The sequence below is a fragment of the Eupeodes corollae genome, chromosome X (genome assembly GCF_945859685.1).
Source record: "Eupeodes corollae chromosome X, idEupCoro1.1, whole genome shotgun sequence".
Taxonomy (NCBI): Eukaryota; Metazoa; Arthropoda; class Insecta; order Diptera; family Syrphidae; genus Eupeodes; species Eupeodes corollae.
In genome coordinates, this window is record NC_079150.1 from 2,058,599 (window position 1) to 2,346,956 (window position 288,358).

At 31.4% G+C, this 288,358-nt stretch overlaps 13 protein-coding genes and 1 long non-coding RNA gene across 30 annotated transcripts; 6 read left to right on the plus strand and 8 right to left on the minus strand.

The window, feature by feature from the left end:
- The first annotated feature begins 1,568 nt into the window (after positions 1-1,568).
- Positions 1,569-7,493, plus strand: LOC129953424 (protein fork head). Its single transcript, XM_056066653.1, has one exon. It carries the CDS (start codon positions 1,951-1,953, stop codon positions 3,967-3,969), a length of 2,019 nt encoding a protein of 672 aa, XP_055922628.1. The 5' UTR covers positions 1,569-1,950; the 3' UTR covers positions 3,970-7,493.
- Positions 7,494-15,704: 8,211 nt separating this feature from the next.
- Positions 15,705-20,437, minus strand: LOC129953360 (vesicle transport protein SFT2B). Its single transcript, XM_056066492.1, has 4 exons — positions 20,190-20,437; positions 16,197-16,369; positions 16,008-16,125; positions 15,705-15,938 (listed from the first exon to the last, which is right to left on the minus strand). The coding sequence occupies exons 1-4, from the start codon at positions 20,259-20,261 to the stop codon at positions 15,807-15,809; spliced, it is 495 nt and encodes a 164-aa protein (XP_055922467.1). The 5' UTR covers positions 20,262-20,437; the 3' UTR covers positions 15,705-15,806.
- Positions 20,438-22,965: 2,528 nt separating this feature from the next.
- LOC129953215 (probable serine/threonine-protein kinase DDB_G0282963) lies at positions 22,966-31,582 on the plus strand. Its single transcript, XM_056066167.1, has 8 exons — positions 22,966-23,539; positions 28,193-28,943; positions 28,997-29,188; positions 29,243-29,546; positions 29,622-29,961; positions 30,033-30,111; positions 30,170-30,327; positions 30,393-31,582. The coding sequence occupies exons 2-8, from the start codon at positions 28,197-28,199 to the stop codon at positions 31,378-31,380; spliced, it is 2,808 nt and encodes a 935-aa protein (XP_055922142.1). The 5' UTR covers positions 22,966-23,539; positions 28,193-28,196; the 3' UTR covers positions 31,381-31,582.
- Positions 31,583-32,302: 720 nt separating this feature from the next.
- Positions 32,303-40,865, minus strand: LOC129953376 (43 kDa receptor-associated protein of the synapse). 3 transcript variants are annotated; one of them, XM_056066522.1, is made up of 9 exons: positions 40,763-40,865; positions 39,329-39,463; positions 39,186-39,268; positions 38,954-39,120; positions 37,983-38,645; positions 37,815-37,913; positions 37,544-37,735; positions 37,271-37,470; positions 32,303-37,015 (listed from the first exon to the last, which is right to left on the minus strand). In XM_056066522.1, the coding sequence occupies exons 2-9, from the start codon at positions 39,364-39,366 to the stop codon at positions 36,613-36,615; spliced, it is 1,845 nt and encodes a 614-aa protein (XP_055922497.1). In that variant the 5' UTR covers positions 39,367-39,463; positions 40,763-40,865; the 3' UTR covers positions 32,303-36,612. The 3 variants fall into 3 exon arrangements, with proteins under 3 accessions (XP_055922497.1, XP_055922498.1, XP_055922499.1); XM_056066523.1 differs by lacking the exon at positions 40,763-40,865 and adding an exon at positions 39,704-39,826; XM_056066524.1 differs by lacking the exon at positions 40,763-40,865 and adding an exon at positions 39,578-39,703.
- Positions 40,866-47,825: 6,960 nt separating this feature from the next.
- LOC129953345 (5'-nucleotidase domain-containing protein 3) lies at positions 47,826-55,302 on the minus strand. The gene is made up of 8 exons (XM_056066467.1): positions 54,906-55,302; positions 54,332-54,507; positions 54,033-54,260; positions 53,648-53,943; positions 48,970-49,156; positions 48,758-48,898; positions 48,552-48,703; positions 47,826-48,478 (listed from the first exon to the last, which is right to left on the minus strand). The coding sequence occupies exons 1-8, from the start codon at positions 55,129-55,131 to the stop codon at positions 48,274-48,276; spliced, it is 1,611 nt and encodes a 536-aa protein (XP_055922442.1). The 5' UTR covers positions 55,132-55,302; the 3' UTR covers positions 47,826-48,273.
- Positions 55,303-60,949: 5,647 nt separating this feature from the next.
- Positions 60,950-70,671, minus strand: LOC129953322 (glutamate receptor ionotropic, kainate 2). Of its 4 annotated transcripts, XM_056066410.1 has the most exons (17): positions 70,519-70,671; positions 70,346-70,460; positions 70,100-70,281; positions 68,419-68,946; positions 67,306-67,467; positions 66,968-67,219; positions 66,731-66,906; positions 66,619-66,672; positions 65,639-65,803; positions 65,419-65,571; positions 65,118-65,321; positions 64,840-65,043; positions 64,662-64,766; positions 63,316-63,573; positions 62,054-62,251; positions 61,494-61,884; positions 60,950-61,429 (listed from the first exon to the last, which is right to left on the minus strand). In XM_056066410.1, the coding sequence occupies exons 4-17, from the start codon at positions 68,801-68,803 to the stop codon at positions 61,152-61,154; spliced, it is 2,985 nt and encodes a 994-aa protein (XP_055922385.1). In that variant the 5' UTR covers positions 68,804-68,946; positions 70,100-70,281; positions 70,346-70,460; positions 70,519-70,671; the 3' UTR covers positions 60,950-61,151. The 4 variants fall into 4 exon arrangements, with proteins under 4 accessions (XP_055922385.1, XP_055922383.1, XP_055922386.1 ...); XM_056066408.1 differs by lacking the exon at positions 70,100-70,281; XM_056066411.1 differs by lacking the exons at positions 70,100-70,281; positions 70,346-70,460; positions 70,519-70,671 and adding exons at positions 62,372-63,106; positions 69,026-70,037.
- A 3,357-nt stretch (positions 70,672-74,028) lies between these two features.
- Positions 74,029-105,344, plus strand: LOC129953176 (nuclear factor 1 X-type). 5 transcript variants are annotated; one of them, XM_056066040.1, is made up of 12 exons: positions 74,029-74,380; positions 75,324-75,508; positions 77,207-77,419; positions 82,994-83,340; positions 95,801-95,956; positions 96,042-96,522; positions 96,956-97,012; positions 97,239-97,421; positions 97,489-97,740; positions 97,813-98,714; positions 98,798-98,996; positions 101,447-105,344. In XM_056066040.1, the coding sequence occupies exons 4-12, from the start codon at positions 83,260-83,262 to the stop codon at positions 101,500-101,502; spliced, it is 2,367 nt and encodes a 788-aa protein (XP_055922015.1). In that variant the 5' UTR covers positions 74,029-74,380; positions 75,324-75,508; positions 77,207-77,419; positions 82,994-83,259; the 3' UTR covers positions 101,503-105,344. The 5 variants fall into 5 exon arrangements, with proteins under 5 accessions (XP_055922015.1, XP_055922013.1, XP_055922014.1 ...); XM_056066038.1 differs by having other exon boundaries at positions 74,030-74,380; positions 96,956-97,051; XM_056066041.1 differs by having other exon boundaries at positions 74,031-74,380; positions 82,994-83,675; positions 96,956-97,051.
- A 4,738-nt stretch (positions 105,345-110,082) lies between these two features.
- Positions 110,083-119,251, plus strand: LOC129953365 (fibulin-1). The gene is made up of 11 exons (XM_056066498.1): positions 110,083-110,591; positions 113,864-114,304; positions 114,391-114,628; positions 115,490-115,686; positions 115,769-115,918; positions 116,341-116,439; positions 117,191-117,775; positions 117,847-117,984; positions 118,046-118,679; positions 118,747-118,977; positions 119,038-119,251. Exons 1-11 carry the CDS (start codon positions 110,486-110,488, stop codon positions 119,198-119,200), a joined length of 2,982 nt encoding a protein of 993 aa, XP_055922473.1. The 5' UTR covers positions 110,083-110,485; the 3' UTR covers positions 119,201-119,251.
- Positions 119,252-119,678: 427 nt separating this feature from the next.
- On the minus strand, positions 119,679-150,883 carry LOC129953364 (uncharacterized). Its single transcript, XM_056066497.1, has 5 exons — positions 150,042-150,883; positions 130,326-131,694; positions 130,048-130,262; positions 128,699-129,562; positions 119,679-128,613 (listed from the first exon to the last, which is right to left on the minus strand). The coding sequence occupies exons 2-5, from the start codon at positions 131,192-131,194 to the stop codon at positions 125,804-125,806; spliced, it is 4,758 nt and encodes a 1,585-aa protein (XP_055922472.1). The 5' UTR covers positions 131,195-131,694; positions 150,042-150,883; the 3' UTR covers positions 119,679-125,803.
- A 5,599-nt stretch (positions 150,884-156,482) lies between these two features.
- Positions 156,483-161,421, plus strand: LOC129953328 (adapter molecule Crk). The gene is made up of 6 exons (XM_056066423.1): positions 156,483-157,357; positions 159,696-159,818; positions 159,877-160,081; positions 160,165-160,293; positions 160,373-160,576; positions 160,647-161,421. The coding sequence occupies exons 1-6, from the start codon at positions 157,326-157,328 to the stop codon at positions 160,911-160,913; spliced, it is 960 nt and encodes a 319-aa protein (XP_055922398.1). The 5' UTR covers positions 156,483-157,325; the 3' UTR covers positions 160,914-161,421.
- Positions 161,422-165,612: 4,191 nt separating this feature from the next.
- LOC129953362 (BLOC-1-related complex subunit 6) lies at positions 165,613-172,122 on the minus strand. The gene is made up of 5 exons (XM_056066493.1): positions 171,602-172,122; positions 171,424-171,534; positions 166,495-166,688; positions 166,266-166,426; positions 165,613-166,207 (listed from the first exon to the last, which is right to left on the minus strand). Exons 1-5 carry the CDS (start codon positions 171,957-171,959, stop codon positions 166,162-166,164), a joined length of 870 nt encoding a protein of 289 aa, XP_055922468.1. The 5' UTR covers positions 171,960-172,122; the 3' UTR covers positions 165,613-166,161.
- Positions 172,123-175,802: 3,680 nt separating this feature from the next.
- Positions 175,803-176,467, minus strand: LOC129953282 (uncharacterized). Its single transcript, XR_008782476.1, has 3 exons — positions 176,347-176,467; positions 176,112-176,289; positions 175,803-176,057 (listed from the first exon to the last, which is right to left on the minus strand). It is a non-coding gene; the product is annotated as an uncharacterized LOC129953282 (long non-coding RNA).
- On the plus strand, positions 176,418-182,589 carry LOC129953281 (plasminogen activator inhibitor 1 RNA-binding protein-like). 2 transcript variants are annotated; one of them, XM_056066295.1, is made up of 5 exons: positions 176,418-176,984; positions 181,170-181,553; positions 181,623-181,849; positions 181,926-182,237; positions 182,305-182,589. In XM_056066295.1, the coding sequence occupies exons 1-5, from the start codon at positions 176,567-176,569 to the stop codon at positions 182,389-182,391; spliced, it is 1,428 nt and encodes a 475-aa protein (XP_055922270.1). In that variant the 5' UTR covers positions 176,418-176,566; the 3' UTR covers positions 182,392-182,589. The 2 variants fall into 2 exon arrangements, with proteins under 2 accessions (XP_055922270.1, XP_055922271.1); XM_056066296.1 differs by having other exon boundaries at positions 181,623-181,834.
- A 21,560-nt stretch (positions 182,590-204,149) lies between these two features.
- LOC129953192 (uncharacterized) lies at positions 204,150-222,118 on the minus strand. 7 transcript variants are annotated; one of them, XM_056066083.1, is made up of 14 exons: positions 222,009-222,118; positions 221,364-221,940; positions 209,500-211,622; positions 209,263-209,405; positions 209,032-209,188; positions 208,880-208,978; positions 208,671-208,813; positions 208,239-208,607; positions 207,837-207,987; positions 207,247-207,529; positions 207,042-207,182; positions 206,688-206,981; positions 205,541-206,070; positions 204,150-204,888 (listed from the first exon to the last, which is right to left on the minus strand). In XM_056066083.1, the coding sequence occupies exons 3-14, from the start codon at positions 211,571-211,573 to the stop codon at positions 204,272-204,274; spliced, it is 5,001 nt and encodes a 1,666-aa protein (XP_055922058.1). In that variant the 5' UTR covers positions 211,574-211,622; positions 221,364-221,940; positions 222,009-222,118; the 3' UTR covers positions 204,150-204,271. The 7 variants fall into 7 exon arrangements, with proteins under 7 accessions (XP_055922058.1, XP_055922062.1, XP_055922063.1 ...); XM_056066087.1 differs by lacking the exon at positions 222,009-222,118 and having other exon boundaries at positions 221,883-222,001; XM_056066088.1 differs by lacking the exon at positions 222,009-222,118 and having other exon boundaries at positions 205,541-206,064; positions 221,364-222,001.
- Positions 222,119-288,358: the final 66,240 nt, after the last annotated feature.

The following is a 288,358-nucleotide window of genomic DNA, read 5'->3' on the forward strand; positions in this document are numbered from 1 at the left end:
TTTTTTTGGAAATATCGGCATCTTTTCTAAACGTTGTTCCATACGTTATTTTAGCGTTTTCAAAACCATGTTCGTTCAGAAGAAGGATACAACTATAATTATCTGTCAAATCAGACATGAGCTAAGTGTTACCATTCACGAAAAAAGGACCCTATGTATCTACAATTTAAAAGGCTTTTCGAATTTCCTAACTCAACTATAAGTACACTATCTCCTACTTAGTTACTTAAGTTTTCCTAGGTGTATCCAAAAAAGAAAAAGTAAAAAAAACAATGGTAGTTAGAATAGACATTTTGTATTGTCAATTACTATTTTAAGAATATCTTACATACGTCTGTCTCCTCGTTGTTTCAAACTAACATAACTTGCAAATCTTTTGAACTTAAAAATCAAAAAATGGGAGGGGTCTGGAGAGAGATCAAAAAGAAAGATATTCCATTTTCTTGCCAACACTCACCGTCACCATCACCATCACCACCTTTATCATCATCGCATCGGCCTTGTTATCAGACAAAGTATTTTTTGTTTCTCTTCTTCTTCTTCTGTGGTACCGTTGCTGTGCTGTGTTGTATTATTATTCTTTTTTTCATTAACAAAATAAGGAATTCCAATGATGACGATGAGCATAATAAATAAGTAAAAACACCAACAAACACAAGAAAACAACAAGAGAAGTGATTTTTCAGTGCAAATAAGTAAATAAACGAACGAAGGCAATCACGCTAAGGCAAGACAGAGAAGTACATAAGCATAAGCTAGAAGCCAGAATAGAGAAGAAGACAAGAAGAAACTATCTAAAGTAACAACCCCCATTTTGCGTTGTCATCTTTTTCATTCAATCGGTAGCACTGCTCACACTCACTCTCATATTCTGGAAAGTAACTGTAGATGGATGTTTAAAACACCCCTCCCATTGCACAGTAGCGTAGCGGCCAGATAGCAATAGCAATCGTAGGGTGTGTATACAGTTGGTTGTTCCTTGTTTTTTGTTTGGGTATACACAATGTTGTTTATGCCATAAACCCGTCGTCGTTGCATATTGGTTACTGTTACGAGCGACGATGTTGTGCATTGAACAACAAAACGGTAACCATCGACGCGAGGGGTAACTTGTTATTGTTGTTGTTGATATGATAAATATTTGTTCAATTTGACAATAGCAATAGCAACAGCAAATGGTGGTGGTGTTGATGGTGATGGTGATGGTGGTAGGTAGGTATGTCTATGTTGCGCTTAACTTTTGGACAGGACAACATGGTTGGGTTGTAGCTACCACTAACACATTCAAATTTGTAATAAGGAAAGGAAACATACTGATACTCCACTCCGCTTATGAGGCTGAGTGGGTTTCTATGTTTAGTGTTATTTCTTGCTTTGCTTTTGTTGCTTCAATGGGATTTGTTTTGTTTTTCTTGTATTTATGTGGTGTATTTCAATAAATTCTCATATTCAGTTGAAGAGTCATATGCGAGAGAGTTTTTGATTTTGAGTAGGCTCTAGATCTGGCTCTGGTTCTGGCTATGGAACAGTTTCAGATTGAAACGGCACACGGTACACACACGGTTGGACTTGGGCTATTCTTTCAGTCGGATAGCATCCATTAATTGATCAATACAGCGGTTCGCGATAATGTTATGTTCATTTATATCTATGTACAAAAAAATAAAGTTTTGTGTCCCCAAAATGATTGTATGAATTAATAACAAAAGAAAAATAACAAACCTTCCTGCCGAATCATAGTTTTTTGTGTTTTAATTGTTTACTGTGCATGTTTGTTAATAAAACAAAAAAATAAAATATCTACATTCCTAATAAGAAAAATTATATCTGAATTGAATTTTAAATGTTTCATTTTGTGTTATTTGTGATTTTTGCCGACGGCGACAGCCATCATAGCATTTCGGTTTGTAAAAGTTAATTTAAATTTTTCATTGATGAACGCCATCAACAATGAATTCAAATGAACAACAAACAAACGGTGAATTGATTTTAAAAACCGAAGAATACGATATTGACGACACCGGACAACCATTATCGCCTTATCAAACGTCGTCATCACCACCACCAGCAGCATCCTTTAATTGTGTTCAGTCTTTAGCGAGTGCAAATCGCCTTGTGAATTTAAATAATAATTTATCGATAAATTGTAACAACAAAGTCCCTTTGAATATATCACCAAAGTTAGAACCGACTTATAACTGTCATCCTCCGCCGCCGCCATCTTCACCCTCCCCATTAGACAGGATGCCTATCGCAGCATCAATTGACATGCAATCAGCGGCAGGAACAACGCCTGGCCAGCATTCAATGTCGCCATCTCTGCCGCCGCAACAAACGACAAATGGAAATAACTCAAACGACCAACTTTCAAATACTCGCCGAATGACATCGATTTTAGGTGGCTACGGCTTGGTTCCACCGAGTATCCTAGGACCACTTGAACACTATCGTTTGCAGCTTTACAGCTATGCCATGAACGTTGAACGATTGCGTGCAGGGCCTCAACAGCAATATCCGGGACCACTGTATTCGTCGGGCTATCCGGGTTCAGCAGGAGGCCCCGTCGGAAGCGGACCTTATATCCCAACTAGATTTGCCCTCTCAATGGGACTGTTTCCTAATCGAATGTTTCAACCTGAGGAACCCAAACCACAGCACAGTTACATTGGTTTGATAGCAATGGCAATTCTCAGCTCACCCGAGTCCAAACTAGTCCTGTCGGACATCTATCAATATATTCTCGATAACTATCCCTATTTTCGAAGTAGAGGTCCTGGTTGGCGGAATTCGATACGCCATAATCTGTCATTGAATGATTGTTTCATTAAGGCTGGTCGTAGTGCAAATGGTAAGGGGCACTATTGGGCAGTTCATCCGGCGAATTTGGATGATTTTCGGAAGGGTGATTTCCGTCGGCGCAAGGCTCAACGGAAGGTTCGTAAGCATATGGGTCTAGCAGTCGATGATGAAGGCACTGATTCGCCGAGTCCACCACCGCTAGCAATAACTCCACCGCCAATGGCACCACCAACGCATCCGGGAGTTTTGTTGGTGGGAAATAGCCCGTACGGAAATGTCCATCATTCAAATCCTCAGCGTTATCCGAATCCCCTGACATCCGTTATCATAAGTGGCGGAGTAAGTGAGACATCTCAGACGACAACAACAGCCGCCGGAGTCATAGCCAATCTTTACTCACAAACCAGAAAACGCCAGTTTGATGTGGCGTCGCTTTTGGCGCCCGACGACACTCCCGACCATCATCAGTACCATCATTTCCACCATCATAATCTTCATCAACAATCACAGTATAAAGGTCACCACCTGTCCTTGATGAGCAAGCAGCGAATTCCACTCACCGAAGACGAAGACATCGATGTTGTGGCTAGCGATGTTGACGACGAACAGGAACACATCCTCCGAGTTGATGAAGAATCATATCATCATCGTTCCCTAAGCAACAACAACAACAGTCACAATCATTCCAACCATCAACAAGTCAGCAATCAATCCAAAGATGCTGCGGGTTCTTCGTCCTTTAGCCCACCACTGGATTTCAACAATCGACCTGTTTATCAACAGAATTCGACCAGTCCCCACAATCATACTTCCGAAACATCCTCCGCTGACATTCAAAGCAATAACAATCAAAACTCCACTGCAGCCCAATGGCAAGGACTAATGCAACACTGGCCCAATGAGTTTGGTACAGCGGCCGCAGCAGCTGCCGCCGCTGCAACCATGGATCCGCGAATATTCGGGCGTTACTATAGTCAATGCATGGCGGCGGCAGCAGCGCGTCGTGTAGTTGGAGTTTTTCCGGCAGCAGCTGCCGCCGCCGCAGCAGCAGCTGTAATTGGACATCAGAATCAAAATTCAGCAAATAAACAACAATCAAACACTGCGGGGCAGCACCATGTACCAACGTTACAACAAAAACAACAACAACAGCAGACCTATGAGTGTTAATCGAATTTAAGTATAACAAAATTTATATCATAAAGCTTTGTTTGCCAATAATTACTTATTTATTTTTCTATTTAAAAAAAAAACAATTACTTCATTTGACAGATAAAATTATTGTTTACATATTGACTGTCAATTTTTATTTAAATCTACTTAAATATCGACTGTTGGTTTATCATTTACTGCAGTAGTTCAATACAATGGACACAATTTTATTGATTTTACTTAAAAGTTTAGTCGACCGTTAGTAATTAGTTTCTTTTTCCCTGACAGATGAATCTAATATTAAATTTAATATAAATTAAAATATTGTGTCGGCAGGGTTTCCTTTTCTTATTGACCGTCCAGTTTTTATCCTGAAAAGAATTTGAAAAAAAACCTCTCATTTCGACACAAACCATTAGGAGACTTCTTGACGACCAAAAAAAAGCGACTTAGATGCTAAATACTGCAAATGGAACTGTCAAATATTAACTGACTGAGGAATAACACAAATCACATACAAATTATTTAAACACTTTCATTAAAATTATCTTTTCAAGGCTTAAGGATTTCGGTTAAAATTTTGTTTTAAGCACAAATAATAATTTGTGATACTGACCGACAAAACTACATTTTTTTTCTGTTGCACAAACAAAATAATACCTTTTCAAAGGATTAAGATGTCCTTAATTCGAATCCTGACTATAATTTTTTTTTTAAATATACCGCTTTAAAAATGTTAAAAACAATCAAGCTATAAGTTTAAACTCAAAATATCTCTTAACAATATGATGATTTTCCAAAGTGCAAATCTTTCTCTTTGAGATACAATTTGAAGCATTTTAGTATCTTACTTAGTTTTTTGAAATTCTCATTAGTTATTTGAATATATATGAAGTTTCGAAAAAACTTGAATTTGATACTTTAATGTACATATTTAGAAAATACGTTTTGCACTTTATTTTAAGTGCAAATTTTAAAACCAAACTTTAATTTTAACTGACCAAGTCTTAAGAATATCCGTTTTTAATACTATTTTTATATCTCAATATTGATATCTCAAAAACCGAACGTGATACATAAATTGTGAAGTGTGATTTAAATTAAGGCCGTCAAATCCCATTGGGAAAGTGCAATCTCATTGCCAGTAAGAAAACCGTGTCGACCAGTGTTGTAATCATATGATCATTTGTGATTTAAGCTTAGTCCTTTAGTGTATAGTTTTGGTTGAATTAATCAAGTCAATTTCTTAACTCCAGTATTGTTTTTGGAATGTTATAAAATGCAAGTTCTATAAAAACAAAATCTAGTTCGTGCGTTAAGAACAATTTAACGAGGTTTCATCACCCAGAATTGCATAAATTCTAGAATATGGTTTAGTGAGTAGTGCAAACTGTTAAGTGTTTTTACAATTACAAACATTTAATTAAAAGGAATGATTTGATTAATATTTTGTTCACTATATTGTTGTAAATTATAATTAATTGCTGTTAAATTTGTTCTCGTAGTGTAAATATAAAAACGCATTTAGAACTTAGAAAAATTTCGATTTGTTCTGGAGGATAAAACGCCTTGAGATTTCCTTCATTCTGATTTCCTTTCAAAATTTGAAATCGAATAATTCTTTGCTTTGTATACGGAAAGATATTGAGTAGATAATTGTAATTGTTTGCAAAACTTGACCTTATATTAAAATTTTTACTATGCAAAAATCTGGTTGAAAATATTGGTGATATTTTGAACTTTTTTCCAAATTTTTTTAATTTACAACTTTTTATTTTTTGTAACATTCCAAACTTCTTCCGTCAATGCAAAAGCCTTTCGGGATCTTTTTCTTGGAAGTTCTGTTTCTACAAAGAATAACATTTTGCATCTAAAATTGAAATTAAAATTAAAAATTGTAATCAAATATTTATTTACTTAAACAAAAAACTCAACAGTGGACATTTTTTGTATCCTTTTTAAAAGTGGTTTTTGTAAAAACATTTAATTGTTGGTTTTGCGATGGCTTTAAAGATAACCATAAAGGGCCTTGCACATGAGAGCAGACAACGAATGAACGAATGGACGAACAAACGTGATTTTACACATTTTAAAAAGTTAATTTCAAACAAAAACACATTTAAATTATAAGAAACCAATTGGCAATAATGTTAGGATAGTAATATTTGTATTTTGTTCTCTAAAATAAGTATACTTTATAAAAACAATTTTGTAGTAACGAATTGCACTGAGGTTGCTACGAACTGTCAAACTCTATTCGCGTTCCACATACCATCCACACTGCAAGGAATAAATTGTTCGCGCTCAACATAACCTCAAAATTATTCCACTCTTGTTTTGTTTTTATGTGAAAGATCATGGCTATAGAAATAAAGCCCATGTGAAAAAATTCAAAATATGCGAACATCCACAGTTCGTAGTTCGTCGCTCATGTGCAAGATGCTTAAAACAGTATCCCATGAGCACGGCCAAAGACCAACGATTGAACGAATATTCGTCGATTTTGACATTTCTTTCACATGAGAGTTTTTAATTCGTCGCGAATGAAGTTTGACTGTGACAATTGTTTTTTGTTTGTGTTTTGTTTTGCAAACAAACGATTGAGAAAATGCGGTCGAAGCTTTATTTGTTTAAAAAAAGTTATTGGTGTCCTTTTTAATAAACAAAACAAGAAAAAGATTCCACGTGCATCCATTTAACTCAAATCGGAAAACTGAAAAAGAATATGTTTACTTTATTAGACACCACATTCACCACTGAAACCAAAATAAGAATGATTTTTTTGTAGGTTAAGTACGCGCGATTATTTCATTCGTTGCGATTGTGGATAATGTGGAACGCGAAAAAAGTTTGACAGTTCGTATCAACTACAATTTTTTCGCGACCAATAAATTTGTTTTCTTAAATGTATTAATATATGATAGTGAAAAGTAAAAGTATATGCATCATAAATCAAATAGGAACTATAATGCTATCGTTTTGTTAAGAATTTGTGTGGAATAATGTCTTCAAACTTATATAAACTCAAATTTTGTAATTCATTCGTCGTTTGTTGGTCGCGCTCATGTGAATACTACTTAAGTTCACAGAAAACTTGAATAATATACAAGTATTCAATTGTTTCAACCAACAACGTACTACAACGTACTACATTCCTCACTTCAGGCAACGTCACAATGCAGTATTTCGTCACCTAATTTAACTTTTTCATTTAATATTTCGTCTATCGAGAATTTTACTATTTTAACTTAGGCTTTTCTAAGATATTTTATTTTTCACAACTTGGTAGAAAATCTTTTTTTGTACCTATGTCCTACTACTAGTTTCACTTTCATTTATTTAAAAAAAAAAAGCAACACAAAAATGTCGAATTATTGTAAAATGTAAATCTCCGTTAAAATTAATTATAGGCTTTTTAATTTATGTTTAAACTTTAAATGATATAATAGAGAAAAACCAATAAATTGTAAAAAAAATCATAAATTATTAAACAAAATAATAAAATTTAGTTTTAATTTTTGCAAATAAAGAAAAATATTATAAAGCGCTTAATTGAAATTATAAACAAAGAAAATGAATTTAAAAAAATTATATATAAAGTAAGTGTAAGAAAAAAGCAATAAGATCTTATTATATAAACAAAAAAGAAACATTACAAAACCATACTTGATATAAGAAAATCATACAAAAAGAAAAAACAAATTTCAAAAATATAAAACAATACATTATGATTCAAGGACTCATGTTTTTTTGTAAGGTTTTTAAAGTTTCACTGGCAATTTTTTCAGTAGGTAAGTAAAAAATGGAAAGGATAATGTTCCTCAATCTGAACATTGAGACATTTAAATTCACAAGGATAAGATCGGTATAGGCTTGATTTTTCTACTGATCAAGCCACGTTTATCTACATTTTTTCCAATGTTGGATCCAGGGGAGAGGGGCGGTAGTGTCGTAGACAAGGCCGGACAAAGCATATGTACAAGATATCGCAGGGAATTTTACATGAATTTTCACTAATCATTATTCTGCTATTCATTCGAAGTGAATCTGTGTGTGTCGGTAACGTCGGTAATACTGCGCGGTATTCTTCTATTCACGTGAAAGCATTCATTCTATACAATTCAGAACCGCTTATAAAATGTAGCGGATTTTTTATTTGATGTCTGGTTTGTTGATTTTTGTAAGCAAAATTTAAGTGAAAACTAATTGATTGCTGAATTTAGAATATTTGTTTTATAATTAAAAGAATATTAACACTTTTAGAGGAAGGAAGGCACTTTTTAACATTTCTTCGAAGCTCTCTGTTTGAGGATTCTCTTATTCCTCTGCTTACAATTGGAATAAAAAGTCCACTACAGCACATTTCCAAAAATTACACAAATAATTCTGTTTAGGTGGGTTGATTAAACTTAATTTTTGTATGAATCAAAACAATTTATCCAACATTCCCAAGATTTTTACATGAACAGCTATTTATTTGAATGTGAAATTGGGATAATGTAGTTCACCTGATGGAAGAATTCAGTGTGAAAGGGAATCGAATGGGTGAATCGAATATACGATCCTCATAAATAGCAGAAAAGGACTGATAGAGAGTATGACAACGCAAAATACTTATTCATATTGAATCATATGGGCTAGAACGTGCCTCTGAACTTCTGAGTGTGAGTTCTCGTCTACAAAAAAACAATAAAAAATACTTTCGAAAAAATGGAGGTTGGTTGCTGTGCTACGTACTACTACAAATGGTTAATGGATGTGAAAGTTTTCTTTTTTGCACACAGAGTATAGAAACTAACTTGGGAGATATTTAAAAATCGTTGGTTAATTTAGAATAAATAAATAGCTATCAGTTGTTAACAGAAGTGACGTAGGTATTTTGTGTCAAGACAAGACCGGAATGTGACTGACTTAGTTGATTTTAGACAAGCTTGAATTACATGGAATTTCAATAAGTAACTATCGAAGCCAAAGTTATGATAATGGTTCGAATATGAAAGTAAAAGAAGTGGGTGTTCAGAATAGAATTCGAACCCTCGAACCAAGAATGTTTTTCGTTCCATGTTGCTCGCATTCCTGAAATTATATGCTCATTATATGCAGTCAAATTTTCGATACAATTCAATGTTTGCATAACTTTTTTTCAAGTTCTGTAACGAGGTGGGAATACAAGTTTTAGAAAATACAAAAAACCGTTTGATTTTAATGCGTTCCAATGAAAAATTGAATGGGTAGGTATGTTCAATTAACCGAGCATATTGCCAGTTCCCTAGTACATAATACTAAATATGTTTCCTAAAGCTTAATCATTGCGAGAATGTCCTTAAACTATGTTAGATCCGAAACAAAGATTTAAAGTAGATTTATTTTTTTAAAAGCCACAAAGCTCAAGTTTAGATGTGTTACATTTTATTTTTAGTTTAAACCTTGAAGATTTTGCTCCGAATTTAGTAATTGCTCTTCAAATCCAGGAGAACGTAGTTTTTCTAAACTTAAAATTATTAAAAATTATCTTAGGACAACCATGACTCAAGAGAGATTGGTAGGCTTAGAATTATTAAATTCTTTAAACTTTGTGATCTCATTTATAAATTTGAAAAAATGTAAGGCCAGAAAAGTAAGTTTCCAAGCTTAAACGTTTCCCCTCTGCTCATTACATCGCTGCGTTTTAGTTTATGGTTTAGGGTTACTGGGTAATGTGGGAAAGGCTTGTGCTTGTGTATAAGTTTATGTGTGAAAATATAATAGAGGAGCGCTTTCTACAAATCTCGCCAGGGCGCAATATTGGCTTGGGCCTGCCCTGGTCGGTCCTTATAAAAATTTTGTTAACGATTTTTACCAAAGTTTGATGAATGCGGTTTACTTGCGAAAACAACTAAAATCTATATTTTCACACAATTTAGAATTTGGAAAACTTTAGTAACGCTTTAAATTATTTTCATAAGATCTTTTCTTAGAGAGCAAAAATATTCAGGTTCCAAGAAGAGAAAACATAAATAAAAGATCGCCAATTTAATTTTAAGTTGCCTTCAAATTAATGAAACTCGTCTTCAAATCAATATTTTTTTTCGATGCATATAAATAATATAAGGCTTTCTTGAATTTCGATGTCAAAACTTGTGAAGCATATTCAAAAAATAATCATTTAATTATTTTTATAAGACAAACTTGCTTTATTAACAATATACTTAACATGATTTGTAAAATATAAATTGGAACAGAAATAAATTCCTGAATCCTTTAAAGTGAAGACGCGACGGAGTTTGTGCTGCGAAATACAATACTTAAATAGACTTACGATTTTTTAGTGAGAGTTTTCGCCTGGTCTTTTCAAGATTTAAGGAAAGTCTATTGCAGTCGAACTTCCTGAAGTCGAATTTCTCTATAACTCAAAATTGTGTTGAGAACTTTGATTTTTCAACCTTATTTTCATGAATTTGGCCCTCCATAACTCGAACTTCTGTAAGCCGAATTTCTCTATAAATCGATATTTTTAGATTCTGTTTGATGCCAAATAGTCTCTTTAACTCGAACCTTTTCTTCTATTCGGGAAATCCCATTTTATTCAACTTCTTTTTCGAAATTTACTAAGGCTACTATAATTATTTTAGACGTTTTTTTAGTAGATACATTCTTAATTCTTTGCTCCTATTTGGGTATACTGTGAATAATTTCTGTAATTTTGTGTAAAGAAGACGGATGGCTATTCAGAGTTTGTATGTTTTCCATTTGAACTTCGGTTTTGAACGGGTTAACTAGTTTTTATGCGCAAAAGTTCCTAGTTTTGTTTTTTTTTAGTTGGAAAAGCAGCAATTCACGAATTTCAAATGTCAGCAAGCCAATTAAAACATCTTAATTTTGAACAAGCTGAAAGTCATAAATAAAGTTGAGAGTGGTGTCAAAAAGAAAACCGTAGCTATAAAACTTAGGTTACCGAAAATACACTTTCCACCATATTGAAGAATAGAGATAAATAAAAAAAAATGTGAGACTTTACGAAACGAAAAACCTTAATGAGAAAAAACCTCTAAAATATGATCGTGTTGACAAGGATGTCTTCAAATGGTTTACGAAATGAAAACCTCCCAATTTCAGGGACAATTGTAAAGGAGAATTCTAAGAGATTTGATGCTGATGCAGATCCAGGTGAAGGCTTAACCTTGCAGCCGAAACAAGCTAAGGTCCATGAAGCCTTGGAGACAATACGTGATGCTCTTCCTACTAAAAGCACACGCCAGCTCGTTTCTTCAACGTAGTTAACGAGATTGAATTTGTTTAGAAATTAAAATTAAGTTTTGTCTCATTTTTTAAATCGAAGTTTCTAAATATAACTCGAATTTTTTTTTCTCTCATTTTGGAAAGCATGTTAAATAATACAATATAATACTTTACTATTTTCAAAATATTCATGTCATCAAAAAAAAATGATAATCGCATTCGAGAGCAAACATGATGTTACGTCTTTAACATTTAGAATGAACAAAAGAGGCACAAAATGGTTTCCCTGTGGAATACCAGATCCAGCAACAAAAGGTTCTGAAATACAATTTGTAAATTTTACTTGGTACTATTTCAAGGCAAGATTTAACGAAGTTAAGAAAAAATTTGAAAACAGAGCTTAAAATTTGAATAAAATAATTCTATGGCTATTGGTGAAAGCTTTAGAAAAGTCAGTGTATAAGTACACATCAGTGTTCATAACCTTGTTCTAGAGCGTTTAAACAATTGTTAAAGAATATGAAATATTTAGCTGTTGATTTTTTCTCAACAATTCGGAAATGAGATTTTTAATAAAAATAAAAGGTTTCAAAAAGTTCAGGAATGCAAAAAAGTTTTTCAATGCGTCTGTATAGATTGTTATTTCCCTGTACTCTGTAGCACATGCATATGACCACTACAATACCAATACAGAGGAAACATTTATTCACCTTGACTACATTTTTCTCCTTCTTGCACTTACAGAAAATGATTCAACGATTTATTTGAATGTCCGCGCAGTTACCTATAATTCCTTGTGATACCAGCTAAGGAATTTGTTCGAGGTGATAGTCTAGTTTGTGTCAAAACACAAACTAAAAAGTTGCTCGAATGGGCGACAGAATGGTTTCTGCATGTGCGCGGGCACTCCTATAAGTGAATAGAGCTCAGTTTAGAAACCAAACAGTTTTGAAACTAAAAGTTGCATGTGCGTGCTTAGCCTAAGTGTTTGTTACCCCTTATGATCTGGCTATAATTTACAAAGCCTTTGTTCGTTCGAAACTCGAGTACTTAAATATTTCTAAATTTGAGCAGATGGAGCTTCTGTTGATTTAATATCATTGTTTTATTGTCAATGACACTATTTTTATTGGCTCTTTAGAGAAAGCTAATCCCTTTGCTAGGAAGGTTCGCCTCCAATTCTACGCTGCCAGTGAGTGTTATGACTCCGCCTGATTATTGCACTTGATATTTCAAAAGCATTTGATAGGGTTTGGCATCAGGCTCTCCTATCGAAAATGCGTGCTTTCGGTTTTCATGAATCCCTGCTTCATTGGATTAGTAATTACCTTTCCGATCGTTCAATACAAGTAGTATTGGATGGATTCAAGTCTCGCTCCGTTTTATCTCAACACTGTTTCTCATTTTTATTAATGATCTCCTGTCTGCAACATCTAATCCAATACATTGTTTCTTCGCTTTTCATATTCGTTTTCAGACTCACATCCCTCTTCTTCGGATGTGGAACTGCAACGACAGAATATGATAAGCTCATTAAATTCTGACCTAAACAGCATTGTTCAACGGGGATTAAAAATCCGGGTGGAATTTAATATTTCGAAAACCCAATGCTGTCTTGTATCGTTAAAGCGAGATATACCTCCATTGCCATTATCCATGGATGGCACTTGCATCAATGAGACTGAACACCTCGATATTCTCGGTATGTGTGTCACCAACCACCTCTTGTGGAACGATCACATACGCGATGTCCCCAAAAATGCAGCAGGGTGTTTGGGTTTCCTTAGGCGATGCAAGAAATATTTCACCACTCCTGATATGGTTGTTATCTACAAAACTTATATACGTGAGTATAACTCCCATCTCTAGGCTGGTGCTCCTTCAATTTACTTAAGCCTCTTGGATAGTATAGAACGTTGAGCATTTAAATTGATAGATGATAATATCATCATAGTTCATTAACTTCGCTGCAACATCGTTGTAAGGTCTATTGTCTGACGCTTTTTACCGTTATTTTAACGGCTTATGCTCTAGTGAAATAACCAGGTGCATTCCTTCCCTTAAACAGTTCAACCGTAATACTTGCGTTTCTAGTAATGCTCATCAATATACCCTCGAGCTCAACTTCGGTCGTACTGTCAAATACAGAGATTCGTTCTTTAGCCGTACTACGCGAATGTGGAATGCCTTACCACACTCTGTCGATCCTAGTCATTGCAATATTCAGGAATTAAAAACCAATGTGCACCGATATCTCCTTTTAAACCCTCTCTCCTCTTCATAGTGCTCACACTGTGCTTCTGCTTATTATAAAAAAAAAAAAATTAAAAATAAAACACGAAATATTAATAACACATTTCGAAAAATCTTCAGTTGAAAAACCCGGTCCATCACCATTGACCAAAGTCAAATTTGCGTCACCAATGGCGGGTTAAACATTTGTATCTCTTGAGCACTACCGCCGCCACCATTATATTGCATGTCTATTATTGTATCGCTATTTAAATTAAGACTGTTTTAGTTAAATAGCCAATTGCCTACTACCCGTTTTTTTATATTGTACGCGCACTCAAGGGGATATGAATACCCTTATAATGATTATACATAGTGCGAGTAATTAGGAAGGGAGGATAGAATTTGAAAGGAGATACCGATGCACATTGGTTTTGAATGCCTGCACATTGTAATGAGTGGGAAATATTGAGTCTGGTAAAGCATTCCACGTTCGTGTAGTGCGGCTAAAAAAAGAATCTCTGAACTTAATAGTATGACCGAAATTGGGCTCAAGGGTAAACTGATGGGTTTACGGGATGGTTAATGGGATTACGGTTGAATTGTTTGAGGGGAGGAATGCAACTAGCTATTTCATTAGAGCATTGCTTATGAAAGTAGCGATAGAATAATGAGAGATATGAAACCTTACGACGGTGCTCGAGAGATGCAAAAGTTTCAGTTAGACAATGGTCACCTATCATTTTTAGAGCTCTCTTTTGAATTCTGGGTTATAGGAGCACCTGCCCAAATATGGGAATTGTACTCCAGTTTTGGACGAATATAGGCTTTATAAATTATAGCCAGATCAGAAGGGGTAAAAAACTTCTTGCGTCGTCGGAGAAAACCTAAACACTGTCAAATATGTGATCACTCCACAACAAGTGGTTTGTAATGCACATACCTAGGACTAATAGCTGTCCAGTCTCCTGGATGCAAGTACCACTTATGGATAGTGGCATTGAGGGAGGCTTACGCTTTTGCGACAGTAGACAGCATTGAGTTTTCGCAGCATTAAATTCTACACGGTTTTTGATTCCCCATTGAACAATGCTGTCAAGATCTGAATTTAGTGAGCTTATCATACGCTGCCGTTGGAAGTCCACATCCGAAGAACAAGGATGAGAATCTAAAAACGAATATGAAAAGCTGAGGGTACTGTCATCCGCGAAACAATTTAGTGGATTAGAAGTTTCAGACAAAAGATCATTTATAAAAATGAGGAAGAGGGTCGGAGACAAAACGGAGCCCTGGGGCACACAAGCGTTTATTTTGTGAATATCAGATTTGAACCCGTCCAATACTACTTGAATTGAACGGTCCGAATGGTAATTTCTAACCCAACGAAGAAGGGATTCATCAATACCAAATGCACGCATTTTCGATAAGAGAGCTTGATGCCAAACTCTATCCTGTTCTTCTGGGAAAACTCATCAGAGCTGAAAATCGGTTGTACTGTCAAGTAAAGATATTGTTTTTTTTACCGCACTACATGAATGTGGAAAGGTTAACTTGGCTGATTATTTCCCACTCATTGCAATGTGCTTTTATTCAAAACCAATGTCTGTACATTGGTATCTCACTTTCTTTATTACTCGCACTGTGTTAAATTATTATAAGGGTATTCATAACCCTTTGAGTGTTCGTAAAATATAAAGCTGTTTGTTTTGAAGGATTTGATTAAAGTAGAAATATATATTATTATAAAAATAATATGACTACTATTGAATTAACACCTATATCTGCAATAAAACAATAGTTAAGATTTTTAACATTATGACTATGTAGAATTCATTTATAGAAAAATGTTGTTTGTTTTATTATTACATAAATATACGAATTAATATATTAAAGATATTCAATTTAGCATTCATTCTACCTACTGGGAGAATTTAAATAAAATATAATAACAAATGATAATTATGTCACATTGAAAATTGTTGATGGGGTGATGGTTTTCAAAATCAATTTTTAGTAATTGCTTTACCCTCATCGACAGATAAAAACTAGTTATAAAATTATATGAGGTCGGAGACATACTATATATATATTAGTTTTTAAGTGCAACTCTTAAAACGTCGCAAGCCCTAACCAGCATTTACTTGTTACGGACGAAATTAAAATTTAACAAACAAAAAACTGGGAAACATATTTCCTGAGCATTGTAGCAAGCTTAGTTGTTTTGTTGTACGTAGTAATTATTGGACATTAAAGTTTAATTTGATTGGATTTAATTCTCTACAGCAAAAATAAACAACTAAAAGTTCACGGTTAGGGCTTGGATAATATTTCAAATAATTAAATACAATGTATAGAAAATAATATAAATAATTACAAGAGAAAAGAACGTAGATTGTTTTTTTTTTTTAAACATCAAGACAGCTGGAAACAGTCTTTTTGACAGCATCACGAGCCCATGGAATGTACGATAATGAATACCAAGTCATTGCCAGTGATTGTACAATAATGAGAATTAATGTTAAACCAGCTTTATGTAGCTACAAAATTAAAAAAAAAAATTATAAATAAAAATAAATTATAAAAAAGAAATGTACACAAATATTTACCACACACGCTGCTATAATAGTCAAAACAAACGTTACTATAACTATACATGTAGCAATAAGTCTGGTTGGATCGAACATTTTTTTGATTTGGTTAAATGGGCCCATCAAAAAACAAGTACTTAAAATAAAAAAGCAAATAAAATTTAAAAAAAAAATTAAAAAACAAAAAAAAATGTAATCAAAAATTACCTTGCCATCGACATAATGTTGCCAAGGGTATAGAATACTGCAAAAAGTACAATTCCACGAGGAGGTATGAACATGGCTAAGGAGCCAAGAAAAGACAGCAGAATTCCAATCGCGAAACAAATGCAGAAGCCTTTAATACGCGTCGACCAACTGAGAGTTGAGACTTCATTTATCTTAAAAGGAAGTTAAACATTTGAAATGAAAATAGAAAAAAACATAACTGTACGTAGGTATGTGTATAGGAAAATGAGTGCTGGTCACAAAATTGTATTGTTAGTTACACTCACGTTAGTTTTACATTATAAAAAGCACACTTACATAAATCATGTGAAATATTGCATAAATCTTAAAAGTTCAACCTCTTATGAGTCTTTCCATTTACAATTATTGTAGCTTTTAACTCTTATTATAGTTGAAGTATTTTTTATTTTTAATAAAGTGCGAGTTATTTTTAATGCTTTCAACTTTCGCCATTACAGGGATTTGAAATAAAACTCATTTATCGTATTTCAATACTGCATCTTATTAAACTGTACTAGAAATAAGGCATCATAAAATAACACCAATGTGCGCCTATTAAATACATAGTTTCCTGCAGCGCTATTAGGCTGAAGGAATCAAACAGCTGGTTGTCAAAACCCTATGGTCACAGCAACACAACGAAATTGATTCCCTCAGATATTATCTCGGTAGACACTGACTACTGCACTCCTACTTTGAGCCTTAGTAAGGGTTTTAAGGTCATTTATTTATTCACATCAATTAGAGATCTTAACATCTACAATTAGATTACAAAAGATCAAGAAATAAATTATCATTTATAACATTCCCATCCAGAGAAGATTGGGAGGATGACATCGTGTCGATAGGTTTCGACACAACCATCTTTACTGACGGCTGAAAGATGGAGTGCGGAGTTGGTTCTGACATCTTTTCTGAGTTCCTAAATGTAGCCAAATCTTTTAGGCTTCCTGACTTTGCTAGCGTTTTTCAGGCTGAACTACTGGCAATAAGGGAGGCATGTAAGATACTTAAACAAAACCCAAGCCAAACCCGAAATGCGGCTATCTTTACGGACAGTCAGGCAGCTGTCATAGCCATTAACTCGGCCATATCCTCAACTAAATTGGTTCAGCAATGTCGCGATGAGCTTGCGAGCCTGAATATTGACCTCGGTGTCACCCTGATCTGGATTCCGGGCCATAGTGGTATCGTGGGAAATGAACAGGCTGACGAGCTAGCCAGGCAAGGATCGGCCCTTCATAGCTCACTTGCGGAAATGGTTAACATTCCTCTTGGTGCTATGAAGGGTAAAATCTTTTCTATCTACCAAACTGAATCAAACCGAAGGTGGAGCAATTTACCCAACTGCATTATATCTAGGAAGATATGGCCCATCTATAATAAAACCCGTACAAACGATCTTCTATGCAGGCCAAGGCAAGACATAGCCAGGATTGTTGCGGTTTGTACCGGACATTGGCCTATAGGAGTTCATGCAGAGAAGTTGGGTATCTCTTACAACACCTTTTGCCGTAGCTGTAGTGACCAAAGAGAAAATGATTTCAATGATTTAATTTTGTTTGTCCAATTTCGGTTTTCCATATACTTTTAATGCGAAGGAAAATGACGCGATAGAGGCAGCGGCGTAGGAGATTTCTGAAGATTTTGAACTTGACGATTTGACTATTACTAGTTCCACGGTGATCAATACTACAGAAACAAAAATCAGTTAAAAGGAAGTACCACAAATCATATTTGAATTTCGGATTTGCTGCGACAAGTGACAGCACACCTCACTGCGTAATTTGCGGCAAAGTGTTGCCGAACAGTGCTATGTTTCCATCAAAACTTAAACGTCACTTTGCAAGGATTCATCCCGATCGCAAAAGCAACCCGACTGATTTCTTCAAAAGAAAGTATGCTAAACTTATTAAATCTCAAACCATTATTACTTATCACTCAAAGACAGTGAACGAAAATGCGTTGACGGCGTCCTACTTGGTAAGTTCCGAATAGCCCAAACTGGTAAAGCTCATACCATTGTTGAAAACTTAATAAAGCCATGTGTGAAAAGGCCAAAAAATTAGTTGACACCGTTCCTTCATCAAATAACATAAAATGAAGACGAATCGGAGACTTAGCAAAAGGCAAAATTTGATGCAAATGGATGAATAAACGTATGTATGTTTCAGGGTTGGCTATTTTAATAGTATATTTGTGCGCTACCAATATCTACAGTCCTTTCAAGAAGATCAGCTCTTCTGCAGACTTTGGACGAAAGCGTGAAAATAATCAACTTTATTAAATCACGGTCAAAGAACATAAGGCTTTTTAAAGTATTGTGTGATGACATTGGTAGTCTACACACGACTTTACTTCTTCACGCGGAAGTAAGGTTGCTTTCTCGCGGAAAAACACTGACGCAGCTTTTCGAAATGAGAGCTGAAGTTAGAACCTTTCTCATTGCCGACTACCTTGTTTTGGGGGACATGTGTGTAATGAGCGTTAGTTATTGAAATTGGCGTATCTGTCAGATATATTTAAAAAAAAAATTACTTGAGTGTATCACTTCTGGAAAGGCAATAACTGTTTTCGATGCCATTGACAAAACAGAAGCATTTAACAATAAAATCCAGTTTTGGGCTGAATCTATACAAAATCCGAAACCTAGACAGCTTCCCAATGCTCAAAGTATTTAAAGAAGAAATAGCTTTGGACATTCCCGATGATATTTTAAATGAGTTTCATATCCACCTAGTAGGGTTGCTGGATAGCTTCCTCCACTATTTTCCAGAAGAATCCCATCCGAACATTAAGGAAAACGTATGGGTATGGAACATTAAGGAAAACGTATGGTATGGAAAAAACACCTTCCCTCATATCGCTGCAATTTGAATGCTTGATTGACCTGACATCAGATTCTTCGATAAAAGAACTTTTTGCAACAAATTAGTCTTTATCAGAATTCTAGTGTAAGTTGAAAGACGAGTTCAGTTTACTTCCAGAGAAAGCTAAAATAATTTTTCTCCCGTTTGCAACAACATACATGTGTGAATCAGGGTTCTGTCATATGTTGAAACTAAAACAAAATATAGATCCCGTCTCGATTATAATTCATAAAATATATTTATGTGATTCCTTATTAAGTTAAGTTAACATTGTTCTTGTGTTTTTCGTTGTAAAAACTCTTCCCTGAATTCAAAAAATTAACAAAATTAAAAAAAAGATATTTAATCTGTTACATGTAACTACGAAAAACCGCATATGCGCATCAAAGTGCTCCGCGTGAAATTTCTCATGCAAAAAGTGCTCCACGACTAAAAAAGATTGCGAACCGCGGCTCTTAACCATTCCTGTGTGCGAGTAATGTTCTCAGGGACGGAGGGGACCTATAGTTTTAAGTCATGACATCAATTACTCTTGAAGGATTTGTGAATTCCTCGCAAGAGTTAATACCCGTAATAAAAACTTTTGATGGCACAGGCCGGGATTGAACCAAAGACGTCTGACATGACATTCTTATAGTTGCAGGGTGGAAACCCTTCCATACCCAGCTGTTAGTACGCCGTGCTATCAATTCTAAAAAACCTTGTTTAAGACTCAAAAAACGAAATATAAAAAAGGGTTAAGTGCGAAAAAGAAAATACTTTTGTGTATAACTTATAGGTGTTTCCTCGCCTTATTATTCAAAACATGTTCTATTGAGACCCCTACCTAACTGTACAAAAAAAATAAGAAGGAAGAAAATCGTGCTACGGTAATGGAAAGTCGCCCCGAAAAGCAAAAGACATGATCTGAGCTCTTAAACAAATCTCAAGAAACAGGCGGATGGGCTAGCACGCTAAACATCACACCTTCTGAGCTCTGCAGCTTGGTGTTTTTTGTTTTTAAATGAAGATCGATTTATTTTAAAAAATTATTTTTTTAAAAGCATTGAATTTGTATCACATTTGCCTCCAGAAGTCTTAAATTTTCAATAAATTTACTTACCTGTTGAATTATGCTGCTTTCTTCATCGGGAGTACGATCTTCGCCGCTTAATACCCTGCGCAATTTGTCCATGGTTACTCTTTGGTGTTTATTATTTTTGTTTAACTATAAATTTACTTTATTTTTATTCTTTATTTATTAAAATAAATATTAATTTGGAAGCTCAGCAAAAAAAAAACAAACAAAAAGAAAACAACTACACCAACAAGGGCAACAAAAAAGCAACAAAAAAAAAACAAAATGACAGATCATAGAAAGATTAGAAGGATGACCAAAGATACTTAATATCATAGATCATTCATACGAGTAGCTTTTCTGATTTTAAAGATCCAAAACCAACCTATCATCTGATTGACGCATGCACATCTAGCTAGAATGAACTCATTGCCTAAGGTGTGCACACATTGAAAGGTGAGATCGATTTACTAAAAATGCAATAGAAATTCATAACAGTGTTCAAAAAGTATGCAAACCAGAACAAGGAATGGAAAATTACCTTAAATGGGCAAATTTTACTGTAGCAATCGATTTAGAAGCGAAAATGTATCAATAGAACAATTCAAATAAAATGTTTTCTTTATAGACTTTAACCCTCCTTTTTTTTAAATTTAGTATTGAATCAGTGGATCTGTGAATTTATTTTGGGCTGTGTTTCCTTTTGATTAAAAATGAAAATTCCAAATGAAGTTCATGAATAAGGCCATCCGTAGCCATTTTGGTTTGCTACAAGCTAAGCCGATCAGCTTAGTTGTTAGTTGACTATATGTGTGAGTGACGTTAGCTCACAAAACTTATCGGTTTATTTTTGTTGGATTTCACATCTTTTTATCAATATTACAAAACACTAACGTTAAATGGGTTTTTGAGGGATAAAGTGTTTTGCGCATTAAATACATGCGCTGTGCAATACCGGACTTAGGAATTCCAATTAATATGTTCATTTAAGGCATCTTGCACATGAGTTAGGAACTGCAAACTGTGGATGTTCGCATATTTTGACTTTCTTTCACATGATCTTTATTTCTATTCACAGACAGCGACGAATTGAATCACCATTATCTCCATATTTTCCTCAGTCATGATCTTTCACACAAAAACAAAACAAGTTTGGTATAATTTTGAGGTTATGTTGCGCGCGAACAATTTATTCGTTGCAGTGTGGTTGGTATTTAGAACGCGAATAGAGGTTGACAGTTCGTAGCAACCTCACTGCAATTCGTTACTAGAAAACTATTTTTACTCCATATTACTGTTTTAAAGAACAAAATGCTAATTTCATTATCCTAACATAAAAGTCAATTGGTTTCATATAATTTAAATGTGATTTTGTAATTTACTTTTTGAAAAGTGTAAAATTACGTTTGTTTGTCCATTTTTTCATTCGTTCTTCGCTCTTATGTGCAAGACCTTTAAGCTTATTTTCCTTTTAGACATGTCGCTTTTTAGACACTTTTGGAAGCTTGTTTATTTGTAAAAAGCGATTAGTTAGAAATCCGTGTTACGAAATCTAATTGATAGGTCCGTTTAAGCGTTTTGGCTTTGTTTGTTTTTACGAACTGTCATTTTCAATTAATGTTTGGATGCTCGTTTTTTTATTGAAGCACTATTCACAAGAGCACGACCAATGACTAACGAATGTTCGTCGATTTTGACATTTCTTTCACATGAGAGTTTTTGATTCGTCACGAATGAAGTTTGACTTTGACAATTGTTTTTTTTTTTTATTTTGTTTTATCATTATTGTGTATTGTTTTGAAAAAAAAAAAACATTGAAAAAATGCGGTCAAAGTTAAAATAAAATAAAAAATAAATTGGGTATTGCTACAGTCCGTTGAGAACTAGGGCCTAGTGACTTACAACTCTCAACCATTCCTGTGTGCGAGTACTGTTTTCAGGGATTGAACGGACCTACAATTTTAAGCCGAATCCGAACGGAAAATTTGAGAAAGCACTTTTTCATGACAAGAGTTACTCTTGGAAAATTTTTATCAATTCCTCGCAAGAGGAAGTACCCGTGAAAAGACTTTAGATTGCATAGGCAGGGATCGAACCCAAGAACCCTAATTTTTTCAAGGAGCCACAGCCGAACACGATTCACCATCGAAACCAAAACAAGAATGATTTTTTAGGTTAAGTACGCACGATTATTTTATTTGTTCCGAGTGTGGATAACTTAAATATTTATATTTGACAAAATATATAGGTATCGTTTTTCCCCTTTAAAACAAGAACAAACTCCTAACTCCGCTATAAACGTCTAATAGGTTTAGGCTACACCATGCAATTTAAATATGATGATTCGAGCTATATTATTTTCTTGATCTGATCTGGATTTAATCATTGGGATAATAAAACTATTTTAGCTTAGAATTGAGCCTGAGCAGATGGAGTACCCTCAGCGCAAAGAATAATCAGAGTCAAAGATATTCGATTTATTTATACTAAAGACTGTTTACGTTACTCGTAAATACTATTAGAAGTTGCTATTTGTCATTCTCATACCACACAAAACAAACGTGAATTTTTCCACGCTCAGTTTTATTCTCATAGAGCACCGTCCGTGCTGGCTCTGGTTTTAAAAAGAAATATAATCCGACTGCTCTGATAGCTCTGAGCAAAAAACCGAAAAAGAGATTTTTCTTGACAGTTCAGTTCTCTGCTCTGATCTTAAAAAGAAAGATGGTTATACGGTTTTGGTCGTTTACAAACATACCCAGACATTCTATCCGATCGCTTACCGAACGCGGCCAATGCTACGAAATGGAATTCAAATGAAGATCATCGGAATTAAATTGGAAAAGATAAAAGAAAAGAATAGAACGAAGAAAAAGAGAATCAACACTATCAGCCCAAGGCCCAAATAAAAGCAATATTAATTTATATTCAAACAAAAATTAACTTATCTTGCCCTATAATTAGAGTTTTCAAATTAATTAATTATTTCCGACTATTACCCCATATGATTGAACATTACAATGGTTGAAAACGAAATAAATAACTAAAAAGGTTGAAATTTCTTTCATATGAAGTAAAAACGATCGTGTAAAAGATTTGGTTCGTTCGCATCTCGTCTGTGTTTGCCTTTGCTTTGCACCTTGTTGTCTGGCCTTATATTTTCGTTTACGTTTGCTTTTTTATCAGATATTTTTTTTTGTTTAATTGAAATTAGTTATTTGCATTAAAGTCTTTAAAACTGTGTATATTAATTTGAAGTGAAAATAATTGAAGATAAAAAATTCCCAAATACCAAAACAAATGAAATGCTACACAGAAAGAACATCCTTTATTTGGTTTCTGTTGTGTCAAAGAGTTCCTGATATATATGGTGCTTCGCTGGACAATTTTTGATGGTATGATCGTGTTTGGTTGTTGATTGCTAATCAATGTTTGTTAATATAAATATGTTAAGTATTTCTTTGTTTTAAATAAAATAATTTCTCAAATTATTTAATAGAAGTCTTAATTTTTGGTTATACACTAAGTGTTTGAGTTAGATTTAGTTAACTCCAGGCTTAGATGGTCCTGAGTGAAAATCAACAGGTTGCTGTACAAATTTCTAACTATAATATTACTTTGGGTCGAACAACATATAAGATTACAAAGAGGTGTTCTTCAGCTAAATGATTGAATTTTCTGGATTGTGTATAGGGCCCTAAAAACTACCTGTGGGATTGCTAAAACCTGATTACGCATACCAGTCACTTTGTTCAATAATATAGTAAACATTTGAACATGGTTTTGATATAATGCAAAAAACTTATTCAGAATGTTATCAATCCTGTATCTCAGTTTGAGGATCCCAACTGACGATGTTGATTCTTTTTCTGGCATTGTACACTTAAGTTTATGTATTTACTTTAAACTAGAAATTCTTATATTTCCTTACATAATTTAGTTGACTAAATAATATAAGCTAAGCATATTTTAAAAATTTTGTGTGCTTAATTAAGGTGAAACCAAATCAAAAAAATTAAAGAAGCGCCAACTATTTTGCACCCGCCCTCAATAGTAAGGAATCCCAGGCGTTGGTGTCTTGTGTTTTGTATACTAGGGCAGATCTAGACTGTTAATCAGGGGGAGGTGGGAAGTTTACACACTTAACATTAGAAGAGGAGTTTATGAAAACCTCTTTAAAATATTCTTTAATGCTCTCTACAGGAGGCTTTCAAAATTTAAATAACATAATGTGTATCTTAAACCTACATTTACATCTTTCAAGTGCTAAACTTTCTGGATATATTTGTTGACCTATTTTTTCGGATTTAGTTTTCGGGAGTCTATTATTGCTATAGTTTTCAGTCTGCATACTCGTAGATTGGAGCTGGTGCTAGAAGAACCTTTCTTAAACAAAGTTTTGCGTGATTTTGATCTTAAAGGATTCAAAAGAATTTAAAAATTGTAGGCAGGAAAATATTTGGTTCTTGAATTTAAGGAAATACGTGCATTTAAGTACATACGTAATGTCTCTAAAAATTAAACAAAAACAAATTAAGGTATACAAAAAAGTTGAGAAGGAACTTTAGTGTGGGACTAACAAATTAAACGTTGTAGAATCTCTTATTACTTCAGTTCTCGAGAATTCCTTTTTAAAGTAATCGAGAGATTCAAAGCTTTTATATTAAACTAGTTGACCCGGCAGACTTCGTACTGCCTCAATCGATAAATAAAAGACCTAAGCTTTTGTATAAATTTCAAAACAAACAAAACGTATTGAATAAAAAATCATTTTTTTATAAGGCTTGTGAATCAGGGCCTAGTGACTTACAACTCTCAACCATTCCTGTGTGCGAGTACTGTTGTCAGGAATGGAAAGGACCTACAATTTTAGGCCGAATCCGAACGGCTAATTTGAGAAAGCACTTGTTCATCACATGGATTACTCTTGAAGGATTTGTCGATTCCTCGCAAGATTCAGTACCCGCGAAAATTTTTTTTTTTTTTAAATTAAGGTGGCACAGGCAGGGATTGAACCCAAGACCCCTTGCATGACATTCCAATGCATGGGTACTCGACACATCATATTGCTTACTTAAAAAAAAAAACAGAGTTTTCCTGAAATACTGGCTATTTATAAGGTTTAAATTTTTATTAACAGACAAATCCTTTGGAATTATCGGTATTCGCGGGATCAAGACATCCTCTCCTTTGACGTTATTCATCAGCTTTTTCACAGCCAGTCTTGTTCCATTGCATAGTCGAGGTTGATTAATGTTACGCAGCATGATGACAACTGATCCTACTTTTAACTGCAAATTGTGAGGTGGTAATCCAGGCTATTCCGGTGAATTTAAAAACTCCGTGGGATAGTTGAGTACGACATCCTGGTTCATAATGGTGTCGACTGATATGAAGGAAACCAACTATCCTGGAAAAAAATTCTGAATGGTCGCATTGAGATCCTCGACATCTTTATTTTTCGCTACCAATATTGCTCGTTCACCCAGCCAATTATGGTTATTGAACTTTTGAGCTATATCTGAGATAACACGCTGAATAAGCTCCTCTTTTGAATCTGTGATGTGACAGATCTCTGTGGGTAATGTGATGAATCCGGTCGAGGTGTCCATTGCAACTTTATTATTTCCAATGTCTAACAACTGCTTCGCAAACACATTTTCAGTTTCATCATGTTGGAAAAATACTCGCATGTTAGTTTTAATTGGAGTGTCTTTAAACCTTCCCTAGACCTCCACGAACATTTCAAGACTAAGATAAGATGATAAATCCGTTCAGCCGTTCTCGAGTTTTAGTGAGACTAACGAACAGCAATAGATTAACAGATATGAAATATTCGTCATGTTCTTCAATTAGCCATTAGTTTAACGAAAGTGTCACTTTTTTTGTTTAATTATTGGCACTATTTATGTGCCACAAAAAAAAATAAGATGAAATTGAAGATAATATCAAATTGGCGATATCTTATCAAGGTTTTTTCTTAAGAACCTAAATATTTGCTTAATCTCTCATAAAAAGGATCTTATGAAAATAGTTTATAGCATTATTAAAGTTTTTCAGAATTTTATATTCGTCCATTGGCCAAAAGTTGATGAATTTGTGCTGAGCGCTTGGACATGACCTCTACGACACCTCCCCCTGGGTCCATCATTGCTAGTATTGCATATTATTTAATTATTCTAATTAAGCTTGTACATAACAAAATAAGTATATTTATTTTTGAGTTTTGTCGGTTCTCAACGTATACATACAGTCGTGGTCATACAATTAAGCCATTACTATATAGCAAAAGATTTCCTTAAAAAATAAGAAACTTAACACAATGATAAATTAATTTATTAATGCAAAATATACATTTAGTAACTTTGAAAAACTTATTACAGTAATGATATGTTGTTTTAATCGATTTTGTAAGTCGACACGTAACTAAGCCATCTGCAATGAAGTACGTTTATAAATAACTAACCCTATTGGGGGCAACTTTTTTACATTCTATGCAGCTAGTATTTAGTTGAATATCCTTTCTGTTTTATTACTTCTGCGCATTTGTTTGCATTATGCCTACAAGCAATGAACACTGGGCAGGAGTTATTTCTGACCACTCTTCTTTAACAATGTTCCAAACAGAAGAAGTAGGTTTTCTAGCCGCAACTGATTTTTTTATGATAGATTTTCTATGTGGTTCAGATCCAAGCTTTGAGCAGGCCACTCCAGGACTTGAATTAAATTTGATTCAAATCAGGATATATACGGTAAATTGTCAGCATAATCCCTATTAAAATGACTGTCCGAAACGTCCATGTATACATTTCTCCTGTCATATTTCCATGATTTTGCACCAATAGACCAACTCCTGATGAAGTAAAACATCCCCAAACCATCACGGAAAACCCTCAATGTTATACAGTTTCTTTGTGTATTTCGGGTTCAATTCTTTCAATGGAGGACGCCTCACATACTGTCTTCCGTCACTTCCAAAAACGTTGAACTTGGATTCGTTAATTCAAAAAATTTGGACTTTTATTAAGGTGTTCTTTAGAAAACCTCATTCTTCGAGCAATATTTTTTTTTTTTGACAGCGATTCGTCCATTCAATTGTTTTTTGCTTGAAGTCGCCTTCGTATGGTTCTTGCTGATAATTGTATGTACATCATAGTTCTCCTCCATTTGGGCTCTTAATTGAACAGATGTTAAAAATGGATCCACTTTAGAAAGCCTAACTAATGTTCTGAACTCAGCCGGAGTCGTTTTTCATATCTTTTTTCGAGGTAGGTTCTAAAAAATATTGAACTCCGTTCCTAACTTTACCTCTACCAAAACCTAGTAATTTGCCTACTTTCATAACATTTTGTACTTTTTGAAGCATTTGACAGTAATTTTTCTTTCACATGGAGTAGAGGTTTTATTTTTTCCCATAACTGTTATCAATTAAATATTTTAATTTCCTTAATAATAAAACAGTTTTAATACATTTTAATAAAATGTCTACATGGAATAATATAAAAGTACCTGTTTCAAATGTAATGGCTTAATTATGTGACCACCTGCACTGCGACTAATCAACAAATAAAGCGCTTAAAAGCAAAACATCTTTGAACCTTAGTTGACATACGGTTTTCATATTGAGATAATGTAAGTTGTAAACCGTTAAACAAAACGGACACAAAGTGATACAGGAAAGCTTTATTGAAGAGAATAGGGTACATTAGTTTTGTGGCTTAATTGTATGACCATGACTATATGCATAAAAGAAAACAAAATTTAGTAAAAGTGAAAAAATAAGGCAACCTCTGGTTTCTGGATATGATTCTTAACAGAATTGAAAAACAAACTTAAGTTATTTATGTTTTTTGAATAACCAGCAAATTTAATTGTCTTTCCATATAACAAAGAGTTGTGTGAGATAGACACAGGGAGGTAGTGCTATTCTTGGTTTTAGTAACGAATATTAAAAATTGCTATTTAGTTTGAACAATCCATCTGAAACTTTTTCGTTGTAGTCTTGAGGCAAAGATAACTATTCACATATGTATATTTTTTTATCACAGAGAAATGCGTTCACAGAGCCCAGTCTTGGCGTATTTAACAACAAAAACTCTTTCGTCCGGTTTGTTAACACTTTCAAATAATAACAATAAAGACTACGATCGATCAACAACACGAACTATTGCATCTTCTTCATCGCCATCAACAACATCGCAACAAATCAATTTAATCCAAATGACTACTGGTGGAGGAGTAAACACTAACCACAACAACTCCGCACAAGATTCAACGAAAGTACAACAAAATCCACCATGTAATACAATACCATCTACTTCATCAAATAACAACACCCTGGGCAAACCATCAACGATATCAATGACAATACGTCATAATAATTCTAGTTTATTAATGAATAATGTAAATAATAATAATACTTTAAAAACTGCTGTTAATAATACTAGTAATAATAGTAATAATAATAACAATAATAATAATAATAATACTAATAATAATAATAATACTAATAATAATAGTAATATTAATAAAAATAATACCAATACTAATAATAATAATAATATTAATAATAATAATAATAATAATAATAATAATAATAATAATAATAATAATAATAATAATAATAATAATAACAATAATAATAGTAATAATAATAATAATAATAAATTATGTCCTAATAACGACGAAAGCAACACCAATCCAAACTCATCAAAACTCCAAACACTAGAACAACGAAAATTAGAACTAGAAAAATTACTCAACGAAAAGAATTGGCTTCTTCAGCAGATTCATAAACAAGTAAATCTTACTTTATCTAATCATATTCTTATATAAATATATTTTATCCGAAGGAAGCTCAAATTCTAAATGGTAGCTATGAGAACTTCAATTTATTCGAAATTGGCAAACTAAGTGGAAGTATTGGATCAACTGGTGGTGGAAGCGTTGGTGGATCTACAAGCACTACAAGCTCAATACTCCGACGAAAAGGTAGCTCGAGTTTAAAGCTTCCAAAAAGTAATGCTCATTTTAATGGCAAAAGTGTAAGTTATCAGAAGTAAGCTTTTTCCATAATTATTAATGAATTTTTCTTACAGAATCGTTACACACTCTCCAAATCAGATTATGATCTCGCCCAAGAAAATAAACACAATAACAACCAACTTTCATCATCGGCTAATCCGAATATCATAAGTATTAAAAAACGCCAAGGCCCACCCCAGAAAACAAATTCATTTCATGATAGCACATCGGCCTCGGCTTTGAGTTTAACAAAATCACCATCATTCGAATACAATGGCAGTAGTGGAAGTGGTATCAAGTACAGTGTTGTACGTCCACCAAATCATAATATAAACAATATAAGCAGCAGCAATGAAAATTTGTCAAATATTCTTGGCAGTAAGTTTGCATAAAAGAACTTTTCAGCTATATAAATCAAAATTATAATTATATCTTTTTTCTTCATCATAATAGTTACACAATGTGATAAATACTACTTGTCTCCAACAAGTCAAATGTATACCAATGGTAACGGATTCATTAAAGCCAGTCAAAATATAAAACAATGTCTCTCCTCACCATCTCCAATGCATAAGATTATGAGTCTAAATGATACACACTCGCAACAAGTGCACATGACAAGCGGTCAAAATTGTTTGGTTAACCACAAAAATGAGAATCAACCGCACTTAGAACAATACGAAAGTATCGATGCCTTGTCGCTGTCACCATCGAATGTATTCGACCAAAATCAGCATTCTAATTTGTGGAGAGCCCTTTCAAATAATGATCGATCTGCATGGTGTGATAATAGGTAAACATGATATTTAAAGCCAAGCGGTTTTTTGTATTCATTTAATTTTGTAGTTATATTGAATTGAACAGTGAGAACGTGAGCGTGAATCAATTTCATAGTTTAAAACCTTTGGCCAAAAAAATTGTACCCGCGCCGGGAACGTCTGTAGTAAGTTGAATGTAAAGATTCTTCAATATTTATCTTTATTTTACTTGTTTTGTTTTAGCAACACTCTCCTGAGGCCCCGTCGCTAGGAAACTTTTATCCAGTTGGTGGTGGACTTGTTGTTGGCAGCTATCCGAATGCATTAGAGAAGTCATGCGATGAATTGTCAATCTCCTCGGTCAATAGTGAAACAAATAAAAAACCAAAAAACAAACATTGGTGAAAGATAACCACAGAATTACCAAAACTTAAAACTAACATTTTATGAAAATATTTATTTTTAGGATGGAATCGTCCCTAGATGGCCCAATAATTCGTCCACATGTTTTGCAAACGACACCATCAGTTACCGATTCGATGGCTCTTTGCCCTGATCTGTCGCCGACCCTTAGCCAAAATCCATTGCAATATGCTTATTATAATGTTTCAGGTGGAAAACTAACACCTACAGCTACAGTTGGAGCAGGAGGAAGTGGAAGTGGAATGCTCTTAGTGCCAGTTTCCAATCCAAAATTGACATCTCGGAATCTCACTCATGACCCACATCCTCAGCAGCACTACCACAAACAGAATTATAGGGAGCGTACAAAGTTATCATCGCAATCAATGTCAAGCGGCAGCTGTCGTGCACCAAAGACAAAGTTAGATGAGGAAAATAGCCATATGAGTCATTCAACATCGTATTTAAATGTTGATCCATTCAATCATCCACATTTTCAACAACAACATCAACTAAATGTACAGCAGTCCCAATTATATCACCACAATCATTATTATTTTGATATACCCACCGGGCCAATCCAACAACAAAAACAAACTCAGCAGCAAAAGTCACCAAAAGCCTCGCCATCATCAGCGTTACAACAACAGCAACAGTCACAGCCAAAATTCAGTCCAACAATTCATCAACAGCCATCCCCAGCGTTGTTAAATGATAATTTTGTGGGAAACATTCGCTATACCACTTCAATTGCCAACCAACCATCTAAAGTGAGCAATTCTAGCCAAACTCTCGTTCAAAAAAATACCAAACCTCCCAATTCGCTATCCATAAATATTGCACAACGATTGTCCCCCGTATGTGTGGCCACATCACCAGATATTCGAATTGAATCACCGAAAAATATGACGGTTGTACAGCAAGCTACATTTTTGCCCTATAAAGAAGTGACAAAGCCCTTTGAGATGTCAGATTTCTATAAGTACTCAACAAAGTTTCGTCAAAAAGAAGCAAATACCGCCACTTTGTCGAAGAATGTGACACAAAATTAATGAGCGAAAAATGTGTAATGTAAGTTTTATTGAGTATAGTACTATTAACATATTTGCAATAGATTTTTCTGTCTACTGCCTCTTCTCTGAAACTATTATAGTTAATTTTTTTTTTTAATATTTAATTTAAACTTATGTATGTTCAATACATATATAAACGACAATATTGTAAAAAATATATTTTATCTAAAGCAAAAATGTATGCAAGCTGTTTTTTTTAACACCAAAAACGTTAACTAGAATTCATTGAACAACATAGGTGGAAATATTAGATTCACGTAATGTGTATTATTCGAACGGATTGGGCTCAGACGTCAAATAAATTTCAAACTATTTACTTCAAGACTCGAGTGAATGAGATATTAAACTAAATTAATAGCTGATTCGTAATCGTAATTTATTTGTTGTTTTTCATGTCGTATTCAATGACATCGTATTTCAGAACATTGGAGTTTTTTGCCTTTCTCTTAATGTTTAACAAGAAGTTCCAAAATTGTTTAACTTAAAATAGAAATTTTATTTTGAATTGAATTATTGTGTCTTCTAAAGTTTTTTCACGTGTTAAGTACACGTGAGAAATTCACAAATTCTACAAGTGTAATTCTTGTCATGAAAAGTGTTTTCTCAAATTAGCCATTCGGATTAGGCTTCAAACTGCAGGTCCCCTTAATATTTGACAACATTACACGCAAACAGGAATTATTGAGAGTTGTAAGTCACTAATGCCGAGTTCTCAGTGGACTGTTGCGCCACCCAATTTGTTTATTAAGTTTTGACGTACGCTTCCGCTCGTCCAGTTACTTGTTGTTTTGATTCACAATATCAAATGGGTTAGGACATAAGGTTGATTAATTCCAATTGAATTGTAAGATTTGATCGATATTACATACATTTCTACTATGAAGACTACGATAATGGTAACACAAATCATAGTTTAGATAATTTATTTAAAACCTTAAAAAAATGGAATTGAATGTAAATAAAACAATTTGTTTTTTCAATGTTCAAATTGACGAATCGTTGATGACCATATTTTATTTTCTTCTTTTGTTCTATAGTTTTTGAATTGATTAAAAGTTTACATTATGCTCTTCATTCTTCTATCTATTGACATAAATTCTTTTGTATGACAGTTTTTCTTTAAAATATATATTTATTTATTTTGCAATAACATTGTGTTAAATAATCCTGTTTGTTTGATAAAACACACAACAATAATTGTCTATAACAGAAATATATATCTTTGTTGACTCATTTAATTTAAATATATATATATATATATAGGTATGTATGTACTCTTCTTTGGTATTTTTTATATTTAGTTTTCTTATTCTTGTCTTTAATTTTAACTTCTTGATTTACATTTAGCTCACATATCACAGTGTGAAGTATATATATATATTTTTTGAATGCATATATATATATATATATAATGTTTTTTTTTTTAACATCTGCATAGGAAAAATGTGTTTTAACATATTTATTATTTTTTTTTGTTTTTTGATTTAACAGAGTTTAAAACTTTTTATATGAAAAAATATCTCTTAGTTTAGATATATGTACGTAGTTTAATTTGTTCTTCTAAAAAATATCCTTGTTATGTTTTAAATAAATAATTAACAACTTTTTAAATTGTTTAATATGAATATTTTTTTCGTTACACTTAATTCGTTTCCTTAAATTAAGAATAATTATAGTTTTTGTTTGCTTTGTATTATTATTAATATTATTAGAATTATGTTTTGTTAAAACAAAATGTTGTTAACATTTATATAGTTTTTATGTGGAAACGTTAATATTTTGTCCTTTTATTTTTGGAACATTTATTTAATATATCGGCATTATAGTTCTGTATTTATATATTTTTAATTTTATTACTTACATTAAATACATTTATCTTCAATTTAACTCGCAAAATCTAACAACACTTAAAATACTCATATATTTTATAACTCTTCTCTTGTATGTATACATATATATATATATTTTATATATGATATACATATATGTATGTGTATACTGTATACATAATATATATCGGAATGATTTGATTTAATAACTTTATCTAAGATAATAGATTATAGTTTTCTCTCTGTTAAAGGGAGAAATGGTTCTTGTTTATTTGAAATTAATTTCATAAAACTTTCTTTTTTTAATCTTATATTAAATCTATAAAGAATATATAAGCAATGCTTTACAATAAATAGTATTTTTTTGTGAAATTTTTGAGATTTAAACTTTTTCTTTAACCTTATTTTAAATAATACTCTTGTCAACTTTCTAATAAGTTTGTATTCTCTGTTTGGTTTTGGAAATATTTGGACTTAAATACTTAACACATATCTAGCGTTAAAAGACTATTTAAAAAATTTTGTGTGGATGGACAAATATACATATCTTAAATGTTTCTTGTTTAAGTTGTTAAAGAAAAACGAATGTGGCTGAAATAAAAGGTTCTTTTTAGGGTTTTGTTATCTTTTTATCTTTCACTGTGAATATTAGGGTTTATATTATTTTCTTTTGCATTCTGTTTTTGGTGGAGGAGGAATGTCGTGGCCTAAGGGCGATTTTTACTCCTTTTCATTAAGATTTATTCACCAATAATGAAAGTTGGAAGTTCGTTAAGAATGAACGCAATCTTGGTTCAACCATTTGTCTTACTTAAAGACATTAGGTATTTCACAAAATGTATTTCCAACATTTCTTGGAGATCGTCTTTAGCGTTCTTGTCATAGATTTCGACTTGTGTAATTTGTGTTATGATTTTATTTTCTTAAGAAGCTTTTGATGGCAATGTGGTTTTAAGCGTAATGACCCATACGTTATGGTCAACAGGTTATTCCAGGTGTTAAAAACTACTTAGGGCAAAAACTAAGATTACACTCATATAAGTAACAGTTGTCATTCTTGACAATTATTATTTTTACTACTTCCAGTAAAGCAACAAGCACATTTAATGGCACTACACTCGATTTCACAAGAACAAGGACGTCTTTACAAGCTCTCTGGTAATTTAATCACTGGAATTCCTGCCTATACTTTTATTCACATTCTACATCAAACCCACACTGATGAAGTTTTTAATTTTTCGATATGTTCTAGAAGGTTGCATTTTAATACATGAGCTATTAAGTGACAGGAGCCTATTTTGACATTATTGTTTAAAAAAAAACTAAGCATTCGCAATAAATGTGATTTGACTTTTATAATTGATAAAACTCGAATCACTACGTATAATATAATTTACTTTGTTGCGAGATCACAAAAATTTTAAGATTTTCAGGTTTCTTTTTAGTATTATTAGGTACGAATGTTTGTGTGTTTTTAGTGTTGGCTTTAACGTTTTTTGATGATTTTTTTTTTAATTTAACATGTACATGTTTGTTTTTTAATTTTTTTTTTCATTTTGTTGTTTAATTTTTAAAAACACATTATCTTACTATAAGTGAGTTAACGAAAAATGATTGTTTTGTTTTTTGTTGAGTTTTATTTTTTTTTAAATTTACTTTTGTATGATATAAGTTTTGACAAAAATAATATAAAGGAACTAGTACTTGTGTGTAGATACTTATGATAGTAAATATTTCATCATTTCAATTTAATTACTTAAATTTCTAAAATGTTCTTCATTTAATTATTCTTTTGATTCTTTGTAAACCTTAAAAGCATAAAGAAGAAAACATTAAATTGGCAGTGATATCTTAGTGCGTAAATAGTGAAATAATTTATTTTGAATACATGGTTTTACTATTTCCAAAAATATAGATTTTTGATAATAGAAATGAATTTGAAGTAAAATATTATGTTATGTATCTTATAATAATTAATTTTGATTGCGGAGTGGATATTTGAATGTTCTAAGTAAGTTTAAATTGATGCCTACGATCGAATTTCTTGTTCCCGCATCACTCGACTTTTTAACGAATTGGTAAAAAATGTATATTTTATCGAGAATAAAAATTAAAAATTAATTGTTGATGTTTTTTTTAATAGTTTATTTTAGTAAATATGTGGATAAATTGAGTTTTTATTCTTTCCTCACTCATTGCTTTATTAATTTGAGTAAATAAAATTGAAATCACACTTCATGTTCATTTTCTTTGTAGACGTATTTAAGTTGTTTTTGAATTTTATTAAAATTTTGGTTTATAAGTTTCTTAAAAGAGTTTTGAAATAATGTAATAAATACGGCTGTGCTATAATAAAGATAGAAACTAATAGGACTTGCGTGAACCAATACCAGAATCAACACTGTAACTGAAGGTTTCGTTTACATTTATTAAAAAGAAATTTAATAAATATACCGCTATACTTTACAAAATTGGTTTATAGGATGCTTATTTCATACACAAAAATACAATCTTCATTTCTACATTACATTTCACTCCTAATCGGTTTTGTGTTTTTCTTATTCTTGCAAAGATAAGTTTATTAACTTTCTCTTCCTGATTGTCGTTGTTAACTTTTCCTTACAATTTATTTTCTTTGGTGTCTTTCGTTTGTTCCTTTTAGTTAGTTTTATTATATGATTTTACTGATAAAATAAGATAATGTTTTCATAAATTTAAAACACTTAGATAATAGTTCACGAAAAGATTGAAGTATTGTTTATTTTTGTTTAATATAAAAATAGTCAGATGAACCTATTATTACATGCATAACAAAATATAAAACAAAAATTATAACTCGAGCTTTTATTTTATTGACTTAAACTAAAAATGTAACTGATAAAACGACTTCTTTTGAAACGCTGCAGTTCACATAATAGAACAATTGTTCTGAGTCTTATTTAATTTTCCATATTGTTCGTTGTATTAATGCACTTATTTTGCTTATGCACATTGACAACTCTTTGAAAAAGAAAACTTAAGGATTATAAATAAATTGAGTCATTAGCAACATTATTTTAGTTTTACTTGTTATACGTTTTGTTTGCAGCTTACTGCCACCGACCGTAATGAATCATGATGAAATATTGTAGGACTATTCTATCTTCGAAGTCTCAGTAAAATTTAACTTCCTATACAATTAATTATTTTTACATAAAATTGGCGTTTATAAAATCATCATTTCTTTTCAAAATTTAAAAAGAACAATAATTTACCTTAAAAAATATAATTTTTAGAATACACATGACTAAAAACTTAACTTTATATACCGAAATAATAAAAAATAGTCTTTTAAGTCTCACCATGGCATATCATTTGCTGATACTGCCATTTGCCCTTGGTCTCAAACTGATGATGTGGCATGACGTTCACTGTCAATTGTCAAACTGGACGCACGTAAACTTAACGATGCTAATGACAAATTACTTCTATATAATGTACTAGGTGATGATGTTACTAAGAAAGCATTACTATCTACTGGTGGCATAGCCGATAATGTGTTATTTTTAGCATTGCTACAGGTGACACCATTGTTGAATGCATCGTTGCCACCGCATTTTGAGACATTTGTAGGTGCATTGATGCCAGTTGTTGCTGGAACTGAACTAGCTGTTGTATTGTTGGCACCACCAACGATAGTATTCGATTCAGCATATAGATGAAGTCTAGAGCTGAGGACCTTATTACACGCTGGACATGCCCGTGGTACACCCTTTTCTCGGCGACGAAAAATTTCATGAGCACACCTATTTCGACAATAAAAGAGAAAATCCAGTAATTATCTCCTAAGTTACTGTTAACTCAATTTTTGCAATTGCATTTTTAAAAAGCATTTGTACTTAAATGTACAAAGTGAATTAGTTAGTAGGATCTTTCTTTAAACTGATTATTTATCGAGATGGTAAAAAAATAGTTTACATAAAAAAAACCCTTCTGATGACAGAACAAAAGAGTTTTTTTTTGAGGAATATTGTAAGATAAATGCATTTTGATGTAGCTACCTAGCATGCAAGATGTGTGCACAAGGCAATGCCTCCAAGGCATCAGCTTCGATTCCAAAAACTTCACCACAAGCCCCACAATTGAGTCCTAAAGCTGCTTCAGTTTGAGTAGCTAGACGTGAATGGGTATTGAACTGTTCCTCATCTCCCAAAGCTCGATAAATTAAGGCCAGGCGAGTACGAATTTTTCTTACTAAGAGCTTGAAATAGAAATAAATAAAATTATCAAAACGAAATATTCGCTTTATAGATTTGATTATCGTTTATGCAGACCTTAGCACCAATAGAGCTTGCTACCTCTAAAAGACGAGTGTTAAATTCTAAAGGACGGCAATTGCATATTTTTTGCTGCAGTCTTAAGGCTTCCAAACACCTAGCAGCACCATCCATTGCTTCCATCTGTGCCATGCGATCACCTAGTGCTGCCGCAGTTCCCATAGCTTGTTCGTATTGACGAAATGCCCTCTAAAACAAAAATATCAAAATAATTAGTCTGCCCTATTAAGTTAATTATTTTTATTATAGCTAATGACATTCTACACACATCGATATCTATTTTTTTCCTATAAATATCACCCATGACACGTATACTGCGAGTATATGTTGCCTGATCCCCAGATATGAGAGCGAGTCGTGTAGCTTCCTGAAGTGAATTTATCAAGACTTACAAATTTCTGTTCGACCAGCAAAATAATTAAAAATTCTAACTAACCGTACAGTAGTCATGGGCATCTCCGAAATCTCCTTGCTTGCGAAGAGCTGCAGCCATCCGAAGAAGTGCCGCACGATGATGTGACGAATTCAAATCTCCAAGCTGTAACGACCTTGAAAGATCATAGGCCTTTGAAGCATACGTAGCACTCTTGTCATTGTCTTGTAGACGACCAAATAATTCCGACAAGGCCACATAAACTTGCAACTCTAATGATGGATCACCGATTGATGTTGCGATTTTGTGCGCTCCCTGAAGACCTTCTAAGGCCCTCGAAAAACCACCCATTTCTAAATAGACCTTAGCAACCGTTAGATGTACCAAGCCACCAGTTTGACACTGTGTACCACATTCATTGTAGAGTGAATGGCGTGCATAACTGAGTGCACGTTCTAAGCCTCCCAAACGTTCGTGAGCTCTTGCCAAATTTAAATAAGTTTCCGCACGCATAGTTGGTGAGTCTAGCTCTTCAGATATGCCAAGTTGCCGATGACCAAATTCTATAGCTTCTCTATATTTGCCCCAATCCATATGAGCTTGATAAAGATAGCCGAGTAGGGTGAATTTGTCCTCACGCCTATTTGTCGATTTGAGAGCACTCCTCCATGTTCGAACTGCCGCATTTTGATTGTGCTGCTCGTAGAGTCGAAGTCCTCGTTCCATCTAAAAATTATTTCTGGATTATTTCTAATTCATTTTAGATTATTTTGTCTATATAGATAAAAATTGAATCGTTTTTTATGTTTAATGGGATTATGCTGTAATATTTTATGCTTTATCTAAAGTAACTACATTGCTTCATATAGAAATTATGGGATTTGGAGAGAAAGAGGTCGGGAGTCCCGATTTTTTTTACCAATTTATTTTAAAAGTTTGTTAAAAAACTTTGAAGAATTCAAAACTACAACTATGTCCATTTAACGTTAAACTAAGGAGATGACATTATGACTAGTTTGTTCAACTTAACTTACCTTTCGTCTTGCTAAATACTGCTTTAAGCTTCTTTGGCAAGCCAAAAAACAATTTATAACTGAATTCCGAGACCGCGAGAATCCATGACGAGCCCACAACGACGTACCGTCAGGACTTGACCCGTATCCAGCCAGTCGAGAAAAACTCTCATCCAGCTGACAAATGTCTTAAAATAAATAAATACGAAATATCAGCGAACTTAAATGAACAGAAATTTTTGCAAAATGCTACCAGTTGAATTTTCAAGTAGATAACGTGACCCATCAGGAGATGCTAGGAGGTGTGTTGCTGATAGATTATGACTATGCGGTATGCTAGAGGCATTTTTATATTTATAGCTTTATTTTTCTCTATGTGGTTAGACATTTTCTTACCTAAGAAGATCTCTCGAAGCGATACTCTCCCATGACATGACTCCCTGAAATATAATCTTACTCGATTCACCCTTTTCTTGTCCTATTGAAGTTTTGATTCTTCAGGTTGATGTTTTAAGATTAACTTTGGAAGCTCTGAAATTTATAAATTATTTAAATTTACATTTAGAGCCATATTTGTTAAAAACCATAGAACATAAATCATGTAATCAATTAAAAAAATCATAAAACTATAACAAAAACAGTTACTTCACTAAAACGACTTCATTAAATTCTTGCTTATTTTCATTAACCTCGAACTGTGTACATTGCATTTAAAGGCAGTGAAAAGATCTTAATTAAGCACACAAAAAAGAGAACAAAAGCCAAATCCACCTCTTCATATTATCTTTTCCACATCCCCTATTAACGTAAACACAGCTACCCATAATAATTTCTAGGCATTAATCTTTTTCACATGAAGATAAAAAAGTGGTAAGGACGACATTTATTGCTGTCAGCTTGATAGCCTATGGGGTTGATGATTGAAGTTTTTAGGTGGGTGAATATTTACTACTATAATGCAAAGATGAAAAAGTTTAGGCGGGGAAATTTCAAGACCACCAGCTGATTACCTACTCATACAATTTTTTTAAAGGCAAATTCCTGTGGTAGGTAGTGGTTTTCCAGCACTCTACAATTAACAATGAAAGTAAATGCAATGTCCTTGAAGCAGACAGCATTGTAGATGCACAACTTTGACCCAGAACACATATTTACGAGAACAGAAATAAACCAAAATTGTAGTACATAGATATGGAAATGGGGTGGGTGGAAATATAAAAGGCCCTGCTAGTTGCAGCAATGCTGCTTTAAATGTATGGGCATTTTTACATTGAATGAGGTACACACAGGTAGGTTGGTATACCACGATCTTGACGTCAATGAAGTGGTCTCATCGAAAAGACAGAGCATTAACAATTATCATTGACATATCAACAAATCTAAACAAGACGTACCTACAAGATTTCTTTGTTTCAATACACATAGGAATAATATTGTATGAGTATTTTTAGTGACCATTCATTAATTTTTTTCATTTTAAGACAACCCTAGCCACACCGCACAGATTGTTAATGATGCTGCCTTGGAAGCTTAGCATCGAACACAAAATCTGTTTCACTTCATATCAGCATCAGAGCCTGCCCTACAAAAAATGGGTTAAAGAATTGAATAAATATACCTTCTGGTGTATACACATCAGGGCTAACGAAATGTCAAAAGGGATATCTGGGCTACAGAGTTTTCTTTCGTAAAAAAATGTTGGTTTTAAATTCACACGATAATCTCATGTTTAAGAATAAATTATTGATCACATAAAATTACATTTCAGAAAAAGGGATATGAATTTATTATCACAAATAAAAGAATCATCAACAAAAGATTCTCAGATACCTGTTTCAATAATTTCCACTATACATCAGCTTAATTTTGTTTCATTAAACTTAGCTTAAAATTTCACACTAATTATTATTTATAAAATATTGTAACTTCAAAAACACAAAACAGATTATTTTAAGATCCTTTGTGGTTTTCCACAATAACAACAACAATTTGTTTTAAATTAAAATAACAAGCACAACCAAGATTTTATTTAAACTTTTATTTTGTTAATTTTTTAATGAATTTCAAAACAAGTTTCTTCAAAGATATGCAATTTGAATTTTTGTACGTGTTCCCGTCGTTACATCAGTAAAGTTTTAAATCATTTTTGAAATTATTTTATTTTTTCATAATAATTCTTTTTTTAAAGGTTCTATGGAAAATCGAACAAGAGACGAGAGCTTTATATTAATGAATGCGAACTGGAGGCGATTGATATAGTTTTGGGATTGAATGCACAATAGATACACACATATTTAACAAAAAAGGAAACCGAAACTATAAAAGGACCAAAAACAACAAGAAAAAGAATTTTTCTCTTAAAATGATGAGAGAGGAACAAATAGGAATAACGTTAACAATTGTTTTTTTTTTTAACATACGTTTTTTTTGTGTAGACTTTATTTTTCACACGCGGAAAATCCTCACAAAATAAAGATTTTTCAATACAAGACACAACGACGAGAGTAGTAAATTGAGGTTTAAGACGATTTTTCCTGCGCTCCGATTTGAATCCTTCTTCTTCTGCTTTGACTGATGGGATATCCTAACCACATCAGGAGATAATAAGGAAACAAGTTGCTCTCAATGCCAACAGAAGCGGATATGAGATAACGCGTTGCCAATCGTTATTGATTCTGCATATTAATAAACTGTAAATTTTGTGTTTAGATAAAATGCTTACCCTTTTATGGAATATCTGCGCTGAAGACGTCACTTCTTAACTTTGTCCCTGATAGACCGACAAAGATGTTAACATTTCTTAATGGCGTGCGGTCCAAAATGTATACAATTTTAATGATATCTTATTGACACCTTTCTCTACAAACTTTTCTTTTTAAATAAATTGTTTTTATATATTTTACAATATTACATGGACGACTGCGATTATACCTGACAGTAGAGAAGAGTAACATCCGAAACGGCAACGCCGTCGGATGGGTAAGATTTTTGTTTTCTTTGGATACAATTAAACGCATGCGCGTTAAAATTCAAGTTGTATGTGCATTTGAAAACGATTGTCAGTTTGTTCATGTGAATAATTTAAAGGATTCAGACATGAATCGAAATACTTAGTCTTTTGTTTAGAAAGAAGATACAAATTTAATAAAATAAAACAGGTTCTAAAATCTGCAGCTCATCTGCTCATCAATAGAGAGGCTGGAATTCGGAAATTAAAAAAAAAAATTCGTTCGGGAGACGGACACAAACCCGAAAACCCTGAATTTTCGAAGTTCCAAAACCCTGAAAATTCAGAATTCTGTCACCAACCCGATTCAAATATGATTTCCGTTTAGAATTTAGACCGGAATGGGGAACTACTCATGTGATCAATAAAGAAATTGCTTTAATTCGTATTTTCCAAATCTTTCAAATATCGCTTTGTGCATAAACTTTTTCAAACGATTGTATTTTTACTTGCGACATATAGAAATATGTCAAGTTTTGCATTCGTACAAAAATTCGAATTCAAAATAGAAAAGTCCTTGGCCTGATCCCGATTGACTTCAAATTTGGTTTAAGGCTTTTTTACAAATTTTTTGGTAAAAATTGTGAATTCGATTTTTCTTACATACAAACCAATACATTGTTTTTTAATGTTAACAAACTTTTTTTCTTCATTTGGCTCCTTTCAATATAAAAAAATATGTTTGTATTGCTCCAGAAGGGTACCCGCCATATTACCTTTATTTTGTTTTTAAATTTTCTCAAGAACAAATCAACCGATTTCAATAATTTTTTTCTGCACAAGCTCTTATATCGTCTTAATTTGATGATCAAAAATATCATTGTTTTGATTTTTTTAAAACGGGTCTAATTTTTTAAGAACTTGAAAGTAAAACGTTGAAATGTTTGTCATTTTAAAAATTAAATCTTTGGCGTTTTTAATATTAATTATTAATTGGGTTTGACAATTTCCTTATTTCTATTAAATCGAACATCATTACATTTATTACTCGTATATTCGTAAACTCAGACACCAAAAATTAAAAACTTCAGTCTAGACCATACACTGCACACATCCTTGCACCGGCATTGGAGGGATTGCGGACAAGCAGTTTTTGAGTTTCTGTTCAATACCATTTTGTTAACAGATAAAAGGCAAACATTTTTGAAAGTATTCAATCCTTGTTTGATCCTCATGGGTAGGGGTTATTTTTCTTTGTTTAAAAAGTGTGTACTCACCCATAAATTTATTTAATTACTTGTCTGCCACAGACTTGACTCTTGAGTGCGCACTGATTTAAACTAATGACAGATGCTTTTCAACCTTTATAATGATAATTTTACATTCGTTTTTAATTTCCAAGAATAAATCCATAAAATACAACATAGAAAATGTTATTCATTAATAAATCAAACTAATTAAAAAAAGACAAGTTCATACTACTAAAGATATTGTATTAAAACATTTCATCTTCAATTTCTTCAACAAGTTTAAATCCAAATTGTGTATCTTTCAAACTAAGCCATTTTATGAAAGAATCACAATCAAGACTTATTTAATCATTGAGCAGGTTCCCACAACATAAGGGACATAATTTTTTGCAGTCAACTGCTTTCTTGGAACATATATTTTGACCAAGTCTTTTGGTGAAGTGTCATACATTTCAATTTCGGAACTTTGCCAACTTTTAGTTGGTCGTACAAAAAGTACTAACAAAATAATTGTCCACAAAAAACGTCTCGGCAAGCTACAAATCCATCTCGCATTGCATTTTGTATTTTAAATAAATATTACCTATTTGCTTACCAATTTGACGAGAGTCCTTTTGCATAAAACTTCAAATGGAACTGTGCATTATAAAATAAATAAATCACAGTAATAAAGTTCAGCTTTTAGTTAATTGAGCAATCAAGATAAGCAGTCATTTTGACATAAGTGGAATTGACTTGATTGATAGGAAGAATTGGAAAGTATATGGAAAATGCAGAAAGAAAAATTGAGTGGGTGGTATTTGAAAATCTCACTAACTAATAAAGCCAGCGACTTGAATTAAATGTTATAATTTTTACTGTGAGGTGATACAAAGCTAATTATAATTTAAAAATAAATTAATTAACGGTTTTAAAAAAACTGAACATAATTATTTTTTACCTCAAATAATTTACGAACAAAAATTGGTTTTATGTTCAAAATAATTTTATACAACGAAGAATGAAATTTTTGACATCTGGTAAAACTGTAAAAAAAAATGAACTGACAGTTTACAAACAAAAATAATAAATAAATAAATTGGGTGGCGCGACAGTCCGTTGAGAACCAAGGCCTAGTGACTTACAACTCTCAACCATTCCTGTGTGCGAGTAATGTTGTCAGGAATGGAGGGGACCTACAGTTTATATGCCGACTCCGAACGGCTAATTTTGAGAAAGCACTTTTTCATGACAATAGTTAATCTTGGAGAATTTGTCAATTCCTCGCAAGAGGCAGTACCCATGAAAAGACTTTTGTTGGCATAGGCAGGGATCGAACCCAAGACCTCTAGCATGACAGTCCAACGCACTAACCATCATGCCACGGGTACCACAAAAATAAAAAAATTTAAAACAATTTTTTCAGCGTATGGTCTATACCATTTCAGAATTTTCAGAGTAGAATTTTTAAATTGAATAATCGATTCGATTTTTCCAATAAGGACCATCTCTTCAATTTGACCTCAGCTCAAAGCTTGAAATTTTCAGGAAGACAATTGTTTGATTAAAGATTAGATCCGTCTTTAAGTCTTTTTTTGTGTGTTACAACCAAAACTGTGATGCTTTAAGTTAAGGGCCTTACTCTGTTCTGTAAACAAGTTGCCAAGTACGAAAATTTCACTTTCGAAATTAGCAACCCGTAAGTAGTAGATTTCATTCCGTTACAGAAATGAAGAGTTCAAATATTTGTTTTCAAAAATGTTCGCTTTCAGAACAAAGCATAGAGTAGGGCCCTAGTATTTTACCAGCATGAAAAATCAAATGAATTTTGTTCACGAGTCCGAATATCAGATCTGGTTGCATTTTTTTTGATAACTTTAAACACTCTCGTGTTTCTTTTAGATTTGTTTCTCGTTTTGCCTTTAGTTACCTTGATGGGAGTAATAGATAGATTTTTATTTTCGTGTTTGAATTACATTTTATAAGCTATCGTACAGTTTATTATATCTTTCTACGGAATCAGTGTTTATAATAAATAAATAATTTAATTATTAAGTAATGCATTAAATAAATAAATAATTGAACAAAATTGTAATAAATTAAATTTATGAATAAATAAATTCATCTAAATACAATTCTCGTGTCACAGTGTTAGTTGCCATACTCCTCAGAAACGACGTAACCAATTTAGATGACATTTTTGGATACACTTTCGGTAAGTTTGAGAAGAGGTTTTTATCTATTTTTTATATTCCTAAGTGCTTTTGTTTAATTGCATCAACATCGTATACGGTGCAAAGATCTTACGATAGTTCTCAGTACTATGTACAATGAAGCATTGATTGCTATAGAGGATCTTTGCGTTATCATTGCCAACTTACCACTCAGTCATTTTGGTATGCATTTATTTTATCGAAATGCTTCTGATTTAATAGACACTGAATTGAATCATAAACTACAATATAATACTGTAGAAATGGAAGCGATTGTTCCTCGCAAAAATGAAGAACAAAGAACAATTTTTGAACACATCATGGCAGATTCTTTTTTTTTTTGGAAGCACCAGACGGAACTGGCAAAACGTTCCTTATTTCGCTAATTCTTGCTAAAATACTATCAAATAATGGTTACGCATTGGTTATTGCATCTTCTGGTATTGCGGAAACTTAATTGGATGGAGGCAGAACAGCTCATTCAGTATTTAAACTGCCACTAAATATTCAAAATAACCAAGACGCGGTGTGCAATATAAAAAAACAATCATCCATCGCCAGTTGCCACAGTGCTGAAACAGACAAACATTTTCCGTTATTACGCGTTCAACGTACCAGTGTGGAGAAGGTATAACTAGAACTAAAAATGCGTGTTCAAATGCTTCAAGATCCATCCGCTGAAACACTCTCAAGACAACTGTTGGATGGGTATAGGCGACAGAAAAGTTACTACAGATAAAATTGGATGCATACAATTACCGGTCGATTTCAGCAAGATTATTGATTCAAAAGATGCTCTCATTAACCATATATTTCCCGATGTACACAGACAATATACAAATCATGATACAACATTTGTTACCTGGAGACTTGGTGTCATACAAATCTATTGATAAAGTTTGTGCTATCGAAGCTGTAAAGCACTCCATACACAGTTCAACTTGTCTTTCAATTTAATGTCAATTCCATCAAATCAACTCGTGTGTGGGCTTGAATTTGATTTTTTTGAAGGTTAACGATTGAGTTGGAAGAAAATCAAAAGATTTTGAATTTGTTCAAGTTGGTGTGAATGTTTTCAACTTAGTTGAGGTGTGTGTAGGCAAGTCATTTGATTTACTGTCAAACCAAACGCATTCCATCTCTTTCTTAGCAAGAAATTAAATGAGATAAAAAAACAGAGACGTGAATAATCTCAATAGAATTATCTCTGTGGTCATGTCTGATGTCTCGTCTCTCTGGTTTCGGTGTGGTTTTGTATTTGTATTTATTTGTGGTTTTGTATTTTTTAACGAGAAAAAAATGATGTTTTGACAGTTGAAGCAGAAGTCTTTCAACAACGTTTATGTAGTGTGTTGCGAAGCATCAATTTAGTTGACAACTAAATTGAAAATAAAATTGAATCGTGTATGGAGTGCATAAGGTATTTTTAGCTTAAAACTCTTTTTTAATTTTAATATTTATTAATCAAAATGAAATGGAAAAATAGTTGGAAGCTCAAATTATCTATATACTTAGATTAATTAATATGGTATAGATTTTAATTGCAAAAAACATGTTTGGGCCGTTAAATTACGAACATTTAGTAGAATTCAATAAATTAGGCTCGCACAACTTGATAATTCTTCAAAAGCATCTTTGATACGAATTGATACAATAATCCGAGGTGAATTCTGAATTTCGTGGTGATTATTGTAAATTAACGAATTAATTATAATAAACTGATGTTGAACATGCTTTTTTCAAAACGAAAATGTACATTGGTTCGCTATCGACAAAATAACTACAAAAGTAAACCTTACAACTGACTTTTTCATCGAAAAAAGTTAAAAAAAACGTATTCACCTCTTCGATTTCTTGGTGCTTTGCAAAGTGACCTAGCCAACCGTATCATTTTGTTGTTGGTTTTTACATTTATTCATTGACTAATTGTCAAAATTACAAAAACAACAATATAATCCCATATTCGTAAAGGAAGTAATTTTGGAACTAACTACTGAGTTTTGAGGGCAAATTTCATAAATTAGAGGAGAAATGACAGCCATATTTAAATGAATTTATGAGTCTAATTTGATTTCCGGTTCAGCTTGAGTCAAACCAAGACGGCTACCAAGGATTTATGTCTTTATTAGAGTGTTTTTGAATGTTAGTTTTATTGCATCCTTCAGTCTTATGCAAACTTCCGCACACAGACAAATAATATTTTGTTTTTACATGGCAACCTCCCCGTGGCCAAACATCTGACAGTTCCTACATTGAGCAATACGATTTTTTTACGTTGATATGCCCAATTTACTTGATTGAAAACATGTATTGTTATTCACAAGTTTTTTGTAATACACAGTTTTACAGGGGGTATTTTATTTTTTTTTTTGATAGGATTGATTTGCGAAGCCGACTGGTCCATATTTTCAAGGAGTGGATATATGGAATATAATCAGTAGTTTTAGATGGGCGATGAATGTAATTCATTTTTGCTTGTTTTGAAAATATTAAAACACCTTAAATGTATTCTTCGTTTTTCAGTTGTATTTAATTTAAATAAAGAATTTGAATTGAGTATTATTAGTGCTACAACATAATTATCACACTTCGTTTTCAATTCTATTTATACACTTTTTGTTTTAAATTCTAACATCATAAAAGAGACTTGCATGCTTAAATGCAAATAAATATTATTTACATTTATTAGTTAACTTAATTTAATAAACGAGTAATAAATAGGTAGATAACAAGCATAATTTAAATTTATCTATTTGACGAGACATGCGAGGAGGGTCTTATTGTTGCACTTAAAAATTAGCATGTCTTTAGCCTCTTCTATTTCTTTCACAGCTTGGCCTCGTTGAGAAAATAATTAAAAAAGGTGGGACTAAAAAGACACGTCTTTCTTCAGATTCAATTTGAATAATTAATATTCCTAATTACAAGAAGATCTAATTATGCGTTGTGCGCTTACATAAAGTAAGATATATATTCATGTGGCATAACACCTCTCCTGGGATAAAATGTATGTGCTACAGAATAATGGAGTAAATTGGTAATATCACTCGTGTAGATATCAGCAAATCGGAATAAGCGTCTTGAGAAATATGTTGGATTATGGTAGGTGCGAAACACACTACCGAATTGTGTGTTGAATACTTTTTTTGTTTCATTCCTGTCATAAAGAAATAAAAGAGTAAATATTAATGCGTTTATTTATAAAATAAGTTCAATATTTTTAATGTTACCTTAATATATCTCTTTCGTTCATCCAGTTTTTTAAACTTATTTGAGCTGCTTCGGATTCGTTATCTTGGTGATCTTCAATTAGTTGTGTAAGCATTTGTAACCAGTTGGCATTTTTCTTAAATTGCTCGTCGTTTAGTGTGTTTATTTCATGCTGGTAAGTAAAACGTTCTTAAGTTTTGAATTTTTAAAACATTGTTCAACTTACTGTCAATTCACTGATTATTGCACCCGTACGCCAACCATGTTCCAATGTTACATCAGCTAAATCACTGTACGGATGATCACCAAAATATAACACAGAATGTCCATGCCATCCTGTTAACTCTTGAAGTTGTTTAACTGTACCCTGAGTATTAGAAATAAAAAAAATAGCAAATAAAAAAAAGGACCAAAAGGATTTATTGCAAAACTTCTTACCTCATAATAAATTTTACCTCTTTCGAGCTTAGAAACTCTATCCCATACATGCGTGTTAGTTTTTTCGTCATATAAACGTATTGGCCGAGATTCATCAGTGAAAAATTTGGGTTTTCGGGCTTGTACTATAATTACGTCGAAATAATCTCTCCAATTAGAACCTGCCAATAAAGTCATGCCTCGATTTCTATAAACAAAAAATAAATAAACACATGCTTTGTAATTCTTATCGCACTGATTTGAGATACATAAATTGTTATTTATAGTATAAACGACATCTATGTGAAAGTTTGATATCCTATCCGTGGTATTTTAGTTTTCCAAACTCAGGCTGAAAGAATTTCTGATTTGAATTTTGTTTGTTAAGAATATGTTTATTATCCTAAGAAAAATAGCTAAACACAGAAATGGGCAACTTTCAGATTAGCACACCGAGCCAATAATAATTATTAAAATTTCTCAATGAACTAAAAACAAATAAAAAGACTTTTTCCTGTGTAAGAAAGTTTAGTAAAAGAAAGAAGGTTTGGCAGATGAAAACTTGTATCTCTTGAGACGTCATAATGGTTTATGTTTTTCCTAAATGATGCACCAAATTTAAAGAATAAGAACTTTTTTCTATAATAAATAAACACAGTGCGATCAATTGGAGGGAGGACAGCATTTGAAAGGAGATATCAATGCACATTGGTTTTGAATGTCTGCACATTGGAATGAGTGGTTAATGTTGAGTCTGGTAAAGCATTTCACATTCGTGTCGTAGTAAAAAGAATCTCTGTAGTTCACAGTATATGCAAACTTGCTTTCACTGGTAAATTGATGGGCATTCCTGGAAGAACTGGTATCACGATTAAATTTTTTTAGGGGAGGAATGCCACTGGCTATTTCACTAGAGCATTGTTTATGAAAATAGAGATGACAGACATAAATTTTGAATTAATTGATAATTAAAATTTGTGTCTTTTATTTATGTTCCAATCTTCTTTTTGTTGCATCGGTTTTAATAACTAAATGTAAACAATTCCAATTGAAAGATTTTTTTTTAATTATTAAATAAATAAGTAAATGTAGTGCGAAATAAGGTATTTTTTGAATTGATTTGAAATTTTCTTTCATACAATTTCCAAGTTTTTTTGTGACACTCACCAAACAATAATTTGGTAACATAAAACGCAAAATTGTACTAATGATGATTATTCATGTTATTTCAAAACCTTGATGTTATAGCCTTGTTAAGACGAAGAATTCTTCAGATATTAAAAGCCAATTTAAAACTAAATTTCACAATTTCCAAAATCATGGGTCTAAACTTTAGTTTTCTTACTTGCGTCTTAAAGCCAAGATTTTCATTCATAAAAAATGTCTAACTCGAGATTTTAATCAAACATTCCATTTTTATGGTAGAGAAATAGAAAAAGTGGGTCCCTTGTTTCCGTCCGTCTGTCTGTCTGTCCTGGCCAATACACCCCAAGGCAATAGGCCAATTGACTTCACCCCAAGGCAATAGGTCAATTGACTTCAAACCTGAAATAATGAGATTGAGCCGATTAAGGGTTTTTTCATTTCTGTTTAAGACTAAATTTTTTTCTAATTCGATATATCCAAACGGGTCATCAGTTTTAACGCAAATCAAATGTCAAACGTATATCCCATTTGTCGAATTGAAAATGTTTAAATTTCTCGTTTCAAGGTCCTTAAAGTTGAAATAAAAGATTTTTAGAAAGATGTGTGTGCGTGCGTGTGTCTACGTTCGGGGAAGTTTTTTTCGTGGCCCATAGGTCAAGAACTAGTAGAGATTTCGACTAAAAAAAAATTTTGTTGTACCTATAATAATGCACAATGGTGCAGAAAGGACTCTCGAAAAATTGCGTGGGAGGTTTTTTTTAACATAGCAATATAAAAAAGAACATTATGGTTAAGCCAAAATATCTCACGAACTAATACCACTTAACTTGAATCAAAAAAATCACTATCATTAAAAAACGTGTAAGTTAAAATTTTCTTTTTTTTTACACTTTAAAATTTTCAGAAAGTAATAAGCTAATAGCAAGCGTCAAACTACGATTAGAGACTTATCATAAGTGCATGTGTTAGTTGTTATTAAAAAATATTACAATTAAAGCTAACACACGCAGAAAATACAAAACACAATTAACATTTAACTATTACGGAACAAAACATAAAATGAGAACGTTTACGATAGTGGAGCACTGGTTCTAAACAATGATTTTAATCCCACCTTATTTAAACTTAAATCTATCGTGAACAGTTTAAGATACATATATAAAATGCTTATTCGACTTAAAGCTTCATTCTTTCAATAGTTAGTTCTATGGAAGTCAATATGTATAAAGTCAAATGTACGCTGGAGATCAGTTCCGCCTCGGTAATTCAAATGTACACAAGATAGCAAAGAGTTGATGAAAAAATACTAAGTCATTATTGACACGCCTTAGATGGAGAGATTGCTTTTGAAGAAGTAGAATACGATGTTCATAGGGAGGTAGATCATAAGGATCATCCCAAGGAACACCCTTTGGGGCAAAGCGAATGAAATTATGTTGAATTGATTCAATACGTTGTCTATGAATTTCGTAATAGGGAGTCTATACCTGCGAAGCATATTCAAAATGGGGACGAACATGGCAGTTATACAAAGAAGAAGTAACATAGGGATCATTGAACTCCTTTGCCCAGCGTTTTATAAAACCAAGCATAGAACTTGCCTTATTAACAATAAAGTTAATGTGGTGTGTAAACTCTAAGTTGGAACAGAAATGTACACCTAAATCTTTAAATGTGGAGACACGACGGAGCTTTTGCTGAGATATACAGTAGTCAAATACGTTACTGAATAGTTTTTTTGTAAAAGTTATCCTCTGGCATTTTAAATGGTTGAAAGGCTGTTTTTCCCACACCAAAATGTGAAACTATCAATGTCGGGTTGTAAGTTTTTCCCACACCAAAATGTGAAACTATCAATGTCGGCTTGTAAAAAAAATAAGATCATGGGTGGACTTTATTATTTTAAAAATCTTCATGTCGTCAGCAAAAATGAGAAGTGACGATACATCGTTAATAGACAGGATGAACAGAAAAGGGCCAAGATGGCTTCCCTGGGGAGCACCAGAAGGCAACAAAAGGTTCAGAATGACAATTTCTAAATTTTACCTCATAGGATCTGCTTTCAAGGTATGATTTAATCCAAGCTATTAAAATGGTGGAAAACCAAGAGCTTAAAGTTTAAATAAAATTATAAAATATAACATCAAATTATTCCGTGGCTAAGTTGGTCAAAAGCTTTAGAAAAGTGAGTGTATACATAGTCAACATCATAATCTTGTTCTAAAGCGTTTGAACATATGTTGGAGAATGTAAGGAGATTTGTAACGGTTGATCTTTTTTTAACAAAACCATGTTGCTATTCGCAAATGAGATTTTTACTAAAAAATGCTATACTTTCACAAACAACTTGTTCAAACACTTTAGGAATGCAAGAAAGCTTTGCAATGGGCCTGTAGTTGCTTATACCATACTTGATTCCTTTCTTGAAAATTGGTGTTAGAAATGACTTCTTTCATATACTGGGAAATTTGTCTGTTTTTAGAGAAAGTTTAAATAACAATGTAAGGGGTTCAACTAAGGCATAACTACAATTTTTTAATACTATCGCGGTAATACCATCGGGACCGGCTGAACAGTCATCATTCAACGCAGAATATTGTAGGTACGTTGTTATTTGAATACAAGGGATATTCAAATAACTACGTAAAATCCTTATTCACTCAGACTTTTTACTAATTCACTAGTCTTTCATTATTTCTGTCTGTTTCGAATTATCATATTCGTAAGATTCTCCACTAGACGTTCCCCAAAAATTGTGCAGATATCACCCTATTCGACAACCACTACGAGAGTACTATGGTTTTTATATAAAATGGTGGAAGCGTGGGAGACAAAACAGAAGCCTATGGCATATCAATGTATACTTTATGGATCTCAGATTTGATTTGAACGTTTCGAAAGGTAATTACTAACCCAAGAAAGAAGAAATTCACTAAAACGAAATGCACGCATTTTCGATAAAAGAACTTGAGGCCAAACTCTATTATTTGCCTTTGAAATATGAAATGCAATAATCTTACTTTCTCCAAACCCATGTAAAGACTTGTTGCACTGTTAAACCATGAAAACACCAATGAACTTATAGTTTTAAGCCCATAATGCCGGGCATTAAAAAGCATTCGTTTTTCAAGTTATTTCTTAAGCTAAAAACTAATCAGCGTACCAATGACCTTGAAAAGAATGGGCTCGTGCAATTGGACCTGGACAGGTTTGACAAATGGTGTATTCCATCCTGCAAAGAGATCTGTAGAGTAGGACATATGGAAAAGCTTATGCAGTGGTTTTGCCAGCGATGAAGAACACCTCTTCTGAACAACAGAAGGGAAACTATCCGACTCGGCGGATTTCAGAACGTCTTTTAGTAGTCTAGTAACATTCCATATATTCGTTTTTAAGTAAAGCAGGTGTCATGTCAATCACTGATGGGCAGATATATCACTGCTCAAATTTTTCATAGCCATTAATGCATTACGTTCAAGAATATTCGTTAGTGAAAACACCTATTTCACATGGAAATGGAGGGTAATTTTAAAACTAAACAAAATTTACTTACACAAACGGAAATGGACTATTGGTAACTAAAAATAATTTCTTTCCAGCTTTGATTAGCCGCTCGAAAAATCCTGGCAATAACGGATTTTTTTCAATGAAACTTTCTGCATCTTCCAACACAATTTGATGCATAATTGGATGACAACGCTGTACAGAACTCTTGACATCATCAAATAATATCTCTGGATGATAATCAATGTGATTCTTTTCGAAATATTCGGCAACATTGCATAGCAAGCACATTTCTGGAACGGAGAACAAATCCGCTAGCTGCACCATTTTTGCTTTAACATCTTGCTAAGGAAAAAATAAAAAATGAAATAAAATAAAAGCAATAACAGAAAAAATTAAACAAATAAAAAAAATAATAAACAACGACGTTTCACCTGATAGCTTTTAGAGTGTCCTTCAACGTAAGCAATTGGTATTATTCGGTTTTTGTAAATTTTTAAAACCTCTGAGTCCGGAATTTTCGTCAGGCCCCGATAGACTGAACCCAATTGAATTTGCAAAAAAGAATCCAATTTTAGTAGAAGACCTTTTTCGATGTCATAGTGAAGACCGCGTACAGCGAATCCGGGCTTGTATTCGAGTTGGGCAATTTCTTCGGGATACTGGAATTAAAAACATGTTGCTTGTTTTCCGTCCTTTTTTTAAAGGAATTCATGTAATTTTAAAAATATACCTTAAATTTTTTTATCAGCATATCACGTCCCAGGTTGTAAAGCAAGTCATGCAAACATGATTTGTAACAGGCCAATGTGTAATCATAATCAAAGCCATAGACTTCAACTTCTTGCAAGTCGAGCTCGTTGCAAGCGAATACCCCTTGCAGGTTAACATTTTTGGGCAGTTTCTTAGCTTAAATGGTTGAAAAAAAAACAACAAAAGATATTTAAATAAGTTTTAAAAGCTAAATCAAATGAATATCAATATTTATTTTGAAATTTGTTTATAGTAATATATGATAAAGCTGTTTATAACATCAAACAAAACCTAGTTTCACTTAAATTTAAAAAAAAACTTGATGCGCGAGGATGATCGAATGTAGGTGACCATTGAGAATGTTTCGGTTGGATGCCGCGAATGTGAACAAATGTAAACTTAAAGCAACATTTGATACCTCTAATAATTTAATGTTACACCTACTTGTATGAATATAACTGACTGTTCACAAGGTTTAAATTAAAACCTATTAAGATTGAAAAAAGTACCCATTTTGATGGATGAACGAAGAATCTAATTGATGTACCACTTACATTCGAATGTTTGTCTGCTCTGCTCATAAATTAACTTAAAATCATCCAGTGTTGATGGTTTATTTGTACAAAATGAAACAGCATTAGATGTACGAACCCTGCCACCGATTTCCTTAATTGGTTTCAAAAATGATAAATTAACCAAAAACGGATGGCTTTTGGTTAGTATTTGGCGAGTATTCACAATCAAGGGAAAATTAATGCGGATTGATTGCGAGAGAATCATTTCGATTTAAAATAAATGTGTCCAAAACTTTCGAACACACAATAAAATTCACTTAATTTCAGTCAACACCTTGTTATGTACTTATTGGAAGAAGAGAGATTTGTTTTCATTTAAAAATAAAAACTAACTGAATCGTAATCGAGCACAAACCAAAAATACTTTTTTTAAAAAGATGGGGATCTCAGAATGACATTTCTGTTTGCCTACAACCTACTGGGGACTAAATGGGAGAAGGTGTGCGAGAAATGATGCAAAAACCAAACCCATTCTCACACTTAGTCCTCAGGCCTTAACAATCCTAACCAATAGAACCTGAAGTGCTGACATGGTCTTAAATTGGAAGAATTGTATGCTTTTTAATATCAATTTAAATAAATGTTGTAAATGTATATTAAGTAAAATAAAATTGACCAAATACATATTAAGTGATTTAATAGAGCGGTATTTTGTTTACTTAAATTATTTGCGAACGCAATATGATCTGCAACTGATTGAGTTTAACTGGAAATGGACAAAAGTAGAACTCAATACTTTGTAAAACAAAAAAACAGACTTGCTTATACATATTTTCTACATAATAACCTACAATACTAAAGAACAAACTCTCCAATTTATTCAGCTGTAGTTTCTTTTTGTGTATTTTATAAATTTTCCTTAACTTTTGTACTATATTTCTATGCTGCAATATGTTATTTTTTTTAATTGAATTTTATAAAATAAAGTTATGAAATATATTTGCTTTTTTTCGCATTGTCAAACATTATGCTTTAATAAATCTTTGATTTTTTTAAAAGTTCCGACATATGATGTGAACTTTATAACATTTAATAAACTCGACTGTATTACCATTTTAATGGACCATTCGTTTGTTTTCCTCAAATACTTTACTGCCACTGATTCAATTTTATACAAAAGATTATTAGAATATCTTGAATATAAATCAGTTAAACGCTAAAACAACTTAACAAGAAGTTTTTTTGTTGGTGAAAATGAAGTTAGTGTATAAACCAATTTAAACAAGTGTAGAGGCACCTCAAATAAGCACTTTGGAAAAGTCTCCTAGGAAATAATAACATTTATTTTTCGTGGTGAATTATGAAACGTCAATTATTTCATTGAACGTTGAATTCAATTCTAATACTAATGCTTGGATTTTTTTAAAAGCCATTCAAATTGTTTTTGTTTTTTTTTTTTAAGCAAACTGGATTTAAATAATAGTGCTAAGTGGCCACATATTCAATGGACGAACCGTAGCTTAATCCATATATATGAAAGATATGGACAAATTACGAAATAAGCCCGTATGTATCCTTATTTGTACAGTTTTCAATCATACTTTCCGTGCTCCTGAGGATAACCGGTAAATTTAAACTGTTTTTTCAAAAAAAAAAAATTATCTAGGACCTAATTCATCAAAAACTCATATGAAATGCATGAAATCCCTCTTACAAAGCATTTTATTTGCTCTGTATTTATTCAACTGGTTCTATTATTATATTATTATAGTTCTGATTATTTTTTTTAAACATTCGTGTTCCTTTGATATGTAACATATGTTCTTTTGTAGGAAAATATATGTATGCTTTCATCAATCAAGAATGTTATTCATAGATTTAATATTTATTAATCAAAATGAAATGAAAAAAAAAAATAGTTGCAAGCTTAAATTATTGAGAAAAAAACTGTTTACAAATATACTTGGATTAATTAATTTAATATAGATTTTATTTGCAAACAATATATTTAAGCCATTAACAAACATTCAAAAAATTAGGCTCGCACAACTTGATGATTCTGCGAACGTATCTTTGATACGAATGGATACAATAATCCGAGGTGAATTCTGAATTTCGTGGTGATTATTGTAAATTAATGAATTAATTATAATAAACTGAAGTTGAACATGCTTTTTTCAAAACAAAAATGTACATTTGTTCGCTATCAACAAAATAACTGCAAAAGTAAACCTTAAAACTGACCTTTTCATCAAAAAAAGTAAAAAAAAAAACTGGAAACAAAATTATTCACCTCTTCATTTCCTTGTTGCTTTGCAAAGTGCCGCTAGCCCACCGCATAGTTTAGTAAGCGGCTCTTGCATCTAATCATGGACTAATTGTCAAAATTACGAATCCAACGATGTAAACAAACAGGTGTTGGAAAGTGGAAAGTACGAAAGATTCCCATCTTGATAAATGGAGTATTTTTGACACAAATTGTCTGAAGGCCATCATCAAAGGCATGGCTCAGTTCTCATTTGAATTATAGCAGTTCAGCTTAATCTGTCACACGAGCATGGTTAGTTAATTGGCCAGTTTATATTTCTAAGAATTCTGAAAATTTTCTTAGACGAATTGACAAACCTGGTATATGATATATGAAAATTATCTATTAATTCTCATACAGCACTCAAATTGGCTCAACTCTCCGCCGCACGAATTTTGACTCGCTTTTTTTTATTTGATAGATATGTGCAAATAAATAATTATTATGCATGTCAATTTAGAGGGACATTTATTTCTATTAATTAATTTACAAAGTTCACTTTTTCACATAAAATACAAGCAAAAATGGTTGACTTTGACATTTCTTCCCTGTTCTCAGTTCAGTATTGCCATACTAGTTTTTTGTTCTTGAAGATATCTTTGATTTTAGTGTTCAAAGGCAAAAAATACTTTGCATATACCCAAACTCACACTACCTATATCCTATACTGCGCCAAGAGGGTTGGCGACAGCGGGCAGCAGGGCGTCCCTTACATACCTCGCTGTTAGTACGCGCACCGTAAAACATATTCTTTTGTTATTTTCAGAAAATTTTATAAAGACAACGTTTTGAAATTAAATTTTTGACACAGTGCTTTGTTGCCATATTTTGAATTTGTCCATATCAAATACATTCGATGAAGGTATTTTTTTTTAATTTTTATTTTTTATTGTAAAGTGGTAAGTATGTGATTGATATGTATTTAGCAGAATTGTGAGGCCTTAAGCCGTTTCGTGATTGCAGCTCAGCCTTGACTCCATCTGGAAATAAACGGTCATCTTAAATGGCCAAGGCGTTGACTCTCTGACGTCGTAAACCATTTTTACGTCAAATAGTCAATGGGTTAACCGTTTACCTTGACCTTCTAATATAAGATTAAGACTGTTTTCCAAAATATATTTTGCAGTGCAAAACAACTGTGTTCAAATTGAAAAGATTGAGAATTTATGCATGGTGTACCTGTTTGGAAACATATTTCTCTATATTTATCCTTTGGGGAGCAGATAGGTCCAGAGTTTTAATACATATACAATTTTCATTTATTTTAATTTTTTCATTATTTTAAACTATGGACTTTTACATGCATATCAATGTTCGCTTGAACTAAATCAACACTTTATGTACAAATATATGTAAATTGAAATGAAATTTTAGCGGTTGCACGACTATTTTAAAATGGTTTTGTATGTTTGTCAGGTGTAATTAATTACTTAAGTAATAACGTTACATAAAATGCCCATCTAATTTTTAGGAATTTAATTTGGGAATTAAGATCAACAAACCTTAACACTTTAAATTTCAAATTTAAATTAACTTATTTTTTTATTTGTAACTAAATCTTTGTCAATTTGAATTTTCACCTCAATTATTATTGATTTCTTTATATGGTGCTAACATCACACCAACTGAAAAGAGTTTTAAATTAAGACAATAACTGATAAGTTTCTACCCCGTTTAAATATTCTTAACAATTAAACATTTAAAATATATTTTGCATATGATTAAATATTTTGATTTCAAAGTCGTTTTTTTGTAAACGAGGTTCATTTTTACTATTATTTGAGTTCTGTTATATTTGTAAAAAAAATTAGCTGAATGTCCAAAACAATATTTTATGTGAGATGAAATTAATATGAAGCCAATGTTTTTAATTTTGATATTTGAGTTGAAAGTAAATTTTTAGCAAGATTTAGTATTGTTTTTTCCCAATATATAATATATAATATAAAATTTAACTCAAGTCGCTAGCGTCATTGGTTCAACTATTTTTAAATTGCTATGGTGCAAAAAATTCTTATTCAATTTTGAGAGTCCTTTCTGCATGTTTCTGCACTACTATCCGTTTATTTGAAGTCACTATCTCCACTGGATCTTGAGCTATGGACGACAAAAAAAAGTCATATTTCATTATACACATTCTATATAAATTTTAAGTTTTTATACAATTATTTGACGTCTCAAACAAAGGGTTAATTTACGAAGAATAATAAATAAACTTCACTTACCGAAAAACAGCAAGCGACAACACCATTCCCATATTTGTTCTCAAAAGCTTTTAAAAAAGTACACATTCTGAAAGCTCCCAAACAAAATCCAAAGAAAAATCCACCATGATTTGCATTAGCGTGGAAATTGTATCTCTAATAACAATCTGCTTATTTTCAATACATACGAAGAGGGTTGTTTGTTAACACATTATCTATGAGTGTGGATTTGGCTGCGCATGGTAAAGGTCGTGCTCGTGGGGATGTACGCTCGTCGAAGCGTAATTAAAACAACAATTTATGTGTAAGTCAGTGGTTGAATTTTCTATTTCAGTAGGTAAAAAGGGAATAAAACCACTGACTGGCACCATTTGCAAGAAAAAAGCTCTCCTATAAGACGTGTACTGACAATTTTTGTTGGACAAAGTATAGCTCTAAATTCCACTGGAGAATTTGTGCTAACAGAAATCTGTCATTAAAATTGTGTAAATTGGCACACAAATCCGTGGAACGATTTGTTTCATTTTGAACATAAAAGTATCAGCTGTTCAGGAAAATGATCGATCGGATCGATTTTAATTATAGCTATAACTGGCCCCTAACTGATGAAAATCAACAGCTCTATGTTACTTGATACATATAATTTAATAACGTGGCGTTTAGTTGAGCGCAAACAATTTATTCGTTGCAGTGTGGATGGTATGTGGAACGCGAATAGAGTTTGACAGTTCGTAGCAACAATACTGCAATTCGTTACTACCAAACTGTTTTTACAAAATGTCTCTATTTCAGAGAACAAAATTGCAAACTTATGATCCTAACATTAGTGTCAATTGGTTTCTTATAATTTAAATGTGTTTTTATTTGAAATTCACTTTTTTAAATATTTAAAATCACGTTTGTTCGTCTATTCATTCATTCGTTGTTCGCTCTCATGTGCAAGGCCTTTAAGACATTCCAAGGTCCTGCTGTTTCAATTTTTACTAATGGATTTTACTAACGGCTATAAACGGAGCTTAAGCCAGATTTTCATTTCCATTCCATTTAAATTTTATGTTTGGATCTACTTCCGCCATGTACCTGAATAGAATTATCAATTCGTATTTGATTCGATTCCTCATTCTACTCTCATAACCGGATTAAGAAACAATATATGCTAAGCATTGTTGAATGTCAATACAAAATCGTGTAGAATTAAATGGGTCGTAAGCCCAATACTGCCTATGGGCCGATGCCCCAGTTACTTAGTTAAATTTCTTGGACAGTATTCAAAAAAGATGACAATAAAATCCATAATTTCTTTTCGTCACTAGAATACTGCTCTATAGCTCTTGTCCCAACTTCTTTCCATATTTTTAACAAATTATGATCTAGTAAAATAGCTTGTTGTGTTCCCAAACTAAGGCAATTGAACAGTAATACTTGAGCCTTCATGAATGCTTATCGCCATCGGCTTACTATAGGATTTGGCGTAGGTGCGAGGTATCAAATTCTTTTGTATTTTAAAAATCTCGGTTTAAATTCTATTTTATATAAACATGTTCATCTCACACGTAAAATTAGACACGCAATTGGAGACTTCCTTTCCAAGAAATCTTTATTACTAATCAATAGTTTCTAGAGAAATTCGTACTATTTTTTCAAATTCATATTCCATTTATCTCTCATACAAACAAATAAATGCAATACATTCAAAATGTTCTAATATTTCCTTTACCCTATTAACTTATTTTTATTTGTTTTTTTTTTTATTAATGTTCTATTTGTTCTATATTAATTTAAAAAATTATAATGAACTCCATTTATGTGTGACATTCCAATACTTCCGGGAACATAAGTTGTTCCAGTGGCACATTTCGTGCAGTTTCTCTTAACTGCAGGACGTTGTTTCGATGCATGGCAGTGCATAGCAAATCGTAGTTCTTCAGCCATTTCTGAACACAGGGATTGCCGTTCGGTCTGTGCATTCTTCTTTGAATTCCAACAAAACTCCAATATGGCAACGACAACAGCCAAAGCCAATCCACATAGTAGTACAACAAAAACGCCACCTGAAGTTTTTTTTTTCAATTAAAACAATTTTCTCCAAAAATTTCAGAAAGACTAAATTGTTACCAATATTTTCTACACCCAAAGCATTTGCTTTCGATTCCTTGCTTTTATCATCTCGATTACATACATCACCAGTATTTTTCCACCACTTGTCATAAAGGATTTGTATAATACCTTTTTCTTGTAGTTCCAGAATTGCTAATGAAATAATATCACGCCAAGGAGAACCCTTTGGTGTGGCAATGCCATAACCTTTAGAGTCAAGAAGTCCACCGATTTGAGTTAAATTACAGTCTCTTTGTACAGCATAGTCGAGCATAGTCGATTCCATAAGGAACGCATAATTTCCATCAAGAACCCTCTTAATGCCCTCTTCATAGGTTTTGACGAATACCGATGGCTTTCGGCTTTCCATATAGCGCCACATTTTTTGATAAATACCTATTTTCGAATCCTGAAAAGAAGAATATAAAGAGATAAGTTGTTGGGTAAAGAGAAAAGAAAGATTCACACAAGTTTTTAGATTTTTTGGGAAAACCTCTCTTGCCTTTATTAAGATTTCTAGGGCTACACATTTCATTTTTGAATTTGATTACATTGTTTATTCTAGATTAATAACTTACCCTAAAAAACGTCATCGTGGATCCTCCTTCAAGTGTGCCATAGGAAATATCAGTTTGCTCAGCCAAGTCTGCTGCACTTTCAATAGGAGTTATCATTCGCTCGACGGTAAGAAAGGCAGCTAAATTGGCAGTGTACGACGAGATAATAATCAGAGTAAAGAACCACCAAATACCACCAACTATTCTTGTCGAAGTGGCCTATAAAATAAACAAATTTCAATTCAAATATTTTGAATTACTGGTTTCAAAAAAAGCATGTCATATGATGTATTAGCCTAGTCTGGGAGAATGTTTTAAAATTAATTTGCATATTCCTACCCTTGGATACAAGTCAGATCCTTGTTGCATTAATGTTCCAATTGCGAACCAAAAACTATTTTTGAGCGTAAATTCATTTCGAATGCTAACCAATTCTGTTTCATCGGTATGAACATGCTCACACATTTCCCACATTTCATTCGGCTCATCGTCATTTTCAATATTATGATATATGCAATCTTCCCCCCCTTCATCATCGTCATTACGGGTGCTGTAATTACTATTATTTCTTTGTTGGTCGTTTGTAGGTTCATTATCGGGCTCATCATGTTCGTCGATTATATCAGCATTCTCAAAATTCTCAACAAAAATTGTTTTACTTTCGGTATCACTGCATTCATGTTCTTCTTGGTTACTCAAGGCTTCTTGGTCATGATGAACTTGATGAGTTGTTTTATTCGATTTTTTTTGTGTCGGCGAGTCTTTCGTAGAAGCTGTTCTCAATGAACTCACCAATGGAATAACCGAGCTCTGCACAATTGACAAACCTTGAGCTGCCTGCTGTTCCTGATGTTCCTTCATACGATCCCTGGCAGCTTGTCGAATTCGACTAAGCATATGCTCACAAGCCATCGAACATGGAGGCTTTGCTGGTTGCCATTCGAATGGTGAGAACCGAGCCACAATCCAAATGGTCAATGATACCAGGACATAACCAATTGCTATGTAGCACCAAATCTCTACAGCTAAGGGATTCATGAACGAGAAGAATTGATTTTGCACTCGTTCTGATTTCTGTTTGATAGGAGTGTTGTGTTTGTATCAATATCAATAAATTATAAAATAAAAACAGCAAATCTTTTTTTACACCACACAAATAAAAATATACTTTCTACTGTGATAGGCAAACTTACTTTACCAAATACTCAAATTTGTTTGTTAGTTATAATGAGGGAGGATAAATAAAATGTTATGTATTAGCTTAATTACGACTTAAAGTTTACCTTTGGATTAAGTCCAGATCCCTGGCGAAGGAATGTACCAGTTATGAACCAAAAACTATTCGACACAGAAAACTGATTTTCAACAATATCGGATTCCTTCAGGCATGGATGAGGATTATTCCATTCGTAAGGGGAAAATCGCGCCATTACAAATAATGTAAACGAAACTAAGAGATAGGCGGCTAGCACATATAACCAAATTTCCACAGCCAAGGGGTTCATGAATGAGAATAAACGTGTTGGTTGGCTGGTTGGTACCTACAGCAACAGAAAAATAAAACACTAATAAATATCAAACAATTATACATAATTGTGTTCATAATTCCATTTTTGAAATTAAAAATAATTTTAAAAAATTGTACTTTTTAATTTTATTTAAATAAATTATATATTAGGTTGTCAACAGTTCGTTGAGAACTAGGGGCTGATGACTTACAAATCTCAACCATTCCTGTGTGCGAGTCATTTTATCAGGAATGAAGAGGACCAAGAGTTTATAGCCGAATCCGAACGGCTTATTCGAGAAAGCACTTTTCATGGCAAGAATTACTTTTCGAGAATTCGTCAAATCATCCCAGGAGGCAGTCCCCTTGAAAAACTTTAGATGGCATCCGGCAGGGATCGAACCCTTTAGCATGACAGTCCAACGCACTAACCATCATGCAACGGGCACTGGATGGAGTGCCTAATAATTGCGCATACAGCACAATAAAACAATATTGTACTTTTGATAATTGCTTTTGCATTTCTTAGTTTAGTATGTGTTACAAGCATTCTAATTGGAACATTCAGCTTAAATTTACAATGCACACAGAAAAAATATAAATTTATTACTCAGGTACTATTAAAGATAAATATTAAAGGCGTCCGGTAAAGATTGAGGGATCCAAACTACTCTTCGGAAATAAAAGTGATATATCTCAAAGGATACTCAAAACATGTGAATATGTACGTTCAATGAATTTTGTTATTATACAGCTTTACGTATACTATATTAGTTACCAGAAAATCTTAAACTTTAAAAAAAATTTATTTTGACTTTTAAATTTTTGTAATTAAAATCCTATTATCAAAAAAGGTCAAAAAGTTATAAATATTTTATTTTATATCAATCATGTTTGGCAGTAATGGTGTGAAACATTCCATGTGGTTTTTAAAAATGTATGTAAGTTACGAAAAAAATGTTTTAAACAAAACAATTTACATATTTTGAGTACCCTTTGACAATACAATATTTAACAGGCACCCCGTACAATAATCAAAGCGATTCATTTATAGAACTATTAAACAATATTTTAGCAGTAAAACAAAAAACAAAATCTATTACAAAAATTATATTAACTTACTTTGAACAATATTCCTATTCCCAAATTCATAAATGGTTTCGTGAAATCAATAACACTTTCACGAGCATAATTAATTGTCATGGAAGCAACTGCTAAATCAGCTCTCTATTGCAACAAAATAGAAGGAACCTTACAATAATAACATTATCGTTTTTACAAAACAAATATAAATAAATACCCTCTCCATTAATTCCCGAACGATGCCATTCCAAGAATTTGTTTCTGGATTGAACACTCCATACATGGCATCAGGTACCAATTCGATTTTGTAATGGAATCCAACTTGTGAAGCTATTGCTTTTAGAAGATCGATACAAAATCCCTCATAACGGGCGTTTCCAGTAAGATTAGCGTCTTCTTTAACCATGACATAAGGCTTCTCCTGTATTTAAAAAAATAACAAAATGAATTTGAGAGCTTTCTAGTTTTCATCAATATCTAGCTAAACTAACCAACCTTTCGCGTCATTACAACGAGAGTAATGTTTGTCGAATTAATATCATAAAATGCAGATGGGTCTGTTACATTGACACCTTCTTCAGGATTCCAAAAACCAACCTTTTGTATGCGTTCTTGTTTGAGTTTGAGCAAGTCAATTTTGAAATTGTTTCGTCGACCTTCCCTAAATTGAACATTGCCTGTTAGTCCACTTATGCTGGCCTTTTAAATAGAATTTTAAAAAAATCAGTTTTGACTAAAATAAATCATTCATTCTCTTTTAATTGTTATTCACATTTAATGCCAAAATTAAGCTTACCGAATTTATATAATTGTACAGCGATAGACCATCGCTCCAGGGTATTTCAGAATCACATGATAAATTTGCCACAGTTAACGTATGACTCCGATCCAAATGCATTAATCCAGCAGCAAAGGCATATACTGAATCAAACATCAAGGCTGGTTGAGTCTGAAATTGTAAAGCGTGTTTGTTGTTTTCTTGTTAAGTTTTTGGAACTACTCTTTGTTTTTCTTACTTGAATCGAAGGTTGGCCGTCAAAAATAGTATGACCGCTATGTTGAAACTTTTTCATTTGATCCATAATTTTATTATATTGCTTACTTTCCACATCAACCAAACGAAAAGCTGTTATGTTGACGCTATTATACTTAAAGTCTTCTAAGTCAAAAGCTTCAATATCCTTTAAAAAAATAAAACAAATAAGTCAATAGAGTGGTTAAACACGACCAAGCCAAATGTATAGCTGAACCAATTTTAATACATTTAAAGATGCAATAAAACCTGGATAAGTGGTTTTAAATGCCCCGTTTTGATAGACACGTATGCGGGTTAGAAAGTTATAAGGATCCCGCTTGAGTGCACATTGACACTTATCATTAAAAAAAAGGAGAACATATGAGAAGAATTTGCAGTACCCGTGGTAAGTTCCTAGGGCTGTTATACCAGAGGTCTTGGGTTCAATCCCTGACTGTGCCATCTAATGTTTTTTTTTTCACGGGTACTACCTCCAAGAGTGATTTTTGCCAAAATTCAAGGTCCTCTCTACCCCTGACAACATTACTCACACACAGGAATGGTTGAGATATACATATATATTATATACTTGTATTTTAAATTTGTATTCCTAAAAATAACGGTTACCCATGCAGAGTCATGCTCTAATATTTTAGAAATCTAGAACCCATTGAGTGAATTGTTTATGAAAACATAATTTTTAAACTTTAAATTTCAAAACAAAACTTGAAATTATTTTTTTTGTGGCATATAGGAACTATATGGCAAATTTTGCAAACAGTAGTCCCATACAAATTTTGTTGGTCAAAAATCGAAAATTCAATTTTTTTTTGAGAAATGAAATGGCCTTTACCTTTAAATTTAAAAAGAAAAAGCATTGAGACAAACGCATTTGAATTTTTGAGTTGTAGCAAATCAAAAAAAAAATACAAATTAGGTATTAAATTAAAAGAAAAAACAACAATCGTATTCAATACTTACAAACGTTGTGAACATATAATGGTATCTGTAGTCGTTCATTTGCAACTGCAGAATCTAAAAGTAAGAAAAAAATATTGGTTAAAGTGCAAATACAAAAAAGAGTATAACCAACCCCTCGAAAAAATAAATTTATATGACTTGGATTTGTATCAACAATGAGCTTATAAATTTCTTTTTGTCGTATTTCTTTTAAAACTTGTCGATATGTTTCTGGCGTTGCTTGCCTTATATACATTTCAGCCTTAGATGTTGCTGTTGTTCTCATTAGTTCTTGCTGTTTAAAAAGTCCTGAAAAATCAAGTTAACAATCAAACTTAGTTATTTTTGAATTTTTTTTAAATATAAATACCGTTATCCTCTTCATAAATAATAGCAACTTTGGTCCAATTTAAGTAAGCCATCAAATCCCTGTATGCAATGTTCATATGCGTTTGAGAAGGATACAAATTTATTGAAAATTCCTTAACACTTTGGTCCAAATCGATGCGTGCCTCAACATGGGGTATATCTAAGGCTTCACATATAGATTGAATGTGGCCGCCTAGTAATGGATCTGATGGTCCAAATATCACTTGAACTCCAGATTCTAATTGACGACAAACTATTCACAGTTCATGTAGATTTTAAATAAAATAACAACAATAATACAAGTTTTAGTTTTTTAAGTATATAAAAGAAAATACTAACCTTTTTTCGATGTTCGAAATGAATCATCGCGAGGAACATATTCTATATCGTAAACTAATTGTGTATTAGGTAAAATTGTCTTATCTTTATTTATTCTATAGACGGCATATTTAAATGCTAATTCAGTACTGCTATCTTTTTGATCCTCTGTGAAGATAGCACCTAAAAATATGCAAATTATTAAGATAATGAATTTTAAAACAAACTTTGAAAATCATTTTTAAAATATTTCAGAAACATTTAAAAATTAAATATTTATGAATTTGATTAATATATATTTAAGAAGCAAATTTCTACCCATTAAAATTATCACTTATCCAGATACTATTTTTTTTTTCAGTTAACGCCTATTTCAAAGAGTTAGGGGCCAGTTATAGCTATCATTGAAATCGATCCGGGAACATTTTTAAATCGATATTTGACTATGTTTCCCTTCGATCAGAAATGAAAATTGTAGACTGATCGATCGGAAATGACCCAAAGAATTTTTTTATAAATATATTTTTCTATTTTCCGGACGGGAATTCATTTTCCTGAACAGCTGATACTTTTATAGTTTTATGTTCAAAAGTGAAACGAATCGTTCCACTGATTTGGGTTCCGATTTCACACAGTTCCAATGACAGATTTCTGTCAGTAAAAGTTTAATTGGTTTCTTAAACAGTATTTAGAAGATTAATATTGTGACTTGAACTGAGGCAATTTTATGAAATTGAAATACGTGTAAATCTCTTTTGAAATTTCCATTCATAACGGCAACAAAGAGATAGAGGTTATAATTTATTCCAAAACCTTGAAACACTCATGAGGAAACTTGAAACACTTTCGAATCCTTATTTATTTCTCTAATCAACTTCCGATATAAATATTTTTGAATTCTTCCGAAATTAATTTGAGAAATTTGATTTTGCTTGAGGTCTTGGCTTAGCGGTTCTGGATAAACAAGGAAATTTAACCTCGAAAACATACCATTTTATAGAAATAAACATTTGAAAATTGACTTCAGTTGACTGCAACTTCCTTATAAAATTCGTGTTAAACCAGTGAAATTTTAAGTACCTTTATATACGAATCAAATTTTAAAAACCACTAAAATTTAAAAAAAATACCTACCAATGCGTATAACAGGTGGTAAGGAAGTAACACCAATTATAAATGTAGCAAGAACCAACGAAACAAGAAGCCTCTGTATTGAATAAATTTTACTAAAATAATAACATCTTCGTTGTGGCAAGAATGAGGTTTCTATTGATCCTGCTGATGTAGTTGTTGTTTTTGTTTTTATTCTACACGGAGAACAATTAACGTCGAATCCAGCTTTGGCACAAAAAATTCGCTGATGACAATTAAAATCGTCGTCAAATTTGGAAATATATTTCGAGGAAGCATATTGTATCACTTGAATTCTTCTTAAATTCGGCGCTGATTTGTTTTGTTTGGCAATCATTTTAAGATCCTTGTCATTTTTGACAGCCGCTAACGATTTAATGGCAGTCATTTCATTCAAGTTTGTGAAAAATATTTTTTTTTTCAAGTTTGCTTCCACCTATGAAAGTACCACATATTCTTTAAGGATTCTTAATTTTGTGTTTCTTTTAAAGTTTTTTCTTAGCATTTCTCTTCCTTAATTTCTTTTAAGATCTGGAAATACAAAATAAATAAAAAAAATATTTTGTTAAATATACTCTATTTTTAGTTTTACTAAAATAAATTTTCTTACAATGTTTTTGATGCCATTAATTCAAATCCGAACTTAACTTAACGCAATAATTTATGTTCAAAAAATAATAACAGTTTTATTAGAAAAAATTAAAACAGATTTTAACCAATTTTTGCTGTAGCAGATAAAAACAAACACTTCCAATTGATTCCGGAGACAAAAACTTTTAAGCTCTTTTCTAAAACTGTTGACAATTCAGTTATAAATGTCGATTCGAGAATTATTTTGTTTAAACACTGCATAATTGAAGTTATGTGCAACATGACGAAAGATAGATACTAATTTGTGGGTTGCCTCAATTTGTCATAATGATATTAGTTTGGCTTGGGCGCTTTAACCTTCATACTAGCCTCATTATCAATATTGTCAATTTGTAACAATGTTCCCACTTTATGATTGTGTGCAAATTAGACATTTCTTTTATTTTAAAATCCTTTTTCTTTTAGTTTTTATTAAATATACACTAAAGTAAAATGGTAGTGCTGTTACAGCATCCGGCAACAAGTGATTGTATAGGTATAATAGTAAGGAAGGGAATATAGGCAAAACAGTAACAAAGGAATGGTTTTTGTTAAAAAGAATAACAGAATACAATTGCTGCATTTCATATAAAGTGGCGACACTTTTAGCCAGAGATTATTGTTGATAGTTGCGCCTACAATTGCAGCCATAAATACTAGGTATTGACCCATTTTGTTGTCAATGTGCATTTTAACAACTACTAACACATGCAATCTTGTATCGTTACAAAGTAATTTTGCCCATTTAAAAAATCCAAATCCGAGGCCGCAAAACAAATAATTGGAAATATGCACCTATTACAATAGAGCTACAAGGACTACGCGGCGCAATGAAGACGGCTCGGTGGCGAAAGGGATGCAAATGGGGGTGTTTATGTTAAAAGTTGAATGTAATCTATAAAGAAAGGTCGTAGTCGGATTTTGTTTTTGTTTTAAAATATCCATATTTAATTTTTTTAAAATTTTTATAAGTAAAAAAGTTAAGAAAAAACGGTATCGCTCGAACTGTGACAAAATTATTTATTTTAAATTATTCCACAGAATTTGCACTAACCAAATGTCCTATTCTATTTTTCCTTGTTGCTGAGCATTTTCGAAAGTCATCTTTATTTTCAGAATTTTGTTTTTGGCGGCACTTGAACGACACAAATTTTATGCTTAACAAGCACAACAAAAACTTTAACTACATTTTATTTTAAATCATTTGCAATTGTTAATGTTAAATTGTGGCAAGCACTATTTTAAAAGGGAAAAGGGATACTTTTTGTTGTCAGATTCAATTACTGGTAGATCTACTCACTTTCAAAGGTTATTTTGACTAAGAGCTGAGAAGGTCCACCCGCATATTCGAAACGCGCACACACACACGTAGACCTACAATGATTTAGCAAGAAATTGCAACTGAATTTTCCAATCTGAAAAAAAATTAAATGTGATAAATAGATAGGCATTTTCATAATTGTGCTTACCTACCTATATGGGCGGACTATGCGCAAATCGCAACAATTCGAATTGGAACTAAGAACTTGGAATCTTCAAAATATTAGAAGAAGAGAGAATTTAAGCTAAGAGATTCGTAACTTAAAATGTTTTGGCCAGGTTTCGAAAAATATAGCATTGGAGGGGTAGAATTTTATTTGCTGTTTACAGGGAAAACATTTTTAACGTTGCAAGTTTTTTCTTCTTAAAATGTATTTTTAAAAGAATAGAATGATGTTAACATATAATTATTGTATCATTGAAAAGTGTTCCTAGAAAGGCCGGATTTGATTAGGATTTAATTTCCATATTTTTGAGGATTTTCTTACCAAGTAACAGGTATCAAAGACGAAAGTCAAAATCATTTCTTCGAGTATGGACAGTTCCAAACAAATGGTTTTGAAACAACTGACAACTTTATATTTAATGGTAAATATAGAGTTTAGCATTTATGGAGTTTCTTTAAGCCTTTTTAAATTGTTAATCCTTGAGTTTGATAAAATTGGTGACAAGCAACACTTTTGTCAACGGTACGGACATAATCCAAACGAAAATTATTTTTATTTACGTTTTCCAATTGATTCGCGATATTCAAGAAAAGTCGTTACATATCTATGTGAGAAAAAATGGAATTGTATTTTTTCTCAGAACATACTAAGTGTCATTTAGGTTTCTTAAAAATGTCAATACGTATTGGACAGGACTTCAATCTACATAATTTTGTTCTTATGTTCTGGAAGTCTATATTTTGAAAGACTGACTGTTTAAACCGTACATATGCTTGCTACTTTCCCATACACTATTTTCAATTATTCTATAGACAAAGTCTCCTATATCAATTCAAATGGCCTCATCTACAACTTATCTACCCATACAATAGATGAAACTCATTTCAAATTCTTATCAAGTCTTATAAAAAAATACCTGCATGTGTGCATGCAATTTTCCAATGTCTTTTCTTTTATTTTATTCAGTTTTGTAGAAAATGTATTTTTTTGCAATGTGCGTTTTTTTTTTTATTATTTTTTTGAACTGAATTTCCTTAATCAATATGCGTACCATCATTTGTCGTTTTATAAATCTTGTGGTCCGGTTTAGTTGTTGGTAGATATATTTACCTAGGAGAGTTGGTAGTAACTTAAGAGACACGAATCTTTCATGGATTCGAAGAGAATACTTAAAAAGAAATTTTGTTGATTGCTTGATTGTTTTGCATTTTAACAGTGAAATGCAAAAATAATTAGTCGCTTGTTAGAAATCAAACTATAGCTTTAGACTTTATCAACAAAATATTAAAAAAAAAAAACAAGTACACATTTTTTAAGAATGAAAACTATTGGAAATCAGTCAAAAATTGAATCGATTCAATTCATCTGGTTGGATTTCAATCAGAAAAATTTTAAAAAAATCTCCAATGATTAAATGCAATGAAAACTATAACTGGCTCCTTAATTTTGATTACACAATATTTTAAAATACACGCTCTGAATTCGTCTGTTTTTCTATTGTTTCAACAAATGTATCTCCTGTGTCCTTGTGCTGCCGGCGCGGCTTGTCAAAAATCGACATGGACAAAATTGGAACGTGTCCTTTAAAGTATTGTACATCTAAATAGTTTTATACCATGTTTTAAATTTTAAAAACAATATAGTGGTCTAGTTGTTGATTAGTTATCATAACAATGTTGAGTTTCATTGAAGTACCAACAAATATCTCTATCATAGACCATGAACTAAAATTAAAATATTCTGTATGGATTTTTTTTCTTTAAAAATATTTATTGCAGGAAGTTTGATTTTGGTTGTTAAAAATTTCCCGCTACTGTGGAACTAGCAAAGCAGTTTTCCACGCACCTAAAAGAAGCACTATACTCGTAGTAACTTAAATACCAGTAACAAAAGGCGGTTACCACTTTGACATAACTCTTCAACGATTGAAAACAGAATCACACAATTGTCGGTATAAAACTAATAACGCTCAAGATTCAATGTTCTCATTTTGAATTCTTTTCATGAACATTTTTCATACATTTATTTTGAAGCATAAGATATCAAGATTTTAGCGGAATATAACATTCAACAACCATTAAATTTAAATTTTGTATTCGTTTGATATATGGCCGTCTTACACATTGATGATCTAGTGTTCAAGTTCGCCAATCGGAACAATAGGATAATATTTTTGGGCTCGTTCCTTATCTACTCATTTCTCTTTAGTTGTGTAAATTTTATTAACCTCCAGAAAACTTAATTTAAGAGCTAGTTTTAATTTGATCTCAGAAAGAAGGCAGGGGTAATCACACTCCTGAGAAATTATTTTTTTTAAATTTTTGTACGAATTCCTTTGAATTCAAAACTTGCAATATTGCATTAATGAACGTTTTATATCTATTAATTGAATATAAAACCTTTGCATTTCTCAAGAACGTGTAATTTGTGAGTCCCACACTAAAGTTTCTTCCCAACTTATTTGTTTTCATTTCATTTTTAGAGAAATTATGTACTTAAATGTACCTTTTTCCTTAAATTCAAAAATCCAACATTTTTTTCTCCAAAATTTTTAAGTTTTCTTGACTGACTCCTTTAAGATGAAAATATTTTCAACCGTTTCACGCAAAAAAGTAATTTTGTTAGAATTTGTCTTCTAGCATCAGCTCCTATGAGTAAGGATATTTATAAAGAGCAAGGACACTTATAACGATACAATAGACTTCCGAAAATTGAGTCCGAAAAAATACGTAATCTCCTACAAACAAAATATCACATTTGTTTAACTCTTGAAATATGTAAATGAAATTCTGGATCCGTCTTCGATTACAATAATGCTACCCAAAATTAAGTTCTTAAGATGATGTTATTCATTTTGAGATGATATTAAAATTTTCGAAGTAGGTATTCTGTGTTTAATTGATGTCATTTTGTTTTGAACCATGAAATTTTAAATTCGATTAATGGTTTAACCTTTTGGCCAACATTATTGACGTTAAGTTAAAAAAACGAAGACAATTAGTTATTTTATTATTATTATTATAAAATGTAAATCAAGTTTTTCAAATATTTTTGAAAGAATTAGATTCTTCTTAAATTGGCAACCGTTTAATTTGTCTTCAAAATTGCTCTCAATTTCGACACATGCGTATATCTTGCCTTTCTATAAAGAAGAAAAGCCATTATCACAAAAAAGAAACAAATGAAGGCATTTTCACATTTTCACCAGAGCAGAGACTATAGAAACGGACATTTTTTTTTGTGCATGTATTTGTAAGCTCTTTTTATAAATGTCCAACGAAGTTAACAAGAGCGAGTTTCCAATAGATAGAAAATTACGACTACGACGAGTACAAAACGATTCTTGAGGTTGAGGATTATGTGAAATCTCTTACAAAAATAGCCCACACAAAAATGTATACTCGATACTCCATCGAGACATTGTGCAACTCTCTCTCTCTTGTTATTATTTCTTGCTGCTCCTCCGTCGAAATAGTATTTCACACAAAACGTATCTAACTATCTACCTAGCTGAAAAAAACCCAACCTTTGGGCTCTTGGACAGTCTCAAAAAATATCTACAACACGTTATTTTAGTTTCTTGACATTTGTTTTTCATTACGGTCCTTTATTTTCCCTATAATATTCTATACTTATTACAACACACTGTTTAATATAAAAACACACTTTACCAACTTCTGTGTGTGTTGTTCTTTTTATTTCTTACAGTTTTTTATATAAATAAAAATATCGAAACGGATCTTTTGTTTTCCTCTTCTTCTTTTCGAAATAAATTTTTATTTTTTTTCTGTAAATTTTGTCTGTAAAATGTTATCCTGACAAAAGTTTATTCAAGCCACATCCTTGAGGTATGTTATTATTTTTTTTTTAAGTTTTGCCTTTTCTGAACAAAAGTTTTACATCTATTTAATCTTTAAAGTAAAGTAAAGTAAAGTAAAAAGTTTTATAAAAATTGTTTTTTTTGAAATGTTATAAAATTTCATGACGTTAAATAAATAAATAAATAAATGAATCCCTTACATCCATCGACTTACTGCGTTTTATAGTTGTGATGCGTCGTCATGTGTCTTGTTTATTGTTAAAGACGACGACCGACGTGTTCTGCTCGGGAAAATCGCTTGACATTTTATAGTTAAACCAAAAAAAAGACAAGACGAAAAAAAAGACGTGAAAAAGTAAAATTTAAAATAATTTTTGTTCAGGAGCACCAAATAAAAATAATTACTGTGCCCTACCTAATGTAAATCCTTATGCTATTTTTCTTTCACTGTGTGTCTCAAAGGATACCAATAACAGTTTTAAAATATTAATAATGATTTTAAATGTCTCCACGGAAAAAGCATTTTTTCCAAGTGCATCACATAATTTGAATTACGTGATATGAGCTTCCAAAAAAAAGAATTTCCTTTTTTTCAATGCTGTCTTTGCAGCCAATATTAATTGTTGCAAGATTAAAGTAGCAGACACGGGGGGTGGTGATTTCAAATTGATATGCTATTCGTTTTTGAGAATTCATAAACCTATTCTCAGGCTTATGTTCGAAATGTCTAAGTGCAATTTAAGAATGGTTACTGAAATTGAATATTTTTGGCAAACTATCATAAATGAAATTAGGTAGTAATAATTAAGTTCCAGTCAGTTGCAACAATAAATTTTATTGTTGTGTCTTTATTTTGTTATTGTCAAAAATATCAAATACATAACAATTTCATACAATTTTTGAAAATATTATTGGTAGGATTTTTATAAATAATGATCTCTCATATTTTTGTTATTGATTTATTTTCTTAGAATAAGTAAACCAAAAAAATATAAACAAACATTTAAGCCGACTTCAGAATCAAAGAGGATGACAAAAATGAAAAATGGAAAGAAATAAAGTTAATTGTTTTACATTTTTTGTTTAAAAGAAGTTTATAAAATACGGAAATAGAAATAAAACATCGGATGTCCTAAGTCGTTCGGATAAGTTAATGGTAAGTACCCATTATAAGACATTGTTCTTGTATTAATTTAGATACTTCGTCTCAGCATTTATAACAATTTTTTAAATAATTTATAACCATAAGAAATATGTAAAATTATAATATTAACTTTAAACAAGGAGCTAGTTGTTTTCGATCTAAGCCAGTGAGTTAAAGTCTGCAGTCTGAGTTTTTTGAATATTTTAAAAAAATGTCCGTTATTTTAAAAAAGAAATTTACAGTTTTTCATGGCACGTCGTCCGGCTTAAAATATATCTAATAAATCTACCTTTTTAATATTTATTTTTAAATAATGTTTCCTGATCCGCCTATTTATTCAGTTTTTTGGGATCTTGTCGATCCCGCGATTGCGAAAAAAACTTGGAAAAATAATTGAGATTTAAGTATAGTTTTGTTTTAAATTCATTTATGGCAAGAATATATAAAATGTGTGCAAAAAATATCAAGCTTAATTTATTAAACGTAATACTATTGAGATTGACTTATCTGCATCTTTTTTATTTACAGTGTTATTTGTACGATAGTTAACCAATTGCCATGTATATAATCAATTTAAAATAAAGTATTTAAAGTAAGTCTTTACTCACTTAGTCTGCTCTTCTTAAAACAGATTCAGGGTTTTAAACTTTTAAGCAGGGTTGCTGAAGCTTAAGGCACTTCCCAGCTTAACTCTCGGCAGCCGATGACGGATTCAAAAACATTTTATTCATAAGCTATAAACTATTTAGTAATTTATGAAAAACCATTTAATTTAAAAGCTAGTTAATACATGCATATATAATATATAATACTTGAGTCGAAAACCATTTCTTATGAGTTTTTTGTTGTTTTTTTAGGTTTTCATAATTAGTCAGTTATCAACTAAAAATTACCAATAATATTTACCATAATGAAATAGTTTGATTTCAAAATCTATATTTACCGACGAGGTACGAGGACGCAAACCGATTTTTATCAATTTTATTCGCATTTTTTTTTTAATTTGGACTTCTTATGTCAATACCTTCATTTGAGAATTTAATTTTTGTGACAGATTTGAATGCTGGATTTCTATAAACAATTTTACTGTATGTTATTGTTTTCTGTTTGAAAGGAGATTTAAGTCGAAAATCAATTTTACCAAGCTTCAGTATTATCCTTTCTTGCATCTTTTTGCATTACTATCTGCGTAACAAAATTTATTGGAAAATTTAGACTCTAGGGACCTTAAAACGCCGAGAAATGTCAAAACTTTCAATTCGTCAAATCGGACCGGTTATGTTAACACTATAAAGTTAATTGATTCATAAGCTTGTTAGTGACTTTAAAAAATAGATCTTTCTATTTCTTATTACATATGAGCTTTTAGATTTTGTTTTGCTTATTAATTCCAATTTGAAACGTTTGTTATTAATATTTCAATGTTATTTGTTCATTCTTAGTTAAATACTTTTTTCTTCTTCATAAGAATTAATATTTAAAATTAATAAGTAACTAAGAAGGTTATGACTTTTTATCACTTATTACTTTATTTTATTTCATAAGTCCCTAACTAGCTTATGAATTAAATGGTTCTAGTTTAATAGCTTATAAGTTAAACGCTTTCTAATCCAAACTGATAAAACCATACAAACTAAGCTTGGAATTAGCTTCACCAGCATTATAAAGATATTATTATTATTATTATTATAAAACAACATTTTATTACAGGTCTCCTTATCCAGATAAAAAAGGAATAGACGATTTCTCATCCCCGTATCACAGACTTTCACAAACACACACAAGCCCATATACTAAAAAACCTTAAAAACCATGGAAATATTTTTCCAGTTTGGCCAATTTCAAATAAGCAGGACGCACTTTAAAGAAAAAAAGTTTCTATTACATCGACTAAGTAAAAGAACCTCCAGTCCTACAAAAAACGTAAGTAATCAATTTTCTTGCGCAAGTATTCAATAATTGTCAATCGATAAACATAGCTCTATAATTCTTTCGGATATTACTTGATCTTCGCCTGTCTTTTGCATGATTGAAAGAGAAAAAATGTTTGAAATTCAGCAGTTATTAAGTTAAAAAAATAGCTAAGAAAGAATTTCTCAAACAATAAATCTTAAGTAAGTTTCAAAAGACAAGTACAAATCAAGCACTAGACCGAGTACCAGTGGCGTTAAAATATTTTTTTTCAAATCTAATTCCTAAATGAGATTTTGACATTTTCCCGTATGTGCAAACGTCATTAATAAAGTGTGAAACATAACTGGAATTTCCTAGTGGGCCTTCATAATGACAAAAGAGATAATACTTTGTTTGAATTATTGTAGATAATGAAAATCAATCAAATATTATTTAAGATGAAATCAAAATACATTATGTGGTTATGCTCAGGAGTCGATGAGAATTTTTTGTAAATGTTGATCTACGCAATGCTGAACAAACCTTTCTTACAATAATCGTTGTGCGATGAAAAAATGTGTTGTAACTTGAGTAATGGTTAAATAGCGGTTTCAGAAAAATATTGATGTTGTAAAATGGGCAGCATAGTCTCCCGAATTAAACCACTCGCAGAATATCTTGAAAGCTTCTACATCAAAAAGCAAGTCTCAAGAAACTGTAGACATAAACATTATTTCTTGACCCCAGCCAATAAAAATTGTAATACTGTTACCGACTCATTGTGTTGGATCTCGTGGTCAGTATGCCTAAAATATGCAGTGTTGATACATAATAAAATTTTGATCACAAAATATCCAATATTAAATAGAAAATAAAATGTACTTTATATTTGTGGCCAGATAAAAAATTATTTAGTACAAGAAATATTCGATTCTTATCAATAACAAGAAATTAAGTTCATAAGAATGCACCAACAATGGACAAAAAAAATAACGGTAATACCCATGATTATGTATTATATTTTTATTTTAAGCCAATACCATATTCCAGCGGTTCCCAATCTTTGTAGTCGTGGAGTACTTTTTGCGTGAGAAATTTCACGCGGAGCACTTCGATGCGCATATGCGGTTTTTCGTAGTTACTTTTATTGAATTCAGGAAACAGTTTCAACAACGAAAAACACAAGAAAAATGTTTACTTAACTTAATAAGGAATTACATAATTATATTTTATGAATTAGAATCGAGACGGGATCTATATTTTGTTTTGGTTGCAACATATGCAGAGAACCTTGATTCACACATGTATGTTGTTGCAAACGAAAGAAGAATTATTTTAGCTTTCTCTGGAAGTAAACTGAACTCGTCTTTCAACTTACACTAGAATTCTGATAAAGAATTCTTTGTTGCAAAAAGTTCTTTTATCAAAGAATCTGATGTCAGGTCAATCAAGCACTCAAATTGCAGCGATGTGAGGGAAGGTGGTTTCTCCAATACCCATACGTTTTCCTTAATGTTCAGATGGGATTCGTCTGGAAAATAGTGGAGGAAGCTATCCAGCAACCCTACTAGGTGGATATGAAAATCGTTTAAAATATCACCGGGAATGTCCAAAGCTATTTCTTTTTTAAATTCTTTGAGCATTGGGAAGCTGTCTAGGTTTCGATTTTTTATAGATTCAGCCCAAAACTGGATTTTATTTTTAAATGCTTCTGTTTTGTCATTGGCATCAAAAACAGTCATTGCCTTTCCAGAAGTTATACACTCAAGTAATTTTTGTTTTTAAATATATCTGACAGATACGCCAATTTCAATAACTAACGCTCATTACACACATGTCCCCCAAAACAAAGTAGTCGGCAATGAGAAAGGTTCTAACTTCAGCTCTCATTTCGAAAAGCTGCGTCAGTGTTTTTCCGCGAGAAAGCAACCTTACTTCCGCGTGAAGAAGTAAAGTCGTGTGTAGACTACCCATGTCATCACACAATACTTTAAAAAGCCTTATATTCTTTGACCGTGATTTAATAAAGTTGATTATTTTCACGCTTTCGTCCAACGTTTGCAGAATAGCAGATCTTCTTGAAAGGACTGTAGATATTGGCAGCGCACAGATACTATTAAAAGAGCCAACCCTGCAACACACATACGTTTATTCATCCATTTGCGAAGTCTCCGATTCGTGTGTTATGTTATTTGACGAAGGAACGGTGTCAACTAATTTTTTGGTCTTTTTACCCAACAATTAAGTTTTAAGTATGGGCTTCACCAGTTTGGGCTATTCGGAACTTACTATGTAGGACGCCATCAACGCATTTTCATTCACTGTCGAGTGATATGTAATAATTTAGTAAGTTCAGCATACTTTCTTAGAAGAAATCAGTCGGCTTGCTTTTGCAATCTGGATGAATCCCTGCAAAGTGACGTTTAAGTTTTCATGGAAACATATCACTGTTCGACCTCACTTGTTGTCACTTGTCTCAGCAAATCCAAAATTCAAATATGATTCGTGGTACTTCCTTTTAACAGATTTTTTTTTCTGTAGCATTGATCACCGTGGAAATAATACTAGTCAAATCGTCAAGCTCAAATTCTTCAGAAATCTGTAACGCCGCTGTCTCTATTGCGTCATTTTCCTACTTAAGCCAAAAAAAGTGTTCCTTACAACTAAGAAAATAACACTTTTTTTGTCTGTTTTTCTTAAAATATGAATTTCAAATCCGACTGTTACGATCAAAATTACAAGTTACTAGTTCGTCTTTGAATTTTTATATATTTTTTTAAATATTTTCGCTGAGCACTTGGATATTCTTGGCGGAGCACCAAATGCCCTGCGGAACACACTTTGGGAAACCCGGCGCTATTCAATTAGTTTGTTTTTAAATCATGCACTTACAACAAAAATTGTTTTAAACACAAAAAATTAAGAAAAATCATAACAAAAGCTTAAACTGTAATTTTTCAACAATGAAAAAGGAAAAGTAAAGCATATAGTTGTAGGTATTACCGTTATTTTGTATTTCCATTTATTCATTTATAAAGAAAGTTACTAAACGAGCAAACGTCTTCAATCTGACCCCATCAACTGCATTGACAATTCAACTACACTACGCTCCGTCCTCAATCTGACCCCAATCAACTGCATTGACAATTCAACTACACTCCGCTTCAACTAAATATGCACACAAAATTTTGAAAATAATTTTTACATTTTTTCAGAATATTGAGGTTAAGAAGGCCAAGCTTTCTACTAGCAAAAATTTAATATTTTTTTTGAGTTATTTATAAAAATGTATTCCGAAGATATATATATATATAGATAATAGGTTAACACATCAGGGCCATCGAAAATAAATGGCTTTACATGTAAAAAAAACCAAGTGATACCATTCTTTTTCCAGCTTATTTGAGTTTTGAAAAACTCCAATGGCATAGGTTTCCGTTCTTTGTCAAGTAGTGTTTTTTCTAAAGTCTAAATTATTTAATATGGCTCGAATCTTAACAACTATTAAAACTGCTGAGCGACTTACGGTTACGCACATTTTTGTTTCATTTTTGCCCAAGAATCAGAAGAATCAGATACACACATTGATTTTTTTTGAAAGCTTCTGTGTTTGAAGTTTCTTTTACTTTATGTTTTCTTCTGTACGAATCTTTATTTTCCAAGTAAGAAATAAAAACATTAAAACTTCAACCAATTTTATCAGTTACTGCTCGTCCAGTAAGGCCTTGCAAGTCGAATTTAGCTTTTGATCTACACATTGGTCTTAAAAATTCACTGAGAACAATAAAGTGTTGATTTACTGTATCCAGTACTTGAAAACGGTTACAAACAACTTGTCGCTGTGTCTATTCAGTTGACAATAAAAAAAAATTCTACTTTACGTATGAAAGACTTTTTTTCTCTAAAATCTTAAGGAACTAGTTAGCATCAACGAATGGCAATATTTAAAAACAAAAATAAGATAAAAAGTATTTTTAAAAATGTGTGTGCGTCATGACCCTCCTCTGGGAGATTAGAACGAATTCATAAATTTTTGATAAATGGACGATTTAGCGGTGGAGAGTCATATGAGCCATAAAGCTTATACAATTAAGTTGTATAAACAAAGATTTATTATTAATTTTACGATATTCACCAAAAATTGGTTTGCTGTCAAAAACAAATAAAATCTTTGTTTTCACACAGTGAAAAATTTGGAAAAACTTAAGCAATGCTTTGAATTATTTTCATAAGGTCTTTTTTGAGAGAGAGACCAAACGTCCAGGTTCTTAAGAAGAAACCTTGAATAAGAAATATTAAATTGTCTTTAAGTTCCTTGAACTCGTCTTCAAAACCATTTTTCTTTGACGCACATGAATAGTTAGGCTTTCTTAAAGTGTTTTTTTTTTCCTTTAAAAATTGATTTCTACTAAATACAATTAATTTTAAGATCATACAAAACTAAAAGAAATCTACTTTTTGAAGTGAATGTTTTGGATACTGCCGAAGTGACATTTAAACACGTATTTCAAGAATACAAATGTCTCGTTAAACTAATTTCTGATTAGAAAACCTAGTAAACAATTTATATTTATTGATTTAATATAAAAGCTTTGAATGTCTCGAAAACTAAAGTGAAAATACATTCTGCAACGTATTTGTGAGTGCCAAACTATAGTTTCTTTCCAACTTATTTGTTTATCTTAATTTATTTTTATTTAATTTTTGGAGATGCTTAGTACTTAAATGAACCTTTTTACTTAAATTCAAGAACCAAACATTTTGCTATCCCTAATTTCAACGTTTTGGTGACTCCTTGAAAATCAAAATATTTTGAATTGGTTCACGCAAAAGAGTAAATTTTTAGAATTTGTGTTCTAGAAAAAGATCACATTTTACTGTCAAACTTTCTCCTTTACTGGTTTTTTGCAACCAAATTTTTGAAGCGTTTTCCCATTTATAGAAATGCTAACAAGATCAGGATATATGTAGATACTGTTTTTAGAATAAAGCTACGTTTCAAGATAATTTTTAACATTTCTGGGTGAAATGCACAAAAAACCCTCCAAACTATTAAATTAGTTGAGATACACAATTTATTATTTAAATTTTGTCAGCCCCTTTTACAGAACATTAAAAGACATTTTTAAGCGGTCTCAAAAACTCATCTTTATGTTAAGGGTGTGAATGACCCCCCCTCTTCTGATTGGTGCGTTTTCAGTTGAAGTGGAGTGTTGGTATATACAAATCTTTGTTTTAAATAAAATGCACATGTGTCTTTTTGATAAATGACTCAGGTTTTCTTTTCCAGGAGATCCATTATTATGAGATTTCAAAAGAAGTATTTGGTTTCTTAATTTATTCTTGGGCTCCGAGATAAGCTGAAAAAATAGTCTTCTCACAAAAAAACCTTCCTATTCCATGGTTAATTTCTGTAAGGTTTATCTTTGTCAACGTATCCGTTGTCACAATACGCATTTGACTAATTCAATGGATTACAAAATGCATTGACCATTAGATAAAATTATATTTTAACGCAATTGACACGCAGGTTAAGAGCATTTCTTTTTCTTGCACACTTTTGCCTAAGCTTATCAATTTTTTCTATCGCTTTTGCAAATACAGGACGTCTATAAGTTGAATCATCAAAGGAACATCATCAATTTTTTAATTAAAACTTAAAAAACAACACATGCACAAAAATAAAGTATAAGGACCGAAAAATCAAGAAACGAAAATCAAGAAGCCGAGATCTAAAACCAAGAAACAACAAATCGTGCAATAAGTGAAAGAGAGAGAGAGAAAAGAGATCAGCTCAAAGTTCAAACTAGCGCACAAAAGAACAAAAACAAAAATACACATTCATTGCACAAGGTTGTGTGCAAAAAGGGATGTTCATACCTGACACACTGAGAAGCTGTATGATCGAGACGGACGTATCATCGTATCTACAGACCTCATCCTCAGGACAGGTGCTTGTGCTACTCTACTGCTACCAACCAGCCGAAATCCATATCATATGTAATTAACATATGTCATTAACATAACAACAGCAAAAAAGCAAATAATCAGAAAACAAACAGACAAACAAACAAACAAAACAAAAAAAAAGCCAGACAAAAAATGTTTTCTTTTTATGTACATGTATAAACAAAAAATTGTGTTTCCTGAATAATAATTTAAGCCTGAAATCAAAAAAAAAAACAATTAATTAACCAAAAAAATTAAAACGCAAGGAACGACTTCTAAAAAATTGTTTAAGAAAAACTTCTTGGTCAAGAATGCGTTGTAAAAACAATTTGTGTGTGTACGTCCCAACAAAAGATTATTTATTTTTTCTTTATACCTATTTAGCCTCTGTTAATGAAATTTGGTTTTTATTTCAGTGGTTTTTTAAGTTTTTAGTTTGTTTTCCATCCTACAGCCATTCAACCAACTCCCCCCACCACTATAATATTACTCACTTTAATTTACCTTCTTGCACTCTTAACTTCATAACATAGTGCACTTTACAACAACAACAAAAATACCCTTAGCCTTTGTACAATCAATCTATTAGTTTATTTCTTATCCCAACAATAAGCAAAAATGAATTAATAAATTATATAAGAAAATTTAAGAATAGGCAACAAAGTGTAGAAATTAAACAATCTGGATGCAAGTCATAAACGTTTTCTATATCAATCTCATTTACAAAACGGAAAAACCATTTAGCCGGTTATGATAATCTTCAGTTAACTCATTCAAATTTAGTTCCTGTTAACGATATTTGTTAAGAAAAAGAAATACTTATATGCCATGAGCGTTTATGTCTTACATTTGTACCCATGTAAACGTTTTTTAAAAAAGCGGACAATAGTCCAGGTATTAAGTTTTATGTCCAATTAAAAACAAATAAAGAAATAGGGCTTAGCATTAGTTTAAAAAAAGTGTAAATCATTACTGATTTCACTGGACGACAAGGATTTTTTACTGGCAAAAAAATTCCACTTTTCCAATGAGTTTTGACGACCTTAATTCAAATCCGACTTTAAAATTAATGTATCACATCAGGTTTTTGAAAGAACTTTCAAAACACTTATACGCTATCAAAATTTTTGAATTTTTGATTTAACTTGTCAATCTACAAGAAAAATGCTAAAATGGTTTTCAACAGAAAAATGCGTTTGAAAGTACGTTTTGTTCTTGTAACAAATCTATTGTATCAACGATTCTACTCTATCAAATTTTTAAAATATATTTAAAAATATAAAAATAATATTGAAAACGGGTATTTTTAAAACCTAAGCAAAAAGTTCAAATTAAAGTTTGGTTTCGAAATTAACACTCAAATTTAACGGGTTGGGGTAGAAATATTGTATGGATCATAATAATGTAGTTTAAATACTGTATCTCAAAATAATATATTTTATAATACTGTATGTTCAAAACAGTGTATGGTAAAAATATTGCATCTCAAAGTTCTGAATTTCAAAATTCTGTATTTAAAAATGCTACAAAGTAAAAATCGTTTCGACAATGTAATATTTTTTTTAATAAATAACATCGTAATGATTTCTCATAAGCATAAAGTTCTAATATACTAACTTTGAACAATAACATATGTACCTACCTATGATAATTCATAAGTCCTTGAAATAATAAAAACAAAAATAATATAAAGGTATGTTCTTCTTATTTTCTCTTTTTCATTTTCTTCTTCTTAGTTATTTGTATCGCTCTCACATTTTGATATGAATTATTCCTATCATAATTAACAATTGCACAAAACTAATTGATCTGTCAAAACTTCCAGTATTATGAGATACAGTATTTTGAGTAAACGACTTTTCGAGGCACAGTATTTTAAATCTACAGTATTTTGAAATACAGAATATTAGCCATACAGTATCATAAAGAATTTTAACCATACAGTATTTTAAAATACAGCATTTCGACCCGCTCCCAAATTTAACTCCAAACGTATTTTTCGAAACTATGAAAGTATTAAATTCAAGATTTGCTCATAGACTAAGTTATGAGTAGATACTAGGAAAGCACGCCACGAGACTAGGCGTATTCTCAAATGACTTTTGCAAAAGCTGTATGGACCAGGAAGATAAAGAAACGGTTCTTCATCTTCTCTGCACATGCCCTGCTCTGGCTCGAAAACGCAAGAATTACCTAGGAGAATTCTTCTTTAACGATCTAAATCATATCGGTATAATCAGCCTCTTACGTTTCGTAAGGAAGTAAGCTGGTTCCATTGAGCTTAGGAGGAAGCCTCAAGATTCATGTGGTATCACAATGGGCCATTAAACTCGCCTAAGTGTGTCCGTTTCCATCTTGGACAGCCAATATAACCTAACCTAACCTAGGTTAGATACTAAAATAATTTAAATTGTATGTAATTACTTGTACTTAGAAACATCTTCATACAATTTATTGTAACGTGATATTTAAGTTTAAACTAAGCCTCAAAAAAACCCTATTTTTGATTGTTTTTAGATTTTTTTTTAAAGCAGCATTTTTTTAAAAATCCGATGTAAAAGAAGACATCTCAATCATTTAAAAAAATATTTTTTTTTGTTCGTGCAACTGAAAAAAATCGTAATTCTGTCGACCAGTGCATTTTAAAGACACAAACACATTATATTAAAAATATTACAAGAAATCTACTTAACGTACAATTACAGCTTATATCTGTTTCCGTTTAATTTAACAACGAACTAAAACATCGATTTTATGCAAAACAAAGTTGAAAACCAGAATGAGAAGTAAAGATTGGACGATGTTCCAATATTTGACGAACTGTCAAAAGTCTTCCGATTGCATCCAATAAGGTGACAATTGCCAATTTTCTATCAAGTGAAAATTGTCCGTTTATACGGTTAGTTAATTTTATCCAAATCTTAGATAACTAATTTTCTGTTTACACGGTTGTAAGACTTAAAAAAATAATAAGATTGGTAGACTCATTGAAACAAAATTTTCTCGGCAAATGACGGTGAACATTTTTAAAAGTAAAATATTTATGTATGTTATATGTTGTTTGTCGTCCAATTATTTCAAAATACCAACAATGTGTCTTTAGACGAGAACAAAGGATTGACTACCAATTTTTTGTCTGTCACTTTTGACAGATAAAATTGGGTGTTTGCATGGTTGATAGAAAATCGTTTTACGAAAACTGCCAATATTCGAAGATCTTCCAATCGTGTAGCTTGGGATTTGAATATTTGTATCTTTATCTTCGTTATTTTCTAGTACGCAATAAAATAAATTTTAAAAGTCTAGAGTGTCAGTTTTTAACTTTCGATTTTTGAGCACTGCACTGTACTTGTTATAGTTAACGTAAACATAATTGTAGAAGAAACAACGTCAGGTGGGTGCAAGTGAAGGAAAATAATACCCTAGCACCTTATCCATTATCCACTTTATCTTTGCCTACCACTTCCTGTACATTTCCTTTTTTTTAGGTATGTCCCTTTTCAATTTGTATAAAACTAGAATTATTCGCATTTCCTTTGTTTAGTTTTTTTTTTTAATTTATTTATTTATTGTACATATATCTATCTATCTATGTGTTTTTCAACATCTTTTTATCTTGACTGCACGCCTTCTACTAAAAAACAAACAATATAAAAGCTAAATTTTGATGCCAATCGATGTTTTAATGTGATTTTTATTTCTGTTTTCCATAAAATGTAGATGTGATATTAGGGTGGATCAAACACAGAAATACAAAAAAAAATTCAGAATAATATCCATTAAATTCTCTTTTTTTGCTGTGACCCACCCTATAATATTTAATATTATTTATATTAAAAAACAATGTTTGCTTAATATATGTGTATGATTAAGTCTGTTTTAAATGTAATTTTCACATAAATGTTTTTTTCTTTTTTAACATTTACTGTACCACAAAAATTATACTTAAACAACAATCTTTCACTTTCATTCCAATTTTATTTATTTAAGTTTTGAATCAATATACGAGTATATATTATAAATAAGTCGATTCCGATTGTTCAGAAACGTCAATATCATAACAGAGTGTGAGAATTGTTTTTGTGTTCTTAATTATTAAAAGTCCCTTACGGGACAGAGATCAAAAAGATTTAGAGGGTTTCTATCAGAGAATTACTGTATTCATCTTTAAAGATATAGCTTAGGTCTTGAGATTTACATACAAAAATAATATGGATAAAGGTCATTGGTTGATTTGTATTCTTAAATTTAAATCAAAAATGGTTAATTCATAGGAAAATGTTGATTTTTTTGTAATTTTATCTTTGCAATATAAAATATAAAAAGCAAAATAGTAATTAGACAACAAGTTAAAACACGAGGAAAAATTGTAATTGATTTAAAAAAATGTTAAGGCCATTTTTAGCATTTACTAAGATCAAAAGATGATTAACATGATTTTAAACGATTTTAGCAACCTTTACACAATTTGCTGAAGTTAAAATCACAGAATGGTTACTTTAACTTCTAGAAATTTGCAAAATCCATATGACAAGTCAACAGTTAGAAATTCCAACTAATAGGTCCGTTTTAGCGTATTTGGTTTTTGTTTATTTTTAGGACATGTTTGAATGTTCTTAAAAGCCGCAATTGGCAATTTACTTATTATCAAAATGATGCTTAAAATTGTATATTCCCTTAGTAAATTGCTATCTAGCAAATTGTTAAACCCTTAACAATAGGTTGTTTAAAATTGTGTGCCTTTTTTCAAGGTCCTAAATGCTTTAGAAATTATTTTCGGGTATTCATATTAATGCTGGGAAAGTTCAAGCTATCTTTTTTAGCAAAAAAATAAAAGCCGTTATATCAATTTTCACTAACATTAATATTGCGTTAGTCAACTTTGTCAAGTATTTAGGTATTTACTTAGGTAAGAAGTTGACCTTAAAGGAACACTCTTATGACAGAAAATAAAATAATTAATAATTTTTAAACCAAATACTATTGTATGGATCGCCCTCATGTTAAAGTGCATATTAAAAAATTGCAGGTTCTTGAGTACTAAATTTCAAAAATGATGCTTAAGCTCCCTTGGCATTTCTCTACCCAAGACTTGCTCATAGACAGACAGACAACAAACCTTTTAAAAATAGACTAGAATATAATATTCTCATTGGTAATTTTTTATAGAAATTGTGTATCAAGTGAAAACACTCTAATTAGAAATGTTCAAATACTTTTCTGTTATACATACATCTTGTACTGTATTTTTGAGTTATTTTTTATTATTATTATTTTCTATTTAGATACTACTTTATTAATTTTTGGTTGCTTATTTATGTGTCAGTGTTGGCATTTAAATTAATTAATTAATTATTCTCTAACATTATAACCGTATATTTATTTATTTACTTAGTTATTAATTCATGTATTTTTTATTTATTTACTTATTTGATTTTGTAGTTTTTTTTATAAATTACTTAAATTAGTTTCTATTTTATTTAAGAATAACTTGATTGTGATATAATTTTTTATAAATTATATTCGAATAAAAGAGTTTTTTTTGCAATGATTTCCTTTAAACTCATAAATATTACAACACACAAATACTGTTCAAAAACTATGCAATGATTTAAACATTTTGTAAACTCTGTTACATTCTTTATGCCACTACAATATAATATCTTTCTATCATTCTTATTAACGGTTAGCTAATTTGTATGCGAAATATACACTTTAATCGCGCTTTAATCTATATTTTCGGTGTATGTGCTTCACAACATAAATCAGTTGGTTATTGACAAACAATTGTAATATAATAGTTTTTGCTCCAGCTAACGGATCCGCACTCTAAAAAGATATTTTTGTATCTATAATTTGGGATAAAGGCTTCCATTAGACCTTGACCGATGTAAAGGTTATTAAGAGACTTGCATTCAAAGAGAAAAGAAATAACAAAAGGTTTAAAATTTATCTCTGATTTCTGGTAAATAAGAATATGAAAAACTTTTGTTGAAAGCGATGCATTTTTCTTAGTACTTGGAACATTCAAAGTCCTTGACAAGGAGTCCGAAATTTTGTTTCTGCCTTTTACCAAACTTCTTTTATCTGGCCTTTTTTTCGATTTCTGCAAAATTGGTATATATTTTTTTTATAAAAATAGGTTTTTTATCTTTTGGCACAATTTCCGGGAGCCAATGTGTTCGTTTTTATTCATAAGTACTTAACAAATCTGCATGAGCCAAGTAAAGGTTATTTAACATGTTTTTAATGATTTTTGATATTTATTTCATAAGCGTTAAGCTTAGAAAAATGAAATTTTGATCGTTGATGTACATTATCAATATAGTGAAAGTTTGCCCCTTACTGCTAAACGAAGAAATTACCACTTCCAATTATTATTTAATTGTAAGTAATTGGGTTACTTTTCAAAACATGAATTTTAAAAATTGCATGTCAAACTTTCATAGTTAATCACAAAAACAAATCGATCTTACACTCTGTTTCAGCAAATTAGGTCTATTTTTATTTAAAAGAGTTCAGTTAGGCCTTACTCACAACTTTTCAATTAATTTAAATGAAACTGGACGTTTATATTTATTTTAAATGTATGCCTTTGTTTTTTTTTTTTAATACACATTAAATTGCTTCCGTCAAAATATACCTTTCAAAGCATGTTATTTTCTGTTGCATGTTTATGTACTGTTTTTTTTTTTTAAAGTCCGTTTGTTCTTAGTTTTGATTAAATCAAGAGTTACATCGTATTTTATTTAATATTCTTTTTTTATAAAGTACCAGTTCTAGACTTGATTTGATTGTTTTCAAGTGCCCAAAAATTTAATTTATCATACAAATTTAATACAATTAAGGTTTTCGATTAAAGCTAGAATGGAATCGGCTACAAATAGTCAATAGTCAAAATTGATAATTTACCTCTGGAATCTCTTTTTTGCTTTTATACAAAGTTACAGGTAGTTAGGTTGAAAAGGATTTATTTAATTTATGTCAAATATGATTTAATTTAATTTGATTTTATTTTATTTTGCTTACTTTCACTCAACTTTACTAAAACTAATTAAATTTTAAAATTCTGAAATCGGAATTTGTTGCCATTACAAGTGAGCTAAAAGAAAGAGATAAGAAATTGTTATTTTTATTATTTTGATATACATATGTAATCATTACACTTATTGAAAATAACTAAATTGTATTCAATTTTCAATGCAACTTCATATTTTTGTTTTCCTCAAAGCTTAACAAAATAAAAATTTTGCTAAAATTACAACTTTGTACAGTAACATTTAATTATTTTCAATATGTTTCCGGTACATTTTTACATTCGCCTACTTTAGAATTAGTTTTGTTAAAATAATTTAAATTAAATTAATTAAAATTAAATTAAAACTCCATATTGTTGAACTATTTTTTTAAAATCAATATTAATACAAAAAAGTGGTTGTTTCTTTGAAAGTAGCACACCATTAAAAACATTTGAGATTTTTGAAAGTCCGTTCAAATGATTTATATTTTTATTTTATATAACAGAAGAAATTTAAAAAAAGTGAAAAAGAAATAGTTTCCGGCATAAACTCCCAACCAAAAAGCTGGTTGTAATTAAAATCAAATCATCTTAGTATTTTTAAATACGTCTTTATTAAGTACTGTCTACACATATATTTTTACATACTCTGTAAACAAATACAAATAATACACCAAACTCTTATCAGACTCGTATCAAAACAAGCGATACCAAGTGCTAATCAAACATTACAATCAACTATCATTTTAGCCGATTCCAGATTGATTTTAGATAAATTGGCAGCCTTGGTTAACAAATTAAATTAATTTAGTTTAGAAAGATTCATAGAATTATGTTCCTACTCTTTATATTATTGTTTTATAAGAAAAATACATTATTTTTTGCAAATTAATTCATAATAATAGGTATATATTTTATTTAATCAAAGAAAATGTCCACCTAACTATGGACCCTTGACAACAGTCTACACGAATGGTCGGCTTTTTATAATAAGTGTAGTATTTTTAAAATCGTACAAATATTTAAACTTTAAGTTCCCAATTGCATAAATATGAATACCTTAGTTTTATTCACAAATTACTTTCATAACGCTTAAAATAAATGACTTAGAAGAGCGATATTGACACCAAATGACTTGTATTTTTCCTATCTCGAATAATGTTAGAAAATTTGTGTCTATGACGAATACCATTTTGAATAATGGACCTTTAATGGACAGTCCTACAATAAGCTATAGCAATTTGATTATAATGTTTCAGTCGAAAAGCATTCCTTATCAGTTTTTTGTTGTTTTCGTGATTTCTATAAAAAAGTTGTCAGTTAAATTAAAAAAAAAAAACTAACTGAAAATTACCAATAATATGTTTAATATGATGAATTAGTTTGATTTCAAAATCTATTTTTGTTAACAAGATTTTTAGCCGAAAAGCTATTCCTAACAATCTTAGAAGCATTTTTTGAAAGTCTAAATATTATTCCAGTTCTAATTCTTATTCTTATTCTAATTCTAATTCTAATTCTAATTCTAATTCTAATTCTAATTCTAATTTTAATTCTAATTCTAATTCTAATTCTAATTCTAAATCTAATTCTAATTCTAATTCTAATTCTAATTCTTCCATACAACAGCACAAATTGGATTTTTCCAAGAAAATCATTTTGAATACAATACCTTAATTTTTTAACGAGATATCGAGAATCCAACATCCATTTTTATCAATTTTGCGTTTTATTTTTTTTTTGTAAATTTTAACTTTTATGAAACAACTGACTGCAGTTCTATTTATTTTAGATTTTACTTTTTTGAAACAAATTCGAAAATCAATGTTAACCAAGTTTTAGTAAGAGAATGTCAATTCGGTCATTCCCAAAATCTTACTTAATGTTGAATAACTATAGTTTTTTTAAACTGTCAGTTTGTTTTTTTCTTAAAATTTCACCAGATGTCAAAAACGCTGTTCTTTGCTGCATACAAATAATTTGAAGATAAAATAATTTGTTTGTAAAATATTTTTTTATTTTGTTGTTTTTTTTTTGTTTTATAAAAGCTTTCACTTTATTTTCAAATTGCAATGGTAAAAATAAGTATAGTTCGGAAATAAAAGTAGGGTTTCATTTAATTTTGCATTCGGCAAACTTTAAGATTAAAATATCTCGACTTTCCTTTCAACAAAATTTCACATTTCATTTGATATCAAACTCATTCGTGGATTCTCTTGTCAAGATATAAGCAATATTCTTTAGGCAATTATTTACTACATTTTTTAGTTTTTAATTATTATACATTACATAAATATTATTGCATTGAATCACAAAAACATTGATTGTCACTCTTCAAATAAAGAGACCACTTAGCAAAGTAAAGATTTTAAGTTGGTTAACCTATAGTCACAAGGATATATTTAGTTTGGGTTGAACGAAGTTTAAGAAGTGATTAAATCACTATTAAAAATTATATCCAATTTCACATAAATACACACTGGTCCCTAAAAGGTACATGATAGTATTTTATTGTTTAATGGATTATATCAATCCATTTTTATAATTCTGTCAAAAAAACTGATAATGGAAAAGTACTTTTTTTAATTAAACATTTTTTTATAAAAAATGTCGTTATAGAACAAAAAGAATACTTGCATATGTTTCGCTTTTATTTGTGTCTTCTGTTTTCGCAGTTCAAAATAGGTAACATTAAAGTAATTTTTGTAATCCTTTTACAGATGACTTTTTTCGGAACGTCAAAAATTACATAAAGTTTAGTCTAAGGATTTGATTTATTTTGAATATATATAAAAATCATCTTTTGGGAACCCAAAAATAGAACGATACGTATTTTCATCCGTCGTGTTTGTGGCCAAATAATGTAGTCAGTATAGCCCTCATTTGGCAATGTTTTGCTGAATCAATTTAATATATTCAATGTTCAATGCTTTACAAAAACTTAATTACAAATATAAAAGAAATTGAAAAATACAAAGCTTAGAAAAAGGTATATTACAAAACAAATAAAAATAAAATATAATTTGGGGCGTTAACACACTTTTTCAGACACAATTTTTTAATTTTTTTCTTCTAATTATTTTTGTAAACTTTGTTTTTTAAGTTAACCTAATACTAACAAGTTTTCTTAAATAAACAAGAACGGTTGAAAATAGTAAAAGACCAACTAAATTTAACGAGACCAACTTAATATTTTTTTTAAAGAATAATTTGTTTTCTTTAATGTTTCCTATATAATACTTAGTTCTTGTTGTGTGTTTTTTGTATATTTAGATAAAAGTTTATCCTGTTGTTTTGAAATATGTTTTCAGCAATGCAATTAGAATTGAACAAAATTTAAATATACAATTTTGTGTGCAACAAAAAAAACGAAAAAGACGTAAAAATTATGTACTTAAATACTTAAAAAAATTATTAATTCAAATTAAATGTGCAAATTTCGGTGTTTGGAGCATAAATGTACTTCGCTATATTTCACATAAATATATTTATTTTTTAAATGTTTTTTTATTTTTTTATTTACTCTTACGCTAAGAAACTGTAAAATGCATTTTTTTAATCTTGTATTAATAAAAATTTATTTGAAGTCAATGGAACAAAAAAAATAACTAAATTAAATACATGATACATTTTACAGTGGATTAGTTGCATAAATTTAACTACAAATGTTTTTTTTTTCTAATTTATGTTGCTCTGTGTTTTTTAAAAACGTTTATAATTTTTTGTTTTGTTTTTGTTATTCTTACTAAACATCCCTTGGAAAAATAAATGGGAAAACCATTACTCATTCAAGTCAAAATAAAACGATGTTAGCTAATTCTTATATAACAGTGTTCTAATTAAATAGATATCTTTTAATGGTCCAAGAGCTATCTTACTTAAGACAGACACCGCACATGTCTATCAAAATAAAAATCTGGACCTTAGGTAGCGTGCACGTAATTTAAAACTTTTGCTACTTTCTTCTGTTCAAATAATTCGTGTCCTAAAATTGGGTCGCAATTGTTAAAATTGGGCAAAGGCACTCGTGTATATAAACATTTTTTTTTTTGAATTTTTAGCATTTTTGACATTTAAAAGCACATTAACTGTAAAAACCCCTTCTTTCATGATGCTAGTAGGAAAAATCAACACGACTTCTATCGCTATGACGTCAAGAGTTGTTAACCTTATTTTAAAAACAAAATTGTATGGATTTTGAGTTAAAGTACCGGAAGAAGCCAGCGGCAATCGAAAATAATTGTTATTTAACGATTAAAGTAAACAATTACATTTCAACAATAAAAGATTGTTTCAAAATAATTTTGAAAGACTTGTTTAAGATGCAACATAAAGATTCGTAATTGAGTAACGAAATGTAGCAACCGCTTCTTATTACTTACACGGCACTGGTCATATTAAAAAATCAGCTGGCTAACTTCTTACTCGGTGAATTTAAATTTCCTTGTAAATTGGTGATGGAACCTAGCTCCTAGCTTTCAAGTTCACAACTACCCGAGATCGAACTGTCCATTTGTCTAGTATAAAGCCCTGAGTTCGTGTTTGTCTTAAAAGTTTTCTATTTTTAACTTCTCAACGACACAAAACTTAACAACAAACAAACGTGATAATTTTGGCTTTTAATCGAAGCTGGTATTGGCGGTTTTATAAAACAAAGAAAACAACTTTGGTATTGAGGAACACAAATCGAAAAATAGAAACCATCGAAATTAGTCTAAAAGATTAAAGCTAGAAAATCCGGTTGTCAGACCTTTTAGATACTAAACAATAGTTTTGTTTATTTTTTTCTTATTCTGTCTGGATCAATTTGTCTGCATGAAAGTTATCCGCATCCTCAAACTATTATTTATTTTTTTATTTTGTAACTGGTGTCATGTAAAAGCAATCACACAAATAAGAGGAAATCATAAACCAACAACAGTTTTCTTATTTCTTTTGTTCAAATATGAAATTTAAATGTTGCAAATATGTATAATTGTTTTTGTTCATGTGTCGATGTTTACCAATCTTTAACAAAAATATGAACTATTGTATTTTTATACTTAATGTCCTTTTTTATGTATTGTTGTCACGTAAATTTAATGGGTGTTAGTTCAAAGAAGAAAATCACGTTGACTTCTAAAATGTGTGTGTTTTAAAGTTTTGTAATTTACTTTTTTTTTATTTTTAATTATTATCTATCTTTATTTTGATTTGCTTTTTATGTATCAGATATTTCTTAACAAAAAAACTTAATTTGCATAAAAAAAAACTAAAAAAATATAATTTTAACTCTGTATTAATTTTATGTGTTCATTTCTTTTTTTTATTAATTCCTGGTATCCTATGATTTTTATTCTATTCAAATTCAAAGGGACTGAAATCAGTATATTAATAAAAATAACATTATTTTTTCCACTTTTCAAACAATCCAAACATACATCTACCTACTTTAACTCATTCAGGATGAATTTCATCCGTTTATTGAGGCCCTCCTACCTTTCGTTAAGTCATTTTCGTACTCATGGTTCAATTTACAAGCCGCAAAGAGAAAATACTATAAGAAACACGAAAAACGAATGTCACTTGAGGAAGAGAGACATTGCAAAGACGAATTACAGGTAAGTTAAAGAAGCTTTAAAAATATGACGAAAATTAATTCTTCTTTAAAATGAATTATTATTTTTATATGATATTTCCTTGCAGAACGAAAAAGCGGAAGTAAAACAAAAATGGGCGTCACGTCTTTTAGGAAAACTTCGCAAAGATATAACACAAGAATGTCGCGAAGATTTTGTCCAAAGTATAACGGGCAAACGTCAATCGATATGTGTTTTATCGAATCCAGATCAAAAAGGCAAAATGCGACGCATCGATTGCTTGCGGCAAGCCGACAAAGTCTGGCGCTTAGACTTGGTTATGGTGATATTGTTTAAGGCTATACCACTCGAAAGTACTGATGGCGAGCGATTAGAAAAGAATCCCGAATGCACTCATCCGGGATTGTGTGTTAATCCGTATCATATAAATGTTTCAGTTCGTGAACTGGATTTGTATTTAGCCAATTTTATAAATACTCATGATAATTTAAGTCCACCGCTAATTTACAATAATAATAATAATAACAATAACAGTAATAATAATAACAATAATAGCAAAAAGGGGGATGATGAACGCAAGCAGAAAGGTAAGACTATACATTTTAATATTAACTTACCTACGTATATTAATTGCATATGATTAAAATGTTAACAGTCAAATACACTGTATTCCTTCGAATTTTTAAACAAATTTAACGAATTAAATTAAACCGATATATGTAATATTGAAACCATATTTTTATTATACAAATTTTATGTTTCACAGCACTTATCAATATACATGTGTACGTACATGAGTGTTTGTAAGATGGATATGTCACGAGAGTTTTGGTAGACAACAACGTCTTAAAAAACGTTGTAAGGTTTCAATCAACTGATACTAAACTTTAAGCTTTTTAAACTATTTAAACATCGTGTTGTACTGCCTTTTAATATCTATTAATAATTTCTCAATTTTTGTATTTTCCTAAGTTTTTATTTAAAATTTTGTATTTTTGTTTATTAATTTCCTCTTTTCAGGCTACACTCATAACCCATACAATGGAGTCATATGCAATGATATCATACTGGCCACAGGTGTGTTCTCTTCCAAGGAACTTTGGAAGCTTTCGAAAGGTATCGCTAGGCAAATAACCTAACAGTAATATAGTGAAAATAAAAAAAATAAATAAATGCGCCCGTAAACTAACCCCAATCCATTGCATGTCGTTTTTTTTCTAAATAACAAATTTTTGTGTAAAAATTGTAAGTAAAATATTGAATTTTCATGGTTGTTTTTGTTTTTATTTTGTTTTTGGGATAGCATCAATATTGGAAGAAACAAATGATCTGATTCAAACAAACGCAAATGCAATTAAAATGGAAAATACCAGTAGTATATATGATTGCAATACGTATCCGTTGTCAGCGCCACCTAGTGGCATTGTATCAGCAGTGACAGATCGTTCGATAGGTCCTTCAATGGTCTTGGCTAGTGGTTACAGCAGTAAGTTCTATTGAAAGTACATAATTAGCTTGGTTTAAATTCTTATTTTTCCGTTTCTTGTTTAAAGTTGACTTTGTAGATCCTCGTGGAATGCATCTGTCAAATTCAGCTCAATTACGGGGTCAGACTTCATGCAAAAATGATCCATGTTCCTCGCCTCCAGATGGCAATGGCAGTAGTTTTTCTGTTATTCTGCGACATAGCGATCAATCGCTTGGAGGGAATTCTTCAGAAGATGGTATTTCCCTGCAAAGGTACACACCTACCGGTCACTCTACCTCAAGAATTCTCACCATGAGTCAGGCGAGATCGAATGAAGGTACATAATTTGTTTTTGGTTGGTTTGGCAGGAAATATATTCATTCGTAACATTTTGTTTTTATTTATACAGTATTAATTCAGCAGAATCCCAGCGGATTGGTGCCGCATGCGGTGAGTCCGAGTGCGGTTTACTATCAACACAGTAGTCCATCAGGGCCATCTGACTCGCAGGCATCTAGCGAAAGCAGTCAAACGCATCAGGAACAACAACAGTCCTTGCAGAATCACCACAACCATCCGCACAATCCACATCACGCGGCTCAACATCCACACCATGCGATACATCCGCATTCAGTTACAAGCAAATATCCTAATGAAGTTGGGAATGGGCATGACACTCTATCGGACTTTGTGACGTTTGTCTGCCAGGAAACCGACAGTAATCCGCATATTTCAGGCTCAGCAACTTCATCTGCTAGTTCTGCATCTGTGGCTGCTGTCAGTCAGTTCCAAGTGCAGCACGTAGGACGCAGTCTGAAGGCGCAATACGCGCAATACAGCACAATGCTACCACCACCACCATTACCCCCAATGGCCCGACCAGTCGCTATCATTCGCTCAACCGGTGATCTTACTATGGTTGGAAGTCCCCCATCATCGATCACACCACCTGCTGCTTCGGCCTCGACAATATCCTCACCATCCCATCACCACCAGGATCAGGATCCAGGTCTGCCCAACGGGAGTTCATCAAACGGTGGTGGACGGAATTCCTCAACTGGAGGCAGTGGATCAAATTCGAACACTGGTACCACAAATACCGGTGGTAATAGTTCAACGGGTAGTTCAAGTGGGAACAGTGGAAGCAATGGTTGCAACATTGGTCAGTCAACTGAAATAAGTTCAGTTTCTCCTCCATTAAGCCATCTGGATGTAACTCGCAAAAACTTAGCACGAATCTCAAGCAACCCCTATCCCCCAAATGGTCGCGAATATGTGCCATTTAACAATTTTCATTCACAGCCAACTCCGGTAAGACTACCGAAACGAAACCACATGCTTTCTTAAATTAAAAGCTTTTATTCAATTCTTTTTTTCATTTGTATAAAAAATAGCTGTTAGGTTATACAACATCGATATCAACAATGTCAGGTGTTATTAGCCCGACGAACTTAAGTTTATATTCATCGCCTAGAACAACACCACGCAGTCGTTGGAATGCCCCATTTATGATGGAAGAAGATTTTAATATGATAACACATTCGATATCCAATAATAATCCTGAATCCGGTTCAGTGATTTTAATGGAAGAGGGTAAGTTTTAATAAAATACATTTCTTTTTCAAAAAATCTTTAAAATTCCGTTAAAAATTCAAACCTACAGCAATTACTCGATTGTATAGATTTGCATCATTTTGTACGGTTTTAAAAAAACGAGGACATCCAGGCCAAATTTTTCAGTGCTTTGTTAAATCTAAGTTTAACCCAGAGCTAAATAATCCTGAACCCAAAGTTAACTTACGAACTTGCTGTGCTTTTTAACAATGTGACTTTTAAGTTTTCGCTAGGAATTTCATTAATTAATTATTGTATTTATAATTAATTTTAAAACAACAGAAAAACGAACAAAAATTCCCTTACCCCCTTCTTTCTCCAAACACTTCAATTCTTCAATTGTTAAAAAAATTTCAATTACAATTTGTATGAAGGTAATTAGTGTTTACGAGTATATCTCTATGAAGCTAATGACTTCGTATAGCCACTAGACGACACGCGTCCATTGAGGCTCCTCGAGGTCGTACTATAAGTTTTATATAAAAAGTTGACATCCAATTTTGTTTTGCGGAATCAAAACGAGTAATGGAATTTAAAGTAAAATATAAATAATTCTAAAACGGCTCACATCTCACAAAGGGTATGTAAAGTATGTGAAATCTTTCGTTCTGTGTGTTTGTTTATAAATTGCCTTATGCTTTTTCCGTTAGACTACACATAGATCAATTAAACCGTTCGGACTCGGTATATAAGCTGTAGTTCCTATCCATGCCTCACATTATTCGCACAAAGCCCAAACGAATGGCGGAGAGTTGTAACTGGTTCCCTTCAAGCTATTGCACCACCTGATTTAACTAATTTTTAGATTACAAGAATGCTTCATTTTTTTTTCAAACTGCCTGACAAAATTATATTTCTAGATTCATCCAAAATGTGGGCCAAACTTATTATAGAAAACATCAGCTTTATGGCTTCCAAATTCGCTGCGCCTGAATACACTCGTATTTATGATAAAGTAAGCCCAAACAATTCATAGATCAGCTCGAAATGCATATAGTGAGATAGTGGCTATTAAAATTAACAATAGATTATTATCTGTTTGGAGGTGTGTAAAAGTTGGTGAAAATTAAATATAAACATTTATTTAAAAAATTCAAATAAATACCAAACTCTAATCTAATTTTTTAATTTTTAGTCGCGATATTCTTTTCGAATGCTAAAAGTTCTTCATTGTTTTTTTTTCAAATTTTTTTTAATTAGAAACAAATTAAAAATTTTATTATATAACCAAATAAACTCCAGCGGTAAAATCTTGAAACGTTTCTGTACCAACAAGATTTGGCTTCTAAAAACTAAATTCTAACTTCTCGGCCTTTAAATGTTTCTATCACCTCAGGTTTTTAAAATATGCCCCTTTTAAAATGGTTAAAACAACCGAAAACGGGGTCTTTAAGCCTAAGTTCAAACTCAAAATATTTCTTCTTGTTTGATGAGTTTGAAATGTACAAATCTTTCTCTATCATAAACGATTTAAAGCATATAAGTATTTTACCTAGTTTCTTGATTAGTTATGAGTGAAGTTTCGCGAAAAACTTGAATTTGATACAATAGTTTTGAAAAATACATTTCTGACCTAATTTTTAGTGCTGATTTCGAATCCAAACTGTAAATTTAACAATTTTTTTAAGTTTTACCATTATTTTTATATTTTGATAATGTATTTCAAAAACTTGATACAATTGAATCTGTTAGACAATAGATTCGTTACAAGAACCAAACTTACTTTCAAACCGTTTTGCCTTTTTTTGTTGAAAACCATTTTAGTAAAAATGGCTTGTGTTTCTTTTAGGTTTTTGTAAGAAAAATAAAATCAAACAGCTTGTTTTCTGTTTTCTTGAAATAATAAAAATACTTCAACTGAATATTGGAAAAAAGGATTATATGTAGATTTGGAAAACCATCACGGATTTTATTTAAAAAAAAAAGCTCCTTCAAAAATTCATATATATACTTATATACTTGTTTTTTTTCAAGATTTTAAAAAGTGATATCTCAAAAACCTGACTTGATACATTATTCCGGAAGTCGGATTTGAATTAAATCCACCAAACCCAATTTGAAACCATTAGGAAAAACTTGTCGGTCGATTTTATGGTTGTAATATTAATATCTTTAAATGAACCTACCTCAATACCAAGTTTTTCGTCGTCCTAGTATAAAGCTACAGGACTGACCTTTCTTGTAATGCTAAAGCTAGTGTTTCTTTTTTTTTATTTAGACAAACCAATTTCTTAAACAAAATGTCTGGCAACTTCTGTCCGCAACTTATGTTCTTAATGTACGTTTTCACTGAAACGATGACTGAAACGATGACACTATACGTCCTTAAATCTCTGAAATTAAAATCTATACAGATACACATTGAAAAACCACGCTTTTAAATCTTTTTTGTTATTAATTAGCAAATTTCTTTTTAATATCGTTTCTAGAACATGCATCTGCGTCACGCTATGAAGACTTTCCTAACAGGGACTACGTGACATGATAACAAATGATGATGTATTAAGAGAGGAATACGCTTATTAAATTTAATTTAGATCAAAGACATAAGGCATAAAAATATAATAAAATAAATATTTTAATAAAATGCAATAATAAAAAAACAAAAAACAAGACAACAAAAACAATAAAAAAAAAAGTTAAATGAACAACAGCAACACATAATATATTTGGTTTATACAGATCAAACCCCTTAAGAATAATAGCTTTAAAATAAACTTAATTTAGCACGTGGACTATAAAATATAAAAAAAAAACTAAAATTAAGAAATATTTAAGGAACCAAAGCATTTGATTAAGCATAAAAAATTAAAAATACAAAAATTAAACATAAAGAATAAAAAATGCATAAATTATCATTACAAAACTATAACGATAGTTAAAAAATAAAACATATAAGGAAATATAAATTTCAAAAAAAAAGGAAAACAGACAATAGTAGAATTAATTAAATTATATTAACACAAATATTATTATTTAAGAATGTCAAAAAAGTGAAATTAATCTAAAGAAACTACTAATAATTTTTAAACAAAGATTAAAAAAAACAAAAAACATCGTTTTACAATATACATAATGCATACATACATTGAAACTTGATCAATTTAAAGGTTAAAAATAATTATTAAGTTTAAATAACAGCAACTTTTAAGTAGTTCAATTTTATTTAAATAACAAACCTAAACTAAATTATAATACGCTGGGTTATGTTTTAGTTCATAAATTTTTCTATTTTTGGTTTATAAAATAGGAACATTCAAATTAAAACGCACACACAAAAAATGTATTGATCTCGTCAAATAAAATATTATAGGATTTATTAAACAGAACGAAAAAAACAGGTAAATAATAATTAAAATTCAATAACCTTATCAATTTAGGTGCATGAATTGTACCCTTATTAACACACGTAATTTTTTTATAATTTTATAATTGGTCTCACTCTTCTTAATTTTTAAAAGGAAAATCGAGTTTGGCGTAACCATGATCACACTTTTCTAACTTATGTTGTAATGTTGAAATTAATTTTTTGATCAGATGCATCTCAAATCATGTATAATGTATTTCGTGGTGTACATAATATAAGCTAGAAAATTGTGATCCAAAATTCCTAAGTTTGCCATCAAAAACCTTTAAAAACGTCTAAATTCAAACGTTTACCATGTTAGATTCTTATTCTACTCTCCAATAATTTAAAAATATTTATAATTTAGTTTGTGAACTTTTAGTTTTTTTTTAATTGGTTTGTCAATACTAAACACAATTCAACACGCAAGCTATCTGATAATTGGTATAACTATTATCCAAAAATATTATTAGATTTATAATAAATAAAATGTTAAAAGTTTGGAATTTCATTATAAATGAAGACTCTGACTCCTAGGGAGTTACTTTTTTTCAATTTATTTATTTGCTTTTTATTTAATATATTAACAAAATGTTCTTTGTATATATAAAATAAAACTTAAGTTAAAACATATTTACAATATGTAGCAATAACTTATCCTATTGTGTATAAGAAATCATCCTAAACAACAAAAAAAAATCAAATAAATTTAAGAACAGAAATATACAAATTATATAACATTTAAACGAATTTTAAGTAAAAACAAGATACACAAAAAATTAGGACAATAATTTAAACAACAGCAACAAAATCGGTTTAGTTCGTAAATTTTTAATATTTTTCTTAATTTCATTTAAATATTTAAACACGAATAAACTTAAACTAAAAAACTAAAATGTAAATACGCAACAAACTAAAAATAAAAACTAAAAACGAGAAAACTAGCAGCAACCTAGGATAATAATTAAAACATAAGCTAAAATCATTGCTACTAAAACTTTATATTATATATATACATACCTAACTATATATTTTATACAACATTAGTAAAAAAACAAACTATATATCCTTAAATTAAAAACAATATTAAGTGGTCAAACAAAACTCGAAGTAAAGTTTAAACAAAAATCAAACTATATATGTATATATAAGATGTATATATGTTCGATTGTAACGACGCTAAACACGAATGTTTCTCGCTACAAGGAATTTAAAAATACAAATAAGCAAACACAAATAAGTAGGCTAGGGTATGTGCCTTAGAATATAAGATTAAATTTATTAAATAAAACAACTCGAAGGATAAAATTAAATACCAATTAACTTTAATTTCGCATAAGAAATAATATGGTTCATTTAGGTTTATTTTAAGAAAAAAAAACTCTTTTAAATCAGAACTATTTTGTTTCTTTTTTAAATTAAATAAATAGGAGTGGTTAACTATTTATTCAATACCAAAGAACAAATTGCTTTATTTTGCTTCAACTTTTCTTTCATAGTAATTTATTATTTTCATTTAACATAAGTTATTTATTCTTTTAGCTACTTAAATATTTTTTGTAACATTTTGGTATTCTTTTGAAAAAACTTAAATTATTTTTTGAGCTGGTCAAACTCAAATACGAAAGTTAGTATTCAAAATACTTATACAAAATAATGAAATGAACAATATTTATTTGGAAACAAGGTTTAGAATTACTGTCTAAATAAAATTTAAATTACTTTAATTATAATTTTTGTACAATTTTATTGATTTTAAAACTTAATTTTTCAAAAAAGAAATTGGCTGTGAGGTGATAAATAAAAAAATATAATACAAAAAACTTTTCTTTTGAAATCATGATATTATATACACAAAGAAAATTAAAAACCTTGCTTAGATTTATGAATTATTTGCTAGTTAAAAAAAAATAAAAAAAAAATAGAATGAAAGTTTTGTATTGGCTTAATTCCTAGTCAGCCCTATCACGTTTCCATTGGAAAAATTTACGAATCCAAATGCGCTCGTAGATAAAAACTTCATATTATTTTGGATTACGAAAAGATTTGGTCATAGTTTCTTTTCAGGATCCGTAAAATGTTTGCATTGCTACGAAATTCGTGAAAGGGCTTGATATTATAAGAATTCATTATACACAACAAATTGACACACTTTATTTTAATACGTTTTCCTTAAAATTAAACACATATGTATGAACAGCAACAACAAAAAGTATCAAATATAAAATATTAGTCACAAGCATATATATTTATGGTTTACAACATAGGTACTTACTTAAACCATGATTTGACAACTTTAAGTTAAAAATATAACAATATAACAATATAATAGTGTGCCTTTATTTGATAAAACATTACAAAATTAAAAATTTAAGCAGAATAAATTGAACATAATCAGCAATTATTTTAAATAAATGAAAAACGTTAGCGAAAATTTTAAGTTAAAAACTGTTCAGAAAATGTGTCAAAAAAAAATTAATTTTTACTATTTTCACTATAAGTATACGAGTTAAGAAAACCCCGAAAACGGTCGATGTTGTTAAAAAATAAAACTGACTAAATTATTCTGTGGTTAAAGATAAGGCCATAACGCGACATTTGGGCTGTGACTGCTACACAAATAAAAATAAAACCACAACGCGTTATTATAAAGTTCTAAACATTAAGTATCCAAATGCCGTTTTCAGGGTTCTCAAAATGTATACAAAATAAAACATAAGTGTAGTAATAATAAAAAAGCAAATAATACGAAATAAGTTTACAAGGAAGTAATTATGAAAGAATTTTTTTTTTTGAAATGGCAAATAATTTATTTTTAAGTTATAACAAAAAAAAAGATGGAGTTCAAAATGTTGAAAGAAAGAAATACTCGATCTAATATACTATGAAAACACTTGATTTTGGAAAAAAAAATACACAAACAATTGTTAAAAAAAATAAAAATGAAAAGGACTTAAATAAAAATATATTAAATTTTTTTATTTATAGCATTTTTCCTGAATATTACATATTCATATTTGGAAAGATATTGCAATTGATATTTTTAAGTAAGTATTTGTGGAATTTGTGTGAATTACCTGAATATAGGGATTTTTGGCATCAACAGTCTATTTATGTTTCTTAGAAAACAATTTTCTCGTGAAAAGAACGCAAAAGAGGTTCTGCTAGTAGTTAAAAACATATTAATAAATATGATTTAAAATATATGGTAATGGTTGTCAGAAGATGACCATTACACCTTGCCTTGACGCATATTTTCCCGAATAAATCGAGATTCCATATAATCCGAGCTACATAAAGCAACTGAGAATTATATTGTTGCTACAAGTCTTCAAAGAAGATAAATTGTAGCTATTTTATTGTCTTGCTATGGGACTTTTTGAAAAAGAAATATTTGACTGTTAAGAACAAATTTTAGATGCGTTTTTTTTAGGCTCAAAACCAATTAGGACTTCTCAGTTTCGTGATGTGTTCAAAGATGTTTCTTGAAGAGCTTCCCCCAGTGTTTTAGATAAAAAGAACAAAAAAAAGGTACAGAATTAATTTCCAACTCAAATTCTCAAACTATGTTAAACGAAAATTTTTAATAAATTTGCTACAATGATAGAAATTGTGCACAAAACACAAACACGCTAAATCAGAACAATTTATGTATTTCTGTATTTTTTGGTAAAGAAAGAAAAATATTGTTCTTGTTTTCATTCATACTAACAATTAAAATGTTTATTTTCCAACACTGAGGTAGAAGATGAAGGGTTTTTAACTTTTTGTATGAAATTAAGTATTATTATTAACACAGATATGCTCTCTTTCGTCAAGTTTATTATAGTGGCTAAAAACAAAAAATTTAAAACAGAAAATGACCTTGTTTTACTCGTTTTTGAAACGATCTTATGACACATTTAAAAAAATTAATATATCAAAACACCGAAAAATTGTTCGGTTCGTTTATGTTAGTTTTAACTGTAAATTAAAAAAAAAAACTTTAACATAACTTTTTTCCTTTCTTTAGTTGTGACACAAGAATATTTTGAAACAAAAACAGCAACCCTGTTTGCCTTTAATGATGTTTCTTAAATTTAATATTTTTAAACATTTGAATGCGTTTCTGCATTTGAACATACCTTAATGTTAAACACAAAACAAATTCATAGTCATATTTTAAACCCGAGTCTATTTGAACTGGAGTCTAAATTTAACCTACATATAGGTTAGACACAGCTGCTATTCATAAAGAATTTGCAAGGTCTGTTTAGTGAGAAACAGGTTTAAGGCATAGTATTCTACTACAATTCTGAAAAACTTCACTTGAACCTATACAAAATGGCAGTAAAATAAATTTCGTTAGCTGGAGAGCCAAAATCTTTGAAACCTTTTAAACTATTTTGTTTGGTGCTAGTTGAGAAATTTTATAAAGTCAGACTGGCGGTTTTAGACTTGGAAGCACGCAGATATTAGCAAACATTTCAAACTTTCAAGAAATGCTTTTAAAATTGGTATATGTAAGCTCGATTGATAAAGCCAATTTTCTTGCAGCACAGTTTGCTGTTAATTCGACACTACCGGATAGTGTCATGAGTCCTCCTGTTTTTGACAGCGTAAATGATTCTATTTGCAAGAGTACTGAAAGACCTTGACATACACAAATGCTCTGACCCGGATAGTATCCCCGCTATTGTTCTAAAGGGGTGATCTTCAACGCTTGCAAAACCACTGCATAAGCTTTTCCATATGTCCTATTCTACAGGTCTCTTTCCGAGTGGATGGAAAACTGTATTTGTACAGCCTGTCCCTAAAAAAGGCGAATCCTCATTTCCCTTTAACTATTGTCCAATAGCACTCACGTCCCTTCTTTGCAAGGTAATGGAAACGCTGATTAATTATCAGCTCAAGAAATATCTTGAAGAACGAAAGCTTCTTAATGACCGTCAGTATGGCTTTCGTAGCAAAAGGTCCATTGGTGATCTCATATTTTATCTCACCGAACAGTGAAAAAAATCTTTACATCGTTTTGGAGAAAGTAAGATTATTGCACTTGATATTTAAAAAACATTTGATAGAGTTTGGCACCAAGCTCTCTTATCGAAAATGCGTGCTTTTGGTATTGATGAATCTCTTCTTCGTTGGATTAAAAATTACCTTTCGGACCGTTCAATACAAGTTTTGTTGGATGGTTTTAAGTTTGAAATTCATAAAATAAATGCTGGTGTCCCCCAGGGCTCCCCTTTGTTTCCGACTCTCTTCGTTATATTTATAAATGATCTTATGTCTGCCACTTCAAAACCATTAAACTATTTCGCCGACGACAGTACCCTCAGCTTTTCGTACTCGTTTTAAAATTCACATCCTTGTTCCTCGGATGTGGAACTGAAACAGCAGCGTATAAGCTCGTCCAATGGGGAGTCAGAAACCGTGTAGAATTGTATGCTTCAAAAACTCAATGATGTCTCCTGTCGTTAAAGCGTAACACACCCCCGATGCCATTATCTATAAGTGGAACTTGCGTTCAGGAATCATCAAAAACACCTTTTATGGAATGATCATATAAAATACAAGAAAGGGCTTTAAAAATGAAAGGCGGTAGAACTATAATCGAAATAATTACATCGCTAGAACACTGCCGCAATGTTCCTTGCCTTTCGTTGTTTTATCGATATTTTTAAAAACAATGTTCTGTTGAATTAGCCAGTTGCAGTCCACTCGTTAAACGATTCGGCCGTATTACTCGCACTTCCAGGAATGCTCATCAGTTTACCCTTGAGCTCAATTTCGGGCGTACTGTCAAGTATAGAGATTATTTCTTAAATCGCACATCGAGAATGTGGAATGCTTTAACCAACTCTGCTTTTTCAGAAATTTAAGACCAATGTGCATCGGTATCCTTCCCTATTTTCCTAATGCTCACACTGTGTTTAAATTATAAAGATATAAAGGGTACTAATAACCCCTTGAGTGCCTGTAAATTATAAAAATTAAACTGATAAGAAATGGTTTTCGTATTAGAAGATCAAAGAAAAACATTGACATAAAATTATCTGTATCACATAAAATATTGTTAATAATATTTTGTTATAGCTTTTAAGCAAGACAAATCGACAGATGGGATGGGAAGTATAAGTGTGGCTCGCATCCACGCCCATTTTAAATTCTTGTATTGTTGTTCTAAGTCAATTTAAAAAAAAACTGCCACCCATCTAAAAGCAGGGAAATGGACCCCCCATACGATTTTTTTCTTCTCTTAACCCAACGTACTCGCTCCAGCGTTTTGGTGTATCTTATACCATTCTCCATGTTTTCAACAACGCTGTACACAGGAAAGAAGCATTGAGTCTTAGTGATGATAGTATTGTTCAAATACCTTTCATTTCAACCAACTTGATTGTTCTTCCCTTATTGTATTTACCTTATCCACAGGGAGTGTCTTCGATACAATTTTGTTTTCCTATTTTAATCTAAAGATTGCGCAGTTAGCCGACAAACAATCAAAAGCACTGTAGTTGTCGTCCGTCGCTTATCTACCACTCTAGGACCATATTTTATTGTGCAAATAGATCCTCTCTAAACTCTTCACAGATCGACCAACATCAACAGCTTAAACTGCTGCTGTTGGTAAATAATATCATTTTGTTTGTTTTGTTATTGGATTGGACTTGTTTGCCTCCTTCTTTCTTTATGTGTGTTTATTTATAGTTCCACCTTGAATTTGAACCTCTCAAGCATTTCATTTAAGGCCACTACAGAAATAAAACTTCCGCAAAATATAGATACCTACCTTACCTCGAGTAAAGAAGTACAAAAGGGTGAAATCATATTATATCGGGGGAAAAGCTGCATTAGTAGTTTTTTAAACCAACTAAGAACAAAGGCATTTAGATGTTAAGAGATTTCCTCAATGGGATATTTTTTGAGTTATGACGACTAAGATTAAATAAAAAGACAAATTTACTACATGGTAATTCTATTGCTAACTTAGAACAATTTAAACAAAATTAAGCTTACAATTTTTTTAAAAAAATTAAATTTGAAAACTAAAATTTCAATAAAATTTTTAAAATAGATTGTTTTCAAGGACAATTTGTGGACTACATAGGTTCATTGGTTGCAATATCATACACATCCAATTAAAGAATTTCGTTCTACCTAAACACCTGCTTTTTTTAAAATTGTATATATTAAGTAGGAAACTTAAAGAAATTTCGAAGCAACTTCATCAACAAATAAAAGGTTGAGTCAAATGGTGGAAATCCTGAAAGATATGAAATATTGACCAGGTGCATAATCGAATTTTATGAATGATACCTTTTGACTCCCAAATGCCTAAAATAAAAACCTAACTTACTCGTACGTTCGAATGTAACCGATTTTGAAATAAAGAGCACCACTGTGCTCGTCGTCGTCTTTGCCTTCGTGCGTTGATCGTAGTTCACTAAAACTAAAATATATCCGTATGACAAACGATGATCCGTCATGAAGAGAAATGGAACTGGATACTTTTGTATGCACAAAAACCATACAAAACAATCCATTATGTTTGTATGTCTGAATGACAATCGTTGCATTTTAAGAGTAAAGAACATTTTAAACAAATGCATACTACCCAGCCCCAGAAAGACACTGGCCTAGTGATCGTTGTTAGTCTTCGCGCCACGTCAGTATCTTTTAAATTCCCGCGTGCGTTATCTACAAAGTACAAACAAGAAATTACAAAAAAAAAGACAAACACAAAAATAATAAACTCATATCCAGCCCACATGATAACACATGGCCACTTAGTGAACCAAATTATAATCAAGACTCTAGATAGTGCCATTGCTATCGTAACGCTTCCCGAGAACACCAAGATACTCGGATTCCGAAACAATTCACACCAAGGGCAGTGTGTTTTATTATAGTTGAATATTGCAATTTTGTTTTTCAAGTTTCAGTTCTTAGTTTTGGAAATCCAAATGCTTGGACACATAAACAAAAGCAAGTTTTGAAAAATTCAAAAATTCTCCGCAAAGGGACAAACGTTTTTGTATAAAGTTTATTTCTTTTAAAAACTAATATTAAAGGGCTTCTGAGTTTTTGGCGAGAAATAAATTCGTTTTTATTTGTTTAGTTTTGTGTGTTCTTTGAAGTGATGAAGCAGCTGAAAATTTGCCATCGCAAAAGTTTATTCTTTGTAAAGAAGGATGTAGTTTTGTATTTGGGATTGTTGGTATTTTTGGATATAACCTTGACATATGGTGAGTTGTTGTTTTTTTATTCCTGGCAGTCTTTTTTAGAAATTGAAATCATGTTTAAGCTTTGAAGACATTTTGGATAAAATTATAATTAAAATCGAAAGTTTAATAATAACAAACGGAAAGTGCTTAACGTGTTCTAAAACTTTAACAATAAAAGAAACATTTACGTACATAAAAGCTATAAGCGTTAAATTTTTATTTTCGTTTGAACAACCTTTTTCAACTGCCGGTCGCTGGTCGCTTATTTTGCATATGAAGATAACAACGACCTTTAACAGTTTCATAGCTGCAAACCGTTCGCAGAATTGAAACTTTGAAAACATTATTATTCTAGTATAGGCGATATTTTTCTTAGTGATTCTGTTGCAAAAAAGTGATAACTGGTGAAGGTTAAAATGAGAATGTTTTTTTTGGTCATGCATGGCCATCATATCAAGATTGCAATGCGATGTGCGTAACACCAGAACAAACCGTAATTGGCGTGTAGGAACCATTTTTGAGTTGGGTTTGAATAATTTTATAAAATCCGATTATAAACCTAAGAGAATCCAAGCAATTGCTTATTGATAGAGTACATTTTTGTTTAACCATTATAATTTGAATACAACCTGCGTTACTGCTCCTCATGCCAATAGTATGGTTCAGGGCTTTACTATCTGTTGTTTATTGCAAAATTTAAAAATTTAATTTTAGATACAAATGTTCTTCTCTGTCGGAAATGTTAATCAACTAATTTTTTAAATATTTGTTGATCTTCTTAGCTTAGTTAAGTACGCTACTTAATGCACCGTGCAGAAAATAAATACACCTTAGAGTAAAAAAAAGCTCAGCTTTCAGTTGAATGAAAAAACATAATCATTTTGACATAAGCAGACTTAACTTGTCAATTAGAATGATTGTTCTGGATTCCAATAAAGGTGCCTTAATAAGAAGGCAATTTTTTGGCACCAATCAGATACTTAAAACCTTCAAGTTCTTTAAAATAGTATTCACATGAGGGCGACCAACGAACGACGAATGAATTACAAAATGTGAATTTATAAACGTTTGAAGACATATTTCCACAAAAATTCTTAACAAAACGATAGCAATATAGTTTCTATTTGATTTATGATGCATACTTTTACTTTTCAATATCACATATTAATAAATTTAAGAAAACAAATTTATTCGTTGCGAATAAAATTGTAGTTGATACGAACTGTCAAACTTTATTCGCGTTCCACATTATCCACACTCGCAAAGAATAAAATAATCGCGCGTACTTAACCTAAAAAAAAATCATTCTTGTTTTGGTTTCGGTTGTGAATGGTGTTTGGCTGTGGCTCCTTGTCAAACTTCATTTGTGACGAGTTAAAAACTCTCATGTGAAAGAAATGTCAAAATGGACGAATATCCGTTCATTCGTTGGTCGTTGGTTGTGCTCATGTGAATAGGGCTTAAGTCGTTCGAACCAGATCAGTTCTTTAATATATTTAATCCTTAAATGTTAGATTTGCACTTCTGCAAAAGATTTTAGCATGCAAAGGCTACATAAAAAAATAATCCTTATTTATATATATAGTACGCTCTACACAATAACAAGTATAATTAGTGCAACAGCTGTCAACATTTCTTAAGACGAATTCAAATCCGCAAAAAGACACACTTTCCCTGCACTTGGAATTAACGTAAAGTATAGAGATTTCGTTGTTTACATTCGTAAGGCATTTATTTAATGATAAATGGTTTCAAATCCTTTAAAGTTATATGTAGATGCTTGTTTTGTGAAAGCTAAAAGATTATTTAAAATATGATATTCAAGTTGACTGGACAGGGAACGTAAATTACATTGACTGCAGCTAATACTGAACAATCGTCAAAGTATGACAATATGAGCTGACAAAGACAATGGGAGCATTCACTATGCTGGTGGCTACAGTCAATGCATTTTGATTGGATAAATTGAACTTCAAAATGAGTTGTTATATCCCCTCCAACGTAGTGTACAAACTTCGGCTCAAAGTAAGTGGACACTGATTTTGACGTTTACCAATCAGCTAATCGTTAAGGACACACAAATTCAAAATTGAATTTATCGTTCAGTATTAAAATATAAATCACTAAAATTATGTCTTATATTTGATTTTATTGAATTTAAAAACAAAAAAGATTTTTTGAAGTTATTAAAACAAAAATGTTTTTTATTTTATATATTTGCATTTGTCAGTAATATGACATTCCGGGTTGACTAGCTTTGCAGTGAGATTTTGTATTCACAAAATCAGTTGAATTCAGAATTTACATGGTCACTAGCCTTATGAATGCTCCCAATCAATGTTTGTTGGTAAAAAATATTTCAATCACTTGTACTTGTCAGAGTTGGCTAACTAGCTGAATGCAACCATTAAATTATAAGAAATGTGCAGATGCAACACTGACAATTACAAAAATGTATGATCTAAGAAAAAAAGAAATGACGTCATTGTCAGAAACGCTAAGCTATGCAGCCTGTTCCAATATTGGACAAACTGTTAAAAGTCTTCCAATTGCATTGCAGGTGTCAATTCCCAATTTTCTATCTAGTGAAAATTGTTCGTTTATACAGTTGGTTGATTTTTTCCTAATATTAGATAATTTTTTGGTAGGAAACTGGCTGACAATTGCCCACAATTTTTATCTTCCAATTACTTTAGAAATAAAAAATTGTCATTAGGAAGACAAAAAATTCTTTCAAAATCCTGTAAAGTTTCTGTCATTTTTGACAAATAAAATTGGATGTTTACATGGTTGAATAGAATATTAATGGTGATCGTCCAATCGTGTAAACTTAGCCTTCGCCACCAAAAATTAAATGTTGCGATCGAAACTACACACAATGTTTATCTGTATTGATAAAAAAAACTTTGCAGACCTTAGTTTTTAACTATTTATATCACAATGAAATTCATGTTTAAAGGTCACTACCAAAAGCGTTTAGATTAAATAATTTAATCAACATTGTTTTGAAATTCTAAAAACTATTTATCAAAGTAAATAAGCAATAAAGAATTTATTGGCCAATTTCAAAGCTGTGTGATCGAAGATAAGATACTATTTTATTCATTGTGAACTGAATATTATCTATAAACTACATACCAACATTTACATACGGATAGATAGGGAAAAGGTCAGAATTTAACACACACAAAAATTTTAACTCAAGGTATAGTTAAATTTTTGTCATTACTCAATATCTCTAGAATTCCCAGAATATTCAAAAAAGTATTTACTAGTTTTAAAAATTATTATAGCAAACATTTCAAGTCACATCTCAAAGTGCTGTACAGCAGGCACTAATTATGCTAAAAGACTTGGCCATTGCAATGATCATGATAATGAAGTCACAGAAATACCACCACTATGGCATGGCTTATGTTTATCGGCTCTCGGACTATGTTGTTCTCGTGAGGAAGAAAGCCTTCATTGCATCGCAGGACGTGAAGCAGCCAATATGGGATCAAAATGCACTGGCGAAGGAAAATATAATACATCTGCCTACACGTCATGTTGTAAATCATGTCAGATAGGCCTAGCTGTTTCTGCTGCTGGAAATAACTGTAGCGATGCTATAAATGCTTTTCTTTCAAAAGATGAATCATTTACAATATGCTGCAACCATGCTCATTCCGTTGCCATTGCAGAAACAAAAACGGAAACAGACGAAGAGGGTACTCTTTTTCTAGCTAATGACGGTAAACAATTATTATTTTTTTCTAAAATAATATCAAGTTTTGATGAATGTAATTAAAGCTTTATAGTAAGTGATTACATTTTTTAGAGGATATTTGTGAAAAAGTTGAAAAAACTGTTGGAAAACTTTGTGAGCACTTTTGCGAGAATACAAGATCTTCTTATGTCTGTCGTTGTCACAAAGGCTATCAGTTAAATGAAAACGGTGTTACGTGCTCGAAGATACCTACTCTAGGCCATGAAGAACAAACAACTGAAGAGCTTTCTGAAGAAACGGATGAAGAAGATGAAGAACTTTTAGAAGAGAACGACATGGAAACGTCTGCGTAAGTAAATGTTTAAATACGTGATAACAATTGCATTTATTATTGGAAAACGCAAATTGAAAGACACCTTTCTATTCAAACGTTCTCAAACGTGTCGTCACGTGATGATATTCGATTGTGGATACAATTTGTCAGAAACGTAACAATTATCAGCACTTGAAAATTTAGTTAATTTTTTTTTATTTTCAAATATTATTGATAGTTTTCGAGGTATGCAACTTTAAAAGAAAAAAAACTTCGGATGCAACAATCTTCAGCTTCATCCAACTCCAAAATCAATCTATCACGTCATGTTTTTGACAGACAAAATTTTACGATTCCAGAAAACCTTATATGATGATAAACCTTTGTTATTAATGACATTCCAAGTCTACTTGCTTCAATTATCCGTTTAAATATTTTCAGTTCCTTATTTATTAAAAAAAAAATTGTCTTATAAGTCTTACCCACCATCAATAAACCTATCAAAACTTCAGATAGAGACCCATAAGTCATAAGTAATGATTGGATATACAAATCTCAGATATGTAGACCCAGATATCTTTTTGTTCGTGTTTTACGTGAGAATAATAGCTGACCTAAAACAGCTGGGCTATTGAAAAAGAATTTCTGGTATAAAAGGCCATCTGACAGCACAGCTGATTCAAATATATTTTTTATTTTCAATACTCTTAATTTTAATATTTGTCTGTTTTTTGCGAATAGCTTAAAGTTGTTTTTATTTTTTGACAGTTATCTCAAATTAGGTCGTTCAAAAAGATATCTCAAAATGAATTAATAGCCTATCCAAAACGAGATTGAACGCAGCCATTACTATTTTTAAATAAAATTTTACTTGACAAAATGATTTTCTTTCTTTAGAAATTGCCATCCAGGATTTGAGAAAGATAAAGTAACAGGTAAATGTAAAGATATTGATGAATGTTCAAAAGGAACCACCAGTTGTTTGGATCACGAGTATTGTTCAAATACCCCCGGCAGTTACAAATGCATTTTTGTAAAAACATCCAACTGTCAGCGAGGTTATCGTTTTAATACAAACACAGAAGAATGTGATGGTAATTATTAAAAATAATTTTCAATTTCAAACCAGATTTTTCTTATTTCTTATTTATTAACTTTTATTTTTTTGTTGTGGAGACATTAACGAATGCCTGGAAGAAATTGACGATTGCAAGAGAGACGATGAAACATGTTTCAACACACGTGGCAGTTACACTTGTCAAGACAGATTTTTAAAAAAATGTCAAGATGGTTTTATTTTCTCAGCTGAAACTGGAAAATGTGAAGGTACACAATATTATTTTTAATAACGGCTTGACCATTTAAAGAGATACGGAACTAATTGTGTAACGTGTCCGACAATACTTTTAAGTCTGCTGCCCAACCTGCTTTTTAAAACATTGGACATTGCTCCTATTTTGATAAACCTTACGTTATTCCAAATTTTAAAATTTATTCCAAGATAACATATTTATAGTGTGAGGAAAAGAATATGTTATTTACGGGAGCGGATTGAAATGCCGTATTTCAAAATATTGTAAAGTCAAAATTCTGTATTATACTGTATGGTTAATATTCTGTATTTCAAAATACTATATCTCAAAATTCTGTATTGTAAAAATATTGTAGCTCATAACACCTTCCTATTATTACTTGTTCTCAAGCGAAATTGTAGCTTACACGTAACTTTTTTTCCAATTAACAAATAGATTACGGACTCACGGATGACAGCTTAGGTCGATCCGATTTGAATGGAAAAGTTGAGAAATGCTCTTCTGGATTCCGATTAAAACATGGCAAATGCATTGGTAAGGATCAGAAATAGTGTGCGTAAGCTATGTATACACAATTGAAAGATCTTAAAATATTGGCAGATGTTTCGCAATAAAAAATAAACTTATTTTCTGTCAATCACCTAAACACCCAATTTTATGTGTCATAGTGACAGAAAAAAGAAACAAGTTGAACAGGATTAAAAGCATGACCAAATTTAAAAAAAAAATTTCTAGAAGATCGAGACCAGATAATGTTTGTGGGATGTAGACCGTGCTGAGTATAAAGAACCTTAGGAAACGGTTTTACAAGACGTTGGCGCCGTCATTGAGATGGCCGTCAACGAGTGTACAGCCAAAAACCTCCTCAATTTCAACTTTAAAAAATGTCTGCTTTCTGTTTTCACTTCATATTTTATGTTTTTTAAATGTTTTGCAAAGACCTGTTCACTTCCAAAATATAATTTCATATTCTCTGTCATCTGTCAATAAAAATTGTCTTCCAATGAATACCAATCCGCTGTTTTCTAAAGTCTTCTAACAGTGTAAACAGAAAATTTTTAATTGGAAGACAAAATTGTTTGCAATTGTTACACAATTTTTTTACTAAAATGTTGTCTTGTATTTGGATAACATGAACCAACCAAAATTGTCAATTGTTACCTAGTTGGAAGACTTTAGACAGTCCGTCCAATATTGGAAGAACTTCCAATAGTGTATACTTTAGCTTTTGAAAGAATGTTGTACTCGACAAAACAAAAAAATATATTTGTGCTTGTTATAACAGACATCGACGAATGTGCAACAGACAAAAACGCTTGCGATAACAACCAAAAATGCAACAATGACATAGGTGGTTATCGCTGCGAATGCAAAATTGGCTTTAATATGGATACAGTAACCAACGCCTGTGTTGACGTAAACGAATGCGTGATCAACAACCATAAATGCTTGCCGTCACAGAGGTGTGACAATACTATAGGCTCCTATACTTGTATAAGATTGCAAAGCTGTGGCACAGGTTACACTTTAAATTCTGAAACGGGAATTTGTGAAGATGATGACGAATGCAAATTAAGACTTCACACTTGTTCGGTTGGATATGAATGTCGAAATACAAAGGGATCATTTCGATGTGATCGCAAACGTACCACGGCTACTACAAAACTGACAACTACTTCAACAACTCCAATTCCAGTAACTGCTGCGTCAAAAATTAACTCATCCGGTCGTAGTTATTATCCATCATATGCAACCAACAGTCAACTACAAAGACCGGTTCCAAATTACCGATTAAAGCCGCCTTATTCTAATGCTTCCGAAACACCTTGTGGATTGGGATTTCACAGGAATCATATTGGAGCTTGTGTAGGTTGGTATTTACTTCAAACAATTTTGATCCTCCTGCATCTAAATTAACATTCTTTACTTCTTGTAAATCAGACATCAATGAATGCCAAATCCCATCTACATGTGGAACTCATCAGCGTTGTTTGAATACTAATGGGTCTTATCGCTGTGAGAATCTCTTAAAATGCCGAGGTGGTTTTAAATCATCTCCTGATGGAGTGGCATGCATTGGTAAGAGATAGGGTAATACTTTTTTATATTTTTTTTTTGTCAAATAATGGACCTTTCCTAGATATCGATGAATGTGCGACAGGTGAACACAGTTGTGTAAATAATCAAAACTGCATCAACCGTTCCGGCGGTTTTATATGTACTTGCCCACCTGGCCATAAGTTGGACTTGAACAATCGTTGTGTCGACATAAACGAATGCGAACAGGAAAAGCCACCGGTGTGTCCAATGACTTCTACATGCATGAACACCTTAGGATCATTTTATTGTGAATGCAAAATAGGTTTTAAGAAACACCATGCCAACTGTGTCGATGTTGACGAATGTCAAGAGATACCCGGTCTTTGTCAGCAAGAGTGCTTGAATTTTTGGGGTGGTTATCGATGTTCTTGTAATCCGGGTTACGAGCTCGGAAGTGATAATCGAACATGTACCGACATTGACGAATGTGAGGTGCATAAAACATATGGATTGTGCATGGGAATATGTCTAAATGTTCCCGGTTCATACGTTTGCAGCTGTCCCAGAGGCTATAAATTGTCAGAGGACAACAGATCCTGTGTGGATATTAATGAATGTGCAACAGGAAACTTTTGTACAGGACGCAATGATGTTTGTACAAATATCAGAGGAAGTTTCCGTTGTACAACGATACGCTGTCCTTACGGTTATGTCAACGATGCTGATCAAAAACAGTAAGATTCTTCTTTTGTCCACCTATAGCAGACCAATAGAAAATACATAATTTTTTTTTTCTTGAAGTCGATGTCGCTTGGCAAATAATATTTGCGAGGGTGATGAATGCTTTAGTAAACCTGCATCGTACACTTACAATTTTATCACACTTGTTTCCAAACTTCCTATTTTGCCCGAAGGTAGAATCTTGTTTACATTACGTGGTCCCAGTTGGTATGAAAATATAGATTTTGATTTGAAAGTTGTAAGAACTCAAGCGGCAGCTAACATTGAAAAAGCAACAGAAAATCATTTTTCGTAAGAAATTTAAAACAATATGAATAAATGTATTCAATACATATTTTATTTATTTTGCAGAACAAGAAAACTTGGTCATCAAGTTGAGCTGAGTCTAATTCGAGAATTAGAAGGACCCCAGGATGTTGAACTGGAATTGAGCATGAATGTTTTTATGAATGGACAACCTAAAGGCAAAAGCGTTGCCAAAATTTTCATTATTGTTTCTCAGTATTCGTTTTAAATAATAAAATTAGTAATAAAAACAAGCTTTTTTTAAGTGGTATTTTAAAAATGTTGTTATCATTCAGATCCACCAATTTTACGCTCAATCAATAATTTTTAACGAAACCATAAAAGGGTAAAAAAAATAAGAACATTTTGAAACAGTAGAGGGAATAACATACTAATATAATTTTTTACAAAGATTTGGCAATACAAAAATCTTGGTTTAAAATTAAGGTTGGATATTTAACCCATTTTAGTACTTAGATACCAGCGGCAGTTTAACGACACTTACTTAATAAAAATATTGGCACCACGAAGATAAGTTTCTGCAAAGATGCACTTTAATTTGAAGTAAGACCAACTTTAGGAAGACCGATCTTTTTATGATAACAAGTTAGGTTTTGAAAAAAGGGAAATTTCAATATTATGAAGGCAAATTAAAACTTCTTCATACTAAATAAATTAAATGAAACAATCGAAAGAGAATTTACATATTCCTTTTTTTAATTTTATTTTTTGTTCTCTGTGATTCGTCTTTTTAAATGTTTTTTTGTTTTGTATTTATTTTATCCACACGATTTCTTAAATTTTCATTATTAAACTTGAAGTTTGGTATTCACTTTTGTTTTTTTTTTGTAATTCAATGATTCCTTATTTTTGATCTCTTAAAATGTTTATGGATAGTTAATATTTTCATTATAAATAACCAAAATATAATGAAATACCTATATGTAATGATAAATATTCATTTTTTCATTATCTATGAAACAATTGTTTTTTTTTTTGTTTTTTTTTTTTGTTATTTTAATTCTTATTATTTCGTAGCGTATTCTTATTTTGTAATGTGTTTATATATTACCTAAATATATATTTTAACTTTAAAATTTAAATATTTTTTTGTTTTAGATTCAATATTTGATGTATCAAAGTTTAAGTTTATATAATTCATTATTACATACATTCTTTCTATATACATGTATAATTTAATGATTAAGAAGAAAAAAGAAATCGTTTTTTTATTTATTTATAAATTTTATACTATTTATTATTTTTATAATAAAGAAAGAGAGACAGGGATGAGGAATGATTTTTTTTCTTTTGTTTATTATAACGTGATTTATCATTTTATATTTTGTGTGTTTATTCCTTTTTTTTAATGTTTTAGTTAAAATCAATCAATGAATCTTCAGTTATGATTGATTTTTTATGGATCTCTTTTTTTGTTTTATTTACAATTAGTTGAAATACCAAATTTTGAAAATAAGAAACTACTCAGTTTTTTGTATACCTAAAAAATAAATAAATATATAGTTTTAAGAGTTTAGTGTGTAGGTACTTAGGCTTTTTTATCATATAAAATTCTGTATAGTTATTTTTTGTATGTAAAACTTTTTTACATTTATTATTTATTTTTGTAATCATTATAATTTCATGTTTTAGTGAAAAAATAAATTAAAAAAATTTAGAGATGTATTTTTTTGTATTATGCAAGAATATATGTAAATAAATATCTTTTATTTGTATTATATAAAAAGCGCATATTGATGATATATATATATATATATATATTTATATAATAATGCATGTATTGAACTTGCTTTTTCTGTTCTGTTATATTGTTTTTTTAGTTTTTTTATATTGAACGAGTGAAGAAATACATGATTTTTGAAAAATATTAACTGTTTCTATACTTTTAATTAAAAATGTACAATATTGTTTTTTTTTTGTTTCAAAATTTGTATTGTACGAGTTGTGTTTTATTTTTCACCAAGAACTTGGTGGACGATTGAAAACACACATATAAAAAATCATAACATATATTAAACAAAAACCATAATAAATTTTTGGATCTTTTCATGGTTTGGTTGCCAAGTTTTATAATTTCTATTTGTTTCGTCTACAGCACTAACAATTGTAATTGATGCATTTTTGTAAAGAGATAGTTTTATTTTTTCTATTTTCAAAAGGTTTAATCTATTAGAATATTTTTTTTTTTTGAAATCTTAGTGTTGGAAATAAAATAATTTTACACATGAGTCTTTTTTTATGTAAACAGTCCGACCTGTTAATATAATTCGGCTGGTTGAGTGAGTTAACAAGTCTTTAACATACTTGTATTTTTTATAGTTTTTTTTTATATTTATTTTAGAAGTGTAAGAAAAGGCAGTTATATTTTTTGTTTTATTTTTAAACTAATTTGTAGACATTTCACTAACAAATATTCCATAAAACTTAAAAAAAAAATTGAATATTCACACACTTAAAAATAATACTTTGCATTTGTATTCATTGTTTGAGAAAATCCATTAAGTAAATCGGTCCAATTTGAAGACGATATACAAAATCAAGCTTCTTTTAGTTTTCTGTTCCTTTTGTATGTTAAATAAAAACCCTTGAAAAAACAAAACTTAAAGTGCAAAAACACATTCTGGAATCGTTTAGAAATTAAATATGATGTTGGTAGGTCCCAAAAATCTGTCCAAATGACGACGGACAAACTCTACAACGTAATTGAATTTTTAACTCGAACAATTAACCCTGTATGCATAGAATTATAGAAAGATTGTCCCTTCTCACAATTGTCTCTAAACATTTGTGGTTTTAAATATTATACAAATTATTTATGTATCACTCGTAATACGTGTGGCCTTTTTTAAACAGCATTAACGTTAACAAATCTTCATTGATAAGTTAAAATGGTAAGATTTTATAACAAGTTAATACTTTCAAAAAATTTCATTTTTTCGACGTCGAAATGATTCAGATAATTTTGGGTCGAAAAACAAGGTCTCCCATAAACGTTTGGTACCAATATTTAAAGACAAATAAATATTTTTATTAGAGCAGCATTTAAAATAATCAATATATTTGTAGAAATAACTTACTTTCGTCTTACAAAAAAAATAACAAAAATCGTACAAACAAGACAATCAGCTGAGAAAATAATAAGACAAAAACTTAAGTTGAAAACAAGCAAAAATTGATTAAAATTTTATTTTAACTGAACATCATGTTGTAAGAACTTTCAAAGTTCGAACTATAACCCTCAAACTATGACGCTCAAAAATACTCGTATTTATGGGATAGAATATAAATGGACAAAAAAAAAAAAAAAAACAATTAAATATTTACTTCAATCATCAAGAGTTGGAGGTAAATGCATTTATCAAATTGGATTTCAAAGAAAAAAAAACAGAGCTTAACCATCCTAGAGGCATTAAGAAAAAAAAAAACACCTGAATCTATATTTTTGATAGTAGTGGATAATTTCGGTCTGATTAGGAAATGCGAAGCAAATTATTCTCAATTCAATATCGCCTTTTTAGCTAGCCCCTATTTTATTAATTGTGAATTTTAAAGCGAGTCGTAAATGTCTTTCCTTCTTTGGAAGGTTTAGAATATCCTCTAAATATTAGTTATTAAAAAAATAGCCATGTATGAAATAAGACGCACTTAAGTTGGACAGACAACAATGGCATACCACCAATTATAAAGTTAAATTGAGATACCTTGGAAGATAAAACACATTTCTAACGAAACAGTTTATTTCCAGGGCCTTTTCGTCGTTCTCACCAGCAAGAACCAATGTGGACTTGATTATGGAATATAAATAAATAAAGTAAGATCATGCATCAATGAACTTTGAAAATATCAAGAAGTAAGGAAAAACAATAACTAAATAATTTTTGTAGAAAAAAAATATATAAAAGATTTATTCTGCAACTAATTTTTTCTATGTTCTCATTTGTTTTGTTTCTATACATACATTTTATTTGAAAAAAAAAATAAAAATTAATTGATATAGTATAATAAAATTAAATAAGTAAATAATAAAAACTTTTTTTTTAACAGCATAGCAAAATAAAAATAATAACTAAGAATATATGTATAAGTTTTGCAGCGCCACAACTCTGAAATGATCTTTTATTTTCTTTATGTTAGCTTGGTTTATTTTGTTGTTGTTTATATATAAATATTATTTATTTTTTAATCTAAATAGCTATATATATTTGTCTTATTTGTTGTGTTATTTATATGTATACATATTATCTCTAAAGCGAATTGTGTACTAAAAATTGTGTTTTTATTTATACTTAATGCTATATTATTTTTGTTTTATTCTTTTTTTTATTTGTTTCTTATAGTTGCAATAGGTTTTTCATTTTTGTAAATATATCAATACGTATAAATGCACTTTAAAATTAATTTAATAAAAAAAGGGCTTAAAAAAAGGGTTTAAGAGTTAAATATTTCATAAAATAAGTATAAAAGTCCATAATATTATTATCTCTACTTCATACAATACAAAATAAAATATGAGTCAATTGCATCCATTTGTGTTTGTTTTTTTTTGTTTTTGTTTTTCACGTGCATTTTAGTTTTATTCGAAAATCAATGGAGAAATTAATACCGAAGATGACTTAACTAATCAGTTCATTTTTGTTCACTTAATATAATAACATAATTATCCACCCTTGAATGATTTTAGTTTCTATGAACATTTCTGTGTTCCCTGTCTCACTTTTTTGTGGCTCCCGTTTAAAAAGTAATATTTTTTTTTTACTAAACTGAAGGTGGACGTACATTATTTCATAAAACGGTTTTTTTGTCTTGTTTATGTGGGGCGGTTAATACTGCAATGATAGTTTATATAATATGCTTGTTTTAACACTGCAATCGCGTAACAAATTTAAGCAAGAGGTTTTTTTATAGATACGATTCCTTTTTGTAAAATATTAATTTAAATACAATATAAATTTGTATATTTATATACGTAAATATATATATTTATTTAAATATATATACATAAATATATATACATAAATATATATGCATAAATATATATACACATACATTTAAACATATATAAATTTATACAGGTTGTCCCATTATAAAATGTTCTAAGCTGGAAATGTTAAAAGGTTAAGTCCTGGCTTAATGGAATTTGGTAGCTAACAAAAAACGACTGTTTCGAAAGATCTTATGTTACTTTCGCATACACAATGATTTTGGTTTAAAGTGTTTTTAAATTTTGATCAAGCAGATTAGTTTGTAGTAAGTAAAATATTGGTGCTTATTTCCATTTCACTAAACATTAATTAAAACTTAAAGGTTTAAATACAAATTTATATTAGTGCAGTGTTAAAAATGTATACTTCTTTGTTTCAAAAAAAGGCATGATTTTATTACAGATAAGCTCAAAGCTCACTAGAACATGTGCAGTGGTTGGGATACAAATAATAAAACACTTTTCTTAAATAGATTTATATTACACCACCTAATTATTTTGTTTTATTATGTAGAAATGAAATCAATAGAATAAAACAAAATATTGAAATTCCTGTTGTGTTTTAAACCTCAAAAAATAGTCCAATCGAAGGGACTGCGATGATATTCTTATTAACTTTTTCGCTTTTTCGGCGTAGAAAATATATTACAAAGAGAATTGCTGTAAGATTTTTTAAAGGCATGTCTTAATAATGTAAAATTTACAATTTTTGAAAAACCACGCACGAAATTAATTAAAAGCACCATTAATAGTGAACAAAAAATATTTGTGATGAAATTCATACCTTTTCAGAAAGGCCGAAAACAAAGAAAAGTGCAAATTTGAGTAAGATTTATTAATTTTTTCGGAATACTTATCAACATTTAATTTTTTTCCAAAAAGTAAATTTTGAACAAAAACCATTTGTCCACCTAACCTTTCACCAAATTCAGCTTGGATCATTTTTAATGGGATATCCTGTATATATTGGCAGTTATATACATTTTATTTACAGTTAATAGGTACTAATTAAATTAAAAAATAAAATATGATTTCATAAATAATGAAGACGAAAATACATAAACGAATGAATTCGATACTGCTGGCGAGGAGGAGACTTGAATGTCAAAAATTTGAATATATTATCAAATGAAAAAGGACTTTAAAAGTGAAGGTTAACATATTATCGGAAAACTTATTTAAATTTTAATGAGTTTCTCCAAAAGCAAAACAAAAAAACTTTTGGTTTTTTGATATTTTTCATTTGAAATAAAACCGCTTTGTTTATACTGTAGTCGACTACTCACCACCTAGTTAAATTCAGCCAGGGCTATAAAAGGTTTGAATAAAAGTTAAATTTCTCGTTTAAGAAAAAATAACTTACATTATCAAGATGAAGTAGTCTTTTTTAAATTAATTATTGTTTTTTTATAGTTTTTCTTTTTCAATTGATTGTCAAGCATTTACTTAATTCTGATTCATATAATTTAAAATTGAAGCTTTGATTTTTATAAATTGTTAAAAGGATATATGCAAAAAAAAAAACAAGTTTCAAGAAATTTAAACAACGATGTTTTCCCGAAATGTTATAAACTTTAACGCTGCTTTTAAGAAATTATAAAAAGCAAAAAGTGATTAAAACATGCAGTTATATTATTCAAATGAAAAATTCTACCTCGCTTTATATATTTGTCCATCTACACCATCTTGACCTCATATTTTTATTTTTTAATACAAAATATTATTTTAAAAAAAATATGTTTGAAAATAAAACAATTATATCAAAAAAAAAAAAAAACGTACAAAAATTAAAACATCCTTAAACTAATAACTGAAACCTACTAACTCCGACTATGTATTACTAGCATAACGTTGCTTATCTTTACTCCTGCCTCCAGTCTTTGTTGTTCGAATTGAAGCATTATGAATGCCAACGCCTTGAGCATTATTTATATCATCTAATGCCCTAAAACGAACAAAACCGTGTTCTGCAACTAACATGCTACCACTGTTGGCACTTTCACCACTGCTGCTACCCATACCTGAGCTGCCAGTGGTGCCGGTGCCACAGTTATTGTTTCCACGATCAGCAGTAACTAAATTAGCGCTGCCATTGTCTGTTAAATTACCCCCACTAGTGCTACTTGTTATGCCTGATGACGAGCAGCCCCCACCGCCACCATTTCCACTGCTGCCACCCCCACCCGATGGACCAATGCCCATGCTCATGCCGTCAACCCCACCGCCGCTCCGAGAACCACTGCTGTTAATCAAATTCGTACGCTCTGCATTACTACCAATCACCATGTCGTCGTCAGACTGTAGAATATATTGGTGCACTGCAGCACTATTGCTTCGTTCCAATTGACAATCGCGATAATAGTTCAAGGCTTTCATTGGTGCACCACCAACACCACCGCCAGGTCCTCCACCACCAGCACCACCACGATGTGGATGCGATGGCATCTCTCGTTGGTCTTCGGACGAATCGCGTTGATGTTGGCTATGTGGCGGATGGTTTGGATCAATCATCATTAATTCAGCCCCACCACTAACGCCGGATCGCAGGATTCGTGCCGAACCATTCATAACACCGCCACGGGGATGATGATTTGCTGCGCTTAGCGTTTGTACACCCGAGGGACGTGATGAAGACGAAGCAGCAGATGACGAGCTTCCATTGCGACCATTTATTATGCCACCAATATTGTTAAGAGTTCCACTTTTCCGTACAATACCATGCCTGTCAAAGGAATTGTAGGTTGCATATCGTGCACTAGTGCAGGAATGTGTTGAATTTGAACTCCGCCTCTCGGGGTTTTCATAATTTGTTCGATCTAAATTCGCACGATGATGATTACGGCTGGAATTCGAAGTACGGTCATTGTTCCTTGACATAGGACGATCGATCATCATTTCAGCTGGAACATTGCCCTCACGAATCCCACCACCGAATTTCGGCCTCTCAAAATTTGAGAAATCATAGCCGCTCGTGCTACTACCACCACCATTCAAAGGTTCAGAATAACAATTATCCGAATATTGGTGCTGGTCAGGTATCCGATTACTTGCCGAGCGCAGCTCAAAGTTCGGATTTTCATAATGATCAGTTTGTGTTTCGGTCAAGAAATCAGAATGGTGGCCACTCTGGGCATCGATCTGTTGACGTGAGTGCATGTGGCCGCCAATACCACTACCTGACTGCAACGATCCTGTGTCATAAGGACGAACAAAGTTATTCGTTGACTGCAGTTGAAAATCGTTTCGCTGTGATCCACCGCCCATCGAACCTTGGCCACCTAATGAGTTCAACGCAAATGTGTCATCATATATAGGCTTTCCTGTACGCAGGGTATAAGTATGCAAATTGGTGTTGGCATTACAAATGGCAGGATAGTCTGTTTCGAACTGTTCTTGGCTAGAACTCGACGTGCAAGGCAAAAAGAATCCTGCCACATTATGCCCGCTGTCCGCATTTTTCTCACGTTGCATACCACCGCCACCTGCACCCATTCCACCGACACCTACAACTGCTCCACCTCCACCACCACTTGTTTTCAAACCAGCAACCCAGGACATCAGGGTAATAATAGCGATTTCGATCAAACGCAAAGAAAACTGGTAGCCCCACTGAAGCCAGTCCATATCAGATGATGATGTGATTAGGGGACGTGTGGTCGAAATACTTATGGCACCGAATATTTGTAAGGCTGCTAACAATACAAACAATAACGCAGTTGCAATTGTTATGTGAATAGCATATGAGAGATTTTGGAAGCCATGAATATAATTCTGGCTCTTGCTTCGGAGAATCCTTTTCAGGATTCGATAAATATACAAGTACAACAGTCCTAAGCTGAGACATATAAAAATGTAAATGATTTGGCATATGAGCGAGAGTACCCTCGGTGGTGGGGGCGGCGGAATGGTTAGTTGATGATGGTGATGCAGCAATGGTTGTTGTAAATGATGCTGCTGCAGAACCATATTATTTGTGGACGCCACTCGCTGGTAGAGACCGTTGCGATAAAGTTGCTGATAATAGTACTGTTGGCTGTGACTTGTTGTGTAGCTTTCGACATAATGTAGTGTAATGCAGAGGACGACATGAACGCCACTGCCAACAACTACAGTCAGTGGCCGAATCAGAGCGGAATACCGATTGTTCTTGTGATTAAGACTCTTAATAAGCAGGAACAATATTAATACCGAAAATGAGATGGTCAAAAATGTTGCCGGCAAATTGAGCAAAATTTCTGATACGAAAATATGAAATGTAGAGTGAATGTTATACGCGTCGTAGCACAAGTAGAAAATACGCGAACTACAAATAATAATCAGAATCAAATGGATGCAAATGAAATAGGATTGACTAAAGAGATGAGTAAGCTTATTGTAAAAGATCATCTTAAATATTGAATACACGCCTAAAATGGTGAAAAGAATGACGGAAAGATAGACATGGATATTCCATGCCACCGACCAGGTGGCCGTATTATGTTTTGTCGACGAAGACGACGATGAGGACGAGGACGAAGATGATGAAGCTGTTGCTGAGGAAACAGTTGTCGATGATGTTGATGAAGACGATGATGATGAAGACTGGCCGTTTTGATGGAGGTGATGTTGCTTCTGTTGTGATTGTTGTTTGCTACCTCCGCCTGAGAAATCGAGAAAAAAAAAAACAAGATAAACATCGTGAAAAAAGGAAAGAAAAAATCAAAGTATTTTACAAACGAAACTTACCACCAGCAGTTGGTCTATCTGTTGACTTAGTACTCATTTTTATTTTTGGTTGTGTCTTCGGTTCATCTTGATCTAGCCCAAGATCATCCGGTTCGTTGGAATCCCCAATGTCATCACTACTATCACTACCACCGCCTGCCAAATCAAAATTCTTACTCTGGTTTATATTTGGATTTTGATTATTGCCACTTCGGTTATCATCAGGCATATTTTCTGGAGAAGTCTGAACCACAACTACAGGAGATGACGGTGGTTGAGGATTGTAAGCCGGCCTCGAGGTAACCTGTTTTAGCAGAACCTCAGGAATATCTTCCTTACGACCATTAGAACCGGATAAGATACGGCGAATACTAGGTAGATGTTCTTGCCTGGGATTATGAATGGTATCGCTTATCTCGGACAATGGAACGGTATTTACCGCACCATCTCCATAGGTATCAATTCCGCTACCAAGTCGATTATTTCCAACTTTCTGTGAAGGCGTATTCAATGCTTTTTTGCGCTGCACCTCTTGATCTAATGGTAGCTGCTGTGGCTTGTGGCTAGTGGCTGGAAAATCCCCACTAATTGGATTACTTGGAATGGCTATCGAACCACCTCCCAAATCAGGTGGCCTAAATGGTATCCGTTCATGTCCAGGCATCAAACTTGGTGGTGGAATTGGACGTCGATTGATATAAGTTCCAGTATTAACAATAACGCCCTCATTATTAGTACCTCGTAATGTGGGCTTATCAGCAAAAGGATTTTGATATTCTGGCGGTAATGGTGGTGTAAAGAATGATCGAGCTGGTGGCGAATACGATGGCATATCTCCAGGATACATAGGAATAGTTGGTTGGCTTTTTTTCAGTATATTTGGTACTTCATAGATGACAGGTAAACAATAGAATAAAAGGAATTGCAAACAAATTTTAAATGAGTGAGAAAAGAGAAAAACAATTTAGTTGGAATTATAGTTCTAATAATTAAATTATTATTTCAAAAAAACGCTTAGTTCGAAAAATATGATTCAGATGAAAATACGTTTCAATATCTACATAAATTCCTATCCTCCAATTATTTGTATTTGGAAACTCAGAAACAGATTAAAATTAAAAGTAGTTACCAGGGAAGTCATTCTTTTAAATTAGCGCACACTGCCTAAGACAGTCTGAGCATTAGAAAATGATTTAAATTAAATTTTATTTTATTTTTCTATTCTATTTTCTATATTCTATTCTATATTCAATTATATTTATATTCTATTCTATAACTGTTGAAATGTTTTCCATTAAAGTTTTTTCTTGTTTTAAGTTTTATGTGTGAAATAACATTACAGATAAAAATGAAAACTGAAATTAACTTACGTGATGGCGATGGTGTTGAATTTAAAAGATGCCGATGCCTATCACGGTCATGATTATGGTGCCTATTTGGATTTGGATAGGTTGGATTACTGTTGCTTTTCAAGATATCGGCATTTGGAGCTGATGTCGGAAGAGCGTGATCCCGTTCTAGATCTAATTCATAATTACGATGATGTAAATTTATTTGCTGTTGATGTGCTGATTTTTCTAAATAACTATTAAAAGAAAAAAACAAGAAATCAGAATCTGTGACAGGATTTAAAAATATAGATGACTACCGTAAGGTTGTTAATGGCGGTGTTGCGACTGTTGTAAGACTCGGTACATAGCTGTTATCGGGTATGCTGCGTTTTGTAGTGGACGTAGTACCATATGCAACTTTTATTAATACTGCTGCCACACTACGTTCCAAATTGTCTAATTTATCTAAATAATGACCTCCTCCACCACCACCTCCAGCATTGTTGTTACTACTACCATTGCTACTTCCATTGTGCGAATGGTGATGATGATTACTCATCCCACTACTGCTGCTAACAATATCACTATTTGAATTTGCAACACCATCTAAGCTTATAGGATCAAGAACTAAAAGCCCACACACCGGTCGCACCGCATATAATTCGATTAGGATAAATATTATGAAGAGACAGTTTAACGATAAATATTTTCCTAGATATCTTGAAAGTTTTAAATGTAATGTATTTTGAAATCTGCTTCTAAAAACTTTTGTTGTAACAAATCTCTTTGTTTTTGATATCGACGATGTTGATGTTAATGTTGATGATGATGATGGCGGCGTAAATGGGTAATTTTCATTAGTATAAGGTAAGTCAGCATTAGCTGCTGTTGATAATGGCTGAAGTCGCGGGGTTACTGCCGTTTCAGTTTCTGTTGTTTTTAGTTTTGTTGTTGTTGCAGGTTGTTGATTTGTATCCCCATCCTGGATTATGGATTGTATTCTGAAGTTTGGTAACGTTGATGTTGATGTTGTTGTTGTTGGTGGCACATCAATATCATCGTCATCGTCTTTTTTCTTCACGACTAACAATCTGAGACGTTTTTTAGCTACATCTCTTCGCTGACTTATACCACTAGTAGTACTATAATAATTGTTTAGATCACAGTTGATTTTAATAATCGACATTTTGTTTAAATTGTATCTTATTTCTTAATGCTTGAATTGTTTTGTTCTCGTCAAATTTTAGTTTCTGTATGTTCTATCGTAAAACTCAAGCGGCAACATAACTTTATCAAAAAGTTACTTTAACCGTTGCATAACTATCTTCTCATATGATGATGATAATGGCATAAATGATTGCCAAAGAAATTTTCTTCGCTGAAGAAATACTTTTGTGATGAAGTTAGATCTGGCGATATAAGTATTGCTGATAATGGATTCAATTACAGTGCCTATATGTGGCAATGAATTTCCTTTAAAAAATTTTAATTTAAGATGCATATTTCGAGAGTATTGATGTTTTTATAAGATTTTCTTCTTATTCTATGAATTCCGCTTATTATTTACATGTTATAATTCTGGTTTCATATATTTTTGCTTTTATTTAGGTCTTGGTAGCGAGTTAATATTTCACTCAATGTGTGTTATTAAACGCAGCCATTCGAGAACTTTAAACGCATCTTGAACTAGAAAAAGAAAACAAAAAATCGAAAGAAAAATTAGTTTAAAATAATAATAATCAATTGAAAATATATTTCCTGTGAAAAAAATAATTTTAAATTTATCTTTAATTATAAATTTTTTTAGAAAAATACACAAGCAAAATGTGTGTTTGAAGAGGTACAAACTTGTGCCACACAAGTTTTTGTATTAAAGTTTAAATTTATCATTAGTAATTCCTGACCATATAACGGTCTATTCCAAATAAAACGCCTTTCGTTTTTTAGCCATTTCTTTGGTAAAATAATGTTAGCGATGGATAAGACATTAAATTTTATGTCGAATACGACTGGTTGATTTGAAAAGTACTTTTTAATTTAATTATTAAATCGTTCATTTGGCATTGACGCAATTTGGTTAGGTGGATTCCGATTTTTGTAGAAATCCAAATTGATCGGCAAAGACATTCTAAGATTGAGATTGTTCCAATCATTTCAACACTAATTCTCATATCCAAAATATCTTGAAATGAACTCGATATGGTACATTGCTTGAAATTGGGTCTGTCGTGTAGGTGCAGTAGATCGTATATATATTTTTAGAGATATTTAAACTTATAAGAAATTACAAAGAGAAAACAGATATGGGGATACAGCTATAGAGAGAGATACAAACAAATTAAATAATTTATATTGCGGATAGTAATATCCTCAAAGAAGAACAATCGGGATTTCGATCGAAACATTTTTGGTACTCATGACCCATTCTAAATGGATACCTGTACAGTACGCAAATTCAACTCCGTGACATAACACAAGACATTTAATACAAGAAAGAAGGACAAAAGAGAAAGAAAAAGTAAGAGAAGGAACACATGACACTATCTTTGGTTAGGTTTCATGATGGTTCGCCCATCATTCTATGAAATTCGTGCATTGTCCATAAGATATGCCCGGCACTTAAGACAATATAACAAAACAAGTTTTAGCCTATGCGTACTATACTATTACTACGCGTAGGAAGGTTGAAGTGTTTGTTCTAATTCAAACCAGAATTATTTAAAAGTATTGGGTTTTTCAATAAGGGATGGTACATTAAGCACCCTCCTGCTTGGACCCCATGGTATATGAACCATTCAATTTGGACCATAAGAAATTAGTTATCATCGTTATGTAGTGCTCGCTGTTGGTAGTGACCGCCTCACTAACGTTGTTTTAAAAAAAGTACGGATAAGTTACCTGGTGAACCTCACGTCCAATATAGAGAAATTTCGGTTGTAAACACAGCAATTCATCCAAAAATCGTGTTACTTCCATGATGATTTGGCATAAGCAGCTGAATAATAATCAAAAGATTTGACAGATGTCACTAAAAAAAAATGGCCGCTAAAATCTAACTGCGCCCATTTAAAAACGCTATATTAACATTTTAATGCGTGTAACTATAAAGCAGCAGGCGATGACTTGGTAGGGAGCATGCACCAACTTATCTGCAAAATATGGTCGGATGAAAGCATGCCCGATGAATGGAATCTCAACATAGTATGCACGATACATAAAAAAGGAGACCCCCTAAATTGCGCCAACTACAGAGGCTCCTAAACATTGCATATAAGATCCTTTCTGCCATATTATTCGAACGTCTGAAGCCGTTCGTCAAGAACCTGATAGGTCCTTATCAGTGTGTCTTCAGACCAGGAAAGGTCACTTTCGAGAAAAAACCGAGGAGCTTCAAATCGATACCCACCATTTCGTTATCGATTTTAAAGCCGCGTATGACAGCATCCATAGGAAAGAGCTCTACAGAGCAATGTCTAGTTTTGGCATCCCTGTCAAACCTTTCCGTTTGTGCAGAATTACGATGGAGAATGCACGCTGCTCTATCAAGGTCGAAAAAGATCTCACCGATGCATTTGATGTCAAAAGAGGTTTTTTTGACAATATCGTTCTGGAAAGAATTGTGCAAAACTCAACCGTCAACACTAGATGCACAATCTTCCAAAAGTCCATTCAATTACTCGGATACGCAGATGATATTGACTTAATTGGAAGATCAAAGCGTAATGTCAGTGAAGCGTTTTTGAGCATTGCGACGGAAGCGAAGAAGAAGGGTTTAGTGGTCAATGAGGGTAAGACCAAGTATATAGTGTCATCAAAAAATGACATTGAACAACGACGTCTTAAACAAAATGTCACCATGGACAGTTATAACTTCGAGGTAGTTAAGGACTTTGTCTACCTAGGTACCGCTATAAACACAGACAACGACACCAGCGCTGAAATCAAACGAAGAATAACTCTTGCAAATCGCTGCTTATTTGGACTTAGAAGGCAATTGAGAAGTAAGGTCCTCTCTCGAGCATCTAAAATCACCGTCTATTAGACACTCATCATCCCGGTTCTCATTTATGGTGCTGAGGCCTGGACCCTGTCAAAGAAAGATGAGAGCGTCTTAGGATGCTTCGAGAGAAAAATTCTTCGGGTGATTTTTGTTCCCGTATGCATAGTTGGAGAATGGAGAAGATATAACGATGAACTGTACGGGCTGAACAGCGACACTGGCCTAGTTAGCAGAATTAAAGTCCAACGACTTAGATGACTAGGTCACGTAGAGCGAATGGACATCAACGCTCCAGCCCAGAAGGTCTCCGAATCCAATTCCGAGGGACTGCGCAGTAGTGGAAGACCGCGACTCAGGTGGCACTCAGGTGAGTTTAGACCTCAACCAACTTGGCGTGCGAAACTGGAGACAGCTAGCTAGGGACCGAGCTGGCTGGATACGCATGTTGGTTGAGGCTCAGGTTCTCCCCGGACTGTAGCGCCACCTTAAGTAAATAAGAACCTATAATGGATAGTAATTCACGGGCATTCGTGCTTTGATTTTATTATCTGTATAATCAAAGTACCCGTTATCGTATCGGAGGTAAATATAAGAAGAAATTACTAACTACGTGTGTACTAATTATCCGTGTTTTTAAAGACTTTATCATAAAAACGGAGTAAAGTAAAAAATTAAAGGAGTTTGAAATTCACAAATATTTTCTCAGTTTTTTTTCTAAGTGCACGGATTCCGTGTATCCCGCTTTTCTTTAAAGCAATGGAATTAATGTTACTCATCGTATAAATTAAAAATAAATAACTTTTTTTTTTTTTATGGAAATTATAATATCGAAGAAGAAAATAGACATACTAAGAGGCACGACTACCAATTTTACTACAAAATCGTTAAAGGGTATACAAATACAGTACGAAGAGTTCTCCAATAGGACATAACAACTTTTGAGATATTTCAAAAGCTTTACTATAGGCTTGAAATACAATCAAAATATTTTTCAATGAAACCGACGTAGTTTATTTATAAAGCCATAAAGGACACGTTTTGTTGGGCATCTCGAAATCATTTTAAAACATATTGGGAAACCCTTTTAACTATATGCGTTTGATTTCTTCTTGAAAACCATACGTTGGCACACAATATCGCCGATCTAATTCATTTGTAAAAAAATGTCTGTACGACTTACTTTTTTCTTCAATTCTCCTAGCTCATGCCACTATGTTGACATTTTGTAAATACGTGACAAAAATACCCCTACTTCACAGTCCAGTTGATGTAGACTAACATTTTCGTTCTCTTGTGATGATTAAGAATGAAGGTAAAAGGAAAGATTTAAGAGATGTAGGCAAAATTAATATAATTCCCTGATTTCGCACCCTTTTGTATTTGTTCTCGATGTCGTACCCGTGACGTGATAGTTAGTATTTAGGACCACCACCAAACAACAGAAACCTGACAAATGCAGAAATTTACAACAGATGAACGAAACAATAAAACGAACGATGGAACGGAGAATACCAAAGTACAAGAACGGCACCAAATGGACGCCTACAGAAACGCGACTACTGAGGCACTGCGTAGGCACAAGAGTGGCTTACTGACAAGAATCAAAAATGTATACAGACGAAATTTATAATTTAGCGAACACTAAGAGGGTTTTGTATACCTTTAATATGCCAAAGACACAGTGTGAGCATAAGGAAAAGAGGGAAGGGTGGGATAGGAGGTGTCGGTGTACAATAATTTTGAATTCCTGAACATTGCAATGATAGGGAAAGATAGAGCGTGGCAAGGCATTCCACATTCGCGTAGTACGCTAAAAAATGAATATCTGTACTTCATAGTACGACCGAAGTTGGGCTCAGGACACGGTTAAATTGTTCAAGGGGAGGAATGCAATTGGCTATTTCACTAGAGAATAGTCCGTTAAATGACCGGTAAAAAAGCGTAAGACGAGAAACTTTACGACAATGTTCGAGTGACGTAATCGAGTTTATGATATTCATGTCACCAATCAATTTAAAAGCTCTTTTTTGAATACTGTCTAAGGGGCTTAATTAAGTTACTGGAGCAGCAGTCCAGAGATGAGAGTTATATTCAAGTTTCGATCGTATATAGGTTTTGTAAATTGTAGCCAGATCGGACGGAGAACAATTTCTTGCATCGTCTCAAAAAACCTAAACATCTTGCGGCTTTTTTGGCGACATAGCGTATGTGATCGCTCCACAAAAAGCGGTTGCTGATGCACATTCCAAGGATATCTAGATTTTTAGTTTCGTTCATGCAAGTGCCACTAATAGATAGTGGCAAGGAGGCTATATCTCGCTTTAGCGATACAAGATAGCACTGGGTATTCAAAGCATTAAATTCCATGCGGTTTTTTATTCTCCATTGTACAATGCTGTGTAGGGCGGAATTTAATGAGCTAATCATATTTTGCCGTTCCACATCCGTAGAGGAGGGTTGTGAGTCTGGAAACGAATATGAAAAGCTAAGAGTGCTATAAAATATTTCTTAAATCAATAATCTTTAGTGCTATTGGTCGATAATTTGCGGGGGAAGAAGATTCGACACTTTTAGGATTGGCTGAACAAATGCAGTTTTCCAACTACTCAGAACGAGCCCAGAAGAATAGGATAGATGGAAAAGCTTACGCAGTGGTTTTGTTAGCGTGGAAGAACACCTCTTTAGAATAATAGCGGGGATACCATCCGGACCAGTGGATTTATGAATGTTGAGATGTTCAAGAACTGTCGCCACAGTACGAGTACGAAAATAGATTGTTCCCATAGAATCAAATGGCAAATGACCTTTGGGACATTGCAGTATTTTTTGCCTTAATTGTTGGTCATACAAAAATTTGGTCCTTCGACTATGGGCGTTGCAGGCCTTCCTGGCTTATTTAAACCTTTTCCGGTTTTCCTCAGTTGTGTTGGATCTAAAACACCGGAAGCTCACCTCTTTCCCCTTGATAACCTCTTTGGAGCTCGAATCGAACCCTGATTTAGTCTGAGGTTTAATACTTTTAACCCTATTCGGGATTAAAGTTTTCATTCCCAGATGAATCAAACTAGTAATTATATCTGCAGTAGAGTCTACGTCACTATCGAGGAAGCATTATTACAAGTTAAAGTCTTTGGAGCTCTTTCTTTAACTGGATTTGTTTGACACGAGAAATGAGCAGATATGACACTGTGGTCCGATGTGCCTAGAGGCGTCAATGCACTGATTGTGTACTTATCAGGATCAGAAGTGAGAAACAAGTCAAGTGTATGATATTCGTGTAGGCTCATTGACACGCTAAGTAAGACGATTAAAGTCAGCAAAAATCTCAGCACACATTCCTTCAGATGTTGTCTTGTTAAATTGGCCCGGACCCTGACAATCAAAACAGTGATCTACAATCCACATGTAATTGAATGAGCCAACACATACACACCATTAAAATTAAAATTAAACGAGGCTACCACGGGGACGTGAGACAAGACAACAATTAATTCAAAACGCACAACACGACAAGAGGACATGAACTTGCTCACTCGAGCTTTCACTGACCATTGAGAAGAAAAACAATCAATTAACAAGTACTGGGACCGCAAGATCAGGTTAGTTAATACCAGTGACCCTAGTATGTTTGCTAAAACCATATGAATATCTTCTGGTTCAGAAACTAAGAACTGAAGAGAACAGAGACGTACATAGGACATCGCAAATAGATCTAGAAGAAGCAATCTTTGGCGATGACTTTTTCATAATTGAAGATCCGAAGGAAAAAGTGGAGGCGGTGTGATCTGCTTTCCAGCAAGTGTACGAGGTGAATGTCCCAACTACTACCTGGAAAACAGAGCCCTACTTAATCACTTTTACCTTCGAAATGATATGACACAATTGCGATCTGAGAACCGCGGGTTTATGTGGTTCAATGACGATTGCCATAATCGCCGAGCAAACGGGACCAAATCCTTTGTTAGTGACGAAGAACGAGCTTCAGCTCATCTTCAACTCAATAAAAAACAAAAAGTCAGCAGATGTCGATGGTACATCCAACGTTGTACTTAGACATTTACCGATGAAGGCAATTGATATCAATACCACACTCTTCAATAATGCACTGAATAATGCATATTATGTAGTGCATGAGAAGACCGCTGTGGTTCCTCTCTCTCCTCTCCCGAAAAAGGGAAGGACAACTTAAACCATCAGCAGTTTTCGAAAAGATCATCAATATGGCTCTGGCTAAGTGTGATGCGGACAACAAAATAATTCCGGATAAACAGTTGGGGTTCAAGGCGGGTCATGACACAATTCAAGCTGCGTCTAAACTCGTTTCTGATATACAATGGAATATATCAAAACAACAATGTACAGGTGCTGTTTTGGTTGATTTGGAAAATGCTTTTGACACCCTATGGTTAGAGGATCTTTACCTAAAACTGAGCAGGCTTGGCATAAGCAAACCATTGTTGCATATACTTTATGATATGCTTAACGGTAGAAAATTTGTTGTCAAAAGGCAATGTAACTTCTACCAACATTCTTCATTAAAAACGGTCTTCAACAGTGAGCTGCAAATTCGCCGATTCTCTTCAGCATTAACAACACCGATCTGATAGGTAGTCTTACAAAGGTAATTGCGTATACCAACGATTTAAATGCGTACAGAACGGTAAGATTCAGCGATTTTGCCACTACTGGAAACTGGAAATAAATGTCCAGAAGTTGGAGACAATTCTGTTCCGCACTCCGGACAGGGCCAGAGGAGCCTTCGCTCTGACGAAACGGCTGTTTTACAGCAGTTGGCTTGACCCCAGAATGAAGTTAATTTGCTACATGGCCCTCATACGGCCGATGATAGTTTATGGTTGTCCTGTGTGGTTCAACGTTGCCCCTTCCCAGATGGAGAAGTTTCGGTAGCTCGAGCGGCAGTGTTTACGACGCTGTACCGGCTTATATTGAAGAGCCGAATCTTCTTTCGTGCATTACTATTCCAACGAGGTCCTATACAACTGGGCTCGAATCAACAGAATTGACAATTTCGTGATAAGACTATGTCTTTGACCAATAATTTAATTTTCTGGGCTCATATCTGAACGACCAGTATTTTTATGCACGCTTGAGCGGCTTCATTCCACTAGAGGCATTCCTCTTTTTAGATAGGTGTCTGATACAGGATAGATTCCCAGTCCGGCTAATCTACCACGTCAGACGACAAACCGTAGATAGACGACTCCTGTACAATCGGGACGTCATGGCACAAGGCGGAGCAGAGCTCCTTCGGTTCAGTAGGGCAGTGTCCGAACAGCACCGAACTGATAGGGTGAAGCAGAAGAACCAGTTTTAATGGCTTCAATCGGCATTTGATAGTGGGTAGTCGGGATGGGTTTTAAGCCTTGGCCGGCTTACATACTTGTTTTATAGTTTTAGGGGATTAGTTCTAAGTAGAATAGGCATGGGGCACATACAAAATAATTACAAATATATAAACAAATTCAAAATAAAATTAAAAAAAAACATGGAATAAGAAAAAAAGGACAACAAACTATGAAGAACAAAAAATATAAGATGGCTAGATTTGCTGCTGTGGTTGTTCTAGTTTTAAGTAGTTTAAGTTGGTTAAAGTTTTATTTTAAGGACCTAATTTATATAATTATATATACACTTATAATTTAAGTAAAATAGATCTTAGGGCCGAAAGGCATTAGTATTAAGTGTAATAGTTTAACTTAGAATATCCGTATATAATAAGTTATGGTTAATTAGGCTAGTTTTATGAATTTTTGTCTATCTTTAAGATAGGTTTAAGATTAAATTAATGAAAACTAAATTTCAAAAAAAAAAAACATATACTGTTATGCCAGGGGTCTTGAGTTCAATATCTGTGCCATCTAGTTTTTTTTTTCATTAGTACGCTTCTTGTGAGGAATTGAGAAAATCTCCAGGAGTAATTCTTGTCATGAAAAGTGCTTTATTAAATTAGCCGTTTAAATTCGCCTTAAAACTACACCCCTGACAACATTACTCACACACAAGAATGTTTCCAATGCTGGCAAATTTGAACAAAAATGAAAAAATGGCTTAAACTTTTTTCTATATGTTTGTTACATATTTTCAATAAAAAAAATTGGAGTCTAATGCAGTGTGCTTTTCTTATTTTTGCTAATCTTTATATTGTTATATTAACATCATTTTGAATTTTTATTTCTACAAAGGTGCTTGAGCAACAAAGTATACACATATATCTTGTTTTTTTTTTTTAGTCAGATTTTGAAGAATGTAGCTAAATTTTCTTATCGTAATACTCTTTCTATTTAGTATTAATGTTTTTTAAAATGTATTCTTGCTTGTTGGTAGGTATTAATTTTGTAATCTTATTTGCTAATTTTCATCATCGTAAACGGGAGCACGATCTTTTTTTAATACCATTTGGTATCTTAATTTTTACAATTTGCCCAATTTTTTAAAAGCTCATTTCCCTCTATCAGTCAAAAGAAGAGATGGTGCACGGACTTCTGGGCAGATGATGGGGATATTTTGGAAATATATGAGAGAACTTGGATTTGTTTAGAACAAGATGTAGGAGTTGAACGCACTACAGTAAAAAAAAAACCATTAAGCACGTGGTCACGAAAAGGCTCATATTCACAAAGGAAAGGCAAAATGGGAAAATAAATTCACTTTTTCTGGAGCTTTTGGAACTATGGATTAAATCCGCATTGCTTTTAATGTAGTCTGAGTTTCAAATGGGTCGTAGAAGCCATAAAAGGTGTTCAATAAGTAGTTCAACCTGACTGGCATTGTATACGCCTTCGTTGATTCCATCTCAAGAATTCCCCCGCTGGCATCTGGATTTGCTACTACGCACTTGATGTTAGGAGATAGGGAGGGTTTTGAGGAATATCTATGACTTTCTCCTTCAGTTTGGTATAGAGACTGACAACTCATATTGGAGAAAAGGTCAATGAGTCCCAGTTTAGAACCCATTGTGGGAACATTAACTTTAAATAATTTACTATTATCTGCTTGCGAATTGATGTTCCCATGACTAAATTAATACAGTTTTGCAAAAAAAAATTCCCTGATTATTAATCCTTAGTACTCTACTCATTCAAAACATTTTACGATTTCCGATATAAAATACACATTTATGGATCACCGGTTTTTATAGCTCCCTCTCCCCAATTAAAGGGTATTCCTCAGAATTGAACGATTTACATTTTATTTTTCTAGTTTTGTAATGATATTGTAAGGCTTAAAGCTCCTTACTTTAAATCAACAACACTAGCACAACTAAAGGTTGCCCACAGGGAGGTGTATTATCACACTTACTATGGAATCTTGTAGCGGATAAGTTATCTCAAGGTAATGTGAGAAAGCTAGAGGCAAATCTTTTAAGCTATCGAAAGGGATTTTTTCCGTAAATCTTACGTAAAGAATATACAAAACTAAAAGACAAGAACACTTTTTGAGAATTTTTAAATAATTGAATAAACATACATTTGAGATATGAAAAAACTTAGATGCTAGTATAATAGTTGCAAAATTCAAAAACCTCTTAAATTCTATATGTCCTCTGCACCTATACATACATACATATAACCTCACTGATAATTTAGTAAAAGTAAACGCTCTAGATCACGTTATAAGAACAGAAGAGACGGTTATTTTTACATAAATCCAAGAATAGTTAAACACTTTGAGAAGACAGAATTCCGTGCGAGTTCCTTAAAACGCTCTTAATTAATTTTTAGAAAATGTAACGAATACATATTCATAAGTACTTTAAAAAGCAGCCCAAGAGTTTTAAAAAATCAATATTATTTCCAATACAAGGTGATAGAAGTGGAAAAATATGTAGATATGACATTTCTTTAATAAATGGTATTTGCAAAATATTAATGGTTATAATTTTAAAAAGGATTGAAATTTGGGTAGACAAAATAAATTACTTGATGAATTTTAAAAAGGTTTCTATGTAGGCTACTTTACGGTTGATACGGCCTTAAAAAACATAGTCGGTTCCTAGATCAGCGATCAGTATTTTATAAATTGTTCTGGGTATATTGACCAGTTTTATAAAATCCCTATAAAAATACGTCGGTTTGGTATGGCCTTATTATTACCACCATTGTTGTTTTCGCTATACATAGATGATATAGTTGACACCTTTACAAACGGAATTCAAGTTATAGGGATAACAATAATGTCTTTTATATGCTGAATATTTAGTTTTCTTGACAGACTCACCATACTAAATATACATACTTATGATAAACTAACTAAACAGATCAGTTGTCAGTTGTTTAATTTCCTGAAAATTTAAGCAAAGCACAGCACTGAAAATTGGGAGAATTGAGTATTCCTGGTTAGTGGGATATCTACACGATTATTAGGTTTATGTAGAACTAAGAGAAAAATGACTAAACATTCTTTATCTAATGGACAAAACAATAAGATCAGATTTCATAGAGGAATCCTAAACTGGAATACAAATTAAATTACGTAAATAATTTCATGGATAACTTGAGCTTATATTATTATTATAAAAAACAACTTGAGCTTATTTCAAGTCTCTTAAATGTTCCGAATCAGAAGAAACCTTTCGAATTATAACTATAGAACTTATTTCAATGAAAAAAAGAACGTGTTGTTCTTTGTACAAGAACAAAAAATATCTTACCACTTTTTATCTATATGCCCTATGTTAAAAGAATTAACATTTTTGTACTTTCAAAAGACAATTTTAAATGAAAAAGAATAAATTAATTTCTTGAATGTAGGAAACTGGAAACTTCTGGCCCAATATTGTTTTGAACCCATAAAATAATGAAATACCATGTTTTTTATTATCTTCCTTTTTTTTATAAAACGTATCTGTCAAAATCTTAGGTTTAAAAAACAAAATATTATTATTAATATTTAAAACATTAGCTTAACTAGAGCACAATCCGTTAAAATAACAGTAAAAAAAAGGGTGAGACAAGAGATATTACGACGGGTTTCAATCTTGAATGAAATAACGACATTATTGTCACCAATCATTTTAAGAATAACACCAACTAGGCTGTAAACGGGGTGTAAAAGATGAAATATGGATGCAATGGACCAACACAACACAGGGAAAAGCTTCCTAATCAAAAATTCACTAAGTTCACTAAGAAGGTGACGATAAACGCATTTCCAAAAGTTGCAATATAAATTTATATCGCTACAAAATTCTTAGAATTGCAAATGCAATTGAAACACATTGTTTCATTCTATTGGAACTTTTGACACAAAGCCAAATTTTATAAATACGAGAGTAAGTAAATATGAAGAATGCGAACTGCTTGATATAAGTCCTTCATTATTTCATACCTATCACTTACTACGCAAGTCACTACTAGAAAACCCACAAAGAAAATCAGCAACATTTTAAGTTGTGGAATATTAACAAATAGATGACGAAAAAAAATAGAAAAACAAGACCACAACAATACTACCCCATTATATATCTCTCGATTTGCTGTCAACCTTAATGCACACTTTTCAAACATGAGCGGCACCATTTGTTTGCCCTTGCCATACCAACAACCTAATTTCCCCTTACCATAAAAGAGCTATCCTTAAAGAGGTATTTTTTTTGGTTAATCCACATGAGCCCTAAAAAAAATGTGATCTTTTTTTTAGCATGAAAAAAAAATACTTCACTCTGAACAAAAGTTTCTTAGTTGCTGGGATACATGTCCGATAAACATTAAAACGATACAATGTGATGCTTCGAAGTGTTATATGAATGTGTATGTACTTTGGATGCATTTTTCGAGAAGGGTAGGTCGTCGGTCGCTTGTTGGGTAGGTGCGGAAAGAACTGGAACAACATTATCTTCATATCCAAAACAAACTCAAGGGTTTCTTGCCTGTGGGGATGTGGACACTGTGTATGGAATTCCATCATTTATTTAAGCTTCAAACGTCTAATTTCTATAGATGTACCGTAAAAAATTATAGGCTTTTCTTTATAAATCAAAAGATTTAATCAAACTATTCTAATGTGTTCCTTTAAGATGTCTAAAAACAAGAGAAAATTAAATCAACTTAACTTTTTTTTAGCATCTAAAATATTTATCAATAAATCTTTGCAATCTTACGCTGCTGTAAATGCCTTTCATTCAAAATGATATTTTTTTTTTAAATTTAAAACTTGAATTCTTCGCCAACTACCTGCCTAAATCATAAATTAAAATATCGAATAACGCGCCCACTCCCTTGATAGCCTTTAAGTATGAAAAGAAACAAACCAAACAAAGAAATAATGAAAATAATTTCTTTATTCATCCTTATCTCTTTCTACGTGCACCGCCTTCACAAGCACAAATATGTTTTATTTTTCTCAATTTAAATACATTCTATGTAGCTTTTTTGTATAAAATCTTTGATACAAATTTTGTTAAAAAAAAGAAAATACACAGAAATTAGAAATGAACCTGAATTTGGTTGCCTATTCGACCCTCAATATGTTCCTATGAATTCATTTAGCCTGTCTTTAGTAATATTTGAATAAAAAGTTGCAAGCACTTTTTATTTCAATGTAAAATTGTAGATGAAAATGTAACTTTTTACTACCTACCTAAATATTTTACGTGTATTCCAAAATCTTAAATCTTAACTGATGTCGGTCAATGCATCTTCTTTTCTTACCGTCAACGAAATATAAATATTATTCTCCGACTTTTGCTATACCACATTCTTATGATTCTTATCCTACGTTTAACTTATTTGACTAAAAATTCAGATAATGAAAGTCTCGAAATTCTTTTGCCGCTATAGAGCATAAAGTTAGTTTAAAAAAAATAATAATAATAAAATAATGATCTTATGCCAATACAAATAAAAGAATATCAATAAGTTGATTCATCTTGCACAGTTGTATTATCTGGTTACGAGAACAACAAACACATCTAAAAGTTCGACTAATGAACCAAAAGTAAAAAATATATTTACACAACTTGGGTTGCACAAGTAACCAGATCCACATACAGTGGACCAGTTCATCAACAATTTTAGCATCATATTATTTGAAAACATAGACAACATGTAAATGTAAACGTAGATTTTTGGTCAACTTTTGATTGAAATACACCACCGTTCAATGGTGTTGTTGGTTGCCTACCTCCGTGCAGACTTCTTTGCTGAGTCCATTCGACAATCGTCTGGCGCTCGACTCCATCGTTGAATTAAGAAAAGAGTAACATAGCTCTCCGTTGATAATTTTCAATGCACATAAGTATTCTTAAGACTATGGATGAAACAGTAACAGCAGCTTGGGCTATGCTTCATCTGACAGGTTTCTTTCTTTTTTGCTAGTAGTTGTAGATACCTATATTGGATAAATATTTCCTCTCAGATATTACCACTTTTTAATATATTTTCTTCTTTTCTCTCGCTGGCATATCTTTGGCTTTGCATGGACATTTTTGAGGCGGTTGGTTTTCTGTCTGTTTGCATTTTTGTCTTCTTTTTATATTACTTAAACTTGTATGACGCATCGTTGTTTTATTTATTTTATGGTGTTTTACAAGATTTTTGTCTGGTAGTTTTTTTTTATTCATTAATTGTGTAATAATAAAATCAACGATGCCAAATGCCACCAAAGATGACCTTTATGAAATTATGTATGTATATGTTAGGTTGCAAGAATTGTCACTATTTTTTAAATCAAAGTTTTGAGTTGGAATTAAGTATAATTTGAATACGAAAATTATGATTTTTTTTTTTGAAAACTAGGATTTGGACCTTTAAATACCCACATCTAATTTTAAACCAACAGAATTCGAAGTGAAGATTGAAATGTACATAGCACCTGCTTTTAAATAAAAGTTGACACATCCCGAAAAAAAAAGGAATTGTACACAAGGGATTGAGAACGATTAAAAACTGAATTCTTATTCCTCATTCACATTCACCTGTATTTATAAAAAAATCGATCGTTTTTTATAGCTTTATAACAAGGAAATTATTAATTTTGTACAACTAAGACAGTGACCTTTATCATCTCAGTCCTAAGAAAGCCATATGCTATATTTGGACTAGACTAGTATTAGATTATTTTTAAATCAAATAGGACCCTAAGATATAACTGCTAAGGTAAAACTGGTCTTAGTTCATCTTAAATTAAGAGACAAAATTAAAAGGAAATAATGTCACTAAATAACAAAAGGTTATATAGGGGCAAATCTTTTTTCCATCGATCAACGTTCTGTTTGAGGGGAAATTTCTTTAAAGCCTCAAATATATGAATATGTGCTAAAATCAAAGCTAAAGTTAAGTTGGGTTTAAATAATTACTTACTAAAATGTTATAAGCATGTTTAATTTTGTACGTGTAAAATGACAAAAAGAACATAAGTTTCTATTTGGAGTCATTGACTTAATTAATCGTTTTTGTTATTTATAGGTATTAGAATAAACCTAAAAACGAGTGCGGGAAAAAACGAAAGATTTAACTACAAAAAGGTCACTTAAATCCGCACTCTTTCAAGTGAACCCTTGTAGGTCATTTTGCAGCATATCATGTTTACTTATGTTGAGTATACATTCTAAAAACTGCTCACCTATTTAACTAAAATTGAAACTAAAACAAAAACCTACATTCAGTCGAATATTTTAGTCGTATTACTTACAATATTTTCTAAGTTGATCCATATCCTTTGAAAACAAAAAAAAATAGACCAAGCTTTTATTTCGAGCCCTTCTATTAATATACAAATGTATACCACCATGCTCCAGGTACTTTATTTTTAGTTCATGATTTTCATCCATCTACTACTGCTGGACAGTGTAGCTGCTACTATTCTGATTGTAATATGTGTAGCACTTTTTTGTACACAAAAGGATATTAAAAAAATAAACTGTACACATGCACCCACCATCTATGCTCCGCATGATGTGATGATGATGTAAATACATAATATGTGGGTAGACTAAAACATGCTCAAGGGAAATGTTCCTTGGAAGAAAAAAAAAAGTCGATGGATGGAACGAGGACGAATCCCAATTTTATTTTATTCGACATATGATGGCCGATGAAAGAAATAAGAGTAATACAAAAAGAGTACACTTTTTGACACAATAATTATTTTAAACAAATATGGTCATGATAGTATTAAGTAAAGGCATGTAAGGTGCTTAATTCTGACATTTCAGTCTCGACTTTCATTGTTTGCTTTTCTGAATATTATGTAGAATCGCAATACAAGGGCGACAAGGATTATAAAGATAGTTTTTTTTTAGCAGCTATTGTTACGAAAAAAATTATTAAATGTAGCAGTGTGTTTTTTTTTGTAATTAATCCACTTGACCTCTAGTTAAACTTATTAAGCCTATAATATGATGTATTTCACTCATTGACAGCAGTTGGCGAGGATCCTTAAAGATTCATTTAAGTTTGAGTTAAAAGGACAGCAGAATTTCTTAAATAATATCCAACGGACGAAAGGTATAACACCATATGTCGCAAAAAAGGAACAACATTTGTTTGAAAGTCGTCTTGAATTATGCGAAAAAAAAAAATTGTTTTGGGAAATAATATGTACGATTTTCGCTTCAAACGATATTCAAAACTTTTTAATTTAAAGCGTTTTTGAGTATCACCAGATTTTTTGATGTGGTGTTTTATCGCGTCAGAAGTGTAGACAAAATGTACAGTGACATCTTTTTGCACTATTTTCTCCTTATAATGGAGGATTTTCCAATCGACAAAATTTGGATATGCTTACACTTTTAAAGAAACCCAAAGCTCGTGAAAAAGTCAATTTCCGATATTAATTAATTCCAGGCGATGCTTTTGAAATCATCATGTTTTCAAGTTCAGAAAGGAGACCAACTACGTTTTAAGACTCGTGATGTCTTCCTTATTTGACAATTTGGATCTCTGATTTAAGAACGCACTGAAAACATTTGATTCTGAAGACTCTGTGTAGAGTATTCATGTTGTATCGTACGGAATGTTTTCAAGTGTATACATTTGACAAAACCTACCTATTGTTACGTTCGTCATTTAAGTATAAGAGGTATAGAATAATTCCAGAATCAGAACCGTGAACATATTCAAGAGTCCAGAAGGCTGCAGAATGTCAAATTAAAACTATATAAGATATAATACTTTTTATTGTATTTATATATCATAAAAGAGGAGCGATAGTTAAGTTTAGTCGATTCAAGACTATTTTTGAAGTTGATTAACGTAAACATTAAGTTCAAATGATAATTTTGTATGATTTTTCTCCAGACATGTCATATGAATAGAGGTGTTGTGAAATAATAACAACTTTCAAAAATTATCCTTTAAATCTAGGGAATTTGAACTACCAAGAACAAAATCCAAAATATCAAAACTTTGAACAACAGAATTTTAGAAAACCAAAAGATCGAATTTTTAAATCTAGAGTAACACAAATATTTACATAGAAAGACAAAAACTTAACAAAGTAGCGAAACAGGAGCTATTTTGTACAGATAGATAAGAGGCCTGAGTAGAACAGAAAAACAAACATTAGATTTGCCCCAATCATTTCAGATGACTGAAGTCAGATTTTATTTATCGATATTTTTGTCGTTCTTAATAATATTTTGTTCTCTTAGTTATTACATATAATAAATCGCAAACAACTTGGACCTTCAAATCCAAAATTAACTAGTTTGATGAAAATTATTATTAAAGTTTTTCAGAAAGCGGATTTTAAACTTGCAATCTTAGTTTTAAAAAAAAATTAGAAGAATATAAAGATGTTATTTTCAGTAATTTTCCCTTTATACCCTACAATTATTATTTAAATACTAAAATTTAATTTTGATAAGCAGAGTATTTATATTAATGTTTTCTTACTTGTGGCTTTTACCAAAACGGCTTTAACAGTTTTTCATTTACTAAGTATCCTAAAATGTTCTTAGATCGTTTTAATCTTTATTGTGTTTTTATTTTTATTTGGTTTTTTATTTATCAAATACCTATGCTAAAACATCTTAAGTGTTGTGGTTAAATATCTCAAGTTAACATAAGCCATTTTAGTTTTTTGACTTATATCTAACATAAAGTCAACTTAAGATATTTTACCAAAATCATTTCTGCCTTCTGCGTGATAAATTAATACATAAGACGAATCTTTCTATACTTAAGTTGTTTTACCTTTTGCAAAATCCCACTTGTTAATCTTAAGCTATTTTACAAAACATCATAATTTGTTTTAAAAGATTCATGAACGAGGGTAAAAAAGAACAATTTTTGTTAAACTGGCGTAAGTGTGTCCTACTCCATCACCGTCAGCAACTTTAACCAAATCTTGTGAACAAAATATACTTGTAAAAAAGGGTTAATAGCTAAAACCACTCAAGTCGACTTAAGAGCCTTTATCTTTTGAGCACAGATATATGGAAACGACCGTTTTGAACTGAAAAAATGACCCACAAATAGGTACCCAAAGCATGTACTTTTTGTTTGCTAGAAACTACCAGGGTGCGAAAATTGATGAAGTCAATGATAACTTTAGTTTTAATTTTTTTCCATTATCATCCATTTCAAAACTATAAAGTAACAGATTTGCACAAATATGAAATTACAAACTTATGAATACTATGAGTATGCTATTGGTGGATAGTTCTATACTGTAAGTATATACCTATTATATTATTAAATATCCCGAGAATTCTCATGAAGTAGAAATATGAATACTGAATTGAATATTTGTTTAATAGGTATTATAATTAGAATTGTTTGCTTTCTTTTAAACATCCCAAAAGTTGTGGAATTTATTGTAACAATTTTCACACCCCCTTTCATGATAGTTCTAGGCTAGAACAAATTGTTGAGGACAAGGGAGGCTGCCAAAAAACACATGAAGGAATCCTTATCAAAAATTATAAACAAAATCAAATTTAACCTAAATTAAAACACAAAAAATTTGGATGGATGTGTGTAGGATAAATGTAAATAAACCAAAATTCAATAAAAATAAACAAATATTTTGAAAAGATAAATAAATAGGTAATTAATTTTCATAAACTTACATTTAGACCTTTTTCCGTTTTTTTGTTGGTAAAATGAAATTCCTGGTAACTTGGTTTTTCTTTTTTTTATTATTTACACCACCCACACACACACAAACACTTTTATATAGTTGTTTGTACTTAAAAAAAGAAAAGAGTGATGCAACTCCGAAATACACAAAAGAAAAAATGTCAATTTATATACCGAGTTATCCTTTTCTGCTGTATGATGGATTAGGTATATGGCATTTTGATTTGGAAGGGAAAAAACAATAAAAAACAATTATTAACAACACATTTGGAGTTGTCCAATTTCTTTAGATGTTTTTGAACAATTTTTTCACTTTTTTACAGTCCGGTTGTTTCGAAATTCATTTTTAATTCGTTTTTTTGTGAACGCTTTTCTGCCCCAACACTTCTTGTGCAGAGTTTTTCTTTTAGAGTATAACAATGCACACCCAAATACTACACACGAATGCGTTCCACTTTCCTACTCACTGTCTCTCTCGCTCTCTCTCTTTTTCATTTGGTTTTTGCTTACTCCTTAACTGTTTTTTTTTTTTTTTTGTAAGTCTTTATTGGAGTTTGTTTTGATTGTGTTAGTTAGTGGAAAATCTTGTTTTCTTCCCACGTTTGTTGTAAAAGATGACACAAAAAGAGACGACAGTCACAAAAATAGAGATGCAATTGCGGCTCGCTGGAGTTTAACACTTGTATATTTCACTGCTTATTTTTGTCCTTTTCCAAAAAGGACACAAACCAATTTAATTTCGGGAAACGGGAATAAAACCAGATTTTTTGGTATGAAATTTATTATAAGAAAGAAAAAACACAAAAACTAACACACACATACAGACATCCACAGCACAATCAAATATTTGATTTTTAACAAAGAAAATCAAGAAAACATGATGGAAAGAAGGAAAAAACTAACACAAAATTGGTATATAAATATCAATATCCAAATCCGAACCGAATACGAAAAGCCTCGCATTCAGATTATAAACAAAAACATTCGTTCGATTCGAAATTTCTCTTTCACTTTCCGTTTGTTTCCGAAAAATGTAACTCTTTTTTTATAAATTTTTTAATAAATCGAAAATGTTCCCATTAGGATATTCCATTTTTAGTATTGAGATAGGGATTAATTTGATGATGGACAAACGATGAGGAAGAGGCAGAAGCAGCAGAGGCAGGATTTAGATTTGAGGCTCAGCAGCGCAAATAAAACTTAAATTGAAATCCACACTTCACACATACAGCTAAAATATCAAGCCAGACTGGAATCCACTTCTTCTTCTAATATGTATGTGTACGTGTATATGAATATGGATATTGAAGAAAATGTTCACTCATCAAGACCACTTCTTTCTCTTTTCTGATCTTCTCATGACATTTTTTTTTTCTTTTTACTTTTCTTGTATTTCTTAAATATCCTGTTGTTGAGTAATAATTACAAATATTTCTCGAATTCGAGTTTAGAAATACAAAATGCTTGCACAAATTGATCGTTTTAACTGTAAAACACATAAAACTTTGTTGTTTTTAGAAAAACGGACAAACGGCTACGGCATTAATTGAAAAAAGTATGGACGAAACGAAACTTCAATTCGACCTGCGACTACACTGTACAACTATTCAATACTCTCTCTTCCATGGCCCTCTGAATAAAAGAACGCATACCATAATGTATTAATTAATCCCTATGTACGTGTAGATATATGAAAAATGTATACAAATTAGACCAGCACCACTCACTAGGGCCTCTTCAATGCGAATAAAAGAGACCAGCTTATAGCAAAGGTAAAACGCATGCTGTTTCATAAGCCCCAAAGAAATTGTTCCCGGGTTGAACACAGATTAAACAATACATCAACTTCTTGTATCCTAGTCGTATATCGTTTAAAACTTCGTCAAGGTAAATTTTGTTGAATCGCAACTTTTGGCGTTTTTCTTTTTTAGTTCAGAGCAGAGCTCGAACTGTCAAAAGAATAATTGCGTTTCTTTTTGAGCTGAGGTGAAATTAGTTCGTGTATGATTTTATGACAGAACCCTTGTTATTGGAACCGTTCAACAACACCTTACGGCTACTGCGAACGTTAAAAATGTATAATACTACAGGTTTCATGTAAAAATATCTAAATACAATTTAATGGCTCTATTATTCCAGATTTTGTTCACTTATAGCTTTGCATATAAAATTTCATATACAAAGCTTTTAGTTCAATTTGAAACCCTAGTAAGAGGCTAGTTATATCTATCAGCAACATTTCAAAGTAAAGAAATCTGTAATGTTTCTGTGATGAGCGTTTATATATATAAAACAATAAATTAAGCTTTAAATATACAATTACTTTCTGATAGCTGCAACCGGAATTTATTTCTTCTTACAAAATAAACTAAGTTAAATTAACTAATTTTGAAATCAAGAGCTAAATTATACTTTTATTCAGAAATTCATTTTCTTGACATAATATTTGCCCTAGCTTTGATATTTGTTCCTCGTTTTTTTTTTTTTACCGTAATGCTGTATGTCTTAATATCTTTTGGATTCAAACGGCATATTAGTTGCAATCAGAGGTATACTCGGCATCAAACACACTTCTCCTTTTGATTTACCACTTAAGATTGTAGCTTCAATCAAATTTGTAAATAACTTTTTCTCTACCAATCTGGTGCTATTACACAGTTTTGGTGGATTAATAAAGAACCAATTTTCAGATTCAAGCAATCTGAAAATTTTCAGACTGTCAATTCGACAATTCATTGCCACTGTCTATTCACCTGGCAGTTTCGCTTGAATTTTGAAATGAATGCATTGATATGAATGTTTTTCGGTGCTAAAATGGTGCGTTCTCTCAACCAATCCTGATTTCTGTAATTATAAAGAATATTCGGAAAAACAGATTCCATTAACTCATCTATAGATTGCGCAATTGAACAAAAATTGTTCGGTAAAGTGATCAATCCGTTAGTACTGTCGATTGGTATTTTGCCATCACCAATTTCTAACAATTGTTTTGATAACTCATGGGCAGAGGCATCATTATGTAGATGAATACGCATATTAATGATCAATTTTCGTACATATCTCCAAGGAATTGATAACTTCAAACAGGTGGTTATTTCATCAGTAAGAGTTGATCGAGTAATGACAGGCAATGTTTGACGAAAGTCCCCTTGCATTGTTCGATTAAATGCTTCTATTGGTTTTTTATTCGCCACTTATTCGTGCACTCATCCCATAAGATAATTGACGTTAATCGCAGAACTTTTGAAATAGTAGAATTTCTCGAAATTGCAAGTTGGCAATTTTGATACAGAGTGTGCGGTCCGACCACCTTTTATTAAGGTAACAGTAATTCCCGAAGATGCAAGTGCCAATTCAGTTTTCTGTTCCAATCGGATAGTCGCTAAAATAAATGATACAACGAAAGTTTTTTCTGTACCACCAGGTGCATCCAAGAAATATAATATACCTGTATTATTGGAAACGGCTTGCTTGATTGTGTCATACGTAAACCATTAGAATTGAAGTCCTGCTTTTACAGCTTCGTTGTACATTTCCTAGGTAATCAATAAATTGGGATTTCTTTAAGTATTAGTACAAATTGTTTGTATATGGGAGTATAGAAAGATGTTGATTTTACATTTTTTCAAGATTTTTTTTAAATTTTCCCTACGTACAAACGTTAACTGCACTTCCAAATCGGTAAAGCCATTGTTGAGTTATAACATTACAACGAAAAGTGGCATTGATTTTTATATATATATAGATATTTCGCTTAGTTATAAACTTTAATTTCATTTAAATGTCAAACTTAAGAGGTTTAAGGATATGCATATTTTTTAGGCATTACAAAAATACTAACGAGAAATCATAAAAAGTCAACATTTCAACATACAAAACGTTTAAACCGATATTTAAATAAAATAAAAACACTTAGCACTTACAACGGTTAAATTGTTTCCAACCTTTATGGAGAAGCGCGAATTCTTCATAGTAATCCTGCAAAAATGGATGACTTTGACAGAGATTGTAGATTGTCCCTGTAGATGCTAAAAATTAAAATGAAATAATTAAAATAATGACATAAAGTGAAAGTCCTCGATTTATTAAAGTTCAATATGATATGTATCTAACTTCAAACATCTGTTTTAGTATGTATACTTTCTCGAAAAAAACGTATGTTGGTTTATTGTTTTTTATTAAAAAAAGTTTTAATGAACTTTACCTTACTGTAAAATAGGGACAAATCAGTTTCAATTTCGACATTTCTCCCAAAAGAAAGCGTCCGAATCCATCCATATGGACAGTTAGGTCCATGAAACATGATATTTGGACAGTTTCATAAAGGCCAAGACTGTCTTATAGAGTGGCCAAGAACTTAATTTCTTTATTTTATAACAATTTAAGACGTCTATTTAGCTGCATATAGTAACAAAATAAGATTTCTACAAAAAATGATGTTAACAAATTTTATTGAATATTTTACAAAATTGAAGCTATTTGACAGTTCTATAAACAATTGACAATTTACATATATGTGCTAAGTTGGTGGTGTCCTTCATAACCCTGAGGCTCCACAAGAGTAAAATCCAATCCAGCTGGGAATATAATGTCTTGCCATGAGCAACTTCAAATGTCACATTTGACATTAGAAACTGTTAATCTGTTGTTTATTTTTTTTTGTATTTACCTTTAGTGTCGGTAGTTATTGGTTTTGGGTGAATCAATTTCCCGAAGTAAGGGAACTTCATGATATGGGAGGCCTATAAGAATGTTCGTACGATGTCACTCGACAGCTTTGAAGCTGTTCTGTGGAAAATGGACGCTGACATGCCGATATTCCTGTCATCAGAAATGTTTAATGGAGACCCCAAGTAAAAAGCTTGAACAATTTCTAATTATCAAATACGGCCATTAGTCCGTTTTATAACCTGAATTCTTGTAGGTTTTAAGAATAATTTTGCTCTTATTAAAAAGACCACAAAATAATAGTCAATTTAAGGGCTAACACCCGGTTAAATTTGATTGCTTAAAAACTCAACTATAAACATGCGATTAAATATAACTGCACAGTTTGCACTGCCATTTTGACAGCACCCATAAAACAAACCAAAACAATTAATGAGTTATAACATTTTGTGATTAATGATTGTTCGTGGTAATATTTTATAAAAAAAATAAACTTTTTTTAAACTTTTGTTTTTATAAATTTCCATAATTTTAGATATGGCTGAAAAAGAGTTTGGAAAACAGTAGATCGGAACTATACATAATTCATTGCAAGTTAAATAATGGCAACAAATATTGCACTAATGATAAGTTGTTTGTGTCTTTAATAACTGAACTGAACTGAATCCATTTCAAACTTTATTCTGTTCAAATTGATATTTGTTTCGTTCTGCGTTTTCTGAACGTAAATTTCAAGTTTCTGTACTTTAATTAGCTCTATCTATAGTTGATGAAGGTAAAAACAATTGTTGTCTACAAAACACTTCTTAGATAAGATACGAGTCTATTACTTGCATTTTGTCTATTAAAGATATGTTACTAATTTCTTTTCCAATTTGAAGAAAATAAAATTCAGCTAAGGCTGTGAGCGCAAATGCAACTTTTTGGAAACCAAATGGTTCGGTCGTTAGTTGCCCAAACATCGCGCACATAAGCAACTCCGAAAGTAATCAAAGAAATAAACCAATACACAGGAAACATTTATTCACCTTGACTAAATTTGTCTTTCCCTTGCACTTACAGAAAATTATTCAACAATTTAGTCGAATGTCCACGCAGTTACCTATGATTCCTTGTTACACAAATTAAGGAATTGGTTCCAGGTGATCGCTTAAAACCAATTCCTAAAAAGTTGCGCGAATGGGCGACAGAATGGTTTCTGCATGTGCGCGGACTCTCATATAAGTCTATAGTTCTCAGTTTAGAAACCTAACAGTTTCGAAGCTAAAAGTTGCATGTGAGCGCCTAGCCTAACAGTTGAATGAAAAAGCATGATCCACTGTCATTTTGATTTAGTTAAAACTTGATAGTTAGGAAGATTTATTTTGACTAACTTTCCAGTCAACTTTCCCATAAAGTTACCTTCATTGAAAGTTAAGCTGGCCAATTATATCCTATAAACGTGCCTAACTTTCAAGTCCCTTATTTGGTCTGGAACCTGACCAATATAAGGCTAATTAGTAAAAGACTTGTTTATCAAGATTATAAGTATACACGCTATTAATTCGTTGTTAAAATTCAACCCAACGATGCTTTCAGCGATGTATTATTAATAACAATAAGGCCCAAAAAAATAAAATCTTATACGAGTTACTGTCAAAGGGGTACGAGATTTTAAACTACCAAACAGACCTTGTATGTGGCTTGTTCTTAAACATTTCATCTCAAAAGAAGTGAGACGAATATAGAATAACAAATGAGCAGCTTGTCAAGTGATTATCATATCATCATGATTAAAAGATTTTCCTCCGCGAAGAAGTCGACTTAATAAAAAAATTTGTGCCCACAAGAAAAATCTAAATACCCGTTTGCAACCGTCAGTCCTAAGTTCGTGTGTCTTTATATTTTGGAAAAGTTTATGTGTTTTTCTTTATATTATACAAAAAACAAAATTAATCTAAATTATTTATTATTTACTGACAATTGGACCTAATGTCAGCGAAAAGTCGATTGGCTTGGGAGGGGGTTCTTCAATTGATATATTGAAAACAATTCTATATCGTTTGACCACGACCCCTGCTATCGTCTTATCCGTCGGGATCCGCATCCGAATAATAACTAGAACTTTTATCTAGTAATTTTGTCTTGTAAACTATTTAATTTGCCCTTCCTCTCTAAAGGCGCAGGTTTCAAAGAATGAAATTTAATTCAAGAAATTAGACTAATTACAAGAAAGGTGTCGGCGAGTTTTTTTCTTTTCTATATATACACTCCCAATGCACCGCCTTATGTCATTATTAACTGACAACGGAGACTCCTCTTTTACAATCAAATAAGAGGTATCTATCTCAGTGGGGGAGTGACGCTGATAGCTCTAACGAAGCCCTAAGCTTTTTTAAAGATCATTTAGATCTCAAAGATTTACTAAAGTAAGAACATAAAAGAAAATCTACTGTGTGAGATGGGAAGGAGAAAATTTGGTTTGTGAACTCATGATTTCGTGCTGAAGAGAACTCGCATCGAAAGACGGCCGCATCAATACACTGGCTTTTTAATTTATAAAATTTGTAAATTGCTTAGGTTGTCAGAAATCTAGTTGACCGCGTTTATTAAAAAACGTTCAAAATATGGCGAACTTTGATGCTTTTGATCGAAATAGGTAAGTTTCTTAATTAGTTTATACAAGTTCATATATAGACCTTAAAAGCAAACATTTCTGAAGCTTTAAGAACTGGAAATTCATTTCGTCCCATCAATGCAACTTTTTGGCATTATAGGTATCTTATAAAGACGGTTTATAATTTCTTAGCAACTCACTTATGATACGCTTTATGGCAAAAATTAAGTTGGTTTTGTTGTCGACTCCGTTTGTGAGTCCCACACTTAAAAGTTATTTTCCGAAATCCAAATAATTTTCTGCACAGCGATTTCGTTTATTTATCGGAGAAATTTCAGCTCCAGGGAATTCTATTTGTTTTTATCAAACAAAATCAATTCCTTAACCATGTTTCGATGTTAATTTCGCACTAGACAGAATTAATGCTAAAGTAATATAATACATGCTGCTCTCGTATTGTGAGCTTAATCCATCAAAATTATTGTCAATTTCTATGAAGAAAAGTTGTTTCCAAAGTATTCGTTAAAATGTGAATAAATATTGTCTTTCTTTCAATTTGACAACACATACTCCTTAAAATGTTGTGCAAAAATAAATTCTTAATATTTCTGTTGAACATAAAAAATATGCATTGAATCAAGTTTGAAACATATTTTTTTAAAAGAAACTTTCTAGCGCTCGAAAATTTGATGTATTTTTTTATGAATAAAATTTGAGTATTTTAAGAGCATCAACTATTTTTAAAGTAAAAACCGTGGCATGGTGGTTTGTGCGTAGGATTGTCATGCCAAAGGTCAGCAAGTCAGCAAAAATCATACCACGTCCTAAAAATGCTAAGGGATCTGAATATAGACCTATCACAATTCTACCCTATTTGTCTAAAGTCTTTGAGAGGATTTTACAGCCACAAATTAACGCTTACCTTACAGCAAACTCTTTGCTCACTCCAAAACAATCTGGTTTTCGGAAGCAGCACAGCTGTACAACAGCACTACTTTGCGTGACCGAAGAAATAAGACAAGCGCTGGATAAGGGTGATGTAACTTTCTTAGTTTTGCTCAACTTTTCTAAGGCTTTTGACACTGTCAACCACGTAATTCTGTGTAAAAAACTTATGTAGCAGTTTAATTTTTCGGCAAGCTCTGCTAAGCTCGTTTATTCTTACTTGTCTAACAGAAAACAAGCAGCTCAAATTGGTGACTGTCTGTCTAGTTTTTTTTACCTATTTCGTCCGTTGTTCCTCAAGGGTCGATTTTGGGTCCTCTACTATTCTGTTCCTGTCATCTGTACGCCGACGACTTTCAACTTTATTTCAGTTGTCCCCTGGGACTTATTGAGCATGGCGCCACTAATGTCAATGAGGATCTTGATACTATTTCAAACTGGTCTCACTTAAATGGTCTTTTTTTGAACAATAAGAAATCTAAATGCACAGTAATCTCCAAAAAGATTCTTGATCTCTCTTACTTTCTTTCGATTTTGCCCCCATTGAATATGTTGAAACTGCCAAAAATATTGGTGTTAACTTTAATCGCTCTTTAACTTGGGACAACCATATAAATAGAATTATAGGCAAAGTTTATGGTGCCCTACGTACTTTATGGGTAACCCAGTATTTTACACCAGTAAACACACGCATGCTGCTTGACAAGACCTTGTTATTACCAATTTTAATTTATGGTTGTGAACTTTATTGCTATTGTTGTTATGAAAGTAAACGTAAACTTAATGTCACTTTTAACAATATTGTTCGCTATGTCTTTGGCTTACGAAGATATGATCGTGTATCCAATTTTGCTACCCTGCTGCTTGATATGACCTTTGATAACTACCTTAAACTTCGAAGTTTGTTGCTATTCGCTGATGTACTGCTTACACACCAACCACAATACTGTTTTGACAAGATAAATTTCCCTACCTCTAGTAGATGTCGTCAATTGATTTATCCTCGCTTCACATGTTTACTCTGCCTATGCCATTTTTTCGAGGAATTGACAAATTCTCCAAGGGTAATGCTTGTCATAAAAGTTAAGCCATTCGGATTCGACTTAAAACTGTAGGTCCCCTTCATTCCTGACAACATACATATATTACTCGCACACAGAAATGGTTGATATACTAAAACACTAGGCCCTATTATTCTACAGATTGTTGCTCGACCTAATTTATATTATTTCTGAACCATTTTTAAAATCCCATTACGGAGTTAATTTATTCACTAGAGACTCACTAGATGCCAAACCAAAAAACAACACAACACAATTAAACGAATATAAATCTGATGTTCCCAGTTAGGTCATTTTTATTTGCAAAGGAGACTAAAAGTTGTTTCTTTCGTTTAATTCAATTTCTAAATGTTTCTTTTTTCATATTCTCTAAGTTGGTACTTTGGACCAATGTCACGACAAGATGCCACTGAAGTTTTAATGAATGAACGTGAAAGAGGTGTATTTCTAGTCCGTGATAGTAACTCAATTCGAGGCGATTATGTTTTATGTGTTCGGTGAGTATAAAATGTTATTGATAGAATTCATAAAAATAAATATTTTATTCAAATTTAGAGAAGACACCAAAGTAAGCAATTATATTATAAATAAAATCCAACAACAAGATCAAATAGTCTACAGGATTGGTGACCAGTCATTTGAGGATTTACCTGAGTTATTGTCATTTTATAAATTACATTATTTGGATACAACACCGTTACGTCGACCAGCGCCAAGGAAACAAGAAAAAGCCATAGGAAAATTTGATTTTGAAAGCAATGTAAGCTATTTTTGTTTGCTTTTTGTAAAGATCTTTTTAGGCACAAGGAGGTAAATAATTATGTATATTTATTTTTTTGATAGGATCACGATGACTTACCATTCCGACGTGGTGAAATTTTAACAATAATTCGCAAAGATGAAGATCAGTGGTGGACAGCAAAAAATTCTCTGGGACAAATTGGTCAAATTCCTGTACCATATGTACAAAAGGTTTGTTGCTTTCAATTGAAGGACTTCGATTTTTTTATTTCAATAGTACAATTTTTCTTTTTTTAATAAATAAATAAAGTATGATGACAATTCTGAAGACAATAGCATAGAACGTCCAAACTCTGGAGGCAGTGGTTGCGGTAATATCATAAGTGGAACTAATTCAACCTCCAGAACGAGAGTCTTAAGTGGTGGAAGTGGAGGTGGTGGCAGTGTTGGCGGGGGTATAGCTATTCAAAGTTCACATCAGTTAGGCAATGCCTTAAAGAAGTCAGATTTAAACGTATGTTCTCCAAAAACCTCAACAACAGAAGTTACTGAAAAGTTTTTTCTTTTTTTTTTTTTATTTCTAGCGAAAGCTACCTGCTTATGCTCGTGTGAAACAAGCTCGTGTTCCAAATGCTTATGACAAAACCGCCCTTAAATTAGAAGTCGATGACATAATTAAAGTAACCAAAACGAACATCAACGGACAATGGGAGGGTGAGCTTAAAGGCAAGAAAGGCCATTTTCCCTTTACTCATGTTGAATTCATCGACAACGAAATGGATTCGCTTAAATGCAGCACAAGTAATAATTGTAGCAATAATGTACCAAATGCCAATGATTGGGGCGAATAAAGCATACGAAATAATGGAGTTAAGCCACCGTCAAAAAACCAAAAAAACATGAATTAAAATAAAAGAAAAGGAGAACAAAAATATTTGCATGCGATAAATGTTTCTTTTTTATTTAATTTTAATCGATGTTTTGTCCACCTTTCTCGAACTTTTAACTCTTAGAATTTGAAATACAAACATATATTAAAAAATTATAATATTAGAGTGTACCTAAATGTAAAAACAAAACAAATAAAAGAAATATTTTGGGTGTATTTCCTGTAAAGACACCTCATCAACATAATTTAATGATAATATAAAAACAAAAATCAAAAAGTTAACAATGTAATAATGTAAATAAATATATATTTTTTAAAATTAGACATCAAAAAGAATAAATGAATAAACTGATTGTAAATACAACGATGAGAAAGAGTTATCAGCAGGTTTATTTTTTTGTTGTTGTTTATTTGAAGCACAAAGCATTTGTCATAATTTCAAAACTTATTAAATATGCCATTCGAAACGATTCATTATTTTTGGGAGCATACATTTTTAAGCTTTGCTTAACGTTTGATACCTCAACAGCGTTATTTGACAAGAAATATATCTTCGAAGTTATGATTTTGAATTGCTTATGAGTCGATATAACATATTTAAAGCTGTTCGTTTCGAATTCCATCCTCAGGCTATAGTAATATACATACATATAATTAAGCTTTGAAAGAGAAAAAAAAAACTCACAAAAATTTAAATTCAGGACTGTTGTAAATTGATATTATTAAACAAAAAATAAAATTTGAATGAATTTCATAAATTTAATTGTTTGATATAAAAAAAACTAAAAAGCCTTCTTAAATAATAAATTTTGTGTATATATATATCAATATATTTGCTTATATATATAAATATTTTCTTTCTTTCAATTTGACAACACTGACTCCTAAAAATGTTGTGCAAAAATAAATGATTTAAAACAAATTTCTAATATTTTTTTACATTACCAATGATGTTGAACATGAGAAATATACTCCATCGGCCTTGCTATTTTATCGATGCTGCTACAGCGATCCAGTCCGCAATCCAGTTGCGTACCCCAAGGATCCGGCAGTTCTGGTCTACACCATACTTCCAGCGGAGGTTTGGTCTTCCCCACTATCTTCTACCATTAATCGTACCGCCAAGAACTTTCCGGGACGAGAGAATTGGTCTCTTTTTCGCTCAAGCGTGCTAGGTTTCAAGCCCAACGGAGTCTACCAAGCTTTATTTATATTTTGTTATAATTCATTGTCATACCTCCTCCATTGCTCTGTCCTTCCTCACAAATGGGACCAACTATTCTCCGCAAGTTTTTTTCTCGAACGCTGATAAGAGGTTAAGGTGTTTTTGTCTAAGCACCTAAGCCTCGGATCCATAAGTGAGTACTTGTAAGATTATGGATACAACAGCGGTTTGGAATTTATGGTATGTTTTTGTTATTTATTATAAAGAGTCTTGATAATCCAACTAGGTTCTGTTGACTTTCTTCTATGTCAATATCGGTCGCTACTATTGACACAATTCAAATAAACGATTGGACCACTTGAAATTTGTGACGAAGCCACCACGTAATTTGTTTTTTTTTTTCTCATTTAAATGTAGTAGCAGTTTTTGTATGCCTCGCTCGATGTGAATAAATGAGTTCTGTACAGCTTGTTGGCTTCTACCAAAAATGACAATGTCATCTGCGAAAGCCAATAATTGTGCGGACTTGTTGATGATTGTCCCTCTGGTAGATCCCTTTGTCGGAGCCTATTCAAGATGCTGCCAATTTTTTTGGGAAGCTGAATTCTCTCAAGGCTTTATAAAGTTCTACCTTGGCTATACTGTCATAGGCATTTGAAGTCTATAAGCAGGTGGTCATGGTCAAGTCATAACCTACCAAAGGGTGAAAATCAGAGTGTGGGATAAAAAACAGAGCATTGCACATCAGCATTTAGTTTGATGTTTTCCGATTTGAACTCATTCAATACCACTTATAATGAACTGTCAAAAAGGTAATTTATAATCCAACAAATCTAAACCGACGGCACGAGTTTTCGATAGCCTCTTGGACAGTATTGAACGTAGAACATTTAGATTGATTGGTGATACTACCATCATAAGATCATTTACTTCACTTGAACATCGTCGAAATGTTTCTTGTCTGACCCTCTTTTACGGTTATTTTAACAGTTTATGCCCTAGAGAAATAGCCAGTTGCATTCCTCCCCTTAAATAGTTCAACCGTAAAACTCGCGCTTCTAGGAATGCTCATCAATATACCCTCGAGCCCAACTTCGGTCGTACTGTCAAGTACGGAGATTCGTTCTTTAGCCGTACTACGCGAATGTGGAATGCCTTACCACACTCTGTCTTTCCCAGCCATTACAATATTCAGGAATTTAAAACCAATGTACATCGACACCTCCTTTTAACCCCTCTCTCCCTTTCCTAGTGCTCACACTGTGTCTACATAATAAGGGTAGTAATATCCCCTTGAGTGTGCGCTTATTAAAAAAAAGAAGGGCCTGATTCCAAACTCTATCAAATTCTTTTCAAATATTAGACGTTATAATCCTACTTTTTCTAAAACGAGGTAAAGATTTGTTGATTATTTGAGATGAACCATGAGATCCAGACTCCCAGTCACTAAGAAGCCTTCGATATTCGAGATATTTCTTAAGCTGATAATTAATCATTGCTTCCATTACCTTGGAAAGAAAGGACGTTAGTTTACTCGACCGATAATTGGTAGGAAGGGGATTAACCTTTAGAGCCTGCTCGGGATAAAGTTTCTTATTCCCAAAAGAATTATACTTGTGATAATATCAGCACTGGAGTCAACGTCCCTATCGAGGACCGTACCAGTTGGCTTCCTTTCATTGCCAAACGATGGTTTATGAAGCTCTTTTCTTTAATTGTTTTTACGCGAGAAATAAGCTGATGCATCACAATATTCGAATGGGTCTAGGGAAAAAATTCTTTTATCTTATTGATTATTAATATTGAAGTTATTGTATGTAATCAACCTATTAAGTTAACCAATACTAAATCTAAATAGTTAATCATTTTTGTTTTTCCTTTAATTGGTTTTTTAAAGAGGATTAAATGATAATGACTTTGGTTTAATAAAAAACCTTGGAAGATATTGAAAAATAACCATAGAAACCTGGGGACTTATTTCTTTGGTAAAAAAGTCTTAAATCAAATGCAATCAAACTTCTTTATAACGAAGCTTCAAGGGAACAAAAAATTGCTTCGTTTTAAAGAAGTTTTATACAAAATTCGTTATATAGAATTTTTTAAAGAAATTTGTATGCAACATCTTTTTTCTTTTCTCCCCCTTTTAACTTTTTCAATCATCGATAACTTCAAATAATTGACCTGTTGATATGCGTAACATTTCTACTACACATCCATGCATATTGCATACACGCATTTACTTTAAGAAAATTCTTCCCAAAACGTGGGTCCCCTTTTAAAATAAGGAATACAAATCGGACTAAACTTTGTTTTTAAAATTGAAAACTTTGCTTTCGAGCCACAAAATTAGTTCCTTATAAAGAAAATTTCGCTATAGAGAATTTCATTATTAAGAACCTAATTCGTATGGGATATTTCTTAAGGGGAAGGGGAACAAAATGAAATTCGCTATAGAAAGAATTACGTTATAAGGAAGTTCGTTATAAAGAAGTTTGACTATAGTTGCATTTTAGGTTTACATTAAGTTTAATGGATTTTTTTCTCTAACGGATTTTGTTCTCTCACTGCTTAAGTCTAGTTAAATTGCTGACTATCGTATTAACTTTGTGTTTAGTCCATATATCAGAAAAATACATATTTGGTTTTATATTAACGGCTAAAGTTTATTTAAATCTTTGTAACCAGTTTCTGAAGTCCTTTTTGCCTAAAGCTAAAGATTTAGTAATGAGTCGAAAATTATTTTGGTACTTTATTTTTAAAGAAATGTTGTTTTAAAAATGATGTACTTCGGAAAGCTGTTTATTTGCTTTAATAGAAAAATTGTTTTAGTAAACTAAGAAAGTGAGCAATTTTTAACACTATCAAGACGGATATTCTTTTTCAGACTATTTACAGGATTTTCAAATATTTAATTGTTCATACAGGTTTTTTTAATCGGATAATGACCCATACAATATTTCGAACCCAATATGTATTAATCAAGGTGTCTCTGCTCTTAAGTCTATCATTAGAACTATTTAACACGTAATGTGTTACATTGAGTTTAGTGGGTAAAAGCGTTTGAAATGTGCACTTTTTAATTTTGATCCGGATTCACAACAACATTAACTAGCGTAATTGTGCGGTAACTCACGCAAGCAAAGAAGTTTTTCAAAATTAATCACGTGTCTCAAACTTTCTGTAGACCGTGTGTTTTTTTTTCGTTGCAAATTTTGATCAAGAATTGTTGCATTCGGATGACTTTTTGAAGTTACCAGAACACTTTTTTTTTGTTATTATTTTTAATATTTAAACACTTCTTGTTTTTCTTTCATTTCCAAACCAAACAATTATTTTATCGAAAGAAGTAATTCATTTATTCGATCAGTTTGTTATTACGGTATGTTACATGGCAAGGGGAATTTAAAATTTCCAAAATGTATCAAGAAACATCACAGTACTTTTGAATTAATAAATTAAATACACAAGCCATTTATGTTTTTAATAAAATAAAAAGTTAAGTTTTTCATAAATTATTAATTTATATTCAATAAAAATAGTGTAAAGAAAAATCTTGACACCTCATTTATTAAATTTATTCACTTTCTAACAGAATGATGTGTATGATACAAGAGAATTATGGGAAAAACTTAAAGCAACAGTAGTTATAGATTTTTTTTGTAATCAATTATGTGCTACATCCCTTTTTAATTATATATTTTTTTTAATTCAGTATTGAAAGCTTTATATTAAGATACATTTACTAAACAAAAATTAAGGTTTTAAACTTATAGTTTATTAACAATAATTTAAGCTAAAAACTAACCCATAATAATACGAATTTCAGAATTCGAAACATGCTCCTTGTGTTGTTTTTTTTTAACGAATACATGTCCTTTAATTATTTTGTTCACGTAAGATGCGCTACTTCATAATGCAGTTATGTCGCACTTTTTTCGGAAAACCTAATTGTTTGATGATGATAATAATCTAACAACGATGTTGTCTTATGTGTTGAGTTCTTTGAAGATCCTTTATTTAACTTCAACGACTTTTAATATTTTTTTTACAGATTGTTCTCTAATATGTCCACTAGCCTTTTGATTTCACGGCTGTCAAAAGAATAAATAGTTATAAAAACGATCAAAGTTAAATATTAATTATTCATACATTCTTAATGCTAATTGTTCTGTTGGCTTCATTGATTTTGATATTTCTTCGGTCTTTGCCATTATTGTATACATACATTTGATATTTGAATCCATGCTGTCTGTAAGTTTGTTAACTGAATTTTTATGAATTTCAACGTTGTCAGCTGTAATTGATGATACCTTGAAAGAAAACAAAAACATGGAAATAGGAGAGGTTAACAGATGGATGGATTCAGATATGTACTTACCGAATGCAGCAAATTGTAAAGATTTTCTGTTAGATTATCAACTGAAGCTGCTAAGTATTGAGCATCAATTTCAATATCACTAAGAACATTTGAATCGATTTGAGCTAGTTGCGATTGAAGAAAATGTTTCTGTATAAATCCAGTTGAAGTCGAAGGCGTACTGTTTTTCGAAGACAAATTTGTTTGATTCATATCTGTAAAAAAAAAAACTCTTCAGTTCGAGTCAGTCGATAGTGCAATATTATCGGAGAAACATTGGGATGATTCTCTTCTAAGTCTTGAAAATAAATCAGTCCTGTTACGAATTCCGTCGTTATCACAAACTTTTACAAATCTCGAAGAAATCTACTTCCAAATATACAATTTTGCATTGCTAACAGATACGGGTTTTCGGTATCCGTAAAAGTTTCTCTTACAAGGAAGAATGTTCTTACTTGTTATATTTAACCTAAGTCAAGTTTAACTCATTTATTCAGTTGTATCTATACGTTCATTTTCTAATCAAGATAAAAAGGTTTAAAGTGTTAAATATCAACACAATTAAAAATACAAACGATTTTAAGGAAGAAATTGAAGTTAATAGCAGGAATGTTTAAATATTTGAATTCCATACTGGAAACAACAATTGTTAACAAAATCAATTTTATCAATTTAAGCTAAAAACAGATATTTTGACCTAGAATAACATAAAAGATTCGATATGTGGACAAATTGAGTTTTGTTAGAGATATGCAAAATTTTGACTAAGAGAACTGATGTGCCAGCTTACTAATCAAAGTAATTTAAAAAAATTGGGGCATATTCATCGTCATATTTTTAACCAGACTCTTATTGAAATAGAGTCTAAACATGACATCCAGGTTAGAAACAGTGGCAGCGACAAGAATCACTCTTGGAGAACTTGCCAATTCCTGGGAAGAAGCAATACCCGTGAAAAAAAAAACTTTAGATGGCACAGATAGGGATTGAAACCAAGACTTTTGGCATGACAGTCCAACGCACGACACGGATGCTACAAATATTACATTAAGACTTGGAAACTCTTAGGCTTAGTCCGATTTTCAATGCTAAGAAGGTCAATTGAAAGCTTAATTGGAGGGGTCGATTCGGGTTCAGTAGCAAAATTCAGATATATATCAAAATTTTGATAGATTCTCAAGTCTACTGACATTTGAATTTTTGGTTTTATTTTTAATTTTTATAAATAAATTGTCTCGCGTTATTATTTTCTCAATTACTAGATTTATTTCTGATGTTTTATGAAGTTAAAAACAGCTTAAACATAGGTTCTGTTGTGTCTATTTTTAGACTCCAGGCAAACCTTTAAAAATGGGTTGGTTTAAATTGTGTACGAATGAAACAGAAAATCACAACTTATAAATAAAGCCAGCCCATTTTTTCTATTTAGAATCCAAACACAACACTAGTCGACAAGGTTTTCTGAATTAAAATTGCACTTTTACAATGGGTTTTCTCGGCCTTATTCGAACCTGACTTCAAAATTAATGTATACTTCAAGTTTTTGAGAAATCACATTTGAAAATTCTCAACACTTTTTAAGAATCCATAAAATCCGTGATGGTTTTCCAAATCTATAATCCCTTTCTTCAAAATTCAGTTGAAATATTTATATTATTTAAAGTAATGGGAAAATTAATGGAATCTCAGTATTGTTTGCCCGATCCTGAAAAAAGGAGAACTTCTTAGCTGCACCAACTATAGAGGAATCAGTCTGCTTAACATCGCCTGTAAAATCTTCTCTGCCGTAATATGTGAACGTCTAAAGCCCATCGTCTGATAGGTCCTTATCAGTTTGGTCTTAGACCAGGAAAGTCCACAGTCGATCAAATATTCACATTACGGCAGATCCTGGAAAAAAAAACCAAGAACACCAAATCGACACGCACCATCTTTTCATCGATTTCAAGGCCACATATGACAGCATTCTCCATAAAGGTTGGATACAACTTAACAGAACCTTTCGATGTCAAAAAAGGTCTTAGACAAGGTGAAGCGTTGTCATGCGATTTTTTACCATCGTGCTTGAAAGAATAGTGCAACGTCAACACTAGAGGCACTATCTTTCAAAAGTCTGTCCCATTACTAGCATATGCTGATGACATTGACATAATCGGAAGAACTCAGCGTGATGTCAATGGGGCTTTTGTGAGTATTGTGGCAGAGGCGGCAAAAATGCGTTTAACGGTCAATGAGGGCAAAACAAAGTACATGCTGTCGTCAAGAAAGGACACACAACACCGACGTCTTGGTCAAAACGTCACCATCGACAGACCTAAGTAAGTAATTGAAAAAACTTTAAAAGTTTTGCATTTAAAGAATACATAAGAAAAGCTAAACCATTTTTGATAAAATAATTTTTAACAGAAAAAGGCAAAACGTTTCGAAAGTAAACAATTCTATTATATCAAGTTTTTAAAATATATACAAGGTGTCTCAAAAGTTCACATCTAAATCTTTTTTTAAAAGAAAGTCTTAGCTTTATTGAAAAAATGTTTATTTTATATTGAAGTACACTGTTTGGGAATTTATTTTTTAAAAATAAGATCGTCCAAATGTAAACCGTTGCGCTCTCGGTATTCATTTAGTCGGGCACTAAAATTGCCTATGACAGCTCGGCAGGTAGTCTCCGTGATGGCTGCCATTTCATGACGGATATTTTCTTTTAATTGTGCCAGGGAAGTCGGTTTATTAGCGTAAACTTTTGATTTGACATAACCCCACAGGAAAAAATCCATAGGCGTTAAATCGGGACTCCGTGGAGGTAAATTTATGTCACCTCGCCTGGAGATTAATTTGTTCGGAAAAATTTCTCGAACTCGAAGCAGAGATCTGTTGGACATGTGTGAAGTTGCTCCATCCTGCTGGAACCATGTTCTTTGGTTGTAACCAGGAAAGTTTTGCAGTTGGGGTACGAAAAACTCGTCTAACATCTCCACATAACGCTCTGAATTCACTGAGTGTGCGTCCCCTTCCATCTTCAAAAAAGTAAGTAGAATGTAGCGTTTTCTGATGTTTTTGTTTTGGGTTGGTTGCTCTCTAGTAACGACAATTTTGCTTGTTTACATGCCCATTCAGGTGAAAATGGGATTCATCTGAAAACAAGATGTTGGTGAACGTTGGAAAGCGCTCAATCATATGATTTACAAAGGCAAGCCTCTGACCAGCATCTTGAGGCTTCAGTCCTTGCACTAACTGGATTTTGTACGGGTGCAGCTTTAAATCTTTGTGTAGAATGCGGCATAATGAAGATCTGTGCATATTTAAAGCAACAGCACGCTTCCGAAAATCCGAGATAAGCAAATGTGAACTTGCTTTTGAGACACCTTGTATTTATAATAAATTCAAGGTTTGCTCAAAACTTTATATAAAGACTCATAACTAATGAGAATTTCCAAAAACTAAGTGCTACACTAAAATATTTTAAATAGAGGACATGACCCCCCTGAGAGACAATTTTTTTTTTTTTTTGTTCGTAGGAATTCCCTTCAATTGCGTTAATGGATATGACCCCCATTATATTTTTAATTATTTAATTTTTGTATTGGAAAACAAAATTTGTATTTTACTTCCTTACACTTTTTTGCTAAAAGTACTGCTTTTAACTGAAAACTGGGCCAAGGACATGATATGCATGGGATATTCAGCCCTATTTCAAAAACGCAGTACAAATTTATTAACTTTTGAACGATGGACGATCCAGGCGGGGTGTCGTATGAGCCATAAAGTTAATACAGTTGAGTTGTATGAGTAAAGATTTCATCTAAAGATTTATTAGTAAATTAACGACATTCGCCAAAAAGTGGTTTGCTGTCAAAAAAAATTATTTTTGTATTTTTACGCATTTTAGAATTTAAAAAGCTTCTATTAATGCTTTAAATTATTTTCATAAAATTTGTTTCTAAGAAAAAGAGCAAATATTTAGTTTCTTAAGAAGAAACCTTGAATAAGAAATCGTCAATTTTATATTCAGTTGCCTTTAAATTCCTAAAATTCCAAGCCTTCAATTTTTTTGATACACAAATATCGAAAATTGAAGTGATTTTACTTGCGACATATAGGAACTATAAAGCAAGTTTCGCATTACTAAAAAATTCGAACTAAAGTTTTTAATGGAACATGACATTACGATGGTAGAGTAGTCAAAAAAGTGAGTACCCCAATTTCGTCCGTCTGTCTGTCCTGGCCCCTATAGTCTAAACAATTGTGTTGATTGAAATTAAGGTTTTCAGCCGATTAGCGTAAGGCGTTTTGAAGCGAGTTTGCTTTGGATGCTCTAGATCTGAGATTTAATCACGAATTTCAATAACATAAATTCCCCAGCAAAAGTAAAACTTTTGTTAAACTAATGGCTAATTGAGAAACAGAATGCATATCTATTGATATTATTAAGAAGAGAAAAGAGATTCTGAAACGTGTAATTTGTGAGTGTCACACAAACGTTTCTTCCCAACTTATTTGCTTACATTGATTTGTTTTATTTTTTTAAGAAATTAGGTACTTATTTTCTTGAATTCAAGAACCGCACATTTTTTTTCTCTAAAATGTTTAAGATGACTCCTTTAAGATAAAAGTTCGAGTAAGCAGAGCGATAGTAATAATAGACTCCTGAAAATTGAGTTCGAAAAAAACTACGTCAAAAAAGCCCGAAAATTCTTTATATCAAATCCTCTCTTACTTTATATTTTATTTTTGGAAAAAAAGCTACATTCCAAAACAATTTCCTGTCACTGCGTGAAATGCACCAAAAACCTTCTAAACTTTTGTGTTTTAAGTCTTAAATATGGCATATTTAGAAAACTGTTCGAATCTTGGAATGCATTTTCATATGTATGTGTCATCAAAATTAAATAGTTAGACCATTCCTTGGTGTATATGAACGTACCTTTATGAATAATAAGTAAACATTACCTCGTTTTGCAATCGGACTCGAAAGTTTAATTTTGTATTCTAAATTTTCAGCTACAAAATGTGTAATGTCACCTTCTCTACGAACTGTTCCCTCCAAGTCATAGGGAAACGCTAGAAATTAAGAGTATTAGAAGTTAGAACACCAACGACCTGTATGAAGAACAGAACAACATCTTACCCTTTTCGCATAGTAAGGTTGCAGGTCGAATTTGTGGCTTAGTATCAAAATTATTGCTACAAAACTCATAACCATTCTTTCGATTTAATTGTTCCATTAAACCACAATAATCACCACTACTCTGGGGAAGAGAGTCGTCATTATTCTCTTCCGAATCGGTTTTTCGGCTTGGTTTTGTATCCCCACAATCATCATAATTGTTCTCATCGTTGCCTTCATCGTCGTGAAGTTGTTGTGGGTTATTTGTGCGATTCGATGATTGAAATGCAATTTCTGTATAGGAAGCAGCCATTTGATTTTCAGTGGGAATTAATTGACGATTAATATTGTGATTTTTTCTTGAGTCAATTTCGCTCATACTTAATACTTTCTACACATTTGTTGATTTTACGTAAAAAGGCTTGACAGTTTATTTGGATACTTTTGTAAAAAAAAAACAAAATCGATAAGCACAAATATCAGCTGGGAATGCAAATATGCCTGATTCACAATTCGAAAAGGAAAATAATGGTCGGCTTACATTGCGTTGAGATTGAACAACTGACACAAGGGCGTGTCGACCCATCTACAATGGGGCTTCTTTTTATAAGGACAAATTATTCGGACAGTTTATATTTTTGGGATCACAAAGATTTCTACATTGCATATACTTTTTATAATTATACAATGATATCCGTATTCTCAGAAATATAAAAAAAAAATCTCAATTAACTTTCTTACTTTGGCTGTCAAAATTTTGAAAACAGAATTTTTATGATTCAAGCTCTGACTTCCAGGTGGTGTGGAAAGCAACTAACCAGGTGACAAAGCAAAGATGCAACATCTTTGTTTTATATACAAAGGTGACAAGCAAGACCAAGGGAGCTAATACTGGATTTTTTGAATGTTTTTTTTTAAATTTCGTTTGGCAATGAAAAGACTAATTTAGCAATTCACTAAAAGACTCCAAAATTTAAAAACTTTTTTTTTCGTTTTGCTAACTTTTAAATTGATACCTGCCTCTTATTAATAAATGAGCATCCACACGTGTTTATAAAAAGTGGTAGTTAGTTAGTTAAAATAAACAGAATTACCAACTTTTGACTGGACCATTCCATCGACTGCCCTTATAACAATAACTGTACATGTGTCATATGGAATTGGTAAATTGCTAAAAGTTAAAAAAGTGATTCCGTGATTTTAACTTTAGCAATTTGTTAAGAGATCGTAAGATGTTAAAAACGTTTAAAATTAGCCTAGTAAATTGCCAAAAATGGATTTAATAATTTACACAGATAATGGTTTATTCTGACATTTCTTCCTTGTTTTTTGTTTGAATGATGCAATGCATGTCAAAAATATACACGCTAGTTTTGCATATATTTAAAAAAGCGCTTACAAAAATCCACAATTCATTTATTCAACTGTAAGTAAGAAACTTCATTTTCAAAAAAAAACTGTTTTTTGTTGTTTGGTACGGCCAACAGTATAATTATTTCTTCAAATTTGTTTTAATATAAAGTTGATATTTAAGGATCTCAAAGTCACAAGTAAGTTTAAAAAAAACAAGGCGCCATAGTAATTGTTCGTTTTTTAAACAATCTCACGCCAGAGGCGCTAAAAAGAACATTTAAGGTTAAAAAACTTTAAAAGTAAAGTTAAATTTTAACTTTTATAGTTTATTTTGCAATAACTTTCATATGATACGTATCATATAATCTTGAATATCCTTTCGTACTTTCCTACCAAAAATGTTTAAAAATGCAAACATTGGAATTCATTTGGTCGTGTTTTTAGTACAATAACTTATACCTTCCTAGAATTTTTGAAGTGTGAGTAAGAACGTTGCATTCACATTTTTAGTAAAAATTAAAAAAAACTTATAAGAACACGTTCAAGTGAGTATCAATGTTTGCATTTTCCTATCAAAAATATATAAGCTTTTTTTCATCAAAAAAAAATAACGCAACCAAGCGTTGGAACTAAAAGTTTTTTTTTTGTTTTTTAACTAGAGAAATAGAACCTGACAAGGAACCAAAATGAAAGTAAATGTGGAAATGCTTACAAACTATTGCACTTAATTATTATTATTAGATTATGGAATGTATCCATTTTAAAAGTTCCATATCAAATTTTTAACGTCTAAGGAATGTATAGATCTATGGCATAACTCTTTGGATAGTTCTTTAAATTCTCTCTGTACTATTTGTGCGTAAGCCAAGCGTTTGATTTCCCTGCAACTTTACCTGATGGGCAAAGCCCAAGTGCTACTGCCTGGAATTACCCCAGAGATAGCCACGTACATAGAAACTTCGAAGAAAGTATAAATGACGAAACGAACATGCAAATGCAAAATGCTATTTGAGATGTAAAGAATCAGAATTTTTGTTGACGTTTTCAAACTCACCTCAATGAAATAAACAGTTATGTTATGTGTGATGTTGAGGTGATGTCACACTTTTATCATTTTTTTTTTTATTTGAAAAACTTAACTTATAGAAACTTGGTCACTGTTTTGTTAAAATACTTTTATGAAATAATCATCGTTTTAAAATTTGAGAAAAAAAGAATTATTATAAAATTCAAAAAATATAATTTTGGAACGTGAACTGTTTTTATAATAATTAAATTTTAAAAAACAACAATTTTGTACATTTTTGCTAATACACGGATTTCAAGTTTTCTTTACATAATACAACAAATGCCTTATTCAGACAATTATAGCTTTTTATTGAATTGAAAAGTGTATTATACGTAGCACACACTTTTAAATCGAGTGAAGTTAAAAATTAACAATTTCTTGCCACTTTCAATCACAAAGTCTTTATTATTTTGTATTATTATTATTACTATCAAAATGAGACTACGTGCTCAAGCAAGGAAAAAATAATTCAATTAACAAATTTTTTTGGTAATTTTCTCAAGAACTAGAAGACATAAAACCATCTACTTTTTAGTTTTTGATTCTTAAAACAATAGTAAATAATCTTAAAGTTTTAAAAATCACACTTTTAACCTATTTCTACCCTTTTTTGCCCAAATTTTGAGTTCAGAGCAATTTTTTTTCAAAAACTATGCAAATCAACACACGTCTGTTTCATTAGTAATTAGAAAATGTGAACCAAAATAATAATAAGCAATGAGCACGATCCTCTATTAAATATTATGTTAATTGTTAATACAATCAGGTAGGAACATGTTGTTTTCCTTATAAATAATTAATGTATAAGAAACCATAAGTTTTTTGTTTAACCATATTTGATGACAGTTTGCAGCAAAAATGTTTTTCGATGTTAGTTAGTTGGCATCTGAGATGATCTGATTAATAAATATTTTTTTTAAATATAATATCTCAACAGACTATTTTAATTTGCATAGTTTTGACTTGATTTAGAAACAAGCTAATAGACAAAAGTGTTGGCTTTAAAAAAATTTATAAAACTTGATGTAAGTATTACCATTATTTTTTTTCCATTTAACGTACATATCTTTTTTTAAATGCCCCAACCTCCTAAACGCGGCGAAATAGACCACTTCCAAAGTAAAAAATGCTTGTTTTTAACTGTTCTATACAAATCCGTCATCAAATTTCGTACTTCGTTATCGTACTCTTCCCAAAAAATGCAATAGTTAATGTCGCCGTAGCGACTAGGTTTAGGACTTCCCTAAAGAATTTCTCATCACTCTACATTATTTTCGTGGTGAATTGACTTTAGAGGGTGGTGAATTGATGTTAGCAATGGTGAATTGATGTTATACTTAAGGGTGCGTGAAAGTTGACTTTTCAGCTTGTAGGCAAACCAGAGTGACAGATTGGTTTCCGGTCTTTATATGGTGCGTTTATGCAAGTACTACTAAATAAATAAAAATGGCCACGTTCAGTTCACAATCCGATAGCCTATCCGAGATCCTTTAAGGCCTGGTCAAACAAAAAATGAAACAGGTGCCGTCTACAGCGCATTTTTTTCGTTAAAAATTGATTTTTATATTTTCATACGGAAATGCATTTTCCTGAACAGCTGATGCTTTTTTTTTCAAAAGTTAAACAAATCATTCCACTAAGTTGTGTTCTTAGTTCAGATAATTCCAATGGCAGATTTCTATCACTTTACATTTTCGGTGGATTTTAATCACATTTTTTCCCCATGACAGTTATTTTTAATAATCGCTTTTAACTACCTGTCAATAAAATCAATAAAATTTCAATGACTGATTTCAATGATGAAAACCAGTGATAGCTATTATAATTGCTTCTTAGTATCGGGAATATTAGTAAACGCCCAAAACGAAGTAGGTAAAATTAATCTGTTCCGTGGATAAATCGGAAGCTATCGAGATAAGTTTGTGTGGTTGTAATCAAATAGGAAATAAATAGTCCATATATCAAAAACAGTCATCATTTTTGATATGCTCAGCTTTCCAATGTACATATATGTTCACAGTATTTTATTATCACCAACGACTTATATAAGTTTTCCTGCAAAAAATTAAATTATGTTGAAATTGTATACTTCAAAATCAAATGTCGAACCATCCTCAAGTTCTCAAATACCAAACATTTTGGGCTAGTTTGATATTCGTTTTTAAAACATTTGTTCATGAACTTTATTTCCGCAAACAGTTACAGTAGCACCGATTTTGAATAGTCGCCGAACGCGACCAATGCCAAACATCGAAGAAGCCACTAGACAGAAAGAGTCAAAGCTAATCTTATATAAAAATAAATTATTGTTGTCTCCATTATTTCTGTATTTTTCTTTTCTTACCAAATAGAGGGACAGCCATAATCAACGAAACGATAGACACAGAAGACAGAGTAGCTTCGTTTTCCTGTTTCTCTGGTTGGTGGTCTTTAATATTCCCAAGTTAAATTGTCGTGTGGTGTGTTGCTCTGAAAAATTTTTCCCAAGTAACAAATTTCAAATCCGATTAAATCAACTGTCATCGTTCGTGCGAAATTAAAATAAATTTTCAAATTAGATAAACATGGATAATTCGGGCAAGAATCGCTATGAATTATTATTCATGGACGACGACGTTAGTGATCCATTAGATAATATCAAGAAAAAGGTTAAGCAACCAGCTGCTGCTACTGGGGCTGCAGTTGTTCCTTCCACTGCTGTCACTACATTAAACAAAGGGCAAAATAACAACACAAATAAACAAAATGCATCTGCTGGAAATGATAGTTCTAAGAAAAACTCATCAGAAAAGGAAAATAAATCATTTGCAATGAACAAAAATGTGGATTTCAATCGGAAATCCAATACTGCTGGAAATAATGCTATCAATAACGCATCGGTTGGTGGGGGTGGCGGTGGTGTAAGCAAATCCAAACCCAATCAACAGCAACTAGGCAACAACAGTCAAAATGCAAATCGCAACAACAGGGACAATTTCAATGGTAATAAATCTAATTTTATTCATTTAAATATCAATCAAAGAATATCTCAGTTTCTTAAAGTTAAAATTTTCTCAGAAAAGAAAGTTAGTTTTTCTCTCACACCTTGCTTGCTGTCGATGTCAAACCGCCCTTGCTTTTTGTTCATTCTGTCCCTTTCTGCCTTACTTTAATAAATCTCTTTGTTATCGTTTTCGTTCGTTTGTACTCGCAAAAATAACTAAAACTTAAAGAACCATGTTGCATTAAAGTAAAAATGGTGTAGGTATACAAATTTATTTAAACAATTCAAATGTAGAATCACTTAAAAGCAATTTCTTGATATCGGCATCTTTAAAAAAATGCAAAAAATGTGTTCGGTTCTTCTTTGGCTTATCTTCAAGAGTTCAAGGGAGTCGAAAATTAAAATGTCCATTTTTCCAGTATTATTTGCCATTGCTCCCGCCTCCCTGTACCTATTTGTGGTTTTGCCGCATGCATTTTATTATTAACTAAGTTTTGTTCTTAAACTCCCTCCATACTTGTAGGTATGAACCTTCTTTTAATCTATCGTGTAGGAGGTTTGGAGAGGAAAGAAAACAACCCTATCATCTGCTTATTGCTTTTTATTGATTTGCACTTTGTGTGAAATATTGCTTAACAATTAACAATCGCGTATATATATAAGTATATATACATAATATAATTTTACATATAATGTATATACATATATATATAAATATATTTATCTGTTTTATATGTATTCATATATATATATATGTATATATATATATAACAGATTTATATCTACAATAAAATGTATGTTCTGAGAAGATGACCATGTGCGTTGTGGAATAAAATATCATAATGAAAAGCGAACCTAAGAGTGAAAGCGAAAAGAGCAAACATAATGTGTCATGTAGATAGAGACACCATATAAGTCTAATTCTGCAAAAATTAAAAAAATAACACCTAATTTCCTAAAATGTTTTAAGAAAAATAATTTCTTCGACAAACTCGATATATTTTTTTTGAATAAAACATTCAATTTAAATTTTATTGAAATATTTTGTCAAAAATTTATTTGCGTTCGATTTAAAATTTAACTCCGTTTCAAAACATAAAAAAAAAGCCCAAGGTTAAATCTCACGTTTTTAAAAACCATATGTTTCTTTAAGGAATCTTTTGGCGATTCTTTTGAATTTTAGTTTTTAAATAGATGTACACTTAGATAAATAAATAAAAAGAAAAATTGGTACCGCTAGAACTCGTAAGAAACCAGATCCTAGTGAATTCTTAATCACAAACATGTGCGAAAAATGTCAGGGATGGAAGGACATAAAGCTTGTATGCATAGAGAAGCAGTTTTTATTACATGAATTTAATTTGGAGGATTTGTAAATTCCTTTCAATTCATCTTCCTGGCAGGGATTGAACCCAGACCTTAAGCATGACAGTCATGATGAAAATGTGGTTTAAGTGCTCCTTTTTATTTTAATTCCATCGTTTTTTAAAAGGAATTTATCCAGTTATTAAGCCCTGAAGAGCCAGAACATGTTCTTTTGAATGGCCACACTTAATTTGGTTTTGTTTAATTTTAAGTTAAATTAAAACACTTTCGAGGATTCCAAGGGTAAATTCAAACTTTCTTCAAAGATGATTTTTTTAAAAATTGTTTAGTGTAAACTCGTGTACGTGTTAACTAGTATGGTAGTATTGTAAAATTTCCAGCTACACATTTTTTTAAAAATTGTTTTAGTATTGGTAAAGAGTGTGCCGAAAATTCCAGATCTGCAGATTTAATTTTGGCTCAAAAATAAATCAATTTATTATTTGCTCCATGAAAAGCAAAAAAAAGTGTAAATTTGTGATGTGATAGATCTATATCAAGAATGAATTGATTTATTGTACCAAAGGAAAAACCACATTATTCTAATTCTAACTAAATCGGAATTTTAAGATCAGATTTGATTGAATGCATTGATTTAAAAGTTGTGGTTGAGAATAATTTATCTTTATATTATTACATACATATGAGCCGTTTATTTTAAAAGTGGCATAAGTCATTTTTTCAATAAAACGAGTTAATGGCAACACTAAATAAGTTGAGAACTATTGAGATTTCTTTGAGAGAAGTATTGGTAATTAACGGTATAGCAAATCAGCCCTATCATGAATTCCATCGTAATCGGAAATTTTTACGAATCCCGAAAAACTGTATCATGAAATCCGTTCGTAGTGGAAAATCTCATACAATTTTGCATTACGAACGGATTTCACCACCAAATCCGTTCGTAGCGGAAAATCTCATACAATTTTGCATTACGAACGGATTTCATGATACAGTTTTTCGGGATTCGTAAAAATTTCCGATTACGATGGAATTCATGATAGGGCTGAATATCACTTTTCTGCCAACATAGTTTTGTTTGGTATCCAATAAAAAAACTTATTTTAAGACCTTTTAATTTGTATCTTCTATAATTCTAAAATAATTTTAAAATAAAAAACTTCCAATAAACAACATGCGCATAAATATTTCAATAGCAACGCTGCTGTGTTAATGAAAAGATGAATTTAAACATCGGTATGGAAAAATCACTAAACATTTTAAAATTAACTTTAAAAAATAAAACTTAAGCACCAAATTGAGCTTCAACTCATTTTTGGAAGCGAAAATTGGCAAGGAAAATTAGAAAGCAATTTCAATAAAAATTAATACTAAGTCCACTGAAATGGCCACAAAAATACTTTAAATTCCATCTATCATTAGACTGATTGAAAAAAAAACTGCTTATAAAAATACCGAGGAGCCAGCCTCCCTCAAAACAGCAGTTTTTTTTTGTTTTACATAAATATTGCTTAAATATTTTGTGGAGAATTTTTTGCTAGACTGGGAAAAAATAGATCTTTTTAGTTGAAATTTGTCGCTTATACGCAACAGGACGTATACAGACGAAGGCAACAGTTTAGGATACTGGTCCTATGCAAGAATGTTTTATCAGTGATTTTGTGAAAACCGGAGGTATTTAAATAGCAGGCGTCATCATTAATGTTTTGCTATACAACGATACAAAATCTTTAATTCCGTTATTAAATCTTCGCTTTGCCATGCCCATGGGCCATTAGAGGGTCAGAACTCTAAAATATCTACTTGGAAAAATGCTAACCAAAACTATTTATTTACACTTAAGTTTTAAGAGAAATTCATTGCTAAAGTTTTCGGATACACGATTTTTTTGACTACAAAACTGATACTTTATAAGGTTGGTGGATGGCGAAGTGGCAAGTTTTTTTAATTCTTATGTTTAAGTAGTATGACAACCCAAACATACTTAAACTCTTATATTTTCATTTTTTATTAAACTATACAATTGAAAGAAGTTTGCTTGAAATCTTGGACAATGTGAAATATCTTCAATTTTGGTTTTTTCAGCCATAAGATGTCCTTGCTTTTGGCCCTCGAATTTAAAGTTCGCCTAAGGGCCATTCGGTTGTTTTAAAATCAAATAACTTTGCTGGGACTTAAATTATTGTATTATGGAGACAATATTTTGTCTTCCTTTTCTCAATTAATTTGCATGACTTATTTGGCAAAAGCCATCGTTTCGATACTTAGACCCCAGCTTGAAAAGGTGAAAAATAGTTAAAAGTCATACTAAAAATGGGTGGCGCAACAGTCCGTTGAGAAGTAGGGCCTGGTGACTTACAACTCTCAACCATTCCTGTGTGGAGTAATGTTGTCAAGAATGTAGGGGACCTACAGTTTATATGCAGAATCCGAACGGCTAATTTAAGAAAGCACTTTTTCATGGTAACTCTTGGAGAATTTGTCAATTCCTCGTAAGAGGAAGTACCCGTGAAAAGACTTTAGATGGCATAGGCAGGGATCGACTAACATCATGCCACGGGTACTGTCAGTTAAAAATCATATTACTTTGAATTTAGAGAACTCAAATCTAGAATGGAAAGTGAACTTAAAGTTTTCTACTTGAAGAGCGTATGAAAAACCGACTTAAACCTAAAAACATCGTGTAAGCCTCAATTCGATTCTACACCTTTGTTGGTGGATAATCCACTTCTATGGATGTTGAATATAATAAATTAGTAAACAAAATTAAAGGCGTTATTTTAAAACATACAATAACTACAACACATTAAAGCTCTTACTATAATATATATTTTATTATTTTTTTTTTGTTTCCTCAGGGCCAGCATCACAGAATCGAAATAGCACTTCCAAGGCTCAGAATGGTGAAACTCGGGAGCAACGTAATAACCGTCGCAATCGTGAAAATGGTATTCCTGGATCAATGGGCGGGAGTGGTGGAGGTGGAAGCGGTGGAATGGGGGAATATAACAATGATTCACAACAACGCATTCGCCAAAATAATCAACGCTTTAATGGTCCACCACGTAATCGTAATGGAGCTGATGGTGGAAATGCACGCGGTGGAAAACGTGAGTTTGATCGTCAATCTGGTTCAGATAAGACTGGAGTTAAGGCTGTTGATAAACGCGATGGAGCTGGAGCACATAATTGGGGTTCAGTTAAACAAGACATCGAAGATATTAACAAATCTAATGATGAAGGTATAATTTCTATTTAAATATATTTTCTTTCTCATTTTTACTTTATCTCTTATCTCTTATTCTAATAAGCTGGACTTACCGACAAAGAAGAATCAGGAAATGATCAAACTGCAACAGAACAAAATGCTTCAATCGAGGAAGAAACCAAAGAATTGACTCTTGATGAATGGAAGGCACAAAGACAACAACGAGCTAAACCTCAATTCAATATTCGCAAGGCTGGTGAGGGTGAAGATGTAACACAATGGAAAAAAATGATCGCCTTGAATAACAAAAAGAAGGTTAGTTCAAAGATTGTAAGTTGATGCTTAGGCCAAAGTATTGTTGTAACATGTTTAAGCAAATTAATATTTTACAAAATGCAATAAACAGGAAGGAGACAGTGAGGAAGAATTGGAGTATGATCCATCAATGTATCCACAACGGGTTGGACGTTTGCAACGTGTTTTAGACATTCAGTTTCACTTCAATGATGGTCGTCGTGGTGGTGGTGGAATGGGTCGTGGTCGTGGACGTGGTTCCAGACCAACTGGTGGCGCTGAGCGTCCGATTGGTGGTGAAAGGGGTAATACTGGTGGTAATGTTGGTGGAGTCGGTGCTGCTATTTCTGCCCAAGGTGGTGGTGGACGTCCAGATGGTCCACGTGTAAATGTTGGCCGACCAAGAAATGAGAACCCAAGAAGGGTAAATTAACTAATCAAGACAAATGTGATTATATACCTAACGTTATTCTTTATTTTTTGTTTCTTAGGAGGGAGGTGGTATGGATAAACAACAACGTGGAGGCCAACATGCACCAAAGGTGGATGATGAACGTCAGTTCCCAACTTTAAGCTAAAAATCTTTATAAACACACAACAAAATTAAAAAAAAAAACACATCAAACAAAACAAAAAAAGAAAGCCCAAACCAACCACAGAAGAACAACAAAACAACTAAACTAAACTGAAACAATGTTCGTGTCAATGTTTCAATATACATTTTTTTTGTATTTGGTTTCTATTGTTTATTTTATACATATCTTCTTACAAAAACATACTTATACTAAATCCCCATATACCTACATGTAGATATGCTTATATGTATACCAAAGTTACTGAATTAAAATACACTTGAAATACATAACTTTATTGTATCTGAGCATAATCGTGTGCATTTAAGTGTTAAATGATTAAAAAAAACGTTTGAATTTGCATTTAAATGTATATATAGATCATATATGATGATTTTAATCAATGTATACATGTAGCGAGTAAACCCAATTGAATTTTTGTTACTTTCCTATCAGAGTTAATTTTTAAGTAAATACTCATCGAAGCTTATTTTTGAGGTACACGAATAAAAAAAAATCATATTTCGTCGTTCCACAAAACAACACAAATAGGAACAGAACGCACATTTATTGATAACAAAATATATTGTTGCTTTGGAAAAAAAGAAACTGTTTCTAGTAAATAAAAACAAAAATGGAACAATACGCCATGAGAAAAGTGCATTGCTTAAAGATGAAAGGCAATACAATTATTCACGAATGCCATTATTTTTTGTATATGTACAAATTTGTGTTCATTATTTTCTTTTGTTTTTTTTTTTCTTTTTCAAATAATTTAAAAAGTTTATTTCACCTATTTGCATACAACTTAAAACTAAATTTCTCTCGAGAAATGTCATCACTCAAAAATTGTATACTATAAACAAAAGAAACATTTTCAAAAAAATGAATAATTAAACAATTAAAATCATTGAAACACAGAAAAAAATTAAAAATAGTTTTAAAAACTTTAAATGAAAAAAAATTGTCGATATGTGTATTTAATTGTATACATACACATATATTGCATATTTACATCTTATAAATTAATTAATTATTATTATTTTAAGTAAAAAGTAAATAAAAAATAAACAAAACAAAAAACAACAAGAACTTTAAATGTAATGCCACTCGATGATGATGAAATAAAAACATACAACAAAATTGAAACGAATTTAAATTCCAAAAACAGAAAGAAGAAACATTACCTACCAGCTTGCAATAAAGTTTTGTATGGATCTGAAGATAGAAAGAATAGAGCAGTTTTGAATTAATATGCGTTCATGTTGAGTAACATACAGGCCTATTCTGCTATTCATCGGGGGGAATTTTCCTTGAATTTTCACTAATCATTATTCTGCTATTCATTCGAAGTGAATCTGGGGTGGAATCGCGTAAGGCGATAGTTGATTGTCAATTTTGATCATCACCTTCTCTTTGTTCTGTGTAAAGTAAGCAGCACTTACCCAAGTTTGAGAAACTTGGTACAAATTACAACAATAAAAATGTCATTTGGATCAGCTGTTGTGTTTATTGTGTTGAATTTTCAATTTGCAAAGCTTTGTTTCTGTGAAAATGTAAGTATACCTATAACTATACTCAATAATAGTTCCAAATTAAAACAAATGTTATATTTTTCAAAAAAACATATTCTTTTGTTTAATCGAAGTGCTCAATTTTCGGCATAGAGCCTACTGCATTTTCTTAATAACAGCAGCGCTTATCTCATCCACAATACTTTGGCCCATCGGACCCAACTTTCGTTGATAACCACCACCTCCAAGAAGAAGTGGCAGCCAGTTGAAACATAGTTGGAATATATGTTGATCTTATTCCTGATGGTAAATCGAGCAACCGCAAAACATACACAAACGTTTCTTTGTTCAATAGAAAATTTTTCATAAATCGAAACATAATGTTGTAAATAACTTATTTATAAATATTCATAGAAAGTTTCAAAGTTACATTGGGCTAGGAAGTTCGAGAATATTTGCTTTATTCCGAACGAACGTTTTCGCGTGTGCGAAAGATTTGCTTCATGTAACTTAAAAAACGAAAGTTTTCGTTCGCACATGCGAACAAAAATAGACGACAGCATTTTCTATGACGTTTTTCTTCTTAAATGAATTAACTTGTACCATTTTACTAAAAATAAAGGTTTTTTTTTTTATGAGGAGTCTTTGAACTTTCGAGGGGTAAGAAGAAATCTTAAATTTTTCGGATTCATTTAAATTGCATATATGTACAAGGTACAGGTACATACATGCGTACCAGGGTTGTTGCCGATGTATAAATTTTTACATCTGCGGAAGCGGATGCGGATTTTATGAGACTCTCATCCGCGGATTCGGATGCGGATTTTAGAATTTATTACATAAAAACAATTTTAAGTTCGTATCTTTGCGTTTAATAATTAAATTTAAAAATAGGTGAGTTATATTTAATAAAAAGCAAGATTGCAGCCTTCTAAGACTGTAATATGTTTCTTAGTGGATCGTATATTAATCCAGCTCCGCTAAATACTTGTTCGCTGAAAACACTGGCTGGTGGAAGTGATAAATACCTCAGTGCAACTTTGGAGAGCCTCTTAAAGTCTGTTTTATGGACTTTCCACCAATCAAGTGGATTATTATCCAATTCTAGTCTTTTTTATTTCGGTGACATGGTAACTCCCTTCGGAGAAGTGCTTCTTGACTAGTGTTATCAGATTCTCCTTCACCTTCGTCTTCAGTTGATGAATCTAGCATCATTTCCATATCGCTTCTGAAGCAAGCCCTTGTTTTATGTTTATAAAAAATATAATACCTGCATCTTCTTTCTTTTTTTTTTAAGATTTTCATTGTTGGCGCTCTCATATAAAACAAACTCTTCTGGGTGCTTTCACTTCAAGTGGTTTTTCAACGAAGAAGTCGTGCGTCCTTTTCGTGAGTATGTTTTACGACATATTTTGGATTCGGACTTGTCAGGATCATTTTTTTTTTAAATTAAAATAGATCCAGATACTGCTTTTTGTTGGTGGCAGCATTTATGTTCTGTATTTGTATCGCTTTTTCACTTAATATATAAAAATAACTGTGTCCTCTGGCCACTTAGCAAGAGCTTTTATATCCTCAAATCTGTGACCATTGCATATGACTTGTTGTTGCTTTTGTCGTCGCCTACTTGGGACCGAGATTTTTTAATTAAAATTTTTTACTAAGGGTGAAAGGGTCGTTTTTATTGATCATGGTATAGTAAAGCGTTAAAAAACGTCCGCATCCGCCACAAACTCCGCATCAGTTTATGCGGATGCTGATGTTGAAATTATTGCGAATAATCCGCAATTGCAGATGCGGATGCAAATTTTCGCAACATCCCTAATATGTCCATTTATTAGAAAACAATAAAAAAACCACTTCATAACATAAACAAAGTAATATGTGATAGGTATTTTATTAAAGTTCACAATGGTATTGGATCACAAAAATGAACTAAGACTTAAACTCGTTGTTTTGTATAGCATCTCTAAGTTCCTGTTTTCTTTTTCGGTGAGTAAGGCTGCCTTAAGCTTGCTTTATAGAAACACTAAATTACAAATATTTCTTTCAAAACGAATAATTCAAAAACAATCTGCCACATTAATAGTGATTAGTCTTCTTACACTATTCAATTTTACTTCAATCGATAATTTATGTTTTCTAAATATTTGTGTAGTTTTACTTAACAGTAACCGAAATTAAAGTTTAAAAACTTCAAAGATAACCTGCGGTATTTTTTTCTTAGTTTTTCTTGATTTTATACCTTAAATCACTTAATGTCTTACTTATTTCTATCGATTTGCTCAAATTTTACATATCGATAAAGTTTTACATCCCATCTTTCGAGATATTTGATAGCTGTCGACATCCTAGAAGTATGCAATCACATATTGTTGAATTTGATGCAGAAACGAACAATTTCTTTCGTTTTTAAAAAACGAACGGTCGCTTTCGTTTCGTTCATTAGAGAATCTGGCCCCAAATCCGCATATAAAATGTAGCGAATTTTTCATTTTATGATGTTAATTTTTGTAAGCAAAATGTAAGTGAAAACTAATTTATTGCTAAATTTAGAATATTTGTTTTATAAATAAAGGAATATTGACATTTTTAGGGGAGGGAAGAAACTTTTAACCATTTCTCCAAAGCTCTCTGTTTGAGGGTTATCTTATTCCTCTGCTTAAAATTGAAATAAAAAGTTATGAACAGCTGTTTATTTGAATGTCAAATTGGTTTGGGATAATGTAGTTCACCCGATATCAAAATGCAAAGGCAGTTTAAAAGGGAATCGAATGGGTGAACCGAATATAGGATCCACGTGAATAGCAGAATAGGGCTGATAATTACTTGCCCTTTAGGAGTAAAGGAGCAGAATCTTGAAGGTCCACCGCCTGTACCAAAAATTATCATTTTGTTTTACTCAATTTAATTTGAATGTGGCCTTTATAATCTGTCCATACCTATACAAATTTTAATAAATAAATATTCATTCAAAACGCTAAATCTCAAACGCGAACAATCGTTTTTGTGTGTATGAAAGATTTGCTTCATGTACCTTAAAAAATGAAAGTTTTCGTTCGCACATGAGAAACAAAATAAACGATAGCTTATTCTTTTGCGTTTCTCTCCTTATATAGTTAGGTTTCAATTTTGTTTTTTTCAAAAAAGATGTTAATAAATTAAAAAAGGAGACGATACGCGGATATTTTGAACTTTTGCCCGATATTGAAGAAGAACATAAGGATTTGGAAATGTTGAACTTGCGGAGTTTAAAAAGAAATCTGAGAGATAGTTATTTTGTACTCATTTATACTTTTTCAGATCAATGGTATATTTTAAATTGATTGAAAATTATTGTTTTATAATATTAGTCTTCAAAATTATAGATTTACTAGATTTGACAGACGAGAGCTGAACTTTTTTGTACGTATTTGCCGAGATGGGATGAGGCCATACTAAGTGTGATTGTCATAGTTTAGGTTAGGTGACGAACCGAATAAATAATTAAGTATTAAATAAACAATTAAATTTACACGACAAATAAAATATTTACAGGATTTTTCTGTGTTTTGCATGCGTCCGACAACGGCGTGTACGCTCACGTGTGTGCTCGTTTGGGTAGACCCACTCAGTGATGACCTCCCCCAGCGCCATACTACCACCGCCGCTACCAGCCTCGTTTAAAATTTTGACATTTCTCGACGTTTCAAGGTACCTAGAGTCAAAATAAAAGATTTTTCGTTGTCCATAGCTCAAGAATCAGAAGAGATATTGACTTTAAATAAATTTTGTTATACAGATAAAAAGGCAGAAAGATGCAGAAAGGGCTCACAAGAAAATTGCGTGGGTGGTTTTTTTTACCACAGCAGTTTAAGAAAAGGTGAACATTTTGGTTAACCCCAAATATCTCACAAACCAAAAACGCTAGAGACTTGAATTAAATTTTATATAATATATTGTAACGTGATACCAAACAAGTATATATTTTTGAAAAAAAATCAAATTAAGGGTTTTTTAATAAATCAAAAAAACTGAAAAAATGTGTCACCTTCAAAATTTTACAAATACAAAATTATTTTATATCCAAACTTATTTTGTACAACGAAAAATAAAGGTTTTAACATCTGGTAAAATTTTGAGAAAAATGGAATTGACAGTTTTTTGACAAAAAATAAAAACCTAAACAAAAAAAATAATAAAAGGTGATAAAAATTGATTTTCGACTCAAATATCTTCTCAAAATTTTGAGATATTGGCTTTAAACTACTTTTAACTTTTACAAAATATTGTTCTCAACACTCAATAAATTTTTGAGGAAAATCTAATTGACAGTTTTTTACAAAAAATAAAAACCTAACAAAAAAAAACAATACTAAAAATTGTTAAAAGTTTAATTACGATTCAAAAAGGATTTAAAAATTAAAAATATTGTGTTCAAATTCTTTTTATTTCACAGAAAATATTGTTTTCGATATTCAGTAGTTTTTTTTATAAAAATCCAACAGTCCGTTTTTAAATAAAATCTACTATAACTCCAATTCATTCATCCAATTTGTAAAAATTTAAGAAATGCTACTTAAATTGGTAAACATTTGTTTTCGACTAAAAATCTGTTTAACAAAACTAGATTTTTAAACTAAACTATTTCTTTATATGAAAAATATTGCTGGTTATCTTAAAATTTGTAAGAATAATTTAATTGACAACTTTTTAACCCAACAAGAAAACCTACAAACTTTTAAGCAAAACAAATGGAGAAAGGGATGGAAAGTTATCCCAGCCTCTTTTTTAAGATTAATTTGATAAAAATAATCATGTTTGTACAAAGTACTGTAGGCTGTAGGTAAAGGTAAAAGACAAAAAAAAAAGATCTCAAGGGAAAAACTGTTTAATAGTGTTTATTAGTTAGAATTTCGCCCCGGTTTCCCTACCCTATATCCGGTTCTGGATTTAAGTACGGCAAGAGGCCCACACTATTCGGTACCGATTCTTCTTTACAAAAAAAAAAAAACAATTTTATAATATAGAATAAAATAACACTTTAAGAATGTAATACACACATATACGAAATTCTTTATTAATATTTTTATGTATATATGCATATATCTATATAATAATTTGATACTGATTTGATATTATGTAATTATATGTATATCAAAATTGATATGTAATGTTAAGTTATGATCCGTGCTGAGTAAGTTGGAGGGAATTTAATAATTTGTATGTACCACATCCCTATATTGATTAAGTAACTTCTGTTTTGATTACATTTTGAAAAACACCTACTTTTAGTCAATTTTGTATATCATGGATACTAATTTTTTTATAAAATTACCACAACATTTTACCGCAATTTCAACCCATATAGACAAGGTTCAAAAACAAATAACTAAACTCTTTTGTAAAATTGATTTTTATTTTGTCGCAGAAATTTAATATTTTTATACTATTAATAGTGCTATAACTTATGGTTATGAATAATGACATCCTTTGAAATGAAGTCATATGTTTGATTTAAAAAAAAACTGCGTCTTTTTATGTTGGACACGCCTTAATTAAGATCTTAAGAAACTGTAGTACTAATTTTGTTTCCACATATATACATTAAGTGTTTTTTTTTTATAAAAGTAATTTAAAAAACAAAAATCACATTTTGGTTAACCCAAAATATCTTATGGAACAATAACGCAAGCAACTTGAATACAAATTTGTATTATAAATTGTGAAGTGATACCAAACTAGATTTTATGAATCATAAAAACTGAAAATATATAATTCACAATTCAAACATTTTACGAATAACAAATAATTTTATCTCCAAAACAATTGCATGCAACGAAGAATAACGTACAAAACTTTCATAAAAGTTGGCAAAAATTGATTTTCGACTTATCTTTTTAAAAATTAAAGATATTGGCTTCAAACTAATTTCATCATATAAGAAATATAGTTTTTAACATTAAGTAAAAATTTTGGAAAGATCGAAGTTTTGTTTTCAAAAAAAAAAACATAAAAAACATTACTATGACTTGTAGTAAAAATTGATTTTCAACTCAAACATCTTTTCAAAAATTTAAGATATACACTTCAAATTTAATTTCATCTCATATAAAATATTGTTTTCGGCATTTAATAATTGTATAAAAACCCATCAGACAGTTTTGTTCATAAAAATTAAAATTTACATTATTTTTAATACTAAGAACTTGAAAAGAAAAATCATTTGGTGACAATGAGACTAGAAATAGACGTCTTTTCAAAATTTAATTAAAACAGACATTCCTCGACAATGGTATAGGGGTGTGGAACACACAAGTAAACAATTTTGTTAAATCATGACCCAACATTTAACAATATTTCGACTTATACTTATAGGACAACTGTCAAGTACAACTTTAGAATTTTACACATATTATAAATGTGTTTAAGACAAATATTTGGCAGTAGTTAGTAGTTAGTGGTGTAATAAATTGGCAGTCAAAGTGGTTTTAATTTTGACAAATTGAACTTTTTTCGATTTTGTCATTAGTATTACAATTTTTCAAAATACACGTTAAATATGATAACAGATATACTAACATATAAATATATTTATTTTTTTTTGACAATAAGTTAATAATTTTAAAATGTAATTTAAATTTATACCTAAATAGTTTACAATTCGCACAAGTTCCATTTTTATTTCTAAGTTAAAAATTGTTGTTTTATTCGGTAGGCAGAACGTAATTATAATTGTTTTTATTAGCTTTTTTTCAGGGAATTTTATAAATTTACATTGACACAAAACATTTATAATATAATATCTTTTCCATATAAATTTATTGTTCTTAGGACACCCTGTACACAATGTTTTGTAAATATAATTTAAATGCGTTTCAGACAGACTTCAGGCATTGGTGCATTGTGTTACAAATTGTGATTAATTAACGTTTTTTTATAAATAAGAAAAGAAAAACAAAATTATATTTGTCACTTCGAATATTTTACGAGCAAAAAATTTCGGGTCTACCACGATATCTAGAAATTAATTATCTAAAAAGTAAAAATCTTGAATATGAAAATCTCGAAAACAAAAATCTAGAATGGAAAAAATCTCGAAAACAAAAATCTAGAAAATAAAATCTCGAAATGCCAAAATCTAGAAAAAAAAATCTCGAATGCAAAAATCCAGAATGCATGTTTGAATTTTTGAGGCAATGTTTAAAATTCGCGCGAATTTTAAACATTGCCTCAAAAATGTATTTTCTCCTTAACAAACTTAAAGTTGACAAGTAAAGTTTGTTATCAATCATACAAGTGCACATTGCTACACATGCACCTTTCTTATTGTTTGCAAAAAAATTTTTTCTTGCTCAGAAAATAAAATATTGGATAAACTGATGTATTTGTGTTTTATTGACTTTTAACTGCTAAAAAACCAAAAAAAACTCGAATTTATATTTTTTTCGAGTTTTTTTTCTAGATAGGGTCTTTCGAGATTTTTGTTCATTCTGGATTTTTGTGGATTCGAGATTTTTGCGTTCTAGATATTTTTCTTTTATTTTTGAGATTTTCGGCATTCGAGATTTTTGGCATTCTAGATTTCGTCATGATCCCAAAAATTTCATTTATTGTTTTAAAACTTATATATCTTTTCAAAATTTGAAAATAGTTGTTTCAAACTAATTGCATCTCGTAAAATATATTGCTTCAATATTTTTTTTTTAAATCCAACATTAACAAAAATAGTTTTTGAAATAAAACTTTTTTCATACACAAAATTTTGTTGTGAATTTTCTTCAAATTTTTAAGGAGAATTAGAGAAAGAGAAATAGGAAGACCTACAAAACCTGATAAGAATTGGTTTCGACTCAATTAATAGGAGAACAAAGATAATGTTATTTACCTCGCACAAAATATTGTTATAAATAGTTTGTTACTTTGGGCTAGAAGTCGTCTTTTTTTTTAAGTAAAGAAACAGAACTATTTAAGGCTGCACTTGCAGACCTTTTTAATCTACAAAAATTTAGCTCATTGTTTTTTCCTTTTTATTCAGAGAGCCAATTTATGTAGGTTGTGAATAATTATAGAAAGTATATTTTAAATTTATAAAACGTTAATAATCTTCAAAAGTGTTGGTTGCAATTGTAAGGATTGTGAATGGGTAGTATTTTAGTTCAAAACCGGCAAAGATGACGTTATAAGTTGTATAAAGTTTCTCTGAAAGTTGTAAAAGCTTTATAAGTTGAAATTGGTTGTTTTATCCGGTAAGAACAACTTAATAATAACTGTTTTCATTCACGTTTTGTTTCCGCTTTGTATATGAAATCATATTTTTCATGTACAAAGGTTTCAGTAAATTTTATAAATGTACATTTATGCATTAAATTTATAAATGTATGAACTCTTTTATACCATTTTCTTCCGAACATGGAAAATAAAATGTTATACTCGTAATGTTTATGGTTTCCATTTTAAGTAGTTCTTATTTAGTCGATTTTATATAAATTTAAGAGATTATTGATAATGTCCTGAAAAATGTGCTTCCCCGGATGTAGAAGTGGATGCTTTGGAAATGTATCCGGAAGTAGATGAAGACGCCTTCGATGTATCACTATTTTAATGGAAATAGATAGATATTACTTATTATATTAGGTATATATACATATACTTATTTTGCGAATATCATACCATGGTTTAAGTATTGATGAGTCATCTCGACTGGATGTAGAATCATCAGTAGAATAAATTGTTTTTGTTTCCACCATCAAAAACTGTGAGCTTAATTCGATTGGCCTAAATAATTTAATTGGTTTAATATCGTCAGGAATATCTTCCTCTTCAGTCCTGCAAAAGATAAAAAATAATTTTATATCAACAGTACTTCTCTCATTTAAATCGACATTTTTGATAATTATTTACTTTTATGTGTCTATGGTATTATGTTAGAATTTCTACTTTTAATTGAAATGTCTAGGTAATTTGAGTTTTGACTTATTCTCAAAAACCCCCTTTGTGGTTGTTTTTATCATTTTTATATTTATGTGATGGAAAAATGCTCGATTTTTGGTTAAAGCTTGATGAAATCTGTCAAAAATTCAGATTTCTGTACTGATCCCTGCAGTCCAAAGCATTGGATCGATTGACTAAAAATTTGGAAATTAATGATTTGAACCGATGCTCGTCAGGTGTTTTTTTCATTTTTTTCAAAGTCTCCATATTTTGTTTTTAAGTTTTCCGAGAAATAATCAACTGATTTCAATAATTTGTTTTCACGAGCTCTTGTATATAACATACTTTTTTGCAGGTACATTTTTAAATCCTAAAATACAAAAACATTTGTTAACATACCTTTTGGATACGTGATCAAGTTCGTACTACCCAGCCGTGAGTTTAATTCTATTTTTCTTATAACTTAAGAAACTATAATATTTAAATTGTGAGTCTAACATTTCCTTAAGGGAACTTTAATGGTTTTAAAAAAAAAGTTCAAATTAGAGGTTTAATTGGAATTCGTGGCTTACTCTATTACCTACTCTATTTTTTGATAAACATTTTAAAATTAAAATTAAATATTAATTTTTAAAATAACTGAATTTAGAATGGTTCATTATTTTACTAAATTAAACTCTAGTTACATTAAAAATGTGTGACAATTATTTTATGTTTTTGTATGTGCTGTATTTTTTTGGATGTTATGTCTAAATTCTATTTTAACGAGAATCAAATTACATTTCATTGAACTCCAATCTTCGGAACATGAAAATCAAGTTCAGATCCAAGGGATTAGTTTCAATCATTCTTGCGTATATACTATCTAAAACTTTAGCTTGAACACAAAACAGTTTTTCGTGGTTTTCAATCAAATCGCTGTAAAAATAAAATGTTTATGTTAATGTTTCAAAACATTAAAATTTAAATACCTACACCATCACATTTACTACTCCTGCAAAAGTTCTATGTTTCTCTTCTATGAAAGCGGATCCATTGCGTAGAACATTCGGTGCGAAAATGATAGCCAGGTTCTTGATACTCATTTTGTTTCCAAAGAAATGCAATGTTCCATCCGAATCGAATGTGTCGTCTGAAAATGATGCGACTCTTGCCAAAAATTTTAGAAGAGCCCAGAGAGTGCTACAGTGAACTGGTGGCAAAAAAGATATCAAATGTGCCATGATCTTCAGCCTCAATTCAGTATCCTTAATTTCTGTGAAAGATTGCTAAAAAAATCCTATTCTCCTATTTTCAAAAATATCTACCGTGGGATTTGGTGAAAGCCAAATATAAATTCTTGCAAATCAATGGTTCGGGGAGCTCCCTAAAGAAATCTTTTAATAGGGTAGCTATATCGTGGGGTGATATGGCTTGGTTAATAGCTTCAACGCAATTGTTTTCTACTCTCATTCGCATCTAGGATGAATAAAGTTAATTTATGAACATATATATTAAAACATTTCTTTTAAATAAAGGTAACCTGAACCTCTTTAATTCTTCTATACGATGGAGAAATTCGAAAAAGTCCAACAGAATGGAGTGCATGTTTTTCAAGGTAATCAATAGAGTAATAGACGAATAGTGGTATATCGTGGTCTCTCAATTCATCGTACTGTTGCCTGTCGTGAGCAAGGCATGAGTCTAGAGTTCTGCCAAAGATGCTACTGCAATTCTCTGAAAATTAATTAAAACCATTATTCATCAATATTTCTTTTAATGAATTTTTTTAATAAAATACTTTTGCCGTTATACTTGGAATTTTTTGAGGGATAGGTAATTCCAACGTAAACATTTCTGACAGCATCTGTGAAACAAAAAGTAAAATTTAAATAAACATAATATGCATTGCAAAAACACCTTAAAGGGTAATGATTATTTTTTCCATACGTACAGAAAAAAATGGTATTAAAATATGTGTTGTAAAGTTTAACGTTTGAGTTGTAAAATATTTTTTCTCAAAAATTGTATTTTGTGTGTGAATTTAAATATTTAACGAACAACATATTTGCAGATCAAAACTGATAAACGATGGTCTTTTTCGTTCTACTCTCAAGTTAATTTCAGTTTACCTGTTATACTTTTATCGATATTAAAATTATCAATTTCACAATAGGTAATCCTTTGGAGTATGTTAATTTCCAAGCTCGTCAGGTTATTCAGTCTCAAATCAGTTATTCGAATAATAGTCCCATTAACAGACTTCCAAATGCAGTTTTTCTATTGAAATTAAAACGGTTTGATTTAAAAATGTTCGTGAACTTAATGAAAAACTTACATTTCGTTCCCATTTGGCTTTTGGAACAACAACTTTTTTAAAGTTTTTTAATTCTACTGGTTTGTCACTTCTACAAGCTGCAAAATAGAAATAAAATGTTTGCTTACAAAAAATTATTTTAACAATTCGAGATTAATTTTTAGGAGTTTGAAGCATCAAAAATCTTTAAAAAATTATAATTTTTGAAACGCCAATGCATTTATTCGTTGAAGACCTTCGAGTCAAAAATCAATTTTAAACAATTCTTAATAATATTTTCTTTAGGTTTTATTTCTCTGTACAAATGTCAAGAAGTTTGCCTTATCTAAAGTATTCGAGGTGCTTAATATTTTCGTTCAATTATGCTTACCAATTTGTATAAAAAGTTTGATGACAATATTTGAATTTTTATTTTTTTTCTTAAACTGTCAACTGTCGATTTTTCTCAATTTTAATGAATGTTGACAGCAATATTTTTAAAAAAATGAAAGTAGTTTAAAGCCAATATCTTAAGGTTTTGAACTTTTATTAATTTTCTTGTTTAGATTTTTATTTTTTGTAAAAAAACTGTCAATTCGATTTTTCTCAAAATTTTTCAGAATGTTGAAAACAATATTTATTATAAGTTAAAATTAGTAAGAAGCCATAGTCTCAAATTTTTTAAAAGATATTTGAGTTGAAAATCAATTTTTACCAACTTTTTAAGTTTTTATTTAAAAAAAAAGCTGTCAATTCGATTTTCTCAAAGATATACTGAATATTAGAAACAATATCTTTTAAAAGATAAAAGTAGTTTAAAGTCAATAACTCAAAGTTTTGAAAAGATATTTGGATTGAAAATCAATTTTTACCAACTTTTATTAATTTTTTTGTCCAGGTTTTTATTTTTTGTAAAAAAACTGTCAATTCCATTTTTCTCAAAATTTTACCAGATGTTAAAAACGTTATTTTTCGTTGCACCAAATTATTTTGGAGATAAAAACATTTTGTGATCGTAAAATTTTCGAGGTGAAATTTTTTTCTAGTTCTTATGCTTTATAAAAAAGAACCGTTAATTTGATTTTTTTTTTCAAAAAAATATACTTGTTTGGAATCACGTTACAATATATTAAATAAATTTAATTCATTTTCATTTATTCATTCATTTAATATAATTTTGTTGAAGTCGATATCTCTTCTGGTTCTTGAGCTATGGGCGACGAAAAAAACGTCGCGAACGTACGGACTAACGAACGTACGCACAGACATCTTTCTAAAAATCTTTTATTTCGACTCTAGGGACCTTGAAACGTCAAGAAATTTCAAAATTTTCAAATTGACAAATCGGACCCATTACAATAATTTAATATGGGAAGTTAAAAATATTTGTAATACTTAAAACTAAGTTTAATAAATTTTTTTTTGAAGCCAGCACTTTTGTCTATTAGCTTGTTTTTGAATCAATTGAAAATGTTGGCAAAATATAGTTAAAAAAAGGTCTAAAGTGTAATTTTTCAAAACTTTAAGATTATGTAATCTTGTTTTTTTTTTTAGAATTCATTTCATCTAGTTTTTGATCAAAAACAAATAAGAGCAATAAATTCTAAAATACTAATTTTTTACTCAAATTTTGAGTTTAAAATTAAATTTTTAAAAAACTTTACATAGTTTTGACTCAAAAACTAGCTAATAGAACAAAATGTTGGCTTTAAAAAAATGTTTGATACTTAATTGTAAGTATGACAGTTATTTTTTAACTATGTTTTCAATGTTAAGTAATAATTTTTTTTAAATTGCAACCCATAGTAGAAAATGCTTGTTTTTAACTCTCTTAAAAAATCAGTTATAATATCTTGTCGCCAGAGTTATCGTACTCTTTCCCCTTTTTGAGAGTCCTTTCTGCATATTTGTGCATTATTACCTGTATAACAAAAATTGGCTTTGGTCCTTTAAATTAATTACATTCTAGTATAGCATCATATTGAGCATCTCTTATACTAGTTTTTTGTAATTAATCTAAATGATAGGTATGCATTTGAAGCGCAGTTTAAAATGCTTTTTTTAACATTAAAATTCGTTTTTAGTTCTCATACCGAAGAATCTTAGCCATCTTAATCCAAATCCAACTTACCTGAACATGATGTACCTAATCCCATTTTAAAGCTTTGTTCGGTTCCAAGAGAAGTAAAAATTTAACGGAAGGTAGTCCCCCCAACAATATATCAAACTGAAGGCGCAAAATGCACGTTTAAAGTAACTGATACTTTTAATTAAAAAATGTTTGAGGATTCAATTTCAAATATCATAAAATGCACTGTTCTTTAAAATGTTTTGTTTCTGTATTATTAAACTCTTAAATGTAACCAGAACATATCCCATACACAACAGTTTTCATACTAAAACGTAATATGCAATATGGTCCAGTCCAGAGCTTATTCTCTTTTCCTAACCTGAAGCGCTTAGTCACCTTAACTAAGATTGAACAATGCTTGCAGTTTACAGAATCTATGTTTGTTTATTAGAACATTCCCATTAAATGTTCTTATCAAATTTCAATTTACAAAAAAGTAAATCGCTAAGATCTTTCACCGGTTCGGCGGGGCGGCCGCGGCGGCGGCGCGGCGCGCGTTATACATTTTTGGAAATGAAAATTGAGATGAATATGTAATTATTAATTAACGAAACGTTGCGTTGGGAGTATTAGAAAAGAAGGAGAGGGTTTGAAAGGAGGTGCATGCCGGCGCAAATTAATGTTGATTTTCAGAAACATTCAATGATAAGCTAAGACAGCTGTTTTTACATTCGCGGAGTTAGCCTAATAGAATGCGAGCCAGCGGCAAAAAAGTCAACCAATTCACAAGATTTTCTAAGGCATATCAAAAAAGATTGGTCTAGGAGTGAAGAACAAACAAACAAAAAAAGTCTATCAATAACGGTACGGAGATGGTGAACATTTTACTTTAACGCATGAGAAAGTTAAACCCAGTCATGCCATTTGCAAAGATTTGGTCAACGTATAGTAAAAGTTGAACGGACAGACAGTTAACATGTACTAAAATGTTGACAGAAGCAAAATGTCAGAAGGGTATATCTGGAACAACCCTTATAGTTAGTACAGTTACCTAAATTGTCTCAAATATAATATAATAAATCAATTATATATGCAATTAAAAGCGTCGTCGTATGTTTTTGAGCTTCCGAATGGAAACGATGTAAAAACCGTTTTACATTCATTGAGGTGTTTAAAAGAACAAAAACATCAATTAATAAAGACCTGACATTGAATTAACAATCTGGAAGTTTCTATCTGCTTCAGTTGAAGAGAGTGTTGCTGAAATTGGATACACGGTTTGAACTAGAGATTAAACATTGGACACTATCAGTTTAGGGACGTCAATATAAATGCAGCACGGATGGTATTATCATTTCATTTAATGAAACTGATAAGGCGTACTTGGTTAATCTATTAATCAAAACCAACCTGGACTTCCCTGTCAATGTGGCAGTATCGCATTCATTGTCAGGATTTGTTCTACAATATAGCTGGTCTTGTAAACAAATCATTTTTATGTAATTTTTTAAATATAAATATTTGTAAATTTCAAATTTGTATCTATTCGAAATTTTTGTTTTTCCTGAGAATTTTAAAAGTTATGACAAATACTACGTAGGTTATAAACTTAAATAAACATCTGCTATAAAAACGCACTAATTTGGAGGAGCCAGTGGTGGATGTCTTTTTGGGTATGAAAACAGTTTGTAACAACGAAAGATATAATTAAGCCGCAAGGACGGTTCGCTAGAAAACAACTAAATTAAATACCTTTTTACTTGAATAAAAGTCATAAGAAGTCATTGTTTTTAAATGATCTTCATGAGGAACTTCCAATCGGTATTGCTTTAAATAATCTTAAAAATAACGCCCTCTTATATGCGGTCGATATTGTATTGTTGTCAGATAATCCTTTCAATTCGCAACGGCTAATTGAGGATTTTAAGACTAGCTGCATTCAATGGAATCTTGAAATAAATCTTGGTAAGTCGGAAATAGTTATATTTCGCAATAGTGGAAGAAGAACAATGTGCGAAAAATGGTTTTACAATAATTCAGAAGGCGTAGTGTTTAATTGCAATATGTCTTGGAAAGAGCATCTAACAAACAGATTGGGAGCAATACCGTCCAACACTCAACAAAATTTAAAATATACAATACCGCTTCAAAAGCTATTATGTTGTACTGTGCTCAAGTTTGAAATACCGCGAATACAACCAAGTCGAAAAATTGCATTGTTCTTCATGGCCGATAATACGCCAACCTATGCTCTGCACATTGAAACAGGTCTACCGAAGGGTTTCCTAACGCCCCTCCAGCTACATTTTTCTTTCATAAGACGATAATAAAAGATTAACATTTTATCGAAAGCCATTATAAACAAGAAAATCTTCTGGGCTAAGGAATGGTTGGATCTTTTTCATGGATGTTCGTTGGATTTTTTCTTTGACATGAACCTACTTGAATAAGTTACATAATATTCTCTTACTAAAACTTAAAGAAAAACACTGGACTGAAATTACAGTTAGTGCGACACAGTTTCAATTTCAGATGGAAGATGTACATTGTGTAATATGGATAAATCAGAAAATACCATGCCCTTCATTGCAACCAGCCAGCGCTCAAAACGTACAGAAGACAATTTCTTGGCAGTGCAGCAGCATGCTTCCTCATTCTCAACGTTCTTAATGGCTACTGCTACTCAAACTTATATTACTTCTTAAAAGCGTCAATTAAATATCGCAATCTTATTTTAAATGAATTTTCATAACTTATGTAACTTAATCTACTTACGAAGCTTATGTATTTTTTAATTTCCTTTTTAACCTGACAGAAAACTTAAAGTTATTGTCAAAATTTAAACCAGCAATAATAGTTTTTTTGTAAAATCTTTCTGATATTTATCTAAATAAATAAAATAAATTGGGTGGCGCAACAGTAAGTTGACAACTAGGTCCTAGTGACTTACAACTCTCAACCATTAATGTGTGCGAGTAATGTTTTCAGGAATGGAGGGGACCTAAAGTTTATATGTCGAAACTTTTTCATGACAAGAGTTACTCTTGGAGAATTTGTCAATTCCTCGCAAGAGGCAGTACCAGTGAAAAGACTTTGGATGGCATAGGCAGGAATCGAACCCCAGACCTCTTAAAAATGTTCTTTAATGTTTTGTAATGGATTCTAACAAAATTTAAATAACATAATGTGTATGAGTATATTAACCTAACCTTTACTCTTTTTAATTGCTAAAATGATAACTTTAGTTATCCAATTATTTTAGAACACTGTTGTCCAGCAAAGTATGGTCTAACTATTTGATGTGTGTGACTCCCTACATATGAAAGCATTCCCAGATTTCAAAAGTTTTCTAAATATGCTATATTTAAGAGCTAAAACAAAAAAGTTTAGAGGGTTTTTGCTACATTTCACGCAGAAATGTAAGAAATTGTTTTGAAACGTAGCTTTTTTTCCAAAAATAAAATATACGTTTCTTGTATCCATTTCTATTTATGCTAAGAACGCTAAATAATTCAAAAATCCAGAGAGTGAGAAAGGATCTGATATGAAGATATAACGGGCGAAGTTTTTTCGAACTCAATTTTCTTGAGTCATTATCAGTCTGCTTACTCGTATTTTGATCTTAAAGGAGTCAACAAAACTTAAAAATTTTAGAGAAAAAAATGTTTGGTTCTTGAATTTAAGTAAATAGGTGCTTTTGAGTATACCTACATTATTTCTCTAAAAAATTAAATTAAAACAAATTAAGGTAAACAATTAAGTTGGGAAGAAAAGTTTTTGTGGCACTCACAAATCACACGTTTCAGAATATCTTTTCACTTCAAATCTAATCTCAAAAGATTCAAAGCTTGTATATCAATAGATATATGACCCGTTTATTATGTTTTTCAATTAGCCATTTTACAAAGGTGTTCTTGGGACATTTATATTATTGAAATTCTTGTTTAAATCTTAGTTCTAGAGCATCCAAAGCAAATTCACTTCAAAAGTAGACTTATTTAATTTTTTTAAAATCTTTTAAGATCTTTTGTATTCAACAGAAAACCAATTTTGAAATAAATAAAATGCACCACTGGGTCGCTAAAACTTGCGAATTTCTTCCAAAAAGTCTGTTTAAAAATATTTCCTATATTTTAATATTTAAAAATGTTCATGCAAAATAAGTTATTGTCAAAAATTTAAATGCCATTTTATTTTTCAAAAAATCTAGATTAACTTATTTGTTTCGAAAATCATTTTAAATTTTAAATTTTGTCTTAAAAATAGTTTTGGTAAGCACTAAATAAAGAGCTTATAAATGCATGTACATTTTAAATTAAAATTTCATTAAAGAAAATTAATATTTTTTTTAAATAAAAAAAATAAATTTTTGATCATTAAAAATTATCATCAAAAAGAGCTTGCACAGAAAGAGAAGATTATTGAAATCGGTTCATTGAGAAAATTTAAAAAGTTTTTGACTCAAGTATTTAAAGAACAGAGAAATTTATTGACTTCAAAATATTGAACTTAAACAAAATATTGTTACGAATATATTGTTCAAGTTTTAAGCAAGCCTCTTTTTAATTTTTAGTTTAAGATCAATTATTTGCATGTAACTTTAAGAAAGCTCCTAATGATAAAAATTATGAATCAAAAACAAGTAAGAAATTATTTTTTCTCTCTTAAAATAAATTAAATTATGTGTTAATTCTAATTCAAACAATAATACTTACGTTTTGATTTAAATGTACCCATTTCCTTTTTTGTTTTTTAAACTGTTTTGAATATAGTATATATATATTTTTAAGTCAAGTGAAAGGAAACTTTATTTTCAAATTTCTAATATTTTGTTTTAACACAGCTTGTATCAATATGTCAATTAATAGTCTGATAGCAGCAACAAATGTGTTTCTATATTTGTTTTCATTTACTTATTTTTATGGCCTTAATTAATTTCCAAAAATTAAAAAATATACTATGAACTTATAACTACACTCAAGAAACCAATAATCTTAACAATCAATAAATATTTAAGTGAAGTGTTTTATTCTTAAATGTGACATCCTGATGATTTTAAACCTAAATTGAAACATGTAGGTACATATGTAAATTACGTATAGATATTTTTCAAACTGCGTTCCACAGGTAGGTAAATACTCGTATTTAGTTTATATGTTCTATTCCAGATACCAAACAGTATATTTTTTTACTATTGAAATATTTTTTGATTTAACTTTGAACCAAACAATTGTCCGTCTTAACTTTTTAAACTAGAATAGATTGTTTGCAGTTTTTAACAACTTTAATAAAACAATTTGATGCAGGATCCCATTTTGTTTTTATATTGATGGGAAGTCAACTTTTTCTATGCGCGGAGGGCGGTGAAATGATAACAGATTGTATCTCTGCTTACACTACACTATTGCTCTAAGTACCTGGATGATAGTGTTTTCGCGGATGCAATTCAATGTAACAAGTCAATGGGGTTTTCGGGTTGGTGTTGACTTTCTTTTTTAAAATTTCCCTATATTTCTAGTGCACATGCTTGTGTAGTTGTTTCTAGGAGTTGAACTTTATACACATGTATACGGAAGCTTTTTATTATTTACTCTTGTGTCAGGAAGCTAACGTTAATCCCACGACTTGTGCAGGATAACAAATATTATTAAACAAATGCACATATAGGGGTGTTTCCGAGTAGTTCATGAATTCTGGTTATGGTGGTGCTGTTGCTATATGGGTACCATAGGAAATGCTTATAGGGGTATAACAAGGAACAAGCTTTCCTTCGTTTGACTCTCTAAAAATGTAACTTTACTTCTCCATAAAATATAAGGCCAAGGGCGAATCCATACTAATTATTCCAACTATTTATTTTGGACAACTCCCTACATATAAAAGCATTCCAAGAATTTAACAACTTTCTAAATATACATATGTATATATCATATTTAAGAGCTAAACAAATTTTGGTGCATTTCAAGCAGAAATGTTGGAAATGGTGTTGAAAAAGAAAAGGAGAACGTTTGCCTTTTTTTGACGTTCTCGCATTTTATTCGGATTCAACTTTCGGGAGTTCATTATTACTAGCGTTATAAATTTGCTTGCTTGTAGATTGGAGCTGATGTTAGAAGACAAATTCTTCAAAAAGTAGATTTCATTAGCTTTGTAACATCTCAAAATTGTTTGCATTTAATAGAAAACCAATATTAAAAAAAAACATTCTAAGAAACACTAACACTATTTATGTGCGTAAGAAAAAAATAAGATTAAATTAAAGATGAGTTTCAGGAATTGAAAGATACCTTAATGTCAAATTGGCGCAATCTTATTTAAGGTGTATCCTTTAGTACCTGAATATTTGCTCGATCTCTTAGAAAAGATGTTTTGAAAATATAATAAAACACTAACGTTTTTCCAATTTTTAAATTGTGCGTTAGCAAAGATTGTGGGAGTTTTTGACAGCAAATTACTATTTTGGTGAATATCGTTAAATTACTAACAAATCTTCAACTCCCCCCTGGATCGTCCATTGGTGAAAAGTTGGTGTTTTTGTTGGTGTTGCGCGATTGGAATAGATCAGAATTTCAGATTCATATTGATGCCTGTGGCATGTTCTCAGTTAAAAACAGTACTTTGAGCAACAAAGCTTAAAGGAATAAAATATAAATTTAATTTTCATATATTTAAAAAAATAAATAATTAAAAGTACAAAGGGGTCATATCCATTAACGTTATACGATAAGTTTTAAGGGAATTCCTACGAAAAATAATAAAAATATAAGAAAAAGAAATTGAAATGTTTGTTTTTTCTTTCAAAATATTTGTGTATTTAAATTAACTTTAGTTATTTTTATTTTGTGTTAGAACATAACTCATACCATACAAATTTAACTTTCTTAAAACTTTATTGGTTTTCGTTTATTTACATATACACAATTCTATTTTCTTGTTTGTATAATAAATTAAATTAATGAATAAGAAAAGACAAAATAATAGACAAATATAATACAATTTAATTTGTATTTAATTTAAAAAAATATGAATTTCTGTTTTCATTTAATTACTACAAATTTTATTTTATATTATATATAAATATTTATTTAATTTATGTACATCGGTTTATGATTGTTATTTTCTTTTCGCACTTGATATTAGTTCTTGTCTCTTATAGAGCGTTCCTCGTGGCGAAAAATTACCTTCAGAAGGTACTGGTGTTACATTACGCGTTCGACGGTCTTTTGTCTTTGATATTGATGAAAACTGTGTCGTCGTTGTTGCTGATGGTGTTGCCATTCGTTCGAAATCAGCAGTCTTAGATCGGAGAATATCTCCTCCAATGCTTGATATGCTTGTGGGCAATTTCTGCTCCATTTCACCAGTTTTACTATCGCTAACGGTGGTGGTATGTAAATGAAGGGCTTTTGTGGATGATGCAAGTTTTTGTTGCACATTGGTACTAATCGTTCCTAACGTTGAAGTTTTTTTCTCTTTTTGTCTGGACGTAGTGGTTGATGATGATGATGGTATTGCAGCTGTAGTTTTCGATGATAGGAATGATGTTTGTTTAGATGTTGTTGAATCTCCACTTTCTCCTGGTAATGAAGAAATTATGTGTTGGTTTTTGTAGGCAATAGGAATTTGAAACACTTTAGCAGGAGCCATGCCACCCTTAACATTAGAACCATCCTGTGATGATGCCGCTGATACTCCTCCCCCGAATGATATCGATCCAGTTATTGGGAAACCTTTTAGTTGATTTTTGATGATGATTGTTGATTTTTGTTTGTTAGAAATATGTTTCTAAATTGAATCAAAAGCAGAACTGAAGCTTAAATCTTATGCAGCAGCAGTAACGTTCCGACATGTTTATATAAAATTAAATATGAAAATTCAATTCTAATTTTTTAAGCAATATTAAAAAAAAGTAGCAGCAATATCTTTAAAAAGAAATCGAACAAAAATGATTGAACACTTTTTGTTTTTTAGATAGCAGAGTTAGCGAACTAGTAGATCTATGAGGTGAAAGGTCATATTTAATTCAGTATAATGAAAACTGCCTTACTTAACAAAGAAAACAAGGAAACAATACCTGCTAAAAAGAAGGACTTAACTATTTTTCAAATAACGAAGAGCTAAATTTGGGGTTTGAGACTAGACGGTATTATCTTGCTCTGAGCGCTTCATTTAGCAGATGGCATAACCAGCGAAAAATTTTCATCGTTAAGTAAAAAAGCAATCTCAAGCAGAAACGTTACTTGGTACAATATTTTACCGCCACATTAAATGCCTATTATTTTTTATTTTGTTGTTTGTCGATGAAATAGAGCGTGATAGAGAGAGGAAGCGGTATTAGGGAAGAGAAGTTTTATTCTTCGCCTTCCTCCGAATTCTACTAACCTTCAATGCAATTTCCAAGCTCGTTACCATAAGTGGTCGAATCTTCAATATATGGAATATTTGACAAATCAAATTGTCCAGATTCTCGAAAAAATACTTCATCGTCGTCATTTGCATCACGTGTTACTGCTACTCCACCTCCACTTCCGGTCCCACTACCACTTCCACTATTACTGCTATTGCTTCCTAAAGTCTTGATTGGCGTTGTTGTCGTTGCTTGGATTTGTACTGGAATTTTCAAACTTGCCGTCACTACACGAGTTTTATCGTGAAGATAAGGTGATGAAAAACGTCTATCTGAAGATAATATTGTTGCAGATGGAGTTATAGCTGCAGAAATAATTTGTTGTTGTTGCTGCATGGAATGAAATTCGGATTTGGCTGACGTGGTAGTTGTTGTAGAAAGGGGAGTATTTGAGCTATCACTATAACTCCCTAATCTATTTTTCATCGATGAATTACTACTTCCACTGAGTAAACGTTGTTGTGTAGATGAATCACTTTCTGCATACTTCGACTTTGAGCTGCGACTTAAATATGAAAAATAGAAAAACAAAAAAATAAATGAAAACTAAATATCTTACAACCGAACAAATGTTTTGTTCATAGACCCTTAGAGAAGAGAAGAGCAAGAGTGTTATCTTATCCCCTGAATCTAGATTTTTAAAAGTTTCAGGGTACTATTTTTCTCAAGAACGAATAGACGAAAAAAATAATTGACGGTTTTTTTATTAAAAAAAATAAAAAAACCTTATAAAATATCGACTCGAATACACACAATTATCTTGAGAACAAAACAAAAGTTTGACTTAACACTTTCTTCATTTACAAATGAATTGAGAGGAAAATAAAAACCTTAATTATGAAAATATAAAAATGAAATTATGAGTTGAATATCTTGAGAATAAAAGAAGGTTCTGATTTTCAAGTTGTTCCATGCCATAACAATTTTGTTGTTAATGTTTTGTCATATTTAAAGACAATACTTTCCTGCTAAAATATATTGATTCAAGTTTACGAATACCTCTCCAAAAACATAAAACAAAAATAAACTATAGGTGGTGCAACAAGAGTCTAGTGACTTATAACTCTTAACCATTCTTTCTTTAAATTTAATGCTTAAAGAAATAAAAAATTAGAAACTTACCGCCTTGATCCATCTTGAGGTGGATCACCTTTGGAAACAGCATTTCCATGCATTACATCATCTCGTGTATAAATTCTCCGGGATGTTGGAATTGGCGGAACTCGAGGGGAAACAGAACTAAATGACTCACTATGACTGCGGCCATCAGGTGGAGGATCGTTGTTGAATTGATTTTGTTGTTGCTGTTGTGATGGTACTGCTCGCCTGAGGATAACATCACCTCCAGTTTTCAAAACACCCGTCGGTGGTGGAGAATTGAGTGGTGTATTGGAACCCCCACTGTCAATATCATCGCTAAAAAGTATAAAACATTACATTAACAACTAAAAAGGATCATAACCATTCATTGCTTACAATGTGAAACTTTCTGCAACATTACGACGTTCACATAAATAATTCAATTGCTCTGGAAATGTATCGATCATATTTGCATAAATTTCATCCATTAATTCCGCTTGAACTCTAAATAATTCTTCATAATGATCAATCATTGTTCTTGAAAGAAAAAAATATTTTCTATAGTATACTAGAAAATGATTTAAGAGAAAATGAAGCAAACCTAATCACATTTATAACATCACCCATTGATTCTTGTTCGTTGTTTTCCTCACCCGGCAACGAGGATCTTAATATATTTGGTGCAAAAACTGTTGCCAAATTATTACTATCCATTTTATTACCAGCTATATTAACACTACCATCTGAAGTCGAAACATCATCACAACACGATGCAACTTTAGCCAGGAACCTTAGAAGGACGAATAATGTATCACGATGAGCAGTGGGAAGAAGTTGTACTAAATGCGAAAGAGCCTCCAGTTGGAGGCGTCTATTCCGGATTTCTAAGATAAAGTGAAATAATAATGTTGAGAACAATTTCATATACACATGAGACCAAAAAGTCCAGGGATCTACGAAATTAATTCATATTCATAAATCCATATTGACAAATGGCAACTGTTTGGTATCATATTGAACGTTTACAGAAAAGGATCATTGATCTTTAACAACTGATTTGTGTGCACTGCATGTCAACTCTGTTTGTTAACATACTGACACACGATTACAGTCTTTTTAGCTCAAAGTTAACAAATAAATAGTCTGGAATGTTGATAATTATTACTAGCACAATTGAGACTGCGTACTCACTTTGAGTTTTAATAAAGGCTTTGTACAAATTTCGACATAAAAGCGGTTCAGGCAAGTCTCGCAGGAATTCCTTAAGTAATGTTGCTACGTCATGGGGACAAGTTTCTGGGTTGATGAATGTGCTTGAACTGCGATCGAATTCTTCGCGCATCTGAAAGTGTGTGAAAAAAAAAACTCATGTTACTGAAGTAATTTTTGGATGGAAAGGATTTTGAAACTCAATATTGTAAAGAACTTAATTTAGGAAGAAGTTAAAGCTATGAAACAGCTATCATAAGTTTCTTACACCAAATATAAGTGCCTTGTTTGTAATAGCAGATATAAAAAATGAATACATAGAACAAAAATGGAATCAATTTTAAAATCTACCAGGGTAGTTTATGCAGCACAAAATAAACTCACCTCCCTAACTCGCTTTTTTGACGTACTAACACGGAATATCCCAACCGAATGCAGGCCATATTTTTCCAAATGTTTGATGCATTCTTGAACAAATGTTGGAACTTGCCTTTCAGCCTGTTCACCATTTGTTCTTTCATCAGTCATCGGTGGTGGTGGGGCTGATTCTTCGTAATCTTGACTTGAACGGCGTACATCCCATTGACTACGTGACAGCAGCATTGAAGTTGTCTTAACTAAATTACCATTACCACTTGCTCTATCATTATTACTACCACTGTTGGTACTTGCTACATTACTTGCATCGCTATCGGAATGGGGAAGATTATAAATAGCCGATGATGATGATGGCAGGCTTTCACACGATCGAACCTTCATATGAATAAAAAAAAGTAATGAAAGTTCTATTTTGTGAAATTCGTAACTTCGACTTACTTTATTGCTTGAACTTCCTCGGAATAAGGACGTTATAGAGTTTCTTGAGCCTCGATCGGATGCAGCTGTAAGATTGGCTCGTCGTTTTTGATCATGAGCCACACAGTCTTCCAGGGTATTGCCGAATATACTGATATTTGATCCTGCGAAACATTAAACACACCTTATTAAATTTCTTCGAAAATATGTTATAGCCAATATTAGTGTACCTTTGTCTTCTTTCCGGCCAATGTCAAAAAAACTGGTTGTCATGGCTTTTTTCTTTGCCAGAGGTCGCCGTTTTTGAGCCTTTCCCGCATTTTCACTATCTAATGGTAATGATTGACTTTAAGAAGTTTTGAGCAAAAAAATATAAGCTTACATAAAGGAATTGCAACACTGACTCCAATATTAAGTTGATTTATTTTTTCAATGGCTACTCGCTGAAGTATCTTTGCCTCAACTTCGGTCAAATTTTGCAGGTGTGAATTTGTTAGCGTAACTTGTCGTCCATTATCCGAAGTCCATGTGCAGTTGCCCTTGATTTAGAATGAAAGTGTGTCTATAGGAGTTTTAAAGAACAAAAAACAATGTCAGGAAATCGTAGGCTCACCTGTGGTGTCCATTCGGCCTTTGTAGGTGATGATGTCCTCGTCTGACTCTTAGACCTCGTCTTAAAAATCTTCTTCGAAACAAATTGTCCGACATTTGAAGATGATTTGGACTTTTGCATAGCACTGTTGTCACCTTTTGAATCTTAAATAAGAGGAACAAAAATTAAAATGCAATCTACATATTTTTTTAAATATAAATAAATGCTAGAGAAATTTGAGAAAAAAGATGAAATTACTGTAACTATTTCCAGACGCAGTGGTTGCCATCGACAGTATTGAACCGATGCTACTTGTGTTACTTCCCGGCAGAGGATGATATCCATAACCCTGACCAGAAGATCTATCTTGATGGTGTCCTCCTGTTCCATGCCAAAGATTCGATAAAAACTGAGTGCTTGAGTGAAGGATTCCTGAAGCTGTCGGAGCAGCAGTAGCACCAACGCCGGAACCTACATGTCCATGGAAGGCGTTTGTTGGAGATGTTGGAGCTGACGCCGATGAATTTGTTTGTACTTGACATTTCTTAGTTTTTGTGGCATTTGATGCTTCATCACGTTCAAGTTGTAGTTTCAAATTATTTTCGTATTCTTCTTTTTGTTGTATTCGCTGGTCTAGACTTTTGCGCCATTCTAAATGGGCTTCTTCAAGTGCACCATTATTCTCATGGCCCCGTATAAAATCCAATGAGATAACAGACCAAGCGTCAAGTGTTTGGGTTGCCTTGTTACATCCTTCGTCCATACCAGGTGGATTAATTTCACCCTTTGCCCGAATGTTGCGTAAATTGCGATCATAGTTTACTCGCTTGAATCGATTGGCGTTGTCATCGTGGACGCTCTTCTTGCGCGCCATTCGCAAGTAACGTTTTATTGTATCACTGACCGACTGTGACACATCCTCGTTGTCGATGCTGCTCTTACGGCGGTGACCTTGTCCGGCTGTGGCACTTTTGTCGCTCTCTTCATCAGTCGGCTGACCAGCACCTGCCATCGCAGCAGCCTCCTCTTGTTTCATTTCTTTGTAGTCTTTGGCCAGACGTTCAATTTCGTTAAGTTGGATGAAATTAGTTTGAGTGCCGCTGGTAGCGTAAGTGACATTCATTCGTGGGGTCTTTTTTACTGACGAGGCTATAGGAGCTTGAAATTGCAAGGTGGATGTCAGTGGTGCAGGGAGGTCCAAGGACGAGGGGGGAATACGCTTGTTAGATTCGTGGCCAGGAGAAAGTGGTGCGGATGAGGTGGATTGGGATTGTGGCTGTGACTTAAGCCCAAACTGCGGAAGGAAATTAGGCTTACCCGAGAAGGAACCTTTCATGCTGCCGTCACGTCGAAAGTGCCAAAGACTGGACAGTGAGGAAGCGTGAGGGAGGCTCGCTCTTGGACCGGTACTGCTGGAATGTTTACCAATTATTCTATGAAGCTGCTGTTTTTTAAGCTCGTTATAGATTTGCTTAAGCAGAGCTTTATCTTCAAGAATTTCTGGAGTGATTCTTTCTAGAGGGATAATAGTGCGGCAGGTGGAGCTACGGCTCAGCGTTCGCAGCCGTTCGAGCAGCTGATCGATCTCCGAGAGAGCATTTATACCTTTGGGAGGCTGAGCGATAGGCGGCAAAAATCCAGGGCCACGCGATGACATTGCCATCGATTTCGAGCCGAATCCACCACGGTTCGCGTTCCCTCCACCAGGTCGCTGAGCTGAGGGTGATGATGTCTGATCTGGCCGGACTGTCTTAGAACCCAGCAGAGTTGTAATTTTAATCGATTCATCAAGCTTCAAATAGCTAGACAACAGATCGATTATCTGATCAGCATTTCGAGATTCTTCAGTTTCATAATTGAAGCTGCCAATGCCTTTGTGACTGTGTGACAGCAGAAGCTTTAATCGCCTCTTTGAATTTCTCGAAGCTCCAATTGCCCCTGGGTATGAAGCCTTGCGACGCCACAATATGAATTTCGGCTCATTGGCGCACAAGTTGTGAAAATGCCGTTCGCATTTTTGAATGTCTTCGGAACGATTTTGAGCGCCATCTGGAATAAGTTTTCGACCCGCATCGGCCATGTATTTCCAAGTTTTTCGTGTGAGTAGCCATCTTTCACGTTTTTTGTCCTTTTTATCCTTTACCGACGGAATTCTGCGGCTGTGTATATTCGATTGCTGTTGTGGTAGATATGTTGAAGGTGGTGCTGGTGTTGTGGGTACCGGCGTCGCCGTTGGTTTTGTATTCAATTCTTTTAAAATTTCTTCAGAAAACAGTGGTCCTGTACGCTTTTTCAGTAAAAGTCTTCTCGCTTGAGGTTTACGTCCTTCCATTATTTAATGTATTAGTTTTTTATTTATTTTTTATTTGAAGAAAATCTTGCTTAAATGTGTGCGTTTATGTGTCAAAAATTTTGTATTAAGAAATTAATTGATTTGTTTAAACATTTTAAACTTAATTAATTTTGTATAATGATTAAAATTGTTTATGTATACTAAATTGTCGACCTGCATTGCATAAAGTAAATCAAAATTGGAAGCGGGGACAGAAGACGAGCAACATTTAAAAAAGTATTTCAGAGTGTCATAAGTGATAGAACTTATAGAAGTTCCAGAACGAAGTTTGATAAGTTGTCCTTAAAACTTTCGCATTCGCTTAAATTTTTTACGAAGTCACATAACCATAGATTATTTGACCAAACTATATGGAGAGACTTTATGGAGTTACACATCAAGTTTGAATTTTTCGTAATAAAAATATATAAAAATAATATTTGAAAACTTATTTTAATGTTTTCTCATATTTATAGAAGTTTATGGTAAAAATTAAATTAAATTATTGGGTCCTAAGAAATCTCAACTTAAACTTTTTCTAGGCTCTGGACGTATTGAAGTGACTGGGAGTGTGCGTTTATAGCTTCGTATACATATATACATATATATTAAAATTCAATGGTATACAATTTATCATATCTGCAAATACGATACCGATGCCTAGAAAGTTTTAATTTAACTTTACTATTGGTTAAAAGGGTATAGCCGCCCTCGAATTTTCAAAGAAACGTTTTTTATTAAAAATTTTCCTTAAGGACTTTAAATTATTGTCTAAGAATAGTGTGGCGTTAAAGCAATTGGTTTTTGAATTTAAAAAAAATCATTAGATAACTATGATTAAAATATAACAGGGGCTGTTAGTTCTGTCGTGGGCAGACGTCATCGTAGTGAGTGCGACTGATCTCGAAACCTACATCCCTCTGTCTTGTATTAATGTCTTGTGTTGTTATCACAAGATCTCTACTCTAAAAAAAAATCCTTTTTTTCGTGGGCTCTAGCCTTGCCCAACCCATTAAACTTGAGTTTTGCAATGAAATAGGTTGACGGTATATCTGTATTTCAAGTTAAAGGAATGAACACCATTTCAGTTCAATGTGGAGATTCTCTGAATTTAATCAGAATTTAATTTAATGTGACAGGTACCTCTTCATTATATGTGGATTTGTCCTTAAAACGTATATAAAGTGTGACTCCCAAGTCCTTATTCTCAATAATTTGGTTGTGATTTACAATACCAGATCGTTAATACTTCCTTCTGATTTGGTGAAAAAGCTTCTCTCAGGATCAAACATTTTAATTATATTAATTTTCTTATTTTTTTTTAATATTCTAGCTGATGGCTTTCAAGAAGTACCAAATAATATTTAGTATCATATTGTATTATTAGGATCAAATTAAAAAAAAATACTGTTCTGAGAATTGATTAATCTTAAGTGTAGTTTATATGGTAATTACCGAGCGATTCGAACTTAACATTTGAACTGGAAATTAGGTTCAGCTTACTTGAACCTCAAACTACCACTGCTTTACAATTACGAATGAAGATAACTAATTGCAATCAATTTGATTTTGAGTTAAATTAAAAAAAGGTAGTAACTTAAAATATTTGACAAATACTCAATGCTTTGGACCAGTAATTAACCCTGATTATGTAAAAATAGATATCTTATTTATTCAATCAGAAACTTTATACAAAATAATTCCACAACTATACTAATAAAATGAAAAATTCGACTTATCTCAAGAGTTATTAAGGTAAGATGTTATTATTGTATCAGTCTTCAAAAGGACATGGGATAGGGATTACGAAAATCGGCATTAAGGAATCGGGATTCAAAAATAAACGATATATTACTATATACTCTACTCATGAATATAATAAAAAAGCATGATAACGTACCCAACTCAAACAATCTTCCCAAAATGCTTATGCTGTTCTTATCAAGGAAGAAAACTTCATTAATCCACGATTTGCAGTGTGCATTTTATTTTATTCCTTATGCCATAACATGCGCAGAATATCTCTGAGAGACAAAAAGTGACTGCAAAAAAATATGAATCCCTGCGAAAAATATCCTACTCAATGCACCTGGAATTTGGAATGATTCTTAGTCTTGAATTCGTTTGGTCTAGTTTTGGAAAAGAGTCAGAAGAACTTGTGTGAGCTAGAGCTTAAAAAACTTAGTTCCTTCGGCTGTTATTGTTTTATAACAGATTAATAAGAAACAATTAATTAAGTAATTTATATTAATTACAAAAGTAAGTAAAAACAAAATTTTTAAACCACAAGTAAATTTAATTTTTCTGCAAAATGTTGATTTTAAACAAATACAATTTGATCACCAGCATTTGCAAATTTAAAAATGCAAACAAATCTATGTAACAAATTAAAGAGATAAATTTGAAAATTATTGTTTAACTTATAATATGCGAAAATCAATGAGAATATAATTCCTGCAGTTTCACAAAATTAATATATGATAGAGGTTGGACCCTTTATTCTAGCGAACAGATGAGCTTTTCACCTTGAAATTGAATAACATTCTAACACGGTTTCTATACGGTTTTTTTTATGTAATGAAGAATAAAATAGAGTGCGGAAGCAGACCTGAGTTAAATTGAGAGATAAATGAATAAGTGAACATGTGAATAAAGTGTAAAAGTGGGTGTTGTCATACAGCTTTATAGCGTAAGTAAGTTGTGTTATGGAACCCTGACAAAAAAAACTACCCCTGTATTTTATATTCTAATGCCTTACACTTGATACCTAATCTCAGCGAAAAGAGGAGTTTTTTAGTTGTGTATCTCAACATGGTTTATATATACATAATTACATACATAGCCAGCTTTTCTGATGTAGATATAAATGCATTGTTTCAAAATGGCCGCTGATCTAGGTTAACTTTAATCTTAAGATTACATGTGTCTGTAATAAAAAATAGAAATTATGCAGCTTTATACAAGTTATTAACATACAACAAACATTATATGGTGTTTTGAACAACTTGAAAATATTTGTGTTTTGTGGTTGTGTTTTAAAAATACATTTTTTGAACATAATTATATGTTTTTTAATGTCATTGAAAATTGATATAATGGAATTGTTTAGACAAAAGATTGGTTACATGAACCGAACTTACTTGCAAACCGTTTTTAATTTTGAAGTCTGATTTGAATTAAAGCCGCCAAAACCCATTGGAATAGTGCTTTTAATGCCAGTAAGAATACCTTGTCGAAAAGTGTTATTGATTGAACTTAAAACTTATTTTCAATTTTTCGAAATTTTGGTTTGGGTTATCATTATGCAAAATAGGAAACTAAACTTGATAACGAGATAACGAAAAACAACAAAAATTTAATACATGTATTCGTACGAACAAAGTATTTAAAAAAGGGGGATACCTATTGTTGTTTTGAATATAAAAAAACGATTGAAATTAGGCACAGAAAAATCATTACAATTTGAAAAAGGTTTTGTATCTATATGAATAAAATAATAATACAAATTTGTATCGCTATTTAAGTCTAAAAGCGTTGCAATAGTTGATTTAAATTGTAATAATTTATTACAAAATCTTAAAATGGTAACTGAATTGTAACGTCAACATTTTGCAGATATTTTTTATTTTATTTATCTAAAATTAAAATAAACTTAATCGTTTCTTTTGAAAGAATAACATCCACAAATTTCTTTATTCGTAATAATTGAAATCGTGACAAATCGATATCTAATCAAGTGGAAACGGTCGATTGCTTTGCACCGATCCGACAAGATTTCAATCACCTTCAATGCCCTCATCTTTTAACTCCTCATATACTAATTAGTTGAAAAAACTCTCAAATCAGTCAAAAGACTATTTCATGGCAATGATGAATTTAGCTGACAAGCCAACATACTCAACGTTTACTGGTTTAAGAAATGCTGTTGAAAATTCATTACCAGCACTATTCAGGCCAGTTGCGAATTTATTTGCAACAAACCAAATCTTTAATGAGCTGAACACAATCTTCGAGGAAGAAGACGAAGAAGAAAAATTGAGCACAATCTTCGAAGAAGAAGACGAAGAAAAAAAAATGAGCACAATCTCCGAAGAAGAAGAAGGAGAAAAAGAAGAAAAAAAAGAAGAAGAGGAAGAAGAGATAGTCAAAATTGATGAACCACCTAAAAAGTCTTACAAACCGAATGTTTACCCTGACGGAACTTCAAGCTTAGTGCCTAACTTTTCCTATGAACGTAACAGTTCAAGGCCTACAATTTCATCCGGTCTAAATATACCAATTTCAGGAAAATCAATTGTACGTGGGTCGAGTATGCAACTAAACCAAAGAACAGTAGAAAGTATTCAAAGACCGATTCCAAATTATGAGAGCAGTGAAAACTATACAATCTTAACATATCAGTTGGTTGAACTTTTACGTATCTCTCAAAGTCTGAGTCCATTAATTGAGTCGGCTATTAGACAATCTTACGCTTGGTCCCCTCTTCATGGTAGTTTTGGTAACCAAGCTTCGTCGTCAGTGATTTGGATTCCCATTGGACAAATGATGACAAAAGAGTTTTTCCATACAAAATATCGAGCAATAGGTTTGTGGACCAATCAAACGAACAACTTTAGTAGTTATAGTTCCTGGTTAGCAGTCCCTTCAATTGTCCGAAGAATTGTTAAGTCAAATAATAGCGAAATATTTTGGATAGCTGTTTCAAAACAGCTAATGAGGGCCCTTCGTATTAAATTTGACATGAGTGAAATTGTTCTCCCATTGGATGAAATGGCTTACGAGTATTCCGAATTTTTGACAACACGCGCGTTATTGGCAGGAATACAGGTTGGTCGCTTGGATCAAAGATGGTTGAGGTTAATCAGCTTTTCATATTTGGAAGACCTCGTACATGACTTTTGGAGCATTAGACACATTCGATAAGTATAAAAAAGTTAAATAATAATTTTTGTTTTAACAAGTTAAAAAAGATCATAATTGAAATATTTTTGGGACCTGAAATAAAAATTAAAATCTCTATTTTTAAGTTTTTAAAAAACGAAATCTTTTTGTGGAACTGAAAATTAATTCAATTAAGAGACCAAATAATGAAATTCAATATAAAATCGTGTTTTAAATTTAAATAATTAAAAACTTGAATTTTTAAATTCAAATGCTATAAACTTTTACACTTCGTAATTTAATAAATATATAAGTATGATTGATAACTATGGTTATATGATTTGTAAATTTATAAATGATTTGTGAAAATCAATTTGAAAGTACTACAGATATTATGTATTTATTATTATACAATCTAGATGTCAAAAAATTAAATTTTTGGAAAATTACGATATTTGTTGATTGCAGTTTAGATGTAATTTAAGGGTAATGCCAAGCACACCTAATAAAATGAATGTAATATGTAATGTCATGGGATAAACATTTTTTCTGTCATTTTCGAAGATTTCTGGTACGGGAAAGACGATATCAAGGTAGATACAAGTGTTGGGGTTTTTTGAAATGTTTGATACAAAATGTGTTCGCTCAGTTGTAAATTTTAATGGCCTCGTTTTCAAAAGATTCAATTTCTTATAGGGGATTGGAAAGATAAAATCAATAGTGAAATAGTCCAAATGTATCTTTACTGAGGAGTGAGAAGCAAATTCTCTAGAGAGATGACGCTTTTTTTTATTTTGTATGTTTAATTTTCCATTACAAACTAATAAGGCATATAACCTTATAAAGTAAACAAACAAAACCTGGTTTTTTCGACCCTTAAGTACTTCGTAGATCCTTGATTTTAAATGTATCTCGGCTTAAAACTGTAGGTCCCTTAGATTCTTGACAACATACCCACACAGGAATATTTGAGAGATATAAGCCACTAGGTCATTTATATGAAATGTCCTAACTGTCTGAATAAAGTCATTGAACGCGTTTTTCTCGAAAAAAGACCTTCTATTTTCCTGAGTAACAATAACTCATATTGTATGAAAATGGATAATTAGACATTGAAAATACAGCCGTTGAGTAAGTAATTAAACAGCTTCTTCCATTGAAAACAGTTAATCATATCCGGGAAAAAATCACATTTCATTAGCCGCTTATAATCGGTCTTTTTACGTTAAGAATATGGGATAAACTTTTCACCTACCGGCATAATCTAAACTAGTTTTTTAAGTTCTGAAATTAACTAAGATAGAAACCAGGATCCCAAATTGTTGTTGTGTTTCATGTTATTTTCGATAATAAAACCGGCCGTTGAATTTTGAAAAGGTAATTTTAAAAAATTTATTTCAACTATACAAACAGAAAAGAGCTGAATTTTGAACTGGTAGGTATATTAACAAATAAATAAATTACGTGGCGCAACAGTCCGTTAAGAATTAGGGCTTATTGACTTACAAGTCTCAACAATTAATGTGTTCGAGTAATATTGTCAGTAATGGAGGAGACCTACAGTTTGAAGTTGAATCCGAACGACTAATTTGAGAAAGCACTTTTCATGACAAGAATAATTTGTCAATTAATCTCAAAGCAGGGATCGATAACAAGATTTCTGGAATGACAGTCCTACGCACTAACCATCACGACACGGGTACTATTGGTATATTGCAATTTTTTTTTTTTTAATGTGGATGGATACATTGCTTAAACCAACAACTACCCTCTGAAAGTTTTTGCAACTGCTCAAGGAGGTACCTACATTTGGTTCCATCATTGAAAATTCGAGACATAAATGCGATTAAGGAAGTTAATTTCTACTGTTTGGTATCAAATTTAAGCAAACGGTTTATAGAATTATTGTACTTAAAAAAATACTTTGTCTTACCCAAAACCTTTGTCTTGGTTGAATTTTCAATGTTGAATTGCTTTCAATGAATACATGTAGCTGATTTTTTGTATTTTGTTTGTATTCTGAAAAAAATCGTTTAATTTTCTTTGCTTACACACCTATCAGTTTTCAACCATCAACTATAATCTAAAATATTTGGTTTCAACCAGAACTGGCCCCTAAGTGATCTCATTCTGATATTCATAGATACTCCCTAAAACTGGTCATTATCCGATAATTATAACCCAACGCCGGGTAAATCATGCGACTAATTGGTCATTTCTCCCTTTTTCTCGTTAAATATGAATGACTTTAACTGTGACATTGAGTAATCGGCAATTTTACTTAATAGTAACAGTAATTTTCTAATTTTAGATCTGTTATAAATGGATTTTGCATTAAATTCATAAACTGTATTCTCTCGCTCAATATTATCAAATACTATTGTATTTAAAAAAAACTCGTTATCGTAATGTTTATATTTTCTTCACAATAGATTTTCTAACAGAAGTACAAAATAACAACAAACCAAAAACTAAGAAACTAGATTTTTCACATCCACACAAGACTCAAGACACAGATACATCCCAAAGCATCTTAAAAATAGAACCAACAAAACTATTTTTAATACAACCAACAGAATATATTTAAGTTTAATGTTTTTTTTTATTTTTTGTTCTTTTTAGAGCAGAAAATATTTTTCAATAGATAAAAGAGAGGACGACGGCTACGGTTCGAATCGATAGCTGAAAAGAAGAAAAAGATCTGTACATTCGAAAACAGACGTTTTCGAGAGCACAGACGATGGTGATGAAGATGATGATGATAATATTTTCTGGGCGCTGTTTTTTTTTTTTGAATATACTTTTGTATGTATGTTTTAGTTTTAACAAGAGAAGAGGTAAACAGGTGGTTAAATCAAACACCTGAAAACATACATACATACATGTGAACAACATTCTTAAGAGGTTTTTAATTTAAATTTGTTGTTGTTGTTGCTCTGTTTATGTTGTTGGTGTGTTCTTTTGAGATTTTTTTGTTATTATTTTTTGTTTAAAGATGGTATAAATATAGGTTCTTTCTCAAGAATGATGAAAAAGTAGAAGAAAAAATATGGAATACAAATTAAGAACATCTTTATTGAACTTTAATAAAAATAAATATATGAAAAATAAAATTATGGGAAAATGCGGACAGAGAAAACGTGAGTATCTAAATTTGGTATTTTTTAAATTGTATTTTTATTTGGAATATTAAAAACTCATGTTTCTTAATTTTATTTGTATGAAAAAAATGTTGCAAACACATTATAACAAATTAACTAAGTAATGCATTCTGTAAAATAAAAATATAATTAGTTTTTCCTTCTGAGTTTTGAAATTTTTCTGTTGAAGTTTTTGTATGATTAAGCCATTATAGAAAAGCCGTTTTATTTTGAAATATGTTTTAAATTAAACTCATTTTTTTTGAATCGAAATTTAAGGGGTTTGAATTGCAAAATACCTTTGTCTTGGTATCTAAGCTTTTTATCATTTCCTGCTGTGATTGAAATTAAAGCGAGGGATAAGATTTAATAAATATTATCATTTGGCTAGGACAGAATTACCCCAATAAGTGACATTTTGTGTTTATTAAGATAATGTTTAAAATGCGTTAAGTGAATTTTTGTGTTATCATAAATATTCTTTATACGAGTAGATTTATTTCACAAAATAAAAAAATTTCAAAACAAGTATTTTGATAAGAAAAAATACTAAATATAAGTCCACCAACTGACTTGTTTCAGTTTTTGCAAAAAACCTATTGATTTTCGATCTTAATCAAAAAGTTTGAGAACAAAAAATCCGAGAGCCCAACGAAATACAATGTGAGCTGCTTCTTTCGATATCTCTCATATTGGCCTAAGCTCAAAAGCAGCTTTGAGCATGATTATTTAAAAAACATGTTTTTTGAAAACCACTAGTTAGTGATATTTTTCTATTCAATATTTTAAGAAGGGGTTTAAAAAATCAGGATAACTCTACTCTAAATGATAAGAATTTGTTTTCTTTTAAAATGTATAGATCTACTTTTCTTAAAGGTTCTATCAGCACTAATTTACATTTAACCGAATATTATTCAGCAGGTTGAGAATACAAATTATAAGATCCTTGAATACGATTGACAATATTAAAAAACTAACTTTTAACGCGACTGCAAATATCAGAAATGGATTAGTTTTTTTTTTTCAATTAAAATAAAAAATGTTTTCAATTGATTGAATACCACTGTAGGAAAATTGAGAAAACAATTTAATTTACATTTAGCAGTTTGCAGTGGTTTATTTTGCAATTAAATTCATGATTTCCTTGAAACGGTTGACAACACTTAAGAATCACCTTTCAACTTATCTACAAAACATCAACAGTAGATAGGGTAACTTTGTTATTTAAATTTAATGATTTAACCAAAAAACATCTTTTCATTTATAATTTATTGAATTGGATTGAAATTAGGACCTCTTTCGCAATTTTGAAAGCTTTGGTAGGGAATTTGAAGTTAAAATTGAATTGTAATATTGCTGCTAGAAATGTATTTAAATAGAAATTATCAGGTAGAACACCTCCTTGTAACTTACAGTAATTTTATATTTCCTGATGTGTTAATATTCAAAAGCATTGTGTTTAGACGTATGCAGGTACGCAAATTTTGAAAAAATATTTATCCATATATGTATGTATATGTACTTAATTTCCACAAACCAAATGCAATTTTAATCAATACTAATTGTGTTACCCAACACTTATACATCTTTATAACATTTTGTTGCTCTTGTATTTTTCTTCAATATCTCAGCTAATTACACTCGGATAACAATACTTGAATTATTCTATGCATCCATACGTTGCTTAATGGTTTTATTATTATTATTTTTTTTTTAATCAAAAGACAAATAAATTCTTTAATATGCGCAATATGAAATATTATAATCACCGTTACATAAAATAAATTATTTTATTTCTTATTCCTTTATTTTTTTGGTAATCGATATTTTTTGCACAGAAACAATTTTTAAAAAAGAACGTTTTAGTTTTAAAAAATCGTTCTCTTTATATTTCTTAATGATAAATTTTATTGACACTTTTATCACTTTTTAAGCGGGCACATAATATACATACATATATTTATATGTACATGTGTGCACATGCATATATATATATGGATATTTATATTAATTTGTTATGACCTTAGGTAATTATTTATTTTTTTTTGTTTAAATTAGTTCTGTTTTCGTTGATTGACTTGGTTAGGTTGAATATCTTTTATATGTATTTTTATACCGAACCGATTTTATTTCGAATTATGAGTTTTATATTTTTTGCCAAATAAATATAACGATTTATCAAAACTTTTTGAAAAATGAAAACAACTGAAAATCAAATTTTATCGCGAACCATATTTAAAAAAAAATGAAAAACTCCACTTCAACCACTGTATCGTCGTTTGAAGTACCCCATTTTTTGTCTCGTGCCCCCCATAAGAGTTCTTGGATTGCACTGGGCGACGGTGGCTGAAAAATATTCTTGGATCGTAAAAAATACAAAAAAAAAACAGAAGAAATTAAAATCCAACACGAACCACCAGCAGCCAGCCATCAAGAAGAACCAACAAACCACCAAAAACAACAACAACAATAGGCAAGCCATACAAAAATACAGTCAGTCGAAAATAAAATATTTTTGAAAAAACCTATTTTTCTTAACGAGATATGGTTTTTCAAAGGAATAAACAAAAAAACAAAAAAATATAGAAAAGGCTTATAGAGAGATCTCTTCGATCCTCCTCTATGTCTCTATAGCTCAGTTGAGAGATGTTGATTTTACTTCTAACAAAATTGTTATATATGCATGCATATATAAGAAAATGTATATTTATATGAAAATTATAAAATATGTTATATGTATATAACATTTTGAGTTCTCTTGCTCTCAATTTTTTTTTTTTAATTTTTTTTCTATTTTTTGTTCTGAAAATTAACGCACGGAATTCTGATTCTCAAGATCTTGGTGCAATAGGCACTACACAAAAAAAAATATTTTTGGGACAGAGAGGGGACAGGAAGGAAAATTTTGTTTTATTATTTTATACTACAGGAATATAAGATGATGTTTAATTATTATCTATCTAGTGATGTATGAAAAACAAACAAAAAGAAGCTGGGATGCAACCCACACCGATAACTTCCCATTGGTGTTCTTAAAAGTTAGCACCTGATATTTTAAGATGTTTTCTGTTTGATGTTCCGGACGTTGTAGTTTGTTTAAATTGATTAACAAATTATTTGTTAAATACATTTCCCGGCGACGACGACGAAAACGTCAATGTCAGTATATTTTTTAACGAGAAATTCGAGTCTATGTTTTTTTTTGAAAAAAGTGAGTTAATTTGTTAACAAAATATGTTAACAACAATATTTTGATAAAATTTGGATGGGAGTGAAAAACAGTTTAAACGCCTTGTTGTTTTTTTTGTGTAATTTTCGAATGAATTTTCTATTCTAAATTCACCAAGTTTTAACAACAATATAACATTTTAGGGTAGCAGTTTTTTGTTTTAACTTTCTTAGTATGTTTTTATTTATTTTCATCCGTTAATTCAGGAAGCCTTTTTCGTAGTCCTTGTCTCCAGAACCAGTGGAGATAGCAACTTCAAATAAATTTTATTTTAAAGAAAATATTGCAGCAAAGACTCACAAGAAAACTAAACATTTTTAATAACCCAAAATATCGCACGAACCAATAACTTTACCGACTTGAATTAAATAATAATAAATTAAGTGGCGCAACAGTCCGTTAATAACTAGGTCCTAGTGACTTACAACTCTGAACCATTCATGTGTGCGAGTACTGTTGTCGGGGATGGAGGGGATCTACAGTTTTAAGCCCAATCCGAACGGCTAATTTGAAAAACACTTTCATGACAAGAATTACTGTGCAAAACTTTAGATAGCACGACTTGAATTAAATTGTATGTTATATACATAATTGTGAGGTGATTTTATTTTGAAAAATAACGTTTTTTTTAATAAATAAAAAACTGAAAAAAAAAAATAATTGTCATCTCAAACATTTTACGAACAAAAAATGATTTTACCTACAAAATTACTGCATGTAACGAAGAAAAACGCTTTTGAGATCTGGTACAATTTTGAGAAAAATGGAAAAATAAACACCTAAACAAAAATTAAAACATTACTAAAAGTTGATTTTCGATTCAAATATCTTTTCGACATTCAGTAAAATTTTCATAAAAATTAAAACCGCAAAATTGGTAAAAATTCGTGTTCGATTCGCGATGTGTAGTGAATAAATGAAGATATTGATTTCAAAATGATTTCACTGTGTGATAAATTTCGAAAGACACAATCTGTATTTTTTTATAAGAATTAAAAACTTTTAAGCAATACAACTAAATATGTCTTTCGAATAAAAATCTTTTTAACAAAAATAGATTTTGAAATCAAACTATTTCCACATATGCAAAATGTTGTTGGTAATTTTTAGAAATTTTCAACTGACAACTTTTTAAACAAAACACGAAAACCTACAAATACTGAATTATTAGGAAACCAAAGAATGATATTCACTTCAAATTATTAATCTCATACAAAATATTTCTATGAATATTTTGTTAAGGTTTTAGGCACAACAAATCGACAGACAGGATGGGGAGTTATTAGTGATATGGGTTGCATCCCAGCCATTTTATTATAATTTCTTAGTAGGTTTATATTTATTTAAGCAGTCGATTACAATAACTTCTCGTGTAAAAACTTTCCAGTTAAAGAAAGAGCTCCTAAGAGAACCGTTTGGCAATACGAGAAAGCCAACTGGGACGGTCTCAATAATTATTTTAGGATCTTTAACTGGTCACTATGCTTCCTCGATAGTGACGTTGACGCCAGCGCTGATATAATCACAAGGGAATGAGAATAGAATTAAGAGCATTAGACCTAAGGAAAACGCATGGTTCAATGCGAGTTGTAAAGAGGTTATTAGGATTATGAAGGTAAGTTTCCGTTGTTTTAAAGCCAATCCAACTGAGAAAAACCGGAATAAGTTCAAGCAAGCCAGGAAGGCCTTCAACGCCCTTATTCGACGGACCAAATTTTTACATGAACAAACATTACGGCAAAAAATACTGCAATGTCCCAAAGGCAGTAACAATTTTTGGTCATTTGTAAAAAATATAAGGAATTCTTCCTCTTCCTCGCTTCCTACGCTCGTTGTGAATGACATTCCATTTGTTAGCATTTTAGAGAAAGCTAATCGCCGCCAACTCAACGCTGCCAGTGAGTGTTATGACTCCGCCTGTACTAGAGCGAGTTAGTGATTCTATGGGACCAATCTTTTTTCGCACTCGTACTGACCGACAATACGGCAATACGGTTCATCTCACCGAACAGTGGAGCAAATCTTTACATCGTTTTGAAGAAAGTAAGATTATTGCACTTGATATTTCAAAAGCATTTGATAGGGTTTGGCATCAGGCTCTCTTATCGATTATACGTGCTTTCGGTTTTCACGAATCCCTGCTTCATTGGATTAGTAATTACCTTTCGAAGCGTTCAATACAACTTGTACTGGATGGATTCAAGTCTGAAAACCATAAAATAAATGCTGGTGTGCTTCAGGGCTTTATTTTATCTACAACACTCTGTCTCCTGTCTGCAACTTCTAATCCTAGTTTCGCTGACGATAGTACTCTTAGCTTTTCACATTCGTTTCCAAAATCACATCCCTCACCTTCTAATGTTGAACTGCAACCACAAAATATGATAAGTTCATTAAATTCTAATCTTAACAGTATTGTACAATGGGGAATAAAAAACCGCGTGGAATTTAATGCTCCGAAAACCCAATGCTGTCTTGTATCGTTAAAGCGAGATATACCCCCCTTGCCATTATCAATAGATGGCACTTGCATCGAGGAGACTGAAAATCTCGATATTCTCGGTATGTGTATCACCAACCACCTTTTGTAGAATTTACCCGATGTCGCCAAAAATACCGCAAGATGTTTAGGTTTTCTAACGCGATGCAAGAAGTTTTTCTCGCCCTCTAATCTGGCTGTTATTTACAAGACTTATATACGTCCAAAGCTTGAGTATAACTCCAACATCTGGGCTGGTGCTCCTGCAACTTACTTAAACCTATTTTACATTATTGAACGTAGAGCATTTAGATTGAATGGTGATAATACCATCGTAGGATCATTTACGTCATTCGAACATCGTCATAAATTTTCCTGTCTCACCCTCTTTTACGGTTTATGCTCTAGAGAAATAGCCAGCTGTATTCTTCTCCCTAAACAGTTTAACAGCAATACTCGCGCTTCTAGGAATGCTCACCAGTACAACCTCAAGCCCAACTTCATTCGTACCGTCAAGTACAGAGATTCGTTCTTTAGCCGTACTACGCGAATTTGGAATTCCTTAATACACTTTGTTTTTCCTAGTGCAATGTGCACCGACATCTCCTTCTAAACCCTCTCTCCTCTTTCTAGTGCTCACACTGTGCCTCTGCATAATAGGGGTAGTAACATCCCCTTGAGTGTGTGCTAATTATAAAAAAAAAAAACACTTCTAAAAAGACGTAGCATTTACAAATCTTCGAATTTTCCTTTCTCGTACTCTTTCTAGTTACAGGTGGAGAAAAAGCTATGTTGTATTTTTCATAATTTAATGTTATTTACTTAAATGGCATGTGTTTTTGTTGTTTTTCTTTTCTCCTTTTTCATTTCTAGGTTAATTTCCTTGAGTTTTTCAAAGCAAAAGAATAAATCAAATTATGTGTTTTACATTTTGCTATTTAATTATGCTCAAAATAATGGTATGTATATAGTTTAGGCCATGCGAGAAAAGGAAGGCTATTAATTGTGTTATTTTTATTCTTTTGTGAAAGAGAAATTTGTTTTTTGTTTTCATATAGATTTTTAACAAGTCTTTGCGAAAGCTACTGCATATATTTTAAGAAGACATTTTTAGATTTTTGAGGTTCATTCTTTACTCTATACTGATCCTTTTTAACTATTGTGTGTAAAACATATGAAAAAAAAACTTGTTACTTACCTTTGAGAGTTAATCATCCATCACAGGATGAAGATTCTACTCGCTAGATCAATTTTCTAATTTATTAAAACGCATTTTTGTTGATAAATTCATTGTTGTTTATTGAAAAATATTTTTTTTTTTATCTACACTAGCTTTGAACATTTTTGTCTTGGTTTACCAAAGATAAATAACCATAAAAATCTTAAAATAAACAAGTAAATAAATCTTAGTTTTTTTCGTGTTCGTTAAATGACGCCTTTATTTTTGAATTGATTTGTTTAAATGGGTTTGTACGCTATCCATCAGTTTCATCCTAATTTTAAGGGGGATTAACTTAGACACCTCACTAATCAATCACTTTTTCTATTTCACTCCAAGCAAATAGACAAACGAATCCACTAAAATGATTTTTCGGCTAATAGTTGTATGGTTTCAAATATGTACCAATTGCCCAACACTAAAATTTGATCAATTAGGTTTTTCCTTAAAGCTTTGGAAAAATTTGCCACATTAATTTTTAATCTAAAGCTCACTTAAACCCAAAGATTCTCTGAAAAATTTAAGCTTTTATTTCGGACTTGTACAATAAATTGTATTAATAAAATTGGTAAAATTTTAATTAATTAATATTATGAAAATAAGGTACTTAAAACCAAATTTCTTAAATTTAATCTTTTCAAATAAAATATGTATATCAATACAATTATAATTTTAAGATTAAAAACTAGAACTTTATTTATCTTAAATTGCTTTCAAGATATATTAAATTATTAATTTGTATAAGTAATTTTAAAGTGCATATACAGCAATGGTTTACAACATAATGTAAAGCGTCTTATCATCTGGACAAAAAATACAAGTATATACCTACAATATAAAAAATTTACATTAATTTGAAATCGGATGACGTAAGAAGAAGTATTGGAAGAAGGAGGAACGACCTTTGAGATACATATATATTTTATGTAAACATCATAACTTTTGTGTGTCCCAACTGCACTTCGTTGTGTTTATTTTCAAAAATAGTTTAGTGAGCCTAGGGCCCACAGCGAAAATTCTTAAATCCAGACTACCCAAAATGAAAATCCTTAGGCATAGGTTCACCATACTTCGGGTATATCTAAGGCACCAAACATAATTCCTTAGATATACACGAAGTATGGTGAATCTGTGCCTAAGGATTTTGATTTTGTGTATTCTTGATTTGGGGATTTTCACTGTGCTCATAGATTTTGGTTTTGGGAATTATTCAGAACAAAATTTAAGCTTTGTTTCTTTTATTTTATTCTCTATGCTATTTGATATAATGTAGTAAAAGTTAAGGGTGGCGTTCGTCACGTCATTGCCTTCAAATCAAGCTTCCAAGTGTTGGCTTATAATTATTAAAAAGATTAAAATGCACTATAAAATGAATAAATTAAGTTATTTGGAGTAAGAAAATTGCTCATGTTGGAAATCCTGAACCCCACTTTATGACTGCTATTTTGTTTACACTTTAGAATTTTCAGAAAGTAGTTAGCTTAAAGAAAGCGTCAATCTACGATCAGAGGCTCATCATAAGTGCATGTGTTAGTTGTTAGTAAGAAAATAATACAATTATAGCCTCACACGCACAAAATACAAAACATAATTAACATTTAATATGAACTATTACAGAACAAAAAATAAAATAAAGTCGTTTAAAATAGTGGATCACTGGTTCTACACAGTGATTTTAATCCCACTTTATTTCGATATAAATCTATTGATGCACTGTTAAAGTTTTATAAAATGCTCATTCGACTTAAAGCTTCATTCTTCCTATAGTTAGTTCTGTGGAAGGCAATATGTATAAAATCAAATTAAAGCAGGTTTATTTGAAATACCGCCTTGAGATAGAAAATATACAATAGCATATAAGGTGCATCAATTTCACCATTAACGAGTTGATGAAAAAATATTATCATTAATAACATGCTTTTGGAGAGATTGCATTTTAAGAAGCTGATACGATGTTCAAAGGGAGGCAGATCATAAGGATGATTTCAAGGAAGACCCTTTAGGGCAAAGCGAATGAAATTACATTGAATTGATTCGATACGTTTTCTATGAACTTCATAATAGGGAGTCCATAATTGCGGAGCATATTCAAGATGAGGACGAACATGGCAATTTTAAAAAGAAAGGGTAACATAGGGATCATTGAACTCCTTAGCCCAGCGTTTTATAAAACCAGGCATAGAACTTTCTTTATGGAGAGTAATATTAATTTGATGTGTAAATTCTAAGTTATAACAGAAAAATTGTTTCAAAGTTTCAAAATCTATTTTTGCCAACGAAATTTTTTTTGGAAAATCAATTTTTACCAAGTTTTAGTAATGTATTTTCAGGTTTTTATTTATTGATTTTAAAATATTGAATTCCACAAATCGGACCGGTTACAATATTTGTCTATGGGAAGTTAAAAATGCTATCGCAAGGCTTGATTGTAACTCAAAATGTTAACATTTTTTCATCAGTTGTATTTCTTTCACTCAAATTATCATTTCTAATAAAAGTAATTGATGCCAAAAATTTGTTTTTAATGCTGAAGTTAAATGACAGTGCAAACCATAATCGGCTTTTAGTCTGAAGAAAAAATGTTATTATCAGGATTGATCAAGACTTTTTACAAGCGTGTCTTGAAAACAAAAAACAGCGTTTGGTAAAATCAAACAGTTATTTAAAATCACGGTAATAGGACGACAGACATTATTTTGTTTGGATCATGTTTGCTAAAATGCATCATACCTTTTTAGAAAGTTATATAAAACAAAGAAAATAAAAAACCCAATAATAACAATGCTTATCAATTGTTCTTTTTATTAACATGTGCCTTATTAACTTGTGAAAGTGGAAAGGGCGAAAATGTAACTATGCAATACAAATTTGTACACTAAGTGTCGCGTCGAAGGGAAAATTTTAACTCTTTCGTAGTTGCATTTAGCCAATATCCCCGAAACGAGTGAAATGGTTTTTTGTCCAATTTCAAAGTTTTGTAGGCTAAATATGTGTTATAAGAACACATTTATGTATTTCTTACTACTTCTGTTTTTTTTTCTTATGTTTTTAATTGTGGTCCCCCTTATCTCGAGGAGAGTTGCCCCAGTCTGGTTTCGAAAAGATTCTGCATGTTAACTTGTGAACAAAATCTATTTAAAGTTAGGTTGAGACAGTTGAGAACACCAGTGTTTGCTAAGAATTTTGAAGAAATTAAAATTAAAAACAAACGACTTTGAAATATTTAATTAAAACAGGTAAATTATGCATATAAATTCAATGCAATCTTTGTTAAAATTGTAATTGTATTGGTAGAATAAAAATCCAATGTTATGTTTGTTTTTAAAAAGCCCTGCAGCTCTCCCGCAATCACCTTATTATCTTGAGACTAGAGAACCGGGAAGTATTTTAGGAAATCTCTCTTAAATTGTCAATTTTGTCTTCTTGTGCATGATTCCATGTGTTATTTGCTCAAAGTTGTAAGCTTTGCTACTGGGTGCTAGAGTGCGCCGCTAGTTTCCGATTTGGTTTTGTCAGTTCATAGCAGAAAACCTTGTGAATTTTAATACCAAAAGCAATAGAAATAAATATGAGGTATATTTTTTAAACGCACGACTGGGACGTACAAACTTGCTCATGTATGCAAAAAACTTGTTCAAAAATATTTCCTGTATTTTAAGATTTAAAAATATACCTACAAAAACAAATGTTATCAAGTATTTAAACGCTTTTTGATTTCTCAAAAAAACCTTAGTTTTTTTTAAGTTTTTATACATACAATTTTTCAATTTTAGTTGAAGAATATTTTTGATATGCAGATATTTAGACCTTATTAATATACGTTAAACGTTTCAATATCAGACAAAAAATTTGACCCGTTTTCAAGATATCGAATATCAAAAAAATGTTTTAATATTTTTCTTAAATCAAAAATAAAAATAATGACATTTTGATCATCAAAAACCATTGAAATCGGTTCATTACTTCTTTAAAACAAAATAACTCTTCTATGGGAGGAGCCCTTCTGGAGCATTAAAGACATATTTTTTATATTGAAAGCAGCCAAATTAAAGAATAAATGTTAGCGGAAATAAAAAAAAAAATCATGGGTTTGTTTTTGAGAAGAATCGAATTTTCGATTTCTTAAACCTAAATATCTTATGAACCAATGACGCTAGAGACTTGAATTAAATTTTGTATAATATATTGTAACGTGATACAAAACAATTATATTTTTGGAAAAAATCTAATCAACGGTTTTTTTATAAATCAAAAAAACTGAAAAAAATGTGTCACCTCGAATATTTTACGACTAAAATATGTTTTCATTTCCAAAACAATTTTGTGCAACGAAAAATAATGTTTTTGACGTCTGATAAAATTTTGAGAACAATCTAATTGATTGTTTTTCACAAAAAAATAAAAACCTAAAAAAAAAAAACAATACTAAAACTTGGTAAAAATTTACTTTCGAGTCAAATAGCGGTTCAAAAATTTAAAATATTGTTTTCGATATTCAGTAGTTTTTTTTATAAAAATCTTTGATTGATTTCGGAATAAAAATATGGGGTCAATAATTTTGACATACGGCATAAGTCTATCGCCTACTTTACAGCTGCACAAACACATGAACACATTTTTTTTATTATATACTAAGCGCACATACATTTAGAAGAAAAAAGAAAGTAATTCAAGTTTAATGTCCTTATTTGACAGAATCTGTTCGCTGTCGGCTTTTTGTCAAAACAATAACCGGCTAAAAGAATTTAAGTTCTAAACAAAAAGTTTTTTACTTTTAATAACCGATTTTGTTACTTTTAAGACATTTTTTCAAGTCTTCGGTTAGTACAAAATTCGCTTTAGTCATTTTGTGGAAATTTTACAACAATTTTTTATCTCTGACAATGTGCAAAATAGAATTTTTATAACATAAACAAACTAAACTTTGACTTACCGCCTTGAAGGAGATTTAAAACTTCCATGTTTTACTTCCGGTTATTTGTATAGTAAAAGATTTGTTTTTGAAGGCAATAACACTTTTTATTTCTTTTTTCCAAACACATTAATATGTCATTTTCATCCTTTGGTTCTTTCTTTCGAATCATCATATTTGCAAAGTATTTTCACATTTCCATTCTATGGCTTTGTCAATGTTTTTTTTCTTCATTATATTTTGTATATTTTTTCAAATCGTTAGCTTGACGTTTGGTACAATTATGTTTATGAAATATTAAAACAAAAAAAAAAACAATGCAAACGACCCTGACTAATGATCGTGCGGAACGAAATAAGATTTCTTAAAAAAAAGTTATAACTATAATAATAAAAACCAACAACTCACAAATCTAAAATAAACACCAGAACCAAAATTGTGACTGACATCGTTTAACTTTGAAAAATAAACTAAACTTTTCAAATCACATGCAAAGTGAAATTATTTTATCTGTCTATACTTTCTTTCGCGTCTTCGATATTAAGCTTGTTCTTGTTGTTTTGTTTAAATTGAATATATACGTATAATTATTTGTATTTGCTCTGTTGCTTCTTTAGTTTCCAACATTTCATTTAAATAAGTTGTCTATTCTCATTTATTCAAAAAAAAAAATACGAAGATGCAACTCAAGGAAGTCACAGCACGTTTTTTTCGGGTTGACTCATTATTTTTTAGGACAGTGCATCTCTATTGATGCTACTTTTCTATTGTTTTTGGTCTACTTTAATTGCTATCATAACTTGGGTTATTTGGGTCAAGTCTAGTAGGTGGCCAAGGTTAAACTTAAGAAAATGAAAATCACAGCCAATTCAATCAATAAAGCAGTGCACTTTCAATTAAAAACATATAAAACCAGACAGAACAATTTCACACGATGAAAATTAAGACCTCACAAAACCAATCTATCAGAGAAAAACAGTCAAATATTATTAGCGCATGATTTTTAGACCAAATCAAATTATGTTACAAACAATTTAAAATTTGACTTCCGGTTTATTGCACTAAAAAATGTATGTATGTATTAAGAGAGAAAATATTTATTCAGATTGATACGATGGATGGATTTTTTGTAAGCTGAAATGTAACATTTGTTTTCCCAAAACAGGAGTTTCTGCCTTCTTAAGGGGAACTTTATTAAAAAAATACACGTACTGTCAAAAAAAAGATTGTCAAATTTTCCAAAATAAAGTTAAGTCTGTTTAGTTCAAAACAAAGAACAAATTATGTTTTACGGTGGCATAAAGATAGCATAAGAACACATTTGTGTGTTCAAATTCACTTCAAAACGCAGATCTTATTTATTTTTTAAGATCTTAAAGGAAAATCAATTTTGATAGAAAAAAACACTTTAAGAAAGCCTTACATTACTTATGTTCTTCAAAAAAAAAAGATGGTATTGAAGACATTACATTACTTACGTGCTTCAACAAAAAAAATAAGACGGAATTGAAAACGAGTTACAAGCATTGAAAGGCAACTTAATACAAATTGGCAATTGGCAACAAAGATTTTAATTGACTTTGACAGACCAATCACTTTTTTGGTGAATATCATTGAATGGCTAACAAATCTTTGGATGAAATCTTCACTTGTACAATTTAACAGTATAAGCTCTATGGTTCATATGAGCCCCCTGGATCGTCCAATTGTCATAAGTCGATTTTGATTATTTTGTGCTGAGCGATTGGAATAGGTCTGGATTTCAGATGCATTTTATTTTCTTGGTCCATCCTCGGTTAAAGATAACACTTAAACACAAATTGTATTTTTGTTTATATCCAATAACGCAATAAAATTAAGCTGAAATTGTAGAGAATTCCTAAGAAATTAAAAAATATACTCTCCCAGGGGAGTCATGACACCTGCATTACTTGTAGTAGTATAGACAAGAAACAGCATTCGCACGCAATAATATATGAAGACATTTCTAGGTAATCGTAGGATACAATCTCAGGTACAGACTATCTTGGAGTTACAAATAATAAAATCATTTTTATTTTGTATTTCAAAGTATGATTCTGCAGTGCCTACGCTAAAGCGAAAGGAGTAATTATCTAAACCACTTTGAAAATATAAAAAAAAGGAAGACAAAACTAACTAAGCTAACAAAAACTTTAATTTGTTCAAACAATTTTAAAATTGTTTTATCTACTAGTTTTTACTAACTAAAAGAAACTACCTAAACTTAGATCTGTACATTTGTAAATGGAACTGAAAGATACATTTTTAAAGTAATTACCAACGTATATGTATATAAATATATTGCATAGCAAAAAATTAATGCGTACAAATTAATACATACATAGGAAGTTTTTGCTCATTTTCAAGGGTTGAGATTTGATGACTTTGATGAAAACAAAATTGTTGTAGGAAATCACTCACCTAACTACCCTTTAAAGGGGGTGTTTTTGGTTACTTCAACATATTGAAGCATTCTATTGGGTGGAAATATACTGGGTTAAAAATCTGTAAACGTTAGCAGCAATCAATCTCATAAAATGTCTACATTCCATCCAGCGTTGTATTTTGATTGGATGGGTGGTTTAAGTCGTAAATATTTTATTTGCCACGGCAACCATTGGCTATATCATTGGTGGTTCAGAATATTAATTACCTTTGTTTTCGTGCGTCGGTCGTTCGGTTTATGAATAAAGCACTTTTTGTAGATGCATACTCAGTTTCCCATGTTAGGTTTTGTAAATTACAAAATACATAATATTGATAATGGAGTGCAAACTTAAATCAGTTCATTTAATGCGTCCACTTTTTTGTTTGGCTCGTTCTTACACAAAAATAGAATTCGCTAACAAGTTTTGTGTGCAAATTTTAAGCACACATATTTAATCAATTAATGAGCTTAAGCTTGTAGGCAGACCAAGATGGCTACCTAAGATTTACATCAAAAACACTATAGATATCATTGGTTTTCATCATTGAAATCAATTATTGACATTTTTTGACAGGTCGTTCATAGCGATCATTTGAAGTGTCTGTCATTAAAAAAATTCCTGATCGAAACCCACCAAAAAATTTTATTGACAGAAATCTGTCATTGGAATTGTATGAAATTAAAGCACAAATCAGTAAAACGATTTGTTTTACTTTTGAACATAAAAGTATCAGCCGTCCAGGAAAATGAGTTTCCATGCGGAAATTAGAAAAACAATTTTTAAGCGAAAAATAAATGAACAAGTAAACTTTTTTTTTCAAAAAAAACATTTAAATTTGTTTACGGATTGTTTTCAATGATGGACCCGCGCGTCTTGTTATTTAAATGGTCATAAAATTTGTGTATTACTCAACTATTTATTTCCTTTTTTCCTGGGGCCTAAATCATTTCCATTTGAAGAACTTGAAGCCATGGTAATGATTTTATTAACTTTCCAAAGCAAGTTTTGTAATCGTTCCGATTTGTCGAATTCAAAATGTTGATATGTATTTCTCTTGAATCTATAAACAAAATTTATAGAAAGATGTCTGTGTGTGCGGGTGTACGTACGTCCGTATATATGTACGTCCATTGTAAGTTCGGGAAGCATTTTTTATCGTCCATATCTCAAGAACCTGTAGATATATGGACTTCAAATAAATTTTGTGATACAGATAATAATGCAGAAAGATGCAAAAAGGACTCTAAACAAAATTGAGTGAAACGGAAAATGGTCATCTAGGATATCTTACAAACAAAAAATAATTTTGTTTCTAAAATAATTCAATGTAACGAGCAATAAACTTTTTGACATGTGGTAAAATTTTGAGAAAAATAGAATTGCCAGTTTATTTTACAAAAAATACGAACCTAAAAAAATATTACTGAATCTTGGTAAAAATTGATTTTCGAATTAAATATCTTTCAAAATAAAAAAATATTGGCTTCAAAGTAATTTCATCTTATAGAAAATATTGTTTTTGATATATGTATAGTTTCCTTCATAAAGATTAAAATCTACAAAAAATAGTACGCAAAATTGCTAAACATTGATATTCTATTCTCGATATCCTGTGAATGAATAAATTTTGATCTTCAAAATTAATATTTTTTTTAAAGGGGGTATGTAGTGCTAACTTAACACCGTGAGCCTAGGCATAAAACAAGGAAATTTGAAAATGTAACGATGCAATAATTGTTTTTTTTTTTAAATTAGTTGCTAAATTTTGTTCTTTCCACAACTAATTTTTAACAACTCACCAGTTTTTAATTGTTTTTGTAGGCCTTAGTTTTTACAGAGAAAAGTTGTAAATTCGATTTTTCTAAACAAAAAAATTTATGGTCAAGGACAATATTCTACATAAGATTAATTATATTTGATTTAAATATTTTTTTCTGGTCCAGTGATACTTTGCTTACGAATTAAAAAAAAAACTAGATTGGATTTTATAGAATAATATAATTTTGAACACATATTCGAGTAGAAAATCAATTTTTACCAATTTTGTGTATATATTTTTTTTATTGAAAAAATCCTTAATTTTCAATTTTTCTAAAAATTTTACCAAAAAACATTAGCGCAACCTTTTAAAAAATTGAGTAAAATGTTAAAGCCATTTTTAGCAATTTAGAAAGCTTAAAAGATGATTTATAAGTTTTAACTATTTTAACATCTTCTTAACCCAGATCAATTCGCTCAGGTTAAAATCACGAAATCGCTACTTATTTATTCTTATAAGTTGAGTGGATGGAATGGTCCAATCAACAGTTCGGAATTCTAATAAATAGGTCCGTTTTAGCGTATTTGATTTATTTAATTTCACGAACTGTCACTTTTTAGACATGTTTGAATGTTCGTTTTTAAAAGCAATTAGCAATTAGTAATTTACTAATTGGTATATTTTGACATTTCGGACCCCATAAGGAAATGTTAAATGTTTAGTAAATTGCTTACCAAAAAAATTGTTCAACCTTTACAATAGGTTGACTAAAATTTGCGCCAGTATATTAATAGTAATTCATTTGAAGAGGAGATATTCGTGTAGAAATCAGGTTTTTTCAACTCTTAGTAGCATTTTTGAAGTTTTTATTTGTTGTAAGAAAACTACTACTTCGAATTTTCTAAAAAAAAAATACAAATTATGAGAAACTTTATTCTTCGGTGCATACAATTATTTCAGAGGCAATATTGTTTTTATTCTAAAAATATTCAAGGTAGCAATAATTTTGTTTAGTTACAATTATATTTAAGCCGTTATTTATTTTTTTCGAATTCATACGGTACCATGTAAAATATTTAATTGAACTTATTTACTTAACTAGTTTATTGAAATTTATTTCAACAAAATTTGTTTTTGTTTTTTTAAATCGATATCTCTTCTGGTTCTTGAGATATAGCACAAACCTGCGAAGGTACGTACACATGCACACGCAAACATTTCACTAAAAACCTTTAATTCAGATGGAAGGGTCCTTGAAACGTTGATAAATGTCAACATTTTGAATTTAAACAATCGGACCGATATCAATAACTTCCTATAAGAAGTTAAAAACCCAAGAAGAAGATTTCCTCATCGACACTTTCAAAACTTGATGTTGATAAGTTCACTTCTTTACCAATAAATGTTGAGGTAAAATAAAATAATTTAATATTTTCATAATGGCTTATTCTAGTTGTTGGAAAACTTTTTTTGTTAAGATGCATGTTTGTTGCTGGCTCTCGAGACCGTGTAAATGGTTAAACTGTTTTACTTTCTGTCAATGTAATTTTTTTTTGTTAAAGTATCATATCGAGAATTAATAAACATTAAAGTGCTTTTTTTACGAAATATTTTAATTAATCTATATTATATTTAGTTTGAATATGCATTTCGGGAAATTTTATTTTTTCTTTCTTTTGAGCAACCAATGATGACAATACATTGTTTACTGTTTTTTTATAAATTTTAAAATAAGTTTCAAATTTCAATGATGAATGTATACGATAATTGCCTACCTTATTTTTATTTGACGGCATTCATTAGGTAATTAAGATGGCAAGTGGCGTTTATGTGTCCTGATGAGCACTTACTTTTCTTCTTCGCACAAAACGCACTTTTTTTATATAATTTATTTTTTAATATCTATATTTAAAATTAAGCAAACAAACAAAACTTTCAACATAGTACAATCTCGCGGTTCACTCACTCGTCGTCGGGCCTATGTGTCATACAATTTTGTCTTAATGTTTTGTTCACATTTTTTTTTTAAGAGCCTTTAAATAAGAAATACAGGATACTTTAAAATAACAAATTTACACTTCGCCAACAATTTGTCGAGAGTTAAAGAAATACAATAATAATTCTATATTTTTTATTCCGCCGCCGCCGATATAAAGACAACGCGGGACACTGTGGCAATAGAGTTCGACAATTTTTTGGATAAATTACGTCTGATTTGTTGGACAATGATAAAACGATGTTGATAGCACGAGGCGCTGGCTGGATAGATTCTTCTTGTTTTTCTTTTAAATTCGGTGATGATAGCGGCAATGTCAATGGCGAAGTCGGCGGCGACGTAGTTTACGCGGAAATGATGACGGTTCTTTCCTGTTTGTAAATTTCGTTCAAACGTCATCTTTTCCTTAAATTTAAGTTTTTTTTTAAATATTATTTTTACTGCTACTTTTATCAGTTTTAGCGAGAATATACTTTTATTTGATACTCTACTAATTCTGCGTTGTTGTCTGTTCTTCTTTTTCTTTTTTGTGAAAATGTCTACATATGCATAGTTTCAATATAAAATTCAAAATACATATTCCTATTTCTTTTTCTCTCTTTTATCAAATAAACTGATTCAGTCTCGATTCAGTCTTCTAACATTTTTGTGTTAAAATGTAGAAAACTGTGTGGGTGTTTTACATAAATTTCAGAAGAACAAATTTTACGAATGGGTTGTATGTACTTGCTCTCGTGCATTAAAATTAAAAATATTGATTTTATAATTTTTAAAAATATGTACCTATTGGGTTTATTCTTTGCAGTTTGCAATTTTCTTTAGCTCGATAAACAAAACATTCTTTCTATCCAAAATCATCTTTAATTCAATATTAAGTCTTTGAAATACATATATTTCAAATGTAATATAATGCATTTACGAAAAAATCAACCTCAAACATATCATAAGTACCTTTATATTCAGGTTTCCCTATTTGTATTTCAAATTTTATATTTGTTGTATAAAAATTGACCTATAAACGTACATAGATTTTGACCTACTCAAAAATTACTATTATTATCACTATTACCTTTTAATTAACATTATCGGTTTAAAAGACGTTTAAGGAGAATTTGAAATAGAACCATGAACTAATTCTATGACAAAATGGTTTCTGCCTATTTCAAAAATAAAAATAAAAATTGCACGAAATTACAAAAATAAATGATTGCAAGTTTTCGGAATTACAAAATATATTTTTTTTGTATTCTCGTTCGTGTGATGGCATTGGCATTGGCGGACTTTCGTTTCGACTTTAATTAATTTTGTCTTCTCTATTTGTTTATCTGACGTCAAAGATGATATTGAATGCATATACCTACAGGTACGATTATTGCTTTTAAATATACACTCACGGAACGGAGCGACCTAGAGTCTGAATTGATTTTTTTTTTAATTTTCAAAAGAACACGTTTATGTATGGCGATGGCGGATGTACATATACAAGTATATTAATTATTTTATATATACTCGTATACAATTGAGGACGATTTTCGGAAGTTCGATATTTCGTATATAATTGATTCATAACCATACAATTTTTTTGATGAAGTTCTTATGAAAAGACTTGGAAATTACTGTTGTCAATAAAGTGACGTTAAGTGACAATAAAAAGGAATTCGAATGTAAGGTGCCAATAGCTTAGTATTATTTTATACAGAATGATACTTGTAGGGATATCGACTAGACTGAAAATAAATCATAAGCGCAATGATGCTTTGAAAGAAATTAAATTAATTAGATGGGCGAAGAAATCAACTAATTTCCATTTATAAAGCTTTTTCTTTATATGTCAATAAAACTACGTTAATTTAACCCCGAATCGAAGACTCATTAACTGTTTAAAAATGTTGTAGTTCTATTAAGCATACGACCTTCGACTACCGATCTTTTAACAGAACACTGACATGATCAGGGAGAGGTGGGGTCAAACACTGAACATTTAGACGAGTTTTTGAAAGCTGCTTCAAAATGTTCTTTAATGCTTTGTAAAGAAAACTGATAAAATTAAAGTAACGTTTTGTTAAAATGACATTTTTTGTTATTAATATTGCAATTTTTGCATTCGTCAAGAAGAAAAGTGGGTCCCTCGATTATATCCCTCTGTCTGTTCATTGTCTAATGTTCACGCCCAAAAAATCCAAATCATTGGGTCGATTGAGTTCAAACTTGGAAGTTAATTACTAAGCCGATTCGCGTTAGGTTTTTTTTTCTGTTTTTTTTTGGACTTCTTTCAATAGAAAAATATTTTTGAATTCCTCCTTGTTATTTTGTTTTTTCCAAAACTTATAAATCGATTTCAAAGATTTTTGTCTGCACAAGCTTTTATACTGCTTTAATAATATTTGATGTCAAATTTTTCGATATCCCAAATACTGGTCAGTACAAATAGTAAATGTAAAATGTTAGTTTTTCAAGAGCTTTATAAATAGACATATTCTAGAAGGATTTTAGGTGCATTTTATGCAGAAATGTTAGAAATTGTGTTGAAACGTAGTTTGTTTTAAGAAATAATTTAACAGCTCTATAAATCGAAGAACGCTACAAAAATTTAGATGAAAAAATCCTAGGAAAATAAAACAAAATTAAATATAAAGAATTGTCTGGCTTTTTTTAACGTAGTTTTTTCGGACTCAATGTTCGGGTTTTTGTAACATCTATTGATGCTAATTACTCGCTTAAGATGTTAAGACAATAATTTCAAAAAATTCGAGTTTTTTTTCGTCCACCAGTAAAGTGTTTCATACTTAAAGTAAAAGTTTTTTTTTTTGAGTCAACTGAATAGGTACGAAGACAATTTAATCGTTTTTTTTTTGTCTTAAACTAATTAAACTTAGGAAAAAACGCTTTACCAACAACAATAAAAAAAAATACAATGGTATGACCTGCTTTTTTTAGACGATAAATCTATTTAATATCGGTGGGCCTGATGAAGCTTTTTAAGGACTGATAAGAATGTGTTGTGATATACAGATCTGTCAGTTATTATGGAACAGTGAAGGTTCAGTTCGTTACATCAAAAATTACCTACTGCAGCAGAAAGAAATTTTCTTAAAGAATCTACATTTTTGTACCAAGAAATTTGGTCTACCAACATGATATAGGGCCTATTAACTCTGTGAGCATAATAAAAAGCTTGATCAGAGATACCAAATGTACACTTTCTTTACTAACCGGTTGGTGGTCACCAGTTAAAGATAAAAAATCCTAAATTTCTGGTATCACAAAAACCATCCAAACCACCAAGTATTATCAAATTTTTTTGTGCGTATTCATTTGTGTTGGAGTGATAAAGTTTAATATTTACAAATAGACATTCTCTTATTTTATATCAAACAAATATTAACTCGGGAAGTTTCATATAAATAATAGTGATTCACAATTTCTGTCCGATTTAAAAAAATGGAAAATCACTTCATTTAGCATAAACAAATATCAAGATTCAACATAATTAAAAATAAACATCTTGATATATGTCACCTCAAAAGTAATCATCCACGTCCACGTCTCTACAGACATTTATTTACAGTTGCAAATTAAGTTAAAATCATTTGTACGCGTTCCATTGAAGTAAACATTCAAAATTGAGAGTATAGAATAATTAGAATAAAGATTACTTACTACTTACTTCATTGGATTGTTTCTTTTTGTTTCAGACCATAATAAAGTTTACTTATGTTCATGATCAGCTTTCTGTCACCGGTTTTTTTAAATAACTTAATATTTCGCTTCTTAGTTTATGTTGTTGTTACAATGTCGATTGGCAAAGAATATATTTTTCGGTGCCACAAGATGGAAACGGTAATTTACTTTAGCAAACCCTGAAAATATATCTCTAACCTTTATGACCTATGAGCACTAAAATAATTTCTTCTAAACCAAAGTTTCTGCCGACAACGAAACTTGCTATTCGTACTGCCCTTTCTTTACCGTGCACCAGAAACTCGGTTGAAAGAACTTTTATACATAGTTTGAACATTTAAATTCACATAACGTTTGGTCAGAGCGTGTCAAATATAGCTATCTCAAAATTCTGTAAAAGTTTATTTTTCGATACTTCTGATTTTGACTGTCTTTATCAATTAACTGCAGATTATATATTGTAAATTAGTTGTGGAAGGAAACAAATTCCAAAACAATTTTTTACTCATACTTTAAAAAAAAGAGATACAAAAATGCTAACTTGTCTCACAGTGTCAGAAATCTAAGCAAACAAATGTTTGACTTCCTATAGGAAGTAATTTTGTTCTGTCTGTTTGTGGAATTGAAAATGTTGGCATTTCTTGACGTTTTAAGGTCCCTAGAATATAAACTAAAGATTTTCAGAAAGATGTAATGTGTGCGTGTGTACGTACGTTCGATAAGATTTTTCGTAGCTTATATCTTATATCTCTTATATAGAACTACTAGAGATATCGACTTCAAATACATTTTGCTATAAAAAAAAAAACAGACAAAAAATAATTGTCACCTTGAATAATAAGGTTTTTGGCTTTCGGCAAAATTTTGAGACAAATCGAACTGAACATTACCAAAAATTGGTAAAAGTATCTTCAAAAATTTTAGATATTATCTTCAAACTAATTTTATATCATACAAAATGTATAGTGTTCGACATTATGTAACATTTTTATAAAAATAAAACAGTCAAATTTTTCATAACCATCAAAATCTACAAAAAATAGTTTGCAAAACTACCAACAATATTTTGCATTTGATGAAATAATTTGATTTCAAATTTATTTGTAAAGGAGATTTGTAGTCGAAAAACAATTTTTACCAATTTAAGAAGCATTTCTTAAAAGTTTTTATTTCTTATATAAATAAATACAAATTAGATGAATTAATTAAATTTGAAGTCAATATTTTCTATTGTTCACTAAATATCGAGAACCGAACCTCAATTTTCACAAAATTTGCATACTTTCATAATAGACTTTGTTTTTATGAAAAACAGGACTATTGGATTTTTATACAAAAATTACGAAATGTTGAAAACAATATTTTCTGTGAGATAAAACAAGTTTGAAAGACATTCGAGTCAAAAATCAATATTTACCAACTCTTATTAATTTTTTTTGGTCGATAATAAATTTTTACAATTGTTTAATAATATTTTTTAAGGTTTTATTTTTTGTTAAAAATCTGTCAATTTGAATTTTTTAAAATTTAATCGAATATGAAAAACAATATTTCTTATAAGATAAAGTTAGTTATTCGTTTTTCTTCAAAATGTTACTGAATGTTGACAACAATATTTTATAAAAGGTAAAATTAGTTGGAAGCCAATATCTCAAAGTTTTAAAAAGATATTAAAATCGAAAATCAATTTTTACCAGCTTTTATTAATTTTTTTTTGGCTTTTATTTTTTATAAAAAAAAATTTCAATTCGATTTTTCTTAAAACTTTACCAAAACGTTATTTTTTATTGCGCAAAATTATTTTGGAGATAAAATCCTTTTTTGTTCGTAAAATATTGATTTTTTTCCAAAATTATACTAGTTTAGTTTCATTTCATATAATATAATTTAAAATATAATTCAACTCGCTAGCGTAATTGGTTCGTGAGATATTTTGGGTAATCCAAAATGTTCACCTTTTTTAAATTGCTTTGGTAGAAAAACAACCCACGCAATTTTTTGAGAGTCCTTTCTGCATCTTTCTGCATTATTATCTGTATAACAAAATTAATTTAAAGTTTGAAATTAAATTTTTCAAAAACTATACATAGTTTTGACTTGATTTAAAAACAAAAACGAATGGAAAAGAATTTTGTCTTTATTGTTTGTTTTACCGTTATTTTAAAATTATTTTTTTCCATTTTAAGTAATAATTTCCAGGTAGACCCCCCTCCCATAGTAAAAAATGCTTGTTTTAACTGTTCTAAAAAAATCCGTTAGCTTGTTGCCTGAGTTATCTCTTGCCTAATTATTTTTTGATTTATTTGTTAATTCGCTTTAAATGTTAGTTTATAGATTTTGTAAGCACTTCTTTCTCTCAGGAAAAATCTATACATCTTTTTTTTTTATCAATGAAGGTTATTCTCATTTGGCTTTCCTTTAAAACAATTGAATCTGTGATAATATCTTTCATATATATTTCAGTAGTTAGTTAGAAAATATCGTTTCATTGTATATTTTGCAATCTTGTTTTATAAATTTTTTTTAGTTGACTTGACTCTTTATTTTATCCCTGCACTCAAGGTTTCAAATCAGCACTACATACCGACCCCCCTTTTTTATATTCTAAACAAACAAAAAAAGTGATCAACCGTCGTGCTTATTTGGGCTAAAGTTCGAAAAAGAATATTTGAATCAGCAACAGCGGCTGCGGCCATCTATTTAAAACCAATGTAGGTATTTCAATCATCGAAAACACTCTATATGAAGATATAAGTCCTTCGTATTTTTGACCCATCACAGAAATAAGTAATGAGTATTTTGGGTCAAAATCACATTGAATCAACTAATAAATCATTTGTTAGCTTGCAGCAAACCAAGATGGCTGCCGACCAAGGATGTATGTATATCTTATTACAGACTGCTTTGCTGTTGATTGAAAGTTGACGCCTGACGGTGCTGTTTTCTATATTTTTGAAAATTATTAGCTGGCCATACATAACATGGAACTGTGTCCATGGAACTTGCAATAAACATGAAATACCTAGATATAAAAAGAACCTCTCTGTTTAACAGTTATTCTTTGTCCTGCGTGCAGTTATATCACCACGAAGGCGTGAAACAAATCATTTGCAACCATGCGGTGTGCTGTGATGGTGGTTGAATACTGGGAAATTTATTTGATGCAAATCCCATTGTTTTGCTGCCTCGATTTTCGTTTTCCTTTATATTTTCCTGTGAGCTTTCTGCTGAACATAATTTATCCAATAGAGAAAGTTTTGAAAAGCTTTTGGTTATGTAGGTTAGATAGAACCTTTGTATATAACCGTCTTATATACAAGGATACAACATAGTCGTCGGCTATCTGAAAATTGAGATAATCTGCAAGAGTTGTAAATAAAAAGACGATAAGAAATGAAATGCAATAAATTTAATTTTATTCCTGTGTTTGTCTCATTTTGATTTGTTGAACTTTCATTTGAGTTTTGATGGTAAAAGTAGTAAAGAAAACGTTAAACATTTTTTTAAAATCGTAACTCTTCTGGTTTGTTGAAAGTTGTAACTCCAATTGCCTTTAATCCTCATATTCCCTTTCACAGTCAGAGCTTCTTAGGTGGTTTCTGAATGAAAAAATAAAAATTTCGTTTGTTTAGAATATTGAGTAGGTATTATTTATTTCAATTCGTTTATTGCTAACGTGAACAATGCTTACGAACAAATGCTTAGAAACTACTCAACATATAATTTTAATCTTAACTGTTATAAAACATTGTTTTGAACTTGAAATTCTAAAAATTGTCAAAGTAAAATGTATTGAATATTTCAATTTATTAATTAAAAGTGCTATGAGCACTTCTTCTAAGATCTAAAAATCTTCTAAAAATTGTATTTAGTGGTCCTTGGAGTCGTATGCTCGATTGACTTAAACTAAAGTAGAAACGAATAACAACCGATGGTGAAGATATTGTTACATTTAATTTTGCTCCAGCAAAACAAAATTGTTTGTAAATAAATCTATAGTTTATCAGGAAGATTAATAAGAGTGAGTAGGGGCGTCTTTAGACTTTTAGGGGCCCTGGGCCCAATAGGATTTGGGGGCCAAAAAAAGTAGGTTAAAAAAGTAATTTTAAAATTAATTTGTGTTTTTTTTAAATCTTTTTACTCTTTAAAAAGAACTAAAAAAGCATGAAACAGATACTTTTTTATTTAATTTAACTTATAGTTGACTTTTGATAATTTGTATTGTTTTTTTGGTTGATTTCTAATGTTTTTTTAATTTTATGTAAGTTTATTTCTTTACAATGAAATATATTTGAAGGCATACTTTTCTGACTTTGTCAGTCGCAAAATCATTAAATCATTAATTAACTCATCAAATTCAATTTCCTGCAATTGTTCATTTTCAATTGATAAAATTGACAAGCTGTTTGGTCTATCTTGCAGCATTTTTCTTCGAAGCTCATTTTATCCAGTTGAATTTCGATAATGAACGCTCTTCACTGCAGTTTAAAACCATCGAAGATAAACAAATTCTTAATGCAGTTTCAACATTTGGAAGGTGTTCCTAATTTTATCCACTGTAATTAGACTGTACAATTTTGATATTGTAATAAGATCTTCATTTACATCTTTATTCAATTCTTTTAAATACTGTACGAGGTACAGGCATTCTACCTCAATCAACCCAACCTACTATTTTTTGTTGCAGTAAGTCTTTATAATTAACATCCGGATTCTGAATTTTGGCACACGCTTCAAATTTATTTTAGAATATTGTGCTACGAATTTCTGTTGAAATGAGAAAATCCAGTTTTGTTTTTTGTGTCTGAAGCTTGCTCTAGATCTCTACAGATTGAAGTCAAGGCTTCAGTAATTTTCTTATAACCATGATGGAGTGCATTAACTGCATCAGTTTGTGCAGAATATCTTGTTTCAGAAAGGCCTTTAAGAGCTCTATGTTAACGTAAACAATTATTCAATTTATTTCAGCGATGGGTAGAAGCAGAAAAAAAGTTGTATATTTTTTGAACCACTTGAAAGAAACTTGTGGCCTCCTGCACACAACCGTCCGCATGAAGGCCTACCAAGTTGAAAGAATGTGCTTGATAAGGTACAAAGGTAGCAAATTCGCACTTCTCCTTAAATCTTGCTTGCAAACCAGAATATTTCCCCGACATATTAGACGCATTATCATAGCTTTGTCTTCTACAATCCTTATTGAAATATCATAATTTTCCAGAAATGTCAAGATTGTGGCAGCCAAATATTCAAATTAATGCTCTTGAATAGGTATACATATTAAGAACCTTTCGATGGGAACACAATTTTTAACATACATTATTTTGGGGGCCATATAATTGAGCTGAAGGTACTGTTGTCAGCGAAACTGTTTAATGGATTAGAAATGGAAGGCAAGAGATCATTTATGGGTATGAGGAAGAGAGTCGGAGTCAAAACAGAGCCCTAGGGACAACAGCATTTATTTTATAAGTTTTAGATTTGAAACCATCCAATACAAATTTTATTGAACGGTTCGAAAGGTAGTTTCATCTATACCAAAAGCACGCATTTACAATTAGATAGCTTGGTGCCAAGCTGATTATTAATCAGCGTTTCCATGACCTTGGAAAGAATGGGGGTAAGTGCTATTGGAAGGAAAGAAGGATTCGTCTTTTTTAGCGACAGCCTTGAAAAATGCTATTTTCCACCTGCTCGGAAAGAGACATATAGAGTAGGAAAGATGGAAAAGCTTATGCAGTGGTTTTGTCAGCGGTGAAAAACCTCTTCAGAACAATAGGGGTGATACTATCCGGGTCAGCGGGTATGTGGATGTCTAGTTCTTTCAGTACTCTTGCAACTGCAAGAAAAAAAGAAGATTCGTCCCATACAATCGTTTACGCTTTCAAGAACGGTAGGACTCATGACACTCCTGATAGCGTGGATTAACAGCAAACTGTGCTGCAAGCAAATTATCTTTATCAATTATTGAGCTAACATAGGGAGTGTCATTGTTGAGTCGAGGATGACGTGGTGTTTCGTACGTTTCTTACAAATGATCAGACATTTGTATTACGAGTATCTTTAATTTCTGGTCATGCAAAAATTTGGTTCGTCAAATATAACCGTTCGGGTCTTTCTAACTTGTTTAAACTTATTTCGGTTTTCCAAAGTGGGGTTGGCCTTATAAATCCGAAAACATACATCTTTGATCCTAACAACCTCTTCACAGTTCAAATCAAACCATGAGTTTTCCCTGCGTTTGATAGATTTGACCTCGTTCGGAATAAAATTTCTCATTCCACAAAGAATTAAGTTTGTAAGCATATCTGCACTGGAATCCACGTCACTATCGAAGAAGCATAGTGACCAGTTAAAGTAACTGACAAATTCATTAAGACTGTCACAGTTGGCTTTTTCATATTGCTAAACGGTTCCCTTAGGAGTTTTTTCCGTAGCTGTTTTTTTTTTGACATGAGAAATTTGCAGATACGATACAATGTTCTGATGTGCCTAGAGGCCATAATACACTGATGAGTGGTAAAAAACAAGTCTAGAGGGTTGGCGGATTGACCTGCAACGTCAGGAATTCGAGTTGGCTCGTCAGCGGCAGAGTTAATTAATTTAACAACAATTCTTTGGATAGTGTGGGACAGCGCATCAAATTTGCTAAAAGTTGAATTTCTGTCCAGATTTGGACTTCGATAAGAAAAGCATGCGTGAATGATGTGCTTATTTACCGTATATTTTAACCACTTGAAGTTAAAGTTTGTGTTAGAACACAAACCATATTGTGGTTGAAGTTGGTATGCAACATTGTTTCTTATAATTGCTGCTAATCCATGGTGGAGAAAGAATAATGGTTTTCAGTGTGAACATTATGGGGCATAGAAATTCTTTCTAAGACCTCGAATATTGCTAAAATCCACTCTAAATTCACCAAACATTCCAATATTTTAAACTAACAAAACACAATTAAGACAATTACCATTGAGTTTGATAAATTATTAAGACAGTTTATTGATTTTGATTTTAAAGTAGGTATTGTGATTCCTAACGTTTAAAACAAAGACAATAATATAAAAGAGTTCTTCAACTACACAATTGTTAAGGAATATCAGCTTTTTTCCATTTTACTTCTTTTTAAAATATTTAAGTGTATATAGATTACAATTGACATTTGTCGCAGATAATTGGAATAACCTTTTTTAAATGGAATATGTATGAAATTGGTATGTATTAATAGTTTTACGATAGAAAATTGATAATTTTAATTTCCGTTTATTTTTTTCCAAATTAGTAAAAATTATTAAAGAAACAGCCAGATAAAATCAGCATAGTATTTAAATGTACTTACTTGCAAAAGTAATTCTTTGTTTCATTTAGAAAATAAGTCTTCCAATTTATATTGTTTTGATGTAGCGGTTTCTAATTTATTTTCCATTTTGGTGGTCTGCTTTTTTGGAAATAGGTTTTTTTTTATTAAGGTAATTAATCAAATTGAAATTTTGCATTTAATTTAATTTTAACTATTTTCCAAAATAATAGTTCCCATAGTAAGCTGCTTTGAGAAAAATATTAGTACTATGGCTCTTATACCATTACGAAAAAATTTTAATTTATTTCAAATTGACTTTCCAAAAACAAAACACAAAATTGTAACAATTAGACTACACTGGTCGGCAAGATTTTCGTACTGGCATTAAAATTGCACTTTGGGATTTGATGGCCCTAATTTAAATCCGACTTCAAAATTAATATATCATGTCAGTCTTTTGAGGTATCACTTTTAAGAATTCGAAAAAAACATGTATACAAGGCTTGTTAAGAATATCTTAACTTACAAAGTAGTTTTTTCTCAATAAAATCCGTGATGGTTTTTCAAACATATAATCCTTTTCTTCAAAATTAAACATTGAAATATTTATAGTATTTCATATAATATTCAAAAAAACTTCAAAATTTGTAAGATTTCACCTGTCTTAAAAAATTGAAAAAAAAAACACTTTAAACCCTATTTGCTTAAATGGTTTCAAGAGAAAAAGGCAAAACGGCTTAAAGATCAGTTTTGTTCTTATAATACAATACATCTTTTGTCTAAACAATTCTTTTGAATCAAATTTTTAAATACATTAAAAATATAAAAATAATGTACAAAACTGGTAGTTTTTAAACTTGAGCAAAGTGTTAAAATAAGAGTTTGGATTCAAAATCAGCATTAAAAATTTAGTATTTTCCAATTTATATAATAATAATAATAATAATTTTGTCGACCATTGTATTGATAAATAAATAATTGAAAATAATAAGTTTTGTTTTGTAGAAATTCTAATATTGGTTTTTGCCATTTGCCATCATATACCTCATATTTTATGTAAGAATCTAGTTATAACTAAGCACCTAGAAACTAATAACAATTCATAGAAAAAACTACATTTTTCATAGGCACGCTTAGATGAACCGGCACTGACAACACATTTTTTGAGGAAGTTTTAATCTAAAATCTATAAAATGTTAAACGTTTTTTTGGACAGAAAATAAAAATAACCCTTTTTGAAACTTGTTTATTTTATCTACATGTATATTAGGAGTGTTAATGCTTAAATCTAATACTTAAAGAGATTTTAATAATAATGAAGTTCTTAATATTAAAGAGACATTATTTATACACTTATTTTGATTAGTCAAAAAATTTTCAAGATTATTTATGAATTAATACAAAATAGATACCTTATACCATTTAAAATACTGATAAGTTATAGTAATATTAGTTTTTTTTTGTGTGTACATTAAGCGGCTATATTATAATTTAATTTTATTTTTTACAGATTTTTTTTAAACTTTTCTTATTATTTACATTAGTTTTGATAAAATAGATATTAAATGTTGAGATTATTTTTTTTTAAATATATTATTCCTATCAAAGTACTGGTTCAAGAATTTTTTCTTAAAGATTTTTTAAAAAAGTTGTTTATGTAAATATTAATTGAACTTACATAATATATAGTTTGACTATAATTCATTACAATTTTTGATTGAAATGTTTCAATAAATATTTACAAAAGAAAGCAAACAAGGAAATGAAACCTGATATAATAACCTTTCCAACGAACGGCTCTCGTATTATGGTGTGTGTGCCATGTTAACCTCATCAACTCCACCTTCTGCGGACCACCATTTCACCAACCTTCTGCGGACCTTTCTTGGCCCCCACCTGCTGCTGACCCTATGTTCCCGTAAATCTCTATTGACCATAAAATACAAATTTTGTCAGTAGTTATCATTGTCACGCTCTCTTGTTCATCTTATCATAACACCCGAATAGAAAAACTATTCCCCAAGGAAAATTGGGAAGTAAGTATTTTGGAACGTCCCAAAACAATCACTTTAAAAAATTCAGAATTTTGCATTTGTTCCACCAAATAAATTTTCATTTCGTGAACAAAATGGATTGAAAAAAGAATATAGGTTCCAATATCGATTACAACATATTAATTGTATAAGTTTAAGTTAGTTTAGTTTAGCTTTCATTTCATCAGTTTATGTGCAATTTTCAACCAGCAAAGAAGAGTATGCTTTGGTAAACCATCATTCCTATCAGTACAGGAAACGATTGAAATTTTAATTGGACCAGATTGGGCGAACCTTGTCAAATTTGTCAGAGCTAGCTACCGCTACAGAATGCAAATATTTATACAATCATATCATGCCTTTTTTCCTTTTTTTAATTTTATACAATTATACTTATGTAGCCCCTTATTATACGAGAAGCGAATCGAACGTTCGACTTAAAGCGACGTTTGAGAAATTCAATATAGAACAAAGTTAAGATGGATTAATTTCGACGTTCAAATGGGTTAACATCCCTTTTCTCAAAAAAGTTGGCTTTTGAAGTGAATATTAAAATGGTATTCACGAAATGAGTGATTTCAAAAACGTTGGCTCAAATTTGATCTCAAATTTTTGAAAAAGTACTTGAGTCGAAAATCAATTTTTACCAACTTTAAGTTATATTTTTTTAGGTTTTTATTTTTTATAAAAAAAGCCAATGCTCAAATTTTTCTCAACATTTTACCATATGTTAAAAACATTATTTTTTATTGCACAACTTTTTTTTTGGAATTTAATTAATTTTTTGTTTCGTAAAATGTTTGCGGTGACCAATATTTTTTTTGTAGTTTTTTTTTTATTTTTTCCCAAAAATATATTTGTTTTGTGTCACGGTACAATATATAATATAAAATTTAATTTAAGTCTCTAGCGTTATTGGTTCGTGAGATATTTAGGGTTAACCAAAATTTTCACCTTTTTTTTTAATTGCTATGGTAAAAAAGACCACCCACGCAATTTCTTTGAGAGTCCTTTCCGCGTTATTATCTGTATAACAAAGTTTATTTGAAGCCAATATCTCTACTGGCTCTTGAGCTATGGACGTCGAAAAAGGGACCTTAAAACGTCAAGTAATGTCAAAATGTTCAATTCGACAAATCGGACAGATTGTTTCGATTTCTTTAAAATACGAATCAGTGTACCTTCGTGGAATCAAAATTTAATTAACTTTATGAATATGTAGTTGCCCTAAGAAATATGTGTGTAATACAGCTTTAAATCAATTTTTTGTTTATATTTTCATATTCAACCATTTATTAAATTTTGAAAATATATTCTACCAAAAATTGAAATTGTGTTTTCATCTAACAGGTAGTTGTGAAATATCCACCACATCTGAAAAATTACACCACATGTAGAGGGGAAATTTCCCTTTATTTGAAATTTTATTAGGCCAATCCTTTGTATATGAATTTTATTATTAGTACCTATTGTTGGATTTTTATAAAACAGTAGTAAAACTTTATTTTTATTTTATATTTATAGAAAAATTACCCCAAATTCAAAAACTTTGCTCTGACAGAAAAAAATTGCATTTGATAGAATTCAGATATCTTAAGACTGAGATAAATTCATCAAGTTTATGTTAGTCCAATTACAAAGACTAATACTCCTCTAAAAATAAATATCCAAATAAAGTCTTTTACTTCATTAAAAGTAACATTTGCTTATACCCTTGATCATTCAAAATTGTAGATAGTTAGGTCCTTCTTTTAATAAATATCTACTTCTACATATATCATAAGAACTTCAAAATTTGTCCTTGAAACACTTTTTAGACCGGAGGCTAGATCTACTCGTAGGTATGGTTTCAGGGCCGGATTTAGAGGTTTTAGGAAGCGGAGGTCCCGTCGCCCAAATTATTTTAATTTTAAATAAAGTAAACCATTTTTTTCACTCGAGTCTTTTAATGAATAATTTATTGTGAAATCAAGTAGATTCCTTTAGTATTGAAGCCAATATATATATATAAACGGAAACAAAAGTTATCTAAGATTAAATTTTAGGGTTAACGAACGGATCCTTTTGAACTTTTTTCGCCGAAAAATCGTTGATGATTTCTTTAAAACCCAGTTCTAGGAGTAAATCGCTTCCAATGCTCAGGAAAGAAAGCTTCGATAGACGGTTTTGTCGCATCGTGGTTCGAAGCCTATTTTTTATAATTTTCATTTTTGAAAATGAGCGCTCTCGAGTGCAATTTGTTTCCATCAAAACCAAATACATTCTCAAAGCAATTTGGAGGTTTGGGAATGTAGCTCTGAAATTTTGAATTTCGAAAATTTGGTAGTAAAATAGTTCCGGCGATTGATCTGTTCCATAGTCCTTTTCCTTTTTGTATGAAGCAATCAAAGACAAAAATTGAATAAACTCATTACCAAGGCTAGGCTTTAAATCATCCTCACTACCAAGACTAGGCTCTAAATCATTCGGATACACTTTCAGCAATTCTTCTGCTGCAGCGTGCAAGTTTTCAGTATCCATCTTCTCGATGTGATTCTGAAATCAAAACCTCGAAGGTACAGCTTTATAGGCATGCAATCTTTCAGTAAGAGAAATGGATAGCTGGTCAATGACTGAGATTAAAGCGGATACTTTGTATTTTTACTTCGGTGATAGATTTGAGTCTTGTGCTTTTCCGTAATCGAGCGGATTCAACCTCACATTTCGCGTTCTGGTACGGGTCACGTACCCGAGAAATGTAAATGTAGAAATTATGCATATTTATCAGTATGGGATATTTTTTTGTCTGCTTCCTCGTATTTATCAAAATCATTTCGTTTGGATTCCACGAATGATTTTAATGATGTGCACGCATTAGCGATTCAAGAATCTTTTTCGGGTCTTGCAACATTTTGTTTGTAGCGTTAAATCACTCCTAGATATCGTTCCAAAATGTTGCAAACAAAGCAGTTTCGAGACCACTCATCTTTTGTAGAAGGTACGTTGTTCCATTCCTCACGATATCTTTTTGCTCTTTATAGCCATTGACTTAGGCTTCCGTAGCTTCAGCTCGACAAGACCAACGAGTGTCGCTGAGCTTTTTCAAGACTAAAAACTGGCCGCTTTTCTTCTTCTATAATTTCTCAATCAGAATTCGGTGCTGCTCTGTACCGGCTGTGAAAAATGTGTACAAATTATGCCCGAAATCAACAGCCAAATTAACAATTAGTCAATAATAATTGATTTTTCCAAGAATTGAAGAACACCGATTCTTCATATACAGCAATTAATTTATATATACATATATATATATATATATACAAAAAATGTTCGAGACACGGAATTGAATACCCAACCTCCGAGGTTGTGGGCAAGTACCACCCAACTCAGCCATTAAGCGATTGGAGTACTCCCTCAAGATGGTTAGTGAATTGGAAGTGCTTCTTATCAGGGCCATTTAAGATTAATATAATTAAATAATCATGTACAAAGTACTGTGCGCTGTAGGTAAAGGCAAAAGTGCAAACAAAAAATACATATCAAAGGAAAAGATGTTTACTAGTTGGAATTTGAAACAAATATTTTCCGAAGTCTGTATTGTGGGGGCCCTTTTTTTTGTGGAGGCCCCGGGGCTTCCACCCGGTTGTCCTCCCCTAAATCCGGGCCTATATGGGTTATTTTTAAATCAAATCATTTTAAAAGTTCCTCATCCCATTTAAAAAATTCACTACCATTAACAAACGTCAAAAAATTAAGCTTTCATCTTTTCATTATACCTAAGTTGTCAATTACTTTGTAACCAGCTTTTGAATAATTGTATAATGTATCAATTAACAAATATATGTATTAAGAAAAATCATCTTTCTAAGACTTTGAAAATTTGAATTTCCTTATGCTCGATTTGAAAACAAATTGTAAGAAAGGTTTAGGCGATAAATTTGTTTAAATTTATTTAGCTAGCTATCTATTACTGTATAAGACTTTCGTGAATTTACTACAGTGTTGTTTCGTCTGATTCAAATAATAACTGGATTTCTCCATGAATTTCTCCACTAGAAGTTCCACAAAAAATATCTAGATGCCGCCCTATTCGATATCCACCATGAGAGTGCTATGGTTTTCATGCACAAAGACACCACCGACCAAGTGAGTGGCGTCATTTAAACAAATCTAGAAGTTTCACTAGCGGCTGCTAGAGTGCGCTTCTACTTTTCGTTTTGATTTGTCAGTTTTTAAATAAGTTATCACAAAAGTAAATAAATTTGTGTCCCAGAAGCAATGCGAAATAAAACAAATGTGGGAAACATAGGATGCAAATGTGGTGAAGAATATAACGTTTTCTGCATGTCATATATCTATGTATGGACCTTGATAACTTTTAGACATTAAATTCGTCACTTTATTACAACAAACCATATGTTATCATTAAGAAAATTTTGCATTTCAAGAACTATCTTAAATCTTTATTTATAGTAATTAAATAAAGTCGTCATACATCAATGGAATTTTTGTATAAGTCGATTGTAATCATTTCTCGACGTTTCAAGGATCCTATAAATATATATTCTAAGAAGTTGTTTTAATATACATTCTCGTATATCCTTTATTTTGGCATAAAAATGAATACATTTTTGATATACAAATAATAATAACAACTTGTGAAAAGATGACTTTTATAAAAGTGACCATTTTTGACATATCGCCAGACTCCAATTGACAATTTTAAATTTAAATACAAATTAGGCTGAAGAGAACAATAAGTTGGGGCTCTGTAGAATACAGGTTCTTTATACACTATTAAACTCAGTTTTTTAACTTCCCATAGGACGTTTCAAGATACCAAGAGTCGAAATAAAAGATTTTTAGAAAGATGTCTGTGCGTGCGTGTGTAGTGTACGTACGTTCGTACGTCCGTACGTTCCCGACGTTTTTTTCGTCGTCCATAGCTCAAGAACCAGAAGAGATATCGACTTCAAATAAATTGCAAATAAATTATGGGTGGTTTTTTTACCATAGCAGTTTAAAAAAAGGTGCACATTTTGGTTAAACCTAAATATCTTACGACCCAAAAACGCTAGAGACTTGAATTAAATTTAATATAATATATTGTAACGTGATACAAAACAAGTACATTTTTTGAAAAAAATTGAATTAACGGTTTGTCTTTATAAATCAAAAAAATGTGTTACCTCAAAAATTTTACGAATACAAAATGATTTTATCTCCAAAACAATTTTAACAAAAATATCGTTTTTAACATCTGTAAGATTTTGAGAAAAATCGAATTGACAGTTTTTTTTACAAAAAATCAAAACCTAAATAAAACATTACTCAAAGTTGGTGAAAATTGAAGTTTCGACTCAAATATCTTTTCTTAAAGTTAAGATTATGGCTAATTTAAGCTTATAAGTAATATTGTTTTTAACATTCGGGAAAAATTTCGAGAGAAATCGAATAGACAGTTATTTTTACAAAAAATAACTACAAACAATAAAAAAAAACAATAGTAAAACTTGGTAAACATTTACATTTTGACTCAAATAAATTTTCAAAAATTAAAAATATTGTTTTTAAACTTTTTTATTTCCCAGAAAATATTGTTTTCGATATTCAGCCTTTTTTTTATAAACATCCAAGACACAGTTTTTTTCATAAAAATATAAAATCTACAAAAAAATGGAACACAAATTTAGTAAAAATTGATGTTCGGTTCTTGATATCTCTCAAATTAATTTTATTCATCCAATTCGTAGAAATTTAAGATATGCCACTTAAATTTGTAAACATTTGTTTTCGACTAAAAATCATTTTAACAAAACTAGATTTTGAATTTAAACTATTTCTTTCTATGAAAAATATTGTTTTAAGAATAATTCAACTAACAACTTTTTTAACCCAACACGAAAACCTACAAACCTTTTAAGCAAGACAAATCGGCAGACGGGATGAGAAGTTATCAGTGTGGGTCGCACTTAGCCTCTTTTTGATTTGTAACATAGCTACAATTAATTATTTTAGGCCTTAAGTCATCGTGTCTATATTGTTTTTCTTTACATAACTTACAATGGTAGAATTAATTGCACACTTAGTTTTCCCAATTTTTCAAAGTGATTTGATATCAACCTAACACTATAAACAGTGATGGTCTAAATAATAAAAGCGAAATTCTAATAAACATATTCTTTGAAAATAAATAGTTAAATGATCATATTTTTTGTAAGTTAAAATTATTTCCAAATGTTAACGTAAAATATAATACAAAAATCGAAGTTTAACCCAAAATATAGGTAAAACTATTTAAATGCGTCTTTTTCCTGGCTTTTGATCGTATGGTCGCTTCACACCGACTTCTTTTTGGCATAGATTCAATAAGTTTTTGATATGTTTGCGTACCATTATTCTTGGATTTCTTTCGATAGTGCCTCCGTATTTGTGGTCTTCTTGAAAGATATTATTTTTTTCAAATCAGTTTAAAGATTTTCTATGGGGTTAAGATCAATTGTGAAGGCCATTGTAAACCTGATAAATTCTTTTGTTCAAACTACTATGTCACGGCTTAAGCAGTGTGTTTGGGTTCCTTATTCTGTTGGAATGTCCACACTAATGGCAGACTTTCCTCTGCAGATAGAAGCATATCGTTTTTCTACATTTGGGGAACACAGAGATTTATAAAAGAATATACCTTTTGGTTTGTGTTTTTTTTTTCGATTTTGACCAAAACATTTGTACGACTATTATCTTAAAAAAATGTGATAAAAACGCCTTTGGCCTAAACTTCAAAACCTTAACTTCCAAATATTAAGTCAATCGACATAATGGTTTGGACATAAAAAAAATGTATTGATTAACTCATATTATTTTAAATTTTGAATGGATGAATATTCTTCGATAATGTTTTGCTTTATATCCTGTTATTTTTTTTATAGATATGTTGTCATTTCAAGACCATACGCATCATCCGATGATAAATCATTACAAGCCGTGTGAAAGCTTGGTGTTGATGCATTTTTGCACGATAAATTATTAAATGGGTAGTCAACCTGCTTCTTATGCACCAGAACTTCAATACTACTGGCTAAAGAGTTAGAATCGTGGCATGGTTCTGAGTCGTAATAACAATCAATGGACACAGGCCTACTTATCTTGTAACCGAATAAAAAACTACTCAAATATCGTCTTTTTACAATGTATGGACGTTTAGGTAAAAAACAAAGCGGCGCTGCATTCTCTATTTCTAAAAATGCACCTATTTGTCGAACATGTGTTAGTTTTTGTTCCGGTCATGAGCTTTCTGAGATTGTATGTTATGGTCTACAGGGATCGGGATAATTTTGGTTTAAAGCTACATCACTAAGCTCATCTAAATACAATGCAAAAACGAAAACGAAAACAGCAAATTAATATAAAGTTATTACAAAGTTTATAAATTGTGCTGTACTTACTAGTCAAATACCGCTGCCTCAATTCTTCCGTTAGAGGTCGGAGCCTCTTCGAAGTATACCCGCCTCTCCGAAATGTACTCTTGTTTTCATATTGAAAAAATGTCTTTTCCCTGGTCAAACATCGGCATAATCTTCGCATTCTTTATATTCCATGTCAGAAAAAAAATATTAAACGAAAAAAAAACAAGCAAATCAACGAATAATTAACTACTTTTTATAAATTATGGTAAGGTTACCAAATGTACATACATGCAAATTCTTAAAAATAATTAATCTTACCGATATAGAAAATTCATCCACATCATTACAAAATAGCACGATTCAGGTTCTGTGGAAGCTGTGCTATCGCTTTCAATATAAACTTTTATTTTTGTTTGTATGCAAAAAAAAATTATTACACTATTATAAATGTATGCATATTTATTTTAGATTTAAATACATTAATATAAAGAGTAGGTAATACATATAATAAATAAATAAAAATTACAGTTTTTCTTAAAGTTATGTTTTTTGCTTTAAACTAATATTTTCTTAGCTATACTCTTATTTTCATTGTGGTGGCATTTTGTTTTAATGTTTGCTTATAAGTTTCTAAATATACATAAACTCAATTATAATATTATTCTGCTGAAATTCAAAGATTATTTTAAAGTTAGTGTTTAATTATTATAGATAGATAGTACATAAATTGCTTCAAAAACATGTTTTTGAACTTCTTAACAGCATTTTAGAACACATATGTATCTATGAATTGGACTCCATAAGTTGACTTGAAAAACAGACGATAAAAGGAGGCCAAACTTACAACCCAAGGAAATAAGACATCATGGATATACATAAGTTAAAACAAAGAGTTAATGAAAGACATCATGGTAAAAGCATAATGAAATGTATCTCTATAAGAAAATAAAAAGACACCTAAGCAATCAAATATCAATTAATAAGTCAAATAAAAGAAGAAATACAAATGACCCACATTCATTTGATTCTAACAGAATACAAGGTGACATCCATATTTTAGTATAAAAAGGAATAAAAAAACAATGGCAATACAATTTAAAACCGTACTACCATTTTACTGAAATAAAATCTACCCAAGGCTAGCCCCGCCTTGAATAATATAGTCTCAAACCCCCCAACAATGCTATAAAATTGAACTTTCAAAAACCTACTACTACTGGATAGTCAATAGAACAATTTTCGATTTTCAATTTTACGTAGTCAATATGGCAACAAAAGTAGTCAATAGAACAACTTCAGTAGTCAATATGACAATTTTGTTGTCATATTGACACCCAAAAATTAACTATCGAGGATTGTTATATTGACTACCCAGTAGTCAAATTAGATTGCGGTTTTCAACAAAAATTGTCATATTGACTACCGCAGTTGTCGTATTGACTAACGCAATTGTCATATTGACTATTCAAATTCTTTCAATCAAAGTTGTCATATAGTCAATATGACTACCATAGTCAAATTGTAAAAAAATGTCGGATCCCAAAATTGACAACCAAAAATTGTTCTATTGACTATCGCGTTTATCGGCTGTTCTCTTCTTTTTATGTTGTAGAATTGTCAGAGCAACAAAAAAGGGAAGGAGGTGATGGTTCGAACAATGTGATGTGATATTAATTGACGAAAGTAAATATTACAAACCTTCTGTAATGTTCGCAATGTGCGAAAATATTTTCGAAAGTAAATATATTTTAAAATGCTATGTTTTTGCAATAAGATTTCAGCTCAAGCATTTATGCTTAAAGTATTTTTACTCATCACATGATTAATTATTTTTAAGAGTTAAAAATAACAAAGATTCTAAGATCAACTATGTTTTCCACTTTGACATTTTGCCACAAATTGTTTCTGCTCAATATAAAGCATTTATGCTAAGAGTATATGACTGCAAAAGATTTCGGAAGTCTTCTTTTTATTACAATGTGAATATATTCAAAACCCTTCTGAATATTTTATTCACCATAGTTACTGTTGTAGTTTAGCAATTTTCTCTGGGAGCACGGTTTTTTTTTTTTTTAAATATTTATAACAACAAAGATTCTTAAAGTTCTTCCTTTTTTGCCCTAAATTTAAGTTCTAAATCATTTATGCGTAAAGTATATGTAATTATCAATATTTAGACTCTTAACTCTTTTGAACAATAAAGATCACTTAATTTTTTAACTGAATCGATCGACGATGGTCAACTTATTGCAGTTAAGAAGAAGACCTCCATGTATAGAATATTTTCTCTCAAAAGATTTCGATTTTTTTTATCATTTCGATATTTTCAGTATTAGATTTTTCTTAAAATAAAACGTTAGAGGCATAATATGCTAATCAGTATGTGTAACTAGAAAGCGAACATTTATGCTAAGCGTATTTCGACTAATAACTGTATGTAATTATAATATCGTAGTACCCTTGGCGTGATGTTAGTGCGTAGGACTTTCATACCATAGGTCTTGGGTTTCATCCCTGCCTGTGTCATTTAGTTTTTTTTTTCACAGTAATTGACAAATCCTTCAAATCAATTCTTGTCATGAAAAAGTGCTTTCTCAAACAAGCCGTTCGGATTCTTCCTAAAATTGTAGGTCCCTTCCATTCCTGACAACAGTACTCGCACACAGGAATGGTTGAGAGTTGTAAGTCACTAGGCCCTGGCTCACAACGGACTGTTGCGACACCCCATTTGATTTTGATTACGTAGTAAAGGCCAGTGCACGGCACTGTAGTTAATTAAATGTCCATAGTAACTTAAAAAAAAGAGCCCACACTCCTCAGCGATGTAACGATATTTGAATCTGTAGGTAGGTATGTGCTGATTTGTATTTATATTCAAAATAGGTAATCCAAAAATGTGAGTGATAAGTAGAAGTAGCAGATTGGAAAACGAAAATTGTTATTAGACTGTCATCGCAAAAAAACAAAAGGAGGAGGTGATTATACTAATATAGAACCAATAGTATAGTCTTTGGAAGACTCTATGGAGACGACTCGTAGTGCCTACGGCGACATTTTATCTTTAAAACTTTTTCGGTTTGGGGATTTTCTTAAATTAATGGCTTTTTAAATTCTATTTCAATTTAATTCTTTCTAAATGACTACATCTGATATTGGAAACCTATTGGTGTATAAAATAAGGAAGTGAATAAATTAGTGTATACAAAATGGAAAGTAATGTGAAAAAATGTAAACGTTTCTTTTGAAACATTAAAACTCCACAAGAAGTCCTAGACATAAATCTTGCCTCCGATACTATTCACCATATCATCTTCGACTGGAAAGTATATGATAACATAGTCAATGACCTCACCTCAGCTATGAACAGATCGCTAGAAATTGCTTGTCCACTTATACTTATAAGAGGAAAGAGGAAACCACAATGGTGGTGGACACCCTCCAAACGAGCCAGGTTACGAAATTTATTTCACCTAATCCAGCGATGCCAAGCTACTTTGAAAAATTCAAATGGACAAATTCAAGTAATAAATCACTGAGCTTTCTACTGGACACTCACATTCCTGGTAGTTCTCTAACCGAAACTTACAACAATCATATTCGTTCAAGTTCCAATACAAAATATCCAAAAGGCCTGATCACAAGGGACTAGCTACAATGTGCTCTCTCAGCTTAAAACCATTTTAACCTGCAGGACCAGATGGAATAAAACCAGCCGAACTACAAATAACTTCCGACATAATTGCACCAATCTTTAAGGCAATGTTTACCATTCTCGCATGGAGAGAAGTTAAAGTTGTTGTTGTTGTAAATGCTCGCAAATCAATAATAAAGATCTACAACCTAAACGTCTATCATCATTCCATCTTAGGACCTTGGAAAGATTGATTGATATCCATTTAAGGGCAAGCATTTATACAAATGCCTTCTTTAAAGGTAAATCGGTGGAAACAGCGTTACACACCTTAGTACGCACCATCGAATATTCCCTCCATCATAAAGAGTTCACTATGGTTGCTTTCCTTGACATCGAAGGTGCCTTTAACAACGTGAACACATCTACACTAACATCTCTAAAAGTAGAGAGTTCTATTTTTACACAGATGGGTCAAGAACAAAAGAAGGGGTTGGTGGAGGTATGTACTCTGAACGACTGAAATTAATGTCTCATTCCGCCTTCCCAATCATTGTAGCGTGTTCCAGGCGGAACTTTTGGCGATAAAGGAAGTCCTGGCTTAAAGAAAACGTGATATCAACATCTGATATCCGTATTTTCTCTGATATTCAGGCCGCTATCAAATCTCTGGACTCTGTCTCTACAAACTCTATAATAGTCCATAACTGTCGACCATCTCTAATGGAGATGGCACAACAGTTTAATATTCTTATATTCAGTATTAATATGCTGGGTGCCGGGCCATGGGGACTGTAGGGCAGATGAACTCGCCAGGAACGGTACAGTACAACGCATCCTACCAAGTTTGGCAAATGCTGGCATACCAATCGCTACTTGTAAACTATTAATAAGCAGATCGCATATAAGCTCGATAATAGATGCCATAACCGGACACTGTGTAATAGAAAGTATGCCACGCGGCTAGGCCTATTCTCAAAAGACTTTTGCAGAAGCTGTATAGACGAGGAAGAAAATGAAACAGTTTTTTACCTTCTCTATACATGTTCTGCTCTAGCTCAAAAACGCAAGAATAACCTAGGAGAATTCTCTTTAACGATCTAAATCATATTAGCATAATCAGCCTCTCACGTTTCGTAAGGGACTCAAACTGGTTCAATTGAGCTTAGGAGGAAGTCTCAAGATTCATGTGGTATCACAATGGGCCATTAAACTGGCCAAAGTGTGTCAGATTCCGTCATGGACAGCCACTTTAACCTAACCTATAACCTTGTAAAACACATTCAAAGAGAATATTTGACGCGATATTGCTGCAAAAAGTGGTCGAAAACTGGGCGTCTCGGCTGGAAACTATTCGGAGCAGCCGAGGCGGCTACATGATCTACATCTTTTCTAAGACATAGCTGCAAACCATTTTCGTAATACAGCTAATTCAAAGATAAATGTAACACCAGTAATTGATTAATGGTTTTTATCTTTTCTATTCCGTTTGGGTTTGGGGTTGATTCAAATTCATTTTTTTTGGAAATTTGTGTTAGAATTCCATTTTATAAGTGGTTTTCCAATAGGGACGGGTTGATTTTGACAGCTCGTGGCGGCCACATTGTCTCTTTTTGTCACTGAAGACAGATCATCATGGTAAGTTACGACATCCATGAACACGTGCAAATGATATAGCTTTTTTTATCAAAATGGATATTCACTAGTTGAAACGATGAGCGTGTTGCGTATTTTGTATGGGGTATATATGGATACCGAAGACATATAGTTTCTACAGCGGTTTCATAGCATGCCTATCTCGCTCATGAATTCGCTACCAAGATCGTGTGACCTCTTTAGACATTTTCTTCTGGCTCTCTTAAGTCACAAGTCCATGAGAATAAGCCGCAAGTCAAGCAGCCCTTAAATACGTTGAAACCGCTACTAAGTGTTAAGGTTTTCTCTGCCGATGCAGAAGCTTTTTATCCTTCTAATCTGTCTATAATTTACAAAATCTATATTCGTCTTAACTCGTGGCCGTTGTCTAACAGGAGCTTTTGTATCTTTTGAGCACCGTATACCAAGGTTGAATGTATGTCATTATTTTATCGATATTTTAATTAACAATGCTCTAGTACCTCAAACAATTCAACCGCAATACCTGTTCTTACAGGAATGCCCATCAGTTTACTCTTGAGCCCAATTTCGGACGTACTGCTGTGAAGTACAGAAATTCTTTTTTAAGTGGAACTTCACTAATATACAATGCTTTACCAGACTCAATATTTTTCACGCATTACAATGGACAGGGATGGTATTGAATAAACTAAAGTGCATTGGTATCTCCATTCCAATAAGTAAGTAAGTAAGGAAGTAAGTACGGAACTTTATTAAGTAATTATTAATTAAGTGAATTTTGTTCTTATAAACTAGATTTAACAATTCTGTCGACTTAAAGATATGTCAGACTCAATGGACTATGCTATAGTAAATGTTTTTAACATTTAAAGAAATAAATTCATCATAAATTAAATTTATTTAAATTATTATTCAAGTGTACACTTGCTCCCGGCGCACAACCTAAGAGGAAGAGGATATCTATTTAATAGATCATCAGGGGTGTTATTTTTGTTGTTTCATTTATGACTTTATTAGAGCAATATTTTTTGTCAGGCTTTCTAAATTGTTCACAACAAAATCGCAATAGTTTTCTTATGAAACTTTCCATTACCTTGGCTACAGAAGGTGAAAGTGTGAACCAAATAAAAAATTATTGTTTTATATACGACAATATATATGTATGTTTCAGCTCTTAGAGCTATTTGATTTTCGTTTATTTTGACAGCAAGAAATGTCCTTTACCTCGAGAGTTCCTAAAGACATTAACCCGCATTTATTTGTTTTAATTATTATATGTTTGTTTGTTGTTGTTTTGTTTTGTCCATACGTAATACTTAGCCGTGGATCGCTTGACAATATAGTTGTTTCATTAGCATACTGTAAATCATTTTTATAATGGGAATCTTAAATTAAATAGCTTAAATATTAGTCCATCATGTAATTTTGAGTCGAAAGCTTTTCAAAGTCAATATATAAGCTAACTGTACATTTTGTGTTCCTTAAGTTTTCAATGGCGTTACTTTGAATTACTAGTAGTGCAGTTGAGCTTTCTTTTTGGTTATTAGGAATAATATTTGCTTCTTTAGTGAAGTTATTCACGTCATGATCTTAAAAAATTCTTTTAAACAGCTTTTCAATATGAGGAAGTAATAAAGTAAAATATCTAATGCAGCTTTGGTTTTTGTAATCGGTACTATTAATGCTTCCTTCCAAGTACGAGAAAAGTAACCATCGTTAATACAATGGATAAAGAAAGAGGACATTTTGTCAAAATGAAATTAGATATCTGATCATTACCAGCTAGTTAACAGCTATGCTAAATGCTCTTACTTTTTCAGGTGTTGTAAATACAGATAAACTAGGACTTGTTGCTTTATTTAAAAGAGACATTTTTTATATTCATTTGCAAAATTTTGATTCGTTAGGTGTTTGCAGCCAGTGAAGACCGAAGAGTTAACATTTTTAAATGCATCTAATTTGCAATCAATGTCACTAAATTTTTTTTCGTTGTATGTTAGTATGTACTTTGATATATCTGTACCGAAATATTTTCGTCCAGTTCTCTTATCAATTTCTTTAAAGGCAAAAGGCGAAGGTTTAATTTTCTCAAGCCTTGACTGGAATGTATTGTTTAAGTCTATATTGACATTATCCTTAATAATTTTACTTAAGCATTATGTCTTAGAATGAAGTTGAAGTTATTCGGGATTTACTCTGTTTAAATACCGATTATATATTTTTTTTAGCCGGACACTTCGCATATCAATAAGTTGTTTTGTTCTATCAGATAAAGAATGAAATTTTTGGTCTTGATGACATACTACAACTGAATGTAATTCAACATTTGATGTTATTATTATCTTTAATTTATTTATATAAGAATCTACGAGTATTTCGATGTTTGATATATGTATTTCTGTCAACAGGTAAGTTTAAAGATAATATTATATTACAATTGAGCCTAAGTTTAAAGGAATCATAGTTTGTGTTTTTAAAACTCTTGTAGGTGTTTGGAGGTGTTAAAACCAAAAGGAAGTTTTTAAGCATTATTTCTATGATGATTTCTTAGTGATCTGAATTAACTGAAAAAGTTTTATATGTTGGGTTACTTGAGTGGCTTAAGACATTGTTAGCAACGCTTATTGGTGATTTTTGAAAAAAAAAATTCAAAGTTGGATCATCAGAACGAATTATGTCCAGATTCAAGCAGAAACCGTTATGAAACCAATTGTGGGACAGGTCTCCATTATTATTACTACTTTGACATCCAAGCAGTGTGACGGACATTAAAATCGCCCCCAATAAAAATGCATCATAACTACCAATTAAGGAATACAGCCAATCAAGTTCGCGGAATAAACTATTACCAGCATTTGATGGTATATATACTACTAACAATTAAGCGTTATGCTGAATCATTTAAATTCTGGAACAAATTAGAAGCAAGACATATTGAGAACTTATTAATTTAGAAAGGAATTGAGTAGAACTTGTAATTTTTGTTTGAAAGTATTGCCGTTCCTCTACCTGAATCGTTCCTTTTGTGGTTTGTGTTTTGAAGATAAACAACTTTCCAATAAGAAACAAATTTGCGTTCTATTTATAAGATCTAACAGAGTTACTCTTTTTGCACTTGAAGTTTATTAATTGAAATGTATCGAAATTATTTTAAATTGAAATTTTCCGTCATGCCACAAAGTGTATGTAAGAAAAAATTTTTTCCTCCTTACTTTGTAATTGTTTTTTGTTGTCCAAAACTGTCCTATTTTGACCAAAAGATCCTTAAATGAGATGCTGAACAGATTTTTAGCTTAGAATTAAAAAATTCGTTCAGATCTCCTTTCCGTATAGTTTAGTTAACGAACACTGCCTATTATTAAGAACTAGGCCAACAGAAATTTGAATTGTTTACATTCATATACTTTTTTTTATAAAAGAGTTATCAAGATCGGTTGATTGAGGAGCATCTTCGCGATGAGTTGAATATGTATCAGTGTAAAGGGGTTGAGTGGTTTTTTATCTCTTGTTCTTTTGTCAGAAATCGAGGGAGCAATGTAATTCTCTGGTGATTCAGCAAAACTGTTGCTCGACGTCGACAGTTGTAGTTGATGCAAGTGAGAGCTGAATGGTGACTCACTGGTATTGGTAAAGTGTTTTACTCTTTTTTCAGAGCTTGATTGAAAGCTATTGGCATAGGGTTTCAGTTCATTTATGACAGTCGACCATTGAGGATAACGCTCCACAGTGCCAACCTCCATAGATTCATCTTCTAAATAATTAATATCACTTCGGTTTCGGATTGATATTCATGGTTTTTGATTTAAAAGAGTTTATACTAGTTAAAGTGTCAATCAGTTGACGTGTTTTATTTTTAATATAAATAAATAAGAATTCTGCAAATTTTAGCATTTAAAATTGGTACAAAAGTTCAATTGCAAAACCTTAGAACACTGAGCACACGTCTGTTCGCAGGAAGTAATCGTACATGACTCCCTCCTTTCTAGTTCTTCCTCCTGAGTGAGTGCACAGTACCCCACTGTTTGATTTTTTTTTTTATTTTAAAATTAAATGCTTGTTAAACTAAAGAATGGAGTTGTGACCCACTTTCTTTCTTCAATTAAGTCAAAATGCTTCGCTGAAGTGAATAACTAAAAAACTAAAGTGTGTTTATTTTTTAAAGCTTATAGATCATCTTCATGTCATCTTTTGATCCTCTTACATGGATTTAGGTTATTGTTAATTTGGTTTAATTTTTGAGTGTGTTTTGTATTTCCAATACTTTATGAAATAGCAAAGTGAATATGGAAGATGATATGTTTCCCTTTATTTGAGGGACCAAGCAACCAAACAGAGTTTTCGATGATACAAAAAATGATGGTTAGATTTAGATTTATGTTAATAGGTATTAAGACAAATGAAAATAATAAAAAAGTAAGTAGCCTAATTTATTGATTTAAGATAATTTTGAGTGAAATGAAATAATGAAAGCATTTTTATTTTGAAGATGAAAAAGTACATTTTGTGGAAAGCTCTCCATGTCTACTGTGATAAGTTTTTTGGTTTTGCACAACCTCAAAAAAAAAAAAACAAAAACGACAAGCGTTTGCATACTAAAGATTACATTTTGACCAGTAATTAAAAATTGTTCTGCTTATAACATGAAAGCCAACAAAAACTAGGACTAACTGAAACATAAAGCGTGAAACATATAATTGATTTCGAACTTTGAAACTAAATTTTGTTGCGGGAGTTCCCGCACGGATACGCTTGTAAGTGGTAAAATTAGAAAAAGCGTATTCAGTACAACAACAATTCACGTTTGTGAAATTGCGTAGTTGTAAAATATTTAACATCAAAAATTGCTGACAATCGCCTCCTTGTTCTCGTTCCAATGCATGTAAATTGGTGGTGAATACCTGCAAATTTTCTTATTTTTAAATCGAGCTAGGTAAAATTTGTGATAAATAAAACTAGCCCCTCATCATCTCCTGCTAATTCTACGATAATTTATGCTTCGTTTGAAAGCATTCTGTCCTAATGTAGATATTTGTAAACCAAATAGATCCGTGCTTGCTTCTTGGTGCTAAAACTTGTCCATGCTTGAGCCACTAACTCACATGATGTCTCATCTAAACTCAAAGCTATTTGATTTTAGCATGAGTAAGAATATTCTTAAAAATGCGCACTTTAATGTTGTATCAATTTGTTTGTAATTTCAATTTTGTTTTTATTTATTTTTTTCTATAAAAAAACATGAAAGTCGTAAAATAAAAATTAATTCTTGTATCGACTTAGTTTGAGAAAATTTAATTGTTCTTACAAATATAACTATCATTTACAATTTTATATTTTTTTTTAATGTTAGGCATATATCAAGGAATATATTTAGTTGGTGACGTTGCTTTTATTTGAAACAGTCGTTATTTTTCAAACCATCGGGTATCCCTCGGTACATATCTAGCTTCCCCATGCAATTGTTAGGTAAAACTTCTCTGCAGTCCATTAAAAGAACTTAATATAAAGAAGGTATAAGGAATGAAATGCTTCACTTGTATGTATTGTCTCACTACAAAATACAAAATTCAAAAGCCCGAAATGTTGCGAATGTAGTTTGATTTCATAAACAAATGTTTGATTTAAAAAAAGTCAGCTGATAACTACATTTAAGAATTGATTTTTACATTTAAGAATTGATTTTTATGTAAGTAATTTTCAAAATAAACAAATACCACTGATATGGACTAAGCTGATAAAAGGTTTGATATTTTAATAGATTTTGTGAATTTTCAAAATTTTGTACCCCGACACGATCATGGCGAATGTTGATTGAAGATTGTTTCCAGTTGATTGATGATTGCTTAAAGATGCATTAAGCTCTTGAGTTTGATTTCTGTCCATGTTGATTAAAAATATTGACTCCGTTGTGACCGCTTTAAATTTCCATATATTTTTGTTTATTTCAGAACACTTCTAATTGATTTTACTTAATGCGAAATGCTATTGATTTTAAACAAATTCTCAAAAATACAAAGCTTAGAAATTCCTTAAATGCAAAATTTACTTTAATTTAATAACATTGAATAATTGGAACGATACTGAAAAGTAATTTATTAATTATTTTTAGGTTTATAAGTTAAAATAAAAGGTTTTAAATATGGTTTTTCTTATAACTATCCTACTTACTTTCAACGTTATCCATTTTGGGTAGACACGTTTGACTTATGCCCTTATTGTAATAAACTTTATATTCAACTCACAGAGAATCTGTTTAATTTCAAGACGATGAGGTGTCCTAGAATAAAAAAATTAATAAGTTAAAATAATCAAAGTAAATTTAATAGTGTTCAAATAAATTGATTTATTATATTTTATTTAAATTTAAGATGTCTTTATCTATATAAAGTCAATGTAAATTTAATTTAAGCAACAATTCGATAGACTTGTGTTTTAAATAAAAAAAAAGTATTAAACGAGCCAAAATCAAAATCTCATTAAAGAAGAAGTTGTTCAATACTTCATTAGGATACCTTAAGTTGATGAGGAAATTTGAATGCGTTTCGGTAATGCTCACTTTGACGGATGAGACAAAATGACTGTAAAACAATATTTATATCCGGATTATCACACAATTATCACATTTTTTCCCTAAAAATAAGTTCGAAACAGTTTGTTCAAATGCGAGAAACTGGATTTGTTATAAAGAAGTCCTAAATAGGTATCAAGCAATATTTCATGCCGTTCTTCTGTGGTACAATAAGAGACACATTTGAAGGCTTTAGACTAATAAAAATTCTCTCAACCCAACAAGTCGAGTGATACATGGCTATCTGAAAAGTACAAATGGTTACCACACAAGTTCATGCGAAGAAGCACACAACTTTCCTGGTGGCTCCCAAGCAATCAAATACGTTTAAATACAAATAAATGATAACTACAAGGAACAAGATACTATGAGCTTTCTACAGATTGGTTCCATACAAATGTGCAGGATCAGATGCTATTATAAGAGCTAAGCTAGGAAAACCCTTTGACATAACAACACCAATCTATGATTTTTTTAAGTAGCTAAATAAATCTGGTACATAGTCATTCAGTGTGGAGAAGGGGAACATGCTAGTCGGTTAACTCCAAAGTTTATCATCATTCGTTCTAATGACCATTGAAAGATTGATTCTGTATAGCTAATAATAAGGCAAATCAGATTGGATAACGAATTTAGAAAGCGAATTAGATAATTTGTCCAGGAACTACAAACTATTTACCTTCATTTTATATAAAAGATGCACACTTAAAGTTTTCAGACGAAGCTAAGTACCTGGATCTTATTTTAGACAAAAATCAAGTTAGTAAAATAATCTACCAGAAAAAGTAAACAAAGTTGCTGTAGTTCTGTTTTCCTGCAAAAAAGCCATTGGTATTAAAGTTCTGCTTAAACAAGATGCCATAACTTTCACATAGAATAACTTAAACAGCTGTCAGCTAACGAAATTTGTCCTACCCTACATCTATTGACATATCTATCTGCTTTATATCTCCAAGCATATAAGCTCGTTAATTAGTGTAATAAACGGGCACTACTTATAAGGAAAGCATCCCACGCGGCTCTACGTATTTTTAATTGCCTTTCGCTTATGGTTTCTAAATTCATTCAAAAAATATAGATATTCCATTGTTATTATAAACCTAAATGAAAAGCAGGATGCCAGATTAATTTATACTCTGTTTTAAAATATTGATCTGTCGTTTTGCATATATAAGCATATATGAGAAAAATAGTGCTATAAGACATCAATTTTTCAAAATACTTAACTTGGGTCATTTTTGACACTTTTTGTTTTTCTATATACACTTAATACACTTAATATTAAAACACAGTGCGAGAGTTACTTAAAAGTAGGGAACCGGTGCACATTGTTCTTAAAGTTTTGAATATCAAAACAGTATCATATTTTTTTTTGCTAAACTATGCATATGTAAAATTTTGCATTCGTAAAAAAATTCGAACTCGCCATTAAATCCTACAAAGATAATGTCAATAAAGCCTTTAAAGTTTACACACACAGGTACACTGGTTATCCCAATCTGATGGGAGTCATACTTTCTATTAGCTTATACCTAAACACCTCATAATGTTTCCTTTCTTATGAATAGACAAATGGTCATATTATGCCTTGTTTCGAATATAGCCCCGTACCTACTACCTAAATATGTTATTTAAAGGTTAAATGAATGTTCTTTGCCTCAGTTTAACTCCCATTGCTGAATAGTTCGGACGGTTGTAACGGTCGGTTGATCCTCAACAGAAAACAAAATAACAATTCAATTGTATTCCTCCGGTTAACCTCTGTTTTCAAATTGACTGCAAAAGATACTTTCCCTCCTTCCAAAAATCCAATTCTACGAACTCCGTGATTGCTTCAAGGGGGACCTATTTCAATTTAACTGACAGCTCCTGTTGATTGAGGTTGAGATGGTGATGCTAGTGTCCTGTAGTTACTATATATACTAATTGTATGTATGTCCAAAAGTGAATTATCAAAAATCATGACAAATGTTATCATGAACATTTAAAAATTGCATTTATTACGCTAATTATTCTAGTGTTATGCATGGAATGTAATATTTTTATTAAATCAATTAGTTGCAAGAATGTCCCTACATGTGTTATGTATGTCCTGTGGTGATGATGATGTAATTAAATGTTGCCTGTGGTGGGCGCCAGACAGTGGTCACAGAACAAGAGTTTCAAAGAATTGAATAAGTGAATATAATTTGTGCCTCAAGATTTAACTTTTCATGTCTACAAGTGACATCTATAAGTTAGTTGATAATGATTTCTTAAATTTTGACTTTCCATTCAGGGTAGTAATATCTATTCCAAATGGGGGATAACAAAAATGTCTTTTAGATAGATATACATTTCAACGCCAACAAATAAACACTTTGCCATAGAACAATCATTCCGCCCTCGTTAAGCTGAACTCACTTCTTACAACTGATGGATTAAAATGTATAATCGGAATCATAATTAAACTCAGTGGAATCTGTCACACTATAAGCATGTTGTGCCTCAACTTAAACTAACTGAACACTTCAAGTAACAAGGGTCTGCAATTAAAACAAAAAAGTGCGGTTTACAAATTTTAAGTTCCATCATTAAGTTCCATATCATGAGAGATTTATACATATCGTAGCCTTTAAACCAGAAACATGAATGTGGGAAGTTAATAAGCTCATTAGACTTTTTAAGCTTACTTATGTAATGTTGTCATGTGTTCCTCGGTCCAAAAATGTCACACATGCATCATGTCTAACTTAAACACAATATTCCTATTATCACAACCTTACAGATAGAATAAACATCATTAACACCTTTAGTACCTATGTCAGATTCGTTTTTCTGGATAATGGGTTTATAATATTAACACGTGACATTAACATTTATAACATATTTTATAGATTATCTCGGTGAGGTAGTCGCCCGGCTTCTTTTTCTAAATAACTCGTTAGTAGTGGGTTATAATGCCTTTGACAATGACAGACTTAAGTAACTAATTTTATTCAGCAATACTATGAACATTCGTTGGCTACAACCGTTGTTGTGTATTTATAGCTTCTCCTTATAACGAAAGGAATTTTTGGTCTCATTTAAATTAAATAAAAATTACCAACAATATTTTGTGTATGACGAAATAGTTTGATTTCAAAATATATTTTTCCTAACGAGATTTTAAGTCGAAAACCAATTTTTAGCCATTTCTTGAAAGTTTTAATTTCATTTATAAACAAATACAGATTGGATTTTCAAAGAAAATTTGGCTCAGAATTAAATCATTTTAACAAAATCTTCATTTACTTACGACATTTCGAGGATTGAACACCAATTTTTACCAATTCTGCAATTGTATTATTTTTTGAAAAACCTGACGGTCGAATTTTTACAAGAAATTAACTGAATGTGGAAACAATATTTTCTATAAGATGAAATTAGTTGAGAGCCAATTTCTTTAATTTCAATCAAAATCAATATTTATAAACTTTTAGTAATGTTTGTTTAGGTTTTTAATTTTTGTAAAAAATTGTACCAGATGTCAAAAACGTTACTCTTCGTTAAATAATTTTGCTTACATTTTTTACTTGCGCCATATAGGAACTATACGGCAAGTTTTGCATTCGTGCAAAATTTCGAACTCGAGATTTTAATCAAACATGATATTACGATGGTAGAGAAGTCGAAAAAAGTGGGTCCCATGATTCCGTCCGGTCTGTTTTATCTGTCTGTCCACGCTACTACAGACTAAACCATTGGGTCCATTGAGTTCAAACTTGGAAGTTAAGGTTTTGAGCAGATTCGCGTTAGGCATTTTTTTCAATTTTTTAAGATCAAAACACTAACAGTAGCCCCCATACAATTTTTTTGGTTAAAAAACGATATTTCGAATTTTCTCAAAAACAAACCGATAGATTTTTTTTTGTTTTGTAACTTGGCTTCTTTTAATAAGAAAAACATATTTTTCTATTGCCCAGGAAAGGTACAGCTCATAGAACCGTTATTTAGTTTTTTAATTTTCTCAGCAACTTATCAACCGATTTCAATAATTTTTTTTCTGAATAAGCTCTTATATTGCCTTAACAATATTTGATTTTCAAAAGTGCAATTTTCTATTGTTTGGATTTTTAAAAAAAAATTGTTGTATTGAGAAATTAAATGGCATTTATATCTTTGAAGACAAACTTATTTTACAGGTATATTTTTAAATCTTATAAAGGTACTTTAAACAGACTCTTTGCATACAGGAGCAAGTTCGTGCGACCCAGTCGTGCATTTTATTTATAATTATATTAGTTTGGTATCACGTAACAATATATAATATAAAATTTAATTTAAATGGCTAGTGACATTGGTTCGCGAGATACTTTGGGTTAACTAAAACATATTTTTTTTTTTTCAAATTATCATGGTACAAAAAACAACCAATCAATTTTTTGACAGACATTTTTGCTCTTTGCTGGTTCTTGAGATATGGATATTATATGAATGAACGTACACACGCACGCACAGACATCTCTCTATGAATCTTCTATTTAGACTCTAGGAACCTTTAAAACGTCGAGAAATGGCAACATTTGCAATCCGACAAATCAAACCGATTACCTATATGGAAAGTTAATAAAGAAGCAATACTAGCCACAACTAAGGCAGTTCTAGTTTCTTAGGTTGTCGAAAACATCGTTCTGCTTGGCCAATGAGTACAACCTTATGGCCGAACGTGACGTATTTAACTCAGGTGAAAAATTACGCTTGCTGCATGACGGGCAAGAGAATTTGAAAAGAAAGATGTTACATATAAACACTGGAAAATCTTGTAAGAAATAAATATCATGTAGCAGAATTTCACAAATGATGCAAAATGTTTTCATCATTTGTGAAATTCTGGCACGGAAGCTATTTGGCTTTGACTTTAAGAATTAAGAATGACTCATGTTGTATGGAATGATATTTTCAATTAAATCTCCAAATCTATCTTGCTTCAGACCCCAATTTTGTTTTCAAATAAAAAGATACTAACTATTTTTTTAGAAAATAAAAAGAAATGTTCTATTGCATTTACCACCAATCTCCCCTCACGTCCTCCTGATAACAAGCATAGCATAGACCAATTAAGACAATAAAATAACAGAGTCAGACCAAATCAATTGAATGCTTGTTCACCCAGAAGGGCGGATACACAAAATCATGTAAAATCATATTCTTAAAAAATCAAAATATTCTATTTCTCAAAAAACTGGCAAGTTCAGGAATTTGAAACAATTAATTTTTCAAACTTTACGAGACTCTACTTTCATGTAAGCAATAATTTAATATTCTAGGTTTGTTTATAGCGTAGAAAATGCAATCGCAAGTAAATCAAGTACTTACCCAACCCATTAACTAAAAGTATGCATGCTTTGAAATACGAGATAGGAACGATAATAATGTTTTATTTTTTAATTTTTGAATATGGTTACTTTTTTCCCCTTTTTAACTCACCCGTGGCAACGAGTTTAAAACAGATTTGCTCTGTTGTTGTCATTCAGACAGGATTATAAAATTTACTGCAACCGGTATGTCGAATGCGGATTGATCTATATATTTGTGTGTAAAAGCTCAAGTATTAGTCTTAAGAGGGATGATGGACTTTGTATTATTATGAATTTCCGACATAGCTTATATGCGATGCTACAGTGCATAACACTGACATAGCTTGGAAGACAACAATAAAACTGAACTACAGCGGTTTTTGCCCGTTTATAGATTTTTTTGAAAGAGTTTATTTACTGGTCTGTTTTTTTTTTTGAATGGAAACAAAACATTATTTCTGCAAATTATTTAAAAACTACTGATTTTTTATCCAAAAAGAAGAAAACTTTTTGTATTTGTAGAACTTTTACGTACTAGTTGGTAGTTCATAATAAATAAAAAAGAGGCTGGGATGCGACCCACACTATAATAACTTCCCATCCCGTCTGCCGATTGTCGAACTTAAAAAAAAATAAAATTCGTTGCCCAACAGTCCGTTGAGAACTAGGGCCATTCAACCATTCCTGTCTGCGAGTACTGTTGTCAGGGATGGAGGGGACCTACAGTTTTAAGCCGGAATCGGAACGACTAATTTGAGAAAACACTTTTCATGACATGAATTACTTTTGGAGAATTTGTTTATTCCTCGCAAGAGGCAGTACCCGTGAAATTAAGTTTAGATGACATAGGTAGGGATCAAACGCAAGACCTCTGGCATGGTACTACAAACTTAAAACCTAAACATAATATTCATAGCAATATTTTGTGTGAAATAAATTATTTGAAGTCAATTCTTTCTTTGTTCTCCTAATAAAGAAGGGGTTTTCAATTGGAGCGGGTAGTTTTTGGCGCCCTGTGGCGGCTATTTTGTTTTGGTGACATCTGTCACATCTGTCGTTTCGATCTGAATAGCACCTTCAAATTATAAAACTTTACTATCAAAATTAGTGTTCGTTAACACAAACGTTTTGAGCATTGCCCCCATTTTACGGTAGACGTGGTAGCCCTTCACAGTCGACTCTTCAACATTTTGTGGCTAAATTTGAGACGACCAGTTCAATCAACAATCAGCCAACATCCGTACGTTCAAGGAACTCAGGATCGGCCGAGAACATAGCCGCGATCCGTGAAAGCGTACAGCAGAACCCGAGGCAGTCTATTCCTAGCCGTGCACAAAAACTTGGCCTTTCGCAAACTTCAACTTGTCAAATTTTGCATTTGGAATTGGGCCTACACCCGATCAGGATCCAACTGACCCAGGAGCTCAAAATTCGAGACCATATATAACGCCGTTTGTTCGCTGACTGGGATTCGAATCGTTTGGAAGAGGACCCTAATTTTGGCCGAAAAATCATCTTGATGAGGTGCATTTTTGGATGAATGCCTGTATTAATAAGCAAAATTGCCGTATAGGGGACGACACCAACAAACGCGAGATTCACCAGGTGATAGTGCATTATCAAAAAGTTCAGTACTTTTTTGAAAATTACTTTAGTGAGGCGGTCACCGTTAACAGCGAGTGCTACATAACTATGATTACTAATTTATCATGCCCAAACTCAACCATATGCCCAAATTCAACCATATTGACCTACACGACATGTATGAATGATTTGAGGGTAAGGTAAATATAGATACTTAATACTAATATGAAAATAATTTAACTAGGAAACAAATATTCTTTAGGGAAAACCTATAATAAAAAACCCTGATATGATACCTAAAAACTAAAAATTGCACATAAACCCAAAGACGATATAAACAAAATATCTAAAGAGATTAAGAATAAGCTCATTATCAGAATAAGAACATCTTCTAAAAAAATTGTCTTGCAATTTATAAATTACAAGCTTCAGTTGTTTAGTCTTATCATGAAGCCTGACTATAGAATAATGCCCTGGAAATATTATAATATTTTGCTTTGCCCTCTTTGAAGCTTTTTTAAGAAGGTTTCAGTGCAGTCAAACCACAGTGGAGCACCATAAGAAAGTAGATATAGGCTGGAAAAAAAATTTGAATATCAAATTTTAACTATGCACACCCAGGCCTGATTTGCGGATTATGAATGGGTTTACAATTCGTATTAAAAGATTAGTTTTGTTAGTCATGTTGGCGATATGTTTGTCAAAAGTCAGTTTATTGTCAAGTGTTACTCCTAGGCGTTTGCTGTTTTCAGACCAAGTGATATCGACGGCGTTTAGCTGTAACGAATTTTGTGGCAAAAAATCAAATGGCTTGTGATTTCTGAGTATTAACCTTGTTTTCAATTTTTTTTTTTTAAAAAGTTGCCAGTTAAATTTTTCAAAAAAAATAACTTAAAATTACCCACAATATTTTGCATACAATAAAATAGTTTGATTTCAATTTTTTTTTTGAAGTGGATGTCTCAACTGGTTCTTGAGATATGGACGAAGACATACCTTTCCAAACGTACGGACGTTGGAAAGTACGTACAAATGCACGCTCAGACATCTATCGAAAAATCTTTTATTAAGGCTCTAGCTACCTTGAAACGTTGAGAAATATCATATATTTTTTAATTCGACAAATCCGACCAATTGCAATAACTTCCTATGGGAAGTTAAAAAACAAAATTTGATTCTTCATAGCGAGAATCTTTAATTAGAGGACAGTTTAAATATGGGTATTTGATAATTTATGTGGTACCTGTGGGGTGACGGTTTTATGTGTTGGACTGTGATGCCAGAGGTCTTGGGTTCAAACTCTGCCTGTGCTATCTAGTTGTTTTTCACGAGTACTGCCTCTTGCAGGCAATTGAAAAATCCTCCAATAGTAATTCTTGTCTTCAAAAGTGCTTTCTCAAATTCGGAACCGGCTTAAGTCTGTAGGTTCCCTCCATCCCTTACAAAATTACTTTCACACAGACCTGTTGCACCACCTAATCTATTTACTCTTTATTTGATAAGTAATATCTTAAAACATATTGTATTGTATTTTGTTGTTGTCTCAAACACGTCCCAGAATGTAAGAAATTTAGCAATTTCATCACAACATCTTTAATAACAATTTGAAATAATTTTCTAAACTAAACGATTAAACTCAAAGTAGGTATTAAGAATTTAAGTATGTACCTATTTTTTTTTCAAAAGTAAATACGTGTAGGCATTGTAAATTTTTGTATTTATCTTCACGGAGTATGTTATCATTTGCTTTGTCATAAAAACTTAAAGAAAAAAATAAAAAATCAAAAACATCAAAAGATTTAGATTCAACATGATTAAGAGATTGGCTCCCGCTACATATACACAACACATCCTCTTTACTCCATAGCGCATTGTGGAAGGAAATCAACTCCCAGAATCCAAAGAAAACTATAAAACCTTTTACAAAAAAATAATTATTACTCTTGGAATTATTGAATACGAGTTTTTTTTTGGTATCAAGCTGTTTTTCCTATGGTCGACATTCGGAACTGGCATAGGTATGAAAAAGGTCGCATTGTGTCCAAGACAAGCTCGCCTTATAAAGATAAAACAGAATTATAAGACAAGTTCTAGCTCGAGAGAAACAGGTGGAAAGGCATCCAAGAATTCGAATCGGAAATTATGTTTTTTTGTTAATAAAACAAGAAAAAATCATCCCCATAGAACTGTTTTCAATTGATGAGTCTTTAGAGCAAAAAAAAACACCAACATAGGAGCCAAAGTTTACCTTTTATCAATTAAACTAACTAGCTATAGGTGTTGTATATATCAAAACACAAAACAAAACGAAAGGAAAAACACGTCCAACTAAACGGGCTTACATTCCTAGTATCGTTTGCGAAAGAAAATAGACATGGCAGTAACAACAATCACGTTTAGAGGATCAAAATAACGTCTAACCGAGCTGGAGATTGTGATGTTTTATCTGATTTTTAATGGAAAACAGAAAACTCTTATAGGGTAATCCTTCTCCATGTGGCAGGAAGCCTGAGTGTTAACATGGTTATTGCATTCATTCGGTCCTGATCTAAACATATAGATGCGTTCGGAAAAAAACTACCTCGGCAGAGTGGAGTGGATACAAAAAAACCTTTAAGAGTTTGTACCTAATTGAATCCTGTTCATGTCTCGGAATTTTGTAGAAGTCCGCGTTCTAAAATTTGTTTCCAGATGAACGAGTTCGGAAGTAAATATCAATCTGCATCCATCATGGGCGGCAAAACACCGTCTATTGGAAATAGAAAACCAACAGAATTAGCAGGTAAGGGTGGTTAGAAGTTGAGGTAATGGATGCATTGAGATTTATATTTTGCATATCATAGCCATCATAATTGGGAAGCGAAAATACCTCAAACACTCTTTCCTTATTTATATTTCGCCTTACTATGTTTCTTTTTTAACTTTATTTACACATTTTTAAAACAATAATTTTTTGTATTCGAAGTTTGTTTTATTTGTATATGTTTTCATACAAATTGTCGCTTTATGACCACATTGTTGAGTTCAAGTAATATGTTGCTTAGGCCAAATCATACACATTTTCGTACAAGGTTATTAAAAAATACCCGAGAGAGTAAAATTTACAAAAGAGGTTGTTGTATTTTTCCTTCTGTGAGCTTCTCTCAAAAAATTAAGCAAAAGGTTAAGTGGAGTTGCACTAACAGTGCAATTTAATTGCAACAGGTTGCGATGAGGAGATGATCACACTAGGGGCAGGATAAGATTAAAAACAGCATGATTAGATGTTTCGATCGCGTAGTCGTTCATGCGGGGCATTTTATATAAATCTATATGTAAAATAGCCTTTAAAAATCTAACAAAAAGTTTCTTGTTAAAATATATCACAAAGTTACCAAACGAGTGTACACTCTTGAAACTTACCTTTTTAATTTGTGTCAGAATACATAAGTTCACTTGGTTAAATAATTGTTTTATTGGTTCTCAAAATATTTGAAATTTCAAAAAAGAAACTGTTTTAGGATTATCAGATGAAAGTTATTTTTAATGTATTCAAAATTGTTCACAAAGTTTTACATTTTTTTTACTTTATCATTTTGTATATAATTCTAGAACACTGATTTAAACTTAAACTCAATCCATTTGTTTTGAACTAAGATGTCTTAGAAGTCAGATGAATAATGTATAGCAAGCAAAACTCTATGTACACCTGACTTCTGTCGAATAATATTTATGTATTTAAATCTTTTTCCTTAAATATTTCCTTCTTTCACTGGGTAAATTGTATTACTTTAAACTCAGATAAAATACTTCTTTACGAATTGAACACCAAACGCAGAATGAAAAAGCAGTCACAACAATTCACTTTTTAACACTGCAACACTTTAAACACTTGCAAACCAACCATCCAATACACCCATGAATCTACATCTCACCCTCAACGTGATTGCGTGGGAACCGCAAGTAAACATACCCTGCATATTCAAATGTATTAAAACATAAATACCACCCCATCCAGAAAACGGTAATGCCATCATTTAGACACATACATAACATGTTGCAACGGAAGGATTACGAACTGATGCGCATGCTATAATGCAGAAGTCACTCACAAGGATGCAACAATAAATCTTTCGTTCAACAAGTGGCTGGAGGGACTCGACTACAAAGAAGTTTTTTGTTGCTGGATCTGGACAAATTATTGATATCACATCTTAATCGAATTCTATTTTAAACTTTAATAGGTGCTGCTATATAGAAGTGGTGACACGTATAAGGAATAAGCCGAGTTAACTGGTGAGCTCTTTCTAAGGGTGTGCTCCTCTATATAGGATGGAGGCTGTCTGTTTGGTTAATCTTCATCAGACTGAGTCTGGATTGGCTAAGAACTATAGTTATATAGCTATCCAGGGTATAACTTTGTACATGTTTCTCCAAGAAATTGGTTTATTGGTTTGTGTTTGTCCACCGCAATCTTCATAAAATGCTAAATTCTTTTTTGAAAGTTAAAGAACTTTTGTCCACCGACATTTTTTTACATTTGCAAAAAGAAATTTTAACTGCTTGTTATTTTTTTTTTCAAATTCGTTTGTTTAAAATTGTGTGGACAACTTTGTTACAAGTGAGTTTCTTTCATTAAAGAATAAGAAATAAGAATAAGAAATTTTAACTACTTGTTATTTTTTTTCAAATTTGTTTGTTTAAAAATTTGTGCACAACTTTGTTACAAGTGAGTTCCTTTCATCGAATTTTGCAGAAACATTAAATACTTAAATATTTGAGAATATTTTGCAAATATTTTAAACAAAAAGATGCTGGAATGCGAACCACACTGATAACTTCCCATCCTGTCTGTCTAAAAAATACGCGCCTTACAAAATTAGTTTCATTGGGCTAGTTTTCATTCATTCAGCAGTTATATTTTCAAAAACCTAATTATTGTGGACGAAGATCGCCATCATCCAGCGTTATAAGTGAAGATACTGTCCTTAATAGTATCCTACAACTTGACGAATGTTTTAGTCCTGGTCCCGACGGTGTACCATCATCTATTTTAAAGAAATATGCTGCGTATTTAGCTCACCCGTTATGTGTTCTTTTCAACACGTCTTTAAGTAACTCGCTGTTTATCTGGAAGAGCTACTTCAAGACACAAAAAGGTCCTAAAAAAGAAATAATGAATTACTGACCTATTGCTAAACTATCTGTGATACCTAAACTGTTTTAGTCAATGGTATGAAGCGTCCTTTCTTTTCACTGTAATTCAATTATCTGTGATAAGCAGAATGGTTATGTTAAAAAGCGTTTAACTGTTACTAATCTATTTAATTTTACGTCCTTTTGTGTAGATGTTTTTGAAAAACGTGAACAAGTAGATTGTATCTTTACTGATTTTAGCAATGCCTTTGATAAATTGTGTCATAAACCATTACTTTACAAACTATCACAACAAGGTTTTAACGACAGTTTCATAAACTGGATCTCCTCATATTTGCAAGATAGACGTTATAGTGTTAAATTTAGTGCTGAGTGTTCAAGTTCATTTGTTGTGAATTCTGGTGTCCCCCACGGTAGTTACCTTGGTCCTATTCTATTTGTTTTATTTATAAATGATTTTGGTTTCGATCATAAAAAATTCGTCTGTGGTAATATATGCTGATGACATTAACATTAAAAAAAAAATTACTCTACATTTAACTGTCTGCTCTTGCAAGAAAACTTAATATTATTCAGGTAATGGTGCAATCGTCTTGTTTTAAATGTTGGCAAATGTAAAACCATGAGTCTTACACGCAAAAAAGTTCCAATAGTTTTTAGTTACATGTTTGATTCTTGTCCTTTAAGTAGAGTATATGTATTTTCTGACTAAACTAACATTCAAAGAACATATTACTTTATAGCAAAGCAAATAGAATTCTGTGTTTTATTAAGAGATTTGGCCGTGATTTCCGTGATTCAGATGTTTTGAAATTACTTTTTGTTTTATTTGTGAGACCAGTCCTGAAATATGCTTGTACAGTATGCTCACCTTATTACGCCGTACACCTCACAAGACTTGAAGCCATTCAGAAAAGATGTTTGCGTTTTTGTCTACGATCCCTTCCTTGGTTTCATGACATTCAAACATAACCGCCTTATTAACAAAGACTCTCTCCAATAAATCTTCCTTCTTTGACAAATCATAGGATGTATTTACAGTTTTGTTTTATTGTTTTAATAATAAACGGACAAATTTCATCACCATCAGTTCTTAGTAGTTTAAACTTTAGTTTTAGTCGTTCAAGTATAAGGCTCCAGAAACCATTGAATACTAATTTAAGCAGATCAAACTATGGTGTACATAGCCCATTAAATCAATTAATTGAAATCTATAATAAATGTTGCACCTGTATTAAAGTATAAATTGCGAATTAAATTTTTTCAACAGTCTAGTTTATGTTTTTAGATTTTAAGTATATATTAAGAATTTTTAACGTTAATATTTAGCGAATTATAAATAAATAAATTAATAGATTGAAAACAGATAAGATTAAGGAAACTATATTATATCATACAGTTATACTCGCAGTACCAATTTTTTTTAAAGTTCTCTTTTGTTTGACATCCTTCAAATGAGCGCAAATGTTGTACCTGGCCGAAACGCTGTCGATAGAACAACTTGAACTCGTACACCTACCTTCGTTGATGCAAAACTTAACCATAAAATCATGTTGAACTGAATTGTAATATGTACCTATGGGCAAATACGGTACATATGTCTGTGAATCTGATAAAAAAATCTTAAATATGGCACGAAGCAACCAAAATAAACCAATGAACCACCCTTCCACTGCGAATTTTAACGCACTCATTGCTACAACGGTATAGTGTCCCTGTGTTTACATGTATCTTCGCGTACTTTCTGTCGTTTTATTTGTATTTACAAAGTGGGCTAACGATTGTGGGTTAATTCATCAGGACGTTAAAGTTTACAAAACAATTAATACATCACGCGCAGCAAATGAACTTGGAACATGGACGGAAAACGGTTTGGCGGTTGTACAAAAAAGAAACATTTCTAAATGGGAATTAAATCTCAATCTAAACAATTTTGAAAGGAAACTCAAAACTCTTACTTTATGTACAGATATCAAATCTGTTTTCTTTATTATGTTGTTATGCACACCAAACTCTTACGTTATTTTTAAGGACAACATAATAGTCCTTCACCTCCTTCTCGAAAACCGCAACCCATTTACATTTATTTGCTTAATCTTTTCCTTGCCACTGCCACCACAGACTTGAATTAAGATTTGAATCAAATTCTTGGTGTACCTAATAGCAAAAGAGAAACATCATCATTATGGATGTTTATTATATTAATTTTAAGTGTGCTGTGTTCTTTTAGGGATTAGCTTACCAACCTATGTTTTTATCTTGGTAGATAGAAAGGACTCGGCGCCGCCGCCGCCGTCTTCGGAGGTTAAACTCATGTTAAAAAGAGCCGGGATTTAAAAATGTTGGTAACTAAGAAGGTTTTCTCAGTGAAACATTGAATTTCTTTTCAGCGCTCCATTTACCTGAGGAATAGTTAGAAATTTGTTTGTTTTGGTTTTTCTTTTAAGTCTTTGACTAGCTGTACTCATAAGAAGTTATTTTTCAGCTTTTTGATCTTGAAAGTCTATTTCCACCATCATAACTGTCGTGAAGCGTAAGAATACAATAGTTTTTTATAATAAGATTAAGTATTTAAAACTAAGAAGAGACAACAATAAACATACAAAAAACTGTCTGTGGAGTTGAAATTTAAAAAGAATTTTGAAGTATTTCATCTTTCATAAGAAGTGTTTTCATGAGTGTATGCTATTTTCTTTGAGTAAACGTTACAATTAATTTCAATTTCACCGGGGGTCGGTGAAGAACGAAGGTTGGATTTCAATGATTCATTTTTAATCGCGCTCTGATGTTATCCTCTTTTACACAAGTAACAAGGGTGGATGGCAATGGTATCTTTTAAATGATGAGTACTTTTCTTGGGGTGACGACATTTGATCACATATTGCAAGCTCTTGAGATGTAAGATTGTCTACCAAATTTGTATTTCATAATTGTTTTCGTGATAGTGATCCATTCAATTAAACAGTAATAAATTCTTTTGTTTAAAAATGTATATGTTTCTATATTTCCCAAGTATCTGTTTATAATCCCTAAACCTTACCCATTTTTGGAATGGAATTTTCCTTGCCTATAGGTAGTTTAAGGAGCTTATCACTTTTGCTGTTTTTGAGATTTCAGTTCAAGTTCATTTCAAAAAGTCATTTTTTTACAATTTATTAAGACCTTTAAAGCTTTTATAATCAATAGATAATTGAAAGAAAAAACACTTTAAGAAAGCCTTATACACTCTTAATGTGAGTCAAAAAAAAAAATGGCTTTGCAGACGAGTTTCTATTACGAGTTCTTGTTAGGAAAATACAAAAATGCAGTTTTTCAGAATTCAATATCAAAATGATGAACTATTATTTAATGTTTCTTTTTAAAAAACTGAATATTTGCTTTTTCTCTAGAAGGGACACCGGGCAGGTTCTGCTCTAGATGGCGACACTTATTGTTCATAAGTCGTTAGTATTGCTGGGCGAGTTATTTAAAAATTGTATGGGTCTATCAAATACAACACCCACAGATTTCGTCCTTATGGGAAATTTACTCACAATTTGTTATGGGCGAGGAACAAAACGGAATATATATTCCTATTTATTTAGAATAAAAAACAACAATAACAAAGTGTTTAGGTATGTCTGTTGAAGTGTGGCATTCAAGGGCCAAACCACGTTCGGCGACCAGGGCTAAAGTTTTCTTTGAGGCTTACGATTTTAGGAAGTACTATTTAGCAAGGGTATTTCTTAGGCTACGGAGCTCTCTGTTATACCAAGGGGTAGCAGAGGTGAAATCTTTTTTACGAGAGAACGGTACTGATTCTTCAATACAGTATGAGAGAATCAAATAAAACCAATTTGTAAGGGACTCTACTGTTAAGTGGAGGGAACTTAATTCAAAGTCGACAGAGCTAAGAAGATCAATGAGTTTGGAGAAATCAGCCCTACGAAAATTATTACAGTAATTCTCCATTTCAAAAAAGTTGTTTTCAAATTCAATGGGGATGGAGGGATTAAGGGGAGGATAATAGAGATCCAAGGTTGAGAGAAGGTGAGGGCTCGCGGAGACAACACAGTTATCGCAATTAGATGAGAATATGAGATCGAGGTGTCTCCCCATAAAGTTTGCTACTCCATCATTTAGTTAAAAAAGACCACAATCAGACAGACGATCACAGAACAGCGATTCAGATTTAGAGGAGATGTTAGTTGGAAAGAAGGATGTCTAATGATCTGAGGTGGACCAATTGAGATGGGAAAGATTAAAGTCGCCAAAAACGATGATCAAATCATTAGGTTGCACTTGTTCAAGCAGATAATCAGTGGCATTACCAGCAGCTTGGTATGCTTTAATTTGTTGGGCTGGTCGAATATAACAACGAAGGACAAAAAGACAAAACTTAGGGAGTTTAACCTTAGCTGATGAACTTTCAAAATTACTAGCGAAAGCTAAAAGCACACCACGACCATGTGAGTTACTCGCACATTCCCCGACGTCCATTCGATTGATGGAATAGTCGTTAGTGAAGACTTCAGTGCTAAAGATATCAGGTGTGGGGTTGGTTTCGGTAAGGGCAAAGATGTCAAAATGAAGGTTTTGGGAGTTATTAAAGACAGCAGACGTTTTAGACCTTAACTCTTACATTTTGATAGTAAAAAGGCTAAGACATTTAGGCTTAGTGGTCTTCAGGTTAGGAGCGATAATATTTCTTCATATCTGCATGGGATTTTTGGATATGAGATAATCGTTTTGAAGAGATAAACAACGCGCCCAAAAGAGGTTAGGTCTTCTCTCACTTTTTGAGGAGAAATTTCAAGACCATCATGAAATTTCAATAATATTTCCATAAGTGCATCACGTTTGATAGGGAGGCCTTCTTGGGATATTAAAACCTTTATGTTTGTATTTGTTTTACCTTAAAAGCAAACAGAATCTGGTTTGTAGTGCAGGAAAGCTAGGTAAAGACGAACATTATAGATTTTGTGGTCTCTAAGAATATGTATAAGCTAGGGGCGTACCTATTAGATTTGTAGGTTTAAGAAGTATTTAAGGAACGCACAGACATCTCTCTAAAAAATATTTTAATTAGATTTTAGGGACCAATAACGTCGAAATTTTCAATTTGACAAATTGGATCGTTTACAACAACTTCCTTAAAATTTTAAATTGGCTTATTTTTTGTGACTTGCTGGATTCCTCAATTTTTTTTGAAAATAATAAAGAAAACCAAATAACTTAAAATTTTTAAATGAGTGCTTTAAGTTTATTCTGCAAATCTCCGCAATTTTAACTTTCTAATCATACAAAATTTATCAAAAGCATTCAAATGCCTTCTGAGCAAATTTTATCACAAAACTCAATTAAGAATATTTATATATGGATAACAAAGCAGCCTGAGAGGTGTGTGATGCCATTTATTTCTTGAAGATCGAAAGCTTCTTAATGACCGGCAGTACGTCTTTCGAAGCAATAGGTCCACTGGTGATCTCATGGTTCTTCTCACCGAACAGTGGAGCAAATCTTTACATCGCTTAGGAGAAAGTAAGATTATTGCACTTAATATTATTGTTAATTAATTTTTTAAAAGCATTTGATAGGGTTTGGCTCTGTTATCGAAAATGCGTCGTTTCGGTTTTCATGAATCCCTGCTTCATTGGATTAGTAAATACCTTTGGGATCGTTCGATACAAGTAGTATTGGATGGAATCAAGTCTAAAAAACCATAAAATAAATGCTGGTGTGCTCCAGGGCTATGTTTTATCTCCAACACTCTTTCTCATTTTAATTAATGATCTCCTGTCTGCAACTTCTAATCCAATACATTGTTTCGCTGAAAATAGTACTCTTAGCTTTTCATATTCGTTTTCTGACTCACATCCCTCTTCTTTGGATGTGGAACTGCAACGACAAAATATGATAAGCTCATTGAATTCTGACCTAAACAGCATTGTTTAATGGGGATTAAAAAACCGCGTGGAATTTAATGCTTCGAAAACCCAATGCTGCCTTGTGAAATGATCACATACGCGATGTCGCCGAAAATGCCGCAAGGTGTTAGGCGATGCAAGAAATATTTCACCCCTTCTGACCTGGCTGTTATCTACAAGACTTACATACGTCCAAAGCTTGAGTATGACTCCCATCTCTGGGCTGTTGCTCCTGAAACTTACTTAAGCCTCTTGGATAAAATTGAACGTAAAGCATTTAAATTGATAGATGATAATATCATCATAACTTCATTTACTTCGCTTGAACATCGTCGTAAGGTCTCTTGTCTGACCCTTTTTTATCGTTATTTTATAGGCTTATGCTCTAGTGAAATAGTCAGTGGCGTTCTTTCCTTTAAACAGTTCAATCGTAATACTCGCCCTTCTAAGAATGGTCATCAGTATAACCTCGAGCCCAACTTCGGCCGTACTGTCAAATACAGAGATTCGTTCTTTAGCCGTACTACGCGAATGTGGAAAGCCTTACCACACTCTGTCAATCCTAGTCATTGC

What these genes read in the sequence shown, in the direction of transcription:
- LOC129953424 (XM_056066653.1), top strand. Translation starts at nt 1,951, where the DNA reads ATGAATTCAAATGAACAACAAACAAACGGTGAATTGATTTTAAAAACC.
- LOC129953364 (XM_056066497.1), bottom strand. Translation starts at nt 131,194, where the DNA reads ATGTCGATTATTAAAATCAACTGTGATCTAAACAATTATTATAGTACT. An exon ending in CCGCCATTAACAACCTTACG is followed by an intron (nt 130,263 to 130,325) that starts GTAGTCATCTAT and finishes TTCTTTTAATAG; the next exon opens with TTATTTAGAAAAATCAGCAC. An exon ending in AGATAGACCAACTGCTGGTG is followed by an intron (nt 128,614 to 128,698) that starts GTAAGTTTCGTT and finishes TCGATTTCTCAG; the next exon opens with GCGGAGGTAGCAAACAACAA.
- LOC129953376 (XM_056066522.1), bottom strand. Translation starts at nt 39,366, where the DNA reads ATGTCATGGGAGAGTATCGCTTCGAGAGATCTTCTTAG. An exon ending in TCTACTTGAAAATTCAACTG is followed by an intron (nt 39,121 to 39,185) that starts GTAGCATTTTGC and finishes ATTTATTTTAAG; the next exon opens with ACATTTGTCAGCTGGATGAG. An exon ending in CAAGCTCTATTGGTGCTAAG is followed by an intron (nt 37,471 to 37,543) that starts GTCTGCATAAAC and finishes TTCTATTTCAAG; the next exon opens with CTCTTAGTAAGAAAAATTCG.
- LOC129953192 (XM_056066083.1), bottom strand. Translation starts at nt 211,573, where the DNA reads ATGGAAGGACGTAAACCTCAAGCGAGAAGACTTTTACTGAAAAAGCGT. An exon ending in TGCGTCTGGAAATAGTTACA is followed by an intron (nt 209,406 to 209,499) that starts GTAATTTCATCT and finishes CTCTTATTTAAG; the next exon opens with ATTCAAAAGGTGACAACAGT. An exon ending in CAAAAAAGCGAGTTAGGGAG is followed by an intron (nt 207,988 to 208,238) that starts GTGAGTTTATTT and finishes ACACACTTTCAG; the next exon opens with ATGCGCGAAGAATTCGATCG.
- LOC129953176 (XM_056066038.1), top strand. Translation starts at nt 83,260, where the DNA reads ATGTTCATACCTGACACACTGAGAAGCTGTATGATCGAGACGGACGTA. An exon ending in CTTGGCTAGTGGTTACAGCA is followed by an intron (nt 97,422 to 97,488) that starts GTAAGTTCTATT and finishes TCTTGTTTAAAG; the next exon opens with TTGACTTTGTAGATCCTCGT. An exon ending in TCAGGCGAGATCGAATGAAG is followed by an intron (nt 97,741 to 97,812) that starts GTACATAATTTG and finishes TTATTTATACAG; the next exon opens with TATTAATTCAGCAGAATCCC.
- LOC129953345 (XM_056066467.1), bottom strand. Translation starts at nt 55,131, where the DNA reads ATGATTCTCTCGCAATCAATCCGCATTAATTTTCCCTTGATTGTGAAT. An exon ending in TGCTGATAAAAAAATTTAAG is followed by an intron (nt 54,261 to 54,331) that starts GTATATTTTTAA and finishes TTTTAATTCCAG; the next exon opens with TATCCCGAAGAAATTGCCCA. An exon ending in AACGAAAGAGATATATTAAG is followed by an intron (nt 48,479 to 48,551) that starts GTAACATTAAAA and finishes TCTTTATGACAG; the next exon opens with GAATGAAACAAAAAAAGTAT.
- LOC129953281 (XM_056066295.1), top strand. Translation starts at nt 176,567, where the DNA reads ATGGATAATTCGGGCAAGAATCGCTATGAATTATTATTCATGGACGAC. An exon ending in TAACAAATCTAATGATGAAG is followed by an intron (nt 181,554 to 181,622) that starts GTATAATTTCTA and finishes TATTCTAATAAG; the next exon opens with CTGGACTTACCGACAAAGAA. An exon ending in GAAATGAGAACCCAAGAAGG is followed by an intron (nt 182,238 to 182,304) that starts GTAAATTAACTA and finishes TTTGTTTCTTAG; the next exon opens with GAGGGAGGTGGTATGGATAA.
- LOC129953365 (XM_056066498.1), top strand. Translation starts at nt 110,486, where the DNA reads ATGAAGCAGCTGAAAATTTGCCATCGCAAAAGTTTATTCTTTGTAAAG. An exon ending in TGATGGAGTGGCATGCATTG is followed by an intron (nt 117,985 to 118,045) that starts GTAAGAGATAGG and finishes GACCTTTCCTAG; the next exon opens with ATATCGATGAATGTGCGACA. An exon ending in AACGATGCTGATCAAAAACA is followed by an intron (nt 118,680 to 118,746) that starts GTAAGATTCTTC and finishes TTTTTCTTGAAG; the next exon opens with TCGATGTCGCTTGGCAAATA.
- LOC129953322 (XM_056066411.1), bottom strand. Translation starts at nt 68,803, where the DNA reads ATGACTGCCATTAAATCGTTAGCGGCTGTCAAAAATGACAAGGATCTT. An exon ending in ATTATATGTTCACAACGTTT is followed by an intron (nt 65,804 to 66,618) that starts GTAAGTATTGAA and finishes ATTTTTTTAAAG; the next exon opens with GATATTGAAGCTTTTGACTT. An exon ending in ACGGCCAACCTTCGATTCAA is followed by an intron (nt 65,572 to 65,638) that starts GTAAGAAAAACA and finishes TTACAATTTCAG; the next exon opens with ACTCAACCAGCCTTGATGTT.
- LOC129953215 (XM_056066167.1), top strand. Translation starts at nt 28,197, where the DNA reads ATGCGTTCACAGAGCCCAGTCTTGGCGTATTTAACAACAAAAACTCTT. An exon ending in TTCAGCAGATTCATAAACAA is followed by an intron (nt 28,944 to 28,996) that starts GTAAATCTTACT and finishes TTTTATCCGAAG; the next exon opens with GAAGCTCAAATTCTAAATGG. An exon ending in AAACCAAAAAACAAACATTG is followed by an intron (nt 30,328 to 30,392) that starts GTGAAAGATAAC and finishes ATTTATTTTTAG; the next exon opens with GATGGAATCGTCCCTAGATG.
- LOC129953328 (XM_056066423.1), top strand. Translation starts at nt 157,326, where the DNA reads ATGGCGAACTTTGATGCTTTTGATCGAAATAG. An exon ending in GATTATGTTTTATGTGTTCG is followed by an intron (nt 159,819 to 159,876) that starts GTGAGTATAAAA and finishes ATTCAAATTTAG; the next exon opens with AGAAGACACCAAAGTAAGCA. An exon ending in TAAAGAAGTCAGATTTAAAC is followed by an intron (nt 160,577 to 160,646) that starts GTATGTTCTCCA and finishes TTTTATTTCTAG; the next exon opens with CGAAAGCTACCTGCTTATGC.
- LOC129953362 (XM_056066493.1), bottom strand. Translation starts at nt 171,959, where the DNA reads ATGAGCGAAATTGACTCAAGAAAAAATCACAATATTAATCGTCAATTA. An exon ending in GAGTCCGATTGCAAAACGAG is followed by an intron (nt 166,689 to 171,423) that starts GTAATGTTTACT and finishes TTTTTTTTACAG; the next exon opens with ATATGAATCAAACAAATTTG. An exon ending in TTTACAATTTGCTGCATTCG is followed by an intron (nt 166,427 to 166,494) that starts GTAAGTACATAT and finishes TTTTCTTTCAAG; the next exon opens with GTATCATCAATTACAGCTGA.
- LOC129953360 (XM_056066492.1), bottom strand. Translation starts at nt 20,261, where the DNA reads ATGGACAAATTGCGCAGGGTATTAAGCGGCGAAGATCGTACTCCCGAT. An exon ending in AAAGCAGCATAATTCAACAG is followed by an intron (nt 16,370 to 20,189) that starts GTAAGTAAATTT and finishes CTTCCTTTTAAG; the next exon opens with ATAAATGAAGTCTCAACTCT. An exon ending in AACATTATGTCGATGGCAAG is followed by an intron (nt 16,126 to 16,196) that starts GTAATTTTTGAT and finishes TTTTATTTTAAG; the next exon opens with TACTTGTTTTTTGATGGGCC.